At 39.7% G+C, this 288358-nt stretch overlaps 7 protein-coding genes across 11 annotated transcripts; 5 read left to right on the top strand and 2 right to left on the bottom strand.

The window, feature by feature from the left end:
* Nucleotides 1–458: 458 nt before the first annotated feature.
* On the bottom strand, nucleotides 459–5419 carry gba3 (glucosidase, beta, acid 3). Its single transcript, XM_083937036.1, has 5 exons — nucleotides 5217–5419; nucleotides 4464–4688; nucleotides 3537–4339; nucleotides 2884–3007; nucleotides 459–679 (listed from the first exon to the last, which is right to left on the bottom strand). Exons 1-5 carry the CDS (start codon nucleotides 5269–5271, stop codon nucleotides 480–482), a joined length of 1407 nt encoding a protein of 468 aa, XP_083793162.1. The 5' UTR covers nucleotides 5272–5419; the 3' UTR covers nucleotides 459–479.
* Nucleotides 5420–8027: 2608 nt separating this feature from the next.
* On the top strand, nucleotides 8028–42699 carry adgra3 (adhesion G protein-coupled receptor A3). Its single transcript, XM_083936794.1, has 19 exons — nucleotides 8028–9048; nucleotides 17780–17851; nucleotides 24208–24279; nucleotides 29873–29944; nucleotides 30265–30336; nucleotides 30915–31075; nucleotides 31728–31941; nucleotides 32084–32248; nucleotides 33300–33501; nucleotides 33660–33809; nucleotides 34388–34546; nucleotides 34998–35165; nucleotides 36199–36406; nucleotides 36555–36763; nucleotides 37133–37257; nucleotides 37984–38107; nucleotides 38678–38823; nucleotides 40312–40407; nucleotides 41071–42699. Exons 1-19 carry the CDS (start codon nucleotides 8840–8842, stop codon nucleotides 42506–42508), a joined length of 4062 nt encoding a protein of 1353 aa, XP_083792920.1. The 5' UTR covers nucleotides 8028–8839; the 3' UTR covers nucleotides 42509–42699.
* Nucleotides 42700–52393: 9694 nt separating this feature from the next.
* Nucleotides 52394–187025, top strand: kcnip4a (potassium voltage-gated channel interacting protein 4a; the record flags this gene model as incomplete). Of its 5 annotated transcripts, XM_083937507.1 has the most annotated exons (9): nucleotides 52394–52454; nucleotides 175029–175128; nucleotides 176631–176751; nucleotides 184285–184354; nucleotides 184873–184943; nucleotides 185783–185890; nucleotides 186549–186653; nucleotides 186741–186803; nucleotides 186887–187025. In XM_083937507.1, 9 exons carry the CDS (start codon nucleotides 52394–52396, stop codon nucleotides 186932–186934), a joined length of 747 nt encoding a protein of 248 aa, XP_083793633.1. In that variant the 3' UTR covers nucleotides 186935–187025. The 5 variants fall into 5 exon arrangements, with proteins under 5 accessions (XP_083793633.1, XP_083793632.1, XP_083793634.1 ...); XM_083937506.1 differs by lacking the exons at nucleotides 52394–52454; nucleotides 175029–175128 and adding an exon at nucleotides 68175–68313 and having other exon boundaries at nucleotides 176627–176751; XM_083937508.1 differs by lacking the exons at nucleotides 52394–52454; nucleotides 175029–175128 and adding an exon at nucleotides 93178–93402 and having other exon boundaries at nucleotides 176627–176751.
* Nucleotides 187026–189840: 2815 nt separating this feature from the next.
* Nucleotides 189841–207852, bottom strand: sec24d (SEC24 homolog D, COPII coat complex component). Its single transcript, XM_083936710.1, has 23 exons — nucleotides 207801–207852; nucleotides 206571–206774; nucleotides 205302–205398; nucleotides 204923–205059; nucleotides 204356–204754; nucleotides 203983–204104; nucleotides 203541–203652; nucleotides 202989–203116; nucleotides 200971–201109; nucleotides 200688–200803; nucleotides 199741–199865; nucleotides 197751–197942; nucleotides 197389–197482; nucleotides 196438–196554; nucleotides 196030–196200; nucleotides 195291–195387; nucleotides 195050–195195; nucleotides 194804–194942; nucleotides 193702–193820; nucleotides 193361–193540; nucleotides 192957–193148; nucleotides 192227–192316; nucleotides 189841–191812 (listed from the first exon to the last, which is right to left on the bottom strand). The coding sequence occupies exons 2-23, from the start codon at nucleotides 206719–206721 to the stop codon at nucleotides 191672–191674; spliced, it is 3204 nt and encodes a 1067-aa protein (XP_083792836.1). The 5' UTR covers nucleotides 206722–206774; nucleotides 207801–207852; the 3' UTR covers nucleotides 189841–191671.
* Nucleotides 207853–209164: 1312 nt separating this feature from the next.
* On the top strand, nucleotides 209165–226430 carry synpo2a (synaptopodin 2a). The gene is made up of 4 exons (XM_083937262.1): nucleotides 209165–209304; nucleotides 217685–217836; nucleotides 218978–219771; nucleotides 221484–226430. Exons 1-4 carry the CDS (start codon nucleotides 209197–209199, stop codon nucleotides 225218–225220), a joined length of 4791 nt encoding a protein of 1596 aa, XP_083793388.1. The 5' UTR covers nucleotides 209165–209196; the 3' UTR covers nucleotides 225221–226430.
* A 6163-nt stretch (nucleotides 226431–232593) lies between these two features.
* myoz2a (myozenin 2a) lies at nucleotides 232594–240698 on the top strand. The gene is made up of 6 exons (XM_083936646.1): nucleotides 232594–232767; nucleotides 233647–233736; nucleotides 234504–234670; nucleotides 236074–236218; nucleotides 239214–239397; nucleotides 240197–240698. The coding sequence occupies exons 2-6, from the start codon at nucleotides 233655–233657 to the stop codon at nucleotides 240420–240422; spliced, it is 804 nt and encodes a 267-aa protein (XP_083792772.1). The 5' UTR covers nucleotides 232594–232767; nucleotides 233647–233654; the 3' UTR covers nucleotides 240423–240698.
* A 10223-nt stretch (nucleotides 240699–250921) lies between these two features.
* usp53a (ubiquitin specific peptidase 53a) lies at nucleotides 250922–284034 on the top strand. Its single transcript, XM_083936669.1, has 17 exons — nucleotides 250922–251348; nucleotides 259509–260189; nucleotides 261491–261583; nucleotides 261777–261911; nucleotides 263224–263334; nucleotides 264971–265053; nucleotides 265285–265369; nucleotides 265573–265719; nucleotides 267054–267203; nucleotides 269455–269623; nucleotides 270735–270875; nucleotides 272157–272303; nucleotides 274446–275223; nucleotides 276007–276074; nucleotides 281701–281767; nucleotides 281865–282592; nucleotides 282690–284034. Exons 2-17 carry the CDS (start codon nucleotides 260046–260048, stop codon nucleotides 282764–282766), a joined length of 3123 nt encoding a protein of 1040 aa, XP_083792795.1. The 5' UTR covers nucleotides 250922–251348; nucleotides 259509–260045; the 3' UTR covers nucleotides 282767–284034.
* Nucleotides 284035–288358: the final 4324 nt, after the last annotated feature.

Raw genomic sequence — 288358 nt, 5'->3', positions numbered from 1 at the left:
TTTCTTTAAGACACGTCTGTATACACTAATAATGTCATATTTTCAATATGACCCTCTCAGCCTTGTAGTGCTACTGTGCATAGCACTCCATATAAATAATCCTACCTTAACCACAACATGCATAAATAGTCAACAGAAGGCCTCTTGGAGGCTTTTCGCCTTGTTCACTCTTTTCATTCTTTAAGTAGAGAGTTTGCACAGCTGTCCGGGGAACACAAATGGCATTACTCTCTCTTCCTGTGGCAGGACATCTGTTGCTTTCAGCTGGCACCCCTTCTGAGTCTACTGGAGTGCGCTTTACGCAGCCTGGCGGCATTATGATAACTGAGTTTTTGATGGGTTCTTTCTTATGTGATAAGTGAGGCGGCACAAGAGTTTGTCTCAAATGTAAAAAGGATGACCAAATGATAGTAATAAACTGCGTGTTTATTAAAACAGTATAAAATGAAACACTTTCTTTTGATTCTTATGACTTCTCATCAAGATTGACCGCACTTGTATTTTGAGATAATCTTTGCATACTCCCGTCCAGATTGATACATGGTTCGGCTTAGCTTTGCGTCTGCGAAGTCCACATGGAACAATCCAAAACGAACACTGAATCCATCAGCCCATTCGAAGTTGTCCAGCAGTGACCATGCAAAATATCCACAGACGTTGACCCCATCTTCTTGTATTGCTATACAAAAACACAAAGAGGTAAAACACAGAAAATACTTGAATCCACATGCACTATTTTTAACAGAATCCTTTGTCTAAGTCTTTGAACTTTGGATGCCACAGCCATCAATGACACATCACAAAGTAAACATTATCAAGATTTCCAAAAAATGCCAAAGCATGAATTATCTATAAGAATTAAAAAGTATATATATATATATATATATATATATATATATGTGTGTGTGTGTGTATATACAGTACATGTGTATTATATATGTATATGCAGTTTATGTGAGATAAGGGAATAAAAAAGTTCTTTATTTATTTTATCTTGCCTTAAATGACTGCTATGCAGTGGCAGCTGCTGGTCTTTCAAGGATGGGAAGCTTATTTTTCCGGCCTACATCATAAATATGTTTGTTTATTTATATGTAAATTCTACCCTTCGCTCCTTTTCAAGAAAATGATCTGTGACCTTGTCGTACGAACTATAGGTGTCTTTTTCCAGTGACTTGACCAGTGTCCTCTCAATGGCCATCAGAGCTAGGCTGCTTAAACAGCCTTGGCCCAGCTGGGGCTGCTACTGCTACTGTGAAGTGTGACCGCCTGTGAGTGATCGAGACGGGGGGAGAAGCTCCACAGCTGCCGCTGCTCATTGGGGAAAGAAACCGCAGAGTGACAGAACAGAGTCGCCAAACACAACGCTAGTCGTTTTTAACAAAGACAAAGTCGCAACAACGGAATGCAAAACTTGGAAAATGGTCAATCTCTTTTAGCTGTCAATCAAAAAAGGATTCCCTCAGACAGCTCATCCAATCATCATGCAGAAGCCGAGCGCCCGGGCTCTACGCTTCCCCATTGAAGTCAGTAGAAGCTGAGCGTCTGACTGTGTAAAGCTCTGTGGCTCTGTGGGGATGAATTTGAAGGAAGTTGGGCCAGTTACCTGTGATAAGTAGCTGATTCTGAACAAAAGATGAAGGTTTTCTAGCGCGTATTTAGTCAATGAAATGTACACACAGCAGGATGTATTTCACCGCTTTTTTGTGACATTTTAGGGGAAGCTGAGCTTCCCTTACAGTCTTAGAGCAATTTCCACTGCTGCTATGCCATCCTACAGAAACCATGAATGCTCCAGACCCCAAGCAAACATTTGTTGTCCCTGGCAATAAAAAATACACAGATTGACCAGATGGTGGTGCCAAAACAACCAACTTTACATTTGAGCAATAATTCCTGAGCCTTAAGATCTGAAAATACAAAATTATAAATGTGTTTTCATGAATCAAGAAAAGCATAATACACATCCAGATGTTTGTTTCCACCACATGTTCCCTTCATTTTGAATATAACATATTTAATGATATACATAAATATCCCCCCAAAATTTGATGCAAATTGAGAAAACCTGAGCCAAGAATTTTCAAAATGATTTGACCATTGTGCACAGATGGTTTTGTCTGTGATGTGCATAACAAAACTGAGGTAAAAACACTTAATTCTGCAGCAACCAATCTTTGCATCCCAAATTTGTGAGAAATTCATACCCAACTGCAACAAGTAAAGATTGAATTGATTACTTTTACTAAGAACAATTTGTCAGGCAGTTATTCATTGGCCGCTGTAGGACACCAAAATGTTGTGTAGATTGTTTCCAAAATGCTAATTTAAAGGGCCCAGATTCAATGTATATTTTTTCATTGTACAGTAGTTTGAGGTACTATATATATACTGTGAAAGTATCAAAACGCTCAATCCACAGAGAAATGCACACAGCACGTATTCAGAAACTGCCTTTAAACGAGTCGTCAGGACTTCTGTACGGTTGTGATGTCACACCTATACTATATATATAGATAGAAAGTGCTGCTAAAGAAGTTGCTTGAAAGACCCGTTAACATGAACTGACCAATCAGAGTAGACTGACTATTTTAGGAGGGGGTCTTAAAGAGACAGGTGCTAAAACAGAGCATTTCAGACGGAGGGGGAATACAGGTATGTTCAGACAGACAGTATGAGTAAAATAATGCGTTTTTTGAAGATTAAAGCATGTAAACATGTTCTAGTAGGAACCTTAAAATACAAGTACGAACCTGAAAATGAGCATAATATGGCTCCTTTAAAATAATAATTTCAATGTTCTTTTTCCCGTTGGCTTGGGCCCCACTACTGTCAGCTAATGGCTATTTGCTTATTTCCAGTACCAGATTTACCAGCCATTACCTTTAGCCACCTCCAAGATGGTGTCCTTGTAAAAATCTGAGCGCTGGACGTCCTCAATCAGCAGCTGCCCCACCTGAGAGAAGCCATTCTCTGTAATGTAGACTGCTGGGTTGTTGAAAGTGTCCTGGAAAGTCATGGGGCAAATATTATTGTCAAACAAGGCATCTCAGCTGTCAGACATTCCAGGGAGAGACAGATTGCTCTACAGAGTGCCGTTTAGCTGCATTTCAACGGTGCCAAGCTCAAACTAATGGCCTGTGACAAGGCACAACAGCAGGAAATTGCAATTGCAAACACTTTCAGCAAAGTAACTGTTTCATTCAATGTGACAGCACTAATGAAGCATCAATGTGTTTCTGGAGGTGTTAAAAGGAGATTACCACATACAAAATCGATAGCAAGACACTAAACAAATGTCAGGGTGTTCTACTTGTTTGCTTGAAGGTGATTTGTCTTCTTGTCGGTCAATTCAGTTTGATGCCAAGAGAAAAAAGAATTATGACTTCACATTTCAGAAGATTGAATTCAACCTCAAAATAAAGGATGTGTTTGTGTGTGTGTGTGTGTGGGGGGGGGGGGTACTTTGTAGTGATGTGGACTGAGGGAGATGACACAGAAAATGACCACAAATGATGGACCAGTCGTACTTTTACCTTAATGTACTTGAGAAGTTTTCTTAAGCCATGAGGCACTACAGCGAGCCAGGACACGCCACAAATTGGCCAGGACGGATCCAAAACTTCGCCTGTATCTCGGTCGCTCTTTATACACGCCGTCTTTCCGCAACCTCCTCCCTGCTTGACTTTACGAGACGTATAGTAGTTCACCGCAAAGAAGTCTGCTGTGCCCAAAATGGCAGGCTCATCCTTTGAGAAACTGGGCAGCCTTGACCTGCCATTACACCCCATCTTCTTACTTTGAGCGTTGATCGCAGATCTCATTGTTTCTGGATAATCTCCAGTTACAAACACAGGCCAGGCAAACCACCCGAGTGTGAATGCAAGGTGGCGTTCAGTGGCAGCAACATCCTCAGCGCAATCTGCATGTAATGGCTCAAGCCAGTCACTGTTGATAGCCAGAGACACGGCACCCTTCTGCTTTGTCCTGTAGAGGGAGTTGTAGCTGTGCCAGGCCACGGCGTGGGCACGCAGCATGTTATGGCCCACCAGGTAGGCGGCAATCCCTGGTTCTTTTAACCCTGGGGCATGGATGCCGTCTTCATAGCCCAGTTTGGCGCACACATAGGGCTCGTTGATAGTGATCCAAAGTTTGACACGGTCACCAAATGTTTGGAAACAAAACTTGGCGTAACTGTCAAACAGGGTCGCTATATTTGGTGATTTCCAGCCACCCTGATCTTGGAGAGCTTGAGGCAGGTCAAAGTGGTAAAGTGTGACCATAGGTGATACATTGCAGGCCAGCAAATCATCAATCACCTTGTTGTAGTACATTACACCTGTTGGATACAGTGTTGTTAATGTGTGATGAGGTAAAACAGCACTAAACCATAAAATAAGCTTGTTTCATTCTATTAATGTGGCTTCAAATATGGCAAGGGTCTAATGGGGATATGGAAATACCTTTTTGATTGACATGTCCTATGGTCCCATCAGGCAGGAGGCGGGCCCAGCTGAGAGACAGACGATAGTGAGTCAGTCCGAGCAGCTGGATACACTCCAGGTCCTTCTCCCACAGCTCATAGCTGTTGCAGGCCACATCTCCATTCTGCTCCCCAAACACTCTGTCTTTCTCGTGACAAAATGTGTCCCAGATACTTGGTCCCTTGCCGTCTGCCTGCCAGCCACCTCAATGTGCACATAAAGGTTGTTTCATTTCATAAAAGTACGTAGGATGTTGACATAAAACAAATCACAGTAAGTTTCTATTGGGACTTTCAGTGTTTCTGTGGATTTCACAGAATGCTTTGTGATTCTTTGGTGTATATCCAGTAGGATAATGTATAAATTCAGCTGCAATTTCAATTTTCTTTTTTTCCCAAGTATAGCAGTCTGTATATTTGTGTAAGTGTGTATGTTTTAAAGTTGGGGACCTGTGAGCTAGTTCAAGTTGGTCCATTGCCTGTATTTTCAGACTTTTTTTGACATACTTAATGCGATGGCACTTTTGCATCATTCATTGTCGAACTTGTTTATTTATTTATATATATATATATTTATATTCATATATATATATGTATCCAACAAAGTTCTAGTCTCAACGACACTTTAACTGAAGTCTTAGTTGTAGGTATAGCCTACACATATTAAACTGCATGAGTGACCAGTTCACCTACATACACCTATTTCAGAAATCTCGCGGTTGTGTTTACCTACCTTCTATTTGATACGCGGCTGTCCCTGCTCCCCACGCAAACTCTCGTGAGAACATGTTTTTACAGCGTTAAATACTGAACCAAAACAGTTGTAATTTCTAACTCCGTTTTGTTTATCCAGTGTCTATGCCTCATACTAATCTTAAACTGCTCGCTGTCGTGCATAATACATGGCATAATACTGTGACAACCAGATAAGCGACATCTTCCAACTTCCTCATTTGGAGTCTGCGCAGTAGGGATCGGGCGGTGGAGCCCTGGTATCGGAAGTCCCGCCCATACACCCGCCCGACCAATCATGAGTCAATCACAGAGGTTTTTTTTAATTCTTTATTGCAATTTGAACAAATATAATACTAAGAACAGTATGGCATCATACTTGACAACAATATATGTGTGTAAAGACAATTAGTTTTCATTTCAAAAAACAATACACATTAAATTATAATGACATTACATATGAATATTTAATAAGATACAAAGGCATAGAGAGAAAAAAAGACAATAAATAAAGTAAAAATAAATACATGTAAAGAACTTATATTAAGACACGGGCTAAACTGTTATAAATCTTTAAAAAAAAGCCATGTGACTTATCTGTGGTATAATTACATTTCTTATTATTGATAATCTGGATAGACTCAAAATAGTTACGAAATCCTAATTTGAAGGGATTAAAGTTTGGTCGAGATTTGGAGAATTTAGCTTCATGGATATGATGCTTCCCTTGAAGAACTAATAAATTGAAAATCCACTGTGTTGTTTTGTCCTGGTTTTCATAACAGGTAATGACGTCTTTTGCTTCCAATTTAATTAAATGTTTGTACTGAATGCGAGTCAACCACAGAGTGAACAATAACACGATTCAATAATGAGATATCTGTCAGCCGAGTGAAGAGAGTTCACTAGGAGGTTCTGTTTTAAAAAAATTTAAGAACCTTCCTGTGTTATTACCTGTTACCTGTTTGCTGGTTTGGCACTGGGCCATTTTTCTGTGGAGATGCCAATAAAACAAGTAAATAATAGGAAGGGTTTATCATAAATCATTACAAGGAAAGTTTATGGTCCAAATCCTTTCTGAATTAGGTTTGGCGCTATCAGCAAACAGCTTATCAAACTAGCTATACAGTTACAGAATAAAATGATTATAACAATGTATAATTATCATTTTAAGAGCTGGCATTCTATTAAGTCAATTCAGAGTCTAAAAACCTGTACTCCTGGATTTAGACCGAGTGTAAGATGGAAATAATGTTAATTTATTAGTTTTAAATTACACAGTTTGCTACAATGTGACGTCCTAAATTTTCTTTAAAAAAGGTTAAAAGGTGCTTGTCAAAAAAAACATCAAGGTCATGAAAACAAATAGACTGGAGGTGAAAGCATTATAGCCTGAAGGCCTGTGATCTCAATGCTCTCCTCTCAGTTTTCGATAGAATGAAGGGACTCACTCGACCTGATCATAACAAGGAAAATGGATTGCCTGCCAGAGGGCAAACAAATTCTTGCTAGCTAAACATGGCTATTGTGTGTACAGCAAACTAGACCGAACTTGTTCAGACACCCAAACAGAGCAGAAGACCAGGGCCCGTATTCACAATACATCTTAAGGCTAAAAGAAGCTCCTTACTTGCTGGAAGAAGTATTCAGTGAAAGTCCTGTATTCAAAATTGTTCTCAAGTAAAATACAGAATAACTTTATTTACTCATGTATTTTGTATAAGCAGCATGTTACTGGGGTTGTTGGTCAAGGAGGAACTATAATTTAACTATAAATTTAACTCTGCCTTGCAGAGTTATTAACTCCTTTGAACCAATAGCCTAGGACAGATAAGAGACGATGGGCCTCTGGGCACAGACATGGGACCCCCCCATATCTGTATAGCATCAAGACACACACACATTCAAAGAGTAGTACTTTTGTGTCCCTTTGTAGTTGTTTTGCACATATATTTTAGTCATTGTGCATCTCTGTAGCTGTTTTGCATTCATTTTTCGACATTTTATGTTTTGTGGTTCTTTAACTACGTCTGATTTAGTAGTTGTGCACCTCCTTGTGGTAATTTATGGCTGTTTTGTAGTCGTTTAGCATCTCTGGTCTTTTTGCATCTGTAATTACTAATTTGCACTTTTCATGTTCGTTTTGCATCTTTTTTTTAGTCATTTTGTGTCTCTTTGTGGTTGTTTTGTGTCTCTGTTTTGTATTGTTTGTAGTCTGCAGACATATGTGTGTGTTTTTGGTCGTTTTTGTCAGCAACAATTTGTGAGCCCCTGACCTTAGGGTCCTCTGGCCGGTAGGCCCATTTAGTAACCCATTCATATACTGGAGTAAAACATAGAAGATTTGCTTACGTAAGTGAAGTAGTTTAGGCAAATATCACATAATGGAAATATTCAAAGTATAGGTACCTTAAACTGTGTTTGTAGTCTAAGCTACATGTAAAACAAGTATCACAAAATGGAAATATTCAAAGTATAGGTACCTTAAACTGTGTTTGTAGTCTAAGCTACACGTAAAACAAGTATCACAAAATGGAAATATTCAAAGTATAGGTACCTTAAACTGTGTTTGTAGTCTAAGCTACATGTAAAACAAATATCACAAAATGGAAATAGTCAACGTAAAGGTACCTTAGAATGTGTTTGTAGTACAGTAGCCTTCTTGAATACAGTTACTAACCACCGCTGAAGCCTGGCCTACGGCTATTGCAATCACAGCTGAATGGATGATGCCTCTGCTCAGGGGTTTATTCTGAAATGCGGACCGGATATGGTTTGAATTCCGAGGGACTTGACAATGGTGGAGACCGGAGCAGAACCATGGGAGAAGGACATCTCAATGGACAGAGAACTTAATACTTTTCAAACACACAGTGGAGCTAAAAGAGACACAGTAACTATTGTGGAACTAATTTATTCTTCTTGAAGCGATGAAAAGCTTTTTACTGTGATTTTCGAGCACTCGCTGCGCACTTTGCGCTGTTGTTGTAGCGCTGTGTGTGTGTGTGTGTGTGTGTGTGTGTGTGTGTCTGAGTAATTTCCTGTTGGCCCCTGGAAAATAGGAGACGGGAAAAGTTTACCCGCTCTTGTTTGGGTCCGTATATAATCCAAATTTGGCTACTGGGAAATGAAAGTGTCTGTTTCAAAAATCCTTGCCGCATTTTCCCGAAGTTGGTGCGGATAACCTGGGACTACTGCAGCCGCCTCCCGTGGAAAATACACCCGTGAATTGGACCCACGCTATAAGCAACAAAGAAAACCTCTCAACAACTGGACAAGTTATTTAGTAACCAGCGAGCACACTCCGCATTTAACATTTGTGTCTTCGTAGAGTCGGAGGAGCAGAGCACCGCGGCGGGATGGAATGGGAATTCTAAATGAGTCGTCTGGCAAACAAAGAAGGGCACTTCTGTCGGACTGGAGACCGCCGAGCAAAGGGGAAGCCTGGCGAGAAATGGAGGAGGAAGGCTCGCTTGAGCCAAACAAGATACTGGCAGAGGTTTCATTTTTCTTTTTAGCGGGCTCCTTTTCATAACGGAGCTACTCCGTATCGGCTACGCGTCTTCCAAACAAAACATTATTTCCTTGACTAATGCTGCAGTGGTTTTCTCGTCGTGTGTGAAAATGAGGGTGGCTCTGGTGCGGTTGTTTGTGATTTTGCTGCTCGGCGGCGGAGGCGGTGGTTCGGCGGTATCATCTGATTGCAAATCATATGATGAACGGTCGAAAAGCGGTGGGAAAAGCCTGCCGTCCGACAAGAAAGTGGTGTGCAGCAACATGGAGCTCCATCAGGTGTTACCCCCGGACTCCTTCCCCAACAGGACAGTCACACTGTGAGTATAGATGCTGTTTGTGTTCCTTTCACCCAATTAAAGCCTTTTTCTCTTATCTCTTAAGCTTGTTTTACACTCAACACATGTACACGGTACAACATCAAGTATCCACTGTTCAAAGGGGGACCACTGGCATTTAAAAAAAATCATTTATGTTATTTCTTATGGTTTAAGAAAGTAAAAAATATAATAGTTGACATAAAAAAGAAAACCACCTCTCAACCACATTCAAAAAGTAGAGTGCTAAAACTCTAATGTGTGATGTCATCGAGTCTGAACTCCTCCATAAACAATGATTTGGGGGGTGAAATGTTATAGCTGACACTGATAGCACCCAGGGGAATGTTCTGAGTATGTACTGCAGGTACATGTTCTGTTTCTGAACTGACACTGCAATACAATAAAGCTCATTTAGTTGTGTAAACAAAACAGAAGATAACAAAGTCTCCCACTTATTGTCTTTGGAGCAGCTCAATACTTTATACTTGATGACATCACAAGCGTGAGACCTACTTACCTGGTTTCTGGCATTAAAAGAGAGTAGCTCATATTCGCAGCATTGCTCAAAATGTCCAAGATCATGGAAACAACATAGGAATTCTTATTTTAGGTGGTGTTGTTGCCCTTTATATATTCCCTGTGTTGTCTAGTTCCAAATATTTGGTGTCCCTGAGGAACAGTTTTTGTGACACCTAATACTACTAAAACAAGAGTTTCTAAAAGGTCATAATTTATCCGTCCATTTTTGTCATAGTTTTTATGGCATTAACTTCCATATCATCCATCTTTTTTATAATACAGTTCGAAAAGGGGAACCAAGATAAATATGGCTCTAAAGTACTCTATATGTGTATCCATTCTTTCACAGCTGCTTACTGTAAGGGTGTAAACGTAAACCCTGTGTAACCACCTGTCCTCCTGTAGTGATTCACACACAGGAAGATATTTTGTGTACACCCGAGACACTCATCTTACCATGCCTCCAAGTTATTTTAATAGAGCTAAGAGCTCACTAGCTGTTTGGTAAGACGCACCTTGGTAAGCCTGATGCGTTATCCATTTTTAAACTCAAATGCAGCAGTTAAATTGAAGCTGTCCACAACACCACATCAGCCATTGGTGTCACTGATACAGTTGTTAGTCTTTGCGTGGCCATGCTCATAACTCCAAGGTTGCACCCAGGGCCCATTGACATACAGTCGCTCAGACCACATTTAGCAGCGTGTACGTCAGCGGAATTACGTACTTATGCGCTGGCTTTGTTCATTCTTTAATCATCACATGTTTCTGTAATGTATGAGAGAGTAACAACTGAAATGTATGCACACACATAAAACAACAAAAACAACAAGGATTTTGCATTAAAATATGTACAAACTGAAATAATGTACTTGTTTGTTTGAATATGTGCGAGGAAGTGCGATTCCATCACAAATGGTCACTCAGGATGCATGTTAATGCCATGTCTCAACAGTCTCACACACACATCCATACAACTGACTGAGCACAAGAGGATTTCCTTTCCAAAACTATTCATTACCTCATCGACTGAGGTCTTAAAATTTTACTATGCTGACTGGGTATCAAATCATATCATACTTAACTCAAATAGCAAGTTTTGATTCAGTTTTTTAGGGAGTGCTTAGTAGAGCAGGATAAATGCCACCAACAAAACCAACCGAAATTCAAAGATGTGTGTCCAGTGCACTTGTGCTTTGTGGTGGTGGTGAGCGATGGGGGAAATATGAGAATACCAAGGCAGGGTGCAGGAGTGGAAAGCAAATAATAGACTTCAGGGAAAGAAAGGGTAGGATTGGCTGGTAAGTGAGTTTGCATGTTTTAACCTGTATACTACAGACCACATGCTACTTTGAAGCCCTTTCTGAAGTTATAGTTTTTTAGATTTTTACATTTCCATTCGTATTGATTTGTAGTACTTTCAGGACAGTATGTAAGGGCAATTGCAGAGATGCTTGAGTTAAGTAACCAGAGCAAGTGATTATTATTTATTGTCTAAAGGACACCGTTGTAGCATGGAAATACAGACACAAACGCATTAACTGAAACATGCAGAAATACATGAACATGTTTTCTGTATATATCATGTTTCTGCAGGGACTTTGTTAAGCTTGGAGTTCGGGCAGTTACTGGAGCCAACAAATCCAAATCAGGCCAGTTGGGTGTAACCTGAGTGGAGCTGATCACCTGGCAACCACTGACTTGTGTGTTTAAAGAATAAGAGACCTGTCAGCAAAATGGACTGTATCCCTATCTTTTTAGACTTAATATGCTTTTAAACTATTCCCTCTGCTGACTTTCATATTGTCATGATGCACTTACGAATGTGATCAACACTACCTACCTGTTGTGATACTGCTTCTACTGCAAAGCTAGTGTCATGTCTCACCATAAATGGGGTCCATTAAGTGCCTAGATTGCAGGAATGTCAATGCATTTCATCTAAAAAATGTTGATACCTCTTGATTTTTTTTCTATTCTGATCCCCACTTCCTTCCTCTTCAGAGTTTTGATGGGATTACCCAGCATCCTCTCAGATGTATAATTTGAAATATGTTGATCTCTTTTAGCCATGGTCTGCACTGAAGTCATGTAGTAAGCCTTCCATCTTGTCCTCTCTAAGTGTCTTCAGTGAGCTTGGAGTCTGTCATCTTGTTCTGACAGTGATGGATTGCAGGCCCCCCATGATTTAGCATTGAGCTTAAGCACTGACTAATGTGGAGGATAGCATCCAAGGTACAAGAAAGATGTAATTAGAGAGTACAAAAAAAGCAGTTCAACTTCCAGGAATTCCTTCCAGTCTCTGCTTTTGTATTTCTGGACATTTGGTGTCACCAATTGTAAGAAAAAAACTTTTTTCTTCTAGTGGTCCTCTTTTCATAATTCCCCATAGACATGAGTAATGAAACAGCAATTTGTGTTTACTGCACAATTTTTTTGGTGTTTCATTTATGGCCTGTAAAATCTGCGCGCCCGCTCAGTAGGTGCAGTGGTCTTGTTTTACGATTCCCCCACTGTCCTGGTGTGGGGTTGATCGTGGCCAAGAAACAGCTGGTCTGGACGGCAATGAAATGAAGTGTAGGTCTCAGCGGCGATGAGAAACTTTTCTCATGCCATTATTTCTCCTCGTCAAGCCAAAGCACGCCCCATCAAATCTTGCTAACTTTCATGGAACTAGCTTCTTTTTTAAAGAGATGTTTAACAATTTGCGGCTAGCCTTTTGTGTTTCTCTAGCTATGATCTCTGTGTATGATACATCTGGATCTAAATGGCCTGCACACCTAACTTTTATTATTGTCAGCAGACAGATATTTCTAATTAGTTTGTTTGGAATTGTGATCAATAGTTTTCTCCTTTTTAAGACAAATTAAAAAGTCCATCGAAAAACATTTCTCAAATTAACACCATATGTCACACTAAATGACATTTTAAACGACTCTGTTTGAAGATAATGTTGACTCACTAATGTGATGACTGGTGCCAATATAGTTTCCTTGTTATATTGATGTCTTTCGACTTGTGAGTTGACACGCCTTGCTGTGTGTGTTAATTAAAGGCCTTGCCAGAAACGGCAGTATAAGCTCGTTGTGATTAGAAACCTATTCCATTCATCAGACTCCCACCCCCCACCTCCTTTGTAACGTGTAACATTTCCTGTTTTTCTCTGCAGGGGTCTAGATTGAATACATTTTAATCATGCTTTTTTCAGAGAACATAAGAAAAGAGATTTGAACTAGTAGCACTCTTCTTTGAGAAATCTCTCAACTACTCTTTAGGCTTTATTGAACTTATTGAATCACTGGGATAATTCTTTTGACTGGGACACCGTCACATGATGGGTCTTATGAGTCTTGCCTCATCTTTTCTTTTCACCATGCCTATCTATACACGAGAAGTTACAGTTACGTAGCCATTATTTAACTGTAACTTATTTCTGGTACTAGTTTACCCTGAGATAGAGTGTTTCAATGCTCAGTGCATCTCTGCTTTGAATGCCTCTCTGTAGAGCAAAAAGGAGTAGTGCATTCCCCGCATTTGTGCTCTCCAAATGATACCGCATGCCAAAGTAATCCGAGAGGAAATGACACAAATGTGTTTACAGCTGGCCTGTCCTCCCATGTTAGTGTAGGCCTCGGCTAAAATACGAGGGCTAGAATTTAACCTTTGACTAACATGAAAGGATATATAAGGCGGTGTGAGTAGACCATATGTATGTAGACATGATTTTTTATTTCTGTGTATCTGTTTAACTTTGCAGACAAAAGTTGACTATATTTAAGCTCTCTTTACTCACCAAGCTCATATTTCTTTACAGGATTTTGTTTAGTGTAATCAGGATCGTTTCACAGGAGTACCGGGGTTAGACAGTGCAAATAAGCGCACCTGGTTTGGGCCTCTACAGAGCAGCACAGGATTAATGCCAGGAAGAAAGCAGGGATTTCCTCCCTTCGCTGCAGGAAAAAGTGCACACAGTTTGATGACACACTGGAGTGCAGTAAACCGTCTTGTTTCACAGCAGCGCAAAAAGAAGCAGTTTGGGTTACATTCATCTGGGTTCCTTGAGACCTCACTTTCTTAAGGCTTTTGGATTTCAGTTCTTTAAAAAACGTAGACACACCTGTCTTGAATGCGAGATCGGTCCTTCTGTCAATCATCTGTTATGTTTGTTCTCCCCGACATTAAAAAGCTACTATGTCATGCTGGGCGCGTTTGAAGTGCTTGTGTAACTAGAACACAGGTGCCTGCTGTCATCCGTGTCCACAGAGGATTTGTTTTTGTTGCTTTCCATGCACATCATTGGTCCAAAGGAAATGCTCCTGTGTTTTTCATAATAGTTCTGCTGTGTTTGATGAAGAAAGCAAAATCCCAAAGGCGAGGCCCTGGCAGCTGCACATTTAGTCAGTTTGCAGCCTTTCATTCGCAGACCTGTTGAGCTTTGACTTTGCCAGGTTGCCCCAAGTGTCATTTAATCACAGACAAGCAGTGCAGTTTCGTGCATAGACATGAGGTAAGGCTGTGCATTGTCAGTTTTAACTCTACTGCTCATCTGCTTTTATCCTAGGGTTTGCATGGTGGATCATTTTCCATTCAGCCAGGTAGTTGGTGGTTTAAACTGAATACCTCGCTCTAATGGCTTGGCCTATTAAATGTTGAAAGAGGATAAGGCTTACAGTCTGAGTTACAAGATCGAAGGGGCAATAACGTGATATGACAAGTGTCCCTTTTACTTTGCCCCAACACAAGCTCATCCTTTTAAAGGACTTGTTGGTACCTCAGTAATAGAAAAAACCTCATCCCAGTGTTTTCTTCCCTTCGGTACCCCTTCTCAAAAGAAATCCAAATACTGCAGAAAAATCTTTAGATTATTACTGGAAAAAGCAAGTGCTGGATAACCAAAGAATTACCTTGGCAAGATGCAGCACCTCAGCCACTGGACTAGTTCCCTTTTCCACCTGAGCTGAGGCCCTCTTTTCCATCCACTATTTTCATAGGAGTTTACTCTAGAAGGGTTTTTATGTACTCAACTGCAGCCTGAAACTTATTTGAAAACCCATTGAAGGGTTACAGCTCTCTGCTCCTGGGAGTTCTTTGTCTAAAAGCCTCCTGAGCATAAAGAAAGTGTTCACAAGAGCAGCGGTTTGCTTTGTCTTTAAAACGCTATGTGCCTGTGTAGTAGCTGGCCATTTATAATCCTTCTCTGGATATTGCGCCCACAGCAAGAGGTGTATGCTTTCAAAGATGTATTTTCTGTAGTAAAAAAAGGACAGCCTTCTATTTTGTCAAATTTACTTACGTTGAAGGAAAGATGAAATTTAGGCCAATACTCTTATATGTGAAAGAGATACTTGGATTTCAGACAGCTTTCCCATAAATGTTGTTGAGATTTATAGCATTGGTATCAGTAGGAGACAGGAAGTGAGCTTTGGTAGGATCCCCCTGAAGCTTGTTCCTGGCGTGAGTTCAAGCAGGTCTTATCTATGCATCAAGATAAGGGAGACTCCCCTCCTACATCGTTTGAGGCCTAGCCCAAAGAAATTCCAAAAACAGTTCTTCAGTCTGGAGACTTCAGGCCGACTTCTAGAGACAGACAATAATGAAGCAGACAGATGTCTTTAGAGTGGTGGAGATGGCCAAAACTTCCATACAAATTTGAGGCCTTGCTATATTTCTTGTATAGTCAGTAGTGGTATTCTCTCTTACCAATGCAAGTGTAAAGAAGACTCAATTTTGCAGCCAGAGCTGTTTCTAACACACCGGGGTAACACGTCTGTCCTCAGGAAGAGGGGAGGACCGTGGCTAGGGAAGGAGCGTAAAGCATGCGAAGAAAGGAGTGATGGAAAGAGGGCAAGAAAAGGGCTCATGACTCTCAAGAGAACCCTCTTTTACAGATTTACTTTGACAAACCCTAGAGTCACAAGGCTAGAAATGTGTGTTTATGCAGCCAGACTCGAATGATTCCCAAGACATGTTGTTTAAAATTCATAATCTTTTCTGTAAACCTCATTATGCAACTTTCCATGGAGATAAAAGGCCTATTTATGTTGTATGTAACCTCAAATAACTTAACGTCAGTTGTGGTGAGGATTGACTTGTGACCACTCTACGACTTTTCCTGTTTGGCAGATGTGTTCATGATTTGGCACACTTTGATGTCACCACGTCATGTAATTTTGCAGTTTTTCTGCCCTCTTTGTATCTTCGCAAATTGGCGTACGATGCCATATAAAAAGGATGATTGTCAGGCCAGAATGAAAGATGACAGACATGGTGGCTGTGTGGCTTAGGTCCTACCTATTTGGTGGAAGCTGGAAGTTGTTTTATGTCCTCCCTTAACATGATTACAATCTAATTAAAACTTGCTGTTTTGGTCTTGTACACCTAACATCTATTGCTTGTCTTTCCGTCTTGTAAGAGGCATTCCTCCTCTGCTCTTTTTTTGGTGAGGAGACAGCCTAACATTATAAAGCTTCCCCAAACTGATATTAACTGCATTCACATTCTATATCATTTGGAACGAGTGCCACATTCCTTAATTCACCCAGAAATCATGATAAATGCATTCCATTGGTATGCTAAGTATTCCACAGTATAGATGAGACTTTTGTGACCACAATCTCGGGAGGGCTCTGTCTATATCATTAGATCATGTGTACACAGGCAGTGATAGAATTTGCAGCCTTGTACATCCCTGAGTTTTAACATCTGCCATTTCAACATTCAGAAGCCAACACAGGGACCGTTTGTGTGCACACACTCTCTCTAAGTGGCGAGGAGCCAAGCAGCAAATCTCCAATGAGTCTCCACTGTCCAACCCTGTAATAAAACAACTCCTCAACACCCAATAATGACTCCAATCTGGCCCCGGGTTGTGGGTGCAACTAGCATGTATGTCACCCACCACATCCCCTCCCAGCTGGCCACAAACATATGCTAACCACAAGTCCCTGCTTGGGTTTTCTACTGGGAGTTAACAGTGCTATTGATTCTCTAGAGCCTTTGGGAGTAGTTTGGGGGAGAAAGGGAACTCTCAGGGACTTGGGCACCGAAAGTGGAGCTTTACTTTACAGCTTTGTGTGCACGGGGAATAAACTAGCCACTAAAATCTGGTTTATTACCCAGGGAGGAAACAATCGAGAATTTACACTTGGGTTTGAAGTTTTCTCAATCTCGCTTTTATTTTGGGGGTGATAAAGTTGAAAAAGCAGAAAAAAATGAGACTACGGGATGTGTAGGCTACTTGTTGTGTGTGTTGAAGGGATACTATTTATTATTATTTACATTGTGCACATTTGTGGACTCATCATATTACATTTATTCTAGTGTAGGCTGTTAATATAGGGATGTTAATTTAGATCTTTTTTCCTGATCGATAGCCAGCCCTCGTTAGATAACAGGCAACTGAAAGCCAATAAGCATACAATGTGTAACGTTGTGTCAATCCATAACAAGATTTAAGCAGACCTTGTTTTATCAAAAACATGGCTTTCTTATTGTTCGAATATATTTCCTTATTGTGACAGGCATGGGAAAAAATCTGCAATTGTACAAATAGTGAGTCATTGCTGCTGCAGATCAAATTATGACACATTTGCTGTTAAATTCAAAGGCACTTCAGAGAAAGATCAGTCTTTATCTCATTCTGGCTACCTGTCTCAAGAGTGCTCAGATGCTGCCAATTTAACATGCAAGCAAATACTCGGCTGAGGTTCAAGTTGTTTTTCTTCTGAGCCCTTCCTGGCGACGGAGAACACTCTGTCACTGGAAGCCTAGAGAGGCAAGAGTGACACTTAATATTATTATCTATCAACAAGTAGCCTAAGTATGGCATCCTTCCACTTGGTGTTGAAAGAGAAACTAGATTCCTATTGAATCCACTTCCACAATTTAATCGACACACATTCCCTGCTGAAACTTTGAGTGCTGTGGCTGGTTTTCTATCTGAAAATGTATTATTTGGCTAATTAAATGTAGGCTATAGAAAATTGGACTTAGTGTGATAAGTTCACAGAAATACAACCAATAATTTGTAACACAATATGTTGCAATGAAAGAATAACACAGGTGGTTTTGGACCAATAAAAGACATTTATATATTAAGATAACAGAAATTATGCAGTGTTTTGTCAACCTTATTCATTTCATGTACATTCAGTTTCATCCGTTGTATTCGTTTTCTATTTCTTTGCATTTATGCATTTTCTTCTCTTCACAGAATTCTAAACAACAACAAGATTCAAGAACTCAGAAATGGATCCTTCTTTGGATTGTCTACTTTGGAAAAATTGTAAGTATATATTTTTTTCTTAGCCTTTTCTTTTAGTGATTTGCAGGAACACTAATGAATAACTGTTTACAGTCATGCCTAATCTTGAATTAAGAAATCTTTACTTTAAGTGATGTTTTCCATCTTGCAAAGCAGATATTAAGGCTGTCTGTGTCCATGAAATATCACCAAAGGACTATCCTGACAATGCTGGGGTTTTTGGTGTCAAACACCATCACAGTGTTTCATATTGTATCTACCAGTGCATTAGCAGGACCCATCCATCACTCCACAAGGGAAGCCTGGGCTTGTGGAGTAAGAGGTTTGTAAAACACACATTGGCCTCATGCCAATGGAACATCCAGGTCATAGAAAATAAGAAGGCATCCACACAGCACTTAGTCTCAGTCAAGATTATCAGTCTATGGTGAAAGACCGGAGATGATACTAGAAAAGGCTAATTATAGGTATAGCCCCTAGGGTTGGCTGTTGTCTGCCTGGTGACATACTCTCAACATACAGCTGCTTGGTTATTCTGGGGACCGGGCCCACTTTCTACGAGAGCAGGAACATATAGGCAACCTCATTGCTTCCCCAAGATAGAGTGATACTAGTATTTAACACAGGCTGTGATGTCTTTTATCTTTGTGAGGAGATAGAAATTAGTTCTCGACGGTGAAGGCATTTATTGGTAGATTCGTTTGTTCTCTGAGATTCCTCGAACAATGGAGAGATGCCATTCACGCCATGTGACTCTGACTTTGGAGATTGGAATGTCATCACCCGTGTTTCCTTCCTACAGAGATTTCAAGAAAATTGCTCTGGGCCTGCACATATAGGCCATGGGTGATTTATCACTCTGGAATGGCTTCATGCAGATAAAATAACCAGACCATTAATGGCCGTGCTTTTACCCAAGGCTACAATAACACATGACTGCATTGATATGGAATTCCAAGGGCATGTTTTCCCTGTCAGTCTCTCTGGTCTGGTTCAAAAGACCAGAAATACAACACATTTAACCTCTTGGTATCAGTTCAGAAAGAAGATTTAGGTTCCAATATGGCCCTAATCTTCTGACATAATTTTTCACTGATGAAACTCACACATAGGTTAAACTTCCTTTCTGGACCATACTTATATTTTAAATATAAATACATTTTTGCAAACATTTCCAGACTGTTAGATACTTTTTTGTCAATTTTGGCATGCAGAAATGTTATGACAAACACAGTGACCCTACAACTGTCTTTGTCCTTGGGCCCTGCTTGTACCCCCCACCTACTTGCAAAGTTGTATTTTGTACATTATTGGTATAAAGCACCTTCAGCATTTCCCCCTTCTTTTCATCTTGTGGTCGTAATTTGTTGTGTAAGATTGTCCTGCATTACTTTTCTCGAGATGAGTTTTAACAAGACATTCCCACTTGCCGAGATTGTTTTGAGAATCACAGGGGAATTCCCTGTTGGCTCTTGAATTGGATCAGATGTTAGTTTTTAGAGCTCAGGCCTAGAGGATAAACAGGAGGCTATGTGCTGAATGTGTAAAAAAAAAAAAAAAAAAAAAAGCTTTGATCTTTCTGCACATAGAAAGCCCTTAAGGCACTTATGTGCTTTGTCTGTGAATGGCCAGTCGATTTGGTTGTAAACTGGGTCCTGGCAGTCGTTGGATGAATCCACAGGCAAGTTTACCTCCAAAAGCAGCTCCCATTGTGCCTCAGACACCCCACCCCGCTCCTGTCCACCCTCAACCAGAATGAAGCAAGATTGCTAGATGGCGCGCTTTTGTCATTGTAATGAGGCCAAGCCAAGGCTAGAGGTGTCAGCCGTACCATTCCTAAACATGCTCTGAATCCTGAAGGCTCTCATTCCTCTACCCTCCCTCCTACCTTCAATCACACTTCCCTTTTCTCCTCCAACTCTCAAGCCTGTTTGAATGAGCAGAGACTCTCCATCTTGCCTTCCACCCCTCATTAGCCCGCCCCTCCTTCCCCCACGGTCCACAAAGAAACTCTCCCTCATTTGGGCTGCCCGTATGCAGACGGGAAGACTGAGAAAGCAGCTGGCTGTGAGTGCCAGCGAGGGGAAGAGAATTGATTACGCCTATCCGGCACTCTGTGTGAAATTGCAAAGTAACTGTGGAGACCGCTGTGTTTTGTAGAGGCCAAAGGTGCCCCTGCTTGGAAATAAGCCACACAAAATCCCCATTATCACTCTCCTCATAGAAATAGGAGCCAAGCTAGGCGACCGTCACATGCTAATTCCTTGCTAAATCCGCTGCTGTGGAGGAATGCTTATTGTGGGAAACAGAGCGAGGATAACAGCTCTAGTGTGCAGTGTTTTCGGAAACCTTGATCGTCTGTCTATTAATGGCACGATGCTTGTGGATGTAAACAAGTTATGCATAAATACAAGTTAGTTATCTTTAGTGGTTTAATTACACTATGTTTTACAATTACAAAAGTTACATAGCCTCACTTAAAATTAAATGGGGGTTATAGGATTTTGATATTAAATCCAAATTGAAGGCTCATTCTGACCAATTTTCTATCATGAAAATCAAAACCAGTATTATAATGCATTCAGAACATAGCTTTATGCTTATCCACAATGCCTCAGCTCTAAAAACCAACATCTGACCAACAGGGAATTCTCTTGACTGTTTTGGTGTCCACATGATAGACACGTCGTCAACACACTCACTTGCTCACTGCAAACTCTCACACAAATGGACAATACACAGACTTTGTACGAGGGAGCTGGCAGTGTAAAATCTGTTCAATGTCCGATCCAACTGATTCGGACATTTTTATCCTCACACACTGCTCCTCTGGTTTGCAGTACATGTGTGAAAGGGGGCTTATGTGTGTGACCCTAGAAATGGTAGCAGCTGTCAAACCACCCTTTGGTCCAGGAATAGTTCTGGAACGCTCAAATAAATATTCAGCCAGCTATTTCAATCGAAGCATGTCGAGAAAACCTGGCATTTGGAGGAGGAGGAGGGGGTGGAGGACAGGATGCGGGCAAAACTGCTAGAAATCATGGACAATCCCGCTCACCCCCCTCCACAAGAGACTGGACAAGTTGAAGAGCAGCTTCAGCAACAGACTGATCAAACCCCGCTGCTCTAAGGAACGTCACAGGAAATCGTTCCTACCGACGACAACAAGACTTTTCAGTTTATAAACCTCCGTTAGAGCCCCAATCACCCACCTGGACTAAGGGTGCACTCACACTGTCCATCCGTACCGTGCCCAAACAGGTTCCACGGGCAAAGTGGAAGTAAGAGTGTTTACTGAAGATTTGGTCGGATGAAAATATTCAAAAACAGGCGGACAAGACGCACAAAGGGTCTATGGGGACAAGTACCCTAAAGCACGGGGCACGGTACGGATTGACAGTGTGAGTGCGCCCTCAATCAGATCTGTAAATTCTTGCATGTCCTCTGTCCACATATTCATAGTATAGTATTTTTTAGTATCAGTATGAATATTATACCCATACTACATATCATATTATATCATATCTTGCATGTACATATAGGACATGTAGGACATGCTGCTACATTTTTAACATTTTTAATATTTTTAACACTTATAACTTATCGCTCCTTCTCACTTATCTAGTTTGTACTTATTTTATTTCAATCTGCTGCTAAACTGCACGCTGCGTATTGTTGTATATTGTATATACCTACGCTTAACCACGATGTCTGTTGCACTCTGTCACACTTGGTTCATTGTTTGATTTATCTGACGTTAGCTTTATTTTGATTGATTTATGTTTATGCTTATTGTTACTCTGATCCTTTTCCGCCTTTGTATTGAAACTGTTGCAAAATAATTTCCCTCGGGATAAATAAAGCTTCTTGAATCTTGAATACATTAGTATTTGATTTTACCATCATCCTGCCACTGCACCTTACTATGTAATTATTCATTTATCTTGCTTAATCTCGTGCTTATATCTAAGTGCCCATGTTCCGTTCTGTGTTTCTACTTATTTCTTATACCCAGATATTTTTATTTGATCTTGTTTTTATTCTTTTGTATCATATTCAGTTGTACCAGATTGCTGCAACAAAATAATTTCTCTTCGGGGATTAATAAAGTAATGATCCATCTATCTATCTATCTATCTATCATTTTTCTTTGCAAATGGATTTTAAAGGTGCCCGGTCATGTGTGGTTGCCGGTGTTTGGAATCTGAAGTGCAGTTATGGATGGTTATACATGGACAGGTTCACTTTGACTCTTTGACTTTAAGTATTGTAATCTCAGAGAGCTACAGTGTTCTTTGGTCATTAGTTGTGTAGTTGTATGAGTGGTTACTTGGGACAGTTTTGCAGGTTTCCAAGGGTGACTGATGGACTGTGAAAATCCTTTTGAACCAGTTAAAACTTATTCAGAGATCCTTAACAGCTTTTAAACAACAAAACTGAAGTAAAAACAAAACTGTTTTTACTTTGTTAAAATGACAGTTACCTTTTTAACCGTAATTGTAACTCACATGTTCTGTTATTTGTTTAAACCTAAATTTGCGGCTCAATATCTGACCAGTGAGTCAAACTGGAGCTGAAGAGCTTTTCACTCAGTTAGGGCGCACTCACACTGTCCTTCCGCACTGGGCCAAAACCGTTTTTTCGGCTAAAGCCTAGTGCGTTTGACCAGTGTGCCACTGCGGCACACAGGCCGTCCACGGCCCGCCTGAGAGAGGTGGGCTTTTGTAGAGCGCGTTTGCACATGTACGAGCACGAGCGTGCGCATGTGTACGAGCACGAGCACGAGGCCTACGACGGTTCTGACGTAATTTATGTGGGCCTGTTCGGACATAGAAGATAGAAGGACGGACCATGCGCGGACATTTAACAACAACAACAATGGCGGTGAAAGGTTCACGTTGGTGTGATGCGGAGGTGGAGTGTTTACTGCAGATTTGGTTGGATGAAAATATTCAAAAACAGTCGACAAGACACGAGGTCTATTGATAGATTTGTAAACAAAGCGACGCATTGCGATGCTGTGATCAATGCGTGTGACGTGTTACGAAGTGATGACGTATAGGCAGGCAAGAAGCATTGGCCGAGGCCCAGGCAGTGTGCGTACAAACGGGCTGGCAAGCGGGGGGAGAGGGAGGGGGGGACAAGTACCCTAAAGCCCGTGGCGCGGTGCGGAAGGACAGTGCGCCCTTACATTCTGAAGTTGGAGAGGATGGCCGATGCTGTTTATGACTTGCTTCCCTTCGACTGGAACAACTGCAGCTCTAAGGAAAGTTTACATGAAGGTAAATTACCTTCAGATTTGTAGACTCCTCAGCAGTTTGTGTGACTAATGCACACTCCTTAAAATTGGCTCTCACTGGCTTTGAAGGTCTTGTAAGGATGTTTTTTATGTCTGTCATGCCTTCTCATTTGTCTCTCCACGCTCATGCACAGAGAAGCCAGCTCTGCTAGCTCACATCAAAAGATTAAACAAGCAGGTTTTTTTGTCTATGACTTATCTATGGCCACCTACCCACCTTCAGATGACAGATCCTCGACATCAAAAGGCCAGAGTTACCCAGAGGCCCTTTGTGTGGGTTCAGGTGGCAACTAGAAAGCCTCCTGAACCTCCACTGTAATGAGTGACTAGGCAGTGCCAACACAGGTGAACGCTGCAGGAATTCTGTGACCGCAAGCCTTTGAACCTCAGGGGAGGGCGGTGTGAGTGTGTGTGGGGTGGGGTGAGGGATGGCGGGGCTGTGACAGTGGACGAGGTCGGTGGAGGTCCGGGTGTTCCAATTGGATAGAAAAATAAATGCATGCACGCGTATACAAGATATGCTCCACTAACCATAATATCATGGGTGAATTTGTGTCTTTAAGATTTAACGATGGTGATCCAATTTCCTTGTCGCTTGCCGTGTTGATACTTGAATTAAATGTTCAAAATTCCAGTGGTTAAAGTGGTTTCCATGTAATTGGACTGTTTAAAGATCAGTGTGCAGAATACTGAACCTTTTTCAGTTGCTATCTTTGCTGGTTTGCAACTAATGATTATTTGAATCATCAATGAATCTACTAATTATTTTCACAATGAATCGTTTGGTACAGAATATCATTAAAATACTTCTTCTCAAAGCTGATGGTGACATTTTCCGCTGTCTAGATATTCAGAGAAATGTCATAGAGCAGTAATAAATCTGGAACATATTCACATTTTAGAAGCTGGAACAAGTGAATCTTTTTTCTTTAGAAACTACTTCAATGATTAATTGATCGGCAACCTTTATGCAGACTCATTTTCTGTTGTTTGATGATGAACTAACCACTGCAGCTCTGCTATTGTGTTGCTGTTTGAATTGCTCATACAAAGTCTCTCTTTTTTTTTCTTCCCATAGGGACCTGCGGAGTAACATGATCAGTCGTATTGAACCAGGCGCTTTCCTCGGATTGCCAGCACTCAAAAGACTGTGAGTAGTGGTGGAGCTTCTGCAGCCTTACTGTCTCTTTCATGTGGTTTCTGCGAGTGCTTGTGTGTACTCGACACTCACGTTCATTTAGCCCCTCTGGGACTTCACTGAGGCATTTGTTATTTCAACCAAAAGATCTAACTCCCACCTTTGGGGAGCTTGCTTTAATTATTTGCCATGTGAGAATAGTGGCTTATGAATATTGTGAGTCTAAAGACGCCTCTTGTTCAATGTGTCCCCTTGTGATTATTTGTCGTTTTGAAATGTGGTTAAAACCAATCCTGTTTGGTATTTTATAAAGCCAATTCCTTTTGGCATACTATATTGGTAGAACTGTTGTATTATACAAAATATGTTGCAGTTCCAAAGCTTTTACAAATTCCTTAACTTCTTAATAATCCAACGGTTTGCCGATGGCCCCAGCCGACTTTTTATCTTTCATAGGCTCGGTTTAAAAGCTAGAGTGAAGATATATGGATGTGATATTCGGTATCACATGAAACTAGACCATCTTAAGGATATCATTGGTACCTACCATGACATGTACTTTTGTGGATTTAATTAGATCAATCGTATTCATGTTTGATTATGTTAGTCCCCCCTTTCTTTTAAAATGACTTTCCTGTATAAACTGACCAGTTGTGATCTCTAGGATAATCACAGCCTCATTAAACAGAACAACCAAACTAGAGACCTGGTGCATTCAGAGGATGGATGGCTTTTTGGTTATATTGGCCAAAAAGGGGGTCTCTGAGCAGAAAAAAAAAATGCAATTCTTCAATTCAAAATCTACAAATGGGTTTTGATACTAAATCACAGCATGGATTTTTCTGTCGTGTTCCTCAAGGTCTTGGTGTCTCGACGTGGTATTTTGGGTGATTGTTGACCATTTTCATCAGTTCTACAGTGTTAAAAATGTATTAAATATAGCTCCAAATCGGTGTAACTGTATAATTGCTACAACAACTTCTGAGACATAATAGAGCGTGGGAATAGATACCATATCATTTTAATGTTCTAAGTTCTTACACAGTATCAACTTTCAAAACTAGAGACTATAAGCTGAGCTGCATCTCAAATTCATCGTCAGGTTCCCAGCTTTCAGATGATGTATACCAGTTATATGTGCTGAGAGGTTAACAGTCAATGTGGTGCCTGGGCTGTGCAGGTGTTATTTTTAATAGCATTTTAAGCAGTTGTTTTGTTTTCTATAGCCAATTTCACATATGAACCCTAGACAATGTCAGAGATAAGCCCAGAGTTTCTCTTTCACACGTGCAGCATACAACAGGAGGTCCTCCATGTCAGATTTGTCCTCACTAACTGGAAATATTAGGTGTGGTTTAGGCAAGGGCATAATTCATTGACTTTGTGTGATGATTTTGGGTGTCGGTCCTTACTGACAGAAGTTCCCGAGCCTTGTTGTTTCTCCAGTTAGACATTTTTGTTGTTGTGTGTCTGCTGCGGTGTCATAGACGCATCATCAAAAGGCCAATTCACTTTCAGTAAATACACCGAATCAATGAATAAGGGGCTCTATTCCCATGTTAGCTCACTCGGGTAAACTGTGTTTGATGTCTGCTCTGGCCGAATCGGGCATATGAGTTTTTTTCTCTACAGCCCTGCTGGGTAATATCTAGATAATTCTAGTTTTGCACTACATGTGTGAAAGGGGCTTTTGCAATGTGTTGTGCATGTTCTAGCAGGTCTAGAGTGTATCCAGTGTCCATAAGGGAGTATGGTCAAGCAGCAGTCTATTTCTACTGCCTTGTTTTCTCTGGCCCAATGCCAGAGACCACTGCAGACAGCATGAAGCCTTATATATTTTCACACACTAAAAGGGGGAAAAAAAGAAGCAGATATAGAAACGTGTGTGCGGTGTCCCTGACTGTCATGTGATGATAATTTTGATATGCAGGGAATAGTCAGTACAGTAAGCGTTGGAGGTCAGAAGCCATGTTCGCTGTGTGTGTGTGTGCAGCATGAATTGGAATCATCCGACAGAACCCAGCCACTGCCAACACAAACTTGAGCTTGGCTGCTGCTGCGTAGCAATAAGAGTGAGACAGGAAGGCAGTCAGCTCCGTGGCTCAGATCTGGCCTCATTTCCCCCCTCATCTTCACTGCACATTCATGCCCCACTCAGATGGATTCACGCATGCCTATATGCATATTAAAATTTTTACCCCCACACACAAGCTATTCATAAACACTTTCCTTATCACGACAGAGTGATCGGCAGTCTCACATGGACATGTTTGTTCTGGAGTACAGTTCTGTGTTGCCTAAAAAAAGGGTTTAATTAGCCCCACCACCCTCCTCAGCTCATTTCAAAGGGTAGTTGTCAGTCAGTCGACTGTGAAAGGGAGGGATCGCGTAAAAGAGAAGACATGCGAAGCAGAGGATGAGGTAGTGCAGGACCCTGGGAACGTAAACACACAAGCCCTACATCAAAGGTTGGCATCCAACGCTGCACATCCATCCTACTTCTTTTCACTTTTGGGAAAATGGGAGTGGAGTTAATTGGCAGCAAGAAGTAAAAAACAAAAATAAGATTTTTACCAGTTTTCATATTACATTTATTTGACATACCTTTGGCACATGCTTCTCTACGTTTTATCTTTGTCCTTATCTCTGACTCTGCTCTTGCCAGTCTTTGAATTTCCGCCTGTGTGACTACCTTCCCCCTCAGTATTGCCTCATTAGATCTCATCTCATTAAAGATGTGCCATTCGGAGGGCTCATTCATCTTTTTATGTGTTTTTTTTTTGTCACAGAGCAGTGACAGGGAAACTTAAAGAGAAGGCTATAGAAGTTTGGATACGATGGGTTCTCCACTTCAAACACATTTGTCTCACTGGCAGACTCAAGAGGGGAGTTGTAAGAAGCACTTAGTAGTTAGCTAAGTTGTAGTAAGCAAAGTCAGTGAGTCATATTTGTGTGCTGCCCTGGAATAAGGGTTTCATAGGGGAACACTTCAGCTAATTAGTCAATATTGGAGCAGATATCAGATTCGGATATCGGAGCATCTCTAAATGTAACTAGTGAATGCATTGTGTTACTGTTCACTTTCTGAATCTTGCTTGATTATGTACAGTATTAGTTACCTGACTACAGGCTGACATATTTTATGTGCAGAATGGGACCAAAACAATGCTTGTTTTTTTATTTCCTTCTGTAGTGTTGAATTGTAAATCTAATTAATAATCGTGAAACCATGATTTTTCCTCTGACGATAATCATGCTATCAAAATCTCATATCCTGGCATCCCTTTGTCCTACATAAGGGTTCTAAAACACCTCTCTACAATTCCCTCCCCTCTCCACAATATACTGTATATCAACCCAGTTTTCGTTTCCATCTACTTTAGAAGAACATTTTCAAAAAGATCCATCTTCACTGGTCAAACATGTGGATGAGCATGGAGGTTAAAAACAGAAAACGCATTCAGATATGTCCACCATTTTGGGAATGGTTCTAGCAACCATAAAGCAGTGGTACAGTTTAGTTCGCTTTCTTCTGATTCACAGTGGAGCTGCTCTTAGCCCAGTGTTCAGGTCACTCTTATGTTCGGTTGATACCATTGTTAATACTGTCCACATCAAGCTAAGACTAGGTCTACAGATGAGAAAATTTGCATATAAAGAGCGCTCCAATTGCACCCTTACAACAGAACATCTGATCTAGAAGCAGTCAGCGGGTCCCAGTTGTGTGAGTTTCTCGATCCGTGCTGGGAGCTCTGATGTAGGGTCCACTGTTGATGCTCCTCCTAAGGGGGAAAGACAAGTGTATCCCTTACCTCACTCTCCACAAAGTTCAAACGCGATTGCCACATGCATACATTCAAACGCCCCCGTCTTTCAAAATATAGACCACTCAAACCCTATGTGTTCCTCTGGCCCTCATTACCACATTTCACCAACAGCTGAACAGTCTGGATCCTCATCTCATCGGGCTATTTTTGCTTCTGCCCCTTGTATCATTCACAGCAACTGAACTCAAGCAGTCCTCCATGCTGTTAATGTAGCACATGGGATAATGATTGCTAGCCAAGAATAGAGACGTGAGTCAGTAATAGGTACATAGTGATGTGTGGATATTTTGATTAAATAAATGATGTAGTAACAAGTCCTAACACAGTAAAAGTGAGTTAAAGTAATAACAGTATTCACCATCTTGTCTTAAGTCCCTAGATGTAGCTGTGACTCTAGGATTTGAACTCAGGCAATGAAGTGAGATGAAAGTAGGCGCCTCCGCTCCCTCCACCCGTTCACTTCTACTGTGGTATCCTTCCCCTGACACACAATGTTCGCACAAATTGGCAAGCCGGCAAAAATCTTTTTTTTTTCTTCTCTTCCAAGTGGAACTAATAACCTCACACAGTAACTTCCCCAGCTGGTACCTTAAGGACCAACACCAATTATTACATAAATGTTCGGATGTTAGCATATGCCTGACAGTCGTTTTCCAGGTATCATTTTGTGTCAGTAAGGTATTCCTCGAGCGCCCCAAGGATACAGTTTAGCTCGTGGGTTGAGGTAATGATGTGTCTCTTCTCCCAGGCTCTTGTTTCTTTACTTGGCATTTCTCAATGATTGGATCATTCACGGAAGAATATTTGTTACAGCTATTGTGACAGTGGTGTGACTTTGAACCTTTGAGTCACTGTGACTGGTTGCTTTTAGATGTTATCTCTGTTGGAAGTTAAAGAGCCTAAAGTTGGATTGCTGGATAACAACTGTTTTATCAAAGCAACACCTTATCAATTTAGGTTCAGCTATTTTAAAGCTGCACTAATGTTTTGTTTTGCCAATGGATCAAATGTTTTCCCTTTATTTTACCCATCTTGTTCATCATAAGAGGTCAAAGTAGGTCCAACAGTATTTTTTTATATAAAGTGTAAAATATAATGCGTTTCAGCTTGTGGGGTCCTAACCCAGAGGTGAGGAAGCACTGCATCAAAGGATGGTGCACTGAAGTTCACCTCGGGCCTCCAGTGAATGTTTCCTCTTTGCAGCTACTTCTTAATGTTTGCGTACTCAGGCAGGATCTGTCTTTTCCGTGTTCGGTCGAGAGCTTGCCTTTGATTTCTTTCTGAAAGGCGTCAGGAGTCTCAGACACTTCCATCTGATGTTTCCCAGAGACATCATGTCAGGTCACATCCAGAGGAGAAACACACACCTGTGACGTATTTGACATTAATCATAAGAGATTAATCATCTCCCAGAGTGTTACACTGCCTTTGTTCCCCCCCTAGGCCCACACAGACACATTATCTAAAATCACCTAGAACGTTGTAAACCTGTCATCTGAATTTTTGGGCTCTTTGCCTCAACCTGTCTCTGTTAAACTTGGTTCTTTTTTTCTTTTTCTTTTTTTCAAAGACGCTGCTATGCTTTGTCTCAGTGACATTTTGCCGTTTATCAGTTTTTCTCATGATATAATCTGATTTACACGCCAGGTTTGAAAACATTCTCAGCCTTACTGCAGCTTACTTATTGACAGTCCCTTGACCATTGTAGCTGTCATGTTGTTTTATTTCTCAAATGTGGAAGAAATAAACCAGAAACTTTTTTTTTCTTTGTGCTGCAGGGACCTGTCCAACAACAGCATCGGCTGTCTCAACGTAGACATCTTCAAGGGCCTCACCAGTCTGATCAGACTGTAAGTCATTGCTATTAGGGCTGCAAGTTACTTATTTTCATTGTCGATTAATCTGTTGATTTATTGTCTTGATTAGGTATTTGGTCTTTATACTGTAAATGTCAGAAAAATGGTGTAAAATGTCAATTGGTGTTTCCTAAAGCCCAATAGGATCTCCTTAAATGTCTCGTTTTGGCAAATGTATTCAATTGACTGTCATGGAGAAGAAAATAAACCAGAAAATATTCAGAAGAAAAAATGATTACTGACTATCAAAATAGTTAGGCGATTTGTACTAGACTGGGGTAAATGATCAGTGTTTGTCTTTTTTTCCCCCCCAGAAACCTTTCAGGGAACATTTTCTCTTCATTGGCTCAGGGGACGTTCGACAGCTTGCTGTCTCTGAAGTCACTGTAAGTATGATAAGGAGCATGTTGCTGTGCACAGAAATGACATACAAGCATCAATGCTTGATTGTAATGTATGAATATTTACAATGAAAAGTACTGCAATCAAAACAATTTTAACCAATGGAGCTTAAAGATCCCATATTGTAAAAAAAAAGGGAAGAAAAATAGCCTATATTCAGAAACTGTCTTTCAACAAGCCAACAGGATTTCTGTACGGTTGTGATGTCACAACTATACTATATATAGGTAGACAGTGCTGTTACAATCATTCCCCAGCTGCAATGATGGTACAGAGATGCTGAGAGTGCAGATGCAGAAGACTCAGAAACACTGACCAATCAGAGCAGAGTTGGCTTTTTAAGGAGGGGGTCTTAAAGAGACAGGCACTAAAACAGTGCGTTTCAGACAGAGGGTGAATACAGGTATATTCAGACCGACATTATGAGAAAAATAATGTATTTTTTGATTATTAAAGTATGTAAACATGTTCTACTAGGAACCCAAAACACAAGTCTAAACCTCACAACAGGCATTTTATGGTATCTTTAAGTCATAAAACATATTTTCCTATGTATGCACAGGGAGTTTCAGACGCCTTACCTGCTGTGTGACTGCAACCTCGTGTGGCTGCTGCGTTGGCTCAAAGAGAGGAACATCGCCGTCAAGAACACCAAGTGCTCCTTCCCCCAGTCCCTCCAGGGCCAGCTCATTACCTCCATCAGGCCAGAGGTCCTCACCTGCGGTAGGGGCTCACACCTGAACTACACAGAAACAAATATTTGCACACTTGCGTACATAGATGTGACACAACAGAAAGGTGACAGCCAAAAATAGCAGTTGTTTTAACACTCTGAAACTGAGTCATTCGTCATTTCAGTGACACTATCTGATGTGTCATTTGTCCAGTCTCTGACATCTTGAAAGGCTGAAATAAGTCATATTGAGTTGTGACACAGGTTACAGTGTCATAAATGCTGCACTGTGTCTTTAATTTTTTTATTTTGGTATCGGTGAGGCTGCTGGTGTTTGGGGAACGGGGGCTTGTGCAATGACACGGGAGATAAGAAAAGGGCTGCCCAGGCCATTGCTGCCTTTGTTTGTACTTGCTCATGTCTTATCAGTTTGGCACTCATCACAGTGCAGGATTATGAAATACATGGCACAGATCTAGCAGGAGCCCTGGCCTGACATGAATGACAAATTAACCAGAATTCAAGGCAGTGTTTTAGTTCCCCTGTGTGTCCAGGAAGTGCTAAGAGGGAAATAAAAATTCAGAATGTTGAGAGATAATATAATAAGAATGCTTTTGTTACAAATATGAACCAAGTAACAATACTGTTTCTGTGTGGAATGACAAGCTGAATCTCATTCTTACTTCTGTCTGGTCTCCCCAGATGCTCCACTCGAGCTGCCCTCCTTCCAGCTGACTCCGTCCCAGCGTCAGGTTGTCTTTCAGGGGGACAGCCTGCCGTTCCAGTGTCAGGCCTCCTTCGTGGCAGAGGACATGCAGGTGTTGTGGTACCAAAATGGTCGCATGGTGAAGCCTGATGCCGCCCAAGGCATCTTCATTGAGAAGCGCATGGTGCAGAACTGCTCTCTTATTGCCAGGTATTTATTGGCTTTATATAAACATGTTTCTTTTATTCTATAGAAGGATCATCTCTGTTGAGCTCTTTGCTTCACTATCAGGCTGGTACTTGTGATCAGTCTTCTGAAATTTATCTGATTTCTCCTTCATGGTTCCCAACAGTGCGTTGACCATCTCAAACATTCAGCCTGGTTTTACTGGGAACTGGGAGTGCCGGGTCCGGACAAGCAGGGGCAACACCACCAGGACTGTCCACATTGTGGTGTTGGAGAGTTCTGCTGAGTACTGTGCTCCTGAACGCGTCTCCAACAACAAGGGAGAGTTCAAGTGAGTAAACACCCTCACACACCCACACACACACACACACACACACACACACTTTGCGTACATGGCTTCTGACCTCCCACGCTTACTGTACTGACTATTCCCTGCATATCAAAATTATCATCACATGACAGTCAGAGAAACCGCACACACGTTCATACTAGTCGCCTTAAAGGTCCCATATTGTCGATATATAAGTGAGATTTCCATGTCTTTTTTCATCATGAAGCAGGGTGAGGTGCTATATAAATACTCTGGAAGTATCAAAACGCTCAAACCAAAGAGAAATGCACACAGCCCGTATTCAGAAACTGCCTTTAAACGAGCCTGCAAAGGGGCATTATATGTCCCCTTCAAATTTGATAGAATTTATTAGCTGTGTTTTATCTGCGCCTACATCCAGTTCTAATCATTTGAATTCCAGCTGTGAACATTTCAACAAAAATCTGGTTATTTTTTGCCTAGAATGGCTTATTGGACATTTTAGAAACTAAACAGCAGCTTTATTTATAAATAGTAGCATGCGTTTTCAATTAGTTCATCTGACCTTGTATTAGCCAAATTGAATAGTTAAATAAGTAAACAATGATCCACTCTCACAAAGTGAATATACTGTATGACGATGGAACAATTTGTCAAGCGCTCTGGCCCCCCCTTTTGGTTAAACGTAGAAATTACGTCAAGGCTGAACCATAACTGAATGTTTCTCTGTGGCTATTGATGTTACAAACATTAAGACAAGGCAAGTTTATTTATATAGCACAATTCAACAACAAGGTAATTCAAAGTGCTTTACATAAAACATTACAAACATTGTAAAGAAACACATAAAAAATGATTTTAAATAGATATATAAAGCGACATTCAAATAAAGAATTTCTGAATATAGAATTAATAGTCAATTAATAGCAGTTACAGTGCCAGCGGTTAATAAATTATTACGTTTACTGGAAGGCAGCAGCAAACAGAAAAGTCTTCACATTACACAAAGTAAGTAATAAGGACGTTGCACATATCAGTTAATGTGTCAGTAATAAAATGTGTCTCCTTCCAGGTGGCCACGCACCCTGGCAGGGATCAGAGCCTACCTCCCCTGCAACAGATTGCCGTCAAGCCCAGGCACCTACTCGGGCAGCCCGGGCGAAGAGCAGCGGGCATGGCGCTTCTGTGATCGCAAGGGACTGTGGGCGGAGGACGACTACTCCCGCTGCCAGTTTCAGAAAGATGTCACACGATTTCTATATGTCATCAACCAGGTCAGTATCCGGTTCATGAGAATGTCATTTGCGGCCCTGTAACTTCATTTGCTGTCTTTTTATTCTTGAGTTCATCTCTTCCTTTATGCTTGTCTCCCTTTGCTTGAACCATTTCAACTCAGATTCCGACTAACTGTCTCTCTGTATCTTTCTGCTAGATGCCTCTGAATGAGAGCAATGTGGTGGCCAGGGCTCGACGCTTGTTGGTCTACACAATCGATGCTGCTAACTTCTCAGACAAGATGGACATCATCTTTGTGGCTGAGATGATTGAGAAGTTTGGCAAATTTGTTGAGAAGTTTAAAGATGTAAGTACGATAGTGGCTTCTCTTATATCTGTGGACTTTTTACAAGCTGGTTTTCACAGTAGAATGCTATGCATGCCGTATTCCCCCCTTTCAAGGACAAATAGATTAATGCTCAACAGCTGTTTGTTGTCATGTTGTTTAATGAGAAAGAATGTCTTGTCACAACTTTCGGCGCAGCTGTAGGCCAGCAAAAAGAAAAGTTTTCAAAGTAAAGAAGCTATTTGCATGTTGTCACTGCTTTAGGCAAGGAGCACTATAGTTTTAAAGCATATTAAAAATGTAGTCGGGCGACAACATGCGTGAAATGTGTTTCTAATAGTCACTTAGCTGTGAGTCAAGTCTCTCCCTCAGGCATGTCTTTGGGCGGTTTGATACAAACAAGATGCTGGCTGAACATATACACGTCACTCAAGTCATTTAGAATATAAGCTGTTAAGCTGCTGCTACATGTAGTAAGTCAGTGTATGGGGGTCACAGAAGTTATATTTCCAACTTTTCCAAGCCAGTGGCATTCATTTCCAAATACTGAATGCATCTGTGTGTATTCACATGTCAAAAATCTTTTTTTTGTCTCCCAGCTGGGTGAGGTGATGGTAAGCATGGCCAGTAACTTGATGCTGGCCGATGAGAGGGTGCTCTGGATGGCTCAGCGTGAAGCCATGGCCTGCTCCCGCATCATCGCCTGCCTCCAGAAGATCGCCGTCTACCGCCTGGCCACAGCACAGGTCTTCTCCCTGGTGAGTACCGTCAACAACATTATGGGCACTGTTTTTTGTGAGGATGCAACGCCCAGTGCATAGAGAACACATTAAGTCCACACTTTACCATCTGCCTTTAAATAAAGATTTGTGGTGCTGTGTGTTAATGTCATGCTGCTCTGCACCATCCAGACTATAATGTGATTTTCCTGAAGAGGAGTCTTTTCCTTTGTTGAGCTATTGTTGTCATACTTCCTTGTGATTGGCACAGCTGCCGCTGCATTCACACAGCCCTTTTCCACTTTGCACTGCTACTTTGCACCTACATTAACTAAAATAGCAGGTGCACTTGGAGACACCCTTACAGTCCATGCACCCAAGACCTGCTGCTGATGTGCCATTTAAAACAGGAACTCCATGTCATGTTCCACTATAACATTTAGTTTTAACAGAATGAAGTCAAATTTTGCCATTCCTGTTGTCCTTCCAGACATCCCCCAACATAGCACTGGAGGCTCACGCTGTCAGGGCCAGCGACTGGAACGGCATTACCTGCATGTTGTTCCAGAGGCCCAGCCCTGAGCGCACACCCGGACAGGACCGCCAGCTCACCTTCAAATGCAACACAACCAGCTCCTTCTCCAGTATCCTTCACAAGGTCAGTTCCTGCCAGAGATAATTACGACTTGTCAGCAGGTTGTTTCAGACGAGGTTTTATTATTGTGGCGTTTGGTTTTGATTGCATTAAGCACATAAAAAGGAAATTCTCATCATGATCCAAATAAACATTGGGACTCGTGCAGCAACATTCTCTTAAATGTCTCTTAAACTTTCTCTCAATGTTATGTTAACAGAAAAAAGTAAAAGAAATCCAGATGCACCAAACCTTCTTAACAATCGTAATCTGCCATTACCCAGGTGTGCTGAATGAAGAATCCCACTTGATCATGATTGTTTATTAGCTAACACACACTAAACCCTATATGAGGGCATGGGTTGTGTCATATGGAAACACGCTGGCACATACTGTCAGTACTGGTGTTCCAGGAAAATCAAAGACACGTATTATTAAAACATACAATAATATACAGTATAATAAACTAAATTTCATTATATTATATTCATGATGTGAGTTTTTATGTGTCTCAAATATAAGTCAAGTTACAAGTTATTCATTTTCATGTGCGCAATAACAAGAAGCAGTCATGACAAAGCTGTGATCTTGGGCTCATTAAATATGCAGTAAAGAAAATCGCAAAAGCAAAATTAGAATCTAAGACATAATACAGTTGCTCATAGGGCTAAATATAATTAAATATAAATAATGTGTGTGTGTGTGTGTGTATATGTATTTATATATATTTGTGTAGACAATATTTGAAAATTAATAAATAGAATATAAACAGCTATGTAGTAAATGTCAATGCATAATTAAAAGCTAAGATAATATATATACGCAGAGCTGTAAACCATTAATACAAAACCCAGATGTTATTTCTCTCCACCACTCGTAAAATATTACGAGTAGAGATGAGTAGAATATTGGTGAATCCCAGAAATCAATGAGTACTAACAAAATACGGACAAATCGTGAAGAACAAAAATAAAAACACTTCCTGCTCGAAGCATTGCAAAAATATAACATGGTTTATGAAATGTTTTTTTTTTAATTGTATCTTTTGTCCGCACAGAGCACCATTGTAGAGGCTTCCCTGCAGCTGCCTCAGTCTCTCTTTACCCAGGCTGCACTGGCTGGGCAGGCAGAGGACACGGTCTACAAGCTCCATCTACTGGGCCTCCGCAACGGCAAGTTTTTTCCCTCCACCAGCAATTCCTCCCAACTCGCTGATAGTGGGAAGAGGAGGAGTGTTGCCACCCCTGTCATCATGGCCAAGATAGGTGAGTCATAATGTTTCTGTGTAGTTGTAAATGTTTAATATGTTTTGTTTTTTTTAAACGGAGGGAAACAATCTGAAAATATTCTGACACATTACACTGTGATTAAATAAGTGTCTGTTCTGATACCCCTGTCTGTGTTTTCCATCAGACGGCATGTCCCTGCGTGTCCTGAGGTCGCCCGTTAACATCACCCTGCGGCGGTTTGCCCGCGGCTCAGATGCTGTGTCCGCCTGCTGGAACTTCAGCCTAGTGGGAGGGCACGGAGGATGGCAGAGCGACGGCTGCCGCATCCTGGGACATCATGACAACTTCACCACCATATCCTGCAATTCTCTTGGCAACTATGGCCTGCTGATGGTAGGTCGTGTTATTCCATGTTTGATGTAAAAGCGTAGCCTTTTGCGTAGTGATGTTTTTCCAGTGATCAGCTTCAGTAAACATGGCCTCTATCATGAATTAGATTGGATTTTTGTTTTTAAATGCACAGCACATTTTGAAAGCAATGCTCAGCCATTGTCATTAATTTAGCTGATTTAGCTTTTGTGGCCATAAGGAAATAAGAAATATGGTCATTGTTACAAAAGGGTCAGTAGACAAAGGCATAGAGGTCCGGGTGTATTTACATCTAGCACTTTAAGCATTATAATTTTGGGGTTATGACATGTAGTGATGTAAAGTAACAATAGTACTTCAGACTGAGTATTTCTCACCTCATCTGTCATGCAGGACCTCAGCAGTGTCGAGTATTTCTCTCCAAGCATCCAGCCCTTGCACCCAGTCATCTACGCCACTACTATCATACTACTGATCTGCCTTCTCACCATTATCATCAGCTACATCTACCATCACAGGTAAGACATTACCTGTATTGTTGTTGTTGTTGTTGTTGTTGTTGTTGTTGTTGTAGTAGTTATACTGTAAGTCATTAAAGGTCCCATATTAGAAAAAGACACATTGATTTGGAATGGTGACCAGACTGGACAGACACTGGAAATACTCAGTAGGTGTCACTCCTTGCAGTCAATCAGAATAGCGTATTCACCCAGACCATGGTATAAATAGGTAAACAGTGCTGCTACAGTGCCATTACAGTCATTCCCAATGATGGAACAGAGAATGAGAGAGTGCAGATACGGAAACAACAACCAATCAGTGCAGACCGGACTTTTAAAGAGACTAAGATGGAGCGTTTCAGACAGTATGAGAAAAATAGTGTTTTTTTGTTTTTTTTTTTACATTAAAGCATGTGAAAGTGTCCTATTAGAAACCCAAAAGACGTATAAACCTGAAAATGAGCACCATGGGATCTTTAATGTGCTGTTTTTTCAATATTTATTATCATGCAGGATTTGTTTTTGCTCATTTTGCCCCAAGCCCCCTAATTTCTGCTTCGAGGACTGCTATGTTTTCTTTAATTATGATTAATTATGTTGATGATAGATAAATATTTTTGCGGTTAATAGGATGATACAAATTAATAATTGTATAATAATAATTTATTAAAAATAATTGTGAAGACCAGAGGTGCCCTCTTTCCCCCATTTTAATGATGTGATTTGTTGTCTCTGTGACCGTAGGTCTGTCCGGGTGAGCCGCAAGTTTTGGCACATGTTGGTCAACCTCTGCTTCCACATCTCCCTCACCTGCGGGGTCTTTGTAGGTGGCATAAATCAGACGCGATTTGCATCCGTGTGCCAGGCAGTGAGTATACACCACCCACACACCGCCACAACTCCTGCTGTGCCTTCCTCCAAAATTAGTAGTCAGCACTCAAAAATGAACAAGTGCCTAGGATGTTTTCAAGGAAAAAATGCTGGAAAACGTTGCCTTCGGCTAAGTTCATTCCGCTCATAAAAAACTTTTTTGTAAAGATACAGTAGATTGTTTCCATGGCTGCAGGCAATCCTGCACCTCCCCTTATGGTGTGTTGTACTGAGACACATGACTTAATCATTTTTCATTGCACAAAGTACCTGGATGAAAGCTTTTGGCAGGGAACTTTTTGTTTATTTAACGCCCTCTGGCATACAGATATATCTCACAAGGTGATTTTTCATCTCAGGCTGATGATAACATACTTAGTACGAAATGTCTCCAAGGATCCCAATGCCATTTAAAATCCTCTTATGCTGCATTCCATCATTTTTACCGTTTACAGTTTTACTAGTGAAATTTAACAACAGATGCATTTTATTAATCTGATGTAAGAGCTTGATTGCATTTATTTTGCTTTAGTAAATGTCGTGTATATAATGGTGCGATCTCTTCCAGGTGGGCATCTTGCTGCATTATTCCACCCTGGCTACCGCTCTGTGGGTGGGTGTGACTGCACGCAACATTTACAAACAGGTGACGCGCAAGGCCAAGCGCTATGAGGAGCTGGACGAACCTCCGCCACCTCCGCGTCCTATGCTGAGGTACGATACAGCCACTCTTACATTACAAGAGACGTGTGGCAAAAGTAATATACATTTGGGTTTCATTTTCTTAGCTGGACGGGTCAACTTTACATGTTCGCCTCCAAACGGTAGCACATGGTAACTGCTTGAATATCTTACACTTTGCTACTCTGACGTCATGTAATATGTGAGTAAACTGCGGGCACTTCTATCTTTACCAAGTGTGTGATGCTTAATATTAAACACTACCAAGGGGGTGAGATCTGCTGTTGTTAATTACAGCTTTCTCCCCATCTTAGTTTGCTGCTGGATCTTCTCTCACCTTCTGTAAGAGAAGAAGTGAACAAACAACTGAATGTAACCACTTAACCACTGCTTAAAGTTCAGCCCAAAATCAAAAATACATATTTCCCCTCTTACCTGTAGTGCTATTTATCAGGCCTGGTTTAGAGCAGTTTCACATAGAATCGTATTTCTTTATATCCTCCTTCTGTGCAGTGATACAGTTACCAAGTGTAGTTTGGTAGAAAGAAAATAGTTCCTACATGAAACCGCTCACAACCAGTTCTGTGTATTATCTTTAGTAAACGGGTTATGATTTAAGGAAAGAGACATTGCTGTTGAAGTTTTCAAATGTATTTATTTGCCACTTTGAGCGCCACAAACCAAGTTCCATTATACTTGAGAGAAGGCAGACATCTCTATGTCTGAACACTGGGCAACTCACACTTAAACAATCTAGATTAATAAATAGCATGACAAATAAGAGGGGAAATATACATTACACTGTCCCTTTTAAGACACCATACTGGCTAGCTGTTTCTATTGGAATCCATTTCAAAGTTACTTTTACTTGTTTATAAAGCTTTCAATAACCTTCCTCCTCCATATATCAGACACTTTCTTTTATTTTATGTTCCCGCCAGGTCACTAAGGTCCTCCACTGCTTTACTTTTAACTGTCCCTTAATGTGTCTCATAAAGTGGTGAGAGTGCCTTTTGTTTTTATGTCCTCAAACTGTGAAACTCACTGCCGTTGGGTGTAGAATGGCAAGCTCTCTCTGTATTTTAAAAAGGAAATGAAAGACCTATTTTTCTAATTTGAACTAATGTTATAGCCTTAGTTTTTAAGTTTTAATGATAGTTTTTTTCCTTATTTAATGTGGTGTTTATTTTATTCTGTTGGCTTCTTTTGTTCATTTTATTTCCTGTTGTCATGTTTAGTCTTGCATACACGCACTTTATGTTTCAGGCTGTGTGAAGCACCATGGACTGCATGTTTGTATGAATGTTACTATATAAATGCAGTTGAGTTAAAGAGAGAAGAGGTGAGTTTTTCATTGAGCTTTCTCTTGGTATAAGGGGCCAGTTTGTTGGTGAAGCTGCCACATGGTGTCAGTGTAGAGGCCTGAAATACCATTGAACGTCTGTGTCCAGTGCATGCCCACTTGTCATCCCACAAACAAATACTAAAGCAGGAACCCTCTCTCTGTGCTTTCTCTGACAGGTTCTACTTAATCGGCGGCGGAATACCTATCATTGTCTGTGGGATCACCGCAGCAGCTAACATCAAAAACTACGGCAGTCGGACCAATGCACCATAGTACGTAGTCCCTGCATGGAAATCATCTAAAGTTCCTGTCCCCCATTATGTGCTCATGGTAACGCTGTATCATTTACAGTGCTTAAAATGAAAGCATCCAGCCCCATGAGACCTTTTACATTCTGTCCTCCTGTAGTTATCAACCGTCCAGGCTGCATTGCTTAAGTCAATAATGGATATTTTTATGAGGGTAGGAAAAGTTTATTCCCTGAAGTTCTGATTATGGAGGCCTATTAATGGTATGTGCATTCAAGCAACAAGCAACTGCTCCTCCACCCCCTCTTCCACAGTAGCAGCTGTTTGGATTGTGCAACGTGGCTGACTAATTGAGAAATCTGGACCCGTATCTGTTTAAAGTCTTCGGAGTTTAATTAATTCCTTGCAAGCAAGACGAATCCTGCCTGTGTTTTTAAACGTAATGGGACAATTACTGTAAAAGTTTTTCAAAGGGTCATTTTAAGTTTGTGAAGTAAATAATGATGGTGACAGATGGAGATGAGGGGATGTGCTATTGATTTAATGAGCACTGTTTTAGGATTCAAATTATTGCCAAAAGATGATCTTGATATAATAAGGGTGGGGGGGGACTAAAAAAAAGCTATAAAAAACTTTTTACTGTAACTGAAATGTTTAATTGGCCCTATCTGTCTCTTCTCCTTCTAGCTGCTGGATGGCATGGGAGCCCAGTATCGGGGCTTTTTATGGCCCAGTGGGGTTCATCATCTTTGTGGACTGCATGTACTTCCTCAGCATCTTGCTTCAGTTGCGTCGACATCCTGAACGCCGTTATGAACTCAAGGAGCCGACCGAAGAGCAGCAGCATCTGGCTCCAGCCCAGACAGAGGCAGGGTCAGATGGTCCCAGCAGCCAGTGCCACCCCCTCACACTCCAGCCTCAGGAGGCGTCCTCCTCCGTAGTGTCTCCTCTGCACACTGCTCCCCTGTCAGCCCTGGAGAATGAGCACACCTTCGCTGCTCAGCTGATGGGCGCAGCAGGGGCGTTAGGGCTGTACGCGGCCCTCTGGGTTTTTGGGGCCATGTCTGTATCACAGGACCACCCCTTTGACTTAGCTTTTACCTGTCTGTTTGGGGTAGCTGCACTAGCACTGGGAGCATTCATGATGGCACATCACTGTGTCAACAGGCAGGATATGAGGCGCTACTGGTCCCAGGCCTGTTGCTCTGGAAGACGAGCATACTCTGCTCAGGAGGATGTCCTTCTGCCTCAGCCAGGTGTGGCAATGACATCCACAGCAGGATCTGCTAGCAAGGTAGATGGGGAGTCAAGGTGTGGCCATAGCAGTGCAGACTCTTCTTACACAAATAAGAGCGCCCCTAGCATGCGCAACTCCGGCCATGGCAGCAAGCTGACCAATCTTCATGCAGAGGCCGCTCAGTGCAAGTCAGCCTCTGCACCGGCGACCGCCAACGGTGCAGCCATTTTGGACAACAGCCTGACAGAACACTCACTTGACAATGAAATTAAAATGCACGTAGCACCCGTTGAGGTGCAGTTCCGCCCGATGAACAACATCAACATCCCGGTAGCTGCCACTAACGGACACACGAGCAGGCATCACAAAAACCGAGCGCGAGCACACAGGGCGAGTCGACTCACTGTTCTGCGCGAGTATGCCTACGACGTCCCGACCAGCGTGGAGGGCAGTGTGCAGAGCGCCAGCCACAGGCGGCACCACCATTACGACGTTGCGGCGCGCAACAGTCGTCGGGCGGCCTATATGGCCTACAGAGAGCGGCATCAGAGCCAGCTGCAGCAGGACAGCAGTGACAGTGCAAGCCTGCCCCGCCGCTCCCGCTACGCTGATAAAGGAAGTGGCAGCACCCTGGGGAACGGAACAGTGGTGACCGAAGAGACCGAGCGGGTTGCTACTGCTGCTGGGTCAAGCTCAAGTAAAGACTCCGGCCCCGTGCAGCAGCCCAGCAGCACAGAACTAGAAAGCCAACCCAAGTCGTATGGGCTTAACCTTGTCACTCAAAATGGTGGCATACTCAAGGAAAATGGACAGCTAGTGCCTTTACTTGACACAGAGAGTGCAGCCGGCATAAAGACTGGCTTGTGGAAACATGAAACTACTGTGTAGCGACAGTTTCCGTACCAAAGACTGCATTGTGATGTGATCTCACCTTTAAACTGTGAAATGTCTTTTTGTTTTTCAGTTGTACATTTTATTTTATGTACAATCAAATCATTACTGCCACTGAACTATCTTTGTAGATATGTTTTTGTAAATGGTCTATTTTTTATAACTTGTGATCCCAACCTTAAAGAGTTCTGTACATAATCTGCATGGTCTGAGTTGTGGCCCCGTGCATACCCTCAAACTGGGTTCCCCCCCCCATTTTCTAGTATGTCCCAACAATAATAAAACAAAAGTTCCGTTTACCAAAGTGAAAGTTTTTATTCTCGTGATAACATCCACAATCTCCTCTTGGGTGTCTGCAGCCAGCGCAAAGGTGAGTCAGAGCTGTTTTGTTTCCAAGAATTACTCTTGCTGACAATATATGACGTGCTGGTAATTGGGTTTTTCACTGACCTTCAGGTGGCCTCGGGTTCCTTTCTCCACAGCCGAGCAGCACTTTAATTGCGACTGGCTGGTGGCTTTGGGCTCTGTAGGAGTTTTCTCCCGGCCTGCTGGCAGATTTGATGAGTGCACCGTACATCCCGGGCTCCTGCTGACTTGATACCCGGGCTGTGATTGACAGCTGACTCGGAGGGCAGCTGACATGAGAAGAAAGAATAATGAGAGGAGTGTCTTCCTCTTCCACCTCCTTCCATTCTCTGTCTCCTTCACAGCCTACAGCTGAACTGGAGTCCCACTCACAGCTTGACATCGCTGTTGGGCAGAGAGTATATAACAGACACAAAGAATGATTTGACTGCTGAGTATTCTAGAGACGGATTAGTATGAATGTATCTGACATGGTGGTTCTGTCAACAGCTACAGGCCGTTCAAGTCTGAGGGTGAATTGGTTCTCAGCATTTGTAGGGTTTCAGGGGATGGAAGAAGAATTCCTTTTATTTATCCCGCAAGCGAGATTCAATTTTTGTGTGCAAGTTACACACACAGGCCCGAAATACACACATGCACAAACGGAACCTATATACGTGCAATTAATGGAGAGATGTCAGAGCGAGGGGGCTCCCAATGGCTCAGCGCCCAGGGCAGTTGCCCAGGAGATTAACTGGCACCTCTCCAGCCACCAGTCCACACTCCATCCAGGGCTTCAACGGGCGACCCTCCGGTTCCCAGCCAAGTCACCTATGGACTGAGCTACTAGTTTCGAAAAACTACCAATACAAGTACAATATGAAAGTACTAATTCAACAGTAAAATGGCCCCTGCAATCAACACTGTATACAACCGTTTGGAATACTGATGAATCAGTGTGCAAGAAGCCTTTTTAATGTTGTAGCAGGTCGAAAATGGATCTATTTTTAACTACTTTACTTTATTAGTTAGGTGGGTTAGTTAATTGGTTTCCAACCTAGGGGTTTAGCCCCTCCAATGGATCATGATATATTAAGAGATTTAGTTTTTTTTTAACATTAGTATAAGGATGAGCATAATATTAGAGGACCTTTAAGCGTAACCCTTTATGTACCGTCTTGGGCCTGTAACTATTTTTCATACCTTCCTGACATTTCACTGGGATTAATTGACGGTTTTGTTTTCAAAAAGAAAAAGCTGCTGGTGACAGAAGTCATTGCAACATGTATGACGTTTTCTGGCCTACAATACTGTGTCTAATATGCAATTAGCCTATTTAGACAGGCCATGCTGCGTTTATATACTTAGGAGACAGAAAATCTTTATCATCAAGACTAAACTCAAGATACTCCCAAACATGAGCAGAGGCATTTCTCTTTTTTTACCTGTCCTATAACGTTATCCCGATCGTCCCCACAACTCAAAGTAGCTATCTTTGACTGACCTCTGGTGGCAAGTGCTGTACAATACATCACCTCAATACCCTGTGCACACTGGGACTAAATTATTGAGAAATCAATACAGACAAGGAATTTCATTTATACAGTCTATGATACAGATGTGGCATTTTTGCTGTTGCAGATGTTCAAAGTGGATTCTATTTTAACTACTTTATATACAGTTAGGTAGTTTAGTACAGTGGTTCAATCTAGGGTTAGGGGTAGATGAGAAAACTCCATGGCACGCTATTTCAGTGAAAATCCTCTTCAGATATTATTAAATAACCAACTTTTAATTGGTATTTTAAACGCTGTGTTGCATAACAGTCCAGTAATGTTCTACATTTGAAGAAGTGATCGGTAATTGTTGCCTGCTGAAACTCCCACGTTGCTGAAGAAGCAGAGACCACAGCTCTTATTTTTCGTTAATGGCATATTAATAAAACACACATTTCACTCAGCCAAAGATGTATTGCCGAACTATCCTGCATGTGACAAATTATAAAAAGACTTTTGAATTATGTAGAGAGCAGTTACGCCTTGATCAGTTGCAGCCTCACTGATTCCCCCGAGGCATGAAAGAGTGATCTTCAAATAATTGCCAAGGTTCTTTAGCACTGCCATCTGTTATAAAGTTCTTTTAAGGTTGTCAGTGAGGCAGGAATGACAATCGGAGGATGTGTGTGCTGTGTGAGGGGGAAAAAGCTCATCAAGGCAAATAAACTGATAGTATCTCTCCTTTATGATTACAGGGACACCTTGGGCAGAAATCGATAATAAATTAAGATAAAAACAAATTGAGTCATTTGGATCTTTTCTTAGTCTCATTTAGAAGTCTCGGGGTCAGATGAACATCCCAGAAATAATACATCAGAGAATTCTATTCAAACACCCAAAGCATCAGCTGCTGATAAACAGTCTATTTCCAGTTCCAGCGATGATCCCTCCGTGACAACTCTTCCACTCTTCCACCCAGTTTTCACTTAGTGTGCTCCGTGGAGCATATCTGAGCTCAATTCCTCACCAGGAGGCCCAGGGACGACCAGTGTCAGACAAGTGCTGTGTTGTTTACACTTTCCAATCACTGCTCGTGGTGCCTGAAGGAAGCATCTGGCTCTGTTGTGAAAACTTGCCGGTGAAATGAAGATTGATCCGTTTTAGAAAGTGTAGCCATCTGACTGTGCTGATTGTAATTAGGTGGCTCTGGCTGTCCAAGGGAACCGAAATATTTTTACCTGTAGTGCTAATCAACCCAAAGAACCCCAAGGCCTGACATATACATAAAAGCATTCATTAGCATCCAGGGTTTGGGATGATCACTGTCGGTGTCAAGCAGCTGTCTGCTGAGATAATTGGTGAATTTATGTCGTTTAGTAAGTTTCTGTGGACTTAATTTAAATATTTACAAAGGAGGCAGTCACATCAGTATGCAGGTTGTGTTTAAGCTAAGGTCGGGGCTTTAGCAAATGTTTGCATTTAAGCACTTCCCACCCGACACACAGTCACATAATACTGCAGAACTATTTTTGCATGACTGCTGAGCAGAAATCGTCAATTGTCATTCACGTTACATTGGTACTCTGACTTTATTAATATTAATTGCTATTCGTTTTTCTTCAGAAATCTTTCATACTTGCAATAAAATATATTTGCACATCACTTCTGCAAGAAATAGCTTACTCACATCTTCAACCAAGCCAAAGGATTTTACTGAAAATTTGCATCTTGCATGCACTTGGTTTTTACGCTGATTATGCTGAAGAGGCATTTTAGGGAAACTAAATCAGAAATAAAGAAACTTTCCAGTCCCCATTATTAATTTCAAATCGAGTGAAGGTGGAAAGCATGAAAATGACTAAAATGTGCAGATTGTTCTAAAGAGAAGAGAGGATGTTTCAAACTCTTGTCTTTAGTTGGTGTTTTCAGGAGGCAATGACTTCAAGAATTTGGATTAAAGTGAACTTTTACCTGAGCTTTACATTGCTGATGGTCGCCTCAATATCACGTGTCAGCTTGTAGTCATTTTTTGTCCTGCTGGTATAAACACAAGATATTCCCTAATTGGAAACGACCCTTATTCTAGGGCTGCATCTCGAAGATCCCATATTGTAACAAGTGAGATTTCCATGTCATGGTCATGGCTAATGATCATAAAGCAGGTCTAGGTACTTTAAAAAAATACTGTTAAAGTGTCAAGATGCTCCATCTACAGAGAAATGCACAAACCCCACATTCAGAAACTGTGTCTTTAAGCGAGTCGTCAGGACTTCAGGACAGTTGCGATGTCACGACTGAACTATACGGTATATACAGGTGTATATACAGGTAGAAAGGACCAGTTCCATGGTAGCAATAAAGTGCAGAGACCCAGAGGGTGCAAATGGGGAAGACACAGAAACCCTTCCTGCGTTCCAATAGTGGTTCAACATGCCATCATGAAAAATCTCCACTATCAGTTTTCTATAAATAACATCTTATAAGTCTGTATCTTATATGTGTGGGCTGTTCGCCTGTTTAGCAAATAATTTATGAAGAAATTTTCATTGATAGCTTGATATTTCACGGAAAAATGTTTCTACAACTACTAGTTGTAGTAAATACTTAGTCTGCTTATATTAGTTTATATGTCTATACTTGACTTTGTGGTTTCTTCTCAACATTATCTGCAAATGCATGGAATAGATGTTATTTTGCAGTATATCATACCAATAATAATGGTGATAAACATGATAAGACCACAAAGAGAAGTTTCTGAATCAAAGACAGATGCAGATGTTTACAAAGTGCTGATGGTGCAGACACGTTGCAAACACCTTCATCTCATTAAAATGAGTCTCAGACTATTTTTTGATTATTTGTAAGAAGCAGTACAGCGCAAAACCCACACCTGGTGGTGGATCCATGATAGTTTGGGCGGAAGTGAACAAGAGCAGATGCGTTCCATTTCATCCCCCGCTTCTCTTCCCCCCGCAGAATTTCCCACAGCTCTCCTAGTGGCCTCCCGGCTAATGCCAAGGGCTAAGGGGAAGTGAAGGAGGGCATGTTGAACAACTAATGAAATGCAGCTACTGAGTAATCAGAGCAGACTGGGCTTTGTCACGTGGGCTTAAAGCAGGGCTGCCGAACCCTGCTTCTTGAGGGCCACTGTTCTGCATGTTTTAGGTTTCTCCCTGCTCTTACACACTTGAGTCTAAAGATTTTCAAACCTGTGACAAGCTTCAGCTGCTTCATAACGAGCACGTCATTAGATTCAGGTGTGTTGGAGCAGAGAGAAACCTAAAACATGCAGGACAGGGGCCCTCCAGGAGCAGGGTCGGGCAGCCCTGGCTTAATGAGACAGACACTAAAACAGAGCGCTTCAGACAGAGGGGGAGAATACAGGTATTTTCAGACGGACAGTATGAGAAAAATAATGTGTGTTTCTAACCTTAAAGCATGTAAACATGTTCCAGTAGAAACCCCAAATACAAAAAGTATGAACCTGAAATTAAGCATATGGGACCTTTAAATGTGCATTATCTAATGAGTTTATCCACTGAACTTTTGTCACTTGCAGTTGGTCATTGTGTACCTCAGCTTCACGCTCACATTTGACAGTCCAATGAGACTTCTCAAAGAAAAAAACAGAAATGACCTCTTTGAATTACGCTCTTATGACTGTACATTTAATGGGTTCCGAGATCGCCTTTGTGACATTCAGTCTTGTGCCCGAATAAGATGAATGCGTCGCCTTCCTGTTTTATTTCATTCAAACTGATTAAGATATCTTGGCAGAAGAGCTGGCTTTAAGTGCCCATCTTAAATAATCTGCCCGTCAACGGTTGGAGAATGCAACTCCACATCTCATCCTGTCGAATCACCCGAGACTGCAAAATCAGCTACAATTTCCACCCGGCAATTGATTCTTCTCTTACATTGTGGAGTGCCAAAATATAGCGCTTTAATCTGCTGTGGTTTTTACACTCCTGCGATGTTTGTGAGGAAGCTATGTCCATTTTTTTACTTTGCGTTTAGATGAATCGAACCAACAGAATTCCAATAAAAGCACCGTCTCCTCATTAAACACAGCGCAGAGACCTTGTGCAAACCAAAATATATCATGATTAAACTTTGGGCGCCACCGGAGAGCAGGACAGAGATAGACCCTCATTTAGTGAGCTTAAGGGAAGGGGCCGTGCGAGGAGAGGAGGGCTGTGCTACTTTCATTAGATCAGAATCACGTACGTGTGTGTGTGTGTGTGTGTGTGTGTGTGTGTGTGTGTGTGTGAACTGAAATAGTTTTTAAGTAATTTCAAATAATAATTCCAGCTCTGTATTCAGACAACCTGGACTTTAATTACATGTTCAAATAATTGTTGTCCACAAGACAAGAATCAAAGTGGACCGACACAAAATGTTGTTGTTTTGAATATTTGATAATCATCTTCCTCCAAATTCTTCCTATAATTATGTGGAAAAATGAGGCGCAGTCTCTCTCTAATGGCGTTTTCCCACTTTCTCTTCATAAAGTCATACAAGTACACACATATAATGATGACATCAAGCCATCTGCACAGCTCTCTTCCCCATGTGTTGGTGGACCTGTGCTCTCATTAATGCCCTCAAACTGCCATCCATCTACCTGTGCCAGTCGGTCTGAGCACATTTTGGCTTCATCTTTCTGTCCAGGTGCTATGTTATTTATAGCCACCTCAAAACAGCATCACTCATTGTTCACGGTGACAGTTGCAGACAGTAGCCCTCTCACACATCTCGAAAACTGAAGGATGTCGATTGGAATGCAATTGTCTTGCCTACACGCTGTAGGGCTTGGGACGAGGCTTAAGGCATATGTGGATGGACGTTTCTAAATATCGAACAAATTTAAAAGAGAATTTCTCTGACTTATTTGTGTTGAAGAGGAAATGTTTGTGCTAACTAGCCTACAACATACAGAAACAAAAACCTACACTTATTCGCTCTCTGGCAGAGAGTTATATTGCAAGAAGTTACATCAGAAGATCGATGCCACTCTCATATTTGTTTATTAACTATAAGGCTACAGCCTGTTAGCTTACAGAAGCCCACATTTGGAAACAGGAAGAAACAGCTAGCACATAACCTCCGGTATAATTGTGGATTGTTTTTTTTACTCTTGTACAGATTAAACAAACAAGATATAATCTGTTAATCTGAGGGTTTTAGAGGTGCTGGTAAGCAGGTTTGTTCCAGTTGTACTGTGCCAGGCTAGCCGTTTTCCCATTTCCAATCTTTGTGCTAAGCTAAGCTAACCCACTGTGAGCTTCATATCATTTAAACAGACAGTTGTATGATCTTCTTGTCTAACCTACCACCTGAAAATGAATTAGTATACTTCCCAAAAGTTGATTATTGATTTAACTGGCAAAAATCACTGTAATAAAAGTAAATTGGGATGCCATTTTAAAATGAGACTATATACTTCTCTCTATCAACAAATGAATCAGTAGCTCAGGGTGACAAGGGCGGTCCCCATTTTGGGGGGCCTGTCCCCAGCTGGAGTTGTCCTCAGAATTATAGTGTCATATTATTATCAGCATTTATTACAGTAAATAGACTTGCTTTAAGTTTTATTTCAGTGCTGGTAATAATCTCAAAACGGTTTTCAGATTTTATTAAACTCTTTGAATAGAAAGGTGCTTATAGGGCTTAAAATCAATACATCAAACATTCGGTAAACTGCTGTTTCTATGCACCTTCACCTTGACCAACACCTGAGTTTAAAGCTCCTTGATTCCTTTTTATTCTCATAAATCAGCTGAAATTCATATCAGATAAGTGGAACATATAAGCACCAGGTTCATACTTGGTGCAAATGATTCATGTAGCCTACTTCATTTTCCAGAAATAAATATGTCTAAAGATATTCACTGCGACGAGGTTCCAAGTAGCTACGCGCTCCGTTTAAGGAAGAAGTTCCTGTTTTTGAGAAGTGTCAGCAATTCAGAGTAAATGGCCTTTCATGATTGATCTAAAGCTATCTATCCTGTTTGACTGAACTGAGTGTGTTTTTACAGTGACAGAGACTGAAAACTATATCCTCTCCTATTCTAACCTATTTTGGTGAGACAGTTAAACAATCCTTTGAAAACTCTCCTTCTATGCAGCATGAAACAGATGAGAAAAACAGTTGACAGTTGTCTTGGCTTGCTACGAGGAGGTTTGATCTATTTCAGGTTTATCTTTTCATCGTGGGCTTTATTGTCAGCTGGAGTGGGTTTGCTTCATTGTGTGGCAAACAGTACGTGTGAATAATCTCCACTACATTTCTTTCTGCTCGGTTTACACACTGTTCTGTCCGAGAGCGGATGTATAGTTTTTATTGCTTGTGTGCAGGATCGAAGACCAAAAAAAGAGAACACTTCAAGTAGCTACTGGGATGAAGTGTGTATTTAATGGCAGGCTCCCGTTTTATCAAGCAGCATCCCAAAGTGATTCGACTTGGTGCAGATGCAGAATTATGTACCGGTCTAAACTGTATGTGATGAGTTAGGACAGTGGAGAGACTTATATGAAAAGACCCCTGGTGGTCCCGACCCTGAGCGATACTTTGGAACTACTGCTAAAAAGTTCCAATGCAGCCTATGGCATGACAAACAAACACGATTAACACACACAGTTTGTGGCAGTGGCGGGAATATTACAATGTGAGCTTTGAATTTCATGCAGTGCTGTACTGAAAGGGCAATGATTTGACCATATGGAATAAAAAAGTAAATACAAAATTATAGGGACACCACAAGATTATTCTACTCGGATTTTTGTAGAATTTGGGCGGCTGTGGCTCAGTGGAAGAGAGGGTCGTCCTCCATTTGAGATATCGGCGGTTTGATCCGCATGTCGAAGTGTCCTTTGGCAAGACACTGAACCCCGAATTGCTCCCTTTGCTGCGCATGGGTGTGTGAATGTGCTGTGAATGGTATGTAGGTATGTATCACTGCCATCAGTGTGAATGGGTGTATTCACATTACTATAGATATTATTATAGTTACTGGAAGTGTTTCTGTCTATGTCTTTGTGTCTGTCTTTGTCTCTGTCTGTCCATCTGTCCCTCTTTTCTCTCTTTCTCTCTTATTTTCTTCCTCCCCAACCGGTCAAGACAAATGTCTGTCCTCCATAGAGCTGGGTCTGTCTGACGTTCCTGCCTGTAATATGGAAGGTTTCCGTTGCCACCATACTCTACGGGGGAATTGTTGGGTCTATGTAAATCATAAATAAGTCATAGAGTGTGGTCTTTACCTACTCTGTAAAGTGTCCTGAGATAACTTTTGTTATGATTTGGCATTATAAATAAAAAATAATAATAAAATAATAAAAATTAATTCAATTCAATTCAATTTGACAAGTAGTGTGCAAGGGGGCGACACGATGGTGTGATGGTTAGCACTGTTGCTTCACAGCGAGAGGGTTCCTGGTTCGAATCACTGGCTGAGTTTGCATGTTCTCCCCGTGTCTGCGTGGGTTTTCTCCGAGTTCTCCGGTTTCCTCCCACAGTCCAAAGACATGCCCGTGTTAGGTTAATTGATGACTCTAAATTGCTGGGATCGGCTCCAGACCCCCGCGACCCCGACAAGGATAAGCGGTTGAAGATGAATGATGAAGTAGTGTGCAAGTGCCTTGACTAGTCAGAAGACTAGAAAGGCACTATATAATTACCAATTTCTCACCTCTGAAAATCATAAAGTAACCATATTTGGCATTTTTCTTCATTCATATTTGAACATATCACGAAACATTAACAACCAAATGCATTGTTCTAATGTCAGACTGAGAGCACACAGATTTAGACACACCATCACCAACGCTCACCCTCGTGTGCGCGCTCCCGCCGTCCACAGTGTGCACGAGCAGCGTTCCAGCGTTCCAGCGCTCCATCACACTGCGAAACTTGGCAGTTGAATGAGCAGCAACTAGTAGGTAACCAGCCGTGTTCTGACGAGCTCCTGTAACTGCAACGCTGCCATTTCGACCGAAACAAGTCCACCTTCGGTAAAAACAAACAAGCAAACAACAACAAACTATGGACACAAAGAGAGTGGAGACCATTTCTGGCCGAGTGGATGCTGCTGCTTCTTCACCTGGTAGGACAGTGGTCGCATGTTATCGTTTGGTCATTTATTGGTGTCCTGTTTGGTTTTGCACGGTCAGACTAAAGTACGAGCACGATGACTCCAATTGAATGTTGCCTTGCTTTTAGGTCGAAAAAGATATACCTTGTAGAGTGTAAGTTAATGTTATGCGGTTATAGTGCCTGTCCTTAATTCGTCTTACAATTAATGCAACAACAAACACATTAAAGGACAAAAGTCGCCGTTGTGGTGAATTCTTAAATGTTCGCGTTCACGCTAATAGCTTCTTTCCCGCTGTTACTAGCTACTTTACTAGTTATCGCACCTAAACAGACAATGGCGTTAGCCGGCAATTTTAGTTCGGTTAAAAAAAGTTGACAGGTGAGGACCGTTACCGCCTATTTCCCTGGAGTTTGTATTGTTTAAAGGCAACATTTAATTGATGTATTTCCATTTAAGTTTTGCTCGCATGCTTCTGCAACATAAATGCCTGTTTTTGTCAGCACGAGGTAACTGAAGAGTGAGTCATGTCTGGACTTTTGCCTTCTCTTGAAAGGGAACATATGATTGGTTGATTGTTTCTCTACGGGATGTTTGGCAGCATCCATTTTTGTTTTGTTCTGTTTCTGCTGAACTATTTAACAGAGCATTTTGAGTTGATAAGGTTTTAGAAACAGCTGTATATTTTTATGTTCATTTCTCTCTGTAGCCCTCACTTTGTATGCTGGAAACTTTTCAACCCCCTTGTGATAAATTAATTTGAGTATGGGCACACAGGCATCAGTGGAAAAAAAACACCATAATGGATTCAGAAGCACCAATTCTCTCCAAGGTTCACCCCTCCATAGTTCTTGGCCGACATCCAGAGTAATGATCACTCTGTTATAGTCTATAGGTTTCCCCTCAGGCTCCTCGCTGCCTCTCTGAGCCCCACGAGCAGTTAACTGCTCATCATTCCTGGCTCAGGTTAAAGTTTGTTTGCACACCTAATTGATTTCTAATTATCCTTCGTTAAGGATATGAGTAATACCTTCAGGATTTGTGCTGTTGAGAGGTGTTCCTCTCAAACGTAATTTTCCTTCAGCAAATGTTTTATTTAAACGTGTTAATTCGGATTCCCCGTGTCCCTTACCCACAGCACGAAGAATGAAACAATATTGTATGCAACTGTTCGAATAGCTGCTATTGAAGATGATAAAACTCAAGCCAGCTAATGAAGACATGGACTTTGACAAATGCTTCAAACGGTGATATGAATATGGATATGAATCAATCTTTATTTGGGGTGAATTTGACATATTAAAGGGGAATTTTGGTATTTTTCAACCTGACGCTCAAAACTAGATCAATTAAAAAAATTGTTGTTCCCATTAGTCACTTGGACACAAAAATAAGGGAAGACAGGGTCCAGGTTGAAAAATACCCAAATTGCACAGGGTGTCTGGGAGTGCTCCCCCAAAACATTTTGAGTGTCAATAGCTTAATTTCCTGCATTCTAGTGGATTTGCGTCTTTTTCTGCACCCACTCATGGTGGAAATGTCATGGTACGTCCTCTTTCAACTGTGCAGTTGCTTCTTCTTTCTGTTTTATGCCAGATTGCGACTTTTGCCTTTTTAAAGTTGCATACTGCCACTACCTACTTTAACGAAGGCATTTCCGTGTCTATGAGTCGTGTTGTCAGTTCTTCTAAATAAAATTGCTCTGTTACTTTCATGTTTTTATAGCGGGGAAGAAAATCACATGCTCTGAATATTGATGGGGACATGTCCCCTTCCTCCGCCTGGAGATCTACGCCTATGTGTGAAGACATCTGATGGTTACAGTCTGTTATGTTTAATTTCTCAATTATAGGACATTGCACTGCACTATACGGGTGTAAACGTATAGGTGTTGTGTTATTTAAGGATATTGATTGCTGTCCTATGCTGAAAAAGTAGATTGTTTTAAACTTATTAATAAGTAATTGACTGTTAACTTTGATTTTGATTTATTCTGAAAGGTTTGGGTTTCACTAGTTTGCCTCCAGCAGCAAGTAGGCTAACTCATGGTCTTCCTTGCTTGCTGTAGCATAATTGGCACTCTGGAGCAAGTTTCTCATTGTCAGGTGGCTTGAATTTCAGTTGAGAGGGTCAGTCTTTAGGGGGCCGGAGATATGCCCTGCATTTGTTTTTTGCTAATATATAAGTAATCAATGGTTCTGGACTCCAAATGACATCACTAACAAAAACACAATGTTTTTCTCTTTGCTTTTTCCCCCACGTCCTTTTCTCTATCCTCACTCTCTAAAGCCCCCACCCTAGTGGGCCACCACATCATGATCAGGGAAATCTTGAAGCCCAACGATTGCTGACAAAAATGCTACAGCCACCCAGCCATGAGTTGATCCTCCCAAGAGCTGCTTCCTTGCTACAGTAATTCTTTGCATCAGTGCCCTGGAGCTCTCTCAGATCACCAGTGCAACTTCTGTTGGTGCATGCCCACGGCTCCCAAGACATTTCTCTCCTTTAGTACCATCTCCCTGAGTTTCAGAAAAGTGATGTATGAAACGCAGCCCCGTAAGGTTTATTGTTCTGAGTGATCTAATTTCAGCACCACAACTAGTTCCGTCTTTTGTACGACATTGTGGGTCTTTTTTGTGATGAATGTCTTCTTTTCCTTTCTGTGAGTATGAATTATCGTAGCTAATTATGCTGAATATTGTATATCCAGGGCCTTGAACAGTGCTTAACAACATAAAGTAATAAAACATAAACAGTAAAAATGTTACCATGATGCATTACCTAATAGCTGTTGAATCAATGCTTAATATACCCTGATTTGCATTTAATTACTTAGGATTATGCATAATATTTTACAACAAAACTAGTTAATAAACCAAAAACTTTGCAGATTATTATGTCAAGAGTCAACACAAGATAGAGGCAATCTTAGTGTAAGCATAAGGTAGAGAATTAAAGGTCAGTCACAATACAAATCTGCATAATTACACTGGGAACAAACACGACTTTCTGAAATAAGCAATATTTAGGACTACTGGCTTAATAGTTTAATGACTGGGCCAGAGTTATGCCACTCTGGCTTTGATGCAACAAAGGGCAACACCCCATTTGAAGCATTTATTAATGTTATCACAGCATACAGAGGTTAGTTACTGCACCATGTTCTGACAGCAACAGCCACTTTCTTTATCAAATGTTTGTTGACATGATTGTGTCCAGATTAAGCTCACCATAAATATAGCTAATTATAGAATATATAAGTTGTCTGGAAATACACAGATGGTCATTTGTGTGTGGGATGTTTCAGTTGAGGATAATGTTCAGTCCTTGTGCTAAAAGATTTGTTTTGCCGAGGCAATTATTGCATTTTGTCATTTTTAGATGTCAACTTTGAGCTTTTATGATGTTGAGACTGACCACATCTGAGATCACAGTGAAGCAAAGATACAGATTAAAGGAACTGCTCCAAATCTGTCAGACTGCACACTGGTGTGTGTTACCTTTTACGGGTGACGTTTCGACAGTATGCAGCAAAGGATCAGCAATCTTAACATTTTTCTGTCTTTGTTGTAGCGAAAGACATGCTCTTTGATTTGTTCATAGAATAATTTCAGTGTGTCTGGTGATTTCAGAGCAGGAGGGAAAGGCTATTTGAATACACTCAGTTAAAGAGAACTCTGAATACTTTTGACTTCACTCTATACTGTGAATAGAATAGAATTGGACAGTTTGACTTATTAAACAGTCAGATTTGGCACGTCAGATGTTCCTAATGGCATACCAACTGCTGTGAAGTAAATTGTACTCCTTAGCATCAAGATGGGACCCAGAGAGAAGTCCTTGTTGTTAGTAGATTCTTTTTGTGACTACCTGTGTGAAGCACCTGTCAATAAAAAGCTGTTCTTAGGTCAATTCAGGATTGACTATTGTACCATGAACGTCCCTGCCCGTCTTCTGGGCATCCTCCAGCAGATTTTGTTTGCTTTGGATCTAGCCTTTGTTTTTCTCATCGGGAGACTGGGTGGGGAGCATCTGCTTGCATGGACCATCTGCCTTGGGACTCAGGCCAGAGAAGAATGAGGGAAGGAGAAGTGAAATAAAATAGGATGAGATGAGGAGGATACAGAAGACAGTGAGGGAGAGGTGGAGTAAAACAGTAATTGAATAAACATGGTGACTGGGATGTAGGAAATAATCTTATGGACGGCGTATTGCTGCGGTGGTAACTATAGCATTGGACGGCAATAACAAAGACAAAAAGAAGTGGCCTGTAGGTTTATATTTCCCCCCACAGGCTTGTTTGTGCCACAGATTCACTCCATTTGACTTCCTTGGATAGAGTGCCAAACAGCTGATGCCAACTGGGTGGCAATGCTTGGCTTCAGCTTGCAAACGTGTCTTCCTTGGTTGGTGCCAAGGTCATATTGACGATAAGCCGCATTAGCTGTTGCCTACGAGAATAACAGTAAAAAGAAACTCACCTTTCTGTCCAGAAATTAAAGTATTTCTCTCAGTCATATTTCTATAAAGCACTCCATACTGTAGTACACAAAGTACCTCTGAAGAAGCTTTTTCTGTGAGTCAAGGGAATGATCAATGACTTCTCAGCACACATCAAATTGCGTTTGAGTTGAGGAATAATGTGTTTCAAGGCTGAAGATCCTTATAACTTAATAGCGTCATTAACATTGAATTTGTTGTTTTATCTCATTAAAGATATTTAATAATGTTCTTTGTTGTCATTCTGACAGTACATTTAAAGCAGAATTTGCTTAGATATGCTGCAGTGATCTCAGTGTCCTATCAAAAGTGTCTTGCTTTTCTTAAAAGCCAAAAATTGAACAGACTGGAAGGAAAATAGAGAAAATGCCTCTTGGCACTTTAAGAAACTGTGAAAAATATCCATCTATTTTTAGGTTAAATGAGCCGTTAATATTTTATCACAGTTCAGCGTTCACCGATTTTCTCTGTATTTATTGTTATTTTACGGTCTGATTGCATAACCTTATTTTATTTATTGCAATACCTTTTTTCCCTTCCTGATACCTGTACCTGCGCATTGGCCAATACTGTGTAGGATATGAATGTTCTTTTTCTTTTTTTGAACATGAATAAACTTTTTTTTAGGATAAATTACTTGATATCGAATCGGTGCATAGACCTGCATAGTTTGCCGATTGTAGTCAGTATCAGAGGCATTTCTGATAGAATTCCTATTTTTTTTGCTTGTGACTCTTTAATACAAAGTTTAGTGTGACTCCTCTTCACAGAGTGAAGTGTGTGTCTATTAGTTCATTTTCAGAGTGTTTGGTCTTAAGTCTTAATGGAGGTAAAGCAGTATCTCGAAAGAAAAAGCAATTTGTATAGTAGAATCTTCTTATTCGGATGTTATACAATGTAATCATTTTATGACCACTTAGATCTGTCTTCTGACCCCTTGCATTGCTTTAAAACGGTCTTTTATTAGGACCCCGAACTTCTACAGACCCGCTGTTCCCAAGTTTCTCTGAAAAGATGAAACTAGATTATGAAAAAGGAATATGTGAAAGGGCAAAAACTGAGCGTTGTGATAACCTTTCGTTCCTTTCCTCAGCAGATAACCCTGCACCCTGTGATAGGCTGGCAAACTGCCTCTGGGTAAGGCTCGAGCACCGTACAAATCCATATGACAATCAGCAATAGAAAATGAAAGGTTGTTGGAGTAAATATTTCTTCTTTCTTTTTTCTTTCCCCATAACTTGTTTTTTTCATGAAGACAATAATTACTTGTATTCCCTTTTTATTATTGTTGCAATAATAAAATGGATAATAATCATTATTACTGTTATTATTATTATTATAATATGGATCCTGCTGTTTACGTTTTTTTCACTATGATCTGTTCTGTTGGCAACTTGACATTCCTGTCCTGTTATTGAGTTTAGCTTTTGTTTTGCTTATTTTTTTCTGTTTTGTGGCTTTGAGATGGGGTATCCTGGGACTTAAAATCTGTTGTATTTCTCACTGCACCTGCTTGAATTGTTATCATTCCACAAGTAAGCCCAAACAGTGATATGTGCTTCTGAGATCATTTCCAACTTGTTAACTTTGCCGCATCTCACTCCCCCAACATTAGTCTCCACTGTTCCCCCTTAACCAAAAAGAATTAGAATTGGAACTAACATGAATGAATCCGCCCTATGTCTAGTTGGATGAGTCTTTCCAAGGAGTCCTTAATGAAATGGTGTCAGAGCTGAACATCATACAGGCCATATGTTGAGGCAGCCCGGGCATTAGTGGCCAACTGGAGGATCTGTTTCTCTCTTCTCGTCCCAAAGCCTATTCTTGGCTTTACTCCCTCCAAAAGTCCATGTCCTCCAGGCTACTGCCAGCTCTTAATATAGACTACATAAAACTAAACATATCTGTCATTCCAATAAGAGATTATGACATGTAAAGTGTTCAGACTTAAGCCGTATGCCATCTTGTTAATTAGGGTAGACCTGAAAATAGATTGGAAATATAACAGCAGTTCACATAGAACAATTGGTGTAATAGGCTTATCAACAGTGGCTTAAGTAATAATCAGTAGATGTTTTTCAATGTTATACCAACTAACATTCAACCTTGAGCATCATGGAAGGAATGTACTGTATCTTCTGTATGGTAGCCATGGCATCCATGCAATGTGCAAGGCTGACCCCAAGTGGTGATACAGAGAAAATGGTGTCTCAGTAGTAAAGAACTGTCCTTTTTTCCATACTTGTCATCCAGTTGTTAAGCCGTAAGCCTGCAGCCCAGGGTAGTATTATGGCCTTGTACTGTCTATCTCGTGTTGAGATCAGGTCAGGTGTCTGTATGTGCATATTCATACATGGATATGCACATACAGACAGATATACAGATATGGATACAGAATATAACTTTTTTTTCCCATTGTTGATTAATCTTTTGATTTTTTTTCTCCAAGATTAGTTGTTTGGTCTGTAAAATGGTGTTTCCTGAAGTGCAAGCAACGTCCTCAAATGTCTTGTTTTGTCTGCAACTCAAATATATTCAGTTTACTCTCATAGAGGAGTAAAGAAATTGGAAAATATTTACAGTACATTTAAGTTGGAATCAGAATTTTGGCTTTCTTTTCTGCATAAACAACTAAATTTATTAATTAATCTATAGTTAAAATAATTGGCAGTTAATTTAATATTTGACATGTAGTCAATTAGTCGTTGCAGAATTAGTCTGTATGAGTAACAACTGTGTTTAAAAAGGGTACATCATCAACACAACACACCTTGTCACATCCAGATAAGACACGTTCGAATACAACATAAAAACACAATACAGTAAAATGAGCACCAGGTACGTAATGGTGAGAATTAAACATCTTTGTTGATTGACTAATAGAATGACCGATGTTTTAGCTCTTTGTCAGATTCTGCATTAGTTTTATTTTTAGATTAAACTAAATTTTTGGACATGGTTGTTAGTGCAGACCAGCTAATTATATTGCATTTACATTCTGTGGTAATATGGAGAGCCTTTGAAAAGCAATTTGATTGTTGGAAAGATATGATTGAATTTTAGATACAACAACAAAGTTTGTGGCTAATATTTAATGTTTCCCATGATGTAACTGACAAAAAAGTATTTAGGATTTCTTGTTAGTTGTAGGTCATTAACTGCCTTCGTCATAAATACTTGGAAAAAGTGGAGATGGCAGGTAACTTTCTGTATCTTTAGTCCGCATTAGTTATGCTTTGTTTGATGAGCTGAAAATGAACGCATCCCCAGAGAAAATGAAAGTGACCTTACAACATAAACCTGCTGATAGGCTATATTCCAGTGTATGACTCACTGTCACAGTGACACACATCCTTACACAGAAGGTGCCCCAAATTCCCCTAGGTGCTTGTATAGTCTCCAGCGCAGTGTCTCTACACGCTGGCCGATAAAGAGCCACCGTTATCTACAGATAGCAGGTGCTGCGGCTGAATAATTTATGGAGGCATTCCAACACATTGACTCGACAACAAGACACACTAACAGAGGGCAGGGAAGTGCTAAAAGGTTTGACGCGTATGTGTCGGTGTCTGTGTCTGTGTCAGATTTTTAGTTTATATATAACTTTATATTAGCAGTATAAATTGAATTCCTCAGACTTTTTTCATGATTCTGCTCTTAAACTGGCTGCTGCATTGGCCATAATGCCACAGTCAATGTAACAAGTGGAAGAGGGAGGCGGAAAATGTGAACTGATGGACTGGCCGCACTATTCATTTTCATGAAGCTAAATTGTCTTCTCCCAAGAGCTTTGTATATTACCCTTTTCAAAAGTGCTGAACGCTTATTCGTGTGTTAATTAATACTGGTGCATAATTGAAGCATGATAATGAAAAATTGCTATGACTGACACATACTTGTATCAGCAAGATTGTTAGGTGGGTTCACAGCCTTTCTTTCATTATCTTGTGTGTGACCTTTCCATTGGCCTTTGCAACTAAAGCTGTTAAAATAAAATGAGTAATTTGAATCAAACCAGTTACATTCTGGGGTTGCAGGACTTCTTACATACAACCAGACTAGTGCTGCATCTAAATTCGCTCACTTCTGTACTTGCTTTTTAATTGCGTAGTGCATTCACACTGAAGAAGTATGGCAAAATGCAGTGCACTAACAATACCCAGATGGTGCACGCAATTCACCCTCAATGGTGGCCATCTTTGCTATATAGCAGGAGCTACAGTACCAGCCACATATTTTCAAACTGATAAAAATGACAGGCGAGAAGGCTGCAACGGTTTTAATTGAAACACCAAATACCTACCATACATAAATAGGTCACACGTGTGTTTTATTCACTAAGTATCACTATACTGTCGGGGAGTGAGACAACTAAGCAGGCAGATATTATGGCGGGTGACAATATGTGGCAGTAATGCTCCCCCAGTTTGCAGTTTCAGGTGCACCTTGAAGAAACTTAAACTGTACCCTTCTGCCATCTAGAAGTGACTTTTTTCTCCACCAACACTGTGTGCAGGTTAATATTTTTTTTTGTACCTTTAAATACTGATATCTTAGAAATGTAATTTTAGAATTCTGGTATCTTGACAACCTTATTGATGAAAGTATCTGAATTGAGACACAGTATTGGACAGTAGCTTCTGTTACTGTAAGGCTATATTAAGAAGTTATGGACACCTTTTTTCAAATCTGACACTGATCTTGGCTTTCTCGAGGCCAGTATGTGCTCCCTATCAGATTACTTGGGCCACTGTTCAAGAGGGGGTTGTATCGACTTGAGGTCAGCTTAAGTAAATAAGGGAACAACCTCTGTTTCCACAAGGATATTATAATGGAACTCTCGTGTTTCAAAGTGAAAAAGAAACTCTATCCGGGATATACTGATACATACTGAGACTACACCAAGAAGGGCCTGCAGCCCCCATCTTTAAATACTGCATTGCAGTTTATCTAATCAACAAGGCCTTTTTCCCTCGTGTTCTGCTAATTTTAACCACTTTAGAGGACAAGATCACTGTGGATGCTTGGGAAATTGGGAAGGGAAAGGAAAGTTTTTGTGTTGGAGGTGGGAAGAGAGACAGCCAGCCTTGATGCAGCCAGCCTTGATGCACATACTCACTCAACGTGTCACTGTCTGGCACTGCTGTGAACCATAGGGTTTCTGACCGCCATGACATTGGGAAGGAAAGATTGCATCTAAAGCAGTGGCTCATTGCAAGTTATTGCAACAGAGCAAAAAAATACAGACAAAAGGGAGACTGGCATGGCAGAAAAATCTGTTGGACTATTTTAAGTGAAGGAGTTATTGCAATGCTTGGAGTAATTGTGGCATGCAACCTATCAATATACATGTAAAACGTGCACACAGGGGTAGGAGTATACTGCAACAAAAATGTGCACATCAAGGCAAATACATAAAATAACTTATACATACAAATAGGAACTGCGGTATCAAGGTATTGCACTAAACCAGCGTATATAATAATCCTGAAGGTATGATTTTCAGTACCATCCGAAAATACAGATGATCCTCTTTCTATTAAACTGACACAGAGCTGCTGCATCGAGGTGATGTGCTGAAGTGCACAGCACACGTCGCCAGAGGACAGTCTCCACTGGTGTAGTCTTACATTGGCAGATCTCCACAGTGCTGAAGTATGGTCTGGCTGCACAAGTTAACATTCTTGTATAGAGGAAAAAAACACTCTTGGATATTTGTATTTTCTTTAAACCAATCACTATTTTGGGCAGTGCTAAGCCCCAGAATACAGTGACCCTTGCAAAACAGATGGTATAGATAGTGGAAGGGGAGGAGAATGCTGGCTGAAACAGGTGGCTAATGGTGGGCTTTATCCTTGCAGTCTATCTAAGGTGAATCACACTAGTAATAAGTACATAGAACGTAGAGCTGGGTATCGGCACTGATGTCCTAAATTGATTTGGATTCATAAAGTTTGATTTGATTCCCTTAATATCGATTTACAATAATTAGGTCTATTTTTGTTATAAAAACACTTTTGCTTGAATATGAAAGAGATTATCAGAGAACTAATGCTTTAAATTGTAGAAGCATCCCTCTAACCTGGTGCATTATTAAAAACATTATTTACATTAAGAATTGACCCCAAAGCAGTTGCATTAATGTACTTTTTTAAAATTTAAACATGCTACAGCTGTCATCACAATAAAATAAGTATTGAGAGACATCAGACGACATCACATTGATGTCAGAGGTCAAGGGACTCTTTGAAGTTGGCCAGGCCACAATCGATTGTGTTGAGTAATAGCGGCAGCAATAATATTACAGGACAATTTAATAAGAAAAATGCCCGTTTAGTATTTTGGATTTAGTCCTGATAATAAAGTTGAGCCAGCCAACACAAATAAAGCTGTGCACTATTTGGCCAAAGAGGGAAACACGTCAAACCTGTGTTAAAACCACTGATATGTTGTTATCTGCTGTGGCTGCAAGTGTCATCGGGTCCTCCAGCAAGAAACTATTTTTTTATTATCTATCCATTATTCTATGGGCCATAAGTATTTAAACCCAGCACGACCTGTCTAAGTAGGCTAATTGCATATTAGTCACACAGCATTGTTAGATAATGTCCTATACTACAATGACTACTAATACTAGCAGCTCAGCTTTTAAGTTTTTCTTTTTACTGATATAAAGTCATATCCCATATATCCCAGTAAAATGTCATGAAGGTATGCAAAATTGTATATGGCCCAAAATGACTTATGACACATTCCTTCTATCTGGACATTGAAAATCTAGGGAGGAAATACTTTTGCTTCTTTCCAACTTCCACGCACTTGTTTCATATGAATTTAGGCACAAACGGGCAGATTCCCATATGCAGTAGATTTCATAACAACCTCTTACAAAGACTACACATAGGCCTAAGTTTTAATTTCCAAAAGATCTAACACAGGAGGCTCCATTCAGCTGCTACATCTCTAATCATTACCATTACACTTGAGCAGTAAAGGCAATTAGTGAGCTCTACTTACTAATGTGGTGGAGGACATTCAAAAAATAAAAGCTGAATTCATGTTATGTTCTGATGCGGCTGGGCAGCAACCTCCTTTGCTACGGGTAATGGCTTCTGTAATGGGCTATTACGTTACCCTTGCAAGGTTTTATGGAAATGCAGTGCTTGTTTCAAATAAGCCTGTTGTCTTGAATGTGTGTCTTCCATCATTTTGTACTGAGACAGCAGGGTCGTTAATATTTCTTAAGCTTTTGCAAAATCACCTACAAAACTTGGACAAGAAGGCTACTCACAGTTTAAAGGTACAGGGGATGCACTTTAAATATGTTTGAAGGTACTGGTAACTGGTTCTGAACCTGACTGCATTTAACCTCTGCTAACTAAACATACTCCAAATAACCATTTTATTACAAGGTTTGCATTTTAGCACCCTGGAGCAGCTATTAAAGGGATGCTGCAGAAATCATAGCATCCCATCCATGTTATGGTAGCCTGCCAATATTTCAGATGATCTTTCAAATATACTGTCAAAAGTGTGTGTGTGTGTGTGTGTGTGTGTGTGTGTGTGTGTGTGTGTGTGTGTGTGTGTGTGTGTGTGTGTGTGTGTGTGTGTGTGTGTGTGTGTGTGTGTGTGTGTGTGTGTGTGTGTGTGTGTGTGTGTGTGTGTGTGTGTGTGTGTGTGTGTGTGTGTGTGTGTGTGTGTGTGTGTGTGTGTGTGTGTGTGTGTGTGTGTGTGTGTGTGTGTGTGTGTGTGTGTGTGTGTGTGTGTGTGTGTGTGTGTGTGTGTATTCTGACTTATTTATGGTTGATATGTCATTTAATATAGAAACCAGACTGTAGTACTTGAGTCCACTTTTTGAAAGTCTTGCACTTGTGGACTAAATTGGACTTGACTTGAACTCGATTTAGTTGGCCTTGACTGTAGTCCTGAGAGAAACAATTCAAATCCACTCACACACTAATATTGGTATCACAGCACCTGAAGTCCAAATTTAATACTGTGTCCACTATTTTTTTTGATGACCACAAGGAGTCTACCACATAAAGGAGTCCAATGCAGTTTTTGGAGGGGATATTTAGTAGCCTATTGCATGATCCTCGCCATGCTGAATTTGTGTAAGTTTTCAGTGAGTGACATGGTCAGAGCTTTGATGCCAAATACTAACTACTGTATACTTATAAAATACTACTATAAATTCCACATGAGCTGGCTGTTTGAATTAATATCAGAATACATTGAAGCAAATGATTGGTGTCTGTATAAGAGGAACAATGAAGATTTAAGTGCACAAGGAATCCACAAGCTCAGTCGCCAAACTTAGTCTACGTTCAGCAGCTAATGTATGTGGATTGTATTTCAGGGATTGACTTGAGCAGGACAGATAATTGTAACTCAGAGCGATTCGATGAGAAGACGAATCCACCCACCCCCCAACAACATTCAGATTTGTATTATATTTACATGGTTAGTTATATGCTGCAATATGCTTGAATAACTGTAAAAATCTATAGAGTGTTACAAAAAACTGATTTTGCAGCATTGAGAAGCTCTTGACTCAAGTCCACTGTACCTGGTCTTTCAGTTGACCAGTACTCTACTAAGGTAGTCTTGGATAACAATAAGCACTAACAGCTTCTTGAATATATTCAATTCAATTCAATTTTATTTATAGTGCCAAATCATAACAGAAGTTATCTCAGGACACTTTACAGACTAGGTAAAGACCACACTCTATGATGAACAAAGACCCAACAATTCCCCCGTAGAGTACGGTGGCAACGGAAACCTCCCCTATTACAGGCAGGAACGTCAGACTGACCCAGCTCTGTGGAGGACGGCCATCTGTCTGCACCGGTTGGGGAGGAAGAAAAGGAGAGAGAAAGAGAGAAAAGACGAACAGATGGACAGAGAGAGACAAAGACAGACACAAAGACAGAGACAGACACACTTCCATTAACTATAATAATATCTATAGTAATGTGAATATGACTTATATGTTATGGCAGTTAATACAGCAGAATAGTAGAAACAAGTACAGCTAAGATTATATATCCATATATATAGATAGATATATTCAATATATCGGGGACAAAGCTTTTAAGCCCTCACCCTCAGGATGTGGATATACCTCAGGATATGCTCACCTAACAGAGTTTCCAGAGAATGCATATCTTTACCATAACACAGGGTTCAATCTGTCAACCGTGTGTCTCGGCCAGCTGGAAAAGGATGGCTCTATTCCTAACTTCCTGTCCAGTATATGCCTTGCTCATCTCTGGGGAAGCAATTATATCTAGCTTTGCTGTTTACCCTTAAGCAGATCCATCTATCACTGCATGGCAATTAATGTTATGTGCATTTAAATGTAAGCTTAAGCCCATTTGGCTTAAGACCAGAGACAAATCATTTGCATAGGATGTATGTAAATTTATGACACGTTCTGTATATCGTAGCATAACTCAAAGGGTTGCTCTGAGTAGTGCTGACAAAATTCCACCGCCAATGTATTCTGGAAGACATTAACACTTGATAATAAATAATAAATTCAGTTTAGTGTATGCTGTAATGGCTATGCTGTGGTATGCATCATCATCATCATCTTCAAGTACAACAGTTTTGACAGGTGCAAAAAGTGCACAGATATGCCCTCCACTTAGACTGATATGCCACATAATTTTTATCTGTAATAACATTACAAGTATCAAAATAACAAAAATAATTTAGTGCATATCAAAGGGAAGGGTCAGGAACATAACTGCTCTGAACATGCTCCTGGAGCTGGAAGTTATGGGATGTTTTGATTCAAACACATCCCAGCAGAGTGTATGCATGCTGCGGTGCTTAAACATTTGGTCTTTCTTATTGCTGCTATCCTAGAACTTTTTGAGGCTGTGAAAAGTATGACTATGAAAACGTTTTCTTGCTTTTGGAAGACTTTTATTTGTATCAAGGTGTACTTGTTTGATCGTTTTTAAATTGAGGACTTTAAATTGAGTTTTGAGTTACATAATTTACCATGTTTTGAAGATGCTGATGAATTGAGTCTAGATTTTTCTGATAGTGACAGAGATCTGAAGGGAAGGAGTGGGCATTGATGTGTTTTCAGGGAGGACGATCAAGCGTTACACTGAGTCCCCAGCATATTTGACTCCATCTGATTCTTGAATTAAAAAACACAAATGGTACTCTAACTTGAAGCAAAAGCCATAGTTTCTTCCAGCAGATTATCTCTCTTTTTCTCTCTCTCGTTCAGTCTCTCTGCTTCACAGAGCGGTCCTCGCTCTCCTCCTCCTCATCCTCCTTCTCCCACCCCCTTTCACACTCTGTTGATCAGCTCAGGAAAGGGAAAGAGCTTGTGTGAAACCTGAGGAACACTTGCAGACTGAGGAAGCAGAGAGAGAGCGTGCACACCGTGTTTTATCCTGCAAGGTAAGATGATGCTCAGAGGGACAGTTGATAGCAGTTAGCCCCTCGCACTGGACCTCAATGTCTGTGCATTGAAAGATATATAAATTTGCAATCTGAAAGCAAACCAAACGTCTTCCAGACAGAGCAGCTGATGATATGTTGATGTTTGAAACTTGTTCTTTATAGGAAACCTTCAGGGACAATTGTAATTGACTGAATGAGGTAGGGTATCGCTAGGTCATGTTTTATTTAGCAATGTTGTAAAAGTCTTTCAACTCTGGGATGATTATCTGGAGACAATCAGTATGTTTGCTTGTTAAATTTGAAAATCTACCTATATGAGTCAGATTTAGGTAAATAATCATTGCGGGCCAGTTTGTATGAAGACAATCTATTTGGTATATTGACTATAACTTTTAATACTTTCAATAACTTGAAACAGCTGAGGACACAAGACAAGTATTTTCTGGCTCCAAAAGGGCATGCTGAAATGGCTTGCAGTCATTATTGCCCTGCATAACTGGGGGCAAAAAACATACCGAATTAGCATATGTTCCTAAGGTGTATTGCCTGAACTTGTCAGTTTGTTTTGCATGCTGCAGTGACTGTAGCTATTTGTGTTTGAATGTTTACCAGAGGCCATTAAGAGGTCATCATTTGAATAATGTGGCTAATGATAATCACATTTACTGTAACACACACAGCCCTTTTAACAGCCCTTTGAGAAGTACCCTAGTAATGAGGCTTATATTTGTACAGAATTTACTTAGATAAAGTCCTCACAAATAATGCCTCATTATATTTAAAAATAGAGACGTTCCAGCCATGTGTACACCACCAAAGAGGACCCAGTGGAGGGAGGGCCTGCAGCATTTTCGTAAAGACCACGGCTTCTCCAAGAGAGTCCTACTCAACTGCTGCCTGGTGCGGCGCATCATCGCCTGGGCCTACCCGAACCCAAAAGGTACAAAATACACAGATGTATGGCTACAGATAGCAGCTATGCAGAACCAAGGTGGTAGGATGGGATTGAATTGCCTTTCGTTTGTAGGATAATTGGTTGTCAACTCCTTAGTCTGACCAGAATTAGTCTGGATTGTTCCTGGGTCCCTGTCCTGAAAAAGTGATTATTATAAATTGCTGAAGATGAACAAGTAGAAAATTAAGATGAATTAATTTGGCTAGCGATGACACCTGGTGTATTTTGAATAATGGAATGTAGTCTACCCTGACATTTAGAGTAAATGACTAATGAACAATTTTTCCACGAAACAAAAATGCCATTTTAGTGCGTATGGAAACAGGATCAACCATTGTTACTTTGTTCTGGGAACTTACCATGTGTTTTAAGATCTTCGATGAATTGTATTGTTTTTTGCAGCAAAACAAGGAGGAGCTGAGGACTGGGTAAGGGGTTAGCAGATGTGATAGAGTTGATACTGTATTTATCACAATAACATCAACAAACGAAAAGTTACCCGAAACATAGTCAAGAATGCTGAACTGGAGAACTATGTCCAGGAAGAACAGTATGCACTTAGGACTGCCAAAAATAATGTGTGTAATATAATCTAGATCTAATTACACACTTTTGAGATTGGATTTAACAGTAACACTATACACTCATTAACTGTACGGTTACTGTACTGAGTTCCGACGAGATGAAATTGAGCGAAAGCAGCAGAGTCCAGAATGTACTCTGAAAACTGCTCAGTTCGACACCATTCAAAACACATTAATGTGGTATTGATCAGTCATCCTTTCACCTTAAAGGAACACTAGAATTTGTGATTTATGATGATAGAACGAGTTGTACCAAGAGCCACACTAGACAGCTCCAGTAAATTAATTCTCTTTGAACCTAGATCAGTATTGATTACTGCTTGGGTTATATATTCACAATGGCCATATAACCTAATAAAATAGGATTTATAGCTACATTTTCTTGCCACTGGAACAGGCAGTAAAACACAGAGGGAAAACACTGGGCTGTCATTGGCCAAGGACATATCTTCACATTTATATACATGCAAGCTGGAATTAAGCCCCCTTCCTAAATGAGGAAATCATTTAAATACAATATTGTTATGTTTAGAAGAGATATATGATGCTCATTTACTTACTTGTAGTTTGTGTTTCTTATAGAAAATGTTTACATACTTAAATGTTCGAGCACATATTTTTCTAATAATGCTGATGGCTGTGGCACCTGTAATCACCCTTTGTCTGAGACGCTCTGTTTTAGCGCCTGTATCTTGAAGACCCCCTCCTGAAAATGCCCAGTCTGCTCTGCTTGGTCATCTTTTCCTGGTCTCCATATCTCTGCTCTGGTCTGGTTGTCTCTCCACCATACTAATGGAACATAGCAGCACTTTCAACCTTGAAAAAACACCATAAGGCTTCTAAACCAGAAGCTACACAACTGGACGTGTTCCAGCAGGAATGTGATCAGAAAATTGTGCGGAAATTAACTAAATCTGCAACCCGCATTACATCTTTGCCTTGTGTAAGCATGTAGCTACATGTAATAGTGTATGCAAAATGTAAACGGCATGCAGTAACACACAGATGATCATATTAATAAATTCAACACAGGTTGACATCACTTCGAGCCAAGAGCTATGGCCGAGAGTAGTAAAAACGGTTGGAAACGGAGTGTTCAGGAAATCTTAATTTCTTGCTCACAGGGGTTACTTTTACATATGTGTACCTCATTATTTTAAGCTTTGGCTGCATTTAATATGAACATCAGACTTGGCAACATTTTATACATGACAGAATGTAGGGAAATCACAATAGGCCTACTTTAAACATGCCTAATAATAGCCCTTTTCTTTAAAAAGAAATTGTGATATTAAATTTGTTTTTTATGCACATAAACTGTAGGTACGGACATATTTCAAATCATGGAAAGGAGAAGGATAATTAATCTGTCTTTTTTCCTGTCTTACTTAGTGATGTGTGTTCAGTCTCAGTTTTATTCTATCTTGACTGTTTATTCTGTCTTCCCTCATCTGTGTTCATTGTTCCTGTTATTAGTGACTCTTGCTTAGTTCCCATGATTGTTTTATAACTCAGTGACACATCAAGCATTTCCATAAAACCTGGAGCTTTTTTATTGGCAGGTGTTGTTCCACACTGATATGGCTTGTCAGATAAATGAGTTGTGTTTGGGTATGATTTAGGATGCTATTAAACAGTCATGAACGTCTCAGTAGGGACTATATGGCATCTGCAGTGAAGAATTTTCTGCAGGGGAAAAACAATAACATAAGGACCCCAAAACAGCTTTTCATGAATAACGGAAGCAAGATTATGCATATTCACCTTTTGTAGAAGAACTGAAGGCTTTTCTTAATTTGTATTGATTAGATTAGTGTCAATGGGGCAGGGGCATTTTCTAGATCACGTAAACACTGTAGTTACTTCTTGCCCTAGCCTTTGGTTGGCCTCTCTCTTTTTTTCTGCACCGTTATCATTTGAATCTATACCTCTTATAACATCTGAGCTGGTGGCCAAAGCTGGAGCCAAACTGGGACCCACACTGGGACCCAGGTGTTTCTGTCAGGCACATTTAAATTAGAACACAGCATTTGTTCAGACTTTCATTCCTTTCACGCCTCCTTTTCCTTCTGAGACATGCTGCCTCCATCCGAGAGCAAGCTGCATTTTTATAGTTTTTGCTCAAGGAAGCTGAAACAGTAACACAGTGGTACAGTGGTAAGGAAAACATTACGTTTTTACAATAGCATTGCACCAATGGAGTTTACTCCTGTAGTTAGGTAGCAAATTGAACTTTCACTTGCCAAACTACTGAGCACTGCTGTCACTTGTGGCTTTCACCTACACTTGAAGTTTTTTCTTTGTTTGGATTTAAGATGGACATCAAGAAAAGAATGAATAAGAGCGCACACATGATCACAATAACGGCTACATTGCATTTAAAGCCTCCTCTCCTAGCATATGTTTGTTCATAGGTGTTCTCGCATTAGGTGGTGTCACAAACTAATAATACTATCCCCTGTGTGACCCAGAATAACCTCCCAGCATGCATATGATCACACTACAAACCTGCCAGGTGGCAATAGTACCCTCCGGATGTTGGAGCATTCTTCAGAAAATGAGCATGCTCACTAAAGCAGGTGATACTAGAAGCCCTATGTTGTGTCCACTGAGCAGACTTCTGCACTGAGAGAGCATGTTCTAAATCGTTGATTGTATTGTTAAGTGTTGTTAAACAAAGATTACATTGAAGAAAAATTAAGTTTTACTCAACGTGGGGGAACAAGGGCACCACTCTCTTGTATACTGTTCATATGTATCACAATCATATGCATAAGTTCAGTTTTATTTTCTATCTGTTTAGAATGTTTTGCAATTTGATTAAAAAATGAATTAAAAATATAATCTCTCTCTACATTTTTATTAGAAATCTATCACTGCACCTCATCTCTATGGCCAGAAGAGGGCAGCAGGCTACAGAACAAATGAATGGCTAACATAATCCACTGTTTGCTGCAGTCAGAGCAGTGTAGCAGCGATGCATTGTATAATATTCAGATTTGCCCATCTGAAGGTGAATTAATTTTATTTGGTTTTGACTAGCCATTACAGCACGTATCACTGTACATCTACACCAAACTCCAAAAGGACAACACTAAGCCTGTAGACCAATTAAAGATGATAATGTTAATTCTTAATATTGCACAAATCTGCAGTTGTTAACCTGGTTTATATACATGCATGGACACTATCAACGCCAGTACAGTCCAACATTATCCAGTATAACAACCCTGCGTGACAAAACTCCCCCCCGTGTCCTTTTACTACTCAGGTAGGGATGCTGTCATAAATCCTGTGAATGTCTGCACTGCAGCAGTACAGTAATTCCGTGGCCCCAAATGCACTCACTATAGTAAAATGTGTCTCAGTGCTGATAGAGGCATGGCAGCACAGTATTAGAGCTCACATATTCTGATCATTTTCAGGTTCCTACTTGTATTTTACGTTTCTACTAGGACATGTTTACATGCTTTAATGTTCAAAAAGCACATTGTTATTTTCATATCTGTCTTAATATACTTGTATTCAGCCATTTTCAGTGCATACTTCAGCATTTTTGTGTCTTCCGCATCTGCACTCGGTGTCACTACACTATCATTTCAGCCAGAGAATGACTGTAACAGCGATGTATATTATAAATATTATATCATAACTGTACAGAAGTCCTGACTGCACGTTTAAATTAACAGTTTCTAAATAGGGGCTGTGTGCCTTTCTCTTTGGATTAAGCGTTTTGATACTTTCACAATATTTAAATACTGTAGCACCTCTTATGGGACCTTTACAATATAATGACGGCTATAAATATGGATGGTCCACTCAGAATGCTTTATGATTTAACATTCAATTTTTTTCTATTGTTAAATTAAGAACACGTGACAAGACATGATCGAGAGCTATTTAATTAGTTTGTTACTTGGTCTTTATTGTTTTAACCTTAAAGATGTAGCTTTTGAATTCTTCATGCATGCATTCAAACGTATAACTGGAAAATCTACCGTGCATTGGTATTTAATACCCACTTTAGCCAGTACACACTTGCAATCTCTATCAACATCAACAGCTTTACACATGCAATCTGGACATGCTGTTTCCCAGTTTCTTTTTATATGTCCCTCCGTAGCTTTGTGCACAATCCCCCCACCTCAAGAGAGCCTTTCAGGGTCATGTCCTTTTGAGATACACAGAAATGGCATGGAAATCGAGTTACTTACTGTATTGGCCAAGTCAACATGAAAAAAGCCTCAAGAGGAAGTTGTATATACAAGGTTGCATGTGTTCCACAGTCGTCAATTTTTTTGTTGTCAGACTTAAACCTCCAGCTTTTTAAATTCTACACTCATCAAGGCATATTTGTGATAGCTTAATATCTAAATCCCACTGCTTCCCCTCACTGATTTGAATTTAATTGTTGATACTTTGGTCGCAGTGCGATACCACATCCAACAGTGCAACACCATAATGAGAAGCATTGCTTAAAGGGCCCTTAAACCTTGAGAACTAATGCCAATCACCATGATGCTCTATTTTGGAGAGAATGTTAAATACCATCCTGGGATGTGTGCCCTTGATGAGTGTAATTCTCTCCAGTGATTTCGCAGGCAGGAGTTTTGAATCGGTATCTAGTTTTCGGTCATACATTGGCTTTCGGTAATGTAACTTGCTTTCCATTCTAATCCACTTGGTCAAGAGTGCAGGCCTCTGTAGATCTAAGGTGGAAATGGGAAAAGGCAATGATGGATTAGAGGGGAAGTTGAGGCAGCATGCAGCCTCTCGGATCGGAGGAGAGGGGAATAAAGCGATTGCCCGGGGACTGCTGGCTGGCTGAGATGTAGTCATGTCCCACTCTTGTCATTCATTTGATTCATATGTTGTGATAATGGTTGCTGGGGAATGAGGGGGAAGGATCCTGCAGTGATACCTTTCCCCGACATTAATCTTTTTCACAGTGCTAGCCAATATCTTTGACAGCCAGAGAGAAAATATTGCACATTGTTTGCAACTAATGGGCTCAGAGATGATGGGCAAATCTGCTGAAATGCAAAGGCCAGCGTGTTTCATTTATTGTTATGTTGCATATATTTCACCCGCAGGGCCTCAGTTGTAACAGCAGGTTAGTTATATTCTGTTGGATACAATGTTTTCTATAGAATCCTCTAAACATACAGCATTTTATAAATATTTGGCTAGTATTCATGTATTTTTATCTGTATTGAGATTCCTGTCCTGTGAAAAAAAATAAGTTTATAATCATCACTTTGTTATTAACAGCAGAAAGGACCTTTGCTGGTCACAGTTCAATGAGTTTATACTCTGTCCAACAGTTCTATAAATAGCTCAAATAACCCCCAGACGTAGGACACATGATTTGAGAAGCACTTTCCATTATGTCACACAACATTGAGCCTGACGTTCTCTTTTTCAGACTTGGCTATGACCTGCACCCCTCCGTTGATAAACAGGGATTAGCAGCTAACAGCCAGGGATTAGTCTGAGAATAGGCGACCCCAGCGGACATGTTGTGTGTAAAACACCCTGAAGTAGCCTGTTGACAGACAATAACACTAACACTCTATCCTGTCAATTGGATACAGCTAACTGAGATAGCGGGCAGTTAAACATGTGACTTTGCTGATCATCGGTGTAACCAAGCCGGATCCTTTTGTCCAAGCTATACCAGGAATTCATTCTATACATCATTAAATATGCATTAGTTGCCACATGCAAGTGTTTTTCCACAGACTGGGTAACTCTTTGTTTCTGAGAGGAAGCCACGTGTGAACACATGCTTTAGTCCTGAAACAAAAAAACAAACAAAACACAAGATATTTGAACCTTTGCCTACAGTTTCATGACAACTGGACATATGCAGATGAAGACAATGCTATAGCAGGGCTATTCACTTAAAAACTCAGTTGGGCCACACTTTAAAACCACCAATTGTAGATGGGCCAGACATTTTCAGCAGCCTATTTAAAACCTGTGTATGTGTCTGCTCGCTTAGACACAACCGACCAATATGTGGCGCATCATTTAAAAATCACTATCACAAACAGCAGTGATAAAAGGCCATTTCAAAGAAAAATAGTGGATAGCAGAAGCCACCAGGATGGTGCCTGAGAAGCAATGTCCGCGTCCTGTTGGTGCCCATATTGACCAACTGGGCTGTTCAGACAGACAAACAGGCCATGCGTGGAGCTCCCTGTCCTGCTCACAATCTGCAGTGATATTTTAGCGTCTAGTCTATTTTCTTTGTAATATTCTCTATTTATTTTGATAGACACAAGCATTCATTTAAAAAAAGACAGATTATATTATAAGGTGACACGGTGATGTGGTTAGCACTGTCTCCTCACAGCAAGAGGTTCCTGGTTCAAATCCTGGTTCACCCCTTCTGTGTGGAGTTTGCATGTTCTCCCCGCGTCTGCCCGGGTTCTCTCCGGGTTCTCTGGCCCACAGTCCAAAGACATGCATGTGTCAGGTTCATTGATGACTCTAAATTGCCCGTAGGTGTAAATGTGAGTGCAAATGGTTGTCTGTCTCTGTTTGTCTCTATGTGCCCTGCGATAAACTGACGTCCTGTCCAGGGTGTACCCCGCCTCACGCCCGATGTCAGCTGGGATCGGCTCCAGCCCCCTGTAACCCCGACAGGGACAAGCGGTTAAAGATGAATGAAAGAATGAAAGAGATTATATTATGAAGGAAATAGAAGTTAGTTGAAGAAGAAAATCTGATGTAAAAAAGCAAAGTATGTTCCAGTAGGTGACTTTGTTCTCTGTTAAACAGAGCAGGAAATCCACCTTGGAGCTATAAAGGCTCCTTAGTTTTTGAAAAGTTGGTGTGAAGTTTCAAATTTCATTAATCATCAAGCACTTGTGCATAAATTATCCTACATCTGGCTACTTTCTTTTCGTCACACGTCCTCCTTTGTCCTCTTGTCTGCTGGTAATACAGGGGTTTGCCGGTAACCTACTTCAGTAAAGTGTTTGTATTGTAGTAGCGGCCTGGGCCCTCTATAAATAGCCCCTCCTGATTGATACCCGGTACAGTGAAACCTCGTAAGCCTTTGGCTGCTGCGGGGCAGAAATGACTTTCTTGTGTCTGTGTCACTCGGCTTTAACACACCTGTCCCTGTAACAGTCTAATTTATCTCCTCTGTCTGTTTGTCAGGCAGCATCCAAGCAGCAGGCTGAGGTTCATTTCAAGGCCTCAAAGACCTTGCAAATTCAATCATATCCCCCCTGAGATAGCATCTGATAAGATGTGATGTAAGTTGAACAAGGGCGAGCATCTGCCGTGTGTAATTATTAACGAGTAGTCATTTTAAAGTTACCTGTAGCATTTGTACAATAATGCTCATTTGCTTAATCAAAATACCACAATACATGTCTAGTGTATACCCTGTTCATGATATTTTTAGCTTCTTACCAGTTCTATTGATCTTTGCTGAAAAAACAAAAAAAACTCACACGCATAGAACATATTTTACATTCCCTGCAGCAGGAACAACTGTTTGGTATGAATCAAACAACTGTGCCATAAGCAGCAGTAGCAAGCAACATCAATTTAAACTTTCCTCATCTTGAAATTTAAGGAAAGCAATATTATAATGCAGCATTTTTAATCGGCAATACTGCAGACATCCCCATCACCATCTATTATCACTTCAACTCAAATGCAGCATTTTGCCATGACAAACCCGTCACATGTTAGTGACAAGTATGGCGCAAGGTGTGGGCACTGTCCCAGGTGGCTGCATCAACCTGTCACTGTGGGAAGAAACAGAAATAAGATTGAAGTCCTAATGGGAGCATCCCAGTGAAATTGCCATCCAACAGTGCTTGTGTCTGCAGATTGGTCCCAAATGACAGGTTGCTTAGATTTTGTCTCTGGAGTGCACATTAGGAAGATGTTGTCATTTACATACCATTTTGTGATGTAGATTTTAATTTTGCAGCAGCTTGGATAGTTTCACCGTAAATGTGATCGGCATGCTGTTTAACTGGCATTTAACCACAATGTTTCAGAAAGGAAAGGGAACTCATTTGGGAAGTTTGAAGGTGCTTAAATGAAAAGTACGTAAAAAAAATAAATTAAAACACTTCTGAATTAACTGTCTGATTTATCACAGTTGTGATGTGCTTCACATTCTTCATGTTGAGATAAAAAGCAGTTATATTGCATGAAGATATTTGACTTTCACTGCTTTGCTAATTGAGATCACAATTTTAAATGAGCACTAATCATTCCGTTGTAAAAATAATCCATTATGAAGTTACATCTCTGGGGTAAAGAGTAAAGCCCAAGTTGTTTGAATTTGAAATAGAAGTTTAATACAAATCACATTGTGGGAGGCTTTGAGAGAGTCCTGCTTTCCCAGGGGTTTTCATGCTATTGCCATTTGAATTCTCAGTAGTTGAGCCTGTGACACTAGTGAGCAAGGTTTCATGCTTTGAAATTAGAAGCAACCCCAGCAATGCAGACCGTGACAGCCAAGACATCTGTGAGCAGATACATAGTGGAAGTTGAAGAATGGAAGACGGGGAGAGAGACATTTGAGACTAAAGAAAAGTAGAGAGAGAAAGGGAAGAGTAATTAGCTGGAGAAACGGCGGAAGGAAAAGTTAGGGACCGTGCACATACAGAAAATGGAGACAGATGGCTGAAGGTGGAAACTCTGTCCAAAATGCCAGAGAAAAGTTGTATTTTACAGCTTTATTATGACAACAACAGAAAGAAAACCTGCTCCTCTGAGACACAAGCAGAAATCTCTTGAACAGACGGAAGTCTCCTGCAGCTGGACTGATAAACTAAGGCAGTGACCAAACCATGACAATACCCCTTATGCTAATGTTCACTGAAACATTTATAACAAGAACAAATAGAAGATGAAAATCCATATTTAAGTTGGTTAAAGTTGGTTATATAGTTAGTATCACATACATGAAGGCACAGCACAACAAGGTGAGAATCAGACACGTGTTGTACCGGGAGTTAGTAACATTTGACACCATTATCTAACAGGATGAAATGATGATGAGTGATGAAGTGATGAGTGAGTGATATCCTGAAGGTCAACTTCACTGTGACGTCATAGTGATGTTTCTGTCCGTTATTCAATACCATAACTCAGGAACAGAAGCTGACATTTGCTGGCAGGTGTGTGAAGCGTCTGCTTTGCCAAAAACACATTACCTTTTCGTTAAAGCAGTTTTTGATATGTTATTTAAAACCACCATGATAGGAACGTCATGGTAGCATGAGAGGAAAAGTCCAGGGATCACCAAAGCCATTAAGATTCATTGTCAGTAAAATTTGTTCAGTATAACATTTTTCTTCTGACAAAAAGCTGTTGTGATAGTTCAGTGGGAATGTTTTACCTGCTAGTGGCATAAGAGTCAGGACCTGTGTGGACCAAAGTGGCAAACTGACCAACATTACTTTTTTTTGGTGCTAGTACAAAAATTACATTGCATATTTGCTATATAATATTAGCAATGCTACTTCCAAACAATGCTGAGCCCTATATTGGAAATACAGTTCCAGTGTTCCAGTGTTTTTTAGTCAGACTGATATGCATTTGATCCGTTTCACCAGCCAGTGCCTCTCTCCTTGATCAACCTTGGAGAAAGCTCACTTTATTATCTTTATGTCATAGTGACTCTACTACTGGAAATTTGTGTCTTATTGTTTCCCTGGTAGAATTAACCTAATTACACATTTTTTAAAAATGGCACTTCTGGGTTTTTCTCACTTTCACAAAGAAACAAGGTTGGGTGTTTCTCACCCTTGGAGCTACACATTAAGGGCAACCTCTATATTTGCTTCTCCACAAAATGACACGGGTCCTATTTGTTCTCACTTGAGGGACGAACCAAGAGTGTCGGTGCTCCCAGTGGACAAGGCTAGAGCTATCCTTCCTAAGTAACTGTAGATTGTGCGTGTTGGTCTGTCGGCAGATGTGCACTCTGCAGGAATTGGGTCAACAAACCACACCAGGCCTCCTGCAAGAAACCAAACAAAATGAGGTCATGGAAAAGGGAAGGCTCTCAGCTGGCCTGCAGAGCTTTTTAGCATGGCACAATATATGCTCTGTTATGACAGTTAACTCCCTCTTAACACTAACAGAGTCACTCGCCAGAATAAATTGTCTGCATGAGTTCTTGCTGTGTGTTTGTTTGACATTATGGAACGGCTTAAGTAACAGCACCTATTTTGGAGTAATAGTGCTAGTTCATTACATTCAGACTGTAGTGTACAGGCCTGGACTGGTGCAAAATGTTCAAACTAAGGCAAACAGTTCTTGTTTACAAAGAAACATACTTTTTTTCCTGAAACACTAGTTGAGGGATTGGCACTTTTTGTACAACAGAGGACATTAGCCCACCACATAATGCCCTTGTGATGCATTTCCTCATACTTATAGAAGTGCTTACTGGCAATCCACTTCTACTGATGAATTTCAAACTTGATGGCCTTCTTATAATTACAGTGGTAATGATTATTTGTACTGCATGGTGGTGAGTGTAATTTGCCTATTCCCATGGCAGCGACAAAGTTGTTTTATTTTTCTCATCTTCAAGGCAGTCATTCACGAAATAGCTTTTTGCAATAGAGAATAGTGTAGTGCCTTCTTCAGTGTACAGAAGTTCAAGAGAAGCTGAAGTGAATTATAAGGTTGTTGATAGGGTGACCATGTATTATTTTAACTGCAGTAGATTTTCTCCCTGCCTCGCCTCAAGTCTTTATTCCACTGTATAACCTTTAGCTTTAAATTCCAATTGAATTGAATTGTCTTTATTGTCATTGTACCAGTAGAACAAAATGTACAGTACAAGAACACCTTATAGTTCATACATTTACATAATGTCACTTTGATAAGCTGGCAATGCCATTGAATATTTTTCACATCTTCAAAACAAAGAAGAAATCAGCGCTGCTACCTGTAAAGCACTTTTTCGGGAAGAAAAGTCCCAGCTTGTGTTTTCGAGTAAGGTTATTCTCCCACACTGGGAGGAAGGGACTTTGATTTGCTCAGTGTGTTTTTGCCCTGGGCTGGTTAATAATATAGGCGACCCTACGCCAAATCCGAATTGTTCCCTGGAGACTCTGAATGACTGTACTTGTGATGTAATACCTTCTGTCATTAGAATATTGAGCGAGTTTTTTCATGCTGCACCCACTGTACATCACGGGCCTCCTGTTTGATTACTGTAATAAAATGAAGCACACCAGAAACATATTTCTACCGCACATGCCATTTTGAGTTAAACATTGGCTGTGAGTCACTGTCAAGGAAGTCTGAATATTTACATCAACTGAGTACATACATTGCAAATGAAATCATTAAGATTCATTAACACTTGTGTTCAGTAATGAGAATGATTTAAACAGTCCTGAGATTATAAAAAGAACCCTAATCATCCCCTTAAGGTACCTTCTGCCCTATTAGAAGGATCTCCAATGAAATAAGTCTCATGAGATAACTGTAGGGAATGTACCAAACAATTAGCTCTTTCTCTTTGATCCCAAGCATTTGTATGTAGGATTTTTTTCGTGTGAGTACATTTATGTTTTATGTAGAATTTAAATAAAACTACCTTTGATGCATTTATCAAATATTTAGTAGTATTCACATTTATAAAGTTGCTCTATGTGATGGTCAGTCGGTCGACTACCTTTATCCAGACTGAAAAGCTTAGCTATGGGATGGGTTGTCATAAAACTTAAAGACATTTACTGTCCCCAGAGGATGAACCTTACCTGCTTTGGTGATCCCCTGACATTTCCTCTAGTGCCACCATGAGTTTGGCTTTTTAGTGAAATGACTTGACAACTTCTGGATGGATTGCTATGCAATTTCGTACAGTTACCCTTGAATCCAAATGAATTTAGGTGAGCTTTCTACTGATTTCATTTTTTGATTGTTTTTTGCTATTTAGACTTTGTAGAAATACTCTAAATATGCCAAAAAAAATGGATTTGGGCTGGCAGTCAAACACGGCAAGGCCTTACCGTGCATTCACACCAAAAGCGATGGAGGCGATTAAATATCACTCAGAACGCGTCGCCCGATGCGACATCGCGTGTCATCGCGTGTCATCGCGTCATTTACATTGTTTTTGAATGGCAGCTTGGCGCTTTCATCGCCTCCATCGCTTTTGGTGTGAATGTACGGTTAGTCTAAAATGTTGAATTCAGATAACATCATATACTGAAACTGTTGACGACCATGACGTGTTCTGTCGGATAGGTTTCAGGCTTGTTGAGTCCTGGATTTATGTTCTGCTGTCATACTGCCTTCAATCATTTGATAAGTGCTCTGTCAGTTGATACAGTCTCTGCATGGTCCATAACAATGGCAGTTAGTGGACCTTTGTGGGTTCTAAATCATGAAATACGAAGCAGCTACACAGCAGTGTATGTGTGATCTCCCGCCTCATACTTTTACTCCCCTCCATCAAAGCTCAGGGCTACCTCAGCCACATTATTAGTGAGCCTACTAAAGGTGGCCTTGGTGAATTTGCCCCATCACACTGGCTCTTATAAATGATTTAGTGTGTAAGATTAATGTACACAGTCCAACCAAATGCCCAGTCTATTCTTTGGTTCAGTGTTTTGTGGGAAAATCATTTTTTAAGGACTCTACCAGGGGGAGAAAGTCAAATAAATAGACAAAATTTCCTGGGTGTGTGCGAGATGACATCAGTTCTGTGCACGCACGCTGGTCTTTACTGCCGTTCATCAGCAAGTTAACAAGGACTCTACCCCCTGCTTAGCCTCACACTCAGTGCTCCTGAGAAACTGAGGAAAGGCCGACTGGCTCCTATTCAAAAAAGATTTACATAACCAGCTCCCCTGTGCTTTCCATATACAACAAGATTTGCGCAATTATTTGAAAATCAACCAAAGTGAAATGCACAGAGCATTTGTTTTTCTTTGAGGAATATGTGTTTGGTGAAGCTTTGTAGATTGACTGATCTGCATACCCTAGAAAATTATGCTTTGTTCACTAAAATATTATTTTACAATATGAGAGCATAGCAGCAGCTTTAAAAATGAATTCCCAGATGACTTTAAGAAGACTGTTCTTAGTAATATGTCCTATTTGTCACTTGGAAATTGATATACTGGACAGAACACTCAGGCAATATGTCCTTGTGACAGAAATGGTCTTGCTCAGAGAAATGAGCAAATAAAAAGACTGACGTTACTTTAACGTTCAATACTGGACCTACTCTATTTCAAATAGAAGCAGCACCCTTTTTCCTACTCAGTCACTTCACAGAATATAGGCTGAGATATATTGATATATATGATGTTAGTGTGCCATTATATTTAAAGACCTGGCTGGCCCGAGGGACTGTAAATATGGGGGACTGACGCTTTCCAGATCATTATTGTTTTATCATTATCGTTTTTGCTCTCAGTGAAAATGAACGCAGACCCCTCACTCATTCAAACTGAGCTATGAGGAGGAGTTCATTACTATCCCTGGACATGATTTGTTCATCACATGATTTGTTCATCACTCATATATATTATTTCCTCCTTCTTTCCTTTTATCTTTCTCTTAGCACCGTTCAATGTCAGAAATGTACTCAGCAACATACAATACAATATACGCAACATATTGTATTTAACATTAGGAGTTGGCAATAGTTGCCTTTACAATCTTAGGACGAGTCTTGCTATAGTTATCTGAGGTTTTCTGTTTATCTTTAATGGCGGCCTCATGGTTTTCTGATCCAGTACCCATCCAGTCCCTATCCTTCCAATGTACTGCTCATTTAAACACTTTTGCAGCTTCTTTCTTGCTGAGAGAACAGAGACAATGAAAATGAGAAAAAAAACAATATTGTTATATCAGTTAAACAGGACCAGTAGGAAGAACCAAATCACAGATAAACTTGCGTGCTTTGTTCCTTGGTTAGCTTACTAATGACTTTCCCATTTGAATTTATATGCACACAGAAAGTGCTTGAATTATGTACCCTGTGTATGTGACAGTGTAGTGGCCCGTCCAACAGTGCTGTTTCTGTACAAGGAAACGGCAAAAGTGACAGTTGTGAACCTTTTTAGTGCTTTAACACATGTGCTATTAAGACATCATCTGTTCATCACTAATACTAAATGCTGCTCTCCATTGCATAAAACTTTCAAGCATTAGCATCACCGATCAGTGATGTTCTGAATCAGGTCACCTGCATGCATTAACAAGCTACGGGGGCCAGTTGCATTAACTTTTTTGCCCTCACATCATAAGATAGACAGCATGCTTCTCTGTTTGATAAAGACCACCAATTACACAGAAGGTCACCTGCTCCACTAACAGATGTAGGCAGAGCTGTCTCTGGTTCATAGCCAGAGATGAAGAGTTGCTTGAGACTCATCAGCCTTTTTCTCTGTTCAAAGTGAAGGTACAGTTGGTCAAAATCCAGCATTTTCCCTTCTATATTACACACATTTTTTAATGATGGTATGAAGTTAGACTTCCAGCTCTGATTTGGTCTATTATTGAGTTGGGAGGATAACACAGGCATACATTTTGTCCACAACCTATAAGTTAGGTGGGTTTGTAAATTTATGTTAATAAGACCATCGCGGAAGCACGAAAGCACAGTGAAAAGTAACTGGCGTAACTGTGGCGTTACATTAAAGTACATAATGTTCAGCAAACTTCATGGAGAACAGCAAGGGCAAAATAGCATTACTGATCTTTTTTAACAGAACATTCTCAGGTCTAGCTCTGTTAGTGTGTTAGTAACAAGCCAGCTGGTATCATACTTATCCACCATTATCTTCATTTTACCTGTTCAGCTGACTATAGCAGTTGATATGAGTCACTCGACTGTCCTGCAGGTATTACAGATGCCTACATTAACCACAGACCGCCTCGTTCATGGAGTCATGGCTGTGTGCCACTGTAGACTGAATATTGGGGAAACATGAAGATGGTGACTAAATAGCACAACATTCACAACAGGTGTTGCATGATTGAATATCGTTCTGTTATTGTGGACATGTGAGGACCATTATCTTGGCCAAGCAATATTGTGTTACAAAAATCCTGTCATATCGCCTAAGCCTAGTCGATTTACACATGTGATCACAAGTCTTATACTTATATCACTGGTGAATGTTGCTGCAATGCCATTGCAAACTTTAGAACCTATCAGAGATCAGTTCAGACATCTAAAGACTTTAACAAATATGCGTCTGTTGAAATTCGGCACACAACCTTTTTTGATATGGCTTTTTTGGTATTAGATACTGGCTACACTGACTGAAATCATACTGTGCGTAGCAAAAAATATCAGATCCCAACAATACATTAGTATTGAGCATTGTGGAGACAGATTTTGTCAGCAGGCATTAATACAAGACCTAATGCTCCTTGAAAGAGAGCTGGATGTCAATTTAACCATTTAACCTGTAATTTAAATGCAAGCAGGAAGAAATAAAGCATTCATCTTTAAGTGGAGCTTGGCCAAGCTCATTTTCTAAGAAACTTCAGCCTTTAACAGAATAAGAGTTTCCCATTTCAGGCCCTTACGCAGCTGTATATGAATGGGCATACAAAGTGAGTCAGCCTTATCAGTGTCTTGTTCGAGAGCCTTGATCTCCCCAAATAGACCCAGCAAGATATTGGAGTGTAGATAAAACATCGCTTGTGCATCCAAGGAGTAATGACAGAGATATACAGTTTGTGCTCTTACCGGGAGGAAAGTGAGATTGCATTTCAGGTTTGTGCTGTTATAAATTTCCCATCAGCAGATTTATAATGAAGGGGATTATATCAGTTTTCCATAATGACCTTCACAAAACGCCACATTCAAAAGAATGGTTATGAATGCCAATGAAGATTGACTGCAGTGGGCATCCCGATAAGCGTTTAGACAGAGAGCAATTTCAAACCTGCCATATGTTCAGTATGATGATCCATTTTTATGTTGCAACGCAGAATATTCAAACACACTATCTGAGTGGTGTGTGAAGTGCACAAAAAATGGATTTAAATGTGAGGAGGCATCCTATACGTTTTTCAGCAGCGCCCTAAGGGAGCAGTTATGCTAACATTAGTACACTGATGTCATAAGCAATTCATTACTGTCTTCAGATATTGACCCGGCTCTTATCTGCAGTGGCGCCCTGCATTGTCACAGCTATGGCTAATGTTATAATTCAGAGAAGCACTGAATTGTTTAACTTTGCTCAAAATGGATTTGATAAGAACGCTGATGGTCTCTATTATCACTTTGTTCAGGACTCATTTCATTGGGTTTTTTTAAGGTGATGTGTGGTACATTGAAGAGTCTAAATATGCCTCCATCTATGATTGATACTGTTCTGACGCCAAATCTGAATTTCTCAATATGTAACAGTTTAATAACAGTTTGAGTAGTTTAATATTCATTCATAGTATTTGTTAGCAAGACAAAAATGGCTTAAAGTGTGATAATTTTTTTCTCTTACTTTGATTCCATTATTCTTTTTTTCTTTGCTGTTGACCACTGATCCTCAACAGTGATTTCCACACTGAGGAAAACAGCTTATCAAACATTGGTAATGGGTTGATATGCGGCATCTGCTGATGCTGATATATAGATAGACAGTGCTGCTACAGTGCTATTACAGTCTCCGGCATCAATGACAGTGCACCCGGAAACGCTGACCAATCGGAGGAGACTGGGCTTAAAGAGGCAGCTGCAACCGAGCGATTCAGACAGAGGGTGAAAAGGGGTATGTTCAGGCAAACATTATGAGTGTCTTTTTTTAAACATGTAAACATGTTCCCGTAGAAACCCAAAATACAAGTATGAACCTGAAAATGAGAGATGGCAAGAAAGTTGATCAACTACTTTATTTTCAAAACACAACTGACAACTATCTGGTGGTACCAGATTCTTTAATGTGGGGATATGCTGCTTTTCTTTGTCATGTCTCATAAGACATGACAAAGTCTCTTGGGATTTAGGCTTTTGATCGGACAAACAAGCAATTTGGAAATGTCTCCTTGGGCTTAAGGAAATGATAATGTACGTTTTTGGAAAAACTTTTTTAACATGACATTTTATCAGATCATTTATTATTAATTTAAACAATCTTTAGGGGCAAAGCGCAAGCTGTTGTCCTTCTGCTGAGTTAGTCTTGGTCAGCAAGAAGAAACAATCATTACCTATCACTGTTCATTGATTGGGTGTTGGTATTGTTTGAAGCCCAGCTCAAACGAAAATCCTACTTTGCTTTGATGCGAGTCCAGCCTTCACCTTAATTCCCAGAAAGCTAACTTGATCTGCTAAGTAAGATGCAGCATTAATCTTGTGTTTTATAGAGCACTTTATCATCACTAGGGTCAAATATCCCCTCAGACATTGTTGTTGTTGTTGTCTTGTCTTCCTAATATGCTCTTAACAAATCGGCTAACCTTTTTCTTAATGACAGCTACGCAAAATTGATCAAACTCTCTCCTAATGACAGCATCTGTGTGCTTTATCGCTTCATAAAGGTTGCCATAGCAGCCGTTTGGCTTGATAGCTTTAGAGTGTCCTGTATCTCCTGAGGGCTCTTCACTTTGTTCCTTTTTGGTTGCACAATCCAGACCCAATGTTTACTTAGTCTAGAGAACCTTTACTTTTATATTTTGGCCCACTGACATTAAGAAACCCTGAAAAATTCTTTAGATAACTTATTTTTTACAACAATTCAGCTTTTTTTAGACTTTGGCAGCCATATCTTGCCTTTGAGCAAAGCCATAAAGTTCATGTGGGGAAAAGAGAACTGCATTGCACCCATCCACTGATTTTATTGGGTTCCCCCTGACAGAAAATGTGAGCCACTATAAATGTGAAATCCCACAGCTCACTTGCTCTTTCCTTTTAGAGGATTTAGAAAAAGCTGTCCTTAATGTTGATAAAGTATTACAGTCATTCCAGTTCAGGTGCTGAAAAACGTGTTTAATTTACGGTGCAGATGATCAAGTTTTTTACTGTCTCACAGATCACTGTGAAAGCACATTCTGTCCATTTTCTGAGATTTCTACTTATTTATTTATTATGTTCTTCTATGACTGGCTACCTCTCTCCTGTTAGAATGTCCCTGTTAACTGTCATTGTGCATTTTTGGCGATGACTCATCATATTACCCCCTTACCATCTTTGAGGCTCATGAAATGTGTATTCAGTAAGCAATTCTGGGCCGAGAGCCCAGACTTAACTCTTCTATCTGAAATGAATGCATCACCCTTAGTCTACAGTATATCTACAGTTTATAGTTGTTTATCCCCTTACTGTTGTTAGCTACTGCAAGTGCAATAGGAATGTTTATGAAGGCAGCCTCTGAGGATTTATTCCTACATAAAACAGTAAACAAAACTGATACTGCAGTTGTAGTCTCCTCCCAGCTTTTATGTACTCAGTAGAATGTCCAGTATTTTTCTATAAGGAAATGGAGGTGCTTGGTTGTTGGATCAATGCTCATTTGCACAATGGCTTTTGTGATCATGACAGGTTTGCATTTACTATGAATGCAAACTCAACTGTTTTTCCTCTAGATTGCAGGCACCTATATGATGAAGGTGGAAGTTTGCCATTTTAAGTATTAAAATTAGCACTGGAACTAATCAGTGTTTTGTTACTTAATCGACAGAAGGTTAAATGTCAACCAAATCGAAATGCCAAGCATGTTATAGAATTTATAGTATAGTTATTATTATTGTATTTTGACATTTCATTAACCAAACAATTAATTGATCAATCAATGTAGTAAACAGCAGGTAAAACAGTATTAAAAATCAGTTAAGTTTGTAGCTGCAGCATATTAAAGGGATAGTTTTGCTTTTTGAAGTGGGGTTGTATAAGGTGCTTATCCAAAGTCAGTGTTTCACATACAGTAGATAGCGGTCAGCACACTGCCAGTTTGGAGAAGCAGTACCGATTGCTTGTGTATTTGCCTTCTTTACCAAAACTCAAGCCAAGCTCATTGCTGGTATGAATACTGCAGATATTGCTCATCTGTGTGCATGCAGTGATATGTTTAGATACTGGAGGACGTTACACTCAGTGCTTGTCTAATGAGCCTGCAGATAATATGCCTGCAAGGTTTAACAAGGCAAGCTTGTGTAGTTGCGCTATTAATGAGTTTTCTTGTGTCATGCATTTGATGGAAATAACAGCTTTATTGTCTCCATTAATTTTTCATGTCTCAACCTCTCATGGAGCAAGTAACAGAAGTGTTGTCTGATAGAAAACAAATAAATATTAAACAGAAAGTAGAATCAATATACCTGAAATAAACATTTGAATGCCTTTTATCCACTCTATACCTGCACAAGCTATTAGCATGCCTAGTCATTTAGGTGCAAAACCTTTCATTGGGCACAATAAAACATTAATAGTTCAATCATTTATAAGTATCCTTTGATACATATCGTATGAAACTGATGTGTATGAGCAAGGTTTGTGGATGACTGTGTCCTGCTCCATTCCAACAACTTTCAGAACCTTTTTCTAGATGTTATCAAGCAGGGTAAGGTAAGTAGGTGGAGCACTTATCCAGCACAGTGAAGCACACTCCACAGCAGACGGGTACTTTACAGATTGTGGCTAAGCTCTTGATGTTCGATTTAGTGCCCACTTTACCCAAAGCTCCCAGTTTCTGGCCTACCGATGGAGATGTTTCATAAATTTTCATTTCAGTCTCTCCAGATGTGCTCTGTGTCACTGTAGCGCTAACATCTATGTAAATTTCTGATTTACGTCTTGTAGTTTGTTTATTTATGGAAGACAATTTGCTGCTGTTTAACATGCATAAATATTGCAGAGTAAATCTATGATAGTAAATTCTTCCCCCATGTTTTATTACGAGCTCCTTTCAACAGTTTTATAGCCGATCAAGCTGCTTTCACCCTGGAGGAGGGGAAAAGCTCTTGGTGGTGATGGTGGTGCTCACCCCCGGGCGCCTGCAGTTACTGTTTTCTAGATGGATCAATATATCTGTCAACTTCTCCTTGATTGAAGCCTATTTCACGTCTCTCCTTACTGCAGGGTGCAACATAAAAAAGCTTATGTTCCATCAACGTCTGGAAAGAAAGAAAAGTTTCTTTGGCACTTATATTTTATATGACGGGGTAGGCTTCAAAGATGTTGTCAGGCCAACTCGATATTGTTACCATCAACAATAGGTGCACTACTTTGTTTTTAGTTTCCTTTCTGCAGGAAAGGAGGGGATATCGGTCCACACCTCACCACGTTGACTCTTCTGGTAGGTTCAAGGAGTGTCGCGCAAAATCATTCTGCATTAAGGCTACAATAACTTCAATCAATCCGTCTTATTTGTCACATACAATTGTACAAGGTACAGTTCCAATGAATCCGTATACCATCAGTTCCTTCAGATTTGTGCATTGTTCATCATAATCGAGAATATGGCTGTCAAATTGGCACATAGAAAAAGAGGGACCTGGTTGAATTGTGTTGTAAGGCACTCCAGGATCCAGCCAAGTCTCTGCGAAAAGACACCACAGCTCCCAACCTCATGCTGGAAACGATGTGGGCACAGAGGCTGTCCAGCTCACCATCCAGCAGCCATCAGAATGCCCGGCAGAGAAGATCCATGAATCACAGCTGGTGTTTAATTCCTCCATGCTTGCCTTGGAGCCCACTCTGATGTAGAGATGGAGATGGTTTTGCTTGTTTACATAGTTGGGATCATAGGTGGTGCCCATCTCCTTCACCTTTTCTTCAATGTATACTCTGTTGTTTACATTCAGGTAAGCAGAGTTGGCAGTAGACTGACAAGCTGATTTCCTTATCCTGATGAGTGATCCGTTGCCCCTTGCCATCACAGACCAATGTCAACCACAAAATGTATTAATACTGTAAGTAACTATGTGAAGTAGATTCATAGAGTCATAAATGCTGGGGTTGGAAAATTGTGTCTTCACACAAACCTTCTGATAGTAAAAACCCACCTATCCCTCAAGATTTTAACATTTCTGTTTGTGTTGACCCCAGCCTCCATATCACCTTTTGTTAGGCCTTGACCGTACTCATTAAGGTAAACAGGATTCATGTTGAGAGACTTTCCTGACTGTATATGGACTTGGAATGTGATGATTTGTTCCACATATCACACTCAACAGGGGGGTGGGGAGGCCTTGAGAGTGTAGGCTTGTAGGAAAAAATATGACTTGTTGTCAAATGCTGTGTTTGCCAGCAGCAAAGTTAACCTGAAAGATGTTATTTTGGTCAGTGTTTGTTTGCCAATCACTCATGTGAGCAGCAGACCATCTGTTCACCTCAGAAAAAATGAAGTGGAAAACCTAATTGAACTCAGTTTGTCATGGACAGTTGTTTACCTGAAAATACTTCAGTGTAGCTGCCCCAATGCAGCTGCATGGAAATCAGGGACAAGTTTGTTTGTTTGTTTGTTATTTCATTGCAAATGGATAGAAATGGAAAATGAATGGTAATGTGCATGATGTAACAGGAATTGCAAAATATGGACCAAATGCAAGTCTACACTTAGAATAGAGTCAGCTTTTTAAGCCCCTCCCCTTAAATGCAAGTGACTAATCATAGCTTAGCAACCATAACTAGACCCAATATATCAGTGTAGTCAGAACAAAATCATACATTTCCCCTTATCACACCGTACTGTACAGTATGTAAGACAAAGGCTAGCTGTAACCTGCAGTACAAAATAATGCTGCTCTTTTTTTTCTCCAATGCATCATCAATTGGTGCTGATGCTAACTTTTTGGCTGGAACATTTCCAAAGGAGCCAGCTGGACACAGAGTTTTCAACGGGTTCATCCCTATGTTCCCTGGTTGCATAAGCCTATACCTTCGCTGATATAATTCAGCATTTTGTTAGGGTTATGGGTTACAGTTAGAGTCTCGGCTAGGGGATAGTGTTAGGTACATAGGGGAACATAGGACCTTTTATGAAAACAAAAAAACATGAAGTTAAGCTAAAGCTAGCTAACTAAGATAAATACGCACTAGTGACAGTTTTTATTTCAGCTAGATGAATCAATGGTCGGTGGCTAGAACTGAGAAGACTGCTTTTGTAAATGATCAATTAAAAAAAGCAACTCTTCTTTAGCAAACAAGAAGAGCAATACAAGTCATTTTGCCTCATGCAGCAACATTCTCTTAAAGTTCTCTTAAACTTTCTCTCAATTTTCTCTTAAGAGGAAAAATAAGAGAATTCTTCTCTTACCACCCAAATCTGCTCTTACCCTGGTGTGCTGAATGGTGAATCCCACTTCATCGTAATTGCTTCTCAGTATATGGTAACACCCCCTAAGCAGTAAAAAAAGGGCAGGTGTTGTGCTGTGTGCAAGAATTGGTGAGATTCCATAAAAAATGCTGTAAGAAGAAGAACTTCAGCAGGAGTGACATCAACATGTTAAGTAAAGTTATCCTCCAGTGTCAGTACTGGCATTGCAGGGAAACCAAAAACCTATATTACTAAAACATTACAATCTAAAATATGATAATATATAATAATCTAAACGTGATTATATCACATATTTAGAATATATTTTTATGTTTCTCAAATGTAGAACAAGTTTCAAATTGTCAAGTGCACAACAATAAAGAGGCAGTCATTGGCATGAAAAATCTGTGATCTTGGGCTCACTCCAACAATGCTCATTTAATATTTATTAAAAAAGAAAATGACACAAGGCAAAGTAAAATAAGAATCTAAGACACAATAATACAGTTGAATTATAGGACTAAATATAGACAGAATACAACATAAACAAAGTAATATATACATTTGTGTACAAAGTGCAACAAGAACAAATCCTGCATACAAACAAACAGCCATTTGTTTGTATATCACCACGCCCCACAGGTACCTTGTAAAATATTCACCTAAGTGCTACAGTACTATTTCTCTCTGCTGCTCTGACCCAGTCAGAAGTTTCACACAATAGTTTAAATCCCTGAAATCCTTATTTTTTTTATTCCTGTCTGGACTGGCATAGCGACAAGGACTCCGGGGTCAGAGTCTGCAAAGGCTACACAGAGCAGGATTCACCAAAATAGAACTGCCTTTCTGTTAACTGACCTGTGGAATGTCCACTCTGTTTCACAGCTAAAATATATCCTGTTGATACCTGTGTCAGCCAGATGGACATGTAATAATGAGTAAATGAAAACAAATCAGTGCTTTCTTAAGCAGATTCACTGCAGTAATACGAGTGGAGCCAGTTAAAGGTTTGAGTTGATGACAGGCGTTTCAGGTGGGAGAGCTTGGCATTGATAGATTAGTGCAATTGAGGTACAGTGTGGGCTAATTAGTGGCGAAGATGATGCACTTGGCTAGTCCTAATGTCATCATAGTTGGGCGTAGCTTGTCACTCAATATTAGTACTGACCTTCACGTTTGGTGATAGGAAATCACATAAACCTGAGCTCCACAGCTTTTTTCTCTACCATTCTTCTTTCTGTAGATGTTTTATTTCTACAGTGTATTTGTCACCCCCTTAACCACTTCCCTCTCAAGAGCCTATGATGTACCATTAACGCCGTCCATTACTGTCACTATTGTTTTAACCTTCAATTAAACATGATGCGTCAGGCCCGTAATGTACTGTCATTGCTGATTCATTGGTGGACACTTTCCCCTTAATTCTCCTTTATTTCTCTCCTCCTCCTGGTATGCTTTCTATCTCTCCTCTTCTTCTCCTCCTCCTCCTCCTCCTCCTTCTCCTCCTGTCGGCCAATCAGGCCACACCTCCATGGCAACCGTCAGTGAGTGTAAAACATCCACAGATGGTGCTGAGTAGAGCGAGCAGCAGGCACACTACGAGATCAAGTGTGGGAGTGTGTGTTTGTTTGTGTGTCTGAGAGACAGATACAGTGAGACTCATTAGATAACCTCTGTATTGTGAAGCCAACAGAGTATTCTCTAGTAACACAGAAGAAGAGTAGGAGCTGGTTTGCTCAGAGGAGTTGCAGGGAAAGTCTGAAGAGAAGGAGTGTTGGAGGAAGAAAAAAAGAGACTGAGACCCCTTCCCCAGAGATCAGGAGGTAAACCGCTGGTAAGCAAATATTAATGACCTGACAAGAAAAACCAGCACACATCAGGCGGCCTTACCCTGGAGCCGCGCAAAAGAGGAGCCTGGACGCAGCCACACACATGCAAGAAGAGCACCCCCCTCATTGCTCTTCACTCACTCATGATCATCACTCCTGCCACACGCAGACACAAGGGCCTTGCTGAGACAACTACAGGAGTGGAGGAGGCAAGAGGACACTTACCCTTTCACAGGTCTTTGTCAAAGTAAAAGGCTGCCTTGGATTGTTTTTTTTTTGTTTTTTTTACCCTGAAGTCAGAGTTCTCCTTTGGCTCTGACCTTTCCAAGCCCCCTTCCCTCCCAGGAGCAAAGATGAGCTGCAGGAAAAGGTGCAAGCGGGAGATCTTCAAATTTGCTCAGTACCTGTTCAGACTTGTCACGGGCACACTCAACACCGGTAAGAATCCCGGTGAACTGGCGAGAGGTGGATTTCTCCCTCCAGAGTTTCCGTTTGCGGTGATTCTCTTAAATCTGGAGAGATTGTGGTGTTATACTCTTAGCACTTTCGTCAAACTTCTTCAGTTGATTCACGTTATGATAAGATTAGCTCATTACAAAGTTAACATTTGAGACATGGTGCTGTGTTTGGACACTTTCATACCATCACTGCCTCATAATATTTATGTTGTGTGTACATGTATGCCTGCAAACTCTGCCTGAGTATTGTGAGGATTTCCAGAGTGGGCTTGAATTTATTACCTACTCCGTATTATAATTTGTGTAAGTGTGCATGTATGTGTAAGTGTGTGAGGACACAAGGAGAGATTATAACTTGAGGCAAAGATTAAATCATTAAAATGAAAAAGTATCTATATTTGGCTGTTAAAAGCTAATTTCTAATATGTTTAAGCATTTCATCAACTCACCCCATCTTGCAGTCATCATGCTTCTTAAACCTTGATAACTTTGACCACTGTGGATTTCAGATTTTATTAAAAGTATATTGTAAAAATCAGGATTAATGTGAGTCAGTATCCTAAAGCAGAATCTTTCTGAAATCATCCCCAGAAGCACACAGCATTATTCATCACTATTTTTCCACCTGTATCATGCTGCAAAGTGTAATAGATTTTGGTTTCCCTTTTGTTCCGCACGCACGCACACACGCACACACCAAGACCTTTTCTAATAAGACTGATAGAATCAATGGTATTAACAAGATTAAATCTTGGATTATAGTGGATTACCAGCAGATTACTCCATGAGGAGTTCAACACAGGATAAAGGTTGGCAACAGTGGTATACACTTATATCTGGCATATTACTGCTATATATCAAACTGCTGCAAAGTATTATCTACATTTTTCATTGAGACTGTGTTGCAATTGCTTATCCTTGGACCTTAAAGTGACTGTGCCTTTGTACTAGTGATCTCTACAGATGATGAGACTACACCAGTAGCAAACATTGACACCTTGCAATCCATGGCTGTTGTTTCGTTCTTACATTAACTGAGCTTCACTGTGGAGTAAGCTGTTGATTATCACGCTGCATGGGTGAGATGGTGTCAAGCCCCAGAGAGGTGCTACATGAACATGCTAATGAATTCCAACATGCTTCTGAACATGAGATTTACACTTAAAGCAGCGCCATCCTTATTGCTGTATGTATTGAAAAACACATTCATTTAAACAAGGGGGACTACTCGTATGTAGAATAGAACATTTCCATACAGCCATGGCCTACTTTCTACCTTCTCCTTGACCTTAGAGACAGAGAGAACAAGTGGGGAGAGAATGGGAGGCAGCTTTAAGAGTCTCCATGTCTATGGGCTCCCCCATTAACGGTGTCAATGGCTCCGGCTTTCCGATCATACCAATAAATATAGGCACTTGGGAAATACCAAGCATGGAGAAATCCATCTACTGTATCAGCCCAAAGGAGCATGCTGTCCGTTTCCATAGCTACCAGTAGGTCATGTGGGTCGCATTGCAATTCCCACAAGGTGATAACATGATTAGTCCATATTGGGTAGTAATTTTCTTTCGTGGCATTGCCCTATACTGCGCCATAGGATAGATTGGCTGTGCAAAGCTGTGGTCTTTAAAGTCAGTGTTGGAAGTTATTAATTATTGATGATGTTAAATACATGGCTTGTAATAATTCCATGTGGACAAGCTCAATTACTGTACCTGTGCTGAGTTAGAGAAACATTCATTTTTATTGATCACGCTGTCTGAAGAATTTTAGTTTGGCTGCTATTTTAAGAACCTCAGGAAAACAAAAAACACTTCAACTGGCTGTACTGGTCTTATTTTCCACACTTGGACGCCGTTGGTCAGACCAGTCTATCAGCTGTCAGCATTACAAACAAACAATGATGTTGGTGTATAAAACCTGTTTGGCACAGATCATGCACAACTTCCACCTTTGTGACCAAAAAACAGAGAGACATTATTAGACAAGTAGATCCATTTCTCTATAAACACACAGTATTAACTCATCTTACACTTAGCTGGTGCTGCAGATTGATATAAATGGAATTCGACCACAGCAAAGCTGCCTCTCCTATATTTGGGTGACCAGGGCAATATAATGATATATTGAGTCAGTTAGCCGACCATGGGATTTTAATTGAGATGTGCATTGTCGTGGAACAGCTTCAGTCATTGCCTCATTGATCACTTACCAAGGCCAGCAAAAACACATAATGTAAGGTAGAGGGTAGTGTGCGTGATGTAACAGAACAGACCTGGTCACATTGAGCTGTAAATAACATCTATAATCAAATGAAGGATTTTACTTACACAAGCTTTTTCTCAATATAGTAACAACATACATGTAGAAGGTCTAATTTTGACCACATTATCCTTGTATACAAAGCAATATTTCTAACTGATGTGGGATTATAATTCAAAGAAAATTTATTTCATATATTTAGTGAGCACAGAAAATATTGCAACTGACAACACCAGTAAAAGTAACAGATACAGCATAGGACAGTAGGCCACCATTTGTATTCATGCCATCAGTTGTGCTCAGTAGGCCTTGAATTTTCCAGCTGTAGGGGAAAAAAAAGAGAGGAAACAAATCACACATACACACTCTTCCAGGTTATAAACCTAAACAGCAGTGTCAGCATATGTGCAATAAATTGGAAAAGCAGGAAGTTGCGTGTTGCTCCACCAAGGGAAATCTTCATCTATTCCAACATTTCCAACAGCCTCTGTGACATAGAAGCAGGGAGAGCTACTAGTCCACCAGAGTAACCCTCAGGATCATATAGGTGTCATAAATCTGGGTGCTTTATGCTTCATGCTTCTAAGTGACACGTTTTCAATATCTATTCTTTATGTAGTCAATAGTGTTGGTTGTGCAGGGAGATGGCTTTAAACATGTCTTTTTCACCTCTATGCAACTTGATTGCATTGTTGTACACACTGAATCTTGTCTGGGTTCAGATCTTTGAGCGGCAAACTTGAGTTGACTGATTTGTCTGGCATCCTAACATAAAACAGTTGTTTCCCGATTGAAAAAGCAATTGATCCAATGATTGCCCTTGTGATTGATCAAAGCTGGTTGACAAAGTGTCCACGGGGAAACCAGTATATTGGCATGGCTACGCATCAGTGTCAGCTTAAAATTATGTTGGGTCCAGACAGGTACATTGGCCTCAGATGATTGGTTAAGAAAACTGAAGCCCCCTCCCCACAGAAACTTCTTAGAGCGGAGGCAATGAAGATTGTGAAACGAGTTGACAATTCTGTCCGATATCAGGCACCACAACAACATTCCATTTGCTCTGGATCAGAGCAACACTTTTTGGAGTCTTTCACAACACATTCACTGATTTTTTTCTTTCCTTGGTGTCAGACATCCCAGCTTCTGTAATGCAACATCCTTTTTAGGACAGACACCATAGCACATTCCATCTCCACCTCAGCACTCACTTTTTATAACAAGATAAACTGCTAAAAGTTTGCTTGGCATGACATTTCTTTGTGCTCTCAATGGTTTGATGAACCTCTGAGCATTTTAACCTGCTCATACTGATTTCAAGTTTGATTCATCTTGTCATTGTAGTAGTATTTTTCTCAGTGATAATGAATATTTCTGTGGCCGTGTTCTTTGTGATGGAACAATGTGGAACGACTGTAATGTCTCTGATTTTTCAAATTATTATACTATATTGGGTGCGCATAGATGAAGTAAATGCATTTCTTCCTTTCCTCTGAAGATATTTAATTTTTTTTGCTAAATCAACTGAATGGATATTTTAATGGTTTTTCAACAATGCAAATAATGTCAGTTTACCACCATTCTTTTCTAAGGATTTTGTATATTCCAGTTCAGTTACAATATCTGTAAAATCCATCCCTTTGACTGACAGCTTAAAAGGCATTTTCTTGGTCAGAACTGCAGTGGTAACAGGGCAAGAGCAAAGCCTACATTCTCTCTCTTAGGATACTTGCCAGCTTTTCTTAAGCACTCAAAGGTCATCCTAGCTGTGTTTAGCCTGGGCTCTACTTCCAAATCAGTCGTGACTTTTGCCGTCAACGGTACCGTCTCCACCTCCTACAGTTGACGCGTAACGTCACCCAGCAGCGCTGAAGACAGAAGCTACAGCTCGTCTCTCTGAGAGCATGGTTGCTAGTTCATCCCCTTAACATCACAGCTGTCTGAACACAACCACTGCTGCTGCCAGAGGACCTTTGCTATCAGTTTTTAGTAGAAAATGAACAAAGCAAAAGTGCTGTTTGAAAATATTTAGCATACGAGGCTTATGACCAGGGTAAAGCTAAGGATGTAAACAAAGTTGCAGAAGACTCTTAAAGACCGATTCCCTCAGTCTTTAAGATGGATTTAGAGAGTCAGTAAAGTTCCCGTTCCGACAACATTGAAGTATTAAACAATTACGTCTTTTAAGTTATTACTAAGCTGGCAACTAGCGGCTAATAATAAATAGTTATGCTAACGTTGGAGCTAAGTAGATAACTTCATCAGTCCTGATGACACAATTGTGTCTGAAAAGTCAACCAGCAATGAGACAGAAACAGTGGCAGCCTGCCATACAACTCTATTTACTCCGCAATGATAATATGGTCTCCAAAAACACAGAACAGGGGTTAAAACTAAGTTTTTTACCACCGTCCCGGAAATGTCCCAAAAAACATTTTAAATCATCCTGAATCAGTTGTAAATTGATACTTACTGATAATATAATAAAAACACAATACATTATGTTTGATAAAAGGATAGACTAAAGACTAGATTAGTTTAGCATGTACCTTTTTTGTATCAATTTTCATTGTTCTTATCGTTTGTTTGTTTAATGCAACAAAAGGAGTTGCACTATTTCGGTTCATACAATACAATGACAATAAAGGCTATTCTATTCAAGATGACAACCAATACCTTCCATCACAGAACTGTGTTCCTCCTGCCACTACTCCACCATTTAGTGACTGCATTTTGTAAGTTGTATTCATCAGCAAGTTAAAGTATCCGGTGTTTTATAAACCGAAATAACGATATTACACATATATTTAGAGCTGGCTATCTCTAAAGCTAACAGACTGCCATTAAAAGCATTAGGCAATAGCCCTGCTAACGTGAACTTTGACAGTCTACCTGTTTTATTGATGGTGGATTACTTGTGGATAATTTGCTTTGCAATGACTGCTTACATTGCTAATATGCTTACCAGTTACTACTACAGTTTAGACAATAAGATGAAAGTGATGGAATATCTTAACTTATTTATAACAGAGGTTGCGATAACATATCTGAATGTGTGGGAGGTTAAAGTATCAATCGATATCTGACGTAGTTATTTAAAATCCCAGTTTCCTAGCTTCCTTCGTTATCGTTGAAGAGAATGTCGGTGGTGATTCTGTAGTTAATGTTACTGGCTCATGGTCTATGGTGACAGTTGAGTATCCTCGTTTCAGTTCAAGCGGCAAGCAGTGCAAGAGCAGCGCTTGCGTCTCACTGAACAGTACAAACACGAGCGCGCAAGCCAAGTGAACAAAACTCAGTCCTTTTTCCATTTATTCTACTGACCACAAACCCGCTCTGGTTTGCATAAAGTTTTGAAAACTTAAAAAATGTATTACCTCCCCGAGAAGACAGGACGTCTTTAAGTTTAATCCCTGACACAGAAGATGTATATATATATATATAAAAAGTATGTGTTTTTGTTTTTAAAGTTTTGTTATTGATGTTGTTTGCATTGCTCTAATCTTTATTAGTAATTTTCTCCCTGTTGTATTGAAAATGGTACTGAGTATTGTCCTGGATATCGATATGGACTTTGAAATTCTAGTATCGTGACAACCTTATGTAGGAGCAGTGGCTTGAGGTCTTTCTGAGACAATGTCGGAAACAATGAAGCATATGATTAATATAATAATATATAGTGTAATTGAGGTCCTTTTCTCTGAAAATGAGGAATAATATATGTCGGGGAAATGACTTTCAAAATTACTTTTCGAAATAAACCTTTTTATCTGCTTTAGATAATTTGTGGAGTAATAATGTTGAATTATTGAAAATGCCTGTGTAGTTCTACAGTAATTCTAAGTTTTATCTGTGCGAAAGAAACCAGTCAAAGATATATAAAATATACGGTACTGCTGCAAGGAAAAAGTATGTTCTTTGTGAGTTAAGATATGGAGGTACTCATCAGCACTCTGTGACTTTCAGCATGCACTTGGGAGCACATGTGTGGGGTCCTGACCAATGACGCGAGGACCCGTCTTTGTTTCCCTCTCTTTGGTTTCCTGATAGCTATTAGCAGGTCATGTTCCACCTGTCCCATGAGGACAGTACGTTCAAAGCCCATAATCCCTGACCAAACACTGAATATTTGATATCCACAGGCAGGTTGGGTTGGCATCACGTCTGTGCAACGGTGTCCCCAGTCTGAATGGCAAAAGAAGAGTCACTATTTAACACTGCTTGTTTTTACTGTCAGCTGTGGTTTGGAGTAGACAGTGGTCATAATAGTGTAGAGTGTGTATGGGTTTATTATAGACAGTGATAAAACATTGCACATGCAGACATTTATTATAAGCTAGTGTCTGAAGTCCATAGCTGCTTTAATAGTCGAGAAAACCTAATAACATTTTCTTTGTGGACATGCACATTAACTAACAGCCTTTGTGCCACTTCTCTAATAACTACTACGTTTATGGACCTTTACCACCTCTGCAGAGCTTCTTGGCCTTTTAAAATTGGAAAAACATTACCAAGAGAGCATCAAATATTTAATCTTAATTGTGTTCTGCAGTTGGTTTATAGCTTTTTGTTAAATTCAGCACAAAGTAGTATACTTTCTGAAGCAGAACATTTCTCCCATGACAGGCAGCTATAACAGATGGCTAACCATGTTGCATAATGTTTCCTTTCACACCCAGTGAACTAACATGGCATCTGCTTGATTCACCTGACAAACATCAAACTTCAGACCGTGATACTCACAGATGCCTCTGTTCATACCGACAAGACTTGATTGCTTACTTAGTTTACTGTAATTGATGTTTAATTTTTTAAGAATAAACTATCCCCCAAAATTCTTCTACCTTTTATTTCAATTATTGTTCATTTTCAATACTGTTAGCTAACCTATTTCATCAGATGGCTAATTACATAGAAGCTATCATTGGAAACTGTTAGCAATGTAGATATAAAAACATAACTGGCAAGTGATCTTAATAACCATCTATCAAACTTGTGCCAACGTCAATCAGAAGAAGAGAGAAAAAATCAGTTCCGCCAGGAAAAGTCTTCAGTGTCTTTCTCTTCTTTCAGCGAAGAAATACTCTACACTGATGCTACTGCAGAATCTAAGCTTCTTTAGGAGCCGCAATTGTTGTTTTGAACAAGCAGTCGCCTCTTGTGTTGTCGTCAGCCCCTGCTCCCCTCTCAACTGCGACAGGTCACCTTTGCTCGGAACTAGGCCTGTAACAATAACAAATTTTGCTGGCCGATAAATTGGCACAGAAATTTTTGTGAGAAGCGATAATATTTCCGTTTTGAAACCATTTTCAACTAATATATTGATAATGGCATGATAATTCAAGAACACCCTTTTCAAAGATCAATAAACGTTTATATCCAAAGAATATTTAACACTAGAACTCAGACATTTTAAATATTCAATATTAATAAATAAACAACCAAAAACAATAAATAAAATGTACTCTCTATTTTAACACATTGGCATGTTTAGTTTGATAATGTGACATACCGGTTCACTCAGGTGAAGTGGTTCACCGTGGTCATTCGGTTTGAACCTGAAGTGCTCCTACACGGCAGCTGTGGTGTATGGATTTGAAACCAATTCCATCTTTGTTTTTATACCTCCAAATCTCAACTAGCATGTCCTCTAACTTGCTCCTCACAGGGCTCTCCTGCTGCACTCTGGGTAACGCAAGGGATCCGCTTCCCCACACAGAGACCGTGCGGCTGACAAGCGACTGACACGACATGACACGAGGCTTAACTCCTCATTATGTTAAGAAAGCGAGAGGGGTCAATGGAAACCAGAGTAGAAACTCCAGTGTCTTTGATAGAGGGACGCCAGGAAAACTGAAAAAATGGAAATTATTTGTTATCAAGCTTAAAACTGTCTCAGTTATCATGTGATTAATTGATTTATTGCTTATTGCGACAGGCCTACTTGGAACACAAACATATTACTAGGAGCCTGACAAGATATGACGTGAACCTGTGATTATCACACCATCTTGTGTTATTGTGAGAATTCAGCTGCTGTGCAAGATCCATCCATCCATCCTTCATCCATCAAATTCCATGACAATACTTCGGAAAAAGACAGTTTAGGTACATTCTGTGAATCATTTTGTACTCGATTTTAACATAACTTTCAAACGAAACTAATGACAATCCACACACGATAAACAATATTATCATCCAAAAAAAACTTAAACTAACCACAGACAGTTGCTTTGTTCATGGAGTCATGGCAGTGCGCTGCTGCAAGATGAATACAAGGGCAACACTGAAGATAGACTGTATAGTCCATTATTCGTATTTGACGTTGCATAATTGAATATCGTTCTGTTTTCATGAACATGTGAGAAACATTTATCAACCAATATTGTGTTGAGCATGAATCTCGTCATATCGCCCAAGCCTAATCCACACTTATTTCTGTCACTTAATAGTAAGAACATACTAAAATATACATAGACTGAACAAGATGTCTTGCACTGACTTGAAACAACAGATTAGGGTGTTGTAACACCAAAGCATCTCTGCCAAACCTCTTACATAATGGAAAGAGAAGAACGAGTATCAATGTCACCTGGTAACGGCTCTGTTTTAACCTCTCACCATAACCCCTTTCCCAAGGTTCACTGCCTTCGGCGAGGGCAGAAAGAAGACGTTTGACTGTGATATGTGTATCCATATCAGCTTTCTGGCAGGCACAGTTCACTGTCTCTTTGTTTCACAGCGTCTCTGCCTTCTGGTCTCTGCCTTCTGGTTTCTGCTGCTGTGTTGCTTTCCAAAACCAGAGCCGCACAGATTCTTTGGCTCATTGCGTCAGTACACACAGTGCTTGCCTACATTGCGATTATTCTCAGAACTGGCTGTTGATGTCATACAGTAGCTAAACCTGGCTGTTCCAATCAAGTGCTTTCTTTGCCTAACTGAAAAGGAGTGTCTGCAAGACCACCTGGCCCAGTGTTCTGCAAAAAAAAGAGAGGCAGAGTGTGCTCTCTGTAGTTGAAAATTAATGTCACCATGTAGTTCAGAGTGAAAATATTGTTTGACCTTTTTATTGTTGACGTCAGGATTGGGAAGTGGTTGCACATGAATTTATGTGTGAATTGAAGTTATGAAGTTAATCCTTCCATCATTTCTGCTCTATAGAAGTCTCCAAAGACACCAATGGCAATGCAGTCAGTGCTGTACTCTGATTGTAACGCTAGGGGTCCACCTCTCCACATAGAGACCGTGCGGCTGACCGGTGACTGGCACGACAGGTGACTGGCACGACATGTGACTAAGGTTATGAGGGGTCAGTAGAAACTGATGCGGTGAAAACTCTTGTCATCCAGTCTCTATGACAGAGAGACAAGAGGAAGAATGGAAATTGTCGCGGCTGGCAAAGTTACCGACCTCATTAAAAGTTATTATGCCATTAATCGATTTATTGCGTATCGCAATAGGACTACCTCGGTCACATAACATCCCTTTATTTCAATACCATGTTATTAAATAATTAGTGAATGGTTAGCTTGCCATAGCAATGTCACACACATAGTTGAAAAGAGTGATTTAAGCTTTTTTTGTCAGGGGACTCTAGTCAACATTTTAGTGTGCTGCATGCCCTCACATCTCAGTGATTCAGCTTCAACAGGTATACTGATACATGAGCAAAAGTTGCAAGTTCTTGCCTCTGGCACCATCAAAGCATCCAACAACCTATCCAAGTTATTGGATTGGATTTACCCTAATTTTTCCTCATTTTTGCAGTCTACGTTGGCCTGTGGTGATCCGCTGTCCATTTAAATTCACCCTTGCTGGCCCATGCAATCTGTTTTCCCATTTGTGCTAATGTTTGAACACAAGTATCCTTCTGAGTGGAAAGAATGGTGGGGTTATTTTTAGTTTGGTGAGCATGGTTGGGTTGCAAAGCTGCTTAATACAAGGTATTACTGTGTTGAATCCAGCAGGATAGTCACATTCGTGGGTTGATAGCAGTGAAAAAATGAAACCAACAGAATCACTGGTGCGCTATTTTCATGATTAAATTCATTATTAATAATAAAGAGGAAACCTCAGTGGACCAAAGCCAAACTGCACAACAGAACTGCCAAAACAAGATTGTGCCCTTTAAAATCGCAACACATTAAGAAAAGTCTTAATTTGTTTGGTTTGGATGTGTTTTCTTTGCTCATTGTTGTTATAACCTCAGATAATTGTTTACTCCGGTGCTTCTGCTATGTGCTCCAACTCTCCCTAAAGTGAGCATTACTGTTGTTGTGCCCCAACCCCCCCATTATCTTATCCTCTCCAACTTTACATCCCACATATACAACTTTATGTCCTATCTCAAACTGGTTATCACTTAATTTTAAGGTCTTAATTTTGAGGCTTTTTGTTTCAAATGCTGACTACTGTCAGTTGCCCTGGCTGTATTTTGAGAAAAAGTAAACCCTTTGCCCCAGACGCTCTGCAATAGGAGAGACAATGTTCTCTCCATGCTCCATTAGCCGGCAATTACTGGGACTGCAGTCCTGCTCTTACTCCCTGCCAACAAAAGGACAATCAGTACACCTTTGAGGGTCAGGTTGTAGAGGGAAAGAGGAACCTATTATCATTAATATACCCATAGACATTTCACCATGCAAGAATAACACACAACCCACATGTTTAGCACTCCTGGTCATGTCCAAGAAAGTGCTGAAAGTTAAGTAAAAGTAGAGGCTCTTGTATTGAACACATTGGGTTTCATTTAGAGAGACTCTTTGCTGCAATCCCGCAGGAATCTGGGCTTTTATATTTTTTCGTCTTCATTTTCCTCAGGCGCTGTGGATCTACTGATGAAAAGGGTTCTCAAATGGTTTCCATGTCTTCTTTGATTGGTTTGAGATTGAAATTTCAAACATCATTCACCCTCACAGAAAGCTGAGGTTTGCGTGAAATGTCAAATGGCTGGATAAACTGAGGCAATGAAAATGAACGGACAAAGGCCAAATGTAAATGACAGCCACACAGAAAAAGCACCTCACCAAAAATGTCAAAAAACTTTTGTTTGCAGATATAGGCTAAGGATGAGATTTGTGGTCATGATGGAATATTTTGGTCTGATTATTACATAAAGTGCATAAATTCTGTGTTTTTTTAGTAGGTTTGTACGTGTATTAATGACTTGTACTAAACCTGTAATTTCTAGGGAGTTTCTGTAACCGTGAGACCTTAGTGAAGTGCTCTGTATCAGGAAAACACACTGTGTGTGCACATTATATAGCTAGGCAGGAACTGTAAACAGTATTTTACTTCTTAAATACACCCTGTTAGCTTCTGTCACTGTGGAGCAGGTGTATTTCTCACACAGGTCTCTCGTTGAGGTATAGCCAGCTCTTTGTGCCCTTAGCCATTAAAGAGCTAAAAACAGAGGCCTTATTGTGAGATAAACCATAGTGCTAGTGGCATCTGTGGCACTGCAGTATAAAATATCTGCAGTCAGGCATCAGTTAAGTATGCTCATTGAATGTCAAAGTGGGATACTTGCATTCCACTGGTATAACTCTCATACTTTCCTTGTTTATTTTTCCACTTTGGATGAACTATTCACACTATATTCACGTTTTTCATGTTTCTAATTTAATCTGAGTAATTTCTTTGGTCTCAGCTGCTTCAAGCAGAGAAAATGAAGTCGTAATGGTTGTCCAAAAATGCGGTGGACCAAGCTCAGGTTTGTAGGTGTTGCAGGGTGCAGAGGATGAAGTGCTGACCAGAATGCTGCTATTCATCCTCAGCACTTATAACCCCATATCAAGGACGCTACAACCTAGCCACACAGTTACAGCCTGGTCTATTGGAGTCACGGCCAAGATTAAGCCCAGATAGATTTCCCGCCATCAACTCCCCACACCTCCGCTGTAAACTGGTATCATCGGTCATCTCTCTGGTGCAGCTTATCGTGGACAGCCATGCAGAAAATAGAGCTGCATCTCCGTTATTCTGCAGACAGTTCCACCGTTGGCCCCATTACTTACCTGGCTAACTCTGTGTCAAAATAGGCCAGGTCTAAACAAGAGGAATCTTGCTTATCTAACATCACTGTTGGACCATAGGGATGGGAATCGAGATTCTTAAAAACCAGAATAGTTGGTCTCAGACCTTTATAGATTCCTTTTATAGATGACCATAAGGTTTAAAACAGTCAATTAAGCAGCTTGTTTCAACTTTTCATTGAAGTGATTTGATGTTTACACTGGGTAAATATTTAAACTCAAGGCTCTGTTGAGCAAAAGAGGTCATTCTTGACTTCAGAAATTATTTATTTGCTTGTTCGGGGACTTTCAACTGTTTACACAGTTGGGGAACTTGGTAAAGAAGGTTTGACAAAAGAATGGTCAAAACAGGTGCAACAAAGGGCGAGATAGCCTGACATTAGTCCCTTGTACGGATCAAGCACCAAATACATTGAATACATTCCCTATAATGCAACTAGATAGAAGCTTTGATTAGATTCTCCCTGCCTCATAAATGTAATCTTTTTGTATGTAACCCTGGTGATATCACTATGACAACATCAGGGTCATTTTCTCAGATTTAACAAAGCTCCTCCACAGAACACAGAGGGCATACAACCTTTTTTCACAAGTAGAGTACTACTTCCTACTCATTAATGTTTTTTTTTCTGAATGCTCCGCTTTGAGATAGCTTGTAAAAGACACATTTGTGTAACTGGCTCTCTTGTTTTTTAGTTGAACTACTTTTTCTCCCTCTAGTTTGTTTGCTTATTTTGAAAGGAAATAAACTATTTGCATGAGAGCGGTAATCCATTAAATCCGGTCCTTATATCCAGTCATACACCTTAAAATCAGCATTTGCATGCTTCTAGTCATCAAATTTGGGACAGGTCTCCCTCCCCTGCATGCCTCTCTGAAGGATGATTAAATTAGAATTAAAATGATATTCCAAACAGCCATTTGCCCATCATCAGACATCTAATAAATTGATCTGACCTTGAAATAGTAATGCCACAAGTTGAATTTTGAGGAAGGAATTTGTCTGTAAAGCTATCCTGAATCTGTGTGGGGTTCAACTGGAAGATAAAAGGAACATCCTTCTGTGGTGTCGGTGAGAAACCATGATGAATTAGTTTCATAATTCTGCTGTTTTAGGATTTCATAGACCACCAAGTGTCATTTAGAATGATTGGTGGCCAAATCCAATCAGTACTTTTTACAATGTTGGCTAAACTTGCACAGCCCTTGAGTACAGTGCAGATCACATTGTGGAACAGTCAGGTAAAACAGTTTGGTGCGCTGTTTCCTGTGGGAATGACACTGCAAAATACAGATTAAATGGTTGCAGCTCAACGTGTGAATGTAGGGAAGACTAGAGGAAGTGATGGATGACACATAAGGCAACAGAGCATCCTCTGAGGTAGCAAGGTGTCATTTAGAATTTCGCTTCAGTCTCCAGCATTTTCCACGCACCACAGAGACTGTCGCATATTCAATTTAAATGCAAAGCGACAGAGGAAAAGGTATTTATGTTTTGCCATTTACAGTACTTTTGCATGAGTAATCACTGAGCTTCACCAATATGGCCTTTCTCCTTGTGGGCCCAGCTCCAAGGATCACACTGACCATTCTATTGCCTCTGATGGATTGCTCGATAAATTAGATTTGTACTTAATAAGGATGAATGACCCTTTAGCGCTTGTCCCTCCTTTCAGGTTCTTCGCCCTATTTTTCCTCCTGCTTTCGTTTTTCTTTTTTTCTGTAATTTAACAATACCCCCAAATGAAATTGGTGCCTTTTCCTCTGATCTGTTAATCTGTTTGAACTGATAGTTGTGTAACTTATGCAAACAGGGCTATACATTGTTGAATAGTAAATCTGTATTTTTGTGAATTAATAAGCGCTATTTATCATCCAGATAATGGGTTGGTTATATTCAATGATGGCATAAATGTATCCTCTTTTGAAGGGGGAACTCTCATTAGGATGCTACAGGTTTTCAGACCAACAACAAAAGGGCAAACGCAAGTATGTGTGATGTATTTTGTATCTCTTATTGGCAATTTTAGTATTATTGACGAGAATGTTGCCAGCCTGCTCTAACCAGGTTATGTCAGGTCAGACCCTGGTCTGACAGCACGAGGACAGTGGAAACGGTTAGATATTTGGTGCTTAGGCAATGACATCCAGGAAGAGTATCAGATCCTTGAGTTTAAAGCCAAATCCGATGCCAAAACCATGCACAACTTTGGAAAGATATTACAGAAGCAGGGTTTTCATTAAAACAAAAGCAAAAATAACATAGTAAAATCCCCAGGCTGAACAAGAGGACGTGGTCATGAAAAGACCACGTCCTCTTGTTCCGCCTGGGGATTCCTGTCTTGTAATGTACAGTTGTAATCTTTTACAAACAACAAAAACAGCTTCCTTTCAGTTTGTGGAGGGAAGAAAAAAGTGTAATCTGAGCTTTGCTGGAGTAAATGGAGTGGAGTCAGTGGAGCAGAGATGGAAACGCTGAGGGAGTAAATACTGTAGAGATGCAGACAAAGCAATATTTGCTTCCTGTATTTCCGTTTTTATCCTTTGTGAAATGTATCGCTTGATGCCAGGGAATGATCCAAAAAAACAATTCTCTGAGGCGGTTCTTTCACCGGAGGAGCCAACCATTCCTCCATGCCAGCGTTAACAAATGAGAAAGAAAATAACCAAAATCTTTGCTTTCAATCAGTTTTCACTTCTTTAAACTGGATTTCTAAAACAATTTCTAACAAAGACAAAAACAGCCATATATAATAAGGCCACAGTAAAAATATTTATTTTTTAGCTCTGCGTGTGTAGGAGCAGAGTCTTGCACGCTCATGTAAACTAGATCAAATAAAATCAAGAGATACCTTTATTATAAGGCTGTGAAGCTTTGACAGAGACATACACTAGGCTTCTGCAAACACATTCAAATAAATAAATAAGCAAGGTTCCATTCCCAGATCTGTGCAGTGGATGCTGCTAATGCGGTTCCTAGGTGTCCCCATATTGAGATTAAACTGTTTATCTACCAAGGCAGAAGATATAATATAAGTTTTGAACTCAGACTTCTGCCTGTTAAAATTCAGAGCTTTGGCATAAGCAGGCCTTCAGGGTCAGTTCAAGAGTTTTGCTTTATAATCATGTTATGTGAATAAAAACTCAGAGTTGGGAGACTGATGAAATATTATCCTATATATTGTCAGATGTATCCATGGGAAAGTAGTTTTTATTTCTTGCCGGTACCATCATATTGACCCATACTGCGCACATGGAAAAATACACTTAATAGTTTGTCATCCCACAAACTTTACGTTTTACTGATCTGGATACACACACATACTTGTGAATACACTGCAGCTCTAGGCCATTAAATCAGATCAACTCAAAAAAGATGTTTGTAGCATTTCTGTGAAGTTTGCCTCTCAGACAATACTGATCCACATATTTCCACCTACAGTCTGTAGAAGTGAAATTCTGCTGACTTTAACAAGTCCCAAATATTCCCAAATAAGGGATGAAGCGATATAAGGATTTTAATTTCCCATATGATATGAATTGTTCATATACTGCCATACCGGTACATAGCAGAAATAGCTCCTATAACTCTTCAAAAGGACTAGGCTCGGATCAAGCAGCTGACTGCTTTCATTCACTTAGTCTTTTGTAGCCCAACCATTAAGCTGCTTTTTGACAGCCAATGGCCAATGGCTGTGTATATGCATCAGGCATTCAGAAATTATACAGAAGACGAATGACCTTGATGTTGGTATGTGGTATCATAGAAAATAAATGTCATAGAGATCTCTTTAGGATTAATTAGCATAACTTTTGTGGAAACTCGCCACTGCAAGTATGGCTGTGCCCATTGCAGCATGTGTAGATTTCCTGATTGGCCTCATAAAATAAAAACAACCCTTGGTTTGATCCCAAAGAAAGGCCAACATGTGGCACTGGGTTGTTTGTTTGTTGGCATTAATGATTAATTTAAAGGACTTTTGAATTAGGCTTGAGCAGTGGGGTATTAACCAAGCAGCAAATAGGGGCTTTTTTTAAAACAAAGTGTAGTCCTCATTACTATGACATCACAGCATGTAGTTTTACCCATTTGTCTTTGAGATTACATTTCACTTACTATGCAATGTATTATAAGTTCCCTTTTTTGAATATAGAACAGCCTGCCTGAGGCAACTTTATAACGAATGCCTACCTTGTAGAGAATTGCATGCATTTATGCATGTGTCTGCTGTGTAAGCCTCGCTGTTACTATGTCAGGATTGGGATAATGTGTTATACCCATGTCTTATTGTGAAACCCTTAACTGAATCACAGTTCAATAAATTAGCATACTTGCCCACTTTTAATTTCTCCCCCCTTAGATTGCCCTTCTTGATTTTTTTATTAGAGTTCTGCTTTAACTTTTCATTCGCTTTCTGATTTACAGTCTGTCACTTCACTAAGTCTGTCTGGTAAGCTACAGAATGACTCCATATGTAGAGGGAAAATATGGAGTGCCAGTGTTCTCTCAGGGGCTGCAGCTGAAGCAGTGTACTCCACGATGTGCTGATGGAGAGTGCCATCAAAGACAAGGCTCACCCTGGGAGACTGATATTGTCAAGCATGCAGATGTAGTGGTGTGGGATTTCAGAGTGGCACAGTAGGAGGCTAGATTTTTCTTTTCATGTTTCGCACTGGTATTGTCTGTGTAATCAGACACTTGTGGGTTTTGATAAAGTATCATGAGAAGGATTAGTCTTGAACAACCAGTTGTTCTTAAATCTCTGTTATTACCTTATTTGATACTGCACCACATATCCCCACCACACAGAGACTTGGAGCTCAGCAATATACGAACTATAATCCACTGGGATAGTAGACCCAGTTTGAATTTGCAGTCTTAAGATTTCAATTAAATTTCATTTCCTGGGTTAAGTGACTGTATTATATTCTTGAAACATTATTTTCTGAACTGATTTGACTGTTTTTTGGCCACATTGTGGTCATTGCAACAAGCTTAAAACACAGCACTGACACAGTCTCAGCATATAAAGAATGGGTTAGCAAACAGAGGCCTATTTACATGTCAAGCAAATGTCAAACAAACATCGAGTTATGTTTATGACCACCTGGTGTATGTAATTCTAATATTCACTCTCCCCTTAGATCTGTTGTCCTCTGTACTAACTCCTGAGGGAAAACCTAGATCTCTAGCTGTGGGGTTGGTGAGAGCGAAGCATTGTCAAGCTGAGGGAAACTGTAGATTTTGGTCAGAATGCTTTGTGGCTTCACCATTTGGTAATTAAATATTGAATATTTATTAAGTGAATTACTAGAAAACATGCTATATCGTGATATATAACAATAATGAGATATGAAACTACCGATATGGGGATAGAAGATTTTGGGCATATCCCCCAGCCCTACAGCTTTAAACACAGCTGAAATGGACACCATTACAGTACAGAATGCATCACGCATTAATGCACTATGCATCACTTATTTTCAGAAAAATACAAAAGTCAGTACCAAAGTACGTAATTTTCCTCTCCAGATATTGCATTGCTGTGGCAGATTTGTTGAAAGTGCAAATTTTGAGCAGCTAATTTGTTAATTTAATAAGTATATTGCACATGGAAGACACTTATGATCCAATATGAGTCCTAAACTCTCACCTTGAAAAGCCATGGGTAAGAGTAATTTGCTCCCTTGTGGTTAATTCAACCTTGTACCTGATAGCGAAAGGTTGAATGTGAACAGCTTTACATCTTTTCTTTGTTGTTTAGTTTCTACTGTTGCCCCTTTCCCTTTAACGCTTTACATTTAAGTGTTTTGTGTCTTGTTGTATCTGTACCTGGTTTGCAGTTTGTGGCCCCAAACTAAATGATAGTACCTCGAGGTTCATGTTTAACGGAGGATCCCATTACACATGAAAAATGGGCTGTGTTCTGTAATTGTTGGCTAAATCCAGAGCGTGGAGTAACCACAGTGACAATGTTGTAAAGAGGGAAGATACAGTAGATGGGATGATTTCTCAGCTAAAGATGCTACAGGATTTTTTGTGGTGAGGTTTTCTATAAAATGTATTTGTAAGTGCGGCCACACTGGAGAGTACATTCACAGCATGTTGTTGTTGTTGTTGGAGGACGTTGACAGGATGTGTGAAATTCCATTTGGCTTGACACTGATGGCCTTTTTATAGATTGTGCATGGTGAGAGTCGAACGATAGTATTGGCATATTGAAGGATGCTTTCAAGAGATTATGCTGATTTAAGAGATTTGTTTTGCCAAGTCAAGTGTTATTTCTCTTTTGGATCATGAGAGTAAATAAAGCTTTTGCCGAAGAGGATCAATTGTTTGTTTTGTTAGTGTTCAAACTGGGAAATCTAGCTCTTAGTTCAACTGCACTATAAAATATCTTTGTCAAACATTTAAAACTCACCCCCAGCTGCAAAATGAATTTACCTGATGATTTAAAAAAAAAAAAGCCTGTGAAACTGGATGAGTCACATCTGAAATACTACACTCTAAAGCAACAACGCAACTAGGCTACAGATTCAAACAATAGTGGCCTCATTATTGATTGTGACCATTGCGGTGCCCAGAAGAACACATAGGAAAACGCACACATACACACTGTAGCAAGCCAACTCACACAAACCCATGTGGAGAAAGCACCACGTCACAAGGAGATCACATTTCCCATCAGGCTCCTTCCCGGTCTCACTCTGAGTTCTGAGCCCGACCCTAAAGTGACAACCAGACAAATTGGTCTTGAGGAAGCCCAGAGGCAATCAGAGTGCACCACTCGCCCACAATTACTCGTCCTTTAACAAAACGATCAATGTGCTCAGCGAATCTGAGTGTTGCAAACTGGGACATGCTAAAATAGACTCTCTGGTCGGGTGAGTATATCTCTGGAATAATGAGAAACAGAGAGGTTCAAAAGGTAAACATTTGATATGAAAAGGCAGTCAAGGCCTTCAGCTTTGAATGTCCTCAGGTAAAGTGCATGGAAAGGGAAGGGAACCAGTTATTTCCCCCCTTTTGCTCATTACCAAAAATTACTTTTTAAATTATGTATAGCAGTTCTTATTTCAGTTCCATCAGTCCCATACATTATGATAAGCGGATTAGCTAAATTTGGGTTTTTGGACAATTAAAGCACATCATAAATGTAGTTTTAGTCCCATAATGATTGACCCAGACAGGAGTAGAAGAACATTGCTTTCCTGCAGCGTTGCTATGTAGGCACCACACGTGCCGCAGCTGTGCTGCACTGTTTTAAAACCCTTGCATGGTATAACCTGATTGCCCCTGCTTTGCAAGTCTGATCAGTCAACCATTCTGTTAATGCAATAATGTGCTATCAAAATAAATGAGTAGGTTGCTGAAAGCTGATTTGTATTTATAGACCTTTGTGTAAACTTATAGCAAATGCATGTTTGTTGACTCGTTTTTTTTGGGGGGGATTTTCCCATGCAGGATTTTTCTCTCCTCAGAATTGCAAGGATTTTTCTATAGCAGGTGGTCACTGAGGCTTTTGAGTGCCTGTTACTTGTGAGTGCGCTCACAACATTATGGCAGGGTTGCTGGTGGTGGTGCATTTGCTTTGACAGAACAGTGCAAAAATACTTGTACATTTCAAGGGGACTTGTGCATGTGTGGGCTGTCGTGAGGCATTTAACTGCAATCATCACCATCAGAAAATGTTGGGCTTTTATATTAAGATACTATCTGTTGCATCTGGTTCAAGAGTGATCGGCTGCATTACTTTCTAGAGCTGAGATGGATACATTTCTTTTTTATGAATTAAAACATTTAAACTTAAAAAGTCACAATAAAAATATATTTTTGTAAAAGCTGCTGAGCTTTATAGCTACCTAACATGTTCAGTTCATAAAATAAGATAATTCTTTATTTGTCCCAAAAAGGGTTGATTTGTAGTTTGCACTTAATGTTGATAAAATTCAAACCCTGCAAACTTAAGTCTGGTCTGTGCTCTAATCAGACCCTTTTCTACTATAAATTACAATATAAATTAAAAAATGATTGACAAAAATGTACATGCTCTGGTTATAGTACCAGTACTGATTGACTCAAAATAGATCATTTATAAGTGGTGTGGCTGATCAGCATACTCGTGAACACCAGTACATGTTATAGTAAAAATAATGTTAGCAGTGTGAACTGTTTGCAACAGTTAGCTTTACCCCTGACCGCCTCGTTCAACTCTCATGAGGAAAAAAAGTTCACTTGTTACAAGATAAACACTCGCTTGACTTAACGTTATTTATGTTATCTATCTCTAACCTGCAGCTCTCTGAAATCTTTGAACAAGTCCGCATGTCTGACCACTCTATGTTTCTCCATGTTTGTCGTGTTGGCTACCTTGGTCTGTATCGATTAAAGCATCGTTTACAAATGGGCTTTGTGGTGTCCGTGGGCTTGACACTGTCGGCTAGGTTTCCGCTCCGTGCGTCTGCTTATAAAAATGCAAGGACGGTTGGACTCGGCAGGAGCTAGCATGTCTGTCTCACTCTGTGAGTGACATTTCACTATGAAACCACACCCACTCTGGCTGCAGTCAGTGATGAAGCAGAGAGAAGCTGCAGACACGCTGCCCCACTGTCGCACAAAGTTCATAAAGTACCAATACTGATAAAATGGGAAATAGTATCGTTTATAACGGCTGGGTACCGCGGTACCTTTCTAGTATTGGTTTACGGTGCAACACTAGTACATGTATTATCATTGAAATTACCTCTGCCCATCTAACACAGAGCCCAACCCATTAGCTACGCATACAAAATACACACACAGTTGTGTTCTCATTGTTATTTCATTTTTGGTTTTGTACAAACAACCAAGAACTCATAGGGAAACTTGGCTTTCACCTATTTTCAACTACGCTTTACAACTTGAGTCATGAATAAAGATTTGTGTGCATGATTTTTATTGTGCTTTAAATTCAATTCCCTACTTCGGCAAACAAGAGGAATGTGAATAATTGATGTGGAAGCCATGTCTAAGATCAAGAATAAAAGGGAGCGTGTTCTCGGCTGAGCTGAAAGTTGTTTTCGATCCTTCAGGCAATAAAGTGAGTCAGAGTTGTGAATTTGGTGTGAATTCATCATTTTTTGTGAAATTGTTTGGCTGTGATGAAACTTTGCCATATGATTCAGAGACCCAAAATGTTGGTGTCAAATTTGGGTGTAAAATATTTGAAATTTAGAAAGAAAACAGCAAATGATGTATAAAATGTTCATTTTAAACACGTAAATTACCTTGCTAGAGACATATATCGTCTCTGTATTATGCTCTATGCACAAAAAACATCTGTGTGCATATTTCTTTCAACTTCTTCTTTTTACTAACACTGTTCCTTGTTAACACATTCTAGTGGGCTCGTCTAATTTTCAAATAACTAGTGCACTTAAAGGTCCCATATTGTAAAAAGTGAGATTTCCATGTCGTCTTTGATAATAAAGCAGATCAAGGTGCTATATAAATTCTGTGAAAGTATCAAAATTCTCAACCCATAGAGAAATGCTCACAGCCCATATAGCTTTTTCAGGAGGGAGGCTTCAAGAGAATATAGTTATATTCAGACGAACGATATGAGAAATTTATTTTAAACATCAAAGCATGTAAACATGTTAAAAATAAAACTCTTTACCTGTAAATGTGCATAATATCTCTGCTTTGGATCCTAGCTATCATGCTATAATGTCTGCTACACAGACATGAACTACATCTTTTCAGTTCTTGGGTGAGTTTGGTCAGTATCTGTTGCTGATCTGGGAAATTAAATTCATCGATTGCCTATTGACCCCGAGCCTAGACATAGAGCAGCGCTGTGACGCCACAGCTTGACCATGAAATTTGATTTTATGAGGCCTGCCAAGTCTGCCCTGTTTGATGAAGACTTTAACCTTTTCTGCACTGCGTCAGCAAAGGCAGGTAATAGGGAGATTCTGAAATGTTGATCACAGTTAAGAATAGTAGTTACTGTGATTCTTTATGGATAGTGGGACTGCTATAGTACAACTACACTGTAGCTGTAAGGGGTGCAATGCTATCCTCAAAGATATTTCTGCAATTCAGACATCTACCATAACAGAGACTCCTCCAGTTGAAGGGCTGTCTGCTTACGGCAGCAATATACCAAAGGAACATTATCGAACTTGTGAAAATTCAAATAGCTGTTGAACTGCTGTCAAATGGTGCTGTGAACAAATATCTTTGTACTCACTGTGACTTGAGCTCTGTGTTTCTTTTTCCTGACGCCCCACACCAGATGGGGGAAGCTTGCAGATTGCTGTTTTAAGTATGAAATAGGAGGAGACGCTCTGTCTTGGTAATAAGCTTGTGTGCAATGTAATTTGGAAAAAGGAAAGAGTAACAAAGTGAATTATTTGGAAAAACACTGCCCAAAGGAAAAATCAAGTTACATTGACTGGTACCAGGCAATGCTTTTTATGCAAATGTGATTAGTTCAGCAGAATAATCTGCACACCAAGCAGCATTTGAAGAAGAAAAATAAAGATGAACAAAAAAGAAATATGAAATAAGTATGGGCGAGTATGTACATTATAACAACAATATACAGAAATATATAAAAATAATTAAATCATTTTCAGATACCTTCCAGTTATTGGTGTGTATCTCGCACCTGGTGACAATTTACTTAATTGTTGGACACTTTTTTATCCGGCAGCTTTCCTGGTTACTTTGCAAGATGGCAAGCTTCTCTAAGACTGAAACCATGAGACAGCCGGTTGTCCAGATGAAGTCCAAAAGGATGACCCTCTCTGCCATTGCAAGAGAGGTTGGGAGTTCCAAGACTGATTTCAAGATTATTGAAACTTTAAATGGTGCACTCAATGGGGAATCTGTTCAAAACTGGAGCTGGAGAGAATTTGGACTGAAAGCCCACTCTGAAGTGACCAAACCTCTCATCAGCAGAAAGAATAAAAAGGCGAGACTAGGAGCATGTTGTGTGGACAGAGGAGAACTGGTCCAGAGTTCACTTCAGTGATGAGAGTATGTTCAGTTTATTTGTGTCTGATGGGAAACATTATGTTTGGCGTAGGACTGGGGAAAGACTGAACCAAAAGTGTGTAAAGAAAGTTTCAAGAATATTGAAACGACCAGCCCAGAGTCCAGATCTAAACCCCATAGAAAATCTCTTGGCAACAAAGTAATGGCTAAGAAACCCACTACAGTTACTGAACTGTGGAAGAGATTGCAAGAAGAATTGACCAATATCAAACCAGAGCAGTGTGAGAAACCAGTGATGTCCTGTGGGCGCAGATGTGCTGAAGTTGTTCAAAGCAAGGGCCTCTACACTTTCTATTAATTTTTTAATCCTATAGCCCTGAGAAACATTGTTTAAAATGTTCAACATTTTATAGCTTACATGTTTAGGCTCATAGATAAATTGGCAAAATATTCAAAAGACTAATTAATAATGAAAATGATCGTTGTTGTAGACTGTGTTTCGATATAATGATTTTCTCTGAACTCAGACTTGCCGTTTTTCCACCCTGGTTGGAGCCTCTCTATCGTGTCATTCCTAGAAAGCAGCGAAGATGATGGGCTACGAGCCCAGCCCATGGCTGAGGCTTACACTGTCCTCCACCAGAGATGGATGACACGGTGCAGTCATCCCTAACTGTATTAAAAGACCACCATTTCTCTCTTCCCGGGAGCACATAAAAATCTGAGCTCTGGGTGGAAAACTCATCTCGGGTTGGTGAATTCATGTGTTTCTGTGGTGTTGCTCGACATCACTATGTGTTAATGTAGTTGCACAGCGCTGCTGGAAATTTTGCCAATCTAAATTTTCCTGTTCCCTGAAAATTAACTTATTACCATTTGAGTGCCGTTCGCTTGTACCGCTGTGACGAATGCATGCTGAACAGCAGTCACTGCAATTTGAGGTGGCCTTGTAAACCTACAAAGGCAGTTACTATAATTGACTCCTGCAAATAGCGTAATCAAAATTAGTTGCATAATTGGATAGAAACAGGCTGTGTTCTCAACATTGTGTTCTGAAAAGCCTACCACCAGTAAGAGCTATCCCACAATGCTCGGGTGCCTGGCTAGGAAAAAGAATCCCTCTCTCAGGAAATTGTAGAAATGCTGGAATGTATTCACCTGCTATATTTGTCATATACAGTTGATGGAAGGAAGTAGAGGACTACAGTAAAGCCTTACTTGTGTGTCTATATATATATATATATATATATATATATATATATATATATATATATATATATATATATATATTTGTGTGTCTGTTTTGCATTAATTTGATGGCACCACATAGGATACCACATGATTCGGAAACTGCACTAACCTGACAAGTATTAGTGGAGGGGAACTCAGCCGGGGGAGAGATTTGTTTTGCAGAGAAACAAGAAAATAGTTGACTCCATGGACGGATTATCAGACAACTGGCCTCTGGGCACAGGCTTGTAAAAGGCCCCCAACCCCTCCTTCATCAGAGTTAGACATTTTGCATCACTTTCAGTCTGGGGGACTGAAAGTGATGCAAAATGTTTTTGTTTTTTGTATAGCCGTTTTGTGTCCGTGGTACTTTTGCATCTCTTTGAGGTCATTGTTTGTGTCTTTGTTATCATTTTGTGTCTCCTTCAGTGACATTTGGTATGTGAACCAGAATTCCCAGTTCTTAGTGTTAGTTTAAAAACTCCAGCTGAAATTATGATAGTTCATGCCTGTGTTACTGTGCAGCTGTAATGTGAAGGAAAAAACAAACTATTGGATTGGATTTGGATGACAGATACTGTAACATAATATTAAAAGACTGGTTTAAAAAAACCATGACCAAGACATTCCTGCTTTTATCCAAGCTCTTTGACTTTCCATCCACAGTCACTTCAATTAGAGGTTCTGGTCTAAGGGCTCCCTGACCCCTTGGGCCCTGCCTTGGGCCAGTGCCCAGGAGGCCCGTTCCATCCATGGTTGACTCTCACAATCTGGCAACCCCTATCATTTTTACAATCACTCAAACCACATGCTCCCTCACATCCACATATGGATTGTCAATGAGCCATGATTGTACCACTTAAAAAAGGGGCCTTACTCATAACTTGCCTTTAACAACCACAACTGCCATCATTGACTTTTCTCCTCTTCAAATGATTTCTGCATCATTAACCGCTGTTTTATGTTCATTTTTTTTTAGCTGAAATATCTCAGGAAGGAGTACAGTGTCACTGCGCAGTATTTACTATGTTATGCATAATTCAAACAGACATTTCTGCATGTCAAGTTCACTCCATGTAATTTTTATGAGCAGGAACTCAACCTTGATCTGTTGGGTACACTGTGGATGAGCTGGTTGTAGAAATGGCTTTGATGGGGTGAAAGATCAGTCAGTGTGGTATCATGTGGAGGTGGATTAAAAGCTTAGTGATCTGGACTTTGTCTTTGGAAGATGAGAGAAACTGAGTGTACAGTAGCAGTTACACAAAGGATTGCTGTGTGATTCATTTATATATTTGTGCACTCGGTTATGCATGGGTTACATTGTATGGCATGCTCACATAGACATCTTACACCATATTAATGTATGTGGTGGTTCACCTAAATTTACTACTAAACAGTAATTGTATTGACATCCCTTTGTGGTAACCTAATTGCCTAGACTGTGTAAACTGAATTGTAATTGTTTTCCTTTAGGACATCTTTCCCATCCCATTACATTTACTGTTTTCCCCTTTTAGTTTCCCTGAAGCAGCTTTGAAGTTGGAAAAACATCTTATTCCGCTCTATCTGACAGTATCTTATTCCTTATCAACTTGTTCCAACTCTTCTTTAAACCTGCTGCAGGTCATACACCACAACAAATACAAAGTCATCGAAAATGTTGAGGCTAGTACAATAAAGTTAGAGGTGGTCCTCATTTCCAGGAAGACAAAGATGGCAATGTAAGTGACAGATGACCATCACATTGGCTAAATAAAAAAAAGGTACAGCCTTCCATATACAATTATAGAGCAAGGCAGAGATGCTGAGTAAAAATATCCAAGACTCCATATTTTTTATGGCTGCACCATTCCATCAAATGGAAATATTCACAATGTCTTGTGCATCATGTTATGCACAATTGATATCTTTGGGATATCCACCAGAATATAAAATATGTTCTGTGGGTCCTAACAGTGTTGTCTTAGGTTGATGCAATATACAGGGGGAAAGTGAAAAGGTATATTTCTGAAGGGGCTTTTTTGTCAATCATTTGCCTTATTTTTTGTGAAATACTGGATAGCTTTGCCTCTTTTGGTCACTATGGCTGAATCACTATGGCTGTATATTAAATCAGTACCTTTTTGTACCAATGCCAATGTTAGGCAATTCTACACGCACTTCTTGCAGGAAATGTGTAGTTGTATTTGTTAAGATAAAATTCGAAAATATTTGGGATTTCGTTTAAATGGAAAAATTATTTTCTAGCGCCCAGCTCAAAGTAGAATATTGGGAAAAATACCATTTTAGTATCAGCATCCAAACTCAGGTATTGTTTCAGCACTGGTGATACTCGGCACTAAACATCACTCATTACTTATGCACAACCTATAACAAGGGAGCACGAGTTGTCATTCGCTGCGTTTTCCAGATTTTCATAAGCATATTGAAGTATCGCATTAGAAAGACTGGATGGAAAAGGCAAAAGCCTTTTACTGCGTTTTTTGCCTTTGTCAGAGAAGTATTGATGCACTAAGTGTGATATGGAAATGTCTTGGCCGTTCTCACACAGCATTTAACTTAACATTTAAGTGGCAGATCAGCTGTTTCCATTGTGGTAGTCTTCTCAAATATTCCCACACATTTGTATTCATCTCCGGACAGCATGAAACATAGCCAGTACTAGCTGGCATAACAAATAAAACTTAACAAAATTCCAGAATCATCTCTCTATATTTCTCTTGTGGATGGGTTAGATGGCCAAGGCACCTTGTTCTGTATCTATTAAGTTATCAACCTTCTACTTCTAAACTTCTTACAAAACTATGCTGTAGCCTAGTTTATTTGCTCCAGACCAGTTTGTGAAAACACACCGTATCTGCATTTATTTTTTGCAACATTTCAAAAGTTTACTTTGAATTCTCTTTGCTATTGCTTTGCTTTAAAGGCTCACAAGCCAAAAGGGTGGTAAAACACTCATCTAAGCCAAAGAGGAATCTGCCATTTTGCTGTTTATTGACCTCTCCACATCCACCTCTGCCCGTGCTGCGATATCTACAGAAAAGCAATTGTCTTTCCTTTGTCTCAGCATGTGAAGAGACACCAACAGCATTAATCACAGCGTTTGTTCCCCACCGTTGGTGCAAAGTGTGTGCAACTGAATTAGCCTGACAGGATATGTACTGTAGCATTCACTTGGAAGACAATCTGTGGCCAGCAGTGTTCAGCCTTTGTTTTCTTTCATTGCAGAATAGGCACATTAGTGCCATGACAATGGAACATAAAGGCATCAGAAACTAAGAAGAAAGCATTTTAGTGGTGCAGTCTCCCAGCAAGCATAATACACTGTCGTCTTAGAGCCTGGCATGAAAGTGCATACATGAGTCAACACTTAGCGCGAGGTTGGTAGATACAGTACTTGCAGCATGTGGGTTATATGTATTCATTGTATTCATTCTAATTTCAGATAAATGATGAAACAACCTATAATCCACAAGCAGGAGCAAGTGTTTTAATGCTAGCAGACTTTAGTGATTTACAGAGAAATGATACAAAGACACAATCTTTATCTCCTCTCAATCTACAAGGATTAATGACCAAACGCCGTTGGCTCGAGTTCAGCTTTTAAATGAGATAATAAACACATCTCTTCAAGGACTGCTCATCTAATCTCATTTTCCACGGCTGCTATTCCCATTTTAATCATTTACTTGCCATTCTACAGTATATCAGATATGACTGATAATAGCAAAGTAATTTGACTGTTTCCACCAAGCATCATCATCATCATCATCATCACTTTTGCACAGTCTGAAAGTGAACTAAATTCATGATGATGAACACGATGAAGCCAGCACTGACTTGGCCTTGATGCGAGAAGAATAAGAGATGAGGTGACACTTCAGTGATACCCTAACAGTGTTTGGTTACGGGCTACAAGTTTGTGTGTAAAGACGGCTTGCAACATGTCTCGTCATTTACCCGGGGAAAAGGGTTTCCCCTCCACTCCCTGGTTTATGAATAGAGACTTGAGTGATGCCGCAGTGTTAGCATCATTGATACGGTTCATGTTTCACTTGTCACTGTTGGCGATGAGCTGTCATCAGAGCCAGACTAATAGATTTTAGATAAAATCGTTGCCTGAGGCAGTTGATGAATGTGTCATTCATACTACCGTTTGTGACTCCGGCACAGCCAAGGTTCGTCCATCCAAGGATACACTATTGCATCCCTCAGCTGGTATTTGAACTTGTCTCTAAATGGTTCAGTGAAAACACCAGTGTTGCACGGCTCATGAAGCAATTCCTAACCATCATAAACAACCAAATCTTGCCGTAAAGCCTTGTTTAATGTCCGGTCTAACTGATTCTGACATTTGCGCTCTCACAGACAGCTCCGCTGGTAATGTTGAGATAATTTCAGGTTTGCAGTGCATGTGTGAAAAGGGCTTAGGACTCTTCTCCACTTGTGACTGTTGAATTTTAGCCTGTTTTGTGCATGATATCATAATTTCAACAGTGGCGGCAATTTAGGAAATGTGACATAGTGGCACTTTAAAGGGGTAATCAAGCAATATAGTATTCTACTGACTGAACTGTAAAAAAAAGAGGGGTTAAAGAGAGCTAAAGCAGCAGAAGTGGGAATATCTTGACTCTTATTCCTGACAAACTCCAAAAATGCTGGGTCCTGCATTTCAAATAATGCAGCCAATAACAGCTTTTCATTAGACCCTCCCTGTTGTAATGTTGCCTATGATTTACTCGGATCGGATATCGGCTCCTACATTGACTAATTAGCTCATTTCTTTTTTATTAACATGATACACATCAAGTTAATTAAGCCAAATATTTGCTGGGTTTCAGGCATCTATTTAATATTACATTTTAAAATATCTTTTGCAGTGCACTTTACATGGAAGTGTTATTTATTTATTTTTGCTGCTAATATACACTTTGCTATTTGTTAATAAATACTATGAAGTACATTTACATCTGTGTTAATTTGTCACCGTTTTTAACAAGTCAAGCCTGATGCCTTCACTCACATGGACAGGTATACGGTTCGTTCATTCATTCAACAGTAGGATCAGATCGGCATCGGCCGATACGCTCAGCCCAGGTATCGGTATCTGAATGGATCGGAAAAAAATGGTTCGGTGCTACTCTATTCACATCCGTACTTTGAAATGCAGGTATTTCTATTAAAAATGTGTAGTGTCCAAGACCAAGCTGAGCTCTTAGTTTAGTAACCCCGCAGAGCCATAATACAACTGCTTTTATTGGATGAATAGCACTACTACTACTTCTACTAAATGCAGAATTGAATTATGCCAAGACATTTCCCTCTGCATTTTTAATCACTCGGACCATAAAGAGAATCTTATTGGTATTTATTTTTGCTTGCCTTTTTTAGTTGTGCTGTTGTTGACATAAGTACCATTTATTTCATCATGGCTAGATTCTTGCAAATGCCTCTTCACCATCTGCAGCAAAAAGTCTCTCTCCTCTCTTCAATGTAGCTGTCTGTCACAAGCCTGAGGTCCTAACATGTAGCTCTTCTGGTGGTTCTTAAATCAGGATTTTAAAAGGTGACAGTGCGTCGTGAGACAACCTTGCAGAGGAGATCAGCATGGCTAAGTTTCTCTCTTCACTCTTTTTTAAAACATACTTTTATAGTCTTGCCTTCCTATTCCTTCCCACACCATTTGTTTAATTGTTCTATTTTTAATTATCTTTTCTTGCTATGTTTTATGTCCTTTTGCTTTAGTTTACTTTTTTATATTATATCGTTTTTTTTACAATTAACAGTTTAAATATTTTTTTAAAATAGGTTTTTGCCTTGTTTTGGAAATGTTGATATAGAAATAAAGTGTATTATTATTATTATTATTAGTAGTATTATTATTATTTATTATGAAGCCTAATTCTAATTTAATAATTTGTGCTCATTCTCAAGATTTGTGACTGATACAAATCGAGCTGCTTAAAATGTATAGTTTTAATAATACATTTTCAAGCTGAGTAGAATTTCATATGCAGAGGACTAAACTGCTTCTGTGTGTAACACACTGTGTATAGATAGGGGGTTGCACGATAATGTACAGTACAAAATATTGCTAAAATGAAGCGGAATGAGGAGTAATACTTATTGCTGTTGGGCTTTAGGGGCGCTCACATTCAAAGGACCATTAAATCTGGTTTTCATCTAGCAACTGGATTGCTTATTTAGCAATATTTGTGCCCCCCAATAACTGCAGCTCGTACTGGTTTTATTGGGTTCTTCACTTCGAGGTGATTTTCATAGTTTTTTATTTGGGCATAAATCAGGTTTGAGGAGTTATGATTCAGTGAGTGAACATTGCTCATTGCCCTGCTGTAATGCACTAGCCACTGTGTAAAGAAGTGATGAAGAGGTTTGGTTAGGGGGAACAAACCCAGAATGTTGCTGTCCTTTCACCCATATGTGCAGATTTTTCGTTTCGATCATATGTTTTAGCTTTACCTGGTACACTTAATGCTCTATTGTAATTTTTTTTGGGTCAGTTTGGACACTCCTCGATGTCCTGCATGTCTCGGTGAACACTGATGCGTAACAGTGGACACTGTCACAGAGACAGCAGCTACGTGTCAGGGCGGTTGTAATAAAAGAATGTGACACAAGCCAAGCCTACAGGGTGCACAATGGCAGCAGGCGGGGCTGTGCTAATGACAGATTGACCCGAGCAGGTGCTACTGAGACTTGCCTCGCTCAACTGTACTGGACCTGCCTGGCTGGTCTCCATGCTGGACAGTCCCATATTACCACTGGTGCAGGATGGGAGACTTTAACAAATTGTGTTGTCTTTTATCTACAGTTGGACCGCAGTAATGACAAGTTGTTTGTTTTCAAGCGTTTCTCTGTGATGCTGAATTTGCTGGATGAGCTTCATGGTGCGTCAGAACAACTAGATTTAGACTATGACTCTGGACAGCTTCTAAGCTTTTATTATGGCTTGGGGAAAGTTCTGTCCTAGGATGCGTCATTAAAAGCAGTGCTGAGTCATGCACATCTTTCTGTTTACAGGCAGCAATCGTAAGAATAACAAAAGAAGGTGTATTTGTTGAATCATACCGTAAGTGAATACAGACAAGGAAGTAGTTGTTTGTGTCTTAAAAACTAATAGTGCACATCAAAGTCCTGCTAAATCAAGTATGTAAAGGCTTCTTCATTATTTTTTCTGGATGTCCCCAAATAAATGTGCTATCTTGTTTGCAAGCGATATTTTATTAGCCAAGATATAGTCCCAAACAAATACTGGATTCATTTGGGTTCAATAAACATAAAAGTGGCAAAGCTGCCCCGCTTGGCCCAGTTGCGGAAATTAGGCTTTTGTTTTTGTGCCACTATTTGAAGGAAAATAACCTTTTCACTGGACTATTTGTGTGTGATTGATGATAGTTGGATTCAGTGCACACCATGAGGGCTGATGCCCACTGATTCAGACCATCTGGGCAGGTAGTGCAGTCCATTCCAGCAACCTATTATTGTTAAACCAGTCTCAGGATGATGGTAGAGTTGCTTTGCAGATGGAGGTTTGTAGATATTGGTGACGGCTGAGGTTTCGGTGCAGTAAAAATAAAGCGCTGAGTGTGAATTTAGTGACATGTTTATTGTTGCATCCGTACTGGGTTGACGGTGTGTGGCCCAGCCATTATTCATACATTATTTTTTACTGCACAGAGAAGCTTGCATTTGCAAACTCTCTCACTCGTCAGCCCCTACTGCTGCAGAGTGGCTTTGGAAATATGACTCATGACAACCTTTGTGCCCTGTGTGTGTCTTAAGTCCTCTACAGACCATTCTTAATTGATCCCTAATTAGAAACAGCAAGTTGCGGATTCTTTTCAAAATGAGCATCTGGATGTCAAGGTTTCCCTTGCCGACCACTGCTTAAATACACGGGTTTAGAAAGCAAATGAAACTGCTTGTATGCTTGTATTTTTGAGGTTGTGCTATGATCATTTACTTCTTTTTTGCACATCCTTTATAAGCATTCAAAAAAGTGCTTAAAGCATAATGGAGGATAACTGCAAAGCTGTTGGAATATGCAGTTAAAGACAATGCCATTTCCTGTATTACTGCTTTCAGTATATTTCTCCCTATATAGCATATATGAAAATTGCGCTATTCATTAACAATTTTCACAGTCTGTCTTTTGTTGAGGACTTTCCACTGCACAGGCATAATGGGAACCAACTTTCCATTCCATTTCTTCTTTAAACTGCTGCTTTGCTTTCACTTCTTAGAGATAGCGAAGAAAATGATGCAGGAAAGCACCAACACAAAGCTGACAGAAACATTCTAATGCACATTGAGAAATGAAAGATTAACAGTTTGTTTTAGAAAGAGTTGTGACACCTTGCAGAGTGCTTTTGGCAGGCTGTGTATTACGTCATGGAAAAAAGAGCACGTCTGCTCTCTGTTATTTACATTGTTCTTTTTCTCAAGGGCTCCTAATCTTTGTTAGAAAATCTATGTCCCATGCAATGTCCAGTTGTTCAAAAGCAAAGTGGTTTTGAGCTAAATACTGTTTGGATGGGAAAAATAGAATCATAGCATGCATATTTTTAGAGAGATAACATGATTTTTGTTAAGTAAAAAGCTTAAAATTGAAGTTGAGTCCTTTCACAGATATGTATTTGAAGATGTAGAAAGTTGTTAATGCTACTTTGGTTTGAAGATAAATCAATTACGCCCTCTACTGTCCAAACCACGACATTGCATTTTTCCATTTCCTACTCACCAATTGCTGTTCGAATCGAGAAATAATTTACTTTTCTTGTTCTTCTCTCGTGCATGCAAGGCTTCAAAATAAATGCATGGTGAATGCATATTGAAAGGAAAGGGTTTATGGAGCAGATACAAATCAGATACAGTGGCTTTATACTTTATTTGTGGCATTTGGTCACAGATTGTTTCCAAGTTTACTCTTATATCATATCAATAATATAATAATATTTTGCTCTTAGATGCTTTTCCACATGCCATTGTGAGGGTTGTACTAAAAATGATAAAATGAAATGATTAAACTAGTGAATCGTATTGAATTGAAAGAGGTACTGTTTTTAAGAGTTGAGATGTGGGCAATTAATATTTATCTTACTATATCATTACTCCATACTTTTGCTGCTGTTTGTTTTTGGTGGATATTTAACTCACTTAACCTCACTGGTTTAGTTCATCACTCTGTTTTTTTTTGTCTGCTCTGTTGTCTTCTCACCTTAAGACTGAGGGAAACAAAATACTGCCACATCTGCAATGTGAAACAGGCTGTTGCATCCTCAATTACTCTTAATAAATCCATGATCATCACCTGCTGCGGCTGCCTCCATCTTTAAAGCGCAGGTGTTCATGCACTCATTCACATATTGCACACCAGAACCATATTGTTAATGGTGCGGCTAATCACAGATCACAATTGTAAAGTAGTAGAACGGTGGTACGTCAAGAGAGAGTATACTTTAAAACCAAGAACAAGAAGGCATGACAGGTGTTTCTTGTAGGCAGCCAATGCTGGTCATCACTGTCTGCTTGCTGCAGGGGGATAATGTGACACAAATTAATCAAATCTTCTGTGTCAGTTCCAGAGACTCAATTTATCAGTTGAGAGAAGGTCCTCCTGTCGTGAAGAACAACCTCCTACATTGGTTTTATTGATCAGATGTCGGCTCTCTTCCTTGTATGTGTCACTCTAAAAGCAGTAGACAGAGCACAGGGATACAGTTAATTATGTTGTAGTGCAGGAAAATAAGCCTAATGCTCCCACGCTTGATCTACCACCTTTGGATTGATTGATTGTGTTTTGATTTATGTATTTATTAATTGATAACATCATATGGGTACATTTACATTGATTGTCCACTGATTAGATGTAACTATAAAATAGCTTGATTCATTCTGCGATATGTTCCAGACATACAGAGGAATCAAAAATACATAGCACAAATAAAAAGTGCAAAAGAAAAAAAAAAGGGGGGGGGGGGGTTCTCGGTCTCTTTAATTTGCGGAGGAAGTAGAGGCGCCGCTTGGACTTCTTGGCCAGTGATGCAGTGTTGCTTGTCCAGGAGAGGTCCTCGCTGATGACACTTTACATTGTTTTGCTGCCACTTAGTGGACAATATAAAAACTGTTTCTCTAGAGATGAAACTAATCATCCCTGTGAAGAAACTGGGCCATTGCTTTTTGACGTCTTCTTATTCTTATTCAGCCTGTGCAAGAGTCTTGGGGTAATAAAGGGGTCATTATCAGAGTGAGAAGGAATGTTGGGAGTTGAGGGCAATAAAACTGCTCTCCAGAATGGGGGAGAATACATCAGTGTTTATATAGTGAGGGAAGAGACAGGTTAATTTCACTTTGGGAGTGTCTGTTTATCCAAAGAGTTCAAACATTACTCTTCTTTTCCACGGAGAAGCTGGAGGATGAAATTTATTTCCTCACAAAGGTCAAAGGACAAAAGAGTTTCTGAGACAGGGGAAAAACCTAGATGGGCCAAGGCAGAGATGCCCACTTTTTGATAAGACATCTTTAAATATACCTCCACCATTTTGGTGAGACAAAATGCACTTTTCTACAATTAATACCAGTACAATTAAACATTCATAATATGACATGTGTAGATACTTAATGCAACCCCAGGCAAAATTCAAAAAATAGTTCAGTTAAGGCCTGCATATCCAATTTACATGCACATAAGAGTTACCAACCAGCAGATACGCAGATTATTAAAACTGGATGCAGTTGAATAAAAAAAAAAATGAATCCATCATCAGAGCTGTTTAATTTTTCTGTCGACTTGTTTCATTAACAAGACAATATAAATGTTTTTCTGTGCCACTGAGTCAGTTGAGGAGGATTCTTTCTGCTCTGCTCTTCCCTTGTGTGTTTGCTGGTTTCACTTGTTAAAACATTTGTAATGACGATTATGTGTTTAGGATTAGATTAGAATATGTTAGAATTAGGTATGTGTCACATGCCACAACTGGTTTACACTTACAGTAGCTGGCATAAACTGAGGCTGCGTAATGGCAAGACTCTAGCGATACAGAACGTATCATGACACAGGGGTTAGGATTGCGATATATTGCAATAGTATAGCAAGGCAAAATTTAGGCAATTTAAATCAAATTTTAGGAAAACTGTCATAGTATAAAGAACACGTCACCAAATGCATACGCTGTTATGTATTATTGAAATACATTACAACAGTGCTATCTTGTGGTTTGAGTTTAAATAACACAAAATTAACCATTGCCTTCCACGAACCTTTGAATGCACTGTTAATTTAAAATGAATGCAGTATCACAAAACATAATAACGCAATATTTATTATATTATATTTATTGTCTATCAGTATTTTCTTACACCAAAAGCTTGGATTAGATTTTAATGTAAATATAGAGTTTCAACTCAATTCCATTTTATTTATAGTGCCAAATGATGACAACAGTCATCTCTGGACATTTTTCATATAGAGTAGGTCTAGACCACACTCTATGATTTATTTATGATTTACAGCGACCCAACAATTCCTCCATTAGTAACAGCAAGTCACATTGCAGCAATTTTATGCGCACTGGCAACGAAAACATTCCTTTTAATAGGCAGGAACGTCACGAACAGAGCTGATTCCATGCTGGACAGCCATCTACCTGGACCGGGTAACTTTAAACAGCATCTATGTGCAAGTGTTTGTCCATTTCCTAACGTCCTGTCTTCACTGCAGCTAGATTTAATCTCAATGTTTAGATGAGAGATCTGACAGAATGATTGAGTGACTAGTGATAATGTTGTGGTAAATTATACTTTGGCTTGAGAATAAAAATCTTGCTGTGGTTCTGAAATGCTTAAAGTGGATTTGGTTCCCTGCACTCTGTCCACTTTCTTACAAGCTACGGTCCCAAAGTAACACACAAAAAAAGAGTACTAGGACTTTATGAAAGACTTGTTTCAAGACTATCACGAATGTCAAACCATGTGCTTTGGTCTTCAACTAGAGCCACTTCCGCCCAGCTTCATCACTCTCATCATGCATAAATGGCTGTTCACAAGTTACCTTTGGCGATGGCTCGACTACATTTCCAGTTACCTTTGTACACCTTTGGTGGCTTTCCAGTCTGTGTCTGAGTCATGAACACCTACAGACTTACCATGTTCCTTTTAATGAAGTGCTGTATATGGCATCACATTGATTAAGAGCAAAAAAGGAGGAAGGAGGCTATGTGGGGTGGAAGAAGAACGAGCCTTGAAGCCCACCACTTAGGATAATGGACAGCCATCTCAGGAATGTAGGTGATCTGTGGGAATCTGTAAAAGCATTTACATTTACAAGCAGAGGCTTACGTGATGTTGACCATTAGTCCTTGACATTACCAGGCCTAATTGTTAATGCAGATGTTATTGGTGTATGATTATATTGTTCTCTTTGCACTTAAGTTTAACTGCAAAACACTTGTGTTTCTTCATCAAAATCCCATATAGTTAATCAGATTGTTTTCCTGAAGTGGTGTGAAATAAGCCTCAGTATGTGTGGAGATGATTTACTCCAGAGACATTTGATTATTCCAGTGCGTTCTCCGGAGTGGCTCATTTAATGAAAAGTCATTACTGCTCCAACATAATTAGGCAACCCTTTGAAAAGCCATGCTCAGCTGATTTGGACCGATCCTTAAACTGGGGCTGCCGCTTAAGAGCTCATGCTAACTAGTTATGCTTCTATCACCTTTTCACATTGCCACATGTACAACTTAATTGGATCTCTAACTGGGAATCCTTTTCATATGGCATAAGAGGTCATTAGGGCAGGCTAGGGTGAGGCAGTACAATATAACTGAAAAACCAGGCAAAGATATAAGGTTCAAAAGAAGTGACATCTTTATCGTCCAGTAAGCAAGTGTTTAACAGGTAACTTATGTACTTTCTTCATTCCAAAATCAAACAACAAACAAACAACTTCCTGCACTCTCACAAAACAAAGCAGTGCACGCAAACGTTATGAGACTTGCAAGTGCAGATTTCACCACAAAACACAGTTGAAAACCATGTATTGCAATCACATTGGCTCTGAGTAGAGATGCACGGATCGCATATCTGCTCCGATATTGACTAATTAGCTGGACCGGATATCTGATGAATGAGGCCAATTCAGCATTCCATTCTTTTTTATTAATATCATACACAGCAATACAGTTACTTTATTTCCTTTTGCTGCTAATGTACACTTTATTTGTTAATCAATAATGTTAGGTACATTTATATCTGTGTTAATCTGTTACCTTTTTTTAACCAGGCTAAATGTTTATGTCAAGCCTGATGCCTTCACTCACATGGCAAGGTAAATGGTTCGTTCATTCAAAAGTAGTGTTGGATTGGTATTGGGCATCGGCAGATACGCTCAGCCCAGGTATCAGTATATGATTGGATCGGAAAAAAAATGTATCATGCATCTCTAGCTCTGAGTCCCCGACAACTCCAGATATTCAGCCAATTTGCCTCCAATCAAGGGCTTTTGTCTGGGAGTTCTAAAATGTGTCGTTTAGTGGAAATTCAGGGCTAGAGTCAGGTACTGGGCACTTAGCATTAGGGTCACCAAAGTCAGAAATGTACATACGAACTAAACATACAGACTAGACTTCTTGTTTTTTTTGTGTCAGGCCTTAAATAGGTTTAATTATGCTGGGAAAAACGGCCTATTTAACCTGGGGATCAGTGACAAATTGCTCTATTATTAAATCACTCAGAGAACTGCAGTTTTTGGCACTTCCGTATTAACCTGACTCTCGCCAGATGAATTTGGTTCCGCCTTGCTTCACTCATCCATCCGGGATCACTCCACAGGGAAGTAATTTCAGGAGGCTGGGCCTTTTTCAAAAATCCTTCCATATGATTGGATAAACCACTTGTCCGTCATCTTATTGACGTGCTACTTCAACCACTCACATCGAAACCAACGCGTGACGCTGATGAGAGCTCGCAAGGAAAAGCCAAACAGAACAGCCAACATCGTTTCCACCAACAAAAGCCCTCAGAGCTGTTATCTGGTGTTCTTTTAAAGAAGAATGTTCACTAGATTGGACGACACGGATGAAATGTCATTGATGTTGATGTCTGCTTCGTCAATGCGAGCTGCCACTGTTGTCTGAATCACAACAGTTGTTTCTCTGCTACGTCACAGCTATAAAACACATCTTGGCGGTCCTGATTGGCCTGACCATTTTTTCGGACCCTGAAATCACTCGGCTATGGAGCGATCCCAGATTGTTGAGTGGAGCTAGGCGGAGTCAAGACCGAAGCAAAGCAGAACGAAAGTCATCTGGCGATAGTCAGGTTACTTCCGCATTAGATCAACCAGAAAGTCGCTGTGGTGGGGGCTTGAGTTTGAATCAAAACCCAGGCAACTGTTACAGTGAGAAAGCAGCAGTGTGCAGGCAATGATGGACTTTTTTAAAAGGCGGTTGTTGTTATAATGTTGGCATCATGCTGAAGTAATTGTAGCTGTTGCTGGTCATGCTCCTTTAGGGGAACCCAATTATAAAAGATATAGACAGCACATTGCCGATCCAAAGATCCTTGACCTTCGCAATGGCCGCAAATGGTCATTGAGTACAAAGTGAGTGTATGTGTGTAGTTTACAGAGTCTGCTCCAGTATGTACCTAACCTTCATCTGACATACGTAGGAGGCCTCAGAGCAACCAAGTACTGTACACATGGCTGACAGGAAGCAAGCTAATGGAGTGGGTGCAAATTGATATTTGATTGCAGTGGTTGGCTGTTCCGTTTCTACTGTACTGCCGTCACACCGTTCATGAAATGATTTGCACGTGGGTGGCACAGTTAGTGCAAGTATTTTTCATTATATTTTTCTTTTTTTATACGCTACATCTGCCAAGCATCTCTGTGCTATTTTTCACCCACCCTGAGTAAAGAATGTAAAGGATGTGAGCCTTAACATGATTCTGACCTTGATACCCTCACTGTAATCCGGAGGATCTTCCTGAGAGTCCGTCAGAGTCTGCCAAATAAGCAGCCGCAGGATCAACTCTGAAGAGGCAATCACTTTTTTGTCATAGGTTGTATGATGGGATTGGGAAAAATGGTAAGATGGAAGCTGGAGATTTCCTTTTCCTGCAGTTATGAAGACTGAATCAGTATTGCAAGTACATTTCCAAAAAACCCAGTGAGATATTTTTCCCAGAGGGTTTAAGGTTCAAACTGTCATTCCTCTTTCTATATAGTGTTTATGTTCTCTTTGCTACATGTATTTGACAGCCAGTATTTAAATAAAAAATAAGAGGGTTACAATTATTATTGACTTAAACATAAATGTCTTTTGGGACTTCAAAGAAAGCCTGCTGTGAAATAATTTCAGTAATTATCAGGTGATTTGAGGACATGCTTCCACTAAAGCAGAATGTTTATCACCACAGGAATGTCCCTCTTTAATGAATCTGTTTGTCAAGTGGCTCATCCGCATTCGTAAATACAAGAGACGCTCATTGATAATGCTCACCAATGTTTGCTGTATAAAATTTAGATATGTACAGCTCTCAGCTCTTAGTCAGTATCGTGGACCCAGCATGGTTTTCTCCTCCTGTACTCAGCAGGAGATGTAGTTAAAAGGCAGCTAGTAAGGAATCATTGTTATCTCTCCAGCATGAGCTCTCTCGCCTTCCTCAAATCTCTCCCTCCCCTTGTGAGGAGAGATCCGCTGAAAAAGGCATCAGTACCACTCTCCCCAGCTTGTTACTGGCTCAGTTTTCAAGTGCTCAATTAATATAGGTGTTCAACTGGTACAAAGTAGCTTATGCAAGCTCTCACTTCAGAGTGGCAACACAGGGGAAGGGAGGGGGGCTGCGGAGCGTGCGCGTCAAAATTCAAAACTCAACGGAGGCGCGCATGATTTACTCCCACTCCTATTGCTTTTTGTGCTGCCCACCTAGCAGGGGTGAATATAAAGGGAAGTCTGGACCGGAGATGTCACTTTTCTTGTAAGGCTTCTCAGCATCTCTTTGTTTTGTTTTTCTCCAATTTCAATCTCAAGCCGAGAGTGGGAGTGAAACTGTGTGAAATCTAGCAGGACTTCCAGATCACTAAGCGAGAAAGTCTGGAGGGCATCATGGGGGCTTTAATGGTCATCTTCTCCGTTCAGCCGAAACAAAGACGCAGACGGACTACAGGTAGGCTTGATGGGAAGGGGAGTAGACTGTTTAATTTGATCCATTTTTCACAATTTAGCAGCTGAACTAATTGCCTAAGAAGAAAAGTATTAGCCTGTTTTAAAAATATTTATAGGTCTTTCTTTATGTTGTGCTCCAGCAAGTGGAATTTAAAAAAAAATTGTCACACGGATAAATCGTTCTTTATTTGTCCTGAATCAGTCTGTGTGTTTTGGCATTCAGAAAGTTCCCCTTCAATCTGCTGTTTTCTCTATAATCCCATCTGAGTTCATGTTGCCCCACCAGCAGTCCATGAAATTGACTCGAAATCGGCCGACTTTTTGGTAAACATTTCAGTCTGAACTCTTGCATGACTTTTTTCAATTTGCTTTTCCCAATATTGATTTTTCAGTGGCAGCACACACTCAGCATGCCACATCGACTCTCTGCCAACGCAGTCGCACAAGCTTATGTTACATCTCTGTCTCCCTGCAATAATGTGCTGATCAGCATCACCGTCACAGCTTGTCGCAGTAACAAAAGACAAGGAAGTCCTGTCTTCATAAAAGAATTATGAAATATTTAGTGGGTGGCCAGCGGACAATAACTGTAAGAGGTTATATTTAGTGGTGTAGTGGAAGACAGACAGAATGGATGACACTCAAAGTACAGCAAGTCATATTTCACTGGGTTATGGGAGAGAACTTGAAAGCAAAATGAATGAGGGACTCTTTGTAACTCTCTCAAGCAATGGATCACAGAGCAGGCAGTTGTGTGCACTGTAAGCACATTTCACAGCGACCTAGAAAGGAGAACATGGGTTCCAGATACACACCATCATACAGTAGTACTATAGCCCAGCAGGCTATCCTATGCACGCCGCTTCAGCATTTGAAGAAATCCAAAACTAACATTGTTAGTTCCTAAACTATGATTAGACATTTTCTGTCTGCTGAAGGAGTTTATTGTAGGCTCAATAACTAATTAACTGGTTCATTATTAGATTAGTTAGCAATGGATTATTTGACAGACAGTTAAGTCAGTTCTCAAAAAATAATGCTAAACATTTGCTAGTTCCTGGAACTTGTGATGAACATTCCTCAAAGTATCCAAAAATGTGGATAATTATACTTTGAAATTGTTAGTTGTGGCATTTCGAAAACTGTTCAAAACAGTTACCAAATGTTTTTTCAAATCATATAGCATCTGATTCACACTATGTAGTGCTATTTATATGAGGACAAAATAATACAACATGCACTGTCTGAGAGACCTTAGTTCTACTCAACCACCCACTCTAATGCCCTCCATGAATTATCATAGCTGCACTCATCCATGGACAAGAGATGATGGCCCAATAAGCACCCGGGGCTACGTTGCCCTCCAACTCCTTTTCAAACTCATCCATCCCGGCTTTGAGTGTTCACATGGTGTTTCAAATGTCCAAAGGATAAGAGATTATGTTTGCATTATAGTTGAACTTTCTGATGTGTTCAAGCCTTGTCGTGTTTTCTGTCAATATCATTTGGTGTGCCTGTGATGAGTAAAGTTTGTGTAGGAGTGAGATAGGTACACTCAGGCTCAAACAGAAACAGCAAAATATTAACTATGACTCAGGCTTCCAACTGGGAAGTTAATGTTGATGCTGCTTTTGGTGCCTTTCAGTCACTGAAAAGAGTACATAACCTTGATGGGATAGTTGCCGAATTTCCAGAATATAAGCATGCTTGCTTAATGTCACTGAGCTGAGCAAATAATTAATGTAAACGTCGTTGAGATATGCTGAGGTTTGTTTTCTTGAGCTAATTCCTTATGACATTAAAACAAGGGGTGATGGAGATGTCCAGTGTGGTTCTCGTTGCTGGCCCCGTCTCCTTTCAAGCCTTCTGGTGTTTACAGAACTGACTGGAGACTTCGGCCGACCACAGGGAGAGCAGCTGTCATTTTTGGGGGTAGCCATGCAACCAATCCCCATGCTCACTCATAGCCCAATCTGATCACATGAATAACACAATTAGAGCTGACATTCATACACAATCTCTGAACTTTAGATGCACGGGTTTAGTATTATGGCAGCAAAGAAATATATGGAAACTTAAGTCAACTTTCTCTGTGGGCTCCAGCACCATTTTGTAAACAGATTTAATGAACAGCATCTTTCAGAACAAATATTTGACAAATGCTTGTTTTCTTTAGTCTAAAAAAAGACTACTACTGTATGAACTGTATTCTTAGAAAGTATTTTCGTCAAAGGCACATAATTACTGTTAAAATGAACCATACGACCAAACCACTTCAAATTGATCTCATAATTTTTGCCAACCCATCTGTCACATTCAACATTTCTCACAGAACTACTCATCTTGTTTAGAAGTGCTGGGTGGATGTCACAATGTGACAGGGATTTGAGAGAACATTTAGTATGCACATGGTTCTTTAGCACTCTCATCTCACCTCAGGTGCAAGTCTATTGATCCGTATCACATTATGAAGTAAAAGCCAATGAGAAGTCTTCTAAGGAATATGGTAACTCCCAGATATGATGTTCAGAACTCAATTGTCTTAATTGAAATTAATTTCTCTGAGCGCCTATAGAACTAGGCACTTCTTCAACTTCACAACATTTTTCTGATATAAAGCTTACCTTGCATTACAAAAAGGCATGTGGATGAATCTATATACAACCACTGGAAAATAGTCTAATGGGGATTTCTTCCCTAGCAGTTGGAAAATGTCATTGATTTTATTAAGCCACTGTATATGGCGTGTGAAAGACTTCAGATATGATATGCAAATGTACAAAGGCTTCTCCTACATGAGGAAATGAGGATGGGTCACCTATATAGCTTCCACTAACCCCCAGGATTTTCTTTTTTCCTCTTTGTTATCAGCAACAAGCCTTGTTCAAAGTCACTGTGTCATTATGCTGTACTGGTTTTTCAGCCCCCTAAATTAGCATTTAAATTGAAAAGACAAGCTGCATCAGTTGGCTTTTGGGCTGTAAGCTTGTTTTGGGTTTCAGATTGTGGCATGGTACTCAGTGCAGCAGTTTATTCTGTGAAATTAATCACTCCGTTCCCACAGGGCACGGTGACCAGTATTAAGAGGGCTCACTTAGAACTGGATTAATGACCAGAGTCCTGCTCAGAAAAGCTCTGCAGGTGCAGAAAAGTGGGCTTATCCCTGTAAGGACAGTGATGTGGCTCACAGTGGGTCATGGCAACACATACCCACACTTAGTGTCACCCCAGGGTGCAGCCCTGGTTCACTTTAAAATCGTATTCCCCTCCATGAAATAGTAAGCTTCAGTATGTACAGCATTTTTGTTTTGGACCTTCGTTGGACCTTCAGTGAATTGACAATGTTAGATGACACATCCTTATGCTAATACTACATGCATATGTAAATGTAAGTATAAATAGAAAAAAGAAACATTTCTATAAAAAAAAGTATACAATAACAAGTCCAAGCATCATATCCAAACTGGAAATATTCGTTTCTGAATTTTGGTTAATATGCAATAAGTAGTTAATTATATAACCCACATTATTTAAACTGAAGCATTATATGAATAATGTAATTATATACAGCATACTATTTGGCCAATATTGTATTGCAGTAATAATAAAAACTGTAAAAAGTCGTGGAAACACTGGTTTCAGCATTTAATCTGTTGTCTGCTTGCACTGGGGCCAGTTTCTTCCACCTGGTTCAGACCTTTGAGTTGTTAGTTCATGTAGTTTCCACTTGATGGCAGCACAATCAAACAAACAAGAATCCTGCAGAAAAAAGATGAAAGAAACAGTTGTGAATTTTGACTGAAATGCAATGCATTTCAAACCAAGATTATAATGGACAGTTTAATGTATGAGTCAGCGTAAAATTGTGTAATGATGTAGATCCTACCAAGTTGTCATTTATCAGACCTTATCAAAGTTCCTTCAGATTATTTGAAATTCCTATTTAGCAAGATTTCACTCTTTATGTAAGACCCGTATTCCATAACAGAACCCTGAATGCGCTCTAATAATGTTTTCTATTAAAACAAAGTGCATGCTTGATTTTATTGCATGTTTGTATTCTGTTATGTTCTCTTTCCAAGAAAATGTCTTCCACAACAAATTTGTCTGTGCAACCATTAAACCGCAATCCATTACTGGGAATTTAACAAGACCCAGATCACATTAATTAGCAATTAACCATATTATTTAAAGGTTACAGGCCACTGGACCTTCTTGTGTAATTTCTCCAAACAAATGGAAGACATTTATTTGTTTTAACGCCATGCTGCAGCTCTGCACTTTGTCTGTCGATGGGAATTCAATTGTAACTTAATTTAAGGAAACAGATTTTTACCTTCCATTGTGTATATTTATTTGCTCTAAGAAGATGTTTTATCTGCAGGCCCACCAATCACAGTTGCAATCACTTTGATTTAAATCAGTCCCATAATAGGGAGGAGAAGGAGGGCTATTGAAAGGGATAATCCCTGATTGTTGGAGTTGTGCACAACCTAGGTCATTTCATAGCTCAATAATGATCATGATATAGCATGTTTTCTGGTAATTTAATATGTAGTCTATAAGAAATAACACCAAGGTAAGCCTATTTTTTTATTCTTGTCAATTAAATACTTGACTAATGCAATTTAGTATTTCTTTGTTTTTAGAACTCAAATTAACTTTTGAGTTAGGATGTGCTTGTTATTATTGGGTCATACTAGGCTTACCCCACAGTGCATTAGTAACATCCTGTCGCTTCCAATCAGTGATCCTTAAAGAAGAGTTCATGGTGTCACTGACACGTAAAGCTCTCCAGAACAGAGAATCCAATGATCCAAAAGTGGTATTGCGAGCATTCCAGTTAGGACAGGCAGGAAATGGGGCGCAAAGGAAGTGCATTGAAGTGTGGAGGAGATATGAGCTAGCAGGACAGTAGAGATGGGACAGTAAGGAGCATAAACTAGATGGGGAAATGCACTGAAATGAAAGATGATCCAAAATCTGTACAACAGACTTCCATCGCATCAGGTTTTTGGTCCAAGCTGTTTACAATGCCCTATCAAATCCAGTAAACCTTCCTGCCCTCGTTCTGGTAGAAGATCTTTGGAACACCTCCTTAACAGCTGACCAAAAGCCCTTGGAGATCAGTGCTATTGCTGGTGCCATGACCAAGTACTTAAGGCAGCAGCTCAGTCACCACTGTGATTAACACCAGCAAGAGGCCATTACATTACTCCGAGCTGGAGAGAAGCCCCACCTAAAATCTAGGGCCAAGTATGGCATCCTTAACACCGCCTCTGACTGGCAACTGGACATGGACCTAGGAAAGAACCTGAAGTTCCTAGCCCCGTGTCCAGGCATGATCATTGTTTTAGAGTCCTCCCAGCAACTGATCATACTAGAACTCATGGTGCCCTTGGAAGAGCTTAAGGATGAGGCCAACGAGCACACGAAATACCATGACGCGGATGACAGCGATGCAGGGAAAACCAAAACAGAGCAGCTGCCATCTTGGATATAGCAGCAGTGCAATCAGCTCAATGTCGGTAAATGATCAATGTCGTTAGTGCAAGGGAAAAGTGCAAATAAACGGCAACTTTGCACACAGCAAACTTCCTTGATGCAAGCCGCCATTGACGTCTAAATCAAAACAGTCGCTTCTCCGCTATATCACATCTATACTATAAAACCCCCGCCCGGTGGTCCTGATTGGCTCGACCATTTTTCACTGGTCCCCAAATCCCTCTGCTATGGGGCAATCCCAGATGAATGAGTGGAGCTCAGCAGAAGCAAGGCGGAACAAAATTCATCTGGCGAGAGTCAGGTGGGCAGAGAAAGATACAAGGTGAGATTGGATCAAGAGGGGAGATCCGTGGGCGAATGCCAGTGGGATGAAAGCTGGTGTCTGATCAACCCCAGCTGAGATGCCTGGGCAAGGGTGTCTGATGTGGCTCCATCTATGTATTTTTCAGGTAGAATAATTTCCTTAAACAGTCGGGCACTGAAGTTTCAACAAATGTAAAAAATAAAGAAATAGGGCATTTGAGACTATTGATTGATTAAATATTGGTGTTCCATTGAGTATTTACAGTAACATTGATGTGTGTGGTATTGAGTAAAAAATAACTACAGTGCCCATGTTCATGGTTCATGATGATGGGACCCAGTGCAACAGTGTTGGGTATTGTTTTGGACAACAATGGAGCTCTATGGAACAGAACAATGAGAGATATCAGGCTCTGGCTACACAGGCAATACTTGTTAATGGAATTTAATCACAATTTGAAAAATAAAAAAATATCCTCAGTCTTTGCCTGTGAATATTCTCATTTGTCCAGGTCATCATTATCCCCAAAGCAATTTCAGTCAAAAGCAACTGGACTTGGTTATTTGTCTTGGAAGACGTTTCACCTCTCATCCAAGAGGCTTCATCAGTTCTTGTAAGCATCTGACCAGGCTGGGACTGGACCAACTATCTGGTGTGGAAATCGAGGTATTTAACCTTTCACAAGGCCGATGATGTCACTGGAACCCTTTGTGCTCCAAGAGCCAACGAAAGTCGTTATAGTGACAGTTGTTGATTGGAGGTTGGTTTCGACTTTGTTAGTTCTCTATTGAGTCTTAACGACAGTCGGAGTCACAGGAGGCCATTTGTGAACAGTTGTTCTTTGAGGTTAGATTGTTGAATCTCCTGGGAGGGAATGAAAGGGCTGCATTGTAAATTGGAGATAAGTGGTGCCTCAGACCTCCTCCTCTGTTTAGCGATGGTTTCTCTACTTTTGCATTGATGGCTTCTTTTACTCCTCTTTCAAACCATCTGTCCAGGATGTGGACATTGTTGTCATCAAAGGAGTGGGCTTTCTCCTTGAGATGCAAGTGTACAGCAGAGTCCAGGCCTGAGGAGGTAGCTCTCCTGTGTTGGGCCATGCTTTTATGCAGTGGTTGTTTTGTTTCTCCAATATAGAGATCTTTGCATTCCTCGTTGCATTGGACAACATAAACCAGATTGCTTTTGTGGGTGTGTGGTGTTCTGTCCTTGGGATGTACTAGTCTCGGTCTGAGTGTCTTACTGGGTTTGAAATACACAGGGATGCGGTGTTTGCCTTTCAACATACATGGTCAACTAGAGACAATCAACACAAGGTGATTTGTTTATTTCCACATATCAATATGTAATAAACTCTATTACCCATATACACCGTTGTCTGTGTGTATTTTTTACTAAGTTATTTAATTTTTTGACTGATACACTGCCCAAGTGTTATTCTTACTCATAACCTTGTTTATTTCTCATGCAGCAGTTTGTCAGTTTGCGAGTGCTGCAGACATTCTCTGCTACCTACAGTACAGTGCATGCTCTCAGCTCTAACCAGCACACCACAACGCACTACACTGGCAATTACCTTCATCACCAATCACACACTGATTGATACAGCATACTGTGTGCTGATGATATGCACAGACGTTGATTATTTCCATTACCATTAGCCAAGGGCCTTGATTACACCCTATGCAAAGTTGTGAGTTGATTGGAGAGCAGATGTTGGAAAGTGCAGGAAGTTTTTTTGAGGTTAGGTCATGTTCTAATAGTAGCATTTAATAGAAACACATCTCAGAAATCAGCAAATAGTAAAAATTAAAACACAGCTGGAAGTTCTTTCCCTCTGTGTCTGGCTACATCTTTTGCCTGTGAGACTTCTATCACACCTTCTTGCAGTTGTCCTCCCTGTCATGTCTGGACACACACACATACACACACACCGCTCACTCTTGGGGCTTGGAGCTATATTTGGCTCTTGCTCAGCTGCCACAAATAAAGAAAAGTAACTGATAGTGAGCTAAAGGAGCTGCCCAATAGCCTGCACGGCACAAAGGTTGTTTCCATGGTAAATCGCTGTCCGAACAATTGCCTTTGAGCTTACAAGCTTTGAAGATGAATGGAGGATCATCTTCCTATGTATGTTTTTGTAATAGGCTATGGTGGTCATTGGTCTGCATGACCAAAATATTTAGGTTTTTATTTCTTAATGGCTCATTTTGAAAATTTGATAAAGCTCCTTCATCTGCTTTTGGAAGTCAGATGTTACAGTTTTGTTTGACACCGTACACACTGTAAACTATGAAATTGTCTGTTTTAGTATCGTTAGGATGCTATTAAGTGAAGGAAAGGGGCATGAAATTACTGGATTTGAAAGATGGACTGAAGACTATCTGATTATTTTATGTTATGTTATGTTGGCAGGTAATATACACTATCATGTTTAATACTGGATTTTGAAAAATACAGAACAAAAATGTCCTGAGAGAATCAGGAGACACCAGATGAGTTATTTTTCCCTGTCTCCAGCACCCACTTGCTGCTGACCGCAGGCACATTTCAACTCACAACCTCCAACAGTCCTTTCTTCTCTCTGACCTCTCACTTGTCATCTCTCCCTTAAGGTTTCGTGCTTCATTTTGAAGTCCAGGTAATGGTGAGGTGTCACACACAAACACACACACACACACACACACACACACACACACAGAGGTTATTTCTTGGGCTGACATTTTGTACTGATCAGTCCACTCACAGCGTCTTTGTTGAGCCACGAATAGATCATACCTGCTTTTATTCCCTTAACAGAGAAAATATTGGTGGGAAATATCTTTCATCATTAGCTGAGGGGGGAGTGTCATGGTGTTATTTCTGTCAGTGAAATTGCTACAGCAATGGTGCTATGATTTGCCGCTATTATTCGGACCAAAGCTGTGTGAGATGTGTCTATATTTAGCTGGTCTTTTGTTCTCTTTGGACAATATAAAGATGTTATGGGGGTTATAATATCTTCACAATATTTCTGTGTATTTTGCTTCTCCTAATTGTGAAGTATCGGGAGTTTTATTTCTGTATGCATGTTTTGAAGAGTGGATATATAGTTATTGAATGAAACCCATCTATAATTTACCACCACTAAAACATATAATTCATACATGTACTGAGCTTGGCCCTTTTAAAATTTATTATTTTATAATAAAAACATAACGATTGAAGGACGCATGGCCTCTTTGCCCTAATCAGTGGTAAAGCTGAATGCTGTGGTTTATTATTGTTAGACAAGGACAAAGAGAATAAAGTGCGTGTGTGTGTGTGTGTGTGTGTGTGTGTGCGCGTGTGTGTGCGCGTGTGCGTGTGTGTGTGTGTGTGTGCGTGTGTGCCAAATTTGATGGCAGTCCATGGAATAGTTGAGATATTTTAGTTTGTCCCAAAAACTATATTTTCTTTTTAGGCTAGTATAGATAAAGGTAAGTGTGTTGGTGAATATTGATTTTCTGTTTTGCATCTTGGCCATGGTGAACAAAAAAGTGACAAATCTTTACTTTGGTTCCTTTCACCTTTGCACACAACCAAACCAAAACAGTACTTGTGCATGTCACAGCAACTGGTGGATCACCACCATCTCTTATTCTTTCTTATTTCAGCATCGTGTCCATAATTTCTCTTTCTCTTTTTCACAATCATCACCCCTCCTCTTCTCTTTTTTCTCCTTGCCTCTTTTTTTTCCATTCTCTCCTCCTTCGTCTCTATCCTTGTTACTCCATCTCCCCCCTCCTACCTCTCTCACACGAGTCTTCTCCCCCTCCTTCCGTCTCTGACTTGTACCGGTCTCTCATCAGACCCAGAGATGCAGGGCTGTTAAGTGGAGTTTAATGGCCTGCAGACAGTGCTGCACGCTGAGCTCTGTGTCATTGGCCATGGGCAGACTGTGACCCGTCTAACATGTTGACTATGAACTTGGAGGGATTGGAAATGATTGCTGTGCTGGTGGTTGTGGTCCTCTTTGTTAAGGTGCTGGAGCGGTTCGGTTTGTTAGCAGTCAGCTATGACGGTAGGGAAATGGCAAACTCCTTTTATGTCTGGAAGGGGTGTTTTTTTCTCTCTCTCTCTCTTTTAGTTGTAATCAATCACTTGTTGTTGCCCAAGTTTAGAACCATAGGGTGTAGTTTTCATTGGACTATATACTGACTGAGTTTGTCTGAAGCATCTGCAGTGGAGGTTATCATCTGTTGATTTTTGTGTTCAATATGTGTTAAGACAAAGAGCTTAAGATGTTTAGTTATGATTTATGTCATGGTCTTTTCATGGTTTAAATATATAGTAGCAACAATCAAAAAAACTACACGAGTGACTCCTATTGCAAATATCCTGAAAGGATTCATCATGCAACACGTTAAAAAGTTTGTCAAAATCTCTTTTCTTTTCTTTTATTGTTATGGACACATTCTTATTTTGTGAATGTTTAGGCCTTTTGCTCTATGATTAATGGTGTTTTTTCACATTATACGCTGAACTTTCAGTCTCCCATCGAACAGGAGCCTCTACAACTGTCCTTCATGCTATTTTAATTTAATAAGCGAAATGTTTCCATGATTCACCTAACCTTGTTGCTAATTGGCTCAAATGGGACGATGACTCATGCAGGCCAAATATTTTAACCTAAAATGATGCTTTTATTCATCAGTTTCTGACTTTTCACTGTTTCTTAATGTCATCTCAAGCTTTTATTTTGCATCAAATAGTCATTGTAGCATCTTGACACTTTGATTCCACTTTGATAGTGGGTTTATTTAATTTGAAAGAGATTATATTGGATGTGAAAGCTTGCATCATCTGTGAGTAGGTTAACTTGTTTATCCAAATGAGAGTGAGACAGCTGAGGAGTGAATGTAATACTGCAGCAGCTGGAACCTGGGATCTTAACCAGTGAGATCTGGACAACACTTTTCTCTTGTTTAAAATAAAATAATTAAGTAAAATAATTATTCATATATATTTCAATCATTTAGTATTGAAATATTTGCTTATTTTTCTTGTATTTCTATATTTTTGTAAGAAGTTATGACCTTTTTTCTTCTAAGCTCTGCCGCCTTATTGGTTTTTACTGTAGTGATATAATTCTGTTTTCTTTGTGTAAAAAGCCAAACACTGTTGTTATATGAACGCCCACTTTAAAACATGCAAACAGCAACAATCACATTCACATGTGAGATTGTGAAAATCCCACTAAAGCCACTTTCTTCCATTTTAGTCCCTATACTGTTAGTGTGAGGACAAAGTGAGATGTGCAGTGTTTGTGGTGGTGGGCTGAAACAAATGAATCCTGACATATATTTTTAAAACAATGAATTCTGGTTTAAAAGCTGTGTGTTGTTCAAAAAAAGTTTTTTTTCAGTACAGCCAGGTGGTTTACATTAACAGTGCCAAACATTTCAATCAAACAGTACATTAAAAATTGATTTTTTTGGCATTTGGGAATTTTGCCTACTAATTTTTAAAACAGTCCATTACAATCACCATTTTGATTAAACATGCAGGCTATTTCATAAATGAATATGCTATGTGCTTATTTGAATTGTTGATCAAATTCACTGGAACTATTATAATAATTTAAAGGAGAGGAAAGGGCCTAATCATTGTTCTCACTTTGTGTGTTAGTGTTATGAGGAAAGTGAAGATGTAAGGCATCCATGCGCTTTTTTCTAATTTTATATTTCATATTGGGATCTCCTTGTAATGAAGTTTTGTTTACAATTGTGCCTACAATACCCAGCATCCGTTTGGAACCATGGTCTCAAACCGTCAGCCTAGAGAGGCCTTTATTTTATATTAATGAGCCATGAGCCACTCCGACATGCAAAGAATAGAACATTTACAGGGCTGCTTATTACTCTGTGGTATTCTCCCACTTGATGGCTTATAGTTAACATTAGACTTGCAACACAGCCGGACACAAATGGCTCTTTTCAGTCTCTGTGCCTCTCTGTAGTGGCGTGACAGTGGTGTGCCACCAGCATGTGGAGACATGACAGCAAGCAGACAAGAGCAGCCACTGATATGGCAGCTTTTGCAAATTATTCCCCTGCTGAAGGTTTGGCTTTCATCAGCCAGGAAGGGATGGAACAAATGTTTTCAATTACAAATCAACAAAACCAGTACCATGCACATTTTCACTTCAACTATTTGAGTGCAAACATATAAAATACGATTTATTTTACTGTGGAGTGTTTCCACTACACTTACATGATGAGAAAGATGAATGTTCTTCATGGACCAATTAATGCATCATCATCATTTGACCTGTAACTGTGCTTTAATCCATTTTCAACAAAATATCTGGGAGACTGGTGACTGGCAAAGGCAGTGATACTTGAGATTGCCGATGGACAATCCGATCACCAGGGGGCGGCGGCTTGGCACAGCTTTGAAATAATCTAACCATCTAACCTTTCTGCAAGCAATAGGCTACAATTAAAATTACATGAATAAACATTCATCAAAGAGTGTCAACATAGTATTTAAAATATTTGAACATTATTAGCAATCTCTTTTATACAGACAATGGCTCACTTAAAAGTCGGCGTCTATGCTTGTTTATTTTACATTATCAGAGCATCATGTTCAGTTTAATATTATTATCTTACCTTTAATACCATAATCAAATTCACATCATGTCCAGCTCAGAGACACTGCAGGAAAGGCAGTACATGCAGATGAATGGCACCCGGCCACTCTATCCTGCCAGCACCTGGAGCTCCGCACTCACCCGCTGGCAAAACTCTGACATCTGTTGGTTGAAAACTGCAAAGTTTTCCTTCAACTACTCTTATGGAGCACAGAGCAACCTCACTATGCCTTGGTGAGATGGGGGATGTCAGATCTGTGGAAAAAAGACAACAAATGTACTTTGTACTCGTTGACACTAGCCTACTCTCCATCTACCAGCCTCACCTGTCATTCCACTGAGTCAGGAGATCTGGCCTCATTCTTTGTATTGTGTTGCTGGAGTTACTATCCATCCATTGTTACAGGCTTTGCTGTAAATCTCTGCTGAAGCAACTGGGCTGTGTTTGGGGATCAGGCTATACATTCTGTGTGCCTTTGACTCACTAAGGATGTGTTTTTCTCAAGGACTATGTGGTATATTGGGGTGATACAGTACAAGGCTGCGATTCAACATGGCATGCGGTATTTTTCTTACTAAGTAGAGAACTGTAAATGAACAAGATTCCAGGGAGGCGGATGAGATGAGAAAGAAGGCCTGAGCTGTACTCAATACTTTTTCAATTTCCACATTCCTGTTTATCACAAAAAGCACATGGCATCTATGCATAGAGGAACCTAATATTTTCCAGTGTAAATGAACAATTGGGTAAAAAACTAGTTTGCATCATAATAATATTTGCTAAGAAGATTGCTTTATGTATATAGGTTCTTTACTACACAATAAACGCATAAAGTACTGCAGCTGAAAGATGTTTAATCTTTGACATGCCAGCTGTTTACACTTTTTTATTGCATCCTGTTATTTTTCTGTATAATGAACCATAGGTTATGATAGATTTGTGAGCCAGAGAGCCTGCTAAAATAAAAATAAAAATACACAAGGCTGGGAGCCTTTCTTCTATGATGATAAACATTGATACTTATTTTATTATTTGCAAAAGCAATACCAGCCTAGTGTTGGAGTATACTGAAAGCTCATCCGTATAGGCTCATAAGTAAATTAAATGTGCCGGTCCTTGAGCTAAAGGGCTGTTTTGCAACATATACTGGGATTTTTTGGTTTTTGTCATGAAGAAAAGAAAAAAAAAATGTTTTGGTTCTCGGTAGCAGTGCTTCCCAGTTGTCATTTGCAAACGATCTATGTTTCATTGAAGTTAATGTGAGCCTTAGCAGATGTAACCGGAAGAGGGCACCAAAGTGTACCATCAATGTAATGCAGTCACACCGGCTGCTCGTCTAGTCTTAGTCTAGAGGAGAGCCAGTATAAGTGAAATGATTTCTTCCCACACTTTTTTTTTTTTTTTTTACAATTACTAATAGAATGAATACATAAATAAATTTAGAAAAAATAGTCTTATTTTTTACTAATGAATGTATTCCAGTCAATCAACATCAATGTACGAAATAATGCTTCCAGTTGTGTAATTTATTTTTTCAAATTGTCTTGCACTTATAAAAACAATGTAACAAAGTGCTTTACAACCAGATAAAAGTCAGACAACATAATACAACTGTACACATTAAAAAGGCATAAAATGCACTGACAGAAACTTCTGCGGGAGTAAATGAGGCAGGCATCTTAAAGATACTAATGACAAAAGATCAATCTGGGGTCAGCAAAGTTAAAGTGGCCTGTACCTAACTAATAACTTGATTTTTTCATAAATATTTGTCAGCTGAGAATGATGCACCCTTGTGAATATGCTTTCAGCCCTTTTCTTACTTTGGAGGTTAAGGATAACATACCCTGCCATAAGGTTAAAGCCAAGGAACCTCTAAAAGTAAGAGCAATTAGTCATTAGAGTTGTGCATTAGTGCCAGGCTTTGGTGCCAGTTTTATTGAAGTTAACAAAGTGGACATGACAAGTGCCACTATAACCCATCATCTTTGTGCTTTTTCCCCTTTGGGCGAAAAATGCTTTCATAAAATAAAACACATTAAAAGATGTTAAAAAAAGTAGTTAACCCAAACAATGATCTTTTCCTAAACCTTGGACTGGAAGTGAGAATGTGATTATCAAGGAAGCCAGTGGTTGAAACTAGCAATCGTGACACCGATCTTTTATAATTCTATATTAAATAGAATGTTCATATCTTGAGTTAGGAATCAAACACATTTATTTATTTGTTAAATATTTTTCCTAACAATCCTATTCAAGTTAGCAGAACTAATGTGCCCTTTATTGCCTTGTATTGACATTCTAAGCAAATTATTTGCATATTATTCAGTGAAGGAGTATTAAAACTCTACAATTTATTATATATAGGAAAAAAACCTGGAGTCTCAAACAGGTATAATGTGCCTCATAGCTTTCCACTGTATTAAACACAGATTGTTGTGTTTACATGGGCATTAGCTATACAGTGTCATCAGTCACAGCAATGATAAGGGAGCTCCTAGCAACTGATTTTCAGAATCTACATGGAACGGGGCTGTAATTAGTTTCAGCTTTGTCTGCAGGCAGATTGTTTTCTGCCTTGATTGAAAACACTTTGAGTTGGAAGTCTTGAGCTGTGTATAGTAAAGCCACATTGTTGATTATAGAACCTGTATATAATCTGTACTGTTTAAGTTACCTTGCTTTGAATTTAGTGGCTGCTATTTCCAAGGCCACTGAATACATGTTCTAATTGTTAAGCATCTCTGTTTACGTATTGAACATAAGTAGAATAAGTATTAAGGATTGATTGATCTAACCTTGTTTCTGCTGGCTTGGAAATGCTCTCCAAATGCCCCATCTCTTTCAACATGAGCTCCTCTAATTGCAGTAAGTATTTATAGTTACAAATTTGTTTTACAGCCCTTAAATTGGAGCTATTTGTCAGCAGAGAAATATTTTATGCAGAAAGCATGACCTTGAAGCTGCTTTTCTGTTCTCTAAGATCAATCATAACACTTAGTTGTTTTTCTTTAACTACATGTACTGTAGTTGGTTAAGGCCTCACTGTTGAGGAAAACTTAGAAGACTCGTAGCAGGTCCTGAGTGTATTGGTTCCAATGAGGGAAGTAAAAGTGAGCGCAGATTATTTTGTCCCACAGTCACAAGTAAATATTGGACCCATGTTTAGCACATATCTCCCAGACATTTGTTCACTAAAACTGCATTTTTAAGACAGACAAATCAGGAGAAAGCTAACTTTGTTTGGAGACCTATCTCTGTCTCAGCAACAAACTCTTACGAGATCTGGCAACACAGCTAAGCTAACGACAATAACATTTCTGAACACAAAAGCTTATCAATTTTTAAAAACGCTGAATATGGCTGTTAGCTGTGTAAATACCTAATGTTAGCAAAAGACGGTAAAAGCATAATGCAAATATAACTTGTATATACTCACAAAGTTCACTGCACTTCCAAATTAGGCCATACCCACTTAGGAAACAGGCAGTGTATACCATCTGCAGAGCTTGCAATGTGCTATCTTAAGTCAAACAGGGTTTTGGGGACTTGCTTTGCCTTTTGCTTCACACGTGTGTGAAAGCTTGTTACTAATTATGAACGCATGGAGAAAAATGCAGACTTTTGCTTTTAGTGGTCACTCAGTTTCTGCATTTGTGCAAAACATCACACATTATTTTACCACCTCTCTATATAACACTCTACCTGATGTGTTCCACACAAAAATATGGTGCTATTAATTGTTGAAAGATTTCATGTAACTGCCCCTGCTGTTACTGTATTACTGAGTGCTGCTGTTAGACTAAAGATGTGTCCCCCCTAATGTTTATTATGACTACTGCATTGTTCCAGACCATAACTAGTAACATTGGTAAATATGGAGACGTTTATTTTTCCCAAGCAAAAGTTATAAGTGGGTACAAATCATTTCATATTGTATTTTCTGCGATTTTCAGTCTGCCCCAAAATGTGCCTCCTCTCTAAAATGCACAGACAATGTCCTACCATCAAGTGTTTAATTTTGCATGTATTTCAGATTATAACTAGTAATGTTGGTAACTATAGATAAGTTTCTTCTTTCCAAGCAAAGGTTAAACAGGGACACAAATTATTTAAGGCTGTATTTTCTGCAATGTTTGGTCTGCTACAAAATGTATCCCCTCTCTGAAAGGCACAGATGATGTCCTTCTATCAAGTGTTTATTTTTGTGTGGAAAAAAACAACAAAAAAACAAGACTACGATTCTCTTTAAAAAATAATAAAATTAAAATATTGCATGTAAAGGACAATGGCTGTATATTTAACTAGAAGGGCACTTGGGGGAGTGCAGACCTACACCAAGGCCATGCCCTATCTCACATTGATAACGGGTGAAAAAAGTTCCTGTATGCACCCTGTGATTTGGATCAGCATCAAAATGTAGTGTTTTATTCCTTAGCCCATGCTAAACTCTACCACCAAGTTCCACAGTTAGTCCACAGGACCAATACTTGTTCTGTTATCTATCTGACAAACAGAAAAAAACCCAACTCAAACCAAAACTGCCTTGCCTCAACCAATCACTTCAGTTACCTCTGGCACAGGGCTTAATACATTTAAATGTAACCTACTTGAATGATTAGTCATTCAAAGTGTTTAATTTATCTATTTCTCATTAGGGTCATAAAAACTTGCACTTTATTCAACTGCCTGCTCTTTATAATATTTAATACTGTTGCATATGGCAAGGGATGTCTCCACACAATTAACGGAAAGAAGTGAAACAGTATTAAATACTGAAATATTCATTAGTGGTAGATTATTAACATAGAGACCAAAGTATCCTCTTGCTGGGAATATTAAGCACTGTTTGTTTACTGCCATTTATCCTGGCTTAAAGAGTGAAAGTAAATAACTATTAAGTGGAAGATCCATATAGTAATGTAAATTTTAGATTTGAGGTTTAATTGTATCATTATTTAAGATCAAGATAAGGGCGAAACCAAAAGTTGTATCATTTCAGTGAGTTGCTTAGTAGGCATGCTTACTAATTGATGGGAGAAAATGTTTTGTTCTCAAAGAATAGGATATAAAATTCAACTAGATTTGCATGTGTCCTGTGCCGTTAACCTATTAAAGGTACCCAGATACCCAAATTCATGATTCCTTTAATAACCACCTGTATTGATTTCCTCTCAGTTCCATGCTGATGAACTATGCTCATTATATCTCATCCTCTGGACAGTGGCTCCAGCCGTCTTATACTCTGTCTGCCATTTTATGTCTCCCTTGTCTTTTCCCTTTTTACCACTCCTGCTAATGCATATTCTCCGTTGACCTTTGCGCTCGAAGTTTAGTTTGACTGGCACTTTTGCTGCTGAAGGAGAGCTCACCGTAAATCAAATGACAGGCAGGCCATGCAAAAGTAATCTATGTCCTGCTCTTTGCCGCTACATATTGTCCACAGTGGGCTGTCAGATAGCCATGTCAGAGTTAATATGGCTGAGACACGGAGAGAAGCCGGTCAATGTTATCAGCCACAGCACACTGGCCTGAACTTTGTGGTACTGTCCGTTTGCAGACAATGCCATTGACTTTTCCTTTTTACTCCAGAACTAATCGTCTGGAAAGAATTGGGATGTTGATACAGATCTTATGGTCTTGCTGTAAAAGAAGAAAATGAATGACATTCACCTAGGGAGGCTAACATTTCTTTAGAGAAGCCATACTGTGTTCCCACTGTAATTTTACAACATTCAGCATAATGAAAATGTGTTTTGTCTAAATAATAAATTTGAAGTGTGCATATTTAATTTGCCCCTTGCTTTTGAAATGTGGGTATTTCACCGGACACATTCTTCTGAACCTGACTGGATAAATCTGATTTGAGTAGGAAAATGAGATGGCAATCTCATGTGTTTACTGCCCATCCAACCCTGATGAGATATCACCAAAGGATCTGCATACATACTTATTATAATCTTAGTTAACATTCAATGGACTGAGTGAAAGTTCCCATTTAAAGCTGAAACAGTTGTGCCTTACTTGTTGATACTTTCCCTTTCATCATTTAGGTTTAGTAGAGGTTAAAGGGTCAAAACTAGCAAAGTCCTGAAAATGTATGCATGCACATGCACCTGACAGAGTGAGCTTGTATTATCCAGAGTCCCCAAAGTAAGTCCTCAATAACAGAGTAGCCCCATGGCACTCCACATGGTTGATTGCACATGCGACCTCGCTGAGGGTTGCCCCGGTTCACAGCTTATAATTGCCTTCCCCTTCACAGGTGCCGCTTCAGTAAATATGACAGCCTCATTTTAATGTTGCTTGGAAAACACAGCCCGAACACTAATGCCGCATTGCATGCCTGAGCAAATTGCTGCAGGTGTCGCCTAATCATATCACCCACTTGTACCCTACTGATGTGTAAACAGCGGGACTATCTCATCTTCGCCTCCTTGCCTGTCCACTGCTCGGCGTCGCTTTGATTGATGACGGTAACATCGAAGTCGGCTCCCGTCTTGTAGTCCTGTACTTTTACAGAGACTCACTCTGTGCCTCGAGAAGAAAGATAACACTTGGCCAATACTTAATGGAAATTCCGGTCTTGGGGGTTGTTTGGTAAGCTGCATTTGCTGCTGTGTGAAAAAACTAATAAAATCCAGAGGATTGTTTATCATCAGGAAAAGACTAATTTTAATTACCCCAGCACCCGTGGTGTTCAGTGTAGTTTTATCAGTTTATTGCCCCGTCATCATTACCTGTATTCTTTCAACATTTTAGTCTCAATTGCATATAATAGATGGATTATCCACTTGGTTTCCCTTTTTCTTTATATTGTATTTAACATAACCAATGCGGGTGAGACTGAATGATTGACGTCGTCAGGTCGTGTCCTCCGTGTCTACTCTGCCCAGACATGAAGCGATAAGATGCTCCCCTTGTGAATACTGAGGATACAGGTGACGAGACAGGTGGCAATGATGAGTGAGAGAGAAAAATATGTTATCTTTCCCAAGATCAATGTCTATAAGTCCACAGGGACTGATGAACAAGGCTTCAGGTTTGTCTCTCAGACTTATCCTGTTCATTGCACCGATAAGGACTCCAGAGATGGTGACATGCCAGACCTCAGTGAAGCTTGACATTTCAGTATGGATCACCGTCCATCAGACGACGATCCGTGTGAAACCCTTCCCTGAAAACATGATGGCAGCGCTGGTGTTGTAAGCCGTCATCGAGTGATCGGCCGTTTTTTCGTGGCCATCAAAAGTTTGAAAAAGGGAATTATTATCTATAAAATTTCACAAATTATTTATATATGGCGTCAATCCCAATGTAGGTCAAGTTATTTGTCTGTTCTACATTAGTTCACAATGTTCCTGAAGATCATGGTAGACACTAGTGTATCTTACATCCGTGTTATACATGCAGGAGGAATGTATTTAAATCTTTACGTCATTGGTATGAATTTCAAACTAGCTTTTCTCCTTACAGCAGCTAAATGACTGAATCATATATAATAACAATATAACTGGTATGGTGATTGGGTTCATCACTTTGGACTTAATGTCTCCTGATCTAGTCAGTGACAGCTTTTTGATTTTAATGCTTGGAATTTAGATAGTTAACACAATTATTGTAGGTGAGTGTTAAAACCATTGCTCAGCAACAATAAAAATGTGGAATGTGCTCCTTGAGTAGTATTTGATGAGCCAACAAATAAGTCACATGAGTAATGGCTGCAAGATGTTTCTTTACAAACTGTATTTCCACCAGCCACTTAAAAGGCCTTAGAGTATTTGGTCTGTATTTTCTAGTGACTTACTATACATTCAAGTACCGTACATTACCTTTAGCTATAGAAAACGGCATCAAAGACAAAGTCCATTTTACATCTTGTTGACTGTTCAATGATTATTTAAGGAGAATATTATTTGAGTGAAATATCTTTAATTTCTAATGAGTTCTCACGATAGGGTGCTTAGATAAAAATTAAACTGTCTTTTAGCAAGGGAACCTTTTTGTGGCAGATTTTATTTGGACTGTAGAACTTGGGGTAAGAGATTTTATCTTTTTTCTATATTTGTTATATGTAAGAAGTGGTTATTGAAGTGGTTATTGCCTTACAGATGTTTCATCGATACAATTGAGCCTTCGGTGTTGTAAATACCCTCCACACAACCTTATTTTCCTCAAATCTTTGTTTCACCTCATATCAGTGTCAACATTCTACAGCTTCCATGTTCTTTTCCCCATTTAAATACACAATTATTTGCAATTTCAATCTCCCAAAACAAAATTGCCTTGTTAGGTGCATAAATAAAGATTTTTAGGTGCTTAATCTGTCAGACATGCCATGCTGTAAAAGTGTTAGAGTATTGATTGTCCACAATTTGTATGACATTAATTGAGCAAGATGTGGGGTATGATATTTACCTGTCAGCGGTGTTGATATAATCAGAGATCCTCTCATCGTTGGACAGATTCTGCTTGGCGTGAATATTCCATCCCCACTTTTTTTCCCTTCATACAGTGTGTCTCACCTCCACCCTCACTGTTTCAATAATTTATTGCTTGGATATAGTATCTCTGTGCTAAAGAAAGGTTATGATTGGTCAATCACTCCTACGTGTTAAATTAACCCTCAGTCTAAAAGGGAGTGTTTGGAGAGCCAAGCTATGGCAGAGTAAGGCCAGAGGCAATGCATCCCTCCGGCTTTGGGAAACTTGGCTGCATTCAGGAAGCTGAACATGTGGCTTGAATCGATATGTGATGCGTACATGGCTTCATTGATGTAGTGCCAGTGGCCACATGTTGGGATTGCTGCTGTGAGCTGGATGTTGCACCCCAGGAATCACTGAAGCATCCAACATTTAGGTCACCTTACGCTCAATACACTACACTGTACATGACAGCTGGGTAATGCTTTGAAATAAACCAGCAATTGTTCCTCACAGGACTTTGTTACTGACTTTGATTGACTTAATTTTGCACTATGATTCGGAAGCTTTGGTTTCTGGGTTCTTGGCCTCTAAATGCTCCACTATGTTCACAAATTTGTTTCTGTTTGTTTTTTAGTGCTGGGCAGAAAGTGTTCAGTGGGTTTTAAGAACATTTTGCACCCGAAACAGCAGCCTGCGGCATCATATTTGACACTGGTGAGAGCTGTGCGAGTGAACCAAAACAGTAAAGTATCATATAAAAGTAAGCTGACACATAATAACATTCTCAGAAAATGTTTTCTGAAATACCTGAGGGAATATCATTTGTAAATTACAAAGATGTATGTCGTCAAAATCGTCAAAAATTGTGTTTTCTATATAGCTTCTATCGCAATTTCACAAAACCTGCAGCCGTACCGTGTTATGGCAATATAAACGCAATTTGGACAATACTTCAAGTTCTCATCCTTCGACATTATGTCCATTTTGTACAAAATTAAAGTTTTCTTAATAAAATGAGAAAATATTCACTTTTCATTTGTTACGTATTTAATTCACATGCTGTATACAACATTAGACCTTACCATGTGGTTAATATCATGGACAGAAAACATGCTTTATCTAGATATAGTTATATCATTATCCAGATAATAAATTACTTATAGTGAGATTGAAGATTCTGCCCAACCCTACATTCATTTGATTCATTGTTACGATAAAACAGTTGACTATAGCAGCTTTAAAGTTTAATTTATTTGCTATCTCTTCACCTGCAGTTTGGACTGTTTGGTAATTTAAAGTGATATAATCTGGACATAGTTTTACCTGGCCGAACAAAAAGACTCTGCAGTCACCCCTTACTGGAACAAGCTAATTTCTCAAATAGGAAGCATACATCACTTCATTGTTGTCTGAAAAAAACAGCAGTCTTTTCTCTAATTCAATTACAAGAACAACACACACACACTCAAACTGCCCATGCAGTTTAACTGTCAGTGTGTATATTCCATGGATGAGGCTGACATGGCAATGTCTCGTGACATGGCCAGGGGCCATCCAGATTAAGTAGGATGTGTGCTGAATATTATTTTCTTTTTCAAACAGCATCATGTTAAATTATTCATAAAGATTTTTTTTTATAAAGCAGGGTCATGTCTTTCATTTTCCATTCAGTATTGTTGGAGAAGAGCAGCAGCAGATGAACTGAATGCGTGTGAACTGTTCCATCACTGAAATGTGGCACTTCTTCTAGAACATTTATCATAGAGCAATTGAGTAAGTGGTGAGTCACTGTTTCTGTTACGGCGCTAAGATAATACACTGCCGTGATGTTTGTGATTTAAGGTGGCTTTGTGCATCTGCATTAATGATATATTGATATATTGCTAATTTTATTGTAGACTGAATAAAAGCAACAAAAAAAATACCGTGGCAAAGTCAGTTTTCTGTTCTGAAGAACATTTTTTGTGTGTTTTTGGATGTTTTAAATGTGTTATTAGAGGGGTAATCATGTAATGTTGAGCTCAGACATGGATTTATTATATAATATTTTTTGTAAATGGAATTCAGTTGTTTCAGACACTGTTTTCCATAGAAATCATGAATATGATAGTGGATGATAATGACTGTGCCTACACAGGAGCAGTAGATGGTGGTGTCTTCACTCATTTGCTATAAAGTGACTGCATGAATCAGCCGCACACTCGCACACTTAGTTTCTTCTCTTTTACAGTCCACTACATCTCAGTCGAATTATACTCCTTTTAAAAACAAGTGTTTGCATTTAATGAAGAGGTGTGGATCAAATACCATTTCCCCCTCATTTTCTATACTCTTGCATCAGTGTGTGGAGAGACATACTGTCCCCTTTACCTTTTCCCTTTATACCCAGCTTTTAGGCACAAGGAATTTTCACTTAAGTTACAGTACCTATTTTTTTTTTAGCATTTACTGTTTTTTTATGTGGATTGTGCGCATTGGAGTTTTCCTTACAACTTTACGCCTTTCAAAACAAAGCAAATTATCCTATGAAAAAGATTTCCAAAAGCTTCTTTCCAACAGTGGTTTGAAGCATTAGAGATTTATTTTGTCTTTTTGATTTAAGTAGATTATAAAAAGATGCCTTATAAGAAAGCTGTTGTTCTGGCTGTCCATCTGGTTTCTGACCGGAATTATTATATATATTTTTTCCTCATCCTCTTCAGCATAGCTTGGAAGTATTGCCATTTTCAAGATTTAATGGTATAACTAAACCTTAGAATAACTCAGAACTGACATACCATTAAAATCACTGGCATTTCCTGTGCTGTCATTCAGTGCTGGATTTGCATTTTAGGTTTTGTTTCTAGTGTGTTTAAAGTTAATGTGATTATGTATAGCTCATGAGAGGTTGTGCGTCTTCCAGCAGAGCACCGCACCACACCTCCTCTCTGCCTTGGTCTCTTCTCCCCTCCCTCCCTCACTCATATCCACTCCCTCTCATCTTCCCTCCCTTTACTTTGCAGTGAGCCAGTCAGTTTGCCTGAAAGAGCAAGAGAGAGCCACTAACTGTCAGAGAAGAGTTTGCTCTGCCTGATTTCCACTGCTTTCACTTGTCTCCTCATTTATGAAGAGAGAAAGGGAAAAGAAGAAGGATTGAGATCAGCTTTTGTGGACTTTAATTCCTTTTTGAGTTTCTTACTTCTCAGTGACCCCTTTGAGTTCAGAGAGATCCGCTATGACTTTAGACTCCTCACAAACCTGAGGCCAATATTTCCTGCTCTTGACCTCATCTCATTACAGCCTGACCCAGACTGGATTTAGGGAGCGAGCGGGCAGTAGGCGGGTGCCAGGAGGCTCCCGGCCCGTGCGTGTGGGCCGGTGTAGCGCTGGAGTGGGTGCAGGGGAACTGGAGCGCAGGGCCGGGTGGCAGCACTGGTCCTAGCGGTGTTCCCGAGGGCGAGGAGGCTGGCTCGGGCTCCGGGTTTGGGTCGGGATATGGTGGTGCGGAGTGGTCCGAGGGTGGAGCAATGCTGAACGCGATCTGGGAGACAGAGGGGCTGCAGACAGTGGGCATCGTGGTGCTGGTGTTTGCTTCCATCAAGCTGCTGCACCTCCTGGGGCTCATCAGCTTCTCAGAGGGTAAGACACTTATGGGGTTTGAGGTATAGAGCACAAATGAGGAGAAAGATGATGCAGAAATACAGAAATCACAACTGTAATTTAAAACTGTGTTCTAAAAATGTTATTTTCAGTCAGTCATTTCTATTGACACATCAGAGTTACCCTTTGGTTGCTAGAACTCCTTTGAAACACACTTGAAGACAGCTATTTGGAAACTTGACAAGTTAATGGAGGTCACAATGCCAAATCAGGACTCAGTCACTCAGAAAAAAAACAAATGAACTGTCTTATCTAACAAGCTGATGTTCTGAAAACAGAAAACATGACAGAAATACAGTATGTGTGCGCTTGTGATGTGACTGGAGGGAGGAAGATATTAACCAGGAAAAATGTGTGAGTTAAGAAAGATTGAAAAGCTCGACAGGCTAGTTCGGATTACATTTCTAGAGTTTAAAACTGTAAAATTGGTTAATTTTTTCGTGGTTTGTGAAGGTGGTTGGTGTTTATAGCTCATAAATATGTGTACAATCACTGTTTAGTTTGGACTTACTGCAGTCGTCTCATTAAATAAAGTAGAGCAGCATAGAAGCAGTTTGAGCTCAAAACCAGCCCCTGCATCAGACTGCAGTTTAGTAAACGCACCTTATTTCCTAATTAGGATAATCAATCAGAAGTCTCAAAACTGTATGTATATTCAGGGAGACGATTATAAGAGTGCTAATGTGTATTAGAGGGAAGTTGGAAAAAGCTGACCTGACCTTAGAGAAGTGTTTAGATGAGCACAGAGCGTGTGCGTATTTAGCTGTGGTTGTGTTATGTTTAAAGGCACATGGGAGCACTGTTTTCATTTGAGGGATCTGTAAAGCTCATGCTCAGCGTAACAGTTTATATGCTTCATTAAACAGCGGCGAGTTAAAACTTGCCTTCTCCTCATTCTGCATTAAAAGATGCAGCCAGCATGATATTGATTGTTTTCCATGGTGAGAAGATGTCAAATCAGTGTGTGGAGCGCTCTTTGCCCAGTGGTGTGATCTGTATTCCACACAGGTGCCTTAGACTGCAATTACTTACAGAATATCTGATATCTGAGCCTGTGGTGCCTGAGCAGTCAATACAGGTAATGATGTGGTGCTGAATTCATGCTCAGGAGAGGAAGGGGTGTCGTGGGTTAACAAGTGGGATAGGGTTTGAAAATAAGCCTGAAATCTTTTTAGGGAAATTGTCTTGAAAATGAGGGATTGCAGATCTTTTCAGACATATTAACACTGGCATTCACAGTTGCAGATTATTTGGAGACTTAAAATCATCGGAGCTGGAGGTTTTTGGGGTGCAAGAAAACCAAACCCCAAGCATACAAATACCTGAGAAGAAAGGGGGCCTGGCTTCCATCAATCATCCATTATTATTTTATCCATTACAGATGCACGATTATGGATATTTTTACCTGCTTTTCATGGTCGATACCGATAAGATAATATTCACACTTTTTTATTTTAATAAGAAGTTAATAACCTGTAATTTATGCACACCTTAGGGTAAGAAAGGATGAGCAAAGCTGGATGATTTAATATTTAATAGCTCTGACCTGACCTAACCGAATTTAACTCGCAAAAAAAGTCTTTATTGCGCTTGTTAAGTCAATGAAGGCATTTGGCTTTGTATTAATGGACAACAATTCATCAGCCCTAATTTAATTATCACAGTACTATAATGTAAATTTTCATTTTTTATTTTTAGAATTTATTGGTAGTGATATATATTGTGCATTCCTATCATCAATGAATGTTGATTACCTTCTCTATTATTCTTGACAGTCCTAACCACTGTGCTCCTGCACTGCTTCCTTTCATCATAACATCGCAGCGGTCACAAGAATTACCTTTGTTTACATTTTTGTAACATAAATCCCATTTTGCAGATGTCACATTCTGCAATAACGAAAAAAAATGTTTTTCACCCTTTTTTTTTTTCTAAAACCTCAAGGGAAATGTTTCACTGAATGTGCATTCTTAACATTCATACAGTCAGACATGTTCGCAGCTGGGAGCTGCCCAGTACGATCACATTCCTCTACTGCAGGCCACCTGAGCAGCTCCACTGAGGCATCGGGGGGTTAAGGTCTCACTTTAAAAGCCTCTGTGTGGTAAAAGTAGAGGGAGTTCCTCAGCTGGCCTGCAGATCCAAAGTTGCAAATTCTCAATTGCAGGAAGGATTGTAAGATGAGAGCGTGATTTTGAAGTATTTTACACACTCTTAACTGTCACAAATGCCCTGCAGGCACTGTACAACACTCTGATCACTTTGACTGCACATTGTAAATTACAGTGTAAGTTCACAGCCTCTCCCTGCCACTGGCATGCTGCCATGTTGGAAAAATATAACAAGATCATTGCATAAGCCAATGCACAATCACTAGAGCTCTGTACTGTGAATATGAGCAAGCCAGTCTGGTGAGCAACGTATGGGTTAGTCACTCAAGGTTTAATTATGAATGGGCTGAGGTGTGCATATATTCCTGGTAGCTATCCCAAGGCTAGTATTAGGATTTCACCTCAGCTGGGTGAATAAACTCGGCTAGTGAAATAATATAATGAGCCCTCTTGTTGGAAATTACCTGTCTGTTGTAGAAATTTGGACTCTCTGTAATCATTTATCTTCACATTTCCTTGTCCGATTTTTTTTTTTTGATGCATTGCGACATAACAAGGAACAAATTTCACTTTTTATTTCTCTCATACACACATACACCCTGATATTTTTCACACACATGTTCATTTCTATGTACACTCATACCACACAGAGCCATTAGTGCAAAGTGCTGAGCAAAGCCTCATAGGGTGCAGACTAATCAGTGTGTCACACAATGATAAATAATTCTCTGGTTTAGCCGTATGCAGCAGCATCGCCAAACTCTTACCCCCTCAATCACACACACACGCGCACACACACACACACACACACACACACACACACACACACACACCCAATATCAAATGTACACCATTACCCGAACAGGGATGGAACGCTCTGTCAATTTGGACCTGCCGTCTGCTATTAGCACAGAGTGTGTCTTAGTGCTGATATCCATCTAACAGAGTTCTCGTGTTCTCTGTGTCCTTGATGGGGATTTATGATCCGGCAGCAGAGAGAGTTACTGTCAGCACTGACCTGGGTTGGTTTTGCTGCCGATCGTCTGTTTTCACTTACAGTCATGAGCAGGTCACGACTGTAGGGGGAAAAACTTGTTGCATGAGTGTCTGAGTTGAAACACTTAATGTATTTGAAGTATATACAGAGAAAACAAACAATACCTTGATAGGGCTGGATATTATAACCAAGACTCTGTCACATAAATTGTCACATTAACTTTGACAAAGATTTATGTAATAGCCTTTTTTTCTAAAGTGTTCATCCTAATTTATTCCAGTTTAAGACCTATAGAAGTAGCTGGATAACTAAATAAATCATCGGTCAATACCTTAACATCAGACCATTAGTAGTAGTGTTATTTTATTAGATTTTTCTATGCTTTATTCCTTCAAAGTCACATAGCGTAGTGGGAACTAACACATAGGTAGTTTGTCTGTCTGTGTGTAGACAGATCTTGTCACTGCACTAACATTTCAACAGTGCAAGATGCAGTCATGGAATGTCACAGGTGTGTAGTTGAGATCATAATGAAAGCAAAAGTTTTTTTAAGATTTTCTTCTTTTTTTTTGGACTGCCTTTATTTTTGATATAAAGCCCCTGTTGCGAGGACTTTTGGCCTCAGTATATGGGGCTCCTGCTCTAACCACTGAGCCAACAAGTGCCCTAGACACTTGTGGTTTCGACTAATTAAGACTACTAAGTCTTATTTAATCAAGGCTAAAGCCAATACACTATAGTTGTCATGACTCAATTAATACTTGTAGAATTTGAAATTGTTGTCAAGGTTAAACTCTTGATCAAACTTAATTTGTTGTCCAGAATCAGATGCAGGAAGTCTCTCAGTTTAACTGTCATCCAGCACTTTAACAGTCACTGGAGGAATGTGAGAAAAAATACTCTTTTGGTTGAAACAAGTGGCAAATCTTCAAGTCTGTACTGCGGACTCAGCCTTTCAAAATTATGAATGACCTTTCTGCTGTTGTTTGGTGTCATTCAGTGTTGATCCAACTGTTCTAATGTGCCTGTCATTGATAATTACATCATGTGGGTATAGCTTACATAAAGTTAGAATCATAAAGCTATAAAGTAAGAAGAATCATAGTTATGTTTTAGAGGCCAAGGCAGATGGTGTTAGTCATAGTTTTCTTGGTCTTCGTTTCCTGTACAGATATTTATGATATTTACAGAAGGGCCACCAGTGCGCCAGGAAACACTGTAAAATATTGAAGTGTGTCCTTAATTTTGTTAAGTGCAGAAGTTTATACATTGCCAGTACAAACACACACACACACACACACACTGGTTTATGGGCGTGGCATGAACTGCATCTTTATGTGATTGTTTTCTTGGTTGAGTCATACACCCAACATCAAAATTGAGTCAAGTATTCAGCATCTTTTTCATTATTTCAGATTGTAGCATTTAAGATGTGTTATTCAGTTAATTTCATAGTAGGATTTAAAAGATTAAAATATGGAAACAATGACTCAGTTAAAGGTAGTGAAGTGTGAGATATTTTGTGAGTAGCTCCCCTGCTACATATAATTATTTCTCCAATTCATTTAAAGGACAACAATCAACTGGCCCAATTACCCACTGGCTATTTTCCGTGATGCCGACCGAGAGTAGTGACATGATTGACTTAACCTTTGCCTGAACGTCCTAAGTTATAGGTTGCTCTCAAGTCTTTGGAGGGAAGAAGGGCATGGCGGATTAGCTTATTGAAAGTAAGAGGATGCTGTCAGTCAATTAAAGTCAGGACAGCAAGGACAAGTATCATTCCAGCAATCAGTTTTGATGAAAGCATCGCACATGCATACATTCTGAACGGAGGAGAATGTCAGGTGCTTCTTAGCCAAGGATTTGATATGGGTAATTGCAGTGCTTAAAGGCTCCCATGCAGGAGATCTGGAAGCAGCTTGTATTCTTAAAGATGTATTTAATTAAATAGCCTGTGTGTCATAGCAAGGATGGAGTATGATGAACAGTGTCTGTAAAGCAAAAGATTGTAATATGCTCCGGTGTTATTAGACATGAATATGTAGTATGCCAGTGAGACGTGAACCACAACACAGTCTATGCAGATTGTGAGGGTTTTGTTAAAGGAAAAGTGTTGCATAGTTTAAGCTTAAGCGCTGTTATATAAAAAGAAAAATCACTTTTCCATAAACCTTGAGCTTTCTCTAGTGCTTTGAAGCTGCACATGTGGTGTGTTTTTCAATCAAGGTTACAGAACCAGTATGATTTCAGCATGTTTATGACTTTAATTAGCCAACAAAGTGAATAATTATGCTGCCACATGAATCCAGCAACACTATTTTCAATTATTAAGCCAGTGACATAGATCCTCATGATTAATGCAATAGTCCCTTGCCAACATTATAGCTAGCTGTGCCTTTTTTTCAGCTGGATGGAAAATACCAGGCTTCATAGTCCCTTCTAGTTGCCAAAAACAATTGTTTGAATGTTTCTTTGTTGAAGATGTGCTCTATTTTTGACTCTACCCAAACTGCAAGAGTTCATTCATCCCTTCTCTTGATTGAGGGTAGCATTGCTGATGAAAGTAAAGTGGTGGAAATTGTCTGGCCTGCCTGCAAACTTCATCAGCTGGGTGTGCTAATGTAAAGATAACTGGGACACTGGGATGGAAAGTGATGATTTGTACCCATATTGAACCTCTCTCATTACCATTCCAGGAAAATACACATAGATCACTTTACTGGTTTTAGTGAAATTGGCTGATGTGCAGACCATAAATCACACACAAAACTGGCTGGCAACTTCGCATTACAGTCATGAGTAAAACCCTCATAGTCATTAGAGCATGTGCATATGTTGAGCGAAAGAGTCGAATGGCTGAAGATACATAACACAAATTTTAAAGGTGTAATAACACATTTTTACTGCATGCTTTTGCTAAAACTGTATGTGATTAGCATAAATTGGACATGTCTGTAAAGGAGAGACTTGTGGGTACCAATAGAACCTAATTTAATTTGTATATTTTGAGATAAGAGTTCGAGGGACCCGTTTGAAAATGGCTTTGCCAGTTTTTCCCTTACCAAAATTTAGCCCAACTTTGGAGCATTATTGCTTACCAACAAGCTAGCATGATATCTTAAAGATGGTAATATTGGCTAAGATCACTGGTGCCCGCTGCAGGTCTCGGGATAAATAAGAAATCGGTAGTTACACTATCACAAAACAAAATATTGCAATACTCAAGTGTATCAATATTTTCATACATCCCTAATTGTGATAGAGGTAATAATGTCAGTTAGAAAAAAGATAATCAACCTCCCAAGCCAATTTAGATTCACTTTTTGTGATTTTCGTGGGGACATTTTCCAGTCTCAAATCTTAACAGATGTCCTAATGCCTCAGCTTGGCTCTGATGTTTGTCTTTTGGCTGACATACAGTATCAAGAGAAAATTAGATTTTAGTTCAAAAGCAATGTTTTGGACTTTCAGGCTGTTTGTGAAATAAAAATGGTGAATGGCTGCTAGAATTGGGAGTTTGCTTTCAGTGACTGTATGAATACAGAACTGAATACAGATGACTCAAGTGAGGCTAAAGAGACTCTCTCCTCTTCGAGTACCTTGACTCACCTGGTCCTACCTTAGAATCTCAGAAATGATTGGAGTAGAAAGGGCAGAGGACCTTTACTTCCAATATCGGAGCAAGGTTTTCTTTGAGACAGACTATTATTAAAACGCTTTCAAGTGACAAATGATTGCAATTAAAAGCACAGACTGATCTTCCCCCAGATGTCAATAAATGCCTCAGCCCTCTGATTGTGTGTCATTATAGCAAGTGTGAGAGCCTGCTCTTTCTCATAAAGAACCTTGACATCTAGTCCTCAATGCTCTCATCAGTCACACTCACTTCAGAAAAGCAAATAAAATGCTTTTATTTGATGTCGTAACACTGACATTGACATTTTATATACTCAAACAGGCTAGTTTGAACTGATTATAACTACTGCAAGTGCATAAGCCCAAACACACTGGAGCAAATTGCACTTATGGCAATGGTGAATGCATTCTTTTAGCCAGTAAAGAGCTACTGTAGTTTATGCTGCTTTGCCTTCTGTCTCGCGATAGCTAACCTGAAGGGAATAATCAAGGCTTCAGCCCATTTAGCTGTTTATACAGATCTATCCCCAATCTGCCTAGACTCAGAATTATTTGCATATGTCTTTCATCATTGGCAGCGAAGCACAAAATGTGATGCCATCTTCTTGTGGTCTCAATGATGTGCCCAATTGGCTTTGGTTTTAAGACAGGCCCTGTACTGACCGTGCCTTCCTCTATCTCTTTCCATAAGTTGGTTTCACAGCCATTTTGCCTGCCTGCCATAAGAGATGGAAGCTGTTTTATTATATAACAGCAATGACATAGAGCTCTCCCTGACTACATTCTTCAGGGTTGTTTGTGTTTGGGCCCACCAAATAGAAACAAATGGCAGATCTGTATCCACCTCCCTTATCGCCCATGTGATTTATGTGATATAAAAAGAGCTTTTCTCTTTACACAGTGTGGACTGTTTTGGAATTAGCTTTCTGTTATTGACTTGGATCCACAGATCTAACACTTGCAAAAGCAGAATTGTAATCGGCAGATGTCCACTGTTGGCAGCTCTGGGATTCTGGATGTCCAATATAATTTGTTTTGGAGCATCAGAAAATATTTGTTGCCACAAAGGGGAAATCATTACAACCCAGGAAATACAATGTCAGCCATTGCAAATGAGCTAGACGTTTAATCTTCTGTCCTCGGGCAGATCTGGATATGCATATATTGTTGCCCTTCCCTTCAACTTTCCACAGTTCACTCATTTGATATCAGTTGGTATATTTCTCTTGGGATTATTGTTCTCAGGAAAACACTATATTCTCCAATGCACATGGTGTCACCAAATGCTTTTGACATGATTCTCTGTTCACCATATCCCAACCAGCCCCACCTATCTCCACTGATATTTTACATGTGCAGTGTAAATGTGCAAACTTTATGTGAGCAAGTAAAGCTGAGAACCTCAGGCAAATGAATCTGAACTCCCTGGCTGCCCATTTTATATAGAATATACACACAGAGAATATGTATGGAATTTTGCTGTGCCGATGTAGAGGGATTGTCTGTAAGCAGGTGTGTGACTAAGGAATAGCCTTATCAATAAATCTAAATAGCCAAACAATACTGCCAATTTAGTATTCTGCTGGGGGTGACTCATGCCAGTAGCCTTGGTGAAACTTTAGGCAGGCAGGTCAGGTTGATATCCCATTAGCCTTTTTTATTTATTTATTTATTTATTATATATTTATTTTGGGAATCATGCCAGCATGGATACAATCCACCCCTGGTCAGGCTGCCAGACACAGCTCATCTGCTGTCCTTGTTTTTGTCTCACTGGGTGTAATTTCAGTTGATTGCTAGCTTTGTCCCTGTTTCCCTCAGAAACAACATGCAGCCTTGGGACATAAACACTGGAATGAGGTGTTTAAGTGAATCTGCTGTCCGCAAACTGACTCAATTAAAATATATTTGTCCTAAAAGTAATCTCCTCTCCATCTGCTGATTGATTTAGATATGATTTGCCCTAAAGACGTTTGCCTCTGTATTCGTGTAATGGACCATTGTGACAATTAGACTGTTGTGTTCCATGTGTACACTGTTGCTTATATTGAGTTGATCTTTAGAGAGATGGAAGAGTTTAAATTCATATGTGAAAGAGGTATTGATAAGCCTGCATAGCATGCCGCCAATCGTTAGCATTGACCTAAATATCACGCAATTAAACAAGCCTTTTTTAAAGCTACCATAATGAATTTAGACTCTGATCCATGTTTGGTATTTATATTGACGGAATACTATTTCTCTTTAGCTTGAAACACTGAAAACAGCAAAAGCTGCCTAAATAAGTTCACTCTTCACAGCTTTATTCATAACATTGACATCAAGATTCTAAATCAACATTCAAATTCTGCAAATTTTTTTTGCGTGCCTATATCTTTCTAGAAATAAACATTTTCACTGCAGTCAATGGGGTGGTTTTGGATAGGAATTTTTTTAGGGTGATATAAAATATGCTTGCTGACATTCGATGCTTCATCTGAAATTCAATAGAAGCTTCGTATGTAGAAAATGAAATTCAGGGCAGTCCTGAAAAGTCTTTATTTTTAAGATTAGTTTAACATTAATTTTGACAACACAGTTTGAGGTTGACAAAATGCAGCAAAAAGCCACAGGGCACCCAAAAACAGTTTTTCAACTACTAATACTACTAATACTAGTAAGACATTTTCTTGGTTCTATTTGAGACTCAGCCTTTCCAAAAATGCATCAATTAATTACTTTTTTTTTTAACCAAAACCAAAGAGTCAAATTAAGATGCAGAAAGATGTGGTGACCAGATACAGTCACTCACAGAAGAGACTTAAAATGTCCCAGAGAATAACTACTGATTATAATGTGCCTAAAGCAATGATAGAATCAAACTGAAGCCCAAAAATGTTAAATTCCAATTTAAATTCTCCTGAGATATGTAATACTAATTTCAGCTTAAAGCCTGAAAGTAACTTTGTGATCTTGTCTCACTAATGCTGTTGTGGCCATTGCAATCATCCTATCTGATTTGTGACTGTTTACATATATTGCCCTTAAATGGACAGCAGTAGACACAGTGCAGCCTTGTGATGAACCCGATACCCTAAGACTGGTGGTTGATTGTTCTTTGTTGTATTGCCAGGACTTAGAGCGGCCTATATTAGGAGTGAACTCATGTTGAGATAAGATCAGTATGGAGGTTGGTTCAGGTGTTAAGTTTGGCAGGATGATGTATCATGAACAGCGGGAGCTTAGTGATGGAAGCTTCCCAATGTTTGCGTTGGTTTCTCTTTTGCACCTGTAGCACACAAAAGAATAGTTTCCATTGCAGATGTGTTTTCACTTTCTGGAAATACTCTTGTTCGATTTAGGCGAAGGGTGGCGCCAGTAGAGTATGGAGGAGGCAGGACATGCTGCAGATTACATCATGGTCACATAGCCGATTTATAATTTGGTCATGGACTTGCTGTGAATTATCACACTTTGGGCTCGATTGGACATTATTTGGACTTTGGTAGCTGGCAGAATAAAGTGGGTTTGATGTCTGATCAAACTGATTTGGACATTTGCGTTCTCACATACAGCTCATATGGGTAATGTCTAGATAATTTCATGTTTGCAGTGCATGTGTGAAAGAGGCTCTGCAAATGTGTAACTTCTGTAGGTTACAGTTTTGTTCTGGGTTCCTGAAGAATATGCTTATTAAGTGGCTACTGAACATGCAGCTCCTCAAACTATTCAATGCTTACCATGACTACAAAGTATTTGTGCCAACATGAACTTCTAAAGCATATCAATGAAAAAGGCTCATGTGTTGGTCTTTCTATATTTTATGTATGTACTGTATACATCTAAGACACCATATGCATTGTGTTAAACATTTTTGATTACATAGACTACTAATGATGTCGAAGTGTGTTTGAATTAAAGGGGTTGTCTTTTCCAACCTCCAGCTATGTTGTGTTGCTTTCCATCTGGATGAGGATTTCAATGTTTAATGTCAGGCTCATTTTTTCTTCCTGAACACATTTTCACTGTTGAACATACTGTATGTTTTTCAGTTAACCGAGCTACATCTCCTTTAGAAGGAAAGATTGGTGCTATAATTGCTATGATTTATTACTTTGTAGAGGAAAGTTAATCACTGAGAGAAATAAGCATGTTAGTGTGTCTTTGAGTATAGTGGTATTCACTAAAGAATAAAGAATGATGGGAAGGAACTGGGAAATGTCTTCAAATCTGAAAAGCACAATGCTTTACTTATTTCCTTATTTAAAGGTACCTGTGCGGAAACAGGCCTTTCTAGTCTAAGCATCAAGGGAAACTAAGAAAGGTCACTGAGACTCATTCAATTAGATTAAGTCAACTCAGAGTCACTGTCAATGATCTTCATGCAACTCCTTAAGCTGTATAGGCTCATATGTTGGGTGCTGCCATTTGTAACACAATCATGTAAACTGTCAGAAGATAAGTTGTGCTCCCCTGGAGTCATGGCCTACTTTCGTGAGCCCTGCCTTCTTGGGGACCGCGAGGAACCGTTGCTAAATTGTACAAGTTAAGACCTTGTCTCAGACGCACACATAAGCTCTTTAGAAAAGGCACATGGTGCTAGTATGATACACAGAGATAGAGCTGCACTATTTTAGTGTGATAACATTGCAGGGAAAGGGCTTGTTGCAACTAAAAATTAAGTTGAATTAAATGAATGCTATCAGTGACTGAAATTAAATTAAATCATTTTTTCCACAGATTAAACCCAGAGTTCCCCCATCATAGATCCATTTAGTAGTTTTAATTTGAATCTCTTACCAAGTAAGGGGCTTTTGCACTTACTGTATTAAATTCCTCCATCCCATGTGGGCCCTCAGGCCATCATTTGCCTTTGTGTAGCACTTACTGTGCATACACCCTCACAGCACAACAAAGAAGCAGCAAGCTCAGCAGCACCGTCAAACTGCGTGCTTCAGCACAAGAATTGACTCAAGATTTATTGATATCAAGCAGCCATTCGTGGTCAACTGAGGACATTTTAGATTGCACTGGATATAGATTTCTCAAATATTTATTAACCACTCTTTTTCTGTTCATGGATCGAATTGATTTAGGGCTAGTGAGGTTTTACCCCCCAAGCATGACTTTACCTTTGAGATAAATTATACAGTGTGTCTACTTGTACAGTTGAAAAATGATTGATCTGTCTTGACTCATTTTTGAGGGTTTTATTCTCACAATTATTTTCCAGGATTAAAGTATTTTTGCGGCTTTGTCGGCTCATTGATTAAGAAGATACTGTGCAGTTGAACATTTTATGGCGTCTACAATGCTAGTTACATGTGGTATGCCCTGTGGTAATTATATTTTGCTGAGGTGTTAGTCTTTGTTTACAGCCCTTGTAAGGCAATCTCATTCTCTTGTATTGCCGCAGGCTTAAATGGCTAAGACAGCTTTGTTACTCAAAGGTGGCTTTAAATTACATTTCTGATGAGCTGCACGGTCAGCTACAACCCGTCATTATAGCTGCGGGCTGAGGTCAGGTTTTTTCTCTCAAGGAAGGCAAAAGTATGGCATGATTGTGTGTGTGTGTGTGTGTACGCAATGACTGAATCACTTAAATGTTTATACTCTGCAGAACCTTGCATTTTTGCTTGATATACTTGATTCTTCAGGACAATAACACCCATTTTTGTTTTTGTTTTTGGGGGGGCGTTCACCAGCAAAAGGTTAACCTTTGACCTTTTGTGGTTAAGAGCACAGCACCAGCTGCTCTCTGGATTTTCACACACATACTCAAGTGTCAGATCCATTTTGTCAACAAACTAAAAAGGCACACATTAATCAGACAGCCATGACTGCATGCTCTTTTCCTGCCCGATTAAGCGCTGTGTCAATCACACTCTGCTTTATTCCACTTTAGAGATTGTTTTTTTATTGCTTTCATGTTCGTTCAGCTTTTCACCAACACTCATGCTTTCTATATCTATTAGTAATAGTGCAGATTGATTGCTCTTGTTAACTGGGCATACAGTTAAGATATCAACTTAAATAACCCAGTACCAAGTTGTACAGAAACTGTAAAAGAAGAAAAAAATAGAAGGATTATTTAAAATTAAATACACTATTGGTAACGGTATCACTTACAGGATACAGGATACTGGTATCGTATAGAACTGGTATCATAACTTCTTAGATAATACCCAGCCCTTCTTTTTGTTCACGTAAAAAATGTTGAAGCCGATCCTTAAGCTCCTAGCTAGAAAAGATGTCTCTGTGTAGTACAGTCATTTTTCCAAATAAAGCCAGCTTGCTGTGTCAAGACCAATATCACAAACAAAAGCAACATCTGTCTGATTCAAGCTCAGTGAAGACACTCAGACATCTCCTCCCCACTCACTCAGCAAGGTGTGTGCCAGGCAGGTAATAAGAACAGATGAAAGCTCCACCTTGTCTCTTCATCCTCTAAAGCTCAAAGTTATTGTGTCGTTATAGAGGGCAATATGAACTGGTCGTAAGCTGACAGCAAGACTACAGAATCAACAGTGTCTTTTTATGAGAGGTTTTTTTGTGTACCTCTGTATCTGTGCTGCTCTGTATCTCTGCCCACTGTGAAGGTATAAAGGCTGGAACACATCAGGGCTCCTTTCCAGCTTGTATAAAAGTGTTGGCAAGATTTCTGAAATTTTGCTTATGTCAGCACGAGTAATAACATAAAAATGGATTAATTAAATTGAGGTTAGCCATGTTAGCTGCTACCAAGTGGCCTCTCTAGTTGTATATCTCAGCTACTGAAGGACTGCTGTGAAATGTTGTGCGGACATTCAAGGTGGCAAGAGGATGAATTGCAATGACTATGGTGATGCCTTAACTTTCTCATCATCAAATTTTCATTGTTCGATTACATTAGGTTTATAACTAAAACTAATGACATTCCCATCAACTCCAGCTTTACTTTCTAACTAGCAAATGTTAAAATGCTAAACTAAGCTAGTGATCATTTTCATTAATAAACATCAGTATGTTATTATTATAATTGTGAGCATGTTAGCATGCTAAAGTTAGATAGGAATAGATCTTTATTCTCATTGTGCTTAGAACAATGAAAATGTGTCTAAGCAGGCTGCTTACATGGATGCAGACTCTTCCAATACCATTTTTTCCTTCCCAGTACTGATTCCAATATCTGAACTTGTGTACCAATACATACAGGGAATGAATACCGTAGACCTTACTTTTATCATCTAATTTGATAATCAGTGATTACTTAAAAGTTCATTTTAATTAGGTTATCAGATTAGTAAATAGCCTACCATAATTTTACACAGTATCAGAGGCATTTCCGATAATGGTATCAGTATCAGAACAACTCTATTATTTATAAATGCTTTTGCACTTTAAAGTTATTGTACTCTGTCTAGCACACATACTAAAGGTAGACTGACCTACGCTCACACCACAACTACCTTTTGTCAGGTATCGTTTTTGTCTTGCCCAGTAGTTTTACCCTGAGCCATTCTTCTGCTTACAGCCAATTTTCCACTGGACCTCCATGATGTTGCCAGACCAGTTGCAGATGTATGATGTAGTTCCCACACCCTCTATTCAGTGATGTCATGACAACTATATCTCTCTATAGCCCAGGTTTATAGAGGCCTCTTAAAACTCCAACCTGCCATCTTGAAGTCTGCAGTCTGAATTAATTGTGTGACAAACGTGAAGTGTTGCTGTGATTGACAAATGGTTTGCAGCACTTGAGAGCTTGTCCTAATGCTCACTGCTGTCAATTAACCTCACACTAAATTTTTCTGAATAGCCCATGTGGGATGGGAAATGGGCTTGTGCGCTTTCAGTCAAGGCTGTGAACTTATTACTCAATAACTTTCATTCTCACAGAGTGGTACTGCATAGAGTTTGAGTTTGTGATCATACATTCAAACCTTGGATAGACCAACTAATGATGTACCAAGGTGCTTTTGTTTAAGAAACCGGAAGAAAAATACACTTCGGTCAAGGAGCGTCATGTCATATTACACCTTGACATGAGGTCACAGGGTCCATATTATATTCAGCCTGTGTTTTACACTGATGACCTACAACCTGCCAGACTTGTTAATAAGTAATGTAACCCAGAGAACTAGTTGCTCAAGACATGCAGACATGCCATTTTTAGGCAGCCTTGAACTCATGCTGCTATAGGTTTACATGTACAATGGAGATCAACATTACAGAACAAATTATGAAATTTTGCTTTATTCTGAAATACTGTTATTTTTTTTTGTTCAGAATTTGATAGAATATCCACTGTGGCTATACCACTGCTGTACTAGCACCTTTATATTGTGAAAAAAAAGCAGTGAGCAAAAATAGAGAACAGTAACCACTCAGAAGAGAAGATTTAAACAATGTTTTCTTCTTCAAAAATGAATAGGAAGTGTAGAGGCCCTTGTTTTGAATGACTTCAGCACATCTGTGCCCACAGGACATCACTAGTTTCTCACACTGCTCTGGTTTGATCTTGGTCCATTCTTCTTGCAATCTCTTCCACAGTTCGGTAACTGCAGTTTCTTAGACATTACTTTGTCACCCAAGAATTTCCAGAGAATCTCTATGGGGTTCAGATCTGGACTCTGGGCTTGCCATTTTATTGTTTCAATATTCTTAGCCTTAAGGAACTGCGTAACTCATTTTGCAGTGTGACAGGAGGCATTGTCTTGTATGAAAATTGCGGCTGATTGGGAGACAATTGCATAGAAGTTATTGCATGTTGCCAAAGGAGGTTCACATAAACATTTGCATTCACCCTGCCATGTAGCTGTACCCAACTCCTGCTGCAGAAAAAACAACCCCCAAACCATGACACTTCCTCCTCTGAATTGAACTGACTTCTTTATACACTTAAGGTTCAGTCTTTCCCAAGTCCTACACCGAACATAATGTTTCCTATCAGACACAAATAAATTTAATTTGCTCTCATCACTGTAGTGCACTCTAGATCAGTTCACCTCTGTCCAGACAACATGCTCCTCAGCAAAGGAAAGCCTAGCCTTTTTATTATTTCTGCTGATGAGAGGTTTGGTCACTGCAGAGTGGGCTTTCAGTCCAAAAAGTCTTAAACCGTGACAAACTGTGTGCTGAGACAAATCCTTGTCCTGTTCAGCACTAAACTTGCGAGCCACTCCAGCTGCAGTGTTGAACCAATTCCCCAGTGAGAGTCTTCATATAAGTGTTCTCTAATTTTGCACACCGCAGTATAGTACTCTGAGGTGCCTTGGTTATTTAAAGAAAACATGCTAGGACAGCAGTTGTATAGCCAAAGCAAATATTCTATCAAATTCTGAACTATAGAAAAATAACAGTATATCCGGATAAATCAACTATTAATAACTTGTGCTCTAATTTGGATCTCCAGTGTAGATACACAGAAATGCAAAAAGGGTATCTCATCTAGCAGTTATTTAATCCAGCTGCATTCTACTTATATAATCTCAATTAGCCAAATCCAAAACATCGTCTCCTGCTGTTTCTTAGAGCTGCAGTGTTAAACTAATGCAGTGTGAAATACTGTGTTGTTGTCCTGAAGAACCAACTATGAGGCAGCCTTATGTGAACTTAATAGACCCTCTTGCATGTCCAGCTTCCTAGAATGTGCTGAGGCTGTTAGTTGCCTGGGTAACTGTAAGACCTAATGCTGTATTTCCCAGGCTACCCTCAGATTGTCCACAAGCGCGGAGTGAGAGCTCGACTCATGAGGCTCTTTCCATGCTCCACAGCCAAAAGGGCGTCCTCCAGTAATCAAAGCAAGTGTCTCTTCCAAGGCTCTCCGTCTCTCGCTGTGATGATGTTTTTCTTGTTGTCGAAGATGCTTTTCCTTTCTGTGGCTTTTCTTGATATCAATATTGGATTTAGTTACAAAATATTGCTGGACATTCGTTTATTTTTAGAAATGTTTTTCATTACTGCACATAGAAGATTTAAAGAGATGCTATGTATAGATTACTGTTCAGTCAAATTTCCCCGAAAACTCACTTTGCTGTTCTTGATTTTCTACATTCATTTTGAATTGAAAGAATATATTGCATTTTCCTCGTTCTCACCCCCCACTCGTCAAAAGCGGTAGCTAGGTCAGTGACACATAAGGCACCCTTTAGTGTCTGTATGAGAAGCACCACAGTGTGGTAAGAGGATGTAATATAAAGAGTGACAAAGTTGCTTTTTAATAATAAAAAGCAACAAAATCTGCATAGGGGGGAGTTTCAGTTGGATGGATAGGTCCACCCAGGAGACCACTGTTTACGCCCTATGTAAAAGCAAAGGTTTTGTTTTTTAACTATGTATGTTAAGTTATGTGCGTAACTACGTACATAAGTAATGTAACAAACATGACTATTTTAAGACACAATCCTTTCCATAACGAAGTAGTTTTGTTGTCTAAACCTAACCAAGAAGATTAAATGTACTTATTTTAACCCAAACAGCAATATTTTCCTCAACCTAACCCAGTGGTTTTGCTGCCTTAACCTAAACATACCCTGCACGTTTCAAAAATTCTGCCAAAAACATACCTAGAGCATTAAAAAAGTGGTCCCGATCAAGTGGCTGTATATGACACGTTTAGAGTAAGAACATGTTGCATTTTGCATATTTTCATCATACTCATCATATCTAAAAATGACGCAACCATATGTCTCCAGATTCTTGTGGTCAGTTAGAAGACCTGGCCTTTTGGCTGTGGGCCACGATAGCACCCTTGAAGCTAATGATGCATTTAGACATTGTCTCATTTCAGGTATATGCAAGGCCCTGTACCAACAAGACGAGTCAAACGCTATGCTGCAAGAACAGTGCTGTGGGTGACTGGGCCCAGACAGCATCTGCCATCATTACAGACCCATTAAAAAGTTTCACAGGGTCCATGAAGAGGCTCCCTGCCATGAAGACTTTGTTCAGGGGCCTCAAAAACACTAATTATCTCTGCTCAAGTGTTTGGTGTAGAGAAGAATAGGGCATTTTTTTCACTTTTGTGAAGTAACATTTGCAAAGGACCTGATATAACGAGGAGGAAAAGGGCTTCCAAGTGGAATTACTTCAATGGATTTTCTTTGTTATCAAAAAGATTGTAGGGTTAGGTCTAACCGAGGTTAGATGCAGGTTATATCTGGGTTTATTTGCTTAACTATTGCTGATGTTTGAAAGTGTAATGGGATATATTAAATTCTAGCCTCAATCATACTTTTTTGCAAATACTCACCAGCATCTGTTCACATCTGACCTTCTTCCTCCTCCTCCTCTTCCTCTCCAGACAGTGTTGAAGATGAGCTTGAACTATCTACAGTCCGCCATCGCCCCGAGGGACTAGAACAGCTTGAAGCCCAGACACGTTTCTCCCGCAAAGAGCTACAGATCCTTTACCGCGGCTTCAAGAATGTAAGTGACGGGGCCACCATGCACCCCCCCAGTACCATACATTATGTACCGCATAGTGGGCTTTGTTCTCTCTTGGACATATCTCTCTTTGACATCAAAAAAAACTGGTTTCCCTTTGATTTGATTTGATTTATTCTTTTTTATAACCTTCTTGACAGGGGTATTGGAAGTTTTGACAGTTCCACTTCTTTTTCTATTCCCATAAAAAAAATTCAGCGTGTGCTCTGCTTGTGTAGCAATAAACAAAAATCCAGCATCTGGTGCTATTTTGCTGAATCATCTACATCATGCACTAATGCCACCAAGTTCATTTGTGCTTACCACAGAATATTGAATTTTTTGCACATTCTTCATTGTGCCAAAGATAATTAGGTCATATCCCCAACACATTGTGGCAGATTACTGATGAGCAATCAGGTCAAAGTCCTCCAGAGCAGCCCATATAAAACCACCTCACTTCATTGTCACCTCTGATGTGAGGCGTAATGAGATGACCCAGAATTAACTCAACCCAAATTGTCTGGCAACGAAAGAGAGGAGGACAGGGAGAGTCCTGTGATAGAAGAACTCCCATGGGGCTTCAGTTTCCACTTCCACTTGAGACAGAATAAGAGGTAGAAGTGTACTAATGAGGCCTTTAATTTGTGCCGCACACTCTGCCTAACTCCCTCTAAAGCCGAGGGAGAGAATCTTGCATATGTTTATAGACACCCTCCCATGTTTTTGTTTTTTTTACATTACAGATTTTGAATTTTAATATTTTGCTGCTAGAGTGGCATCTCTCTAGGGATGGCAATGTCAGTTGGTCTGCTCGTCAGCCCAGCCCTTTGGTTCAGCCTGATATATCTCAATAACAATTGGATGTATTTCTATGACACTTGGGGCAGATGTTCATGGTGCCCAGAGAATAAATCCTTTTGGTCAATCCCTGACTTTCTATCTAGCGCCACCAGCAGGTCAAAGTTAAAAATGATCAAGTGAAATAGCTTTCCTCTTTGGCCTGAGGTTGACATTTGGATAAACTGATTCAACTATTGATTTTATTTGCCATAAATTTGGTGAGAAGATTCATGTTCCCCTCAAAATAAATTTTTAGAACTTTAGAGATCACCCTGATTTCTCATACAGCGGCACCATCAGGTCATAATGTAATTTTGTCCAATACTCTAATTAATTACCAAATATTGAACTGCCATTCCCATCGTCATCAGCAGTACTTGTACAGTACTAGTAGAGTTTGGTGCTAATTGGCATAAACGTTAGCATGGTAACACACTAAACAGATTTATTTTATTTTGTGCTGATGATGCACCTTTTTTATTTTAAGTTCCCCATCACTGCTGTGTAATTAGCAGGGATGTGCGCGAATAGTTGACTAGTCAATTAAACGTTGCTACCCTCACTAGTCTGCTCCATAAATATTGGTCGGTAACATTTATTACTAAAATTATTATCATGATTAGGTGACCATGCTCCTTAGCAGAGCGTCATCCACCAGTCAGCCTCCTTCAACAGTGCTCTCTGCTCTGATCTGAACCTCCTGGCCCCATCCCCGACCACCTCCTCAGTGCGAAGTAGCGGCTGTGTTCAGCAGTCAGTCTGGTTCTATTCTGTGCCACGAAATTGTTCCACTCTGAAACTAGCTTACTAGCTGGCCAGCACGTAAGAGACTAAAGCTAGTAACCTACGATGTATTAACAAAGTGGGATAATACCAGTAAGCTCAGTGTCTCAGACTTGCACTCTAAGATACGAAAGGTTTAAATGATGCCAAACTGAATAACTCTTCTCAGACCAGTCTCTGCTGGCGGTTCCTCAAAAATTACCCCCCACACAACAGGTTTGTTTCATTCCTTGTCAATGGCAAGTGAAAATAATCCTCATCATTTTTGGAGCAAAGTTTTTATTATTATTACCGGATAATACAACTTGGTTATTGAAAATGTGATTTCAAATGGCTCTTGTTTCCAATATTTTTTACAGACAATGTTTAACCTTACAGATTACATTGTTCTCGCTGTGTGTTTTTGTTGCTTTTAGACTAACTGAAAAATTCTTTGAATGTCTTAATGTAAGGGAAATGAGTCGTAAGCAACATAGTTAGAAATGAAATGCTACTGTGGCCAAGGGAAAAAGTTATGGTACTTAAATTACAGCTACTTAATAGCTGTTGTCCATCACTAAGTACAACGTGTGGCTCATTTTTTAACTGTCAGGGTCAAACGACTATCTCTGTCTTGCCCCAACCCTGTGTCATTGGCAGAGCTTTTTAAGCCAGCCATAATAATAGCTGGCATGGTTCCCATGATGAGAAATTTGGCCCTTTATCCTTGTTGTCCAGGCTTTTGAAGCAAATCAAATGCCTGTAGGTGGCAAGATGAGGTCATTTGTCTTGACAACGAACCTTATGAGTCATTCACTTGTATTCACAGATGGTCAAAGTGGAGCTTTGTGTTTGCTTCAGCAATATGTCTTGCAGGGACTAAAACTCAGCTCTTGTTCTTGTTCTTGAGGTGTAATTTTAGGAAAGGTCACCTTAAAGACATGAGAGAATCCATTGTTTCATAAATCTCTTCACCTCTGTCTACAGGAAATAACCCAATATTGTCCTTATGTCTGGCTTATCTGCTGGGCTTTCACAGTTCACAGTCCGGGGCAGTGCCTTGAGCATTAGATTAAGATCTCACTGTTTGTATTCCATCAGCAATGATGCCTGTGTTCACAGGTTTATTTCATTCCCAACTCTGCTTATTTCTGCATCATTTCACAAGTCTCAGAAAGGAATTTCATGCCTGGCCAGTTTTGCATTTCACAAATTGTATTTGTGATTTTATTATCATGGATGAGCTAATTTTACAAGCATATCAAATGAATACAAATACATTTTCTGACCTCTCATTCTGTCAAGGGAAATTGGCTATGAATAATGTGTCAAATGAAACAACATGCAAGGCCAAGTGACAAATTACACCCTAATCTGTTATCATTCCAGACAACATACTACTTATATTATTTAGATTGCTCTTTTCATCATTTCAGCTTTGCTTTAGAGGTTTACAAATACACAGATCATGAATAAACCTTGACCATAACCTTGCATGTTAGGAAATGAAGGGGGTGGTTTACAAAAAAAAACAAAAAAACATTGCTAGGAGAAAAGATAGCAAGTTTGATCTGGACATTACCAAGGTCTTTGGCTAAATTCCTTAAATTATACATATAAAATGTCCAAATGTAAATATTATGTCCTTATTTAGGTAATGTAGCTTCACTGACGCAGAGCAAGAAAACAGTGACAAATGTATCAAAAGAAAGCAGCTTTTCTAAAAGCAGAAGCATCGAGTGACTGAAACTATTTCACTGAACTTTAAATTGAATTGCAGAGGCACTATGTTGAACTTGATAATAAAGAGATAACAAACTGACTTTGATCTCAATCGCAAAACTACCTCACCGATGTCATCGTGGAGCTGAGAAAAGGTGATAAAATACGATCAGATGATTTACGTTGTCAGTGTGGGACGATGTGGTTCAATGTTCGACTGACTTTTAATTTTCCTTGAGTTTTGTGAGGATGAGTTAGCAAGGTTAGAAGAAGCAGCTGACTTGGAACGCAGCCATTTGTATTTTACTGTCCCACTTAATCACTGTGTTATTAGTGTTGACAGCTGTAATTGCCCATCTGTGTACTAGCACACACTCGTACACACACGGGCAAATCATCCCCTCCTCAGTTCTAAGTGCTTAATTACATAAGATTTGCTTGCACTTCCTCAACAGAGGTTGACTGTTGGCAGCCCATTTACTGTAGTGTTTTAGAACATAAGCAATGCTGTAATAAACAGACCTAAACAAAAAATAAATATTTGAAATGTACAATGATGCTGTGGAGTAACTTTGCTTTTAGAGTGGATATGTTTGATGTTCAAGGTTCTCTCTCAATGCTGAACAATGCGGATTAAGATTTTCAAAGGGTCCAGTTAACTGAGACATTTTGGACAATACTCTTATTTGCTTTTTTTTAATTTGGATACATGGATACCACTCTCATATCTGTGCATTAAATATGAATCTACATACTGCTTTATACAATGCTAAGCTAACTGTCTACCGGCTGTCATTCAATAGGGCTGCAATCATTCGTTTCATCATGGTTAAATCTGCCGATCATTTTTCAGTTAATCATTTGGTCTATAAAATGTCAAAGAATAGTTAAAAATGTCCATCCCATATACCCAAAGTCCAAGGTGACGTCTTTAAATGTCTTGCTTTGTCAGTCAGAACCCAAAGATATTCAGTTTAATATGATCTAAAACAGAGAAAAGAATGAAATCTCCATGTTTGAGAGGCCGAAAAGAGCATTTTTTTCAACACAAAATTACTTGATTAACAGATAATCAAAATGATCCGTGATTATTTTTCTGTTGATCCTCAAAATCGATTGGACAAATTGTTGCAAATCTTTTATCCTACTCTTGGCAACACAGCAAAAATGTTGACCTTCTCCCTTATAACACGTTTGCACTTTTTCCCAAAAAAGGCGAAATCCAAAATTTCTGCTGTAATTGATTCCTCAGACTCAGACTCACACAACTTTATTAATCCCACCAGGGGCAATTGAATTCAGCAGCTTGCATACTGGCACAGTACGAAAACACAATACACACAATAAATACACAGGTATAAATTAATTAATCAAATAAATAGAATAGAATAAAAAATAGAGTAAAAATAAAAAACAAAATGCCAAGGAGTACAGTGTCATCAAGGATCAGTCGAACAAAGTGGTAAAATACATTGGTTACACATGTTTAACGAATAACATGCACATGGTAAAAGGAATAAGAAAAAAGAATTTAAGAGACTGATAGCAGAGGGGATAAAAGATTTCAAAGGTTTGTCTTACAGACAGGTGAGACATAGCGACGACCTGAGGGCGACAGGGGAAATTCACTTAAGAGCATGTGACCGGGAGAAGGCAAAATATGGTTTGCTTTCCTCAAAGTTTGTTGGTTTTAAAAACTGGTCAGACACACCTAAATTTCACTCCTGTGATCTTGGAACATGTTTTTATAATGCTCCACAAGCTGTTTTTATCTTTTTTGGATGTTAAAGTTTCTTCTAGTCAGACAAGTTAGTTATATGGTAAAGATGTCCTCTTCCTTTTTCTTAGCTGACAGTTTCGACTGTACTCCAGCCTTCCTCAGAGCTGCTGTTTTCTTCCGGGTATGACGTGTTTTATGAAAACAGCTGACCGGGTCGGGGAACTTTATTTTGAAGTTTCCGTTGTGTCCGTTCCTCGCCCTGAGGCCGTTTTTATCTTTCTTTTACCCAATCCAATCACCGATATTATTCGGATTGATGCTCAGTCTGTCTGCTATGCAGAGTCATTTCCCCCATGCTACATCATTTCGACTGGGTCAGGTCCCAGACTGCCTAACTACAATACGGGGACAGAGTTGTGTTCATTCTGCCTCTCTAACTTCCCCAAAATTCTTGACCTAACTTCACCACACAAAATATGTAACTGGGTCTCCGAGACAACAGAAGAACAGTGTCTGGGGATTCACGCAGACAACCTTGCAACATCCTCTTAGCAAGGAGCTCGTTTGAAGCAAGACGTCCTTATTTTCTCACCCCGGCAGCTCTGTTTTCTAATGTCACTGATCAAACATGGTCACAGGAAAGAGGAAACCCTGAGATTATTCCTCTGAGGAAAAATTGTTTTTCACATCATCATTCCAGAGAAATGGAGTTCATAACTGGCTGTAGAAAACTCTTATTAAAGATTTTAAATTCAAACATTTAATAATGATAGATAGTCTACAGGTAAATTTCTTTATTTTTTGGTTTGATTTGTTTGAAGTTATTGTATTCATCCTATGTACAGTGTGTTCGTAATCTTTGATCTCCTAAACCAACCTCCATTATGGTCGTGGTTTATATTCTTGTGTAGAAAATCCAGAGACACGTGTGCCCCCCGGCTTGGAACTTGTCTGTATAGGTGGAACATTTCCTCTCTTCCAAAGATTCAATAGCCTGCCGTGTCACAGTGTGCAGCCTCACAACATGCAGAAATTGAACCAGAAAAACAAATCCCCCTTTATTACCACGCTACACTGAGCAAGGTTATCCACCACTATCTTCAGTTGGCCCTTTTCCTTCATAAGCAATTAAAGTATTAGAGTATTGAGTCTTTTCTACTGAATTCTACCAGACTAGACAATATACCTATTGAGGCTTGGGCGGTTTGCTATTTCGATACCACCGCATTGAGAATGAGCCTTTATCTATTACATATTGTCTGTCTGAGGAAAAGGTTGAATAAGATAATAAATCATTTATATAATAAGATATATCCTCGATAGAATACAATACCACAAGTGCATTTTTTCTCAATAGACGGATGAGTAAAATGTTCCAGAGATTTACTCACAATTAATTTATTTATTTAAAGTTAAAGAGTGAGTTAACGTCCAACTGAAAGACAGTGTTTCACTGCCCTCTCTGGTTGAAAATGTGCACCCAACAGTGAATCCTCAAAGCATTTCAGTCAAACGCAACTGGACTTGGTTATTTGTCTAGGAAGACGTTTCACCTCTCATCCAAGAGGCTTCATCAGTTCATTTTGCATCTGACCAGGCTGGGACTGGTCCGGACTGAACATCTTCCTAGACAAATAACCAAGTCCAGTTGCTTTTGCCTTAAATTGCTTTGAGGATAAGGATGACCTGGACAAATGAGAATATTTACAGGCACCCAACAATGAAGCAATGCAACAAGTCTAACTAAGACTGGGCGACATCAAGACAATCAAATATCTAACTGTTTAAATTTGATCATATGGCCTTAGTGTGGTACATTCCCAAAAAATTGCATATTAGCAAAAAAGCAGGAAAAGACGACACTTACAATATTACACTGTCACAAAATCAAAATTTAAGACCATATCTAATCTTATGATAGGTATTGATATAATATCGATATATTGCCCAGCCCTAAGTCTAACCACAATACAGTTTGCTCTTTGAATATGAAATATTGCCATCTGATTTAATATATTTAATATATATATATATGTAATAATAAATTATATCTAATAATATTTTTACTGAGTTAATGTTTGGCCACAAAAGGCTGGCTTTAGTTAACCTCCTCATGTTTTAGATGTCATTTACAAGTGTTTTAAAGCATTTAACATTCATTTGTCTGATATGGTTTCAATTATTTATATCATAGAATTTAAAATTCTTAAAATATCATCCACTCTTTGTCCCTCGTGGAAAAATCTAGAATATATGAATATGCAATTATTGTTTATTTTGAAAGTTCAACCACTGGACGCAAGATGTCTCTTGAAAATAGATTTTGTATGCAAGTATGGAGATTTCAAGTTCCAGTCACTTGTTTAAGTTATATATTGGACCCTGATTGGCACGTCTTAAACTCCTATGTAAGGCAGGGACTTTAATATGGAAGGGAAGTGTTTAATGAAGATGTAGAATGAGCTGTGCAATTCTGTTTTCTCCCCCAGGAATGCCCCAGTGGAGTCGTCAACGAAGAAACTTTTAAAGACATCTACGCACAGTTCTTCCCACAAGGAGGTTTGTGTCATGTGAGCCTACTGCTTTGTTTTTGTTGCTTACTGCATCTGTGCCCAGTGTGCTAGACTGACACAAATTGCCTTGAGTCGAGAGTACTTTAAGTTAAACCTCCATCCAAGAAAATGTGTGTGTGAAAGAGAGAGAAAGTAGTTTGTATTCGTGCAGGCTGGAGTTGCTCTCTGTTTGCTCTCATCATTATGTAAATATTCTACCCGAGGAACAAAAGAGAAAACATTAGGGGGCTTTGATATATCTATTCAGAGAGAAGAAAGGCACACCAGTAAATATAATGGCTCACCACACAAAACAATGATAAACTCTTGGCTCGAAGCACATTGCTCTCTCATCATGAAAGAAAATACAGTCTGATTCTTCAGAGTTGTCCAGGAAAAAAATACAAAGCTTTCCTTTGAGCCATTTTATTGTTTGCCGTAGGTGTTTCTGCTGGTGTTTGTGGATCTGTAATCACGGCAGTTTTTTAAAATTTATTTCATGGATCTGTTTTTTTTTCTCTATAGATGCTACAACATACGCCCATTTCCTGTTCAATGCATTTGACACGGATCACAATGGCTCTGTGAGCTTTGAGGTGAGTACTGTCATATTTCTAGTTCTAAACTATAGAAACTGTCCTTCGTGTTAAGTAGTACACTGTGTGTGTGTGTGTGTGTGTGTGTGTGTGTGTGTGTGTGTGTGTGTGTGTGTGTGTGTGTGTGTGTGTGTGTGTGTGTGTGTGTGTGTGTGTGTGTGTGTGTGTGTGTGTGTGTGTGTGTGTGTGTGTGTGTGTGTGTGTGTGTGTGTGTGTGTGTGTGTGTGTGTGTGTGTGTGTGTGTGTGTGTGTGTGTGTGTGTGTAAATTCTGTCCATCACTAAAATCTCCTACAAAAGTGCATCAAACTAAATATCTTTAAAGTTTCAACAGTGCAAACACAGAAGGGCTTTACACTTGGGCATTATGTAATCTGCAACTCCAATCATTTTAAATTAGCCCAAGCAAGTCTATTTGAAATGCTATCAACACGGGATTAATATTTATGAAGCGCATATATTTGCTTATAAGGAGAGAGAAGCTGTCATTATGCCGAACCAGAGCTCATGTGCAGTCCATTCAGTTCAAAAGTACGGGGAGTCCCTGAGGGCTGATACAAACGGTTAACTTCTTAAATAACAAGGTATATTCGATTCATAGCGTCTACTCTGCACTCTTGCTGTTTTATCATTCGCCGGTAATTAATACCCGACATAATATCTTTGCAGAAATGCTGATGCGTGGCTACCTAGATACTACCTACACTAATGTGCATGGGGAATATTATAACATCATGTTTTTGTTGTTTCATAGGTTTTCGAGGACTTGTTGTTTCCATAAAGCTTGTTTTTAAATGTGTATATTTTATACAGTTCTTAGTGAAACTTGTTTTTACTGCAGGATTTTGTTATGGGCCTTTCTATCCTCCTGCGAGGCACAATCCAGGAAAAACTCAACTGGGCTTTCAACCTGTATGATATCAATAAAGATGGATATATAACTAAAGAGGTATGTCCCTTTTAAAGGTCCCATATTGTGAAAAGTACATTTCTGTCTTTGTTTTATCATAAACAATGAGCTATGTAAATACTGTGTGAAGGTTTTAAAATGTTTAATCCACAGAGAAATGCACACAGCCTGTATTCAGAAACTGTGCCTTTAAAAGAGCCGTCAGGACTTCTGTACGGTTGTGATGTCTAACTATACTATAAGTAGAAAGTGCTGCCACATCGCTGTTACAGTCATTCCTCGGCTGCAATGACGGTGCAGACTTTGAAAAAGCAGATGCGGGAGATCTGGAAACGCTGACCAATCAGAGCTGACTAGGCTTTTTGTAAAGGGGGGATTAAAAACACAGGTGCTAAACCAAAGTTTTTCAGACAGAGTGTGAATACAGGTATATTCAGACACCGTATGACAGAAAAAGAATGTTCTTTGAACATTAAAGCATGTAAACATGTTCTAGTAGAAAAACAAAATACAAGTATGAACCTGAAAACCAGCGTAACATCAGACCTTGCATTGTTTGGGAGTAGCAGAAATCTTTAGGTCAAAATCTCAGGCACATGAAATCTAAATTAATCGCGTGTGGCTTCCCATTAGGGGTAAATGAGGAATGTCTTTTTTTTGTAATCTGGGTGAAACGACCCTAATCTATGTGTCGCAGGAAATGCTAGACATCATGAAGGCCATCTACGACATGATGGGAAAGTGCACATACCCTGTCCTCAGAGAGGAGACGCCTCGTCAGCATGTAGAAGTGTTCTTTCAGGCAAGTGTGTCGTAGGCAGCATTCCCTGCACTGTAGACATCATTCACGGTAAAGAGACTGCTTTTCATCTGTCCTTCTCTCCAACAGAAGATGGATAAGAATAAAGACGGAGTGGTAACCATCGACGAGTTTATCGACTGCTGCCAAAATGTAAGCTGGATATCCCGACACATCTCCTTCACTACTGTTGGCCCACTGCATTTTCTTCTGACACTGTTTCTTTTTGTGCGCAGGATGAAAACATCATGCGATCCATGCACCTCTTTGAAAATGTTCTTTAACTTTTGGCTGACAATGGGATTTTGGAAGAGAACTTCATCTTTAGCTCGGCCCGATGACTGACTTGGACTCATACTGTGTACAGTGTGCTATGCAGACTTTTGATCATAGATATAATATTGTTCATTACTGTGGGCCACAAGTAGGAGTAGGCAGTACGGTGCGAACACTCTGGAATGAGTTGCCTTTTGAACATTTTATTGAATAAATTGAACTTTATTACAAAAACCTGAATAAAAAGGAGAAGAAAAGAGTGTTTGTGTTTGAAAATGAAAGCATCTTAACTTCAAGGTTCCACTATTTGTTTCTGGAGTGTTTTTTTCTAATTGCCGAACACCAAGCAAACTGCATCCTCCGACATTCTAAACACAAGGTTAAAAAGAGATTTGTTATGAAAGGGGTTTGGACAGGGTGCATATATCACTGTTATAGCCTTGGACTTGTTTAATTTACTGCCGAGTGAAATCACTGTGACTTTTTACAGCATGAAAAAAAACCTGAACAAAATAGCCGAGGTAACGTCACACCCTTCTCTGTTTTTACATTCCAGACAGGCTCTCAATTCCAGAGTGTTCTTACCCCGACGTAGTTAACCGCTGTGGTCTGTCTTTTTGCTCTTTCCAAGAAGCATTTAGAAAAGAAAACAAAAAACTGCATTGTACCATTTTTAAATTGTATATACTATAGATGAAGCATTAGATAAGAACTCTCTGAGAAACTTTTTGTTCATGTTTACTTGCCAACTAGAATGAGACAACACAAGGATTGTATTGATGTCAAAGTCGGACCATACTATCAATGGTTTGTCTACAGAAGCACACAGGTAGCTATATTTACCACGAGTATAACATTAGACGATTTGTCATAAGAGAAATGCTGCTTTCAGTGTATTTCATTTAACCCTGTGATTGTATATTCTCTGTAAAGTAAACCATCTATCAGTATGTTTTTGTTTTTGAAGCACTGACGTTATTTAAATTGTATTATGGTCATTGTACAAAAATGATCAGTTGTACAGTATTAAATGAAAGTTTGCTCTCGGGGTGAATTTAGATTTAGTCATTCAATTCACTGTTTTAATCAGGAAGTGCAAATGTTGTTGATACAAACACTGTAACTTTGTATTATACTCATCAGGCTCTCTTCTGTTTCCTCCTCCTCATCCTGTGGGCTGAAGTGCAGCGGCCCACACCTATTCAACCTGATTGGTTCCTGCTATCTGTGATTAAAGCATTGATTGGCCCCAAATGTGAGCAAACACAAGGCATGCTGGGTAGAAGTCTCACTTACTGACTTCCTGTTGCACGTTGGAAACTACTGGATCAAGGAGAGAAGTGTCTGGACATTATGTAAGTAAGTTAGAGTGTTTCAATCAGACTTTTTCTCTTCTGCTGTTCACACTGACTTGGATATTGGATACAGGAAGTATCCATCAAACCAGCCGGACATCTGACACTTGAAAATTTTTGGTGAACACTTTACATAACAATTGACAGTTTATGGTGTTGTTTTTGTTCATACAGTATGTCACTACTCTGTACAGTCACAAACATTAAAATCTCCTCAGTGAGGCATGTTGGTCATTACTTAGTTTACCTACTCGTTTTCTTTTTACTCTTGTTATTGTAGATAATGTGTATGTTTCCATCACGAAATTGCCAAATGTTTGTGTGTGCCTTGCTGTTACTGTAAAATGCCGTGTTCTGACAACTATGTATTTATTTTCAGACGTATGACGATAAAAAGTAACTGATAAAATGGTGAGGAGACATAACCCCTTTCTAAACATATCTACCGTAGAGCCCAGTGGATGTAGACATCTGAAAACAATAAAGCATTTCTACATTTCTCCTGTAAATAATAATCCAAAGTCAGCTGTTTCTGACAAAAGTGGGAAAAAAATAAACTGTGCACCTCAAACTTTCAGATTTGTGTTTAAATAAGTGAATGCACATTAAAGTCTGGAGAATATGATATGTTTGTCTTTGGTTATCATAAACACTTAAGTGTGCTACGATGGTGCCATTTAGGGAAGAATCTTCAGAATTCATGTTTGTGGAACGTCTGCCCGTCTGCTCTGTACACATTAATATTAAATTATCAAATGTACATTATGTGATCACCTTTGTAAACAGAAATGTATTAAAGTATATAATACTTTTAGGCCAGATGGCCTCTGTCACTTACGCTGTGATGCATAACATGTACAAATTAGAGATTTGAACACAAAACAGGACAGACACTTACACTGAACAATTGAAGTGTTTAATGAGATAAATTGTAATATCTCACGGTACATGTTTTATTAACCAGATTCTCTTCGTTATTATGGTCAGAAGTTGTTTATTGTCCAACATAAGAGGATCATATTACAGACCAAAAAGCAAACTATTCTGTATTGTCTCTGACTGAACAGTAGTGTGACGCCCCCTCATGGTTAACATGGAGATAACATGCTAAGAGGATAACACGCACTAGGACAAAAACACTTAGTGCAACTCCGACTGGATTAAAGCTCATGAAATAACAAACAAAATAAGATTGTTTGTAATGTGTATAGTAAACTTTTACTTGAATATCAACTACCTTTGTGTTATTATGAATTATGTGAAAGCTGACTCTTGGATACTGTACAGTATATTTCTCACTAATAAGGAGTTGACCACCAATCTGGTGACTGAATGTGTACATTGTGATTAGTGTTGACTTAAATACAATACTGTAGTTGTGGCTTGCCATGAATAATGTCAGTTCAATTCTGCATTAAATGTATTTTCTTCCAAGACAACATACAGGTCAGAGGGCTCTCTGTGTTGAATATTTAGACAGACATTCACACATAACTTCTTTGTCTGATGCATTTTCTGTATTATACGAGACTGAAAAAATTCAAGCAACAATAGTTATCAAGAATTTAATTGAGACAGAATTTGCAGAGGGTTTGGAATAAAATATACATGGCACACCAAGCCCATGAATGTCCATAAGTCAACTAAAAAAAAACGCCTTCTATCTTTCCAGTTAAATTGAAATCACTTCTTTCGACTTGAAATAGTAAGGTACTCAAATTACCTGAGATAAGTTTGCATACAAACCAAAAAGATTGAAATCCATAGACCTCTAGGACATATATATATTTATATACTATAACATATGTTTTAACAGCTATCATATCAACTTAAGGCAGATGTCATGTCAGGACATGTTTTGAAAAGACGTTGTGTATTTCATGTACAAAAACACTTTGTAGGCCACACAAACACAAAACCGAACAATATTTATCAAATGCATAAATGAATTACACGGAGGCAATTATCTCTAGGAACAAGCAATGCAAAACAGTATGATGCTACAGCTGTTGCTGACTGAAATGTTATACGTCATCATTACAGACAATTTTGCAGATTGTAGTAGTAACAAGATTTGAGTGAATTTGACTGAAGAGTGAGCTTACTTTACACTAAAAGCCTGCTGGGAAAAAATCATATTTTCATACCAATATCGTTTATTCTCCTGGCACAATTCAGATTTGTCAGCTGGCACCTTATTTCATAATAATATGGCATTGTTGGGGGTTGCTGGACAGCATTTCTAAAAATGAATCACTCCCAACAAGAACAAATATTATAATTCTTTAGGGAAAAGCTTTATATTTGATCCCTAAGCTTCTTCCTTCCTCATGCCTCTCAACACCATTAGCAAGCATCCCTTTTTTAGTTCAAATTCTGACTCGTGCAGTGTAGAAAAAAAGTGTTATATTTCATCAGGACGCGTGAGTTTGTCCTTCTTAATGTCGAGCAACAGCTGTGTTCGCTTCATTGTAATCTCCCAATACCAAAACAAAAGATTTTCTGCGTCACTGCTCACTGAAGATCGAGTCTCTGCTATACATGGTCAAAGAATCTGGAGTTTTTTAGTGGGGGCATGTGTGAATCGAATGCTTTGAATCACTCATGGTGTAATGACAGGAATGATATACAGTCCTGGCAGCAGCAGTAGCAGCAGTTCCTGCTAAATTATGAATAACCCAGTACTGTGAGATACACTACTCGTGTCTATGTTTATTTTATACATTTTCCACGAGGACAGCTAAGGTGCGATCAAATGTAGAAGCCTTAATAAGTCGTTTAAATATTGTGAAATGTATTTGAGCATTTATTGTTTAAAAAGACATGTTAAAATGAGTTACTGAGACTCTTTACATATTCAGTCTTTATGGGAGAAAGTTGTGTAAAAAAAGACCGGCGAGCTTTATTGAGTTTCAAAGTGAACATCTCCAGTATTGCCCACAAATAACTCCTTGTCTTAATTCATGCTAGATTACAAACGGAAATGTAAAACTCAATTGACTGGACTGGTGTATTGCCAAAATGCATTTGAGCCTCAAACACTCATCAAGTCATTACAGTCTCCACAGTCCGTCACACAAAGTATCTGTGTGGGAAATGCTGGATGTTTTACTTGGAAGTTCCTCAAGTGACAAGTGGTTATTTGAAGATCATACTGTGTGTTCACTAAAGCGTGTTGGAAAAGGCAGCTTTGGACTCTCAAGGTTAAATCTCAAAAGGCTCTCCCTGGTTCCTGGTTTCTTCCTCTGTCTTTGCAAAACACCTTAAAAGTTTCTTTGTGTAGGTCGTCCTTAAGATTCAAACGGAGCCAACTGAGACTGACCCTGTGAGGTTTGTGCATGGTCCATTAGATGGCGTGCTTCTCCCAGGCCAGTCGGGAAGAGCGGAATATTAAGTGAGCAGCTGCCTGATCTCTCGGTGAACGTAGCAAAGGAAGTCCATGTAGGAAGCTCCGCCGTGAAGGCCTTTATCCTCCACCAGGAACTGACGGAACAGCATCTCGGGTTTGTCCTTCTGCCTCACGATTTGGAGCTAAAAAGGTACGGAGAAGAAGTCAGCACAGTGGCTAGGACATTTACCAGGTGCGTTCAACATGCATAATAACCTTCATTCTCCAAAGTGCACTCAACTTGCCATTGACATTATTGAAATGTGACAAATGGTTGTTTAGATTTTATGTATAATTAATGGTGGCTGGTTCTATATATAAATATAGCAACATGACAAAAAACTATTAAAGGAGGCTTTTGAGGCAGTTGTGGAGGAACATATTTACATAGGTTAAAAGGTACATGGCAGTTAGCTTCAGTTTGTTCCACCCTGTTACCTCGACCAACATGTTTTCTCAAATATTAGGTATATCTTTGTTTAAAACTGTATTCAAATAAAAGGCATGCTTGTTTTTAAACAGGTTTTGGGAGCATGTTGCTGCTCTGGGTATCTTACTTTCATAGAGTTAGGCCTCTTTTCAATCAGGCCACTGATGATGGATCGGACCTTGTTTGACAACGGGTTGTCCAGTTCTGGCAGTGCACTCTGAAAAAAACAATTAGATGGGTTAATAGGTTACTGGTTCTATTTCAACACAAATTATATTTAGAGGTGCCAAAAAAACATTGAAAGGGACATGAGACACTGTACCAATACCACCTGTTAAAGTCTTGAAAACAAATCAACTTTTATTTATATTGCACATTTCATACGTGTAAAATGCAGCCCAAAGTGCTTTAATTTTAAAATAAACACACACATGCAAGCACGCATGCATGCACGCACGCACGCACGCGCACTACACAAAATAAAAGATGGCTGAGCACTGATGTCCATCTTTGAACAACAGATTTATGTTTTTAATAACTCAGATTAGCTCTTTTTATAGGTTAAACTTGCCGAGTTTATCTGCCATTTGTATCAAATGTTTCACTGTGGATCAAATCAAATTGGTCAGATGTAAGATATTATGATGAGTTCAATCTTTCGTTGTAAAGTGTCTCAGAAGTGGACTTGGAATTTCAAGGCCTATTGCCTAACTAAACATCCAGACATTCTCTGACCCTGCTGTAATGCCTCAAGGCACCAACGAGGTAAGAAAACGTCTCATCTAATATCTTTTAAAAACATACTGTTTAATTTGGATGATGTGTTAACATGGGATGGCTGTTAAATGTATTCTGACCATGTGTCCTTGCAGGTGAGCGAGGGAGGGCACGTTAAAGATGCTCTGGATGAGGTCCGGTGGGCTCGCTTGGCCTAGCCACAGAAACATGGAGTGGCCGTTCTCAAGAAGGAACATGCCGGAGTCTGTCAGACGCTCCTCTGAGCAGCGCACTGGAGTAGGCAGAGCCTCGCTGCTGATGTCCATGTTGTGCTGAAAAAAATAACACATTCATCAGATTACGACATTGTCTAAAATTTGATAAATACACACAGGTCCTCCATGTACATAAAGGCAAAATGTACAAAGATTAGTCAAGATATAAAACTTTTTAAAATGTCTCAAAGGAGATAAACGTTTATGAGTGGATTTATATCAAAAGTGTAGCGGAAAAAAGTTGGTGTGTATGTGCTAGTGTCCCGCACCAGTGGGGTAAGGCGTGGATAGAGCAGCAGCTGTGTGTCCTCCACCCCCATGCCCATGATCGACAGCCTTAGATGGGCTCTGTCATCTGTTGAGAGTTCTGTGCTGCCGACCAAGGGGGCAGTTTTCATAAGGCTGTTCATGTAGACTGGAAACACCTTCATGGCATCAGGCAGGATCAGCTAGATATGGATACAGGTATAAAGACTTTCCTGTTACTTACTGAGAGACGTATGTATGATCAAAACTTCGGTTATGTACTGTATCACATATGCTACATCAAGGAGTTAAACTTGAAGCCTAAATTCAACCAATTTCATTCCAGGGGCTGTCCCTCACTGACCTGGCTGGCAGCAGAGGGGCTGGCACAGTTTTTCCTGTAGCAGGCCAGCATGTGGGCCGTCTGATTGACCAGGATCTCCCTCACATTCTTTAGAGGCTGGTTCAATATGGCACGGCAAGCTGAGTGGGCATGAGAAAAGGGTTAGTTAAAAGACAGGAGAGGGGGAGTAGAAGAACATACGGGCCTAACTGGCAGCCAAGGATAAGTAGGGGAGTGAAACACAAAGGATGAAAGATGAGGGAATTCAGGCAGGGGAAGAGAGCGCACAAGGGAGCTGAAGAATAGCAGGACCAATGAAAGAAGGCAACAGAAGGTCAGTAATAGAGCCGTAGTTGAGGCTCATGATGTGCAGATTACAGCGAGGCTCAGTGTCTTCTTTACTTTATGTGAAACATGTGTTCCACATTTACACAACTCGTTCTTTAACTCATACGTCTGGGAGTATTTGTAGATTATCAAGTGATGCATGTGGTGAATTGAACAGAGTCAGGGTGATGCCACAGTTCATCAGCAGGCAACGTTTGTACTACACTACACACCCAAATATAGAAAGCTGACTGTATGGAATGACTTGTGAAATAATGGGCTTCTCATAGATCATGAGATGAAATTTACATATTTTCAGGCATTTGGCTGCAGAGGAGCAATCTCTGCTTAAGTGCAAACTTTCAATTAAATGTCCTATATTCAGCTAATTTTCAGGTTCATACTTTTATTTAGATTTTCGACTAGAAATTTTTTTTCTTATACATTCTGTTTTAATTTACATGTATTCACCCTCTGTCAGACACACGTTTTAACACCTGTCTCTTTAAGACCCCCTCCCAAATAAGCCCAGTTTGCTCTGATTGGTCAAGGAGTAGGGTTTTCCAGGTGTTCTGCATCTGTGTTCTTGGCGTCTCTTCACCGTCATTGCAGGCAGGGATATAGTATAGTTGTGACATCACAACCTTACGGAAGTCCTGATGGCTCGTTTAAATACACGAAACTGGCATAGAAATCTCGCTTTTTACAATATGGGCCCTTTAAATATAAAATAAAGCGGTAAGTGTGGATGAGATCTAAAGGAATTTCGGTCCAGAGAAGTATACAAGATAGTCACCTGATTTGGCAAAGAAGTTGATTAGTGAGTCAGTCTCACAGCTCTTGAACAGCTCTGACAACTGCGAGCTGCAGTTCAGACTGAGGTTGTGGATGCGGAGACGTCGCTGTCCATTGATGGTGGTGTACAGCAAGGCACACTGGGAAACAGAGTCCAAACATCAGTTATAACCAAACCTTGTCATGAAACAGCATACAATGATTTGATGATGATACAGTGATGAAGGCACATTTTAAAAAGACATACCTGCATGAGTGCCCCAGACTCCTCACTGAGCGTGTCATCATGCTTGAACTCCACTGTCATAGCCTTGTCACAGTCAATAGCTGCCATCTCTACATCTGTGGTGTTGTTCATATGGATGGCACCAAAGAACTCGGTGGCTCTGAAACCTGAGGACAGACATACACAGTGGTGTCAACTACTGAGAAGTAACTCTGTGATACATCGGTACAAACCAAATTCAGAACCTTGGACTATTCCTTACCTGTACTGGTACGAACACGCATGATGGCATCAAATCCGATGCTCTTCTGCACGTCTTTTCTCAGATCTCTCAGGAAATGCTCCCCATCAGTCTCCACCTGACAGTATCAAGTACATTTGAGTTAGCAGCAAATATTGTATGTGCAGAGGTTTTAACCAGTAGATGGCAGAATTTTCCCAATTTGGTCCCATACAAACCACAAGCAGCCTGGGGCTCATAAATCAACATTAACACAAGTTGTTCAAGAGAGATGTTTTACTGAAATGTCAGTTTGGGCCAAAAAAAAACAATGAATAGGATTATTTATAGAAATAAATAGAATTATTTATAGAAATAGTTAGAAAGTAACAAAATGCTGCACTGCTGTGTGTTGAAGGTCTAAGTTGTATAATTATCACAAACTTCTTTATCATAGATTTTGCCTGTGTTAAACTGAATTGTCCTGCCTTTGTGTGTAGTGTGTTTGGGGCTATTCCCACGCTCGTTGCACCATTCCTATGGGACAGGTCTATGATAGATTGTGAATACTGCGTCAAGTCATTATGTAGGTACAACCAACTTTTATGAGGCTTAAAATGTATTTGTTGTAGTTGTTCTGTGTGTTAAATTCTGACTCATTCTAAATAAAATCTGATTTGTTGTGCATTACTGTTTATATCCTGTATGTGTCTTTCATGCACTAGTTTGTTTTAAATGGCCTGAACATACTGTAAACACGTAATGCTGCCAAATGTTGTACCTGGAAGTTGTTGTACTTGTATACGGAGCCTCCAGTGTGTGAGGGCACATCAGCCATGGTGGCCATGTCCACATACTGGCTGGGAAAGAGAAAGAGATCCACACAGCAGCCCTGTGCCACACACTCCTTAGATAGCTGCTCATACACTCCTTTCTGAGGCTGGAACAGGGTCTAAGGAAAAATATAGAATTTGATTTGGATAAGTCGGCAGTTCTCAATAATAGCATCTGCAGATTTCAAATTAAGACTGAAGATAGCATTTAACAGACTCCTCATGCAGACGAGTTCCTATTCTTAATGCAGTTAAGCTCTGAGCACTATGCTTTTACGCAATCTACAACTGCCAGCAGTCTGTATATTGAGTTGGAGAATAAGCTGTACAATATAAGTTCACAAAAAGCCACTTACTTTCTCTTTCTCAGTGTTTACCAGCTTTTTGTCGTCCCTGTTTTTCAGTTTGCCAGGAGCCTCGGCAGTGGGCATGGAGGAGTGGAAGATGAAGAGCTTCCCGCTACATTCTGCTGCCTGGAGGGGAGATGATGATGAGAAAGAACAGATCTCAAAAAGGTGTGTAGCGCGTTCCTTGCTGTGTTGTTTGCCGCTTTACAATGAAACCATGAGGTCACAAGGTGCAAAATTCCACTCCTGCAGAGGATCAGATTATGCTTAGAATGATAAACTTTATTTACAGTGTGTTCCAAAATAAACTGATAACAAGAAGATGTTGTAAGCAATACCCCAAATAAGAACATGAATAAATAAGTCACTACACTATTTGCTGTTGTCATGGCACAACTGCTTACAATTAAAAGCTGTGTGAACCTTTCCTTTACTGTGCGCCAAAAGACTGACCTCATTACTGGGAAAGTTTGGGGAACTTGAAAGTAAACACAAACATATCAGGAAGAGAAAAAGAATAAAATTCACTGAGCAAAAGTTAGTGTTGACATCTGAACTCAACCTATCAACTGAAATAAGCAGTATATCCATATTAAATCTAAATATTTTAACAAATTGAAACAATCTTGTGGGGTGGGTGCTGTGCAATTTTCCTTTAGAATTAAATTGGTTGACCTTTCTTGGAAATAAAACTTTTTTTTTTTTGCTTTACTACATGTTATTGAAATCCATCAGTATAGTGATTAAAATGATGAAAACACATCAAAATAGAGCAGTGTGTTAGATTAACAAACAAACGTCAAATAGGATGCTTTCTACTGTGCTAATGACATTTGAGCTTTAATTCCCTAAAGACAAAAGTCTCCATGCATAGCTATAACAGCCACACATGACGCAGGGAGGTTTCAGTCGGCCCTTCGTCTCCCACTTCATGTTGACAGTTGTCACACTGTGGCTAACCTTGAATGCCTCCACGCCGGCCTGGATGACAGGAACAAAGACGGTTTCACTCTCATTGGTGTCTGCAAACATATCAGGGATCTGGTCCAGGAGGCTAGAGAGGAGAGGGACGGGATCATAACTGGCATGTTATTTTATGTGGTTGAAAGGTATCCAAGTAAAACACTCAACATTAGTTCAGTATTTCCGCTTTCCCGTGCAATGTTTTTTTAAGCATTTGACTGAAGCCATGTTAATCTCTGTTTCCCGTCCAGTTGTTTTGTTGTATTAAACTAAAAATGCCTAATTATCTCTCCTCCTACTGCATGTTGCATCCAAGATAAAAAAGTACTTCCATAAATTAACAACAAGTTGTATCTTACTTATAGATAACAGCCCTCGAGTCCTGATAGTTGACGAGGAAGCCATCAAGCAGTGGGACAAACATCTCCGCTGTGTCTGAAACCACCATCATCTGGGGCTGGGCCAAAGCGCTCTTCACGTTGTAGAAGTGGAGGACCTTGTTGTAGGTGACGAAGCCGACCTTAATGGCCGAGTTCTCCATACCTTCCTCTCTGGTGAGAGAGAGAGGGAACAAGCCAGGATGGTTCTAGTAAGTCAGTTGAAATCGTTATTTGCAGTGTATACATGTGGAGCTGTCATCTCCCTGAGATCTTACTGCTTTCAGGACCTTTTGTCTATTTCTTATACCACGATAATGACCCTGTTCTTTAAAACAGTAAACCATAGAAGATGTTAATTAAATAACATAAGGCAATTGACACTTTTATAATGCAATGAAAACACATGAAAACATGAAAACGTGGTTTATCTGTGGGATGGCCAAACCTCTTTAACACTATTTCACTGAATAACATCCCAAATGGACTTGTTTATGAAGGTCTAACATCCTTAGTGGGGATTCAAAGAGGGAGGGAGGAAATAGCTGCTACAGGTTTACAAAATCCAAGTAAATATTGGTTGGTGAAGAAAACAACTAAACCCATTTACTTGTAAGTCATACTGCTATTTTCACAGCATTACAATCAGGTGCTTCTCGATTCACATTGAAAATAGGGTAACACGACAAATGTTTTCCTAGGAGTTTTTCTAGAAAGAACTATGTTACTTATAGAGAGAATATACATTTTCTTGAAAAAACTGCTTAATTTAAACAAAAGTAAATTGTAATGTTCAGGCTTTTGCAGGCTTTTGCAGGCTTTTTCTTAGGAAACATGATAGGAAGTGTATCTTGACTGTCGTAGATAAGTGCCATGAGAAGAAATAAAGACGTGAAAACCCCTGACATTTACCAGAGCAGATTGCTAGTGGTGTATGTTGAAACAAAACCATACATCAAAACCTTTCACCATCATAGTCATTTAAAAGCATTCTTTACTGATACTGTCAACTGCAGTTTGTAGGTCTCTCTTTTGAAATCATGCAGACACACTAAGGAACATGTAATGTGGCTAAAAACAGTGACTGCAAAACCCTTTGAAGTAAATACGCCGCTGGTCAACTATGAGCCCACAGCACCTCCATGAACATTAGTCACAGGTGCTGTTGGAAAATAACAGATTTAGATTGGATTTTATTCTTTCTCATACAGTACCAAACACTGATTTAAAAAAAAACCTCTGTCTACATCTGCATTTACTTAAACTGGCCTCTTGCTTTATCTTCTAGTAAATTAGGCCCACATTTGGCAAATACTGCAGAATTAAATAAAAATGCAGGGTGTCCAAATGCTTTAATTTAATGCCTGTGAAAACAAAAGTAAAGCTTCAAACACAGCTGAAGAGGGGGCTTATCTGGAGAACACTTATACTAAGTGTTTTAAGGATGATGTCATGGCAGCAGACAAATGTGGATTTATTGCTGCTGGCACTAATGAAGTGGAGAGAAGAAAATACAGTTTGCAAGTTATTTTAGGAGTAACCAGGTGGAGTAAATCACCCTCTCTATGCAATAGATCAAATAATCACTTCAGGAGTAATGTTCAACATGAAACCAGGGTTTTCTGTTTGACAACGACTTCTCTTTTGTTTTTGTTTTGGATTGCATTTCAGAGATGATAATAGTTTCCATTTTTGGCCGCCTTGGCACCCTCCCTAACCGATACCCACCATCTGCACAACTTCATGCAAGAATATTCAGCTGATGAGAACAAATAGCTGGCTTGGTGTTTAAGCCTTGAGGGAAGTCCTTTTTTGGCAAGGCTTATGTTGGATATGAACTATATTAGTGGACAGTAGTCTCTTGCACTGGTCCCTACAAGTTGGTATAGAAGATGCAAAACACCTAATGTAGCATATTTCATTCCTACCTGTACTGTGTGTGTGTGTGTGTTTCGTATGATATTGTGTGTACCTTGGCAGATTCTCCAGCAGTGTCTTCAGCTCATCACATATCAGTTTGACCAGTCCACTTTTAATGTTGTTATAGGAAACGTCAATCATAAAGATGTAAGCAGGAGGATTCGGAGTCTTGTTGTTCTGTGTGAGAAGGAGGCAGCAGAAGTAATGGATTAGTTGCTACTTTAAAATCTTTCCAGACTGATATGACTTGACGAGCAAGCAGCATGAAATACCTGATTTAAATGTGAAATGAGAGAAAATGTTTCATGTTAAGCTCTAGAATAAACTAGTCATGACCGTCACGACTAATAAAACCGTTTCAACAGAGGCCCAAAACCGGGGCTCTACTTATGCCTTCCACCTTATTAGTTCATAAATATTGTGCTTATGGTAGCTGTGAGGAGACTATGACAGATTCCTGTACAGAAGACAATGGAGTGTGTGCGAAGGGGATTGTTGGTAAGATATTGTTATGTTTCCACAGTTACAACCCCATGACAAGACGATCACCTTGCAGGCTTTTGTTTAATAGCTGCCCAACAGAACGCTGTTTATCAATCTTAATAAAAGTAGGCCAGTGGAGTGACTCAGCTTTGCCAGTTTACTGTTGTTCTCACTAGCCATCGCCTCCATGGAGATGTGCACTTGATTGGCAAAACAACTGAGCTGAACCCCGTGTGTCCTGCCTTTAGTTTTGATCATCAGTTAGTTTTGTAGATGCAGGTCTTGTACCATATGAGACAGACTTCTGAGACAGACTTCTGAGACAGACTTCTGTGAGAACCATCCAGTTCAAGTGACCTTTTAGTGATATTTTAGTGTTGAATCATCTTTGCATTAAGTCTGCTTTACACCAGCAAACAATCCCTGAAAAGGACTTGTCTGTAATGATCAAATTCAACCACTCTGCATGATGTGTATTGAATAGTGGTCGTCATATCTTTAGTAGTTGGCCTATACCTTGCAGTAGTCCATGGTGGCTACAAACTCATAGGATCCCAGGGACAGCTCAGGCCTCTCATAGAAGTCCACCCTCCGGCCCATGTGGTCAAGATGTTGGAAATAGAAGACTGGCACTAGGGTAAGACAAAGACATACAATTGAATATAGAACTGTGCACAATATATAAATAGCTGAATGTTTGCCTGTTTAATTTTTTTTTTTTAAACAACTTTTTCAAAAGTTAACCTGATGTCTTATTTTCTGACTGTTTACATCTTGACGTAGCTCTATTACAGTGTACCTTCACTAACACAGTTGCAGAAACCACACTGGTAGCGACGCCCCCCATCCATAAACTGCATGTAGGGACACATGTAGGCCTTGCATCGATTGCAGCGGATTGGGCCTGTCTCACCATGGTTGACAACATATAGAGGAGTCTACAGACACACACACAAAAATACATTATGTTCAAGTTTTCAACAGCTGTTCCTAAAAAAAAATCCAGCCCTTGTATTTTAAAAACTCCTTAAAAGGCAGTTGATGACCGTTAGCAATGCAGTATTTACTGTACTTGGACCACATTCTTGCATATACTGTACTGTAAACCCATGTCAATTCTGCTCTGTTTGAAGCATCAGTGATTCCATGGCACCCAAACAATACACACTGCACTTTCATATATATTTGTCTAACGTGGAATGTAAAAACTCTGCATGAAGCTGTTTAATATATGTACCACAGCACCGTCTTTGAGTGACGGAAGCTGTCTTAACACTATTTAAGACTCCCTGCAGGCTAAATTGAAAACATTTCCTTCAAATCAACTACCATAAAACATTCAGACAGGGTAGCAAGTAGGTTTATTATTAGACTGGAAACTTGAAGGTAGAGAGTAAAATTGTTTATATTATCTTCTAGTTGCCAGAGAACAAAACCTGTACATGCATAGAGCACAACAGCATGCTCTTTTGAGATATCTACAAACTCAAAGCATTGACTAAGTTTGACTTTTTTCGTGTAAATGTAATGTCAATACGCTCCACGCACACTAGATGTAATCTGATCTGAGAGTGCAAAATACTCATGTTTGATTCCTTATGTATAAACGTCCTTTCTTCTTCAGTGGTCCCTGTAGATCTGACATTAGCTAATTAGCCCAAAGCCAGATGAGAAAAGCTAACATTGCCTAAAAAGGCCAATGGGTGCCTGGGACAAAGAGTGCGGAGGGGGAAAAGATCTACGGCAGGGAATCTTGGATCACATATGATACAAAAGGAGGTCATTCACAGGACAAATTAACTTCTCTAGTTCACAGTGACATCTATCAAAGGAGAAGTGCATTTGGTGGTTGCATACTAAACTGGCTTTTATTTATTTTTTTAGATAATCTTCCAAAAATAAAAGCAGATGTACCCATCTCTATTCTACAAGCAAGTTCTCGCAGTAGGAAATTGTAAACAAAGCCATGTATCTCAATTAAGGCCTTAACTACCTGCTGTAACAGCTGGATTTAACAAAGATTTTTACAAATGTGAGAATATAACAAATTCCTCCATGGGAAATGCAATAAATGTGTGTTCCTACTCCAGAAAACAAGGATAGAACTGATTTGGTGTGGGATGAAAGTTAGTACATGCAGTGATTACCATATATTAAGGCCCACCCAAGGAGATTTTTGTATTGTATTGTAGGAATTCTTTCCAGTCAAAAGTCTTCATGGAGACAGTACAGACAGATTTCATATGTATGATGCATCAAGAGTGGGAAAACAGTCATCAAAACTCTGGACACAGTGCTGTATTACAGCCTATTCAAGTCATGAATGCTTCCAAACATAATGCCAACCACCAAAAATAAATTCTCAATCTGTGGGAGACGCTGGTTTACATTCCAGCAAACCAGGGAAATGTGCCATCTATCTATTCAGTCTGCCTCTCTTTTTTTGTTTATCTAAGCAGGTGATTATGTATTGTTGATATTATTTTAACTTTTGCTTTTAGATAGGGCTACCAGCTCTAAAGCCTCTGAACACCCACACAGGTGTCTCAGTTATTCTGGCCGATTAGACCTCTGCTTGGGTTGAAGGTGGGCGGAGCTTTGATAGGAATTTATGAGGTCATAAATGTCCATCTACCACTAAGAATGATAAAGGTGTACTTTGTCCCACCTTACAGGAGAAACAGGAGACTTGGAAAGATGTCAATCAATGACAGTATACACACCACACAGTCCTGAGAAGAGGTCTAATCAACGGATTAACTGGAAACATGTGTGGGTGTTGAGAGGCTTTGAGTTATAAGTTAAGCCATGACTTACCTCATTCTTTGGCAAACTGGCAAAGGGTTTAATGATGGAAGCCAGGGGCACTTGGCACTGTTTGGCCAGGTCAGCGGTGCAAGGCAGGGAGTAGGTGGTGCAGCGTATGAACCTGGGACTGGCGTTGCCTGGGATTAGCAAAAAGATGGGTAAATGACATCTGTGTTATGACTGAGCACCTTTCTGCGACCACTTAGAAAGAAGTGTGGGCTGCAATTTGCCATTACCAGAAAAAGTCAACAATTAAAATTCTCAAATAAATGTCTGAAAATTGAGCAAAAGTCTATCAATTATAAAGTACCTACCACAGATGACACTGGCAATTGATTAAACTTGATGTGTTCAGCATGAACAAGTACATGTGATGTATACATATGTAGAAACTGTAGATAAATTTGTTTAAAAAACTTTTGATTTTCTTTCGATAAGAAAAAAAAAACATTAAAAATGTTTTAGTGGGGACAATTGGATGCTCACCTACAGTTGTTACTACAACTATTTAGTGCTTTGAGAGAGATTAAAATGATGAAGATGTAAAATGTTATGAGATACCTTGGTCCTGTACTGTGAAGTCAGTGGTGACCAGAGGAGGAACCTGTCCTCTGATGTTTGTGTTGTAGACCTGTCCCCCTTGTTTTACCTGGTCATCCTCAATGACTTGAGTCTAAAGCAGAAACATTATGCATTACAGTACAATCAGATTCATCCACAGTTGTCAGGTAATTAACATGTAATACTGGATATTTCATCTTAACTACATGGCAAACAAATAATGCATGCAAGTTAATGTTTGCTTCTGCTTGATTATATGCCAAAATGTGGAACATGAACACAGTGATGTTAAGAAAAGAGAAGACTTAAATGCATTGGCCAGACACATTTTGGAAAATTGATAAGCTTCTAGTTCAGAACAGAAAATTTGGAATGACATACAGTATGGGGTATGTTGGGATTTAAAGATATGCAGTCCCAGGAAGATTAGTTGTCTACTTACTATGCTGGGGATGGAGTCAGGGTCAAGTTTCTTCTGAGGTGGTCCTGCTAGTCCACCTGGTGCTCCAGGGAAGGCCCCTGGCATGCCTGGCTGGGGTCCAGCCATATGTCCACCAAACTGACCTGTACATTATAGCAGGATATAGTGGCTATCAAATGTGTTCGCAGGCTCTGGTTTCAAATATGAACTGCCCCCATTTGTGAGTAATTTCTATCTGTCAAGCAGGTAATTTTCCTGACCACAGAATCTGTATGCAAATCTAATGACAATGTATCAGTATAACTACCAGTAAGTAATTAATACAATATTGTGTCAAAACCAGCTGTAATATCCCTTTTAAAAAAATAATTTCTTTGACTGGTGTCACAGTTACCTGATTGCTGTGGGTATCCAGGTGGACCAGCAGCTCCTGGGCCAGGCTGCTGAAAACCTCCAGGGCCTGGAGGAGGTGGCCCAGGGAATGGTCTACCCATGCCTGCCATCGGGGACCCTGCCATTGGTGGGCCCCCCATCTGTGGGCCCCCCATCTGTGGGCCTGACATCGGCGGACCTGACATCGGCGGACTTGACATCGGCGGACCTGGCATTGGCGGACCTGACATTGACATGCTTGCTAGGGGTGACTGTGTTGGAGACATCTGGGGGGACATGTGGGGTGACTGCAGCCCTGGAGGCATCTGTGGCTGGCCCATTGCTGAAGGAGGGGGTGGTTGGAAAGGCTGCTGGGCTACAGAGCTTGTTTGAGGGGGAGGGCTCTGCATGGGACCTGGTGCTGCAGGTTTAAGAAGTGAAATATAGAAATACAATCTGGTAAGTGCTACTTGCTGTCATCTTTTTAAATCGGCCTTATGCTTTCTACTGAAATACTATATTTGAAAAATAAAGCAGATTACTTGGCTGCTCTATTTTGTGAGTCTAAATCAGTAAATAACAAACGTACCATAGCTGCCCAAGTTCATAGCCCCCATCTGATTGGTGAGCTGCTGCGCTGGAGCTGGGGCCGAAGGGGCCATGCTATTGTATGGGGACTGAGGAGGTTGTCCATAAGAAGCACCAACAGCTGGTGGAGCAGGGTATCTGAAGAATAGAAGTACAGTTATTAATATACAGCATGTACAGTGTGGTCTAATGATGTGTATAATGCGTGAAGCTGTTTTAGCATGCAGTATAAAACTTTAATAACATGATCTGAATAGATCTGTTGCACCTCCTATGGTTCAGCATGATTTTCACTACAGTTCTTGCACATTCATGATCTCCTTATGTTTATTTCAGATAGATGCCATGCCAAACAAATGCTGTTTAGTGGAAATTGTTACCTTTGTGGATGTGAGCCATTCTGTTGGATATTTGGGTTGTACTGACTGGACGCTGGAGGCACACCGGCAGCAGAGGAAACTGGTGATTTCATCATACCTGCAGTGAGTAACAGACACCATGTGTACAGTATATGTGTGTGGTCTTCATTGTATCAAAGCTATATCCACATCAAAGTCTTTTGATACAGTATATTCTGGTCAAGTACAGCTTGTAGAAGCGCCCAAACATGACTTCTTTTGTATCTAGACCTTTTCACTGTAAATATGTTAGTGAACTCAGGGTTCTTAGAGGGTCAGCGTTTCGTCATCAATGTGAACATTTACGAACAGACGTTTTCTTACACAGATGTCTTTGCTTGAAATTAATTTGGTCCAAACCGAAATGTGGTTTCAGTGCTGTCCATTGTGTCCACTGTCTGCTGTGGATGCAGTCCACATTGTCAAGAGAGCATGGCAGTTTCTTTGGTGTTGTCTTGACCTTCTTTTCTAAAGACCTTTGGTATGTCAGTAGTTTTACTGAAACTCTAGGACTTGTTTGGACGTCAAATACAGAGCATGTTTCAGTGTGCTGCTGTGACATTTGAAATAAAGCCAATACATTTACTAAGGCTGTCTTTGAATAGAGAAATTCTATACAATTATGTCAACTAATCGATTACTTGATTTAATTAACACATCTTTAAAATTCAGCTCCTGCACAAAGAATCGTGCAGACGCATCACTTTACATCTTGTGTTTACCAGAGATGTCCTTATAAGTTTTTTGGAGAATATGTCATTCAGCACGAAAAAAGCATAAGAAAATACTAATTGTAAATAATAGTTAATAAACCAAAGCAATGCTGACTAATTGACTAAGCCCTAAAATTGACTGCATCTCTGTTTGTGCTGCTGGTACTTTAAATGCATGCTATCACAGTGGTATATCACACTAATTATTTAAAGGCCAGACAAACAAACAAACAATACAATACAAAACACATTCAACTGCAAACTAAGAAATGTTAAGAGCCATTATTAATATTCTGCAAAGCAAGCACTTCAGGCCTATTATTTGAAAATATTCATCAGTCAACCCAAAACACCACACTTCATCTCTGGAAGCTTGGGGACTGTGAGCTTCGATTGTTGTTATGGAGAAAGAGCATGTTACAAAGGTGTTAATTCATCAATGAATGAGCTGAACATGTTAGGTAGCAAGATTGGACATAAAGTAATTTCCAACCATGTTATATCAGACACCCTCCAAAGTCAAAAGCAGGTGTCCTACCTGTTGTTGGGCCGCTGAATGCCTGAGGCGGTCCCCCATAGTGCCCATAGAGGGGCTGTGCAGGGCCAGTTCCAAATCCACCTTGGTAGCCCCCTATCCCTGGCTGGGATTGGGAGTATGGGGGTGCAGCAACATAACCCTGTTGACTCATTTCTGATGTGATGTTATTATCTTCTCATGCCAGGATGAATGAGTTTTGACAACCTGTTAACGTGAAAGAGTGACAGTTAAAGAGCATGCTATATACATGCAATTCAGTGTTAAGACCTAAAATAGACAAAAAGGAGACACCGATCAAGCTTTTTATGCAAGTAGTCTTTTGTAAAATGTAAACCTGGAATTTGTGTACATTTTTTTCCCCACCCTATTAACTCATGAATCTATTTCTGGTGTTTTCCAGCATGTGTTTAAAGCCATGCCAATAACAGTTGATATTTCAAATCATGCAATCAACAATCATGTAACATGGAACTTTGGCATCGCTTATTGAGAGATAAGACACGCCTTTCCTAGCCAATATTGTCCTAAGTGACTACATGATGTGTCCATTTCTGTTTTGCTGTCAATGTAATGACCCTCACATTTGCACAATTCCGGAAACGTCAATACCCATACAGGCCTGTAATTAATGTCATAGAAGGACAGTTGCATCCAACTTCATGTTTTCAAAATAAAAGTTGCAACGGGCCTTTAGACTTTTACTGGGTGTCCTCTTAAAACAAGTTGAACTTCGGCACAGCTGGGTCAACAAAAAATAACAGCTGTTTCCTGACAACAACACGAAAGCCCTTTATTATTTCTGAGCTAATTCAACACATTTTAACCCGACAAAAGCATACAGAAGAACAAATAAGCGTTGCGTTTAATTGTTCAGTTAGTCGTCTCTGCTTCTTCCGACAATTGCCACGTCAAAGACCGTTATGATGGCTAAAGCTAGGAGCATCCTTCAATTCACACCCAACTGAACAAACACACGTTTTTTCCCTCTGTGTAGTACCATATTATAGCTGAACACCTTATATAAAAACCATGACAGCGGTACCTCGTCCAGTGTTGATCACATATTGATGGAAAACATCTTGCTAGCTACGCGGAAATTACTACAAAGTTTTCTTTTACACAAGAAGCGCTTTCATTTAAACATAAATACCTTCAAATAAGGAATTATACGAGACAGAACTTCACATTGGTATTGGCTACATGTGTAAATATTGTCGTAATAGTATTTACCTGGATATAGGGCAGAGTCCTCCTCACTGTCTATTGCCCTCAGTGAAAGCAGAGTGCCACGTCAAACTCCACCAGAGCACCGGTCGCTACGTTGGAAACGCCGTCCAAGTGTCGAGCATCAGGAAAACACTCTAGTTTCCGGTTATATATTTCAAAATAAAATCTTAAACGACGAATAAACGTTCCTACACGGCATGAATATCACGGACACGATACTCGTTGTTGTCTTTTATAAGTTTTTACAGCTTATTTGAACACTTTTGACGTCCTGTACTCCTTATTATACGCTTTAATGAAGCATTATGCTTTTATGTTGAAGAGTACAAAGTTGAACGTCTGGCTTTACTTTGAGGCTGCCGCGAGTCGTGTCTGGCGCTTTACGCATGCGTGAACCAGAGAGAACCCATACACGTCAGCACAGGGGATGTGGACCTGGACTTATGCGGTCCTTACAGTGCATGCATTTCACTATTATCTGAACACTGAGCACAGCAGCCAGCTCTCTGTAATGATTTAACTATATATGTCTATATATATATCTCTATATATAGAGATGTATATAGACAGACAACAGAATCAATTCATAACAGATTTCCATTATAGATAATGTAGCTATGGGAGTAATTTACCTTTTACATCTACACATGAATCATGTATTTCAAGTAGGCTACACTGCTGTAACTGTTTCATTTTCTTTGCGATCTTTGGTAAGATCACCATAGGCTATATTTAGAGGGGGGTAGCTGATATTAGCCTAATTGAACTGTGAAATAAAATGTCTTAGGACGTAGTTGCATATGGAAAATTTAGATTCCAGACTTTAGCCATTGCCCTGATGGTGAAGAAACTTTAGTCACTAAGCGCACTTTTGGGAAAGGAAGCCAAATTATACTCTAAACGATTATGGAGGTAATAAAAACGGATGAAATGCTTTTCTTTCTGCTGCAATAGCCTGAAAAGGAGATGGGATCGCACACTTGATTTAATAAGTCCGAAGTAATATTGTCATGCTGCCTTGAGAGAATTGTGTTATTTATCCTTAAGTAGCCTATTCATCAAGGCTTTTATGGCTATTACTGCAGAAGTTTGACGCTATTTAGTTTTCAAAGCATCGCGAAGCAGTTATCCCGTGTTTATTATGATGCCATAGCAGCGTGATGCTAGACAGAGAGCAAAATACAAGTCCAAGAGTTCTCCATGACAAACCACCAGTTGCATGCAACGCCTGCAGGCGGGTCCATGCGCCGTGACGTTTCGTGAGCGGGCTGGACTCAGGGAGGCCTTAGATGATGGGGATTATACGGTGGTGGAGGTGGTTTTTATGAACACTGCTGCTGGTCCGGCTGACAGCTAGATGGTCACGCTGTGGAGGTTAGGCTGAGGAGCTGTGCGCAGCATGGGCACCGGGGATTACATCTGCGTCACTCTGCGCGGTGGAGCACCCTGGGGGTTCACCCTGAGAGAGGGAGAGGGGGACACCTATAGACCTTTCATAGTCTCCCAGGTAACTATTTTTCTCCCTTTTCAGTCTGCGTGGTGTTTAATTTGTTAAGCACACTAATTTAATAATTTGGAATATATCAGGACTATGCCAGACTTTTGTCATTGTTAAAAACATCTGAAAACCGTGTGCTCTCACTGCAAACATGAGAGAAATAGCGTCAAATGAAAGTTGTATATTGAGTTTTAGTTGTGGATCTTGTACATTATCAAGTTTGGATTACAAGTACCGTTTCTACCATTCAGTTTTGACTGAAGTTTGTTGAGTAATTCAGTGAGAAAGCTTTTTTTTTTTTTTTTCAAAAGTTGAACCATCCCTGGTGGGAGAGAAGTTATTCGGAGCAGTGCGTGTCGCTGCATTTTTTTGTGTGCGTTGGCTGTGTTTTGGTGCGAGATTCCTCGGGACCCTTATATGGTCAAGGCCAAGAGAGAGTGTGAAACTGAGGGCAGTGTGATCTGTTATCACTCACAAAGACTTCAGCATGCAAAGCATCATTCCTACAAGTGACCAATCGAGTGTTCTTTAATGCAAACAAAGAAAAAGTCAGCTAAAACTGAGTTGATGTCACTTCAAAAGAACATTCAAATATATGTAGGAAATGAGGTTAGGCAAATTGTAAGTTAAGCTATAACTACTTTGGCTACATAATACTTGTTCAGCCCGATAGTGTGGTAATAAACCTTAGAGGTAACAGTATCTGCCATTTCATTACATAGGCTTTTGCAAGGACACATTTTTTGGTAGGCAGTGTAGATGGATATTGTGCATTATTTGCATATATCTTTGCATGTAAATTCCTAATATCTCTACCCATCTTTCTCAACTGGTAAGTCTTTAAAACTTAAGAAATGCTATTCAGACATCGCTAATTGTCCTTTTGACACACACTGTTGATTAGTTTTTGTGTAGTGCATTCATTCATTTCATAAACTGTAGATCTTCTTGACAACAGTATCCATGGTATGTCCATTCCATGCATGATATACTGTGTAAGTGTAGGGATCCTCAAATAAACTACAAATATACATTATTTATAAATTAGATAACATAACATGTAACAAAATGTCACAAAGGATGCAGAAATACAGACAGCCAATTTCATATTTTTGATATGTAAATGAACAATCAGGCAAAGCCAGGTGCCTTTACATTGAAGACCTGCTGAGGCTCTATATATGGTATAGCAATGCATGTTAAGTGCTCTGGCTGTTGAGATCCCTCATCAACTTTTCCTCCATGTGGTGAACATGTAAATGTTTTTCTTAAGCTACATTCCTGCAACATCAAAGCTCCACCAGAAGAGAGCACTCTGAAAGCATCAATAAGTCATTCTAATGACACATGCTTAACACGTTCCAAACAGTCAAAGCCACATTTCTGACGTTCATTTGTGACTTTTATTGTCATTTTTTGAATGAATATAGATATTTTTGCATTTGCTGGTATGGAATAGTCTCTTCTAAATGAGCAAGTGGATACATATCTACAACAAAGCTTCAAAGTAGCTAATAATTATATGGATCATTGATTTTAAGAGACTAAAATATCATTAATTAGCGTTAATATTATTGATTCTATCATTTAGAGTGGCTGCTTTTAGAATAAAAGCATAATAAATTACATTTGTTTGATACCCTTGCAGTAGGTCTCTGTTGAAATTGTTTCTGTAAGTTGTATTAAAATATATAAACAAAGGACACACAGGAAAAAAAATCACAAATGTAGGCTGCAGACAACAAAGATCCAATCAAAATGCTTCTCGTAGATTCACGACAAACTTCCAAACCTGCTCATTATCATATCTACAAAGACTTCACAAAGTCTGTGCACACACAATCAGCAGCAACAGTGAGGTTTCGTAGGCAAACAACAGTGGAAATGGTATTTTTTCCCCAAATGGGGGAATGCCCCCTACTTCTAATATTTCTGTGTTTATTTTCTCTTAAAACTTTACTATCTGATTTTAGAAATAATTGTTGTTTTTAGATTATTGTAGCCTCCAAAGAGTATTTAAAGTCTATTAAAATGAAGTAGCTACACATAATGCTTATTCCTCAGTGTGGGGCATCGGGGGGCTTTAGTCCACCTCATCTGGAAAGCATAACTCTAAACATACCTCCAAACTCTTCTTGTGGGAAGAACAGAGAGCCAAATCTGTTAGTTAAAAGTCAAAAAAGCAAACATACCAAGATCCTGACAAATTCTCATAAGCTTGAGGCTCTCCTGTGTCTGATAAAACGTGTGTGTTTTGTAAAGCTTCTGTTAAATGTAGTGGAGACTGTGTTTTGTTTCCTGAGAGAAAGTGATTGTTCAGAATACTGACAGTGTAAGGGAACGGGGTATCCACTCTTAAAAGGTTCTTTCCATATAAGGGAGGCAGTATTTTTCTTCTTCTTTGGAGTCCTGGCCTGAGTACAAAGTGGATGAGGTCACTTTATTTTTTAAAGCTACAGAAACTGAATAATACAAGGTTTTTAAAGTTGTGATCCACAAATTCACTTGAGCAAAACATGGAACAATTTACATCTGATTAACGGTAACAGTGTAACGCTCATTTTGGATGTCTTAGAAAAAGTGAAAAGACTTAGATGTATTCTGTATTAACACTGAACAGATATTACAAACAAGAGAAATTGCTTAAATCCTGCCAACCTGAACAGGAGACGTTTAGCCGCCTAATTACGAAGGTATGCTGTCTTGGTATGTGGCATGTCAACATGCATCACATCAGTTATGGAGCACTGAATGACGAAGCAGAAGTAATCTTATAGGAGAAATATCCTGCTCATTATCAGGTTCATAGTTGTATTTGGGGTTTCTAATGGAAGAAATAAGCTCATTATTTTTCTTATACTGTCCATCTGAATATACCTGAATCAACCCTCCTTTCTCAAATGCTCTTTTTAGCACCTGTCTCTTTTAACCTTCGGAAAAAGCCCAGTCTGCTCTGATTGGTCAGCGCTTCGCATTCATACTCTCCGCATCTCTGTACCATCTCTGAAGCCGGGGAATGACTGTAATGGCATTGTTACAAAACTTTCTACCTGCATATAGTATAGTTGTGACATCACAACTGTACAGAAGTCCTGAAGGATCATTTAAAGACACAGTTTCTGAATATGGGCTGTGTTCATTGCTCTGTGGCTTGAGCTTTTTTATCCTTTCACAGTATTTTTATAGCACCTCAACCTGCTTTGTCAAGTCCAAAAAGACACATATGGGTCCTTTCTCGGCCCTCGCCACACGACCAGGTTACAGAAAAGACCGTTTAAGGCTCAGATAAATGCGTGTGGATGGTCGGCCTTACCGGTATTAAAAATGTGCTTTATAGGAAAACGCGTTCTCGTGTGGCCAGGGCCTAAGTCTGATACTTGTCTATACTAATATTCACTAATCTAAATCTTATCCCGTTCCATTTTGCTATATTCATAGCATGTAATAAGAGTCCTCATTCTCTGCCTGGGTTATCTTGCTCTTTGCAGAGCAAAGAGGGCTCTTGTTCCCGGTTTATCAGTCCTAACAGCACACCATAGGAATCTTATTAAGCTGCCAAGCAATCAGCAAAATACCATTGCTTCATTTATTCAGTGCCATTTTCCATGAGTAAACAAAGTGCTTCACAGCTGCTTCAATTACTGAAGTTTCTGGCACAGTCTTTTTCAGCAAAACATCTACATCCTGGTCCCAGCAGAAAACTGTGATCTCAGATGATGACTCTTGTAGGTTTTCCCCTATTCTATTTCACATCATCTAGGCTGCTTTACATTTTGCCGATTGGGTTTAAGTGTTCCTGGCTCTGACTCTGCCTTGCCAGTACCAGCCAAAGTGGTGAGGATGTGACTCACCCACAGCCATGTTTTCAGCTTTATGACGAAGCATTTTTCAGCCAACCCAAAGGTTATTATTTATCTTTAGAAGCCATAAAGGAACACTCCTGCAGTTTACCTGAAACACTGGAAATGGAGAAATTTATTTACTGTTTTTTATACAGTGACAGAAGTAGATGTTGTAAAATATAAAATACAACAATGAACCTGAAAATGAGCATAATATGGGACCTTTTACATCCATCAAAGTAAACATCTGTGCTTTCAGTACAATATAATTCAGCATACTACAATGCAATGTGTTTGAATTAAGTTGAAAATGATTGGTAGATGAAGGGGGAATTACCTAGCTAAATCACTTATGAGGATAATGTTTTTATATATGGTCCCTGACCAATAAATGGCAACCAAAAAGACACTCTAGTCCTCAAACTGTTACTCCATCAAGACAAAAGAAGAATAGATGATCGAATAAAGACAATAAACGTAACCATCCTCCCCCATGGTGTGAGAGCTACCTGTAAGGCAGCTGGAAAATGTTTTCCTCAAATGTAAAAACATAATTGCTTAAAGCTGTGAAGGGGCAGGAACCGCTGGGAGCTATGTGGACACATTATGCAGTCCTGTTTTTCCTGTGATTTTCTGCTGTGTTGAAGCCTATTAGATAGATCATTTGAGAATGGGCAACCCAGGATAACAAGGGCAAATAATGTTGTCTAATTATGACCCCACATGATGCTGGTAGTAAATTCTGCTCATCGGGGGAATTGTATTTTTGGGAATCACTTTATTTGAAAAAGAGTGGCCAACACTGTTTATGTTCTTCTCTTCTGACACCTACGGAAGCATTTCTTCGCCATCCTTTCCTGCACTATAACTAGAGACGGTTTCTCTTTACAAGCAGCATATGACAAACAGGATTGAGACAGATGCCTCCTTTGAAATATTGCTTGACAGTCTGTGTATCTTTCTTTGACAACGACAAATGTTTCCCCTCCTTTTTTGGAGCAGGAGTGGTTGCTGTGGTCCAGAACAACCATTCGCCCCGTGATGAGGTGTCCCAATACAGAGGCACACTCGCTGCCTTATAGGGCCTGCTCGCACACCATTAACTCTTAATAACTCAGGGATGGAGTCAGAGGGGTTTTATCAGAAAGTTACCAGCTCTATAAAGTAACTCATAAAATAGTTTTGTATGTATAGCAAAGTAGGTTCATTTAATTGCCTCAGGGTTGTGCAGTTTAGGTTCTATAAAAAAAAAGAGTAGCTTAGGTAGTGCCTCTTGTTGTTGGAACAGCACACTAGAAAGAAAATTGTACCTGAAAAAAATGCCAGACAAATGGTGATGAGTTTGGTTTTAATGTGGTTCTAAATCTGCATTTGGTGCAGGAAAAAATCTGTGTTTTTGGACATAAAGGACAGTCTTTCCCCATGCTCATGTTATGTTCACACACAGATTCTCTTCCTCCTGCAGTAAAAGATGTGTGTGTGCATCGCCATCTAGTGACGAGATTGTTTCCCTGCACGTATCTCGAGTTGGATGCAAGTCCACGGAGATGATTGTGAAGGGCTGAGCGGTGTGTTATCCCCATGTATTCAACATTCCTGTTGCCTTATCTTTATGTAACATGAAAATCCAGCAATGCACGAGGAAGCAACACAGTCTCTCTGTGAGTTGTGTGGTTAAAATAAACAGGGAGATGGATCACCATAGTTTTACGTTTTCAAATGCCTGAGGTCTGAGCTCTTAGCTGTTCCGCAATTTATGTGTCTCTTACTTGCCAGGAGGGTGTTCTGGACAACAGCAACTTTGCTAAAGAAACCTACAAGAGTATTTTTGTTTAGTGATGTGATGAAATAAATCAACTTGTGTGGGATGATCTGCGCCAGAAAAGCATGGTTATTTATTTACCCGTGGGCTGTCAGAGGTTAACCTGTATTGACTCTCATGTATTACTGTGTACATTTGTGAGTGCATTAGCCAACCCAAAGGTTAAGATACATGACTTCTGTGAAAAGGCTGCTTTCCACCCCTTTTTCACCTGGTCCTGTTCCCAGCTTTAACAGTGGTTGGTGTCTATTTAATCGTTGTGTTCGGTGTAATGTTTCTTTTTAGTTTGATAAATGATTAATTGATTTGTATAGGTTATACAGTCCTATAGTTGTTCATGGGTTTATCGTTTTGTCATTCAGTTTTATCTGTGGGGTTGGATCAGCTGGTGATTGCATGCAGGTTTGTCTGATTAGTTTCTCTCAGGGGGAGGGGCTGGGACTTCTGAATGTGAAGGACAGGAGGGAAGATAGTTCTGCTATAAATCACATCTTTACGATTTGGTTTGCTTCTTGTGTGATGTGCCCGTAAAATGTTTATATACATAAAAATGTCAGCAGTTACTGATCTGTGTGGATAACTTCATACCTCCAATTAAAGTGTGAAATTGTAATTGGTCAGCTTAGCTCACCCTGTACTTACCTGGGCAGATGGTAGGTTCCAGTTAGGTGAGGCTGAAATGTTTGTGTCTTTGTAGAGGCTAGGAAGTGGCAGCTTGTTTTGGCTTGCAGTTTTTTTTTTTTTGGTTTGTTATTAATTTGCCTCAGTTTCATTTTGTGTTTTTTGTTAAAGGTTTCTCCTGTTCTTGTAAATAAATCACCGGGTTTTTTTTTTGCACACATCCTGTTTCCAGTAAGGCTTCTTAAAGATCCTTTTTTTAAAAAAGTTGTTGGTGCGCTGCCTTTTCATCCGCTGAATTAGGTGGCAACACCAAAACTTCATTATGGTGAATGATTTGATTTGTGGAGTATTAGCTCTTCTACTATTTTAAGATATGGCATTGTTGCCTTTATTTGACAGTTGCCTTAAATAATAATAATTTCCTCCCAGGGATTATTAAAGTATTTCTGATTCTGATTCAGATCGATGGACAAAAAATGGCAAACAAGCGATGCTATGGTGTGAAAACACAGCAAAAATACCCACTTGTATTGCAATCAAAATAAACCTTCTTTCAAAAGCTAAAGTTTGTTTATAGTATTTTCGAAGTATCTTACATATTTTCTGAGAGCATATCCTTTAATTGCATGGTACTAAAGTAATAATTTACCCCCTAGTTGTATAAGTGGCCCTCTGTGCAAAATGCATTGGGTATTTCACCTTATTAAATCCTCTTATTAATGAACCGTTTTATAGGCCTCAGGAACCAATTACAAGGGAAGGAAACCATCAGTCATTAATATAACTGTATAAAGTGGTGCCCTTTAAATGGGTTCGTGCAGAGTTGGCCTACAGCAATATTGTGCAGCTGCATGGTTAAATTAGAAGGTAGAACTGACACGTTTACCATTGTGCACCTAGCCTTTGTCTTTAAAATCAGTTACATTAATTTTATATTGTGGTGTGAATTGTTGAATTTTGAATTGTCAAATACTGACTTCCCAAATGTTTTGACGTAATTTGGGTAAAAGGCCACTACCTCACATTCCATGTTCTCATTTAATATCACTTAATTATAAATGATTCAGTCTGAAAATGTTTTTTAATCTGATTTACTGAATGTACTTCAAATAGGACGTCACAGGGAATTATTTCACTTGACACACATTATCATCCAGTGTCTGGCTTGAACTTAAAGGTCCAATACTGTTAAAAGTAAAATTTACAGCTCAAGGTGCTGTATAAATACTGTGAAAGTATAAAAATGCTCAGTCCAAAAAGGAGTGTACACAGGCCGTATTCAGAAACTGTGCCTTTAAACGTGCCGTCAGTATTTCTTTACAGTTGTCATGACACAACTATAATATGTTTTGATAGAAAGTGCCGTTACAAGGCTGTTACGGTCATTCTCCGGCTACGATGGTGGTGCAGAGACTCCAAGAGCACAGATACAGAAGACCTGTAAACGCTGTCCCATCAGAGCAGACTGGTCTTCTTCAGGAGGGGGACAGTATGAGAAAATAATGTTTTTCGAACATGCAAGCATGTAAACATGTTCAAAGGCGATTACCCATTCAGTATTCCATTGTGAGCCTTATTTTATTTGTAGAGGTTGATTACACTTAGTTCAGTGCTAAACATAAGCCTGTGTTTATTTACATCATTTTTCTGTTTTGTGTATGTTTTTTTTATAATTTGGCTGACTCTTATGCACCACTTAGAAGAAGATGACTTACTCATCTTTATAACCTAAAAATACTGCTTAAAAACTGTTCCCTCTCTTTCCCAGATAAAAATGGATTTGTGACACTGACCTATGAGAGAAGTTTCTGTATTATGACCTTAGTATCCACTGACGACATTTCAAAGATGATTTATCTTGACTTCCTGTAAATAGCAGCACTGTCACAGCTGGGCAGTTCTCACACTTTAGACAGCTGGTCATCAGATTTTTATCTAATTGTATTTTTTGGGATCACTGACAGCCATTACCTAATGGGGATGCTCTGACGCTGTTACCTAAGAGTTTACTCATGCTAATGATGAACACTGACCCGGTATTTCTGATATGATACATCTGTTTTTTCTATTTTTTGTACTCTTACTAAGGTTTTGCCTTCCACAGGTAGAAGAAGGTGGTCGTGCCTTCCTAGCTGGAGTGCAGGAAGGTGATGAGGTGGTGTCACTCAATGGAGAGCCATGTGCTGACCTATCCCTTTTACAAGCCTTTACGCTCATCAACACATCGATCGACTGTCTGCAGCTACTTGTCAAAAGGTAGGGCCTGTTTAATGATAGTGACGTCTGTTCATTCAGTGTATCTGTGTATCATGACAACTGAGCCATGCAATACTGTAGGTTCTCTATGTTCACAACAGCAATGCAACACAGTTATTGCACCACTGTATTAGCATTTAGATAGTTGTTTTATGACCTGTGCCCCTTTGCATTGCTCAGTGAACCAAGGACTGACTGACTGCATATGCCTTAATTCGCCCACAATTAAACTGCAGAGGAATAAACAGTTAATATATTTCTTGAATCTAGTTTAAAGTCCCCCTCCACTCACAAAGTTGTTTTGTTATGTTTTAATGTCCTCTAAAATTTTGTCTTAGACTGTAATGACTTGTATCTGTGCAAAGTTTGTCACTTGAGAGATGTTTTCACATTCCTCTCCTGAGGGGGGAGATGTCGTCCTGAAATGTGAGATTCAAACGCTATCAGACAAGCTTGATTAGGTACGTCACAAAGTCGAAAGCCAATCGCTGCCTAATGCGCAAAGTCAGCAAAGAAACGTGAAACCTCCACTGTAGAGCAGACTGCCATTACTATAAAGTAGTGTTTTTCTTAGCAATAGCAGAACTTGAAGCTCAGTGCAGGATTTCTATTAAGATTGTTTCTATGACTGCATGACTATAGTATATTGTCTGTAGACTTGGAGAGCAGACCTCAGCCTTTAGCTATAAAAACGTATTATGATATGTCACCCACTGAGGTCTAATCAACTTATGCAATAATTGTCATCAGAGGCAATGACATTCCTTTTATTCTATTGTCATTCTATAAATTGAAAGTGGAGATTAGGCAGAGCATTGTTCAAACATGATTGCTTTGCTCTTCAGTAACCTGGCCATTTTATTTAACTTGATTACTTTGACAACTTGCAATGGAAGACAAGCTTTACTTTTTTCAACAATCCAATGGCTCCAGTGCTGGTGCATTGCTTATTCAAATGGTATTGTTAATTGTGTGGACATCACACCTGTCTTTAGGTTTTGTATTCATCTGAAAGTCACTTATCTTTAAATGCATATTTGCAAAAGCCCAATGCCCTGTTTAAAAAATGATCAACAGTGGTTACTGAACTAAGAAAAGTTGCAGCACTCACTCATTTCTGTTCTCCCCTCTCCTCTGAAAGATACTCCACCATCCCTACAGAAGACTATGAATCAGAAGAGGCATACTGTGGTGAGAAGGACTCATCTGGTGAGGCATTAGAGAGCACCACCCTCCACATCTTCTCCCCAAAGCACAGGTCCCAAAGCCCAAGGGAACTCTACATATCTGAGTCCCATGATGAGGCCTACTATGGGGAGTTGGGTAGCAACACAGAGTTTCCCAAGGGACCCCAGCTGCTTTACACTCAGCTACATGGTCCCTCATCTGGTGATCGGAGGGTCCAGGAGCCGGTTTTTAAAGAAAATGATGAAGAAGCACAGCGCTGCTTCTCCCCTGGGGACATGGTTGAGCTCCAGGTGTCCCTGTCTGAGCCAGCCTTGGACAATGTGGGCTGCACCTCTCTCGGGAGTGCTCATGGGATAGAGGGAGAACTCTCAAACAAAGAGGCCATTGAGACGATCCACACCACCACTGCATCACACTATGTACCTTGTTCTGTCAGAGAGCCCCTCGGCCAACATGGAGTGGTGCTCAGCTCTCCTTCGATGCTGGGGCAGGTGGAGGTCATTTTGCAGCAGCCAGCAGCATCAGGAGCAGGGAGGGGCATCCTGAGTGTGGGTGGCCCCAGGGTCAGTGGAAGTGTTGGATCCCAAAGTGAAGGAGAAGAAGGAGGAGGGCACTGCGAGGGAGTTCCTGGGTCTTTCACTGTCTCATTTGGAATTCCCTCAGAGGAGGCGACACCAGCTGAAGAGCAGGGCTCGGAGTCTGAGGGGGATCAAGACAAACCCAGCAAACATCGGGCAAAACACGCCAGTAAGTACAGATGGATCATTTCACTGTGTACCAGGGAGTATTATCCTGGTTTGCATTGTTTCTTTGTGTGCGAGAGAGTAATAAAGATATATTCTTTGAGTGGGGATCTGCATGCTAATAGATCAACACTACATTTGTCAACAACATGTGTGCATTCCAAAGCCTGCTCCTCAAAATAGTGCACGTCTCTCACTGCAGTAGGAAGCGAGTTCTCATTCCTTCAAATGGAAGCTTATACTTCCGGGTCCAACCCGAACTACAGCAGAATCAAAGAGATAGTATGGCAACACAGTTCTAATAGGATAGTGACAGTCAACAAAAGCAAGTTATAAAGAATTCAAAGGAGAAAAAAAAACCATGCTACTAAAGTTTATAAAACATCTTAAATTATCCATTGGATGAGCCTTGATAATAAATACGGATACTGAGGCACTCCCCTGAGCTGTGTTGAAGACATAAATATAACATCAGCACGCTGATGATGCCTGCAGAAGTGGCCTTTTGACAGACACCAGCATGTGCTCCGCTTGCTTGTTACCTGATCCTTTCAAACTGGGTGCTTTAACTGAGCTAAAAAAGTGAGTCTGTTGCTCACTCCCGCTGTCTCCTTCACCTTCAGGTTAGTCTTGCAGGAATATGAAAAAGGAAGCCTGTGTTATTTTATTACAGCATTACATTGTTGGATTGTTTTAATGTGGCTTTGTTGTGTGATGTCTGTCATTGGATTGGCCCAAGTACAAATGTGATTTAAGAAGAACAGAAGTTTTTGAGTGGAAAGCTTTGAACTTACAGATAAGGACATGTAAAGCTGCTCTGGTCCTGGTGAATTTATTACATGCGGGCTATCTTTAATCCTTCTCAGTTCCTATTACTGGCTACTTTATGGGACAGAACAACTGATTTAATGTAGTTCATTGTCTGTGAACAAATGAGGATGTTAGACATGGGTCAGAGGTTTTCATGATTGCTTTGTGGGTTGATGTTTTATGTTCAACTGAATAAGCAAATGAGGAAAAGTACATATTTAATAGGTGGATTCATTATGAATGTGAAGGACTATCTTAATTTACAGCATATTTGGTGTGTGTTCGGATCATTTCAAACAGTGTATACAGTATTAATTAGTCTCTTGTTATTTGTATTTCTGCTTCTAATGTGAACATTGGATGTATTTTTAAAGCTTATTATTACAGTAGGTTGATAATGGTGTATTGTTGCACACTGTGAATTGCACAATTGCTTTGTGCCATACCTAACTTTTTAAACTTAATTTTATCATCTGTCACTATGTTATTTAAGCACACTCTATTTTTACTCTTCAGATGAGTGATAAACCAAAAAAGGGGGATTATATGATGCAATAAAACGTTATTTTCTGACTGACATTCAGGATGGGCATGTTATAACAATAGCTTTCCCCATTCATAATTTAAAGTAATTTAGTTAACTACAGTTACATGAAAGGATGGTCTTGAAGTTGTCCTTGTGATCGAAAAGCTGTAAACTACAAAACAATGTTCTAATTGACACATACAAGAGCAAAATGAAGTGTTCTTTAAAACATTCTCCAAACAGATTCAATGCTTTGTGTTTATTTTTACTCCACTGTAGTATATTGATACCTATTATTACAGGTTAAAAACCAAGAGATGTATAAGTTTTAGGACCCTTTATTTTAAACACTTAACTCTCTCTTTTCCTTCTCTATACAGGGCTCAGGCGCAGCGAGAGTCTGTCTGAGAAGCAGGTGAAGGAGGCCAAGTCCAAATGTAAACGTATTGCTCTCCTTCTTACGGCTGCTCCGCCCAACCCCAACAACAAGGGGGTGTTGATGTTCAAGAAACATCGGCAGAGGGCCAAGAACTTCACACTTGTGAGCTACGGTACGGGAGAAGACGAACCAGACTACAGTGACGAAGACGACGAGGGAAACGAGGACAACACACAACAAACTCACACTGTTGAATTTACCCTTCTGGCTCCAAACGGTTCTGAAATAGACAAGCATTTCCTCACTAATGCCCATAGTAGCAAAGGTGTTCTAACTATCAACTGGGACAAGGGTCTCCTTGAGATTGAAAAGAATTTGAACAACCAAGCAGAGATGGAATGTTTGCCTGAAACCAAGGGCAAGGGTGCCCTTATGTTTGTCCAACGGCGTCAGAGGATGGATGAGATTTCTGCTGAACATGATGAGCTTAGGCGGCAAGGGATTCCCGTGGAAGCAGTGCCAGTGGCTGAAAAGAAGATAGAAGAGCACTCCTACATGCAGTCCACATCAGAGGGTAATGCTTACATGGATGTAAATATACACCAACAAAGCCAACAACAACAACAACAACAACAGTATCAGCAATATCAGGAACAGCAGTACTATGAGCAACAGCAAAACTACCAACAGCAGCAATACCAGCAACAGTATCAGCAGCAGCAGTATGAACAACAGCATTATCCACAACAGCAAGTGTATCAACAGCAGCAAGGATATCATCAAGAGCAACAGCAAATGCAGCACTATTCTACAAATATCAATGGCACAGTCCAACATCAAACCAGTGAAATGCAGAGTTCTTTCAGCAATCGTACTGCAAAGCCTTTCTCGGTAGATACCATGGCGGCTACCCCTTATTCTCCCGCAATGAGTGGGACCAATCAAGATTCTGTGGGCCAAGCAGAGCAGATAGCTTCCCGTGATGAGCGCATCTCTACCCCTGCAAGTCGGACTGGCCTTTTGTCAGACGCAAAGAGAAGAAATGCTGGTAAGCCTATGTTCACATTTAAGGAAGCACCAAAAGTATCACCTAACCCAGCACTGCTAAACCTGCTCAACAGAAGCAATAAGAAGTTGGGTTTTGAGTCAGGACCTGAGGAAGACTACCTTAGCCTTGGGGCTGAGGCTTGTAATTTCCTGCAGTCTCAAGGAGTTAAACATAAGACTCCCCCACCAGTGGCTCCAAAGCCTATGATCAACCCCAACTCTCCTCCTTGGTCCCCACTGATAGAAGTGACCAACCAGGACATGCCTCAACAAGCTGAAAATAGTGTGCCAACACCTGCTGTAGCCCCCACCACAGAGGCTACCCCTGCTCCAGAACTAGAGCCAACCCCTGCACCTGCCCCTGAGCTCTCTCCCCCTCCTGCCCCCCAGGAGGCTCCTGCCAGCACCACCACAGAAGAACAGCATACGTGGACTGTCCCGGAACCTGAATCTCAACAACAGCCTCTGCAAGTGACAGCGCAAGACAAAAGTGGTCATATGAATTCTACCCTGCAAGCTGAGCCTACTCCTGTGACTACCTGGGCTCCAGCACAACCACAAGCACAACAGCAGCCATCTACCATATCTTGGCATCCAGCTCATGTGCAGCCCCAGGAACCACCTCCAAGTAAGTCCCCACCACAGCCACCTTGGACGATATGTCAACCTATTCAGACCCAAGCACAGCCTCAACCCCCCACAAGTACGTGGACCCCTCAAATTCAGCCATCCTGGAGTCAGCCTCAAGAGCAAGCACAAGCCCAGACACATGCTCAGCCATCCTGGACCCAGCCTCAAGAGCAAGCACAAGCCCAGACACATGCTCAGCCATCCTGGACCCAGCCTCAAGAGCAACCACAGTCTCATTCACAGGTTCAGCCACCCTGGACACAGTCTCATGAGCAGCCAAATCTGCAGCAAATGCAACCAACTTGGGGTCAACCTCAAGAGCCAGTACAGCAGCAGCTGCAGGCACCATGGGTACAGTCATCACAGACAGACTCTCAACCACCATGGGTGCAACAACCCCAGCTAAAATCCCAAGCACAACCTCCTTGGGCTCAACAGGTTCAGCCAAATTCCCAGCCACAGCCCCCATGGGTTCATCAACCACAGCATCAGGCGCCACAACAAGCTTGGCCACAGTCCCAAGCACCAGGTCAGCCTCAACCACCTTGGGTCTCAGTTACGTCTCAAGAGCAGCAGCAACCTTCAGTTAATTCATGGCCTCCATCACAAACTCAAGCCCAAGTTCAGCCACCTTGGATTCAAGCAGCCCAAGCACACCCCCCAGCGCAGCCTCAAGGTGTTTTGAATCCATGGTCTCCAATACCTGCCCAGACACAGTCGCAAACATCATGGACCCAAGAGCAGAATCAGGCCCAACATCAACCTCCGTGGGCTCAACCAGTTCAACCCCAGTCCACATCACAGCCAAACTGGCAACAGTCTATTTCAAATACTCCACCACAACCACCAATTAATACATGGCCTCCACCTCAGGCACAGCCTCAGACACCTGTCAATGCCTGGGCACCACAGTCACAGCAAACACCTGTGAATGTGTCCACATCAATGGTGAACACTCGTCCCTCTCCAAAACCTTGGCATCCACCACAAAATGTCCTACAAAACCAGAACCCTCCGCCTCCACCACAGCGAATGCACTCTTATACCCTTGGTCAGCGAACTTCATCACCCATCAACCCAATGGCCACTGTCTTAAACCCATCATCCCAAGGTTCAGCTTTTGAGATGCCAGCCGTCAGAGGGAAAGGAGCTGACATGTTCGCCAAGAGGCAGTCTCGTATGGAGAAATATGTTGTGGACTCAGAGACTGTCCAAGCAAACAAGGCAAGCCGGTCAACATCGCCAGTTGCTTCATTACCGAATGAGTGGAAATACACACCCAACGTACGTGCTCCTCCTTCACGAGCATACAATCCTATTCAGTCCCCTTCTTATCCTCCAGCAGCAACAAAGCAGTCCTCTTCAAATAGCCCTTTAGCCAAATCCAAGACAAAAGGCAAAGAGAAGAATAAACCTGCCCCTAAACCCCTCAATGTTGTAGATGTTATGAAGCATCAACCCTATCAACTAATTTCCTCTCTCTTTACCTATGGCCCAGCAGCAGAGGCTGCCAAGCCCCCTGAACCTAAGCCCGACTGTTCACTTCCTAACCCACCTGTTGAAAACCAACCAGTTCAATATGAGCAAATGGCCTCAGTCCAGCCAGCTGGGCCATGTAATGCCCCATACCCCCCACAAGCCTATGGGATGCCAATACAGCCTGTAATGCATGATGGTCACTACCAGCAAAACCCAGCTAATATTTATCCTCCCAGCAATCCATATCAGCAACCCCCTGGTGGTCAGCAAGGATACAATCAACCGTATCAGCAACCTGCACCACCAGCTTATCATCCCCAATCTCCTCAGTCTCCAAACCTTCCCTACCAACACACACCACAGGAACCTTACCAACCAGCTAATAGCCCTCCCTACTTGGCAGCCCCTGCAGTACCTTACCAGCCACAGCCTCCAAGTAGCTATGTTGTTCCTAGTTTTCTTGTAGCTGCGAGGCCTGAATCTGCATCAGGCGGCAACACTGGAGCTGCTCCTAAACCTAAGTTTACAGCTAAAAAGAGCTCAGCTCAGGTGTGGAAGCCCGCAGCAGTTGGTAAAGAGTGATTCTGGTAGAAACATGACATGCTTGGTGTCTGCTTGAGTCAAAGAGTGATCTTGCAGTCCACTGCCAAGTCTAGTACTTTGAGCACATCAGATTACTTTTGTAATGACTATCTATTCACCCACCTATTGATGTCATAGGACAGAGCTAAAGAGATTTTCAAAGTTTTAAGAGCTAATGCAAATGGAATTACAAACAAATTAAGAGCGTAAGGAATAAGAGCATGGTGTATCTTACCAGACACTAAGGAGCAAAATTGTTTATAGAAATTATTCATATGGATACTTAGAAAATCACAATCAATGAATGTAACCATGTAAAAGAAGATAACGTGGTGGGTGACAATATAAGAATGTAGGGGAGCATGATGCTTAGTGAGAATTGAAAGAAAGGAGTGAGAGAGAAAAAAGAAATCAGAAGTTAAGGGTAGCAGACTGTGACAGGAATTTGGTTTTTGATAAGAAGAAAATGTATCAAATCCCATTGAATAAACAATCAGATAAACCAACAAAACTAATAAAATACAGTACAGTCAAATAATATAATCAACTAAACGAAAAAAGATTAAAAATAAAGTAGTGATGGAGAAGGGTCAGGTCAGTAGGGTGTAATGATACCAAGCAGAAGGCTAAATTTGCGATGTCAGAGTACAGAGATTGTGTAACAACTCTAGGGTTTCTGGTAACACTGGAGAATACAGCAGTACTTCTTAGACAAGCTGATGAGAAATGTCTTGCTTAAAGTTAAGCAGATGTTAAATTATTAAACTATTTATTCATAAGTGGCTCTCCCCAGTGGCTTCCTATTGCATTAAGTGGGTTAGTTTTATTTTAAGCTTTTTACCAGCTGTTGCATCATGTTGGGTACTATATTTAAACTGCCTCATGAGAGGGAGTGCTGAGGTCCATAGATAGTAGGCTTAAATTTCAACTTAAGCCAGTAAAAGCTGTACCTCAGATCCTGATAGTATTTTTCCTGATAACAGAAAAATAGTATTCATTCATTATTCTCCGACTTTTGTATTATATATATAGATGATAAATGATCTACAAAAGAACAACTGTTGAAAGGATAGCCAGCCCCGTAATGTTCAAAAATATATTTTGGTACAGGACTGCTTTTGTTCATGTTGTTTTCTCTTTCCTTTTTTTGTGTGTGTCTCTTCATAGTGTATGATTCACTGCAGTGCCATTAAAATGTCTTTTATCCTTGGTTGGCTTTCCTTTCTTTTTTCCTTTCAGCATGCTTTTTATGTTTCTTCTATTTCTAGACTCTTTTCTTTTCATCTTACTGGATTTCACTACTTTTCTACCTTCACTTTACCTCTACTTTAAATATTTAGTTATTTTGTATTTGATCAAACAAATAATTTAGCTGTGAATCAATCCGTTTCTACTGGTACTCTCACATTAACTCTTCGCTATCTTTTTGCAAAGGCAGTTGTTAAAAATTGGTTTTCAGAAGTAAAACAAAATACAGTTTATTCTCTATAAAGAGCTTCTCAACATCAGTCAGACACAACTCATTATCCACCTACTTTTATAGCAGTTGAGGGGAATGCTTGAAAAGCACATTCCTGCACAATGACACACTGATGATGCATACATGAGGTATATTATTAGACTGGTGACTAATAATTGAAAATAGGCGACCTCATTGGATATCTGGAAGTGAAGTGAGTGGGCCCCTGCTGAAATAGATATCCATGTTGTGTCATGCATTTTCAGAAAGGGCAGTTATTTGTTAAGTGGAAGTTTAAATATCTAATTGTGTCCTTTCTGCAGCTGTAAGATATAGCCTATATCTGGAGGAATTTCTTTCCTACTCAAATGTCTGGTGTTTACCCCCGGCTTTTCTGGTCTTCATATCAGCCATACTTGTTCCTCAGTGCACCCTGAGGACAGATTTACATCGAAATGGGTCAGACATTGATTTATTTCTGTAATAGACAAAAAAACAACATTTGCTATATGACACCATTTCTAAATTTCCCAAGCATTTTTTTCTCCATTGTATGTTCTATAAAATGCTTTTTATATCAATGCATGTTGGAAAATACATATGTCAATACCGATAGATATACAGTAGATATCTCTGTAACAGGCTGATATATTTGCCCACCGATATGTCGGTCTGGCTCCAGTTACTATACAGGATCTACTACTAAACCTTGGTATCTAGTACCTGTTATCTTTATTTTATTTAGAATAAGGCAGGAAAAATTTTCTACATACTTCCTTCTCTCAAATGTACTTGGTCATGAATAAACATAAACCGACTATCTTGAACATCTGCCTCTAAACTAAATTATCTGAATGTACGCCATCATGGACACCTACTCTTACTATAAGACCGACTGAGCTCCATTTCTCAGATAATATCTGCAGTATGGCAGCATGCTGATAGATATAGACAACGTGAGGCCCATATATGGTTGTTTGTCAAATTCCATCAGCAGAATAAAGATATATCCGTAAATCTTCTACAAATCTACTTATTCCCTCTTGGGTCTGCTCTAATCCAGGAACACAACCACAGGCCCTTAAGGCCTACCTGATACCTGAGTCAGCAGAGAATTTATCCCCCCTTGACTCATTCAGCTACATTGCTCTTTTTTCTTTCTCTTTTTTATGACGGCACTCTCGTTTATTCTGTTCTTTCATTCATTTTTGCCATCTTTTGCTATCTGCTGATCTTACACATCTTTCACCAGATGATGGCAGCACTGCCTTTTCACCAGACTATGGCTGTCAACCCCTGACTGTCGAGGCCTCCTAAATTTTAGTCCTAAGCATTTTCCAGTTTCACCATCTCATTGTCATACATTTAAAGTGTTGCTGTACAGGAAAGCAGATCCAATGAAAACAAGTTGAATCTGGCTTATTTTTGGAAGCCCATGCACTCTCATAAGCCAGTTGTTCTGAGGAACAAGAGGGCAGTCCACTGTGTTTGGATAATTGCTAAAGCACTGGGTTGAGCAGGCTTACTGTGGCATGGAAGATTAAGACAGCAATAAGTTTAAAATAATAACTTTACTCGCGCTGTAAACTGTTTATTTAATTTCAGATCTTAACATGGTTTTACATTTTTATACATAAGAAAAAAATGAGAGCAAATTTAAACATGAAATGCAACATTAGAGTAATACAGCACTTAAAAGAAATGTGTTGACAAAGGGCTGAGTCTAGTCTCCAACATTTTCCAGGCTGATTTAATTTGGCCAGCAAAACAAGGCAGCCAAACGAAAATGAACCCTTACTAAAATAAACGTGTCTGGATCTTTCTTTACAGGCATTTGGCAGGAGTTTCTCTCTTTCTCCACCAGCCAGAGTACCATTCATGGGCCAGAAGTCAGCTTCGACAACTTCTTCCCCGAGGCCTCTGGCTCTGGTCTCCACAACTCCCCAAGGAAGGCAGACATCCTGGCTAGAGAAGGGCCGCAAACCCCTTATGCCCTGGGAGGCTGCCTCCCGCCATCCGTTGGGCCTGGTGGATGAAGCCTTTGCTTTCCAGGACCTGCAGCAAAGCCTCGCCACAAATGTCCGTTTGGCAGCCCAGCGCAAAATGCTGCCTGAGCCGCCAGCAGAGTGGAAGGCCAGGGTGTCTTACGAAGCCCCGCAGAAAACAGGGAGCCAGAGTTGGAGCCAAAGCCGGAGCCAGAGTCGAGCTCCGCTGCCATCATTTGGTTCCCTAACAAGGAGCACTGTCTCCGCCACTGCTGGTCATGCTGATTACAGGTCCCTGCCCAGACAGTGGCAGCCTCAGAGGTCAGTCACACAGGCAGACATGGGCCCCCCAGTGTCCACCTCTGAGTTTAAGAGGCCCTTGGGAAAACAAACTTACAAGTCTGTGTACACCAGCAACACTTGGAGTTGGAGGCGGTAGGATACAAATCAACCTGTGTGGCCTTTAGAAAAATTCCAAGTTTCACTGAAACATTCAAGTGTGTTTTAATAATTAATATCTTAACAAATAGTAATTTGGTTAGTGAGAAGAGTGAGCTAAGTGAAGGGGACATTTGGAAAAACTGCTCAATTTCTTATCTTTTTCTTTTAATTATTTCTGCTTATTTGCTGTAAAATTTCTAGTATAATGGTTTTAGTTGAAATATTTTCATGCCATAATCAAATTTGAAAGGAGATGGTTACTCTAACATTATATTAAGACTTAATGAATGATTTTAGTAGCACTTAACTGGCAACTTTGTATTTTGGTAAATACACTGAAGTGTGCCTATAGTGCATCAGATGAGGAACTGAGTATGATGTTTAGAATGGATTTAATATGTGAATGTACCTGTTTAGTAAAAAATAAGTGGACGGATTTGATTGATTGTGAAGTAACAGTATACCTGAAGAAAACTGTTCAGTTTAGCTTTCAAATGAAAGGAAATAGGTCATTATGGTGTCTTGAGAAAAGAGATATGTGAGGATGCTAAGAGGGAGAAAGAAACTGACCCCTGCAAGCAAAGATGGTCTTTTGAATTGTTTTGAGCTTGTGGATTTGCCCTTCATCCTGGTCTAATTTTCTGTTGTGGAGGTATTTAGCATGCAGTGATTGTGCACTTTTTTTTTTGTTGAGGCTGGTTTCGTTTGATTTTCAATCCATGAAATATGAGAATGAGTACATTTGTGGTGTTTCCAGGTCAGCAAATCATTTCAGTGTCCGATTCCAATTAGTGATCCTTAAGACTTGGGGAAAGGTTAGTGCTATAACTCAGCATGTTGTGTAAGCTCTAATAAATTAGATTAATTCACTTATTTACCCGGTGCATTTTAATTAGTGCATTAGCATTTGGCTACTAACTGGGGAAGATGAGAAGCTGAAAATGAGGTTTTCCACCATACTTTATCCTTTGGGCACCCAGGATGAATTGGTGCATTCCAGTTGTAGCAGGAACTGTAATTTGAATTGAGGAATGTTGATCAGTCGTAATTATTACTACCATAAAATATTGTTTTCGTTTGTGATTAAAGGTTTAAGGGCACTGGGAGAATTGCTTACATTTAATAGGTTTGGTTTGGGCTTTTGCTATAGACTCCAAAGATTAAAGCTAGGCTGTGCTTTCCACAGAGTGTACATATGTTCTAATGTGATTCTCACAAAGCAATTTAATAAACATCAAGATTTATCACACATCATTGTGTTGTGTCTCAACTAACTCACTAAGCACCCTGCCATCTTGTATTCTATCTGACATTTACACTGTATTGATTCCATTCAAATAACACTTATTATGGTCATAATTCAATACCAGCAATCAATTTCTGTTCCAAATAATTTCGGATATGGGTCCGCATAAAGCATTTTTCCAAAATAAATTCATCCAAATAGCACTATTTCACAAATTGCACTGTGTGTTTGTGCTCTTTGCTCTCTATTCCAAACATGAAATACTTGACTCCAAGCCATTTGTTGCTTGCTGTACCATCCCATGAAGCTTTTTGTATGATGTGTTGTCTTGAATAGTCACTCGCTCCATATCCAGCAGAGGGGGGCTGGGAGGGGTTGATGGGGACTTGTTCCCATGGTGACCACCAGTTACATAATAACAGTGGGTAGCTATTGTAGCTGAATCATTAGAGAATGAGTGATAAGGACACAGAGGGGGATGATAAACATAAATTATTTCCCTACCAATTTTGATTTTGAAAATTCTGTGTGGGATTGAAATGCAAGTGTGAACAACTGTAAAGTGCTACACCTACAGTATAATACTGATATACACATATATAACTTTAAAGGGCCAGTATTGTAACTTGTGATTATCATTAATTCTTTTTTTTTAATACAAGAAGTTCGAGGTGCTAAATAAATGATGTGAAAGTATTAAATGAGAAATGCACACAGCTCGTATAAAGAAACCGTGTCTTTAAACAAGCCTTCAGGACTTCTGTACGGTTGTGATGTCTATATGCTATAACTATAATATATATATAGGTAACAAGTGCTGCTACGGTGCCATTACAGTCATTCCCCGGCTGCAATAAAGTGTAGAGATGCCGAGAGCGTGGATGCGGAAGACCAAGAAACGCTGACAAATCAAAGTAGAATGGACTTTGTTTGGGTAGGAGGTCTTTAAGAGACAGGTGCTAAAACGGAGCGTTTCAGCGTCAATACGAGTATATTTAGACAGAGGTTGTGAAAAAAATGCATTTTTTAAACATTAAAGTATTCAAACATGTTCTAGTAGCAACCCAAAATACAAGTATGAACCTAGCATAATATGGGACCTTTAAAATATTAAATTGTATCTGTGTGTCTCCTGGTATAGTGTTCTTTATGCAAGCATTGCAGTAAGCCAATTAACTTGCTCCTTTTAACATCCAACCTTATGCTTTGCTGCCTTGCAGGGTGCTGCGAACTCAACCTGCCTTCTTTTATTTGTCTCTTTTATCAAATTAAGAATTAAATTAAATTTACCAAGGTCAATTAAAACATAGTGAGTGCACCCTGTTAGGCCTGGGTCCTTATATCACATGATGGCATTTAAAACAAATAGAATGTGATTGGCCTGGGGCCCATGGTCCCACGCTTTATGTCCCTGAATATATTTATTGTTAGCTGTGCATTACAATCCTGGAGTGCTGATGAAGACAACTGCAGCTGAAACAATGTTGTTTTTGATGTTAAATCTTTGTCAGTGGTTTCCAAGAGTGTTTTCAACCCTTAGGTGTTTTTCAATTCATGTATAATTGCATAGTTGCAAGATTGCAACAGATTTTTGCTCTTGCTTTTATAGGTGAGGTAGTCAAACCTTAAAGCTATGTTAACCTTTATTTTCACACACAGTCACAGTGACTATACAAGAGTTGTTCTGTAGGGGGGCAAGCAGGAATCATATAGACCAGGGGTTCCCAATGTACCCCCAAAGTAGATTAACTCAAATACCCCATCATCAACACTATCCATGAGGACGGGTTGCGTTATCTCGAAAAAAGTTTACGTCCATACGCATGTACGTCCATTCTTAGCTTCCATACTTTTAGCCATCCTTTATCCATTACATTCAGAAATCGGTTTCAACTGTATTTTAAATTATCTTTTTCAACCAATTACCCATAATTTCAGCTACAGTAACAGTTTCAACATCTCTGCTGGGGTGCTCATTTTTTTCTGATCTATTTATTTAACTGTAGAAGTACCCCTGGGGTAAAAGTAAGCCTATTTTGGTGTATCAAAATCAGTGGTATCAGTGATATAGATCCTCCTGTTACTGTAACAACACTGGCAGGAAGATAGATGGCTGGATGGAAGGCAAATCAAGCAGTAGTGACAGCGCTCTAAATTTAGTCACCTCTCCACTTGTGAACTAAATACCAATGACAACAGTCAAACTGACACCCACCCACCCACTCATTCAGTTAGCAGAGTCGGCTGCAGCCCCCTCTGCCCACCCTCCCCACGACAAGCCCCAGTGCCGGGGAGCGTGAGCACCCACACGGGTTGCACTACCCAGTCTGACCCTCTCGCCTCTCACCTTTCTGACTTCCAACCCTAAGGAGACAGGCACAACTTGAGACTCCACCCTGAGGGTCCTTCAGGACAGGTAAGCCATCACTCAGGCCTCTCCACAGGTGTGTTCTAACGTGACACTTCCACTTTGAATCAAGCACGATTCTCACTACCACCTAGTGCTGCTCCCTCTTCGTCTTCCTGTTAATCAAACAGCTTGCCTTGCATAAGTGTTTCATTTTCTTAAATGATTTGTTATATATATTTTATTTTAATAAATGCATCTCATAATGTTTTATTGCTTGGTATTTTTATGTGAGGGATATTCTGATTTAACGGCAGCAAGTATGCTTCAATCCCAAAACATTTTTTAATGTCTAAAACTAATACAAGTCTGAAGCTGAATTTATTGAAGCCAAGTTTTATTCACTGAGCCAAAATCTATTTCCAAATAATGAAGTGATTTGCATATTAACCAACTTCAACGATGAAAAGCTCCTTTGTTCCTTCAAGAAACTTTGTGAAAAGAATTTTGGATTGGAATGAAACATTTGTGTTGTGTTCACTGACACCTCTGTGTAAACTAGCCACTGTGCTATTACATCCTGTCTTGTGTTTGCTGTGACAGCACCATGTTTTCTATCTGTGTCCTTTCAGCCCACTTGGGTAATTTCAAACATATTGATTCCCAGACCCCTGACACAGCTGGTTGGCATGTCTGAAGAGCATGTGCTTGGTGTTTAACAGCCCAAGGTTATTTAAAGGGATGTGCTCACTTTGCCCTTTTCACTGCCCCAATAAATTCTATCTGCTTTGGCGAGTCTTTGTGCGTGGTGTGGTTGCTCGATGTTGGCCAATCGATGGCCAACATGCAGTCGTGTTGTCTTGCTTTTGTGTCTCGTTGTAGGTTTGAACAGGTTGTACTGATGTGCTTTGTCTCCTGTGACTTCTGGCCTCACCCCTGACTCTCCAGGGTCAGCCATGTCACAATTCTCCACCATGACAACAAGCGAGAGGAAAATGCAGGCGGCAGCAATCTGCAGGGAGGTTCAAGCCCAGGAAGGTAGCTGGATCATTTCCTCTTCACTTCCTTATTTCTTAATCCCCCTGACCTCTCAATTTCTCTGTCTTTCTCTTGTTACATCCTACTTCGGTTTCCATGTTACTCTCTGTCCTTCTCCTCACATGCTGCTCCTTCCACATTCTCTTTTTATCACACATTTCAGACATGGATTTAACACCATAACTTACAGTACACGTTTCATTATTTCAGACATATTTACTGTAATCACCCAACCCCACTGCCACATTCACTTTATAGAAGGTATGAGCCCACCATTTGCCAGCACAGAAGTTGCCAACCCTCCCTTCTATGACCCTGACTATAAATAAGCAAATGAATACTTTTATGGGCCAAAGTAACTAATCCCTTTGTCGTTGTCCTTTGAGCCCGCTATTTTTGGGCGAGGACAACTGTGTGACTGGGTCTGAAGGCTACTGACAGCTGAAAGATATTCTGGCAAATTATGCCCCTCACACTTGGATATAGGCCTGTGACATCTCCATGATCAACATGCAGTAGCTAGCACATGGCACTAACCACAAAACAAGCTACAGACATGAGTGGATTGCAAAGGGAAGATAATTGCTCATTCGTCATATTGGCAGGAGTACCGAGTCAGCAGTTCATGCAGAGGGCTTTTTTCTGTGTGAATATAATTTGTGTTCAGTGATGGTTGATCGGTGGGTTCTTGTCAGAAGTCAAGTCAATTTACAAGTATATATTACATGCACAAGCTCTTAAGTCTTTTGTTTATCTCCTTGTATCAGATATAGAGATGGATCTTGGGAAGAAAGTGAGCGTACCTAAAGACATCATGCTGGAGGAGCTGTCTTTTGCCTCAAACCGGGGCTCCCGTCTCTTCAAGATGCGCCAGCGACGTTCAGAAAAATACACTTTTGAGAGCATCCAGAATGAAAACAACAAGCAGCTCAATGTAAGCCGAACCTGCGGTGCAATAATCACATGTGACTGAAAACACAAAAACACACATGGAGGGGAAGAAAATCATCACATGACTTCATAAATCAGTCCTGTCTAAATTGTTTGTAGTATTTAGACATTTTGGGATATACACAAAATTCGTTTCTCGCCAAGAATTAGATGAGAAGATCAATACCACTCACCATAGTATAGTTGTGATGTCACAACTATACTATATATAGATAGAGATTTCTATGCATTAACAGTGCAGAGACTCAGAAGACCTGTAAACACTATTAAAACACACTTTGATAAAGTGGTTATTGTACCACTATCACACTGCCAGAGCATGTTTTCTTCAAGTACAGTCATCCATCTTCCTCACATCTTTTCCCTCCATCACTTGAAAAACATTCGCACAATACCATACATCCTGACAAAGTATATGTGGGAATGATTAAGCTCTTGAAGTGTTTGTTTGACTTGTGCTACAGACGTGGAGCAGCACAGAATGGCAGTTATGAAAGTCTTTCAGCCGATCATAAGTGGCTTTATTAATGTCCTTTTGTGTATGGATGGGCAGTGTGCCAAGTCAGCGCTTTCTTTACCCTGCAGTACTTACCTTAGTCCGACCTGGTCACACATAAAGACATTTATGTACCAAAGCTCTCAGTAAAGTTTAATTACGATAAACTAACCAAGTTTCTTTTTGTTATATCTCATAAATTAACAGCACTAGTTATACCCTCTGTCATTTAGTTGTGGTGGCCTTGTGTAATTCTCATTGGCGTAAGTGTAGTTCTTAGATAAAAGAATTATATCATACTCCAGGGTTTTTTCGGCAAGTGAGAAGAACTCGCATATCACTGGTTTGTTGATTGCTAAGGGCAACAGAGGGATTTTGTTTCAAGTTGTCAACATTTCCTGAGGAAGTCCTGGAGTAAATCATCATAAATATCTCTCAGAGGGATGAAAGCTGGATGCTTGGGCTGCAGTACATTTTTCACACACCCACAAAACAATGTTTGTAATGTTGAGGAAAAGTGGATATAAAGATAGTTTCTCTGGCTCTTGGTGTTGCTGGATAAAATAAAGGTTTTCTTAACTGCTTTGGTTTCAGTGACGTACCATTTCACTGATATACAGAGCACACAAGTGACATTTTTCATTTGAATTCAATACATCTAAATATAGCTCGGAAGTTTAAGATTTAGAAGATTATTTTTGCCATCTGTCAAAAAACAAATCAAATGAGTTCTCTAGCTTTGAACCGTATTGCAGGATTTTCCAAAATAAATCAGTAAATGCTCATGCAAATGGAAATCTTAAGGTCCCATATTGTAAAAAACAAGAAGGTTGCTTTTTGTGTTTAATTTTTCTTTTAAGCTCAACTCATGTCTTGGCTCTTTCTTTTAGAACTCAATTGTTCTTCAAACTGAGAATGGGACTGCCACTAACAGCCAAACCAGCGAGAACAACGTGGATGTTGACCAGTCGCCTACTGTGCCATCTGACACACCAGATACAAGCAAGGTGCCAAATCCAGACAACATCGCCCCGGGTAGGTAATTATATCACCTGAAGTTATTAATAATACATTTCAAGGACCCAAAACCATTGCAACACTGATATACTGTAGATAAGTTTGGCTTGACAAACCCTTTGACCTCTGATGTACTCAGTGACCTTACTTAGTCCCTTTCCCACTGGATAATAAAAATAAAAAAACACCCACGGACATCTGGTGTTTGTCTTGAGTGGGAAAAGTTCATATCACTCGTTCCTGTGACAAACGACTCTGCAGTAGTTACAGATATTTATCGTCTCTGGCTCTGATCGGCGGGGATGGAAACATGACATAGGGTGGACACTCTACTTTTGCCCCTTATGATGCCATCAGTAACTTTAGTCTGTCTCTGTGCAAATTCATGCAAATAAGTTGTAAGTCCCTGATCAGACAGAGCGTTGCCAGAGTGTTTTTTTTCCCCCTTCTTGTTAGGCAACCGCTGAATCACCCATCCTTCATCCTAACAGTTATTTTGCTGTAAAGGTTAATTACATCAGGCACTTTTTGCGGAGGGGAAGTTTAGGAACTTGAGAAGTTCTCGCGAAAACGCAGGGCACCTAGACTAGGACAAAAGCGGCACGCTCAGCAACGAAGTGTGCTCAGTAACCCCTCTCGTTAAAAATATTTTTTTTAAAAGTCGTCTACAACGCGCTCCATCTGATCAGAGTCAGACATTGTCACCGGCCTCCATGCTGCTTTCTACTATCCATTAACCCTGTTTTCTGACACGTTTGTGATGTCAAACATGAAACCACAGAAAAAAAACAGAAAGGCATACTTTTCTACTGGCAATAGGAAAGGTGTCTATTGCCTATTTTTCCGCAGGTTTTCCTATGTTTTAAAAAAACTATATACATGCTTATTTTGTTGGAGAAAGAGTATGGGACATGCTTTCCATTGATGACATCATCATTATCCTATACTTTTCTATGATTATTGCTGTCATGTCTTTCTACTTGTCTTTCTTGGTTTTTGGCTTCATGCGTGGTAACTTTGCCATACTGAACTTCCTCTTCAGTTAAAAAAAACTATACTAAACTCATGAGTCATGGGAATGCTCTTAGTGGATAGGCTGTGTGGACGTGTTCTCCACAAAGAACTGGATGTGCCGGGTTTTGATAAGGATTCTGCAGTCTTTTATTGTTTGTGCTCACGCAGGCTTTGATCATGTAAGCAAACATTTTCTTCTTGCCTGGAATCTGCTGGCCTCAGGCAGAATATGATTACACGTTTCCATTCCCCCTCTCTCTGCCTGCGTCCTTTCTTTCTCTTTCTTTCAATCTTCATCCCATTTCTTTGTTTCACATCTACTCCTCCACATTCCCATAGTCCTCTCACTCCTCCATCTCTTTTTGTTTTTTTACCCCTCGTTGTTCGTTTATCATCAACTTTGACCATCTTTTTAAAAATTGTTGAGTTTTACCCACGGGAAGTGTTTCCTGTTTGCCCCTCGTGCCACTGATACCATCAGGTTTGCACTCACATCCTCCCTCGTGTCTTAATCCTGCACAGTTGCCACAAAACCAACACTGATTAAGGGATGAGAATGTCTGCAGAGGGGTGGGGTGTTATATCTGGAGCTCAGACCCAAACCCCAACCTTCAGTGTCTCAATGAAGTCACTCCAGCTGTAGCAGAAATCAGGCCAGAGTGCATTAGGTATCAAATGGTAAGAACTCTTAAAATAGCACACTCCTCCACCCAAGGGTACATGTTCCATGCCCCTGTACTCTGTAAAAACTGGCTAGTGATATTCAGTGAACTTTAGCACATAAGAATAATAATAATATTAGTAGATAATATGTTGAAGATGTGAAAAGTGGTGACATAATATGATGATTTACTGTCGGATGCATAGCTGTTAAAACTTTCTGAAAATGTGCATTTGATTTGTTTTGCACAATTCTAAAAACAAAGCGTAGAAAAATATCAAATGTGTATTTAGTTATTGGACGATTTTTCTAAATGCTGCCATATTTGAAAGTTTTAGAACGATAGAAAACCCATTTATGTACAAAAAGCCAGCCTGCTGTCTTTTCTCTCGAGACTTCCAGGGCTTTTCGGGATCCCTCTCTCATTTCCACATGGAGCACATTGGGTGTGTGACAGTCCATTCCCACAAAAATATCAACTCAGCCAAATGACCAACCACAAGAAAAATATTCCATGGCCTCAGAAAATCTTTAGCACAATGTTTTGTAATAGATTCCCCTCGCAAATCTGTAAACCTCCCCACGGGTCTGTTTGGTCTCTCCTGCTTCCTCCTCAGGGCAAAACATAAACTCAGGAAGGGGGATTGTTCATTGTGAGAGGTTAAGACGTGACATGACGCCCCATGTTATGTAATGCCTGAGCTTGCAAGCCCCCCTGAGTGAAGCGCTTGGTTTGAAGGATAGTGCTTTGGATAGGCCTCTCCCATCAACATCAGACAGACTATGCAGGGAGGCATGCACACACACACACACACACACACACACAGACACACAAACAGACCGAATACAGAGAGGCTGCATCCTGATTAATTTGCTGTGAACTCTAACAAGGAATAAAGGATTAGAGAAAAAAATATGGAAGGTACTGCAATGTTGCACACTCAAACTGATATGAATGGGTTGCGTTGGGGTCCTGCATCACCCTGCCGGGGTTTCATTTCGCAGTAAAGGCCGGCTCACTCTACATCATCACTTACATAACAAAATATGCATATAGCAGTTGAGGTTAAATGTTCTATTCTTATGGATTTTGTACACTCTCTGTCTCTGCACATATTGTGTGTGTGTGTGTGTGTGTGTGTGTGTGTGTGTGTGTGTGTGTGTGTGTGTGTGTGTGTGTGTGTGTGTGTGTGTGTGTGTGTGTGTGTGTGTGTGTGTGTGCATATATTTGAGTATATCTGAAAATTATAAATAAATAGATATTAAAAAAATAATAATAATAAAATAAGGTATATTTTATATATTTTCAATCACTATCTATGTTGTAAACCCATCCAGGGTACGGAGGTCCTTTGAAAGACATCCCTCCAGAGAAGTTCAACAGTACAGCTGTACCAAAGTCCTACCACTCACCCTGGGAGCAGGCCATCATCAGTGACCCAGCCTTGGCCCAAACTTTCATCAGCCATATGTCTGAGCCGGAGCCCCGGGCAGATCTACCAGGGTTCAAAAGTTTCAACAGGTACAACTTTACAGATGGACAGCAAGTCTTTCATAAAATGTCTAGTGGTGATAAGGGGATGATGGTTAATATTAGACCACGGTATACCGTAGCACAAGTAGAGGGGACTCATGAATAATTAAAACTATTCAAAACCAGAAATAGCTAAAGTTTGCTAACATTAGCCACCATAAACTACAGGTAATACCAGACCATGTAAGGCTATAGCCACAAAACCCCTGAGTGTAGTGAACTGAGCAATGGTGTACTTTCAAATTCAACTCTTTATTCATAAGAGGAAAATGTATATATTTTGGTAAATTATTTTGGAAAATTGAGTTTTTCTTTAAAGGCTCCATATTGTAAAAAGTGAGACTTTCAGGTCTTTTTTGAATAATAAAATAAACGTTGTCATTGTAAAACTGACTCTGTTTAGGGAGGACTTGGCCGTGGTTTGTGTCCAAATCATGTCCCATTCCCTGTGAAAGTGAAACTTCAGACGTACTTATTTTAACCCAAACCACAATATTTTCCTAAACCTAACCAAGTAGTCTCTGACTGAGGGTGAATAAGCATGTTAACATGTTCCAATAAAAACCCAAAATACAAGTATTAACCTGAAAATAAACATCATATGGGGCCTTTAATTTATCCTCATCTCATATTGTACAAAAGTGTTCTTCTCACTCTAACTTGGCATCAGTTAGAATATGTCCTCTGGTCATAGTCTTTACTTGGCTTTAATTAGTTGCATCACTTCAGATGTCACTGAAGTCCTTCTCATTAACGCATGACGATACTGTCACTCCGTCACCTCCAGGGTGGCAACTCCGTTCGGTGGCTTTGGCAAGGCACCCAGACCTGCTCCCATCATGCCCCTCCTGGTGGAACCGCTCCCTGACTACCCTGAGCTCCAGGAAGATGCAGCAGTCGATCGACCCTCCTTCAACAGATCTGCTCTGGGGTGGGTGTCGGCGGGCGATCCAGTCCCCATCCCAGCTGTTTCCCTTGAGCCTGTTCTCATCCCTGAGTCAGAGGACCTTTGAACCCACAATGAGGTCACACAGAGATGCTGTCTACTTAGTCGCTGCACCAGAGTTCATGGTGGGCGGGGTAAGGTTTCGTTCAGAACAGAGTCAGGGTGAGAGAAAGTGTCAAGTTATAATGAATGAATCATCCTGCACAGCAGACAGAGACGCTATTGAATTAAATAGAATTTATTGTATATTAATGTGCATAAGAGTATTTTATCTTGCAGACCCAAGTTTTTGCTCAATAAAAAGGAATGCAACAAATCCACATCTTCACATCTTTTTCTTTATTTTGTTTTAATTTAATTTTCTGCCACTAAAATGAATACACACTTTAGAGATGCTTCTGATTATGGACATGGATGCTAATCTGTAACATATTCAACCACAAGCCCCAAGGTTATAATTTAACACTAAGTTGATCTGAGCTACACTGAAGGATCACTTGAGTGAATGATGCTGTGCCTGTGTGTTATATGCAAACCCATCATGTATTGCATCGTGTGAGAGACCAAAGATACATGTGAGCCACTGTAACGCGCCTCAAGGTTACACTGCCTGACAAGTCAAATCTGCTTCACTGACATGAGCGGCTTGACGGATGTGTCTCTCACCTTTTGGCTATGCCCAGTCCAAGGAATGGGATTGATGGGAGGGCTGCTTGATGAGCTGTGCCTCCTGCTTATCTCTCTCTCTGTTTATTACTACAGCACTTAGGAATTTATCCCAGACATAACAGGCTTTAGCAATCAGACTAGATTGATTAAAAGTTACCAAAGTGTTTTACAAGAGCCGAACAGACAATGAACAGTGGGTTAACCATGTATTTATTCAACTAAAAGAACAGCAAAGGTCATTAATTAAAAATGTCCGATTACTTATCTTATATTTGCTGTCTGTACTTACTTATTTCCTTTAATGCAATAAATGTGAGAAATATGTGTGTACTAAGGAGAAAACCTGAGTATATATAAAATATTTCATAGCCCTTTTCCACCTCTTTTACATTACCCCTTACATTCCCATGCTCTTCCTTTGTAATTACTGACCACTGAAGTCCAAAGTTAAAGGTCCCATATTGTAAAAAGTGAGAGTTCCATGTCTTTTTTGATTATAAAGCAGCTCAAAATGCTATAAAAATACTGTGAAAGTCACAAAACACTCAATCTAGAGAGAAATGCACGGAGCCCGTATTAAGCAACAGTGCTTTTAAACGGGCAACTATACTGTATAGGTGCTGTTACAGCCATTCCCCGGCCGCAATGACGGTGCAGAGGTGCCAGGGATGCAAAAGACCCAGAAACACTGACCAATAATAGCAGACTAGGATTTTTTGTAAGGGGGCAGGTGCTAAAACTGAGCGTTTCTGACAGAGGTGAAAACAGACAGACTCTATAAGAAAAAGAATGTTTTTTTTGTTTTATTTTACATCAAAGCATGTAAACATGTTCTAGTAGAAACCAAAAATACAAGGTTTGATGAAAACTGTATAATCAGGAGAACCATGATTTGACAGGCCAAGTCTGACAGATCAAAATGTGATGTGACAACACAATGTGAGGGATACAGAGTAATGGGTAGTCTGGAGGTCAGCCAGGGTGATCCGTAAATGAGGAGTGGTCAGATCTCACTGTAGATGTAGCTGTCAATCACAGTAACAGTGTGTCGTATATTAGATACCATGGCATTGTCATTTGCAAACCCTGTGACAGACGCTGGCAAACAGTGTGTGCCTGTAATGAATTGTCTGTGTTGGCGGTAGATTTTTAACAATTTATTGTGAATAAAAAATATATTTTTTTGTGTTTAAGATATGTTTGTCAATATTTTGTATAGTAAATCTTTTGAATTAATTAAACCCTATGTGAAAGAACACGATATAAACAATACACCCATGTTAGATTAAACATACATAAAAGAAAAAAAGACACATATAGGCATATATATATCCCAATTATGTAGCGACACAGCACATCATCATTTGATACTAAATACTGTATCCTCCAACCTATGTATGAAGTATAAAATAATCTATCTGTTCTAGGTTTGACATTTCTTATGAAGGGAAGTGTTTGATTTTGGAAAAATAAAAAAATAACATCTTCTCTTCCTCTAGAAATGAATTAGTAAATACCTCTCTTATTCCCCTCAGCCATGTGAGTAAGTCCAGCATCAGCATTCCTCGCCTCTGTCTGAAACTCTTTGGAATGTGCAGCTCCTCCTGGTGCCACTCCCTTTTTCGAGTCCTGTTGAATTTCTCTTGCCAGTAGCCTCTTCAGGAGAACGGCGCGTACAGCACACTAACCGGCATCTGACAGTGGCAGTAGCTCTGCCAAGTACCACGGTAAATATTGAGCAGTGTTTATCAAGGGCAGGGCACGAACTGTCTTTGAACCTTGATTGTAGCCATTATCAAAATGCAGCCACGGAAATATTATTGGCAAGGACTGTAGCGTAAGCTGAGGGTTGGGGTGCCAGACGATTCGATTATTAGTCTCTAACTGCAACCAGTTTCCCCTCAGGCATGTTTAGTTTGGCATGAGATGGCACAGCAAGCACCGGACTATAAACTGTGAGTTCCAGAGTTTGCTCCGGCCTTGTGGTTAGAGTGACTGCCTCATACTGAGAGGCTGGAATTATTGTAACATCCTTGAGAAAAACCTGTCATGCTTAGTCCTTCTAAATCGCTGTGGATACGAGCATATGGGAAAGTGAGGTGGTGGCATGGTGGAGCCTCAGTGAGCTCAAATGCAGAACAATCCTTTTTAATAACTGCTTTTAGGGAGAGGGAGAACCAGCACACAAATACCTGATATGAATCCCAGACTGGAGTGGCCACTTGTTATGTAACAAGAAACCTGATAAGATGGGAACATCATGTTTTTTGTGTTCAGGAGCAAGAAGAGAGAGAAAAGTCAAATTTGACTAAATTTCATCGTTCATGTTATGTTTTGTTCTCAACTCTGTCTTTAACTAAGCAGCTGGCCTTCAGCCTCTTTATCAGCAGTTAACAATGGACTCTGCTGCTGTTGCATTCACTGTCATGTTTTAAAGATAAAGTCCCTCGGGTTTCCATCTGCATACACAGCACCGAACACTGAGTGTGCAGCAGCATGCTGCTGCTGACACAGACAACTGCTGAAAGGTTGCGCCACACGGTCATCCAATATCCCAGATGCTTTTCTTCGTGTATGCACAGGTTGGGTGAGAAAACAAAAGTGTTGCAAAATAAAAAATAAAAAACCCTGCAAGGACACTGAGCAGTAGAAGTAGACACATGGTAAATGGACTTGTATTTATATAGCGCCTTTCTAGTCTTCTGGCTACTCAAGGCACTTTTACACTACTTGTCACACATATGGCGGTGGACATCTACATACCATCTAATCTAATCTAACCATTCACACCACATTTACACACCCATGCGCAGCACGGGGAGCAATTTGGGGTTCAGTGTCTTGCCCAAGGACACTTTGACATGTGGACACTTTTCAGTTCTCAGGAAGACTGTATGTGGAGTTTATGCTCAAATCTAAGGAATGCCATTTAAGTCAATATTTACTAAATAAATAAATGTTCCTATGAAATAAGTAAATGAGGCAATGCATATATTGATATAACTATTAAAAAGAAATCTGTCTGTCTTTCTGTTTGTTCTTTGTATATGTCGAGAACCGTTCACCCGATCTACTTCCCACTTGGCCGGTATATTGCTGGGGACTCAAGGGAGTGCATTGTCGGATTTGGTGCAATTTTGCCATGTGTTGGCACTATAACTACAAATTTTACATTTTTATTTGGTCTGTAACTTTTGAACCGCAACACTCAACAAAGAAAAAAAATTCCACACCCATTTGCATCCATATCGATTTCCTTTCGAACTTTCTACAAATCTTGAGCTGTCATTACCACATTTGATACAGAACATCTCCAGACCAAGCTGAACAAATAAGGAATCTCTGTCTGTCTGTCTGTCTATCTGTGTCTTCATATATTTTAAGAGTCATTCATCCAATCAACTTGAGGACTTGCTGAGGACCCATGCAGTGTCATATGTAAAGTGAACCAGAGGAGTGGTTCTTCAGAAAAAAAATAGAAGTAGTGCTTAGAAAAACATTAATATATATATATATATATATATATATATATATATATATATATATATATATATGTGTGTGTGTGTGTTTGTTGTCTTGTTTATTTAGTTTAAGAAATATTTCATAGCCATATTTACTTATTTCAAATATTTATGTATTTATTTTATTTTTTTAAATGGCATTCCATACAAATCTTCCACCATGTTCTGGGATTGTATGAGTGTAATATTGTGTCGAAGTGACCTCCTGAAATGAAAATTCATAAATGGGTGAAAAGCACAGCTAATGGTGTGTGTCAACATTTTAGTTCATGTCTTTCTCATCAGATGTCACGTTGGATTTGTCTAGCCTAGATGGATGTGTGCAGCAGGCGGTCGTTCTCACAGGAAAGTGCAAAGCCCAATGGGATATCTAAAAATATGAGTGAAAATAAGGCATCCCAGGGGTCAGTAGGGTGGTGTTGGGTTGCCGGTGAGATGAGGTGAAGGGTGCTCGGGAACACATTCCACTAGATGAGGAAAATGACAAAATGGGTTAAACTACGTTTCACGCTGAGAAAATGTTCAATCTATCAAGTGTCTGCAGGTTTTTCTAGGGGTAAGTGCCGGGCATGTTTATTTTCAACAACTGTGTGTGTGTGTGTGTGTGTGTGTGTCTGTTTGTGTGGTCTACATAGATATTTACAAACAAAAAACTGTGAAGCTGATCTGACCTGTGTGTGTGTATGTGTGTGTGTGTGGGTGGGTGCGCGTGTGTGTCTGTGTGTATGTGTGTGTGTGTGTGTGCGTGCGTGTGTGTTTGTGTGTGTGTGTGTGCATGCATGAGTGGATGGGTGCGTGCATGCGTGGATTAGTCAGGAATATTCAATTGGATGGGAACTTCTGATCTCTTTGTAAAAATATATACGGAAAATGATTGTTGAGCAATGTGCACTCATTTTCATCAAGTTCAGAGAGGTACAGAAAAATTCACCACTGTAGGATTCACTTTATGGGAGGATGCACACAGCTAGGCTAGTAATTAGCCTGTTTGGATGAATGAACATTCAAGACTTTGTTCCTGTTTACTTGCAAAATCCCTTGAGACTAATTAGAGCGGTGTTCTCTCACAGCAATCCAGTCGCTGACTGTTACCTCAGGGGGCTCATCTATATTCCTGACTGGTCAATATTTGTTAACCTCTTTTCTTTGGTTAATAGTTAGTGAATAATTATTAACTTACAACTGCCAACACAACTATACTGTAGCACGGAGACCTGCAGGTGACAATGCTCTTTTGTCATCTAATATAGCTGGAAAAGAGCACAAAATAGCTTTAAATATCCTTTATGTGAAAATATAGCACATTTTGACGATGTTGCCAGGGAGATGATAATAAATGGGCCTTATCTTAATCAGTGTAGAGTATAGCTTTCCCTAACAGACAACACTGAGGCAATAGCATGCTTTTGCTGCGCGCTGCAGCTACCACGGATACGGCAAACACAGCAGTGAAATATATCACAGTCACCCCTTTGGCTGCACTCCAGAATTAATGTAACATGGTCAACTGCCAAAAAATGATGCTTATGTCATCTACTTTTTTGCAGTAAAACAATTAGCACAGTCCTACTCAGGGGTTAGAAAGAAAATTTAACCATAAATGAATAAGAAAATCTAATAAATGCACACAGAATAGTTTTTCCTCTTGGATGGAAAACATCTCTCATCTTTACTGTAACAACATGCTGTGTTTGTGGTTATACTAAGTTAGCATGATAGCACACAAATACTATTCCATTGAATAATATACTTAAGCAATAGCTCTTGACAGGCCATGGTATAGAAATCCTCACTTTCACAATAAAATAGGCCATCCTGGGCTGGTTGCAGGCACATATCACAGAGGTTGCTATGAAACGTAGCCTTCACTAGCCTCTCTCATTTACCAAAGTTACACAATAACATAAACAAATGAACCACCTGTGTTGTGCGCAGCAAAATGAATGTTTTATCAAAGGAGTCTAGTGGCATAGATAATGGCTTTAGTTCCGCTTTGTAGGACAGCAAGGCAACCTTTTTTTTTCTCAGACGCAGTGTTATACTGATCTGTGCAAAGGAATTAGATGTCATAGCCCTTGTATGTGGTCATTATATCACGTCTGTGGACCAATCAGATGATTTAAGCTACCGGTTTAAGAAAATGTATGACAAGATTGAAAATTTTGATTCAAGATTTTGCTGAAATTAATTTCCAGATGTCACAACTAAGAATACAAGAGAAGTGGTTGGACAAAAAGTCCTTACCCAGAACCAGTTGTTCTTGATATACGTGAGGAGCAGTTTTGTTAAAAAAAAAAATCAAAACACCAACTCATCATTCTTGGGTTTGAATCCCTGGTTTAATATGGCAGGAGTTGCTTCATGGTTGTCACCACCCTTATGGCCCCTATTGTGGCATTTATGCATGTCTAATCTCTTACATAACAACAATGCATTCACTACTGTGTGGTTCCTCATTAGTAGTAACTCAATAGCAACACAACAAATGGTGTTTTTAGACAACATTAAAAGCTTTGCTTTGTTCAGTTATTCCACAGTTTTTGCGGAAAAGGGCATTTAAATCGAATTACCTTGATGGACAATCTCACAGTTTAAACTCACCCACAGATGTATTATTAGCACATATCCCGTATTATTTGTTTGTGTTTATGTGCATTGTCAGGACAACTTGTGTCCTCATATTACTTTTCATTAGTAAAAGCTGTTCCTTTTTAATTATTTGCATTTCCCATGACACATCCAGGTTTGTAAGCGTGTACACAGACATGCACACAAACTAGGGCATTTATTATTACCCAGGCTGAGACAGGAGCAGATTAAGTTTACATTTTAATTAGACACTTGAATTTTGCAGATGCAGATGAGACCAGCAGCACAAGACACTAGCTTCACTCATTCAAATTGACATTTTCTTGTACTAAATGCCCGCTATCCAAACAGAACGTTTTTTTTTCTTGCTTTGTGATAATGATAATGATGATGATGATAATAATTTCTAATATATTTTAACATTTGACGGCTCATGTTGTGTCTTTGTCCAAGCCAACTGATCCTGAATTACTTTTTTAAAAAGTTGGAATAGAATTGTTGTCCTACTTTCCCTTTGTGACTAAGGGCTATATAGCACTGAAAGTATGGATTAAAAAGCCAGACAACAGTGCTAAAAATATCCCACTTTAACTGGCACAGCACATTTGGGGTGAAATGGAATTTAGCTGCCTGGTGACCTTATCAAATCATCAATTAATCTATCTATCAGGCAAGAAAGGCCTTCCTGGTCACTGCGTAGTGAGAGAAGAAGCAAAATAAAACCCATCACATTCCAGGTCCCATTTCATGCTCATTTTCAAGTTCATATTTGTATTTTGGGTTTAGCTTTACTAATATACTGTATGTTTACTTTATTTAATTTTCAAAAACATTATTTTTCTCATGTCATGAATATACTGTATTAACCCTCTGTCTGAAACGCTTTATTTTAGAGCCTGTCTCTTTAAGGCCCCGTCCTGATAAAAAGTCCAGTCTGTTATGATTTGCCATCATCTTCAGGTTTTCTGCATCTGTGCTTTTGGAGTGTCTGCACCGTCAGTCCAGCCGGGGAATGACTGTAACAGCACTGAAGCAGCTCTACCTATAGTATAGCTTCTGAATACGGACCGCGTGCATTTCTCTGTGGATTGAGTGTGTTGATACTTTCATAGTGTTCATACAGCACCTCACCTGTTTTATAATTAAAAAAAGAGATGGAAATCTTAGTACAATTGACATATGGGATATTTAAAACTAAACTTGACTCCTCAAAGTTGATATGTGCTGGTGTTGTTGTTGGTGCTGGTGAAATTATAAAAATGGCAACATCGGCACAAGAGAGGACACAGGTTTGTCATTTGAGCTGTGTTTATCCACTGTGTTCAGCAGATCTCATGCTGTTCATTGGGGCTTTCTCAAGGTGAGAAGGCAGGGCAATGGCACCAGCTCTCAGTGGGACATTTTCTGTGTGCACAGTCTCCTTGCAGAGTTGGCAAAGTCTCACTAATTAGTCTTATATTAAAATGCCCTTCACAATAACACCAAACATGTGTAAGATCAGTGGTTCGTAGGGCTATACGATATGACTTTGAAATGTGTCTGGAGGAGAACTTTAAGAACAACTTGATCTCACATTCAGACAGTTATATAGATTATCTCATTGAAATACTCCATGAAGTTGCCGATACAAGCAAGGTAATGAACAATTAGAACAGGTAGAAATATCAAGGGGCAAAAATGAATACATCGTATCCAAAGCCCAATTAGCCACTTTTATGCAGAAGTCATTCAAAGTGCATGTCAGCCAGGCAATGATAGTCACTTTTATACTTTTGGCTCTGGTTAGGCAGTAATGTTGACAGGGCACAAAATGTCAGATTCAGCGGCTGTATTGCAAGCTGAGGTCAGAAAGGAACAGTTTACATTTGTGGAACTTGTCAAAGACCTTATGATCTGTTTGAGCCGTCTGATCCATAATTTATAGGTAATATAAGATATTTAGTGGCAGCACTTCAAAGCAAGGAGGCATACAGCCAGGGTGGGTATGTCCAACATCATAATGTGACTCTTCTCTATGTGAGCGCAGACACCACACTGATAACAAAATACTTTTTTGTTAATATTTTAACATCCACTCTTCAGAATACCTACAGGTTGGCTGGGTTATTTTATTACAGTATGAGGCTATAAAGCAAACTGAATACTTTAAGATCTTAAAGCTCACATCACTCAAACTGATTATTACCATACTCTTGAACTTTTTTATATTTTGAGAGGAAGCATTATATGTCCCTTGAGGAAATGTGGGGAGGGGAATGGTATTGTCTCCTCAATGGGCCCTTTCAAGTACTTCCTGGGGAAAGGCTGGACCACGCTGATACATTGTGACCCTTCACTGCACACTTGATCATTGCATACAGTTTCCTCAGCCTTAATGAGTGAGTGTGCTGATTTTTTTTTTTTTTGAAATAAGATAATCTTTCCTTTAACATAAAGCTTATTGGACATAGGCTTTGATGGTTCAAATATTTTGCACACTTGATTTTTGGTTGATGCAGACAAGTATTTTGAGGTGACACAAAACTCTGATGGAGTGAATTTCCTCATGTTGTATTCAGACGAAATAATGTAGACATTACAAATTAATTGGTCAAATGTTGTTGTTTTTTTAGCAAGGTTGGAATTGAAAAAAAAGACACTCAGAGGTAAGAGCTGCTGCTGAGAAAGACAGACCTGTGTAAAGCAGTCATGCTGATCACAGATGATATGTGCATTCATCCCCCAAAGCAAACAAACAGCCTTTATATCTAAAAACATGCATGCCATGCTATATTGAAATTCTGTTGGACTCCCACAATAAAAAGTAGAATTTCCATTGTTATTGATATGAGAATGACCCAGAGCCATTGATTATGTTTAAATAGTATTGCCTAGAATAGAACTGTTTGGAAATGTTGGGGAAATAAATGAATGGAACATCAAAAATATAGTTTATGACCTCATAATCATATATCCCATATAATATACTCTCTTGTGGAACTAATCCAAACTACTTATTTTAATTGATATAATCTTTCCAAATAAAAATGGTCAGCTTACAGGGGGCCTTGAGCCATGAAACACGATAAGGCTATTACACCGAGTAGTCTCTTGCTTCAAAAAGGGGAGAAAAGCTTTAATTGCACATCTCTCTCACTGCTTTCTTTATATAACAGGATCAGGCAGATGGTGTTTGGGTAACAAGAGCCTTACATCACTTTCCTCTGCTCTCAGTTGCTCATAATCATCAGCGTTACAATGCCATCACATTGTTGGGGGTATAACCAGGCAGGTAAATGTTCAACACCACTAAAAGCATGTCGAATCATTGACCACCACATTGCTGCAATGCATACTAAATGTGCAAATATATGCATGCAGATATTCTATGGGTGCTGGCTTTGTGAATTTTTCCCCATATATGCGGACAAAAAAAGTATTAATATCCAAATGCATTTTAAGTGATTTTCCAGGTTTTCACAAACGGGATACTTTGAAACAAATGTTCAAGTATAACTCATGTGATGCAGTTTTGCAGTTGGAGAACTGTAAACAAACACTACGCATTGTTGTGGGCTAGCTGCAACCCCCTGCACCATACAGCAACATTAACGAGCCTGCCAGCAGAGTTGGCGCTCTGGAAATGTTGGAGTGTGTCCTCGCCTGTGTGTGTGTGTGTGTGTGTGTGTGTGTGTGTGTGTGAGAGAGAGAGAGAGAGAGAGTGAGAGAGGGGTTGTGTTATTGTGTGAGTGCGCTGTAGCTGTGGCAGTGGTGTACAGTAGCATGGCAGACTGCAGTAAATACACTGTTGAAGAGGCGGGGTTTGACATCTCAGCTTTGAAAACATCTCTAATCCAGTATTTCAGGTGCCGGAGTCGACCATTGCTCACTACCGCCGCACATCAGCGAACTACTGCAGGACCGCACGCCTTTGGAAACCGGGATATATCGCAAGTGGATAGAGACGGACGCTGGGTCTGAAGTGGAATTCCTGAGAGAAAAGAAATCCCACAACAGCCAGAGAAAGAGAGAGAGAGGGAGAGAGAAGTTTCAGTGCCGTAAAGAAAATACTTTCTGGTGTTTTAGTTTCCAGCGTCTCTCTCTGCCTTTGAAGTACATTTGAACCAGAGACTCCCACGGCTTCTCTCTCAGTCCCTCCCCCCGAAACTCAACCAAAATACTTCAAGTCTTGCTCTCACTACAGGATACTGTCGCACTTATTTTTTGTTTTTGAGGTGAGTAAGTTTGCTCTTTATTTGAGTTCGACACACTTGAAGTTATGTCAAACTTTGTAGGTGTGTGTTTTGCAGTCCTACGTGGGGCGGAAATGTAGTTTTACCTGGAACTCAGGTGAGTCTGAAACCAGGTAGGCCCAGCATTAGCTTCTTCCAGTCGGCTGTAGCTTTAGTTAGCACCACTTGTCAAGTTCCTAAAATGCGCTGTGTAAATGTGTGAAACGGCAGAAGACTTGTTTTGGAATTTTGACAGCTCATTTGGTCTAACTTAAGAACTTATTGTTTTCTTTTTTTTCTTTTTTTAAATCGTGCGTAGTCGCATTGTTGTTGACAGCGAGATATGTGTCGGGTTTAGCATGAAATATTTAAAATATGTACGTCAGCTAATGCGGCTTAAGTAAAAAACATTTTATTTCACCACAATATTTCCATAGTCTGTTCAAAAATGTATTTAATTGCCCATTATGCATTTCATGTATTTGTATAGCATAAAAGAGAAGCTTTCCTCTGGCTTCCACGGTGTTGTCACCTCAGGATGAACACATGCTAAGATAGCTAACTGCCAGTTCTCCTGTTATTGTTGGATATAGTCTGATAGGTTTCATATTGCGTAATTCGTCTTGCACACCCCTTTTTATTTATTCAGACACAACATCCAGAAGTTGATAGGAGCTCATTCAACACTCATTTATTTGCAGACCCCCGTCCAGTGCACCCTGTGAACTGGTTTCTCACACTTTAATGCATAGTGGTGATAAGACCCCTGAGCAGCAGCAGCAGTAGTCCCATAAGCACAGTGGTGATGAAGCAGTGAGATCACCGGCCCTGTAGACATCATGCACACTCATCCTTTATGTTTGTTGATGCTTGTGGAACATTTCCTCTAGGACCAAGATGGTGAACTAAATATGGAGGCATGCCGAAGAACCAGTTTGACACAATAAGCCTTCTGTCACCTCTTTTGTTTGCAAGCATGTCGAGCAAGAGTACTTTAGTAGCCTACTTTCGATAGGTAAGCCTATTTAGGGTTTCCAGTTTACTTTGTGTGGATCTGCTTTTGATAAAGGTTGTGGCAGGTGATACACACTGGACTCAGGTTTGCAACTTTCATTTAATTTTAAACTGAGTTAATTTACTTATATGTAAAGTTGGAGATGCAGAAAGGGGCCAGAGTTGATGGTCATTATAATCACACTTGATATTTATTTGCAGGCTTCTGTAAAGTTGGGGGACATTAAGGAAGTAATTATAAGAGTGGAGAATAGGGTGTTATATTCTATCTCGATGAGATTCTTTGCAGTATGGCATCCTGGAACATGTGCTTTTGTTCTCCCTTTTCCTCTGTAAGAATAATGGGTGACTCAGCGTGGTGTGGGTGACCTGTTCAGTTTCACAGGGTTGAGCGCAGTGACCGTGTGCTGGAAAGCCGCAAGCCTTTGAGCAGGAAGTCCTCACAGGAAACGACCACTGCATTGTTAACTGAAGGTTTGAACCATGTTTGCAGTCTGTAGGGAATTTTACATTCAAGTTCCCGTGTTTTTAGGTGTTTAGCATGCAGGGGCATGTTTTATTCCTTTTTCTTATACATGCAGTGGGTTTATATATTTTCAGACTTTTGTGTGTTTGCTCACTCACAACTCTTACAATAAAATAAACAGACTGACATAAAAACTGTGGAAAACCAATGCTTTGAATCATAGAAAATAAGAACATTGTGTCGGCAGTGGAGAGGAAACGTTACAAAAAATGTTTATGTCCTGATGTCAGCCACTTAGTTTGTCACTTTATAAAAAACTTCAGATAAAGTGAAAGTCTGAATGGGAAATTTCTCTATGCAAATGGAACTTTGTTCCTGCGATTGGCCTACCAAATGAATCAGACCTTTAAGAAAGTTGCATGACTATACCAGTAATAGAAAGAGGTTTTTTTTTTACCCAAGGCAAACTCGAGACAAGGAAAATTACCTCTTGTGAATTGTAACTCTGTACCAGTGAATTATTGAAATTATTTTTTTGATAATCAACGCAGGCATTTGGAATAGAGCAGCCTTTGAAACTGCAGTTTATAACCATAAAAAACAATACAATATTACTCAGCATTTTTTATTCCATTCATTTGGGTACATTTTGCTTTTTCCCCATTTTCATAAAAACACTCGATCAGATGATTTTCAGGTTTAGCTAATGGCTTACAGATAATCTGTTTAAGACATGGATGCTCATTAGAATTGGTTTTATTTGTTAATAAAATATTTTAGAATGAATCAAACTAAATGAGCCGAAATTGCTGTTGAGCGTAATCCTCGGTATGTAGAGTCATTCATCAGCAATGGGTCAGAGTTGAGCAGTAACACCAGGGCAGGTGTATGCACCAGCTTGACGGAAAGACATATTGATCTCCATTGAGAAATAGGAAGACTGCACCTTGTTTTTTTTTTCTTATAGTATCTTGGAAATTGTAGAGGCTGAAAATTGTATCATGCTCTTGGGCACGGGGTGTTTTACCAAGGGGGATTCAATTAAAAATAATCAGAAGTTTATGTGTGACCCATGAGAAATGCATTTGTGGTGTTTAATAGAACTGCTGTTGAGAATTGTCAACTTTCATTATGGGTATTATAGAGTGAACCTGTAAGCTTTATTGTTCTGACAAAGGCCTCTTTATATGCATTGAATGCTTCTTCTCTCTTTGTGCTGTTCCCATCACGTATTTCTATTTTCACATCCTATCAACATTGAATTAGTGTGACTCAATTTACCACAGATTGATTAATCAGTGGCTCTTTGCATTACCATATGAATGAGATCAATTGAATCATTCTTAATGAGGGTATCCATCAAAAGATCACTAGTAGATAAATCATAGCATCCAACTCCCCATGCCTTCACACCACACATGCCCACATCTTCCTGACTCCTGAGGCTTGTCAAAGGTGCTGATGCACAACACGCTCTTTAGCTGATTGCTCCAAGGTGCTAGCCTTAGCGTTTTTTTCCTATGACAAGGAAAAAGTCAATCCTAGACTTTGCTTGACAAGTCTGAGCAAACCTTTGTTTAGAAAGGAAGACTGGACTTCCTGTACTGGTGCTGCTTAGAGGGAAAAGTGATCTTACTTCTTTTGTTTGGCTTCTACTCAGAGCTCTACAATATTTTTGGCAATACTTCCATAATGCAAGGGTAGTTATGATGTTGTTTTGTTTTGACCTGTTAAACACTTACATTAATATATTCATCAGTGTCACCTTGTATTTGCATCTTTTAAGTCAATTTAGAAATGATAGCATTGGACAATGACATTAAAAGTTCCCAGTATCATTTACTGCTGTTCAATTGTTATTTAATTATCATGTTTAATTATGTAGGTCTATATTATTTAAATTATATATATTTCATTTTTAGGTTGTTATTTGGTTACATTCGTATCAATAAGATTTTAATTTTACTCAGTGTGTGTTTCTTTGTTGTACACTGTTAAAGAAGTAGAATTGGTGTGTTTCTGACAGCTAACTTGACGTGAAGGTCTTAGAAAGATGGGTTGAGTTCAGACGGAATTCCACTGTTGTAAAAAAATCACACAGACCAAACCTGCGAGGAGCATTCTTTTTTGTTCACACTTGCATATTAAAAAAATAAATTTAACAAAAATAAAAATTAAATAACTTCCTCCTCACCAACCATCTGTGAGGACAAATGCAGACATCATTCTCACTGGATCACACTATGAACAAAAATGTATCATTCACAAAAAAAAAACATCTATCCATCCAACATTTGTAACCATTACAATAAAATATCAAGTAGTTAAATGGCATAGAGAGAAATTGTTACTAACCATTACAAAGACTCTAATTTCCATGTCAGTTTAATATTTTGCAAAACGGGATGTGACGATATCTGTGTGTGTGTTTAAGTCATCGTGGTAAAACCTGGTCCTGGAGACGCATACTGTAGCAGGAACTAACACAGAGGCAGTCTTTTGGGATTCAGGCGTTTGTCTGTCTGTAGACTTGCACTGCAATATCATCCCAACAGTTCACGGTACAGTCACGAAACTAGAGATGCACCGATCCAGTTTTTTCCATTCCAATCCGATCCCGATACCTGGGCTGAGCGTATCGGCCGATACCCGCCGCCGATCTGATCCTACTGTGCAATACCTGTCCATGTGAGTGAAGGCAGCAGGCTTGACATAAACATTTAGCCTTGTTAAAAAAAGGTAACAAATGAACACCGATATAAATGTACTCAATATTATTTATTAACAAATGACACTCAAGCAGCAAAAATAAATAAATAAATAACATTTTCATGTAAAGTGCACTGCAAACAGATATTTTAAAATGTAATATAAAATATAGCATCTGCCTGAAATCCAACAAACAATGGCTTAATTACCTTGATGTGTATGATATTAATAAAAAATAAATGACTTGATTGGAATGCTGGACCGGCCTCATTAATCCGATATCCGATCCAGCTAATTAGTCAATATCGGAGTCAATATTGGATCCGGGTACGAATCCGGTTATAAAACTGCTTCTTACGAATTGTGGGCATTTTTTAGCAGTATCAGTAATAATGTAATATACAGTTCTTATGTTTTTTTGTTCAATAGACTAGATAAAAGATAATTAAACGGATAAGTATCTACACTTTGAAGTAGTTATTTGATGTTTGTCCTATTTTCTGCTATTTCAAGTGAAGTTTTTATGTTTAAGGGGTTTGCTTCAATTTTGTTTCTTACTTCACTGAATATTACTTTTTGCTGCAGTCATGATTTCATTTCCCTACAGGGCATCAGTGATTTCATCTTTTCTCGTATCAAATGCACTGCTCTTGATCCGTCAGTGTTGCATGTGCATAGCGGAGTTGAAAAACCAGGGTCATCTCGGCCATTTGTTATCCAGGAATCACCAATGTTGGGCTTATTAAAGTTAGATAAGAGACCAGGGTTGAACAAAGAACTGACTATCGTATGAACATGAGCTAATCTTAGTTACATGTTGATATGAGCACTGAAAACTTGTGAGGATCAACCCGAAGTAAGGAAATCCGCCTGAAGAAAATTGTTTCAATCACCACTACTAAGACTTGGAACGTAAGGGTGTCAACAGCCGTCTTGGGTTACATTAGGTAATGATGTAAACCTGGCTCCTGGACAATAGTGTAACCAGCCAGTTGAGTCATTTTCTCCACCTGGGTTTATAAACAAGTAGGCTGATAAATCACATGGCTGCATTCAGTTGAAGTCAAATAAAAGGGTTCTGTTTTTAATTTATGAGAATAGATCTTAAATCAATAAAAAAAAAAAGCAGCAGCATATAAAATACAATAAGAAGGTTCATATCGGCATATGTTCAAACAATGTTCATCAGTCTTTCCAACTCTTCTCTTTCATCTGTATCCCTGCTCACAGGTTAAGTTCAGTACATCATGTGTCACTTTAACCTCTCTGGATTGTGACTCAGCCAGTCCATGTCCTAAAATATTGTGCCATTCCTGCAGTGCAAACGATCATGGTGCTGGTCACATGATGTTGTCAAAGGACAGGTGTCATGTTTGATATTATAATTCTGGAAGGGTTTTTTTCTCATTTCTTGTGGGGATAAAAGTAAATAAAAAATAGCAATGAAACTAATGTTTGTTATTGAGAAGTAAGCGCAAACTCGCTTCAAGGAAATGTATCACATTCAAGAGTTGAAAAAGAATACGCTTTGTCCTCGTATCAGAGCATACACTTTGAAAAACAGCATACAGATTTTTTATAACACTTTTTATATTCTATGTACAATGGTAGAATAAGCTACTATAAACTTATAATAGGGCTCAGTCATCCAAGAAAAAATGTTGGTCATACCGGCCAGCACTTTCCAAGGGAAAATCCACTGTGTTGGTATATGTTCAGTGATGAAGGACTTTTTTTGTTTTTTTGCAGTGGCTTTTCCCTGTTGTTTTTTAGTACTAGTAATTTATCGAAAATATACATTTTCTAACAAATAGTATGCTCATGTATGTTCCTGGAGCCGTCTTATGATGAAACATACAGATTGTACTAACATGTCAAGGCAGGTGATGTGATTGGTAAAGGTGGGGTACAGTTTTCCTCTCGACCCTCCAGCCCTGAAACTAATCCGGAAACAGCAGCTCTTAAGCAACTGTGAGCTTAAGTGATTGCTTTGGAATGCTGTTGCCATGGAGCACAGTTGCAAAGACGTAAGCATGTTTATTTGACTGTAAATTCTACATTTAATACTAAACTTCAGGTTGCACCATTAACCTGCAGTAAGGTTACATTGTTGCAACATCATCATCCATTGATGATTCCTGAAATGCCAAGATGGAAATGTTGTGCAACTGGTTTTGGCTGAAACTTTTTGTGGTTCTGGAGAATGTCACAAGAGGGAAGTTTCATTATTTGTGCAACGTGGGGCACTACTTGTCGTCCTCACTCTGACTAACAAAGTGTTTGGGGTTTATTCTTTGAGCTTATTTTTTTAGGTGTTAAGGACTGAAAGAGGCTGACCTCCCCATGTATCACAAGGGGAACTATTGCTCATTGTTGCCTCTGCTTAGTCATTTGGTGCTGAAAGTACATCTGATTTGCCACAATTTTGGTTAACCATAAAGGCACAGGACAAGCTATTTTATCATTTAGAATGACACAATAAACATATTAAAAAGTACAGGCTGTGACTGTACAGTTTGTAGCTCTTGGGGCATTCACTATTGTAATAACAACAAAGACTCAGCTTCCACTGCATCACTCAGCACAAACATTTTCATCCATCAACACTCTCAAAGTAATCTGTTCAGCACTGTTTTTATAGGTGCACAGTGCACATTCACTGCAGACTCTGTTGGTCTTTCTCGCTGTGTTGTTGAAGCTACATTGACTGCAAGTTTCATGAATTGAACTGCATCTTCAGTGGTTTGTTACAATGCCCTCCACAGCTCATCTCATGTTAAAAATAGGCCAGTACTAGTTTGTAGTTGAGTTCAGAAAAGAATGACGATGCAAGGAAAATGAACAAAATGGGACAGAAACTTGGGGCAGTATTTTTTGTATGAAAATTTTGTACTCTCCAAATTGCTGACCAAAGACTTCAGTTTGGGCTCTCATCTGAGACTGCAAGTGCAAACTTAAATGTTTAAAACACATGGAAGCACAGCAGTGTAGACCCAGTCAATATTATTTTACAATAGAGACACAGCATTATAGTAAATCTATAGGGCTCTTCAGCTGATGGTTAATCAATGTCAATTATAATACATTTTTCAGCTGTTAGTAAAAATACCCATCACTCTGCTATTTTGCAGGATCTGCTGTTTTATCTGTAAGGAATGTCAATTTATTTTCTAATTGTTGGTCAGCAAAATAAGACATTTTTACTTAAGGTAACTTTGGGCTCTAGAAATATGTGTCAGAACTAACCAATTATTTTGATGTATTATAGACCTGGGTGGGGTGAAAAAACAACAACAGATTAATCGATAATATAAATAATTATGAGTCAAAGTGAATATTTAGAAATTGGAAAGACTGTAGTCAGCAGTTATTAACATAGAGAGCTGGGGAAGACTTATCAGTAGTGACACAGTTAATGTGGGAAGTTGCCCCCTCCAGTTTTTCTATTCCTCATATGATTCGCATACATTTACAATTGTAGTTATGTTAATGCAAAGTCTGCTCTGGGTCAACATTATCTTTGTTCCTTTTTAAATGTCTCTTGGCTGTTGTCATCTCATTTGTTGTTTCAGAAAATGAAATCTGAATGTTATTATGCAACCTTAGCTGGAGCCAACTTTAGTTTGACATGCCTCCAGTGCAAAGGGTGTTCATAAAAGTTAATAAATAAGCTTTGTTGACATGTCTACTTTGACATCTAACCTACAATGAGCAGAGATATGAAGACTGAAGTGTGTATGTATGTATATATATATATATATATATATATATATATATATATATATACATACAGTTAATGTCTCTACATGTTGTAATATAATTATAATTTTATAAAGCACCTACAGAGTGTTCTAGCAAAAGGAGCAATTAAATATACTTGAAAACAATAGTGCTCACACAAAACACAGTAACTGATAATAAGCTCCACAATGTCATTTAAAATGTCATCTAATCTCATTCTCTTTGTCTAACAGCCCAGCCGTGGTTGCTGTGAAGCCTGGATAAACATTTACTATGGATGGATGTCTCGGCGACAATTGACTGCAGCAGAAAATCTTCATAGCATCCGGACCATGGGGCAAAATTTGCTCACAGGTGTCCACAATCCCTTCTGAAGCTGTTGTTAAGCTTCGTGCAAAGCCATCAAGACTGCACGATGACTGAGGCATGCTGCTCCGTAATCAAAAGATGTCATCAGAAGTATCAATCCACTGATCATCAAAGGCTTCCCAAAACAAAGACGTGGATTATCATTTTTTGTGTTGACTTTTAATTTAATTTTTTTTTTGGGTTGGGGCGAGAAACTTTTAAGTAACAAAGTAAAATGATCTTCTACATGAGCTGCAGAAATGGACTAGAAGCCCATGTGTAACAGAGCAGCTGCTGCAGCTCGTGGAATAACTTAACCCCAGACTCTTGGGGAGTCACTTCAGGGGACGAGGGATCTGATCCCAGCATCCCTGATCCTAGCCTGACTATCCCACCTGTCTAAAGGCAGACCCCCCTATCCAATGGCATGGGTCAAGTTCTTCAGGAAGCCTGGGGGCAATCTGGGGAAATCGTACCAGCCGGGGAGCATGCTGTCTCTGGCCCCAACCAAAGGACTGCTGAATGAGCCGGGCCAGAACAGCTGCTTCCTCAACAGTGCTGTGCAGGTAGGTAGGTCCTGTTGCCTTGGTTGTTTGTGGCTGGATTTAATTCAATATATCTTGAAATTATTAAGCCATCATTAAAGCCATACTCAAGTGGCCATTTGAGAAAATGCAGTTTTGTCACATTTGCATTGGCTTCATTTTTGGAGGCCGCCGCTTGTTTGGAATGCATTATATTACTGTTTTCTATCATACTCTACTTTTGCGGAGGCATTTCAATCTGAACAAAAGTGATGAACTTATATTATCATAACAAAAATATATTAACTTAAATTGTAACACGAACTAAAAGACATATTTGAAGCATAATATTTATATATATTCCAGGGCTGTCAATTGATCAAAATATTTAATAGCGCAGGATTGTCTATAGGACAAATACTGTCCAGGATATTCTCCAGAATAACTCCAAAGGTACTGCATGCTCACAAAATATGCTGAAAGAGCATATTGACCTGAGTGTAACATTAGTATTATTTACAACCACAATGTAGTGCAAACTATCCAGTGTGTTCTGCCTTTGGCAAGGGTGAGGAGGGCTCTCTGCATCACCTTTATGCTTGGCCAGCAGCTGGTATTTGAGACTCATTTCACATGGACAGTAAATCCAGATCATTTTGGTCTTGTCGAGAGAACCATCTGGCTTTAAAGCTGAACTTGCCTTTCAAAATATCCTCTTTATGCAATTAAACTCAAGGAGGTTTGTTTCTGCTTGCCAGCCTCAATGTTACTGCTACATTACTTCCTGATTTCCCGAACTACATGTTGGGCCGAGGTTCATAATCGTAGAGCGTGCATGCACAAGTCGAAGAAATGAGTGGCGTTAAGAGGAATACGTGTTAACTAACTCATTATTATCATGTTAACTTCTACATTATATTTATATATAACATTGTTATATAAGGTTCAGAATTTCTAAATTTTTCAGAGGTTCCTAGCAATTTATGAATGTACCGATTTGGCTATTGGGATAATAGTTGAGTTAGTTCATTATTGCAGTCAGCCCCACAGTGAGGTCACTCTTGGAGACTGTGACTCAAAGGGTAAGACAACCCATGAGCTGGTTGAAGATAATCATTACCCGTGGCTGTGTTTCTGTAAGGGAGTTGTTCCTCTTGCCCACTCCTCATTCTCATGACCTTGGAGACTCTGTACTAATGTCTAATTGCTATACGTAACAAAGGATGTCAAGTTTTATACATAAAAAAAACAACGAAAAACTTCCACCTAAAAATGTTGTCATGGTCAGTGTTAAATTTTTGTAGTGAAAAGAATTAACCTAACCTCCTCTTTCCCTTGTGTAGGTATTATGGCATTTGGACATCTTCAGACGCAGCTTGAGGCAGCTACCTGGACACTTCTGTCTGGGAGAATCATGCATCTTTTGTGCATTAAAGGTATAATATAATCAGAAGCATATTTAATGAGAGCTAACATTAAGTTATTGTTCCTGTTTGTCATTATATATTTGGCAGTTCTTAAGGCCATATACTCGGACTGTGTATTGAGAAGTAAGGGTGACACAATTGTTTTTAATAAACAAAATGTCCCACAGTCAGTGTGCAAACAAATTCTTGTTCTCCTCTTCAGGGCATTTTTTCCCAGTTCCAGCACAGTCGGGAGCGCGCCCTGCCCTCTGACAATCTGCGTCACGCCTTGGCAGAGACCTTTAAGGACGAGCAGCGCTTCCAGCTGGGCTTCATGGATGATGCCGCAGAATGCTTTGTAAGTTCCCGTGGCAACACGGCTGTCCTGAGCAAGAGAGACTAGCGTATGGAGAGGGAAGTGTGTGTGTTTGTGTGTGTTACCCGGCTGCCACACAGTTGGGCTAATGCACTGCAACAAACTGTTTGGCGAGGTCACTGAAAGAGCTTCTGTCCCTCCCTTCCCCTCCCATCAACCCCTGCCACATTGCTGCTAAATATCATCATGACAGGTTATATAAGCGCCAGAGTTGTGTTTGAACCTTTCTGTTTTGTGCTACCATATTATTTCGCCTCATTTCTGTGCCTTTTTGATGTTGATTTTATGCGTCCTTCATCTTTTTTTCCCCTTTTTTTTTTTTTTACACATCAGTTCCAGTTTTTCTGCTATTTTTCTGCTAACAACGCATTGTTTGGACAGAAATTGTTTTTTCCTAACTGCAGTGTAATTTTCTTATCTTCATTTTGATGTTGACTAGTAATATCCTGCGGCAATTGTTTAATCCTTCATTTTTCAACCTTTTTTTTCTATTGTCCATCAGACTTGTCCATCTCACGATTTATCCCATACTCATTCTTATTCAACTTAGGAAGTCCAATGACACAGCAATGATGAGAGAGAATCTAATATCTCTGGAACACACAAGTGGAAATGACTGTAATATAAGTGTCCACTGGGTTGTAATAGTGTTAATGTTAAGAGTCTTTGCTGATGACAAATTACTCACAAATGTACTATATAATGAAGTTAGATGAAGAGAACGCAACTTTGGTGTTTGTTTTCTTTCTTTATCAACCAAGTCTCCTCATACAAAAACTCAATGGTAACTTTTTACATTTAGGACTCAAGCTTATATGCCAAAGTTTCTATCTTTTATAGACTATCTTAATTCTTAATCCCACACAATTATTTGCCCTTGAGCATTCACTATGTGTAATGCATTGGCAGCAGCCAGTGCAGAATTTATGTGGGGAGTTAGCCCAGTGTCAGATTAACAGGCTGTGAAGTTGTGCCTGTAACCTTTGCAGACCTACCTTGAAGCCTAAATATTTTATAAACTCACAGGGACTACATAGAAACAGGTAAGAGCTAAAGTTGAGTATAGCTTGCTCTTTAAATTCGTACCTTCTGCTGTCAGGTTTACAACATGACTGCTAAAACTCTTGAACTCTTGACATGCAACGATGTGTCCCTTCGTGCACTGCAGATTTTGCTCTTGTAAATACCTGTATTGTAAAAAAAAAAAAAAAGCCTCAGGTTTAGGCGACTTCATAAAAACTATATATATGAAAAATTTGATCCCATACCTGATAGATGTCCTACTGTCTCACAGGAGAACATACTGGAGAGGATCCACCTGCACATTGTGCCTGAGGAGACAGATGCCTGCACTTCAAAGTCTTGCATCACGCATCAGAAGTTTGCTATGTCACTTTATGAGCAGGTATGTGGAAGGTTATAAAGCATAAGAAATATTATGGTTCTTTTTCTTTTTTCAACAATATGTTGAATGAGTTTTCAATATTTTACACAATATGCATACCCATGTATACATGATTATAAATAATTTAAATCTACCATTACATAAATGAAGAAATAATGAAAATATCAATAACAACAACCATTTAATAAAAACAACATTAAAACACCATTGCCATAGACACACCCACAATACCCAAATATTTAACACCAGTACCGCCCTACATTCATCAATCATCTTTCCCCAGACTCGTCCGACAAATGAGACAAATCATCGACTCTAATATCATTTATACCCCGCCCCCCCACCACCACCACCAAATTGCGCCCCTGGCCTGATTTGGTTAAGCAGCTGTTGTGATCACATTGCAAGATGGTCTCTAGTTTAGCTTGTAAAAGGCGCTTAATAAAGAACTGTTCTGTTTTTTATATTATGTCCCTCTGGGTTCTAAAAGACGTCTTTAGTTCTACAGCTAATTGAAGTGATAAAATCTCCAGATTTCCCAAGAAAACACTAATTTTTGTACATTTCCATTGACTGAAGAGAGTTCCTTTGTCCTTTCTAAAGCTGTTACACAGCTCTGGAATGTTCAGATTAAATTTGTTGGGTTTACCTGGTGTACAGTATATACTCCCATTAACTGTGAGCTTTATTAAATGCCTTATTCCATTTTTAAATTGGTAATTTCCTCTTGTAGATCAGCCTTTAATGCTTTCACTTTCACTTCTGAGGATTCTAGTGATCAACCATCAACACGTTATTCAATTCCGATATAACTCGTTTTCCTAAAGGATTTTTACTTTAATGTCATCAATGAGGAATTGTATGTTATTTTACTTGGAAATATCAAGTTGTTGTTAAAAATGTTCTGTCTGAGAAGGTGTTGATAATGATTTTCCCTCTTTTTGCTGTTTAAGTTTTAGTTCATATAGCATTTACAGTAATGTGTGGACAATCTAAACGTATTTGCCAATGTTAGGATAAAGCTGCACACACACACACGCGCGCGCACACACGCACACACACAGACAGGTACATGAATCACTGTCTGAGACAGTAGAAATCCAATCCGTCATATTTTGATACTGGGTCGCCCCAGTGGAATAAGGAGGGTGTTTCTGGTCAGATTCCACAGTGCAGCAGCACCAGATAAATCACAGATTGTGTACACATAAATTCCAGCACAACACACAGCACCACCCTTCCCTGTGGCTGTGATGACCATCACTGATTCCGTCCCAGTCTCAAACCAGTTCTATCTCAGAATCAAACAGATAATACCCCCCTGAGGGACACAGTCCATGGATTTCGTTCCAACTCGACTTCAGGGCACCCAATCCTGCAAATATTATTAGTTTATTACTGATCACGAGGAAAGCAGCAAGACAAGTCATAATCTTTTGTTTATACAAGTAAGCAGTTTGTTGTTTTTATTTTTTTTCTTACTGCGACTATTTCTGATTTCACTCTTTTGTAAAATGACATGCTGACTTTAAAATTACTTCTGGACAGCAGAAATCTGTGCTGAAATCACACCTGTGTATGTTTTGTTTGTTTGTATTCATCAACCTCTGGGTCTCTTACTCTCTCCCCTCTGCAGTCTGTTTGCCGTAGCTGTGGAGCATCCTCTGACCCACTGCCGTTTACAGAGCTGGTGCATTATGTCTCCACCACTGCACTCTGGTAAGGCACAAGCAGCATGAAACTTTCTTTGCTTCCACATTTCATCTGTCCCGCTCCACTCTGTTTATGCTTTTCATGTCTTCCTTTGTCACAATGCAATAACTTAACTTTAAAGCTGACATTTCACGTGCAATAGTTTTTGTCTCTCCAGATAGCTTTATCTTCATGTTTGTCTCCCTTCCTCTTGTTCTTTTCCATGCTTCTGCTGACAACACCTCCCATCTTTCTCAGTCAACAGATGCTTCAGCGTAAAGACGAGTCATTTGGGGATTTGTTACAAGCAGCAAGTACGATAGGGGACCTTCGGAACTGTCCAGTAAGTGACCTATGCAAAGTGTTTTAATATGCGCATTGTTCATGTGCCTTGAAGGAGCAATGTGTAACAAATGCATCTGTGTCTAGTAGCAGCAAAATAGCTGTTTCCTCCATTATTTGTTCAATGAAGTATCTTTAGAAGATGTGCAGTGATTAGAAATTGGGTGAAGTTTCTTTTGGGTTAAAAGCCTTTCTCTTCTTCAGAGTAACTGTGGCCAGAGGATTAGGATCAGACGGGTCCTCATGAACTCCCCAGAGATAGTTACCATAGGCTTCGTCTGGGACTCTGACCAGTCAGACCTCACAGAAGACGTTATCCGCTCACTGGGCCCTCATCTCAGTCTTTCTGCGGTGAGTCTACTTTAACCAACATTTATGTACAATTATAGTTTGTAGTTTTTTTTTCAAGTGTTTTTTAAATGTTTTCTCTATGATATTTTGCGACCAGTAGTCTTTGTAATTCCAGCATGAAAATTGACAATGAGCTGGAACATTTTATTGACTTCTATCCAGCAGGATAAAATGAGTCTCTCCAGACATGGTTGAGTTTTTCAGTGGCTTTTTGGAGTGTGTTCATTCACACAGTGGCAGTTTTTGTTTTTGTGCTTTTTTAGGGTCAGTTTATTTTGGTGCAATAGAACATATGTGGGAAATAAAGTGGGGATTTATTTCTCTGTAAGTCGGGGCCATTGCGTAAGCAGTCAATGCCCAATGCCCAGTTGGCTAGCGCGACTGATCAAAAAGCCCCTGCTGGCCTTGGTCAGCTTGTGAGAAAGCCCCTCCCCTCATTTCTGTGTTTTCCTGAGCATGTGTGTACATGCTGGTCGGCGGGAACATGTGGGCTGAATAGACGTCACTGAAATGTGTGTGGGGGGGTTCTTTTGTAGTTCAGCTGTACAATGTGTAGACGCTCCACATGTTACATAACTTTTTAATTGAAGTATTCAAACCATTTATTTGACAGCTCCCTCTTGCCTGTTTTTGAAGCATACCAACAGAATAACTTGTCAGAACCCTCTCTATTTTTTGAGCAAGGGACACAGAGAACTGGCTGCAGGAAACATGGGTGGGAGTCAAAGGACAACACGTTACTGTTGCACCAACACTTTCTCCAGATGCCTGCTGAATGCTGTACCCATTTTTATGACTCAATTAATGTACTTTATTAGAGCTTGTTCAAATATTTGACTGACAAAAAGTTATGATGAAGTGATGACATTTTATATCCAAAAGGTCAAAATTCAACTGGCAACTGGCCATGATTCAGCAGCATAACTCAGAAACAGAAGGGGACATTTGGTCAGATACTGAATTAGTGACACTAATCTTGTATAAATCTGTAAAACTATTTTTACATTCTTTATGAAAGAAATACAATTAGAGAATACCACTGTATATTAGTATAATATTTAATATAGGCCATCAATAAAAATACTGTGGACAACTGTAGAACTAGTCAAGTTATCAAGAGCTATGAAGGCGCGGATTTAAACCAGCCCTTATTCGTACTGATTGTCAAATCAATGCCGGTTCATTCCCTCAGACCTTAATCTATAAACAGATGGCGTAACTGATTCCTATAGCTATCAACATCACTCACTGCCTGACCACTTACTGTAGTGTTGATGTGTGCGTGCGCGTGTGTGTGTGTGTGTGTGTGTGTGTGTGCGTGTGCGTGTGCGCAGCTCTTCTACAGGGTGACAGATGAGCATGCCAAAAAGGGAGAGCTGCTGCTTGTGGGGATGATCTGCTACTCCAGCCGCCACTACTGTGCCTTTGCTTTCCACACCAAGTCTTCCAAATGGGTCTTCTTTGACGATGCCACTGTAAAAGAGGTGAGACAGTATGCCCTAAATTAATCATCGACTACTGCGGTGATCAATGACATATGTAAGCCATGCCAAAACATTCACTGCTTCCAGCTTCTTTAAATCTGGGGATTTGCTGCTGTCTTTTATTAAATGTAAATTGAATATGTTTTAGATTTTGGAGTGTGGGTCAGCGTCAAGCTAAATATAGTAGACAGTTTCAAGGTTTATAGTTTCTGTCCCTCAAGTCAGTTGTTTAGCCTTCTGTCCCCCTAGCTAGTCGTGACTCATGATAGCACAGCATCCCATTTAATATTGGTAAAGGAGAGCTGTGAGAATCTTACAGCAGTGAGCTTCACACCATCACGGGTTATATTTAGCTAAACACTGTATTCCATTTGATACCTTCAGGTCAAGATGCAGAGGAATTAAAAAAAACAAAACATGCCAGCCCTGTTCTCAGTCAGCGGATTGAGAGATCCGTTGATTCAGATTATATAAAACATGGTCTTTTTTCAGAGCAGACGCAAAGACTAGCAATGTTCGGTCTCTTATCTCCATCACCGAGTCTTTTTATCATCCAATAAGGACCACATCGATTGCCCTACATGAGCCTCTGGGTTGATGAGCATTTATGGCACTGTAGAAGAGTCAGCTAACCCCCCAAACCCCACCTCACTCCAATTTCTACTGCAGTTCCCCAACTCTGTCATCACAAAATACTGCAGTAGTGAAGTGAAGCTTAACCAGTAAAGATTATTTTACAGAATCCTTCACTGATTGAAGTTGCGGGATCACTGAGAATGCTGAGTTGCATGGTTGTGTGTGTGTGTGTGTGTATGCTGTTTGTGTGTGAGAAAGCGGTTTTAGTTGTATGTCTGTTTTACGTTGCTACTGGTTGTGTGTGTATTCAGTATATCGACTGTGAATCCATTCGTCTATTATTTCCTCTTTTATTACATATTGGCTTTATTTTCATGATGTGCACATGTGATCATGCCTTTTGTTTCACATCCTCACAATTTTCTCTGGGACTGTGGTGCAGCGACTGGCTGGCTCTGTGTCAATCCATCAGCAGCTTGTGCTGTGTGTGCAGCCCCCACCACCCACCCCCCGACTGAGATGGAGCGCTCAGCACTTGCCAAGTCCATACCTAGGTCGAGACTTGCCAGCATTTCTGTGATTCCCAGATTCCCTGAAGTCCCAGTTGCTAAATGACTACTGTAACGTGGCCTGAGCGCTGCATTTTTCTAGTGCTTAAAACATTCTTTGTTTAACGAGGATTATAAAATACATATGAAAGACTGTAACCTGAATATAGCTAAATTATGAGTTACAGTACTCGTGCCTATCTTGTAACTGATAGAATAACTGAACCCCTGACACAGATATCACAGATATTTGTATAACATTCAGACAAGGTGAAACAACCCTTAGCATGGTTGTTGATTTTTAGTCTTACGTTTACACAGTACAGTACATTGCAGACTGCTTAGCATCACATCCAGTATTTTTTTTTTAACGTTATGTCTATCTCTGTAACTTTCCTTTGTGTTTCCTTTGTTTAGGTTTGCATAGTTAGTTTACCTCATCACTCCACCACCGCCCACCCCCACCTCCCCTTCCACCATCATTTGCTTAATTAAGGCGCACACAAGCATCTGTTAGCCTGCAGCCTGCCTTTGTGGCGAGACACGCACCTTACACAGCTTAGCTAAAGGGATTGTGCAATTTGGCCTTAGTGCGATATATTTATTCACAAATAAGACCATGCACAATAAAGGTGAGGTTTTGTTTCAAAGTTTGCCGGTGAATTTTATCAAAGCTGTCACGTAATTTTCTGTTAGGTTAAGATTGACTTGAGTTGCGGTATTCTGGTGATGAACTGTGAACTTCAGTGTGTAATAAGTTAAAATGACAGATCAGTTACACAACAAAGCTTTTTTGATACCCTTTCGGAAAATGAAAACAGATGGGGACAGGAAAGTAAATGATCCTGTTATATGTACAATCTGTTTGTGTACAGTCTGCTTTTCTAAATTGAATCTGACCATGGCAGCTTTATTTCCCATTAGAAAAATTCAACATTTTAAACCCTGATTTATATATTCAGATTGATTGATTGATCCCCAAGAAAGCATGCGGATGACGAATTATTTTCTAGCTAGTCTTTTAAAATGTATTTTACTGTGTATTATACATCATAACTGTGCAGAATTACTGTTTCCAGTTCACATACAGGTGCATAACCCACCTTCATTTTTGTCTTTTGCTGTAGATTGGCTCCAGGTGGAAAGATGTGGTAAGCAAATGTATCAAAGGTCACTTCCAGCCTCTCCTCCTGTTTTACTCCAACCCTGACGGGAGTGCTATCACCGCAGATGATGCCTCAAGACAAAACAGCAGCCAGTCTCACTACAAGACCACCATCAATGGTGAAGTGCAAGGTATGGCCTGCCCAATTGAGTTGTTCACATTAACTATTTTGACTGTGCCAATCTCTACTGAAATAAGGACCCTAATAAAGAATATGACTGAGGCCATTGAAAACCTTTTCACTGTAGAGGTTCTGTTGGCAACATAGTTATATTATCAGGTAAGATGAGGTGTTGCTTCCGTGCCCTTTTATGGAAATGATAACATCAAATTCATTTGAGATGCTGCGATCTTTGTCATTCACGCGATTGGGTGTGTTTTTTCTTTCCTATCCCAAGTGACCTATTAGATTATAGTACCATACTGTAAAACACCCATTAAGACAAAACTGAGCCATCAAGTTTCCCCTTTTTTTGTATTAATAGTGCAACATGTGGAGGGAATAAAGTAAAAACCTGTTTGTCTGTGTACACCCAGCTGGGAAATATCTGACTAAGAACAAATGTGATCTTATGGTAATGTGGAAAATTTAAAAAGACATGATGTTTTACATCGTCAAATTCTTGCAAGGCTTGTGGTTTATTAAAGTAATGCTTTTACTCCAACAACACACAATTAATCCATAAATCAAAATGGACTTCCTTTACAAATAACTTAAAAAAAAAAAACAAGAACAAAAATCTAGAAAAGAAGAAACATCAGCGAACAAAAATAACTCTTTATAGGATGTGTTAAAGCCCAGATCATATTAGTTGCTGTTGCAGGCAGTAATGGAAATTTGTTGATGACAACAGCTGAACATCTCTGCAGTTTGGATTATATATCCCAGGATTTGTTTGGTTGGGGAGGTTTTTATCCACTTTAAAGATCCTCCTCCAACTCTCCATGCTGGCCGCTCCCCAGGTCCTAGCTGTGGTAGCCGCTCACTGGCAATCAGAGCTGTGAGGGCGCGAGACCAAACTGGATGATCCTGCAAAAACCAAGGAGAACATTGTGTTGATTTTGTTATTTAAATTCAATTTCTTACTGTCAGGTGTAACCTGTGTTTTTGTTAATCAAAGTTATGTTTTATCATAAAACTTATGTAACAAAGCTTGTTGTGTTTTTGTTTGACAAAGATGATGATGCATTTTTTTGGCCCTGCCTTGAAGTTTTAAAATGTTTCTTTTTCCTGCCCTGCAGGTTTTGAGTCTCCAGTTTTAGCCCCCAAGAAGCTGGACCTCACCAGAGAGAATCTGAACGCTCTGTTGGGCCAAGGCTCTTTCAAGCAGAAGTCTCCTTCCACCTTCAGCAGGGGCAGCACTCCGACCAGTGGAAGACCAGGTAAGAGACAAAATATTGAAAGGCTGAATATGTTGAGAATGCAAAGAGAGACAGATTCATATTTAAAGATGTTTCCATTTTAACAAGTCATTTTTTTTAGAATATTGGGCCTCATGGAATACATTTTTTTCTAGTCCTATCCTAACTTTATTTTCCATTTTTCCCCCATCTTTTACAGTTGGTTCATTGGCCACATCAATATAATTGATAGCCAATTTTAAAATAGTTAAATCGTTATTGTTATCATATCATTCAAATTGCAGAGTCAAACAGGATAATGTCAATGTCATTTTGAATTGTAATTAATATAGGATTTTCAAACTCAAAATAGCTTTAGTAGTAAAATATAAAATCCTTTATCTGTTCATAACTGTTACGACAGGTCATATCTGTATAGGAAATATAAAATGGCTGTAAAACTAAATCTGGTCATGTTAGAAATACAGGAAGATTAGGGACCTTCATTGAGGAGAGAGGTCACAAAGAGCTGCCAATTCTACACACACTTACATGCAAGCAGGGAGAAGAGTGCAAATTGGAGGAGATTTGTTAAGATATGTAAATAGCCTTACTTAGAAAAAAAGTGAAAGAAAGGGTTGTTGAAGCGGAACAAACTGGTGAAATTGCATCTCCTCTGATATTAATAGAGGATCCACTGTTTTTATGTTGCGGTGTAAAATTGCCAACAACAAAACTCTTTAATAAAGACAGGAAAAGATCAAAATGAAATAAAAGAGCTTGTTAAGATCTGTATCACAGCTTCCCCTCACTTGTTGCTTAAGATTTGGTGTTGCCGTCAGGTCAATATAATGCCAGTAGCACCACAGTCTAATCTGAAGTCAATTGATGAAGCTCTGATTCATCATCATGTGAATTTTTTATTTGAACATCATGTTCTCTTCACAGATATTCCTGTTGAATTCTCAGACAGCTAACAGAACCATGGTATGGTCATATTTTCCAGTGCCATGGCCCATGATTATTATTACATTTCAAAGAGAAAATCTGTCAGACAGAGTATGGAATCCTGTGCATGGACGTGTATCAACCCTGCTGCCTTTCCCCTCATGGAGCAGAGAATGTACCATATACATCGGCCCAAAGATGTGCTGTAAAGTTGCCTCCATGTACACACTCAATAAGAGAGGGACTAAGGGCTGAAAAACCATGAGGAGGATGTTGTGGCAATATATATCCATTTGTAGACTGAGACACTGGTTCAACTGAGATTGAGAAAAACAAAACAAAACAGCAAATATTCATCTCTTTTTTTTTGGGTAGTGAAAATTGGCACCAGCGATCCCAAGAGTCGCCTCAGGGACATTTCTCGAGAAGTTGCCCAGAGAGCAGGAGAGGTGCGTGGGATGCATCCATCCAGAAGAGAGCCTGATAGGAGCGGTCAACGGAGGCCAGAGTCACGCTACAGAGGTTGGTCGCAGATAGATAATGTGTGTGGATGTATAGATGTCGACTGCACATGCAATACAACACATTACACATACACTCAAGGCATTCGGATACAAAAGACTGGCCTTCCACTTCCCCTGTCCTTATGTAACTGTTGGTTCGGGAGCAATGTGTCAGAAAGGGGATTAAGTGCTGACGTCTGTTTGAGCCTGCCTTCATCCCTCTCTCATATTCAGAGCCATTGGTTCACCTCTCTGTGGTCTACATGGATATTTACAAACAAAAGTGTGTGTGTGTGTGTGTGTGTGTGTGTGTGTGTGTGTGTGTGTGTGTGTGTGTGTGTGTGTGTGTGTGTGTGTGTGTGTGTGTGTGTGTGTGTGTGTGTGTGTGTGTGTGTGTGTGTGTGTGTGTGTGTGTGTGTGTGTGTGTGTGTGTGTGTGTGTGTGTGTGTGTGTGTGTGTGTGTGTGTGTGTGTGTGTGTGTGTGTGTGTGTGTGTGTGTGTGTGTGTGTTCTCTCTTAATACTGTTTTAGTACATCACTGTTTTCAATTAAGTATCAGTGAAGGGATTATGGAGCACAATTGTAACACACACCCAAATCCACCATGTCAACAGCAATAGCCTGTGTTAGTCATGAGCTCACATCCCATAATGATTGAATGCAGTCGGCTAAAGGAGGCTAGTGTCGTTGCCATGATGAATGGCGGGGCTGGAGGTGGCACTACAGTTAATGTAAGTAGTGTAAATTTACAGCAGCGGGGTCCATGCCCAGGCTAGCACTTTGCTGAAAAGTATTTTCCTGAAATGGAAAACACTCAAGAAAAGCTTATATTTGATTATGGGATCACCCCAGGATAGTTTATAAATGACTTTCTGGTTATATTGATATAGACATGTTGCCATTCTTCCAAAATGATCCACAGCCTTGTGTGCTGTTGACAACACGGCAGAAACTCTTTAAAACACACTGGAATCGTATATATGAGAGAAGAAATGTTGAGAGCTATGTGTGAAGTGATTTAACACTAGCACACAGTCAGCAAAATCTGAAGCAATAGGGACTTAATCTCTCGCAGACAGTTATATGTAGTATTAAAGTCACTTTCTGTACAGTCAAACATGACCGCAGGTCAGATTCACCAGGTCATTTAGATGACTCCAATACACAGCCTCAGTCAGCTTGAAGTTCTGAAAATGCATGGGATAGATGAACCTTCTTATTTAAATGAGCACAGTACAGTATAACACTGCATTCCCGGTGCATAATGAAATGGAATTCGGTTTTTGGATTTTATTTAGAAGATTAAAACAAAACATATACAATTAAGTGCTGTTTGGAAATGTCACTGCTGTGTAAAGAAATAAGGGTGTGTGGGTTCTTGTATAGCTTGACACTAATGAAGTAGTTTCCAGGAAGGATGTCTGGTCATACATTTTGAAAGTGGCTATTATGGCTGGAAGTGTCCTTGGAATAACAGACACCCATTGGTAACATACTACCATGTGCAGACATGTCATTTGCGCATTTGGAAAACACCTACATGTATGTATATAGACCAAAGTCCTACCTCTTCCATCTATCAGGTATTATTATTATTATTTAGATCATGAATTTCTGTATGTGAGCCGGCTACCCTCCGTGTACACACCAGAGAAAATCGACTCCTGTCAGCTGTAATTTACACCTTCTTGTCATCTGCACACATAAAAGTCAGTAACCCTGTTGTAGTCATACCATTCCCTCGCTTTCTGTCCAACCTGCACTCTGCTTTAGCTCAGTGTTGAGGTGTCAGTGAAAGTACATTTTTGTTGTTGTGGTTAAATTTATTGATAACCCTGTCTTTTGACATCAGATACAGCAGGAAATGTATGATAATCAGATAAAATGATTTCCCCATGTTATACATAACTTTTTACACAAAGGGTATGATGCCACATTTGTTGCATTCATTTTTGCATTCATTATGGATAGGACTTTTAGTGGTTTAAAGGTGAGAAAAGTTTAAGTAGGTATCATTTTTTCTGTCTCAACTGATTTGTAGGTTAACAGATTAACTACAAGTGTTTTATTCTAGAATCATTGAGAAACCATCTATTTGTTTTTATGTGTTTTTCTTTTCTTATAGTTCAAGCTCTCATGAAACTTATTTTGTTTAAAACCAGATCCAGGTCAGGACAGGACCTACTCCCGCTCTGTCTCCCCTCCAGAGAATGGCTTCAAACAGCACCTGGAAACCCGTCTGTACAGCAGCCAAGGAAAAGGTCCCACACGGACTGAGCGGACACCCCACCTCGGTGGAAGGTCCTCACATGAGCCCGCTCGCTCTCACTCGAAGGTCCAAGTTTTGCCCGGTGTGCCCAATATCAGTAGTGGTCATCACAGCCGGAGATTAGACCAAGTATCCAACGGATATGATACAGACAGCAGCCAAGACTCCAGAGAGCGCCCGGGAAGCCGCAGCAGGTCCAGCCGCCCCTGGAAGCCCATGCGCGAGGCGCTAAATGTGGACAGTGTTATAAGTGGTGGTACTGGTGGTAATTTGGTAAGCCAAGAGCGTAGGCAGCACAGCCCCCGGAGAAGACCCAGCAGTCAGTCGCCCTCTCGTGACCAAGAGCGAGACAGAGATTTCACGTGGGGAGGCCGAGAAGAACGCAAACCCAAGAGCCTAATGACCATCTATGAGGATGAGCAGAGGCATGAAACAGGTGGCAGCCGAAGCTCATTGGACTCAGATGGCCGGGGAGGCTACAGTGACAAGGACAGGTCAAAGGGCTCAGCAACTCTAAAAGTGCGGAATGACAACTGGAAGATCCAGCGGACTGAATCTGGATATGAAAGTAGTGACAGACTAAGCAATGGCTCAGCAAATCTTGACTCACCTGTGGTAGAGAACCTTTCCTCCAAGGACCTGCGGCCCATACCTGAGCTGCATCTGACAAGGTAAAATAGACTGAGATCTAAGTTTTTATCAGACAGGTATACACAGTATGGGTCAGAAATTGCTGTTACACAATTTTCACTGTGGCACCAGCATCATAATGCTGCTTTGTCATCCCATGCCCTGCTCATTAAGGATTTGAGTCTCAACAGGCCTGTCATCTTTAAATGATTAAACATTACAAACAAACTGTTCTAAGAATAGCACGACCCATTTAACATAAATGCACACAAGGCACATGTGTCAGCCTTCTTATGCTGGGCTGTCATTTGTTGGCTTTGTAGTACAGGTCTTGTTTGGAGATAATGATCACATCCAGCTGACAACTCTTGTACTCAGAAGGGAGAGCCAGCAGATAGCTGACTTCCTCAGCTGCTAGTGAATTATTCAAGCCTGTGTCTTGACAGTAGGATGTTCTGGGACTGGGTTAAGGCCTCAAGTTACTGAAAATTTAAACAATTTTTAATTTTTTTTTTTTTTTTATATAATACCAAAATTAAAATTATTTTAATATGGCATGAGTATTGTATTTTTTTTGTCACCAGTTTTCATTATGTTTACTGTTACAGTAAACATATGTTGCAAAAAAGAAATAAACATTTAAAAAAATCTTGAGATTTTTGACAGTGAGGTATTTGTACAGGTGCGGATTACACCACTGTAAATCAGGCATGATAGAAACATACATTTAGGCTGAAGTCATGAAGGTTTATTTCCTTTTTTTGCGGATCCATGGTTGTATATTTTGGCAATGCATAAAACATTTGATTTATTTTGTGTTTTAGGGATCACTTCCCTCGGAGAAGAAGTGATGATTTGAATGATGACATATTATACTCTACATTTTCCACTGGTAAGTAACTGTCACACATGCATCAGTTTCATATTTCTGAAATACACATATAAATCCAGAAGAAGAATAAGGCAATAAGCCAAAAATTACAGTATAAGTCTTTAACAAAGACTTGGCTCTGACATCAAAGACATTTCCTCTGCCCCTGTAGACTTCAGTGTGTTGTTAGGATCTGAAACATTAAGATGGTACGAGACAATTTCCTTGATTTATTGTTCCATCAGTACTGTAAGGTCACAGCCTGATTGAAGGGCTACTGTATGGAAATAAGTGTGCTCTGGTTTCTCACTGACGGGCCTTGACCTTTTTTCCCCTGAGTAAAGTTTGTTATGCAGCACACAGAGAAATGTACATAGGAAGGAAACAAATGGGAAACTGGTTTAGAACCCTTTCTACAGTAACGTCAGAAATGAAAATCCTGGTTTGGATCAGGTCTTCTGTCTTTCCTCACAAACTATATAAAAGATAAAATATGAAAGGGTGAAAAAAGAACCTCGAGGACTTTATCTGTTAACTGCAGTGAATTATGTCTTCCTGCATCAGGAAGTACAACATCTTTTAGATCCATGGGGATACATAGTCTAGGGTTGGGGATCAGTTTGGACACAACTACCGTTAAAGAAAAAAGCCTGTAAAAAGAAAATATGAGGAGCCCCAAATACGAGTCATGTTGCACCGTTGCAATAATGGGTATTTTTATCTTCCAGACAGGTTGGAGGGAGATTAGATGACATGAATAGCACTAGGAGGTTTGTCGCCTGAACACCCTTCACATTCTTTATCTAAGACATGCTTGCTCGTGATGCACAGTGTCAGCATAGAGAAAAAGAAGGAACATATATTTCTGAAATGAACAAATATCTTGAAAAATGTCTCACAAATTCCCTCAGCACAGTAACTATATTACTCTGAGCTAATCCTGAATAAAGGAGGGGTGGGCCTTGAGGGGCCACACAGCCGTGCCCAGTCGAGCAGAAAATGCCATGGCTGGGCCTGTCAGAAGGTGGTTTTCAAACACTAGGCAATGCAAATGCCATTGAGTAGCACTGAAGTTATTTCAAGGAACCATGAAATGCAATGCAGCATAGAAACAGCCGCTGCAATAGTATCTGCCTTTAGTTTTATTTCAGAGTTGAAAATAGCTTTTACACAAGTGCGGTGAGTTGGGGGAAACTAGCAGAAATGCATAGTGTTGAATGCTGGTCTTTGTTATTTGCCTGTGAGCATCTGCAAATGCTCAGTGATTCATGTGAAAAAATCCCTGGCAAAGGGTCAACCACGTCTATGGCAGCCATGGTTATGTATTCACTGCTGCAATATTCTTTTTTTCTAAAGGAGGTCCCCTGACAGGGGTGCAGATCCGAAGTCGGGATTTGGGGGGGATCACAAAAGTGATTTTTTGACTCTATGCAATTCATACCATGCCACCATAAATCACAACTTCGTAGAGGTTCAAAAAGTACTGCACATGGAATCATTTAATGTGCTTACCTTTCTGGTTTATTTGTCCTAAACAGCCGAGTGTATCACTTCTTACTTTATTTTTATATTAGTAAATAATAATTTTAAGGGTCTTGGGCATGTAATTTCTACTCACCTCCAGTTCTTCTCACCATCTTCCTTTTCTACTTGTGTACAGGACTGCTTTATGCAGGATTAACTGATATGGATGAATATCAAAATATGAAGCCCCTTTTTCTTAAAAGACTGCTGATCATCTAGCCTTGTGAGACCATCCTGACCTTGCAGATTAGTCTGATAACGTGCAACAGAGAAAATTGGGAGCCGTTTGCCAAGCGAACGTGCAATCAGCATTGCTTTTGAGTCAGGTTTGAGTGTGACGCAACGCATACTCTTGATACTGACCTGATTGGTTTATTTCGCCCAATAGACAGATGATTAATCCAATCAGCCACCAGTATTTTCACCCCTTCCCAAAAGATTTCCAAACGAGAGTTCCCAGATTGATATGCTGAGCAAATGAGAATCATGCGAATCAATACATCTGGCAGTCAGGTGAGAAACTACCCATTCACTTGCATTGTAGTGGAGGGGACCAGAGATGGAATGTGGATTCAGAAATACATTTGTCAAACATTATTTGTTCCACCATTTCAGTTATTTCATTTTAGATGTGAATCTAAAATGTGAAGAATGTGACGTCTAAGGACACATTTTTTCAATTTTGAGTATCTTGGGGTATTTTTATTGGGAGGGACAATCCAGGTTTTTCAGAAATTGTCGTCAATCATCATTTTTGAAGCTAGTCTTTATTTGACCAGCTCGGTGCTCATAATTTATTGCACAAACCTACATTTTGTTTAAAAGTACACATAGACTATGTTACAATTTCGGGCTGTTTGCCACCTAGTGCCTTTTAATAAGGTATGACAGTGTCTACTCATCATGCACTTAACCGGGTTCAATCATTTGCCTCCTCTTTGATTAGTACAATTTCAGAGTACTTAAAATGTATCTATAGCTGTATCTTGAGTGAGTCTTGATTAAATGTATCATTGTATGCCTTGCAATAATTAATTATTAATTGTTCAACCTCAACCTGGTAAAAATCAGTGATGGGGCATTTGAGTTTTGTTCCTCATGAGCTATTTTAAAACCAGTATGGAATATTTACACACTGCTGTCTGCAAATTGTATTGACAAGCTGCAGTTAATGTGTCCTAAGTCAATTTGGCCTGAAATCAGTGGTGGTAGTCTGGACTGAGCTGCAGTTTCAGAGAAGGCTGAGCAGATTCTAGTAGTCCATTAAAGTCATAAATCCTTTCTAAAAGCACACATGTGGGTGGGTACTTGTGGAGTTCAGCAGACATTTTGACCACAAGCATTCATTCTTATACGTGTTTGTTGTATATAGGGAGGGACCTAAAGTCTAGGTCTGGGCCTCTTAAGTCACCTTAATGACAACCTTTGTCCTTCTTGTGAATAAATATCATTGAGCTACAGTATGCCAAAATGGTAGCGGAACATTCTGACTATAACCGCGTGAAAGGTCACAGCTGTCAGGAGATGGGTGCACTTCAACCTGCTATCTTGACAGTTAATCACGCCTTTTCTCAATTTGTCCTGATTGGCTCTGGCAGCTCCTACAGACCTCATCAAAAGTCCTTGAAGCCGTTATGGCTCAGTTTACATGATCATATAATCTTTAAAGTTATGGTTACATAAACAGAAATGTGTTTTTAACTTTGCCCTTGTGTATGTATATATATATATATATATATATATATAAAATTTGTATGAGATAATTATTATTATAATAAAGTGTCCCTATCTGAAGCAATACTTGTGATGCAAAGTTCAAAGTGACAACATACACTGCTTTGGGTGTAAACTTTATTTCTCGCAGTTGCATTCGGAGTAACAATTTGATGATGATTTGTGTCTGGCAAGTGTTGGTTGAGTAACCTTGAAAGTGCTGTGTACAAACCTCAAGTTTGTTCTCTTCTGCAGTGGATCTTTGTCCATGAGTTGGCATGTTGAGAGCTACTCAGCGTTAATGCTATGGGATCAGTACATATTTATATTGAGTCATTTGGTTTAATGTTCCTCTGCCTGTGCCCCATCAACAGACACAGAAACAATGGCTATTCCAAATGATTTTGAAGAATGTGAAGACTTGATGGAGTTCTGGCCACTGACAGAGAAAATAGTTGAAAACTTGACATTATTCCAGGGTTCAGTTTTCCTTCCCACTTTGTTCCGGTCTTAATGAAAAGCTGCACTGTAGATATGCATGTGAGTCTGATTGATGTTCAAGAATTTGAAGTACCCCAGACAGGAGAACACATAGAACTACACATCTCAACTTGGCAGTACTGAAATTAAAAGTTTTTGTTTTTTTTTCTTTTTTAAATGTCGCATCAATAAAACTTCAAAGGGCTGTCAAGAAGTTTTGCATGTAAATTTTCTCAAAAGCTAGTTTGGCTTTGCTTTCATGGTCTGTACAGAGGCACATTTTCTATTTCCTCTGGGAGACCCACACTCTGGCAGTTGGTATAATTGAAAGGTGTCAGATCACTTCACTCCTCAGTTAATTATCCTGAATAACTTTTAGTGAATAACAGCAGGCCCCAAACAGGTGCCTCTCTTGAACCTTTTTTCAGTTATCCTTTATGTTGGAATGGGATTAGAGACAGGTATGTAAGTGATTTATTTGAGTAGACCATCTATACTCACACACTGATGGCTTATACATTAAGCAAGTGGAGACAGCTTCACTTACCTTTATCCTATTTAGTAACTTGACTTCATGCTTTCCAGTTACTTGGGAATGTCAGGGAAAGTTTGTTGCACGCCACATGGTGCTGTTTAGATAGTACATTGAATGCCACTGAACGACAGCCTAATCCTTTCAGTCGCAGTACATGGATGGCTTCCCAGGCAAGTGCAGTAGGCCATGTGAACAGCAGGACACCTTGAGTACATCTGTTTTGTTGGTGTCCAAAATTCCACTGAAATGACTGAATGTTTTCTGGAGATTGGCCAGGCACTGAACCTGAAGAATTGAATTGATTGAGAAAGAATTCTAGAAATTATCTGATAGCTGAGAAATGTTTTGATTTCAACTGTCATGGAACTCAACAACATAGCCGCCTTGCCCTTTTGTTATCCAGCTGCTTTCCTCTTCATGCTTTCACTCGGCAACAGTGCATGTGACCATAAAGACAGGGGGATTTTCAAGAGGGAAAGCATTGTAAACTGTATCCTTTTTTCGGTTTTTGAGAATGATATTGTTGTAGTTGCTTGCCAACATTGCAGATCAGCGTCATCAAATTGTGAATTGCCACATGGACTTAGCGGCTTAAAAATGCAATAGTGTTGTGGAGGGGATCTGGAGTCTGGAGTCTGACCCTGGCGTAATTGCATGCCAGCACAAAGGATTTAGCCACTAATGCTTTGAGAGAGCACAGGGGGAAAAAGAGAGTATGCTGACACATCACAGATGGTCCTCAGTTACTCACTCTCTTCCTTGTCCTGTTAGTCAGCTGTTGTCTGTCTCAGGCCTTGTAAATCACACCCACCTGCTAACTTGGCTAAGCTCCACACCAGCCCCCACCTAGGGACCTGTTTTAAACATGTGTTTTTGCTGATCTGATGGGTGAAATCTGCTTTTATTTCAAAATGACTGACGCAATTCAATGACATATCATTATGACCTGATAGAATTTTCCCTGCTTCACTTAGTTTGCATATTTCCAACTACTAAATCTGCTAGAGTTCATCCAGGGTCCTTATTGTTTCATTAGTGCTGTTAGCTCAGAGCTAACAGCCTGGATATGAACCCAAATTCCCTTTGAGGGGCCACGTTCTTTGGCTGGATCAGACAGTCAGAGTGGTACACAGGGGGCCTGAGGGCGCTCTGCCAGACTAGCTGCTTTGATACTTCCTCTCACAGCACCAGGCAAAGGGCCTCACCATGACCCCTGTTAGATAACACGTCTTTGCTGCAGAGAGACAGAAATGAAATACTGTAGCCATGTTTGAATAGACCTCAATGACAGATGTTACCTGGCTCTATTTTTTGACCATCTGGTGTTGATGATTATGAACTTACAAATTAGTGTACTATGATATAAAATGCTCATGAGGCTTCATTATTGTCTAGATAAACCAGGAAGACAATCTCCAGTTCTACAAGACGCAGATAACCTCTATGGTCAGCAGATACAAAGGTAATAAAGATCTTTCAAAGAATACTGTGTAAGTAGTCAGCTGATTTGGCACAAAGGCAAGTAAAATACTGATGTTTGTGTTTTTGCTCTGTAACAGAAGAAGAGCCTTCCGGTACACTCCCGGGATCTTTGAAAAGAACAATGGTCTGGACATCGAAGAAGAGGAAAATGTGGATGGCAGCCCTGTGAGTCCTGTGCCTCCTTACTTGGCAAAGACCAGCAGTTCTGAGTGGAACAGCTCAGACGACCTTGCTGGACCTTTCTCTGAACAAGAAGAGACTAGCACTATTGCCCATATAGACTCTTTCTCGCACAACTATCCCCCACCTTTACCCCCCAAGACCTTTGGCAACAGTCACCCTGACCCATCCGGCGTCCACTCTACACCGCCAGAGTTGCCAACGCGATCAAGCCCCCGTAATGAACCAAAAAATGGGTGGTCCCCACTCTCACACGCTACCCTCCGTCGGTGGATTGAGACACCTGCCGAGCACAGGCTTTCTTCAGATGCCAGCTCCAAGTCAGGGTCATCAGACCAGGACAGGAACGATCTGTCAGCCAGCGAGAGCGACGAGAGGTTACCAAGTCCAAAGCCCGGACACGATGACGGTACAGACTCCCCTGGCCTGACAGACATAGCTCTTCCCACAACTTACTTTTCTGTAGATAGCTGTATGACTGACACTTATCGGGCCAAATACCATAAGAAGCCAGCCTTCATGAAAGCAGAGGACCATACATCATCAGGGGAGAGTGATGTCGAAGGAAGACTCCCTCTTCCAGATGTTCAGCCACCAGAACTTTCTAAAAGCAGATCGGAATCAGGTACCATATTCTATTATTAATACTTTTTTTATACTTGCGTATCTTCTTGCTTTTATGTAAATGTTGGCATTCATTCATTCCGGCTTTTGTCTTGCAGGCTATTCTACCACAAAGACTACTGCAAAGTGGAACCCAATTACTCCAAAAGGACTTGATGAGCATGGTTTCCTTTGATTTTTAGCAAAAGCATCAATCAACCTTGTATGATCCAGTGACTGGATACCAAAAGAAACTGCTATGCACTGACTGCTACATAGTTTGACTCCTTCTAACTGGGATGTGTATGAGCTTATATACTTGTCGTAACAGAAAGTTGGATATGGAACTAGAAGCCAAAGAGATTGTAAAAAAAAAAATGGCGAGTGTCTTTTATAGATATCTTGCTGTTTTCATGTGAGCTACTAAAAGCTTTGAATAAATCGTGAATTTGCACAGTTAATAGCACCAGAAAGGTACAGAGTAATAATCATTTTGCTGTTGATCATGTTTGGACTTCTGGAGCTCAAAAGCAAAGGCTTCATAAAGAATGTGTCTCAAAAAGCCACTTTAAGGAAGATTTCTTCTTTCTCTCACTCTATGAAAGGCTTTCATTTGTTTGTTAAACTACTCCCATTTCAGTGTTAGGAGGTGTCTGCCCCAAATCTGTCTCTTTTTTAGACATGGCTACCTTAGAGTGGGTTTTGAAGAACACAAGAAGTTTCAGTAATATTCAGAACATCTTGTTTTTGGAGATTTTTGGAAAGTAATTCAACATCTTGCGCACTCATTTGGCACAATTTAAAAATGGATCCCAAGGATCCGTGTGAATATGAAGCTCCAGGACACCCACGCAGGTTGTTGGCTCGGGATTCTTGTTGGTACATTGATATTATTGATCTGTGCAAAAAAAGATGCATAGTTATTTCTTTTGTCTCTCTTTCTGTCAAAATTCAACCAGAGGAGGTTTAATATACCAAAATATCTCTGACCACCAGTGTCGGTGTCCAGGGGCAATACGGTAAAAGGTAAATATGTTGACTTGATTGCTTATTGCGAGAAAAGTATGTGACACAGTAACTTGAGGCACATCCCTATCTCCTCACATGCACACCACACGTCCTTTAGTGTGTTAGTATTTGCACTGTATTTCTTTTAGAATCATTTTCTTTTCACACTCCGTAAAGTTATGAGCTTCATGTTTTGTCTTTAGCTGAATCCCTTTTTCAGTTTTCTGTCCCGCTTCTTAAAAATAGTTCCTATTCTCCAGCACTCACAGGACATGTTAAACTGTCATCTAGAGCTAGACAAGGCATTTTGTTTTTGTTTTTGAGGAGGGTTATTAATAACATGTTGTTAATCTGTGTAGTGGACTATTTTTTGGTTCAAAAGGTTTTATATATGCAGCAGACTCTAATGCACAGTGCCTTTTGTATTTTTCTATGTCATGCAATGTTTAAATTGGAGCCATGGTTTGTACAATTCTTTGATTTTGAAGAATTTTTGTAACATTTAATTTTATTTTTATTGACTAATAATTGTTAAATAAACAATTTTGTTTAACCATATGTGTGTCAAGCTAGGGTATATTTAAGAGCAATATGGTTATAGTAATGTTGATCTTGAATCTTTATTATTATCATTATTAATTAGTAAGAGGGAACCTGGTCTCTGGTCATTATGCATATTTAGAAATAATAAAACTAGTCCTAATAATAAACTTTGTCTTTACTAAGTAAAAAGTTCATATTGAAACAAAAATGCAAATACTTGTATCGGACAAATGCTTGGAATATAGCGGTTTGCTGCCACCTGCTGTCATGTATCTGCAATGCACCTTCTAATATTAAGCACTGACTGTCCCCAAAAAATCCCCAGGCTGTAAATCATGCAGTTCTTATTCTACACATGCATTGCGCCACTTCTCCCTTTGTACGACCAGGACCTCACAAGTTTTCTGTCACACCCAAAGGGCAAAAGCATCAGTGAGCAATATTGTATATGTCTGACTTCACTAGGGTGTACAATTAACACTGGAGTAATTGTAAATGTATGGCTTACATAAGATGTAAACAATACTATCTTAATTAAAGAAATAGTATAGTAATACCAATATCTAATCTTTATATACAGCTTTGCAAAAAAAAAAAAAAAAAAAATGAAAAGACAAACAGAAAAACAAAACTGTCGCAGCATTTGATTGATTTCAATTAGAATGTCAACATTATGAATGAAGCTTTAAAGCTTCACACAATTGGATACAGCCCTGGACTTTAATGTAGTCCAAGCGTACAAGGACACTAAGATAAAACACTCAAAAAGAAAGATCTATCCTGATAAGATGATAACTCGAGGCTCTGTAATTATTAAGCAGAGAAAATACTAGATGAATCTGCCACTGGATCAGAGTGTGGCCTGAAAGCATCAGGCTTTGATACTCAAACTAAACGTACATTTCAGAGAGTCTTGCCAGTGCCTTTCTAAAGTACTCTATATATGCATTTAATAAATTGGATCAAGGGTGGTTCAAACCCATTCTGCTGTCTTAAAACTGTTAGAAAAAACAACTTTAAATTGAGTAATATAACACAGTTTCAACACACCTGTTACACTAATGACCTATGAAATAATGCTGATGTGCGATCCAGGGATGGGAAGTTATTATACATTTGGGCCATGCTGGCACATTTATGAATTCCTTTCAGAGAGTAACTTTACAGCCACTTGCACAGCCAGTGGATAATACCAATGCTTTGACTTTGGAACCCTCGCTGATACCTTCTCTACATGTGCCTATATAATGTGTCACTCTGTATCTCTAAAAAAAAACAACCAAAACAGGAAACTCATGCCAGCAAAACCAATCATTTTAGCATCATTTCACTTTTGTACATTTTCATTTTCTAGCACATTGACCCTGAAAATGTCTTCATGCTCTGTTAGTGACAATGAAGATGATTCACCGCAGGGATTTTACAGACTCTTCAACAATGCAGGAAATATCCAAAATAAAATCTTTGAAAAGACATGGATATGTTAAAATAAAAATGTACTTTTATGCTCTTACCAAATTGGCAACCGTATAATTAACTTGTAAACAGGTAGAGGATGGACCCCACTCATCTGCATCAAATTACACATGTGTTTACACTTGTAGGAGGTCAACTCAAATACAATTAAGAGGCTATTGTGATTTCATTCAGTACAGGAAGAAAAGGCAAACTGCACATCATCCTGACGATGTTCTGCCATTCAGTACTCTGCTCCTCATTGCATGGCATGCCTATCATAGTTTTGGTTTGCTTAAATCTGGTGCGCATGTTTTCTCCATCATCCGTCAGAATGGGACTTGGCCTGTCATAAAAGCTCCTCCTCTGCAGCTGCTGTACTTCATTAGGGGCCATCAGCTGAGCTCAGTGCACTACTGTCAGAGTGAGATTTTCGGCTTTTTTCATTTCTCCCTCTCTCTGCACCATCTCCTCTTGCCATACTCCTTTTTAAGCTTCCTATTTTTTTTTAGTTATCTTTAGTATATTATTCCCTTTCTGCAGTGGTTTTCTTATACAGTTTTCAATGTGTCCATTCTAACATTCACATTCAAATTACAGTAATTTATATATATATATATAGTAATCTGTATTATTATGCTCTGTATATATATATATATATATATATATATATATATATATATATATATATATATATATATATATATACTGTATATATACAGTTTCTAAACTATTATATATAGTAGTATGCTATACTATGCATATTTGGCTAATAATAATAAAAATACTAATTATGACACCAGTCCCTTAAATAAAAACGGTTGCCATTATTAGTAAAATGTTATTTTAGTGAGTGTTTGACATACATCTTGTTGAAACTAAAAATACATAGGTATAGGTGGTACATTTCTAGTAGCCCTGATGCAGGACTGATAGAATTTTGCCTTCATCATTATTGTTGCAATATAGCTTCTGGTCACAGGTAGCAGCACCGACCACAGATCTACAAAGTAACAATTCAATACATTACCATGCCTTATTTGGGATTTTATAGGGTTTGAAGTGAGTTTAATAACACGTAATCACTCTGGAGGAGGTTGTGTTTCTGATCTATAAAATACGTCGTCTGACATCGACGTTAATTATCTCAGGTTTGTATTCCCAACATTGTAGAACTAAACTGTATTAACACCGAATGACCTCGAAAGCTCAAGAAATTGTTCATGGAATTTGTGAATTTGGACTTTCCGAGGAGTGCTTGAACGCAGCTTAGGAAAATCACCTGCATCTTGCTAATTAGAAACACCTGATGACTGCGAGGCCGCTGAGACCCAAACGATGCCATGAGCAAAAACTGATGTTAGAAGTGACTATATGGAATCATCAAAAGTGAAAGAAGACGAACTTTATTAATAATAACCTCGAGTAATGCGGGAGAATCCACAGAAGTGAGGAATTTCGAACAAAGTAACAGAAGCGCCCATGGAGTTTCCGAGCTCTTTGGCAATGGGAGACAGTTGCGCAGATGTAACGGGAAAGGCCGTACTCCAGGTGTTTACGACGAACACTGCCAGCCCTTCACTTCAGTCATGGTGGGTTTTTTTTGTTATTGTTGTTTGTGTTATTTCACTTCAAAGATGAGCCATGCCCTTTGATTCTTTAGCTTAGCTTTCAGGGCTTCAGGATGTGAAGAAAAAAGAATTCTGCATACGATACCGTTGTTGAAATATCGCGATAACGATACAACCATAATATTCTCTACTTCATTCAGTAGGCTGCTGAAAAACAACAAATTCCTTGTTGAATTAAACTTAAACTGAACGCAGAAGGTACCAATAAAAAGGCATTATATTATTTTTCGATGTGCATATTGACATCACAATGATACTGTATGTTGTGCAGCCTAAGTGAAAACAAGAAAAGAGAAATGTAATGACTACCGTTAAATGAAACATTTGTTCACCCTACAGTAGTTATCAAAATACAACCGTTATTAGCCCTGCACCTGGAAAGAAAAATCCTAATTTGCAGGCAGGGATTGAACAAATAATAAAAGGTAACTATTTTCTTGAATGTGTTTTGTTTTTTGCCCGCTGGCAATGTGTTCTGCATGTTATCAGCTTCATACTGCCAATACTTCCTAACTGTGATAAACTTTGACATGTGAATCTACCCCTCGCCGCCATGGTTTTCATTTAAACAATCTATGATTTTATATATTAAATATCGCAGCTCTCTTCTGTCTCATTGTCTGCCATAGGCTTCATTTTTACTAGTATCGCTTACCTTTATATCAAATAGAAGTGCACTTAAATACAAGTGAATACAGTAGGGCTATAGTCAAGACCAACTTCATCGAGTCCAAGTCAAGTCCAAGACCAGGGTCGAGTCTGAGTCATGACTAAGTCCAAAGGCAGTCAGGACCAAGTCAAGACAGAGTCCAGAGCAAGTTGAGTGCTGTTCAAGACTCTAATAGGCAATAGTGTCTAACATAGGGATTTAGTTAATAACTGCATAGAATGTTGGTTCTTTACAACAGATCCTGAATCAGCAGGTAGGAACAACTTGAACAGTTCTCAATGGCCATGTCCAAGTCAATTCGCCGTCCAACAAGGCACAAGTGCAAGGATTCCAAAAAGTAGGCTTGAGTCCAGACTCAAGACCAAGACCAGACTCAAGAACTACAGCCCTGGTTGTAAAATTTTGCAATGAATAATTAACGTGAAAACAAGCATCAGTGCCTGAGAGCAGTGAGCTGTATATTTTGCTGTGGGAATGAAAT

This window comes from Echiichthys vipera (assembly GCF_963691815.1).
Source record: "Echiichthys vipera genome assembly, chromosome: 22".
NCBI lineage: Eukaryota > Metazoa > Chordata > Actinopteri > Perciformes > Trachinidae > Echiichthys > Echiichthys vipera.
Note: the sequence above shows the minus strand (reverse complement) of the source record. Positions and strands in the feature narration are given on the sequence as shown.

Coding starts and splice junctions, on each gene's coding strand:
- gba3 (XM_083937036.1), bottom strand. CDS start 5,271: ATGTTCTCACGAGAGTTTGCGTGGGGAGCAGGGACAGCCGCGTATCAA. Junction 4,340..4,463: donor AGGACATGTCAATCAAAAAG/GTATTTCCATAT, acceptor TGTATCCAACAG/GTGTAATGTACTACAACAAG. Junction 680..2,883: donor CATCTTGGAGGTGGCTAAAG/GTAATGGCTGGT, acceptor GTTTTTGTATAG/CAATACAAGAAGATGGGGTC.
- adgra3 (XM_083936794.1), top strand. CDS start 8,840: ATGAGGGTGGCTCTGGTGCGGTTGTTTGTGATTTTGCTGCTCGGCGGC. Junction 9,049..17,779: donor CCCAACAGGACAGTCACACT/GTGAGTATAGAT, acceptor TTCTCTTCACAG/AATTCTAAACAACAACAAGA. Junction 35,166..36,198: donor TCTCCAGTATCCTTCACAAG/GTCAGTTCCTGC, acceptor TTGTCCGCACAG/AGCACCATTGTAGAGGCTTC.
- sec24d (XM_083936710.1), bottom strand. CDS start 206,721: ATGAGTCAACAGGGTTATGTTGCTGCACCCCCATACTCCCAATCCCAG. Junction 201,110..202,988: donor CCAGTTTGCCAAAGAATGAG/GTAAGTCATGGC, acceptor GTGTGTCTGTAG/ACTCCTCTATATGTTGTCAA. Junction 196,555..197,388: donor CCGGCGTGGAGGCATTCAAG/GTTAGCCACAGT, acceptor TCTCCCCTCCAG/GCAGCAGAATGTAGCGGGAA.
- synpo2a (XM_083937262.1), top strand. CDS start 209,197: ATGGGCACCGGGGATTACATCTGCGTCACTCTGCGCGGTGGAGCACCC. Junction 217,837..218,977: donor CTGCAGCTACTTGTCAAAAG/GTAGGGCCTGTT, acceptor CTCCTCTGAAAG/ATACTCCACCATCCCTACAG. Junction 219,772..221,483: donor ACATCGGGCAAAACACGCCA/GTAAGTACAGAT, acceptor TTCTCTATACAG/GGCTCAGGCGCAGCGAGAGT.
- myoz2a (XM_083936646.1), top strand. CDS start 233,655: ATGTCACAATTCTCCACCATGACAACAAGCGAGAGGAAAATGCAGGCG. Junction 236,219..239,213: donor TCCAGACAACATCGCCCCGG/GTAGGTAATTAT, acceptor AAACCCATCCAG/GGTACGGAGGTCCTTTGAAA. Junction 239,398..240,196: donor GGGTTCAAAAGTTTCAACAG/GTACAACTTTAC, acceptor CGTCACCTCCAG/GGTGGCAACTCCGTTCGGTG.
- usp53a (XM_083936669.1), top strand. CDS start 260,046: ATGGCATGGGTCAAGTTCTTCAGGAAGCCTGGGGGCAATCTGGGGAAA. Junction 260,190..261,490: donor TCCTCAACAGTGCTGTGCAG/GTAGGTAGGTCC, acceptor TCCCTTGTGTAG/GTATTATGGCATTTGGACAT. Junction 263,335..264,970: donor CTATGTCACTTTATGAGCAG/GTATGTGGAAGG, acceptor TCCCCTCTGCAG/TCTGTTTGCCGTAGCTGTGG.